Source organism: Acanthaster planci, linkage group LG14, assembly GCF_054643075.1.
Source record: "Acanthaster planci isolate LZ-2023a linkage group LG14, COTS_SCS, whole genome shotgun sequence".
NCBI classification, from domain to species: Eukaryota; Metazoa; Echinodermata; class Asteroidea; order Valvatida; family Acanthasteridae; genus Acanthaster; species Acanthaster planci.
Window position 1 is genome coordinate 1,409,283 of NC_141790.1, and position 243,793 is coordinate 1,653,075.

The following is a 243,793-nucleotide window of genomic DNA, read 5'->3' on the forward strand; positions in this document are numbered from 1 at the left end:
AGCCACAAGCTAGAGGCTCCTTGGATTTCCCACAGACGTCATCATCAAGCCATGGCCTAGAAATCTGAACTCAACCTTATGCGGGAGTGCAACAGTCCCAAAAGTACACATGTCTTCAGCAAACCAGCGCTATGTACTGATGAGTGTCTACGGCGCAGGTTGTTCGCATGATAGAACGGCGGTCGTTGTTGTACAGGTAAGCACCGCTGTCATAAGCTGGTAAGTACATGAATACAGTTATCTCCGTTTCCCTCGTTTTAAATTTTCCACAGGAATTCACTTCTGCAACTTGAGAGATTTCGCATTTCACCCTCTTGTGATCAAATGTAACTTGCAGAGTTTGCCACTTGTTCTACCTGTGGCATTCCGATGGCCATGAACATGTGCCCCGCAACCGTGTCCCCCATTCTATCCCAACAGGCACTGCAGTAGAAAGTGTGATATTCTTACCTCATCACTGCCAAAAGGTTGTTATCTAAGAGGGTAATTCAGCCAGTTTCTGAACTGAAGGACAGATGGTGTATAAATTACAGGTGTGAGTTTTACACCATGTACATCCAACCTCTAGCATTGCAGAGTTTTGTGCGATTTCTGTAGGAAGCCTTGTGTAACACTGTCATACGTACATGTATTTCCTGACACTCAACTCACCAATATCCTCTTTCTTTCACTTTCTGGTAGATAGCGGACTTCTGGGTACTTCTTCATGGTCCTGAAGATGGAAAGTACACCAGAGAATTTCATTAATCTCTTAAATGTACCCCGATTGTCTAAATTAACATGCTGCACGTACAATCACTGACATTATGTCTACAGGTCTAGTGTGCTACAGTCAGCACAGTTTAACAAAAATCCAAACCAAGTATTTGCCTTGACAAGACTAGGTGTACCAGGCACACCTGGTAAACGGCAAAAATAGCAACTGGTACAGGTACAATGTACATGATGATCAGTGGACCACTCAGAGTTTGGCTCTCCATCATGAATATGTATGAGGTATGATAATATACATGTATGTACCTTATATGACACTGGCTGTTATGCTTAGCAAATATTTGAAGTGCTCCACAGTTCCATGAAATTCAGCCCAGCACAGCTACATACATACATTTGTACAAGTACTTGTCACTATAGGTAGTAACTCCTTGTAGAGTACACGGAATGTACACATGCGTGGTTACAGCATATGACCACTGCATTTTGAAACTGAAAGTTTAGCACCTGAAGGCTGAATTTTCAATTACACAGCTGCTTTTGTTTTCATAATACCAATGGCCAGAATAGACGTTATAACGTGAGGCACTGCACTGGATGCCATTTAATAATTCAAAGCTTTTTCCTGTTGATACACGCGCGTCAGCGTGACAGGTGCATTTCCAAACATCATCTAAATTGTTTACATTATCTAGAAAAATGGAACAGGAGTACACCTGCACCCAGAAAAAATTGTTTGTCAGGATATATTTTTGGAGTGGATACTTTGTTCTCGACTGCCACTTCTGTTTTGAAAATGCCATTGAAATTTGCAGCTAAGACAGGTGACAGAAAATTATGGGCATAGTTTGGTGTTTTCCTCCCAAACTCCTCACGTTTGGGAGGGCAACCATGGGTTGAACATATTTAACCCCCCAACCCCCATTTTCTACGCTGACACGTAGATGCAGGGTACTCCTTGTGTCCCTGTGTACAATACAATTTCAAATGAGTGTGATGGTTGACGGTATTTTCAAGCTACTTACTGTTTTTCCAATTCAGTCAATCTCTCCTGAAGCGGCTGGATCAGCTGAGAGGGAGAAACAAATGGGATATTTCCATTTAGCATGTTTAGAATCAAGAGTAACTTCCAACAGCAAATGTTTACGTGGCTACCAGTCCTCTCATTTGTAAATCAAATCAACGAACCACAAGAACTACAGTTGGATAGTTTAAACTCAACAAACGTGGCACAGCTCACAATTGGGTATGACTCAAAGCTAAATGTCCTGCACATATAAATGCAGCTTACATGTAGTTTTGAATGGTTAAAGAGCATTTCTAAGGAAAATATGTTTTGTCTGATTTTATCTGTTCATGCATGTAGCCATTGTTTGGCATGCAAAAGGGCTTATCCACAGGGCGAGGGTTCCCCTCGTTTTCTCTGTATGACGCGATATACACTCAGAATTCATATCTTCGCATGAACAGAAAAAAGTCCATTTAAGCTTATTATAGTTGAGCTCTGGAGACAAAGGACGCTGTGTTTGATTTGGATGCTTCCACATTTATTTGAACAGATAAAATCGGAGAAAACATGTTTTCCTTAGAGGTGCTTTTTAATATTCGATGTTTATTGATTATGGGTAAACACTGGAACAAAATTTAAAACAAAAGAGGAAAAGAAAACATGTTTGCACATCTCACAAATCTTGACCTCTGTATCAATCTTGAAAAATATTTACCGGTACATGTTCATGCATATTCATATGGATTCTGAAAAAGATGCACAAGAATATTGCCTACTACACGATATGCGTGGTTGAGTACAAAGGTACACTGTAATTGTACATGTAAAAATATTGCACAGGTGTGGTACAGCACCATAAATTCATCCCAAGCAAACATGCATGCCAATGTGTACCAGTACATGTACAAAATGTACAGCACATGTAACTATTCCACCTCCCCCATACAGAATAGCTCAATGGGCCCTTTTGTTTGGCCAACCCACCAAATCTGTCATTTTCAAATCCTCTGTGTCAGCAAAACAGTGTCAACACCATGAATACCCAGAGACCCTCTTATGCCACCACTATGTTTTGTTGTATCAAAGCCATTCCCTCTGCCCAGCATGCCAGTGCATGTCCATGTATTTTAGTTATGTAACGGCGGACGGGCATGTACAAAGCATGCACAGTACAGTCACGCACACACAATGTTCCTGCCTCCATGTTCCTGCATGGCTAAATACATGTATCTCACTGCCTCTTTAGAGGCCATTATGTTTGTGCATGTACCCCTGTGGTGTTCATCCACTCTCAGATGGTAAACACCAAATTAAAATTAAAAAATGCTTACTTCCCACTTCAGCGCGCCTGCCCTACCTTTTGCAGTTGAACCTGCACACCTTCCCCGAGATCTTTCACCCATCTGTGAGACAAAACAAACGGACAAGCAAAAAACAAAAGATGGTTAACCGGAAAAAAAAAGGTTTGTTAAAAATGAGTCTCCTCAGCATAAACATCACATTTAATTGCAGTTTCTTGTTCGGCCGCACAGGAGATGTTGAACAGCTACATACATGTAAGAAAAACCAATGTTCTCAATCTGACCTTCAATTTGAAACAATTTCATTCAAGATTACTAAGATTTGAGTATATTTGCCTTCCCTTTGCCAGAAAAAAGTGAAACTCTGCCTGTCTATTCTAAGCGTAAATTTAAAACTAATCCTCCTTTATGCTTTATGAGTGTGTCTCCATTCCCTCCAATATTTTGGAAAGGAATTATGAAGAGTTATTGACAGCTGTTCAAGATTTCCTTGAAAATAAAAGGTGTAAATGTTGTACTTCAGTAAAGCCTGTCCAAAATTGCTCTTGGTGTGTCTTCGAGACAGATGGTTAGGCGAGGCACTGCCTCAGTCAGTGACCTGAAAACTTCACACAACAAAAGTTGCTTCTCTCGCCACTCCTTGGGGAATCCCCCTTGCAATGTTCCATGCTTTGTTCCATTCACCCTCGACATGTTTATTGCATTTTTAAAGTTTTTAGACCCCCCCATAAAATGTTCTCTTGGTATCAGAGAAGCAGTTTTCTTTGCATCCAAAGATTACCAAAACCTATGAAGCCTTGCCTCTGTTCTTGAGATGCACATAAGTTCATGTTACTTCTCTGAGCATGTTCTACACACGGAGCATTGGCTCTCTTGAATACAAAAATTTGACAAATCGCTAAACGTGTGCTCATTTCCCCAAACTGGTACCTTGAATCTTCTTCGCCTCGGGTGCCACACAACAAACCTGTAAGATAATTGCAATGATGAAAACGAGACATTAGTCTCAAATATTATTTCAAAGCTTATAATGTTCAACGGCATGTAAGACGAAGAGTTTCTCAAATGTCACGGAATCCATGGCAAAAACTAACTCTTCTCTGGAGAACTTTGTTGCATGTTGCATACGTGAAAGTCAACTTTCAGTACAACGTACACAAACTGAGCAACTGCAAAGTTACTGAAGACCAGGTCAACCTCTGCAAAAGTAGAAGCCCTGAATTACAACATTGCGGTAAATGTACGTGTATGTTTCATAAAAACTACTGTAGTTAAATACATGTATATCAAGCTTATCTCAAGAAGCTATTTTTGTAATCTTCACAGTGAACTTCCACCTTTGCCCAGCAAATTGAAGCCAATTTACACCGAGTACGGTATTTCCCATTTGATAATCACGGCAATTCTCTGCCCCCCCCCCAAAAAAAAAAACACAAGTAAGGAAAAAATGGGCCTTTACAGTACTGCAGTTGCCCCAGTGAACATTCCGGCAACATGCCCTTTGCCACACTCTGGCTCAGAGCATGAGATACATGTATTTCTGACAGTTTATCTTTTTTTTTCAACTACGCCAATTTTTTTCCACTACGCCAAACCTGCCATACTCCAACAGCAGGTTTTGTGAGGTTTTGGCAGGTTTGGTACCGTAACTGATGAACTTCTTGTTGAGGTTTGTGAGACTGGGGATGAAAGGCCCAGGGAGATGGTGTTGTTGGATTCTCTGTGAGTTGGGACACACAGGGTTCATTGTGTGCAGTGTTTGGCTTGCTGTACCAATTGTTGGACTATGCCTATGCCTAAGTCATGCTATAATTTTGTACTGCATAGACCAATCCATACCATATCATTCAAACTCCAACAGAGTCATTTTATTGGAGTTTATTAGGTTTGGTACAGTGACCTGCATGTACGAGTACATAGACTAGTACATGTAGGCCTACATGTATCTGTTGGATTTTGTGAGGTTCAGTATGCTTTCTAGGGCAAGAGCCTAGGGGGTTAGGGTTAATGGAAAGAAAAGCAGGCCACATTTGGCTGGAGACAGCTCATGTAACCTCCACATGGCAGACAAAAACAGTCAGAGTCTGGCCACACGCCACACTTGTTGTCTAAATGTACCCTCTGTGGGCTTAAAGATTCAATTTTAATCTTGTGACTGACAATGTCACTTTTTGTCAGATTGTCCTCCAACCCAACCCGTTTTTTGACAAGTTTTACCATTTGTAATACGAAGCTAAACCCTTAGAGCTTCCCTGAAAGGCAAATTTTAGTGGGTTCTGAGAGTGCAATAATTCCACTTTATGAATGTAACACTTGCTGCCTGAAATCTCATAAAACGAAGAACTTTCATGACTTTGGCGCACATATCACGGAAAGAAAGGCCTGTGGACGTACTGTATGTAGTGAGATTCGATAGAAAAGTTTCTTGAAAAGACAGCATTCAAGTCTTACAAGAGTACTTTTCTGGTGGGGGAGGGAGGGAGTGTTTGTCGATCTGCTTATTTGTTTTTCATCGTCAACCCAACTCAGAGGGCACTATTCAATATTTTCACAAAGACAGAATACTGTACAAATGACCCTGTGACCCGTCTGAAAAATACTGGTACCAGTTTACATGCAGATAGCGCCCTACAGTTTACATACATACATCTCTTTTCTGTGGTTTGGGAAATCTCTTTTAATATGGCATGCCGGAAATGGGAATTTCAAGATGGAAACTGGTGGAATAAATTTCAGAAAACTGGACATGTAATGTAGTTCATGACACACTCACGACATTACATAAATGGATCGTGGAGGAATAAGACATTACAACTGTGGCAATAAACTTGTACGTACATGTATGTACTGTATGCAACATTTATGCATAATAAAATATCAAAATCAATAAATACATGTACAATGTACATTGTACCTGTCCAGTTTACTGTACAGCACATGTATACATGATGTAGGTGGAACAAATATTCATTTCATTATGCCATGTATGCTCGTATTGGTCCTTGTGCAAAGTACATGTAAATATCGTCAGGTATGCTCGTATTGGTCCTTGTGCAAAGTACATGTAAATATCGTCAGGTTTGGAAACAATATGCTGGGACCAGCCAAAACATATGTACCAAATTCTTGTCATAAAACAAAAGCACAACAATTCAGGGACGTGAGACTACAGAATTTGTTTTTTTATAATATCAGTACGTATGCGTGTATGCGAACTTGTTTGCTACGAGAATGTTACTCATAAAATGCTGAATGCCTGTCCAATGAATACACTGTACATGTATATAGGCCCCCTACATATACACGTACACGTGTGCAAAGCACACAACACGTAAAGCACATATCGTGTACACCTGTACACTGTCATGACGCGCTGAAGACACAAGTCTGCACTGTAGACCGGGTAGACATTTTCTGTCTGGGGTCATGCTATAAAGAGTTTTAACTTCCAGACATGCAGGGATTTTGCGTCAACAAGCATCAATGAGCATCAACAAGTTATTCAAACAATAAGCATATTTGTGCAACAAATTTATAATTTACATTAATTAGGTTCCTCCATGTAATGTATCACGCTCAATGTATCACATTTATCTGGAATAATATTTGAGTGTGGAAATTTGAGTGACAAAGTTGGGCCTGCTCGTGCGGCCCGACCGGCTGCCATCTTGTTTTTACATGGACAGTAGAGAGAAGAAAAATGGCGGCCCCCATACGTCGCGAAAAATTTTCATTTTCCTGCGAGAATCCAGAACCAAATGTCTCTTTCTCTTCCACAGTGGCAGGTGTTAGAATCTTTAAAGTATTATAAAAACCATGTTTAAATCTTTAGAGAGTATTTTAAGTTGCTGACAGTTTGTTGACACTACTTGTGTGTGTTGACATTAGTTGACGCTAATTAGCATGACCGTCTGTCTGTGGATGTGTTATGCCCTAAATGCAGCGTAAGTAGCCTACATCTATTGCAGTTGGCACGGTTGGGACAGTCCCAAGTACGGTGCTGCAGTTGGACTAGTCCACAGAGATCGTGTATGAATGTACATACATGTACATTTAATAGTGAAGTCGTGTCTCAAGCCTATCCGGTTCTGAAATGACATCATACACAAAAACGCACCACTGAGTGCAAGCTCCAATTGGACGAACGCATTAACTTCCAGTTCTGTGGTTCCTTGTACATGTACCTGTAACCATGTGCAGTGGGTGTCGTCTAAACTGAAGTGATGTCGCACCTACGAACCGGATTCTTTTAACTTACACAAATTTGGCCCCATAACAGGGGAACACGTTGCTTGATTTTAAAAGCCACTCTGTCATGTGCTTACGTGCTCTGGTCTGAAGTCAACTAGTGCATGAAGCCTTTTATTTGACTGACGACGTCATCGGACTCACCGTCAAAATGTGCGTCACATCTCAGTATGCATGTTTCGTGTGGACGTATACATGTTCATCCGTGATTAGTTCAACTTAACACGCCCCATGCCCCCCTGTAGTTCTACATGTACTTCTACTGTACAATCTCTGTTGGGCAGTCCAACCATACATGTACATGTAAGTCGGCAAACTTTTATAACCTATTCATTCTACAAGTACGGGGCAAAATGTTCCATACAGTACTTGGACATCACTCAACACCCCGTGCACACATGCAATGAGACTGGTCTGAAAAATTCCAAGAAGTGTCTAAGTGCCATAAATGCTTCGACATTTTCCCTGCTAAATTTCCATCTTTAGGACATGTCATTGGTTTCTGACGGCTGCTATATGCCTTAGCTTTTCAATATGATACGGACCGTGCAATATCAATACATGTATGTGCGCACACAAATAATTCCAAAACAAGAATGATTTTTTTTTTCTCATAACCTGATAGTAACTGTCCTTTCCAAACTTTAAGTTTGAGTTTGGAAACAGCTCCATATACGGATAACACGTCATGCCCCTGTGCAAAACCTATGAGATTTGTCTGAAAAACCCAGGCCTACGTACGTGTGTTTTCAAATCAAATGTTTCAGAATTTTCCTAGCAAAATTTCACTTTTTGGGACATGTTATCACTTTCTCATGGCTGTTTTAAGGGAAAATTAGTGTTGTCCATAGCCTATATGGAACTCTTTCCTTCTGTTAAATCATCATATCACTGCAGTCGCTGCGTGCTTTATAATCAACAAAATAGATTGGCCTATACTAGGCCTACATAGTAATGCACTGTAGGCCAAAGGGCCTAGTCATGTTATGTTTCGACAAAAAACATCCGAGTCATGTCTACTTCGATCTCATTTGTCATTCAATAGGGCCTATGGTTTCACATATTGCAGTATTGACTGTGGGACGACTCATTAACGATACTGACCGAAAAGAACAGCAAAAACCACCCCGATGATCAGGGCCAACCGAAAGCGCTTCATGCACATCGCCACGGAACTCCAGCTGAAAGTCATGCGGCCGCTTCCCGGGACCAACCTCCGGCGAGTGGTTGCGGCGGCGGTGCGTTCACCCTCTCCCGCCCCCCGCGCCCGGCCGCCAGTGCCGGGATCCTGCCTGGACTCCGTGGCAACGGATTGAGTTCAGAGGCGCCTTTGTCTTTTTCGGTTTATGCTGCAGCCCAATCCACACAGGGTGGATTACAACACTAGTCCAACATGAAGGCCGGCCAAGTCAAACAAGAAAGTGTACAGAGCCTCCAAACTGTAATCCTCAAGTCAATATACCACTTCATGGTCGCCCACGAGCATAATCGTGATCGAGGAAATAAATATAATGTATATGTACACGTATAGTTTGACCTAAGTTCTTACGTCTACGCGTAGCTGTGTGTCCCCGAAATCGCCCAACATAAAATAGCCGTTGGCCGACCCCACCGATTGATTTCTCCAGTGGGAAAAAAATCAATAAACTAAAAGAAGTTTAGTTGACATAACTTACTGCTTTCTGAACTCATGTCTTTGATATCGCCGTTTGTTAAATCTCCTGTCTTGTCTGTCATACTGCAAGATGCTCGTGATTCAGTATAGCACTAGTGATACTGAAGACTGTATAGCAGCAGGACATTCAATGCACTGGGCGTAGACTACTAGTACGGGTATGACATACCATACGGACTCTGCCATGCGTAACATCTCATATTATCCTTACTCATTCAAGCGAGTCCTTGGCTTGGGGCAACAATCTCATCCATTTTAGCTCCATGATCTCATCTAGTCATGGTAAAGATCTTGTGCACCGTATCTTTTCATTAGCATTCAACTGTTTCCCCTTAAGGGGCTGAAAGATTCACCGGCACCGTCTCATCAGCCTATCGCTCTATGGTCCCAAAACAGTGGCAATCTTAATTGATTCACTTTAATTTGCATTTTGTAGGCGATGTATATCTGTTCATTTAATAAAAGCCAATATTATTTTAGGGGACGAACTACAAAAGTCTTCCCAAAGGCCTATATAGCCACTTAAGGCAGCATTTTTTTGTTGTTTAACTAGTAAGTACACGCCCACTTAATTGGCAGGAACATTATGCAAATCAGCTGGTGATGTACTGTACCTATTTCCCACTGCATTTTCATTGATTACGGTGTACTTTAAAAACAACTAAATATTCATACATTTATATGGCTTCAAGAATTTGAGCCGGCGGTTAGGTATGCCAACCCGCGTTTAGCGCAAACGTAAAATGAAGCCCGAGTTCTCTGAGGTTATTCGGGCACATCAATCATGCATAGCACGTGCGAAGAAGTATTTTGTTCTCGAATGGCCTCCCCCCCTTATACAGACGTACAGACTGAAGGGTGCACCCTGGTAATTAGGCCAGAAATATGTCTGCCGAGCTCGTTAATAAAAGTTATAGACTCAAAATATTCTATATTAGAGGGTCCTGAGAGCCATGGAACTGAGGAATTCAAGAAATATGAGACTGGACCTCTGGGCCGGACTCGGGGCTTCCAATTCTGAGCAATTTGGATGCAATCGGGTTTAAAAGTGGCACTATTTGAGCCATTTTGCTGAGGGAGGGTTTTTCAAAATGGCTACTTTTCTGGACAGGGACATTTTCTGCATTTTAGGGGTGGTCTGCTTCTGGTGAAAATTTCTCAAAAATTCATTGGTCAACCCCCCGAAAATTGAAAGGAAAATGAAAGAGGACATGTGGAACATTATTTTTCTGTGCAGCCTGAACACCTGTGAGAGTTGTGAGTATTTTTAAAATATTTGTGAAGTATGGGGATTTATCACTGCCGTCTATGGGAATTTATTTGCAGTGGTGCACCCTGAAGGGGTTTTTCACTTCGCCCATTTACCACTTCGCCCATTTGCCACTTCGCCCATTTACCACTTCGCCCACGTGCCACTTCGCTCATCCCTGTCCCAAGAGTCATCCACCCACACACTGAATTAAGATTTCGCGTGGTAAGTGCACGCCCTATAGTAGTGTCACGAGCAAGAAGCCTTGTGATTAACCGACAAGCCTCTTCATCTTTTCAACCGGTTTATTGCGTGTAACTTTGCTGATACACTAATCAAAATCAAGACTTAGACACAATAAAAGCACTTTCAAAAGCGTGGTAATTTCTGTCACAACGCTCTGAAGTTCAGTTTTGCAACAGCTACTATGTGGGCACTGAGACCTCCTGAAAGACGAAAAATTAAACTAATTGATGCTTGAAGACGACTCTAATTCTGCATAGAGCAAGGATTATATCCCTGAAATATTTCGGAAGTTTCTGATAATGTCATGTCAGTTTTTGAATGTACAAGGCCTCCTCCTCGACTTGGTTCTCAGCCTGAGGCTCGCTATGTGCCTGCGCAGCGCCGGCGCCCGGGCCGCTTTTAGCTTTGCATCGGCTCAACGTCAAAGAAAACCCTGCCTCAAAATCCACTTCTTGTTAATTGGTTAATCCTTTATCTTTTCTGGCATTCAGGATGAATTTTTGAGGGATTGAGCAGTTGTTTTTTTGTCTTCCTCTCCTTTCAATGATGTTCAAGTTGACAAAAGCAGAGCAGAAGGCGAAGTGACGTGCCGCGAATGGCAAATGGACGAAGTGACAATTAGGCGAAGTGGTTGTGGGCGAAGTGGTAAATGGGCGAAGTGACTGTAAAACATTGTGAATCTGCCGTTATTTGGAGCTAGGTACTAGGTCTATAATGCCCTTACGCAACGAAATATAAATTACCCCATAATATAAATTAACATCTCTCCAACGCAAAGTACATCTTGAAAATATTTTTTCACTCCATAAAAATACGCAAAGACACACAAACAATAGACCTAGCCGTAGCTCTAAAAGCCGATTTCAGACAAGGCCTCATTCACATTATTGAACGAGCCTAAATAGCTCTCAGATTAGCCAATCAAAGCTTTTGTTAAAAAAGGCGGTCAACGTACAGCGCCATATTCAATTCTTCACAGTGGCCGGATTTTTGGAGATTTTGAGTAAGTTTGTACCGCAATTTGTACTGTTTGGCCGTCAGAATTGTATTTTTTTTTTTTCGATTTGATGTGTAATGTGGATTCGTGCTTCAAAACAGTTTTCACAAAAAAGTTTTTCCAATACTCAATATTCTGTTTTAAGTGTGTTTGACTGCACACAATAATTGACATGCATGATGACGTACAAACGTGTCCTACATCATGTACGTCGTTCGTTCGCCCGATCGTCATGATCATGTCATCGTGTCGTACCCCCAGAACTGTGGGGGTCTGCCCCCCTCCCACGGGCGGACGTCAGTTAGACCCCAAATGTAATGGCAAGGCGATCATATTGGCTGCTGGCATTTCAAATTTTGTTATTTTCCCTAAATCTCGCAGGAAAATTACATCATTATCATGTGATCTGTTAAAAATGACGTTACTGCCGTTTGAACCAGTGACATAAGCAGAAACAAGGGACTTCGCTAGATTGAGGTTTAGTCCCAACCTGATCGTGTGTAACATTAAGGTCAGCATTCTCATGGTCAGGATGACATCACTGAGTCTTGGTTCTTCCCTCTGATTGGATTGGTCAGTTGGTGGCTGTTCCATATTTCATGCTTGGGACTCAAAGGGGCCAAATGGTGTTGTCCTCTATGCCTGGGAAAATCTGAATTATTGACCATACTCTTAACCTTTACACCAAATAGGGCCCTGGGCATTTTACTTATTTTTATCACGTTGCAGCAAAAAATGGGAAAACATACAAATCCCTGTATAAGAAAGTAACATTTTCTCACAATTTACAATTTGAAATTTCAAAAAAACAGAGTCAGCGCAATAAAAAGAATGTTGCCTTTGTTTCTAGAGGGACTTATCAGTTTTGCAAGATTGAAATGACACAAAACTGGGAGGTCCCAAAGTATACAATCCCCAAGTGAAGGGAGGGTTCCCCCTTAATACCTAGACGTCAAACCAGACTAGGCAGACATAAGTGCGATAAATGGAATAACCTTCAACCGCTAGAATGTCTAGAAAAACTGGCTGAGGCACGGCAGCAGATTTCGACCATGTTGACAGATGAGCACTGGTCACGTGCTAGTGAAGTGAAACGTTGAGTGGCCCTCACTCAGCGCAGTCTTTGAAAGTGTGCAAATTGGAAACTTAAGCAATTGAGCCATTTTACGTGAGCAATTTATATTTGTGCTTGGGCCTGTTTGAAATAGAGACAGTCACAGTCATGACAGTACAGGCATGGAGGTAGGAAAAGACGTCCATGGCACAGGTGCACTCTTTGAGGGTGTGCAGTGTTTCTGTGGGCACAGTGGGCCATACCTGCCTCGAACCGTGGGGTTTTTGTAGGGAGTCATGGTAAGCGTCCGGCCAGGGAGCAAACTATTTTTACAAAACACGCTCTGGAAACCTGTGAAAGTCCAATGGTGCTACTGAAATAAAGATTTCAGTCATGTCAGTGGGAAACTATCGTTATTATGAATTAGCTTACTTACTCATTATCACGAGCAGCTGATGAACTTATTCATTATTACTTGTATATTACGACTTACTGAAACAGCCATCTTCCTGTTGGGAGTGAAGGTCTGGTAACCTGCCGGGCACTGACACAGGTGTCAAAGTCTTTTAATAATATCCAAGCGTTTAAAGGTGCTGACATATTATCATTATCCTCGCACAGTGGGCTCACAACATGTGAACATTCCTGAAACCATCTCAGCTCCCTGGGGAGTATACTACTAGCCCGATGCTGCCATATCGGCACAAATGGCTGAACACAACCATATCTGCCCTCACATGTACCCATTCTTGTAACCTCACTGTTTACTCAGTTAGAACTTGCCCACTGGATATTTGTAATTCACTTTTTTTCCCCTTCCTTTTATTTGACAGTGCCTTGAGAGCATCTATTCAGCATTGTTTCAAAATGGATGGACCGGTAGATGAACCGAATCAACCAATGGAGACCGATGCCGAATCACAAGAGAATAAAGGTAACGACAGAAGAGAAAAGTGTGCCTGCATCCGCTTTCGCCATCAACAGAGCAATAGACGGAGTGCGCTCTCTGAGTCGAAAGACCTACAGTGGGTGTCATATCAACAAACATGCCCTCCTACCATAGGAAAGTGTGTTTTAAGTGTTGTTTACCAAAAATGAAGCCGTTTTTCGGTATAGTACTAAGCACATCAGTAGTCTGAGTACTTTACCGGCCGGCAGCACTATTTTGGTTAATGACACTTATGACACACTTTGTTATGGGAGGACGTCTTATTTGTTGATGTTTGATACCTACTACAGGTCATGTGATCTAGTGGGCGCAATCGATCTATTACTTCCTGTGTTCTTCAAACTTCTGAGCTCAGCTGTGTGGAAAATGTTATTTCATGTTCCTTCATCTTGGAAATGAATGCCAAAGACCACCTTTATCTGATGTCTTTCCAGTTTATATCATACACGGCTCACTCAAAAGAAGGTCGAAAACTGGACTTTTCTGTGGCTGATTGTGTATAAAAGGTCAAAGGTACACTACGCTTGTATAAACTGGGTGATTTAACCGATTTAAGACTGAAACAAGTCCTAAGCATGACTTCATTTATTCCCTCCCCCAAGAAAATGAGCCTTCTCCAAGCCAGACTGGCATTCCTCAAACCAAAAGTCCCGAAGCACCCATGGACACTTCCCAGACCAGCGTCGCCAAAGCGCCATCTCCGGACGAGCCCAGGCTCATGATTTCCAAGATTGTTACCGAAAACTTCAAGTCCTATGCCGGGAAGGTCTCTCTTGGACCATTTCACAAGGTAGTTCAAGGACCCTAAATTGTTTGAACACCTGTAATTCTCAGAGCAAACTCTCTTTATCAGGTCTTGAAACTTTGAATGTACTAATTAAAGATCTGCTTATGGCTATGGTTTTGAGAACTCACAAAATAGTTACCAAGTACTCTTGGCAAAAACTAATGGCAGGTGAAGTCCTGAATACATAAAGGTTGACAACCAAAGGAAAATCTTCTACCATATGGGATATTGAATGTGTTTGGTATTTTAGAACTGGAACATTTTTAACATAATTACTTACACTGTTGTGGACGTACAAGTATTTGTCATTTGTATCAAATTTTGGAAAGATTGCAAACCATTGTATGGCTACCGGTGTAATAAATAAGAATTGTTTTCAAGATTGCCAGAGTTTGCTTTGTTTTCTGACAATCTGCCCCGATCGGCAAAAGGAGGACAGGTGGTTACAGGCACCCTCTGTTTTTTGTTCCGCTCAGAGCGGATTACATTTTAATCATTGCTGTGGCATTTACATGTAACTTCACTGGACTCATTCCAAGCTTTGCTGCAGTTCGTCTTGTTTCAACTAATCCTACTGCCTTCACAGACTAGTAAAATTTCACGCTTGGGATCTTTCCATTTGAAACTTTGCCACTTTTCCCTCCAGAGTTTCTCTTGCATCATCGGACCCAACGGGAGCGGCAAGTCCAACGTGATCGACTCCATGCTGTTTGTGTTTGGCTACCGTGCAGCCAAGATCCGCTCCAAGAAGCTGTCTGTCCTAATCCACAAGTCGGAGCAGCACCAGAACCTGACCAGCTGCTCCGTGGCGGTCCACTTCCAGAAGATCATCGACACTGGGGTAACAGCCTTGGCCTGTTGCATTGATGTCTCAACTTTCTGTAAATTATTGCCGACAGCATTTAAGAATACGTACCGAGGCATCATACATGTACGCTAGAAACATCCAAGCACGCACACAGCCTCAGAAATACTTGTCTCCGTCGGATTGGGAAAGTCAGGTGTTTTTTCTGGATGTCAGGATTTTTTTAAGAATTAGAATAATAGGTTTAATCTTTCAACCCTTGCTACTTATTTGCACTCTGTACCATAATAACCAAATGCACATTTTACATAATTGTAGCTTTTTGGGAGTGAGCATGACTTGTAAAGTCCTAAAGGCTGCTGTAGTCTTATTATTGTCATTGTTACAGTGAGATTTGTTGGGGGTTGCCCCACAGGACCAGTCCATTATTGCCTGTGTCAAAGTTCAGCTAATATTTTTACGCATATTCAAAATGACACAAACAGTAAGCGGACTGATCAGGTGTGACCAGTATGTCTGCCGCCATCAAGCACCCCAAGAGTCCCCCCATTCCTTGGCTTGACGGTCTTGTAGATTTCTTCTCCAACCCCTCGACGGTTGGGTCTTGTTATACTGAGCAGGCCTCTCATTGGACCTAAAAGATAATGATGACACGCTCTGTGTACATGTGGGCTTTCCTATGGGGACTCACTGGATCGCGGCCAACCTCACCGCCATAGGAAAGCACTCATGCAAACAAAGTATGACGTCATGTTACAGGTCACTGGATTTAACTATTCAGCAAAACTTTCAGCCTAGATAGTTCCAAGGATCAGCTCGGTGATACTGTTAAAATCAAGTTGTCAAACTTCTGTAACCTGGGTCTAATTTCACGGTACTGCTTAGCACACAATTTCACGCTAACAGAGGCGCCAAGTGTTTCTCGGAGACTGTAAGCAGTAAGCACAGCCAATGGTATGCTTACCTTAGAGGAATACTTTGCTTGAACTTAGCGGCTGTGAATAGAAATCTCTGTGCGCGCCCAGCCTTTAGCACCACAACGCCAAGTACCACCATAAAATAGTGCTTAAGGTCAGCAAATTTTTCTGCTAAAGTTAGCACGACTTTTCTGCCAACTTTTAATTAAACAGCTCCGTGAAATTGGCCCCAGGTCATTAATACGTGAATCATTTTCCCATCAATATAGCCTGGTGACAATGACTACAAGGTGGTGCCTAACAGTGCCTTCGTAGTCTCCCGCACCGCCTATCAAGACAGCAGCAGCAGTTACTACGTGGACGGCAAGAAGGCGTCCTTCAAGGACGTCACGGCCCTGCTGAAGCTGAGCGGCGTTGACCTGGATCACAACCGCTTCTTGATCTTACAGGTACAAAGACTTCGAGTCTGCACTGTTGGTGTATTTCCGATCATCTGGAGACTCAAAGTATGACAACTGTTGTGTGAACCTCTTACAACTTTGGAAGACAGCTCGATGACCTGGGATTTACAACTTACGTCCCACCGTACGGGAATGGCTATTAGTGATTAATTTTTCATCTATTTCACGAGATTTGAACATACTTGTTTTTTTTGTCAGAAGTGCAGGGCCAAGTTTGTTGGCCGAAATTGAAGACAGACAAACCAGTGTTTGAAAAATAGCCCTTGGCACTGCCTCTATTCCCGAGATATTTGGGGAAGTTTGAAACTTGTGGCTGTTCCGCTTCAGCAACCTCCCAGGTTGCAAAACTGAACCAAATGAATTTGGCCCTGCTTCAAACAGTTTGGGGTGTCTGTAGCCAAACTAGAGACTTTGAGACTAAAGGAAACTTAAACCTAAACAGAGAGCTGTGAACAAAGCTGAAGTAAGGAAAAAGCCTGGTGTGGAGATTTCCTCAGGATGGTTTTTTATTTCAACAGATGTCCTTCAAGAACTTTACAGCAATTTTTTTCCACAGTCTAGAAACTCCTGACTTTACCACTGAGGTGTTTTATTTGTAACAGTTGATATAGAAGGCAAGAAATAGATATTACAAGGGGTGCCTTCATAGGATAACACCAATGTATACCACTATGCTTGTTGAAGCCTCAAAACCTCTGGTGGTTATTTCTTGGACATTTTGCATTTTCCTCGAGTCCAATCTCACTCCTGGTTACCCTTGGTCTCAGCCACGAAGCCTTCTCATGGAAGGTCTTTCTGTTTCACCACCCACCCCCCCCCACCCCATGAAGGGCGAGGTGGAGCAGATAGCCATGATGAAGCCCAAGGCCCAGACGGAGCACGAGGAGGGCATGCTGGAGTACCTGGAGGACATCATCGGGAGCAACCAGTTCAAGGAGCCCATCGAGGAGCTGGCCAAGACGGTGGAGCAGCTCAACGAGGAGCGGGGAGAGAAGGTATGCAGGGCAAGGGGGGATTGAGGACTGGGATCCCAGGGTCGTGGAAAATCCGGGGGGAGGGGGGACATTGTCCTGGAAAGTTGTGGAAATTTGTCGTGGGAGTCTTGCTGTCATGGAAATCATAAACCTGGAAGGGTTATTTGTAATGGGTTATTTCAGATGTGATAATGGAATAAACATAAATTTCCAGGTTAATTCTTAGTCTTAGTAGTGGCTATGGCAGTCAGCCATTCTTTAAGACTAAACAGCTGTTCCCTGCAAAATAGCATTAAATATGGAAATTGTCGTATTCTAGTCCGGGAAAAGTCCTGGAATTCGTTTTACAGATTCTCTAGGAACCTTGCAATCCACTCGGATACATCCATGAGTCGATCTGAATCTAAATCCGAATAATCAGCACAGCCCCGGTTCTCTTGGCATGAAACGACTGAGAATATGCCCTTTTTCCTCCGCGGGTAATGCCAGCACCCATTTATACTGCTAGGTGGACGGGGGTAAGAAAGTGGTCAATTGGCTTTAGCTTCCCAAGGCCACAACTCATGGTCACCTGACACTACGGTGTGTTCGCATGACTGCAAAATGACAAGGGAAAATGGGAGGCCGTGATCGTGCAGAAACTCTCATAGATTTCCTTTGCTCTGAATATGTAGCTCTTGCGCGGTACATGGACCAGCCCTTACATTTCTGCAATAAACAACTAGGTGTTTGATCTCTCGGTTTAGTTGGGTCGGGTGAAGGCAGTGGAATCGGAGATGGAGCAACTGGAGAAACCCATGAAGGAGGCCCAGGAATTTCTCAGGACGGAGAACGAAATCACCAAGAAGAAGCACAAACTTTTCAGCAAATATGTGTAAGTCCCCCCCCCCAAAAAAAAATTGTCTGGAGTGGAATTTATTTTCCATTGGTGCTAATTGTTATTAGGAAAAAATCAGTATATGGGAAAACTGATTAGAAGTTTGCTCCGAAATCACTGAATGTCCGTATGCCAGTAACTGACAGCAAAGGGTCTTTGAAAACGTGTGTATTTCACACTTGACTCCTGGGTAATGTATAACCACGAAGGAACATTCCACATCCTGCAAAAGTCACTAAGTTTTGGGATGATCAAGGAAAGAAGAACCCCTACCCAATGTATTTTACACTCGTCTAGATACCGCTGGAAATGCTCAAAATATCCTGCAAAGTAGGAGACACTGTTAGATTATAGTTGATAAGTCCCTCGCGTAAACATGTCTCTGAAGGAGTCAGTGTTAGAGCGACATGGAAAATTTGTTTCGTCTGTTGCCCGTCCTTAGCCTGGACTGCAGCATAAATGAGAAGAAGTCGGAGGAGAAACGCGAGAAGGTGGCGGAAGCCTACAAGGAGATGAAAGAGGAGCTGGCCAAGTTTGCCGAGGACAACAAGGCCAAGACCAAGGACAGCAAGAAGATCTTCAGGTCAGAGGGAATAAGCCGTGATCGCTACCTGACTATTTCTGCTCTGACGGTTGTCATGTGACGTTGTATCAACTTTGCCGTTCACGTTGACAAGTTTTTCTCTTGATGAGTAGATTGCCCTGTTAAACTGTTTTTAAACCCGAATCCTCTCATATAGTTTCGTTTTTTCCAAAAATGTTTAAAATTTCATAGTAAGATGTACTAATTACTGTAGAGCCCTGATTGTGATAATAATTTGTCTTAATGCAGGACGTACGAGAAACTGTCCGAGATTGCCGAGCAGAAGAAGGCGGACTTTGCCGAGTTTGAGCAGCAGGACGTGAAGTGCAGGGAAGACCTGAAACACACCAAGGAGAAGCAGAAGAAACTCATCAAGAGCCTGCAGAAAGAGAGGGTCAAGGTGAGAGGGTCTGAAAGACGTTAAGAGGCTTCGGTGCTCGGAGATAATAATGGCTGCGTCCGAATGTCACGGCTGTGGCTGTGTGTAACACAGGCACCTATAGAAGTCACCGAGTAGTGGCTGAACCCACGCTTCATTTGTATGTGCCACCCGCAGCCGCTGCTAGCTGATTCAGACACAGCAGAGTTGTAGTTGCGTTTCTACCACTCGTAGTTAACCCTAACAGTCCTCAATCCTTCACCTGTTGGAGGATTGAGGACTGTTAGGGCTACATGTATGAGAAAGAAATCACAGCCACATGGACATGTGGTCATCTTTAAGTATTAAAATGAATGACGGCACTTCTGCTCCATCTTGTTCGTTATGATGACTTGAGAATAAAGCTTCTAACCCCCCCCCCAAGAATTTCCCTCCTGATCTGGTAAACTAATTGATTACTTCCCGAGGCCAATGGCTGTACATCGTCCATTCTTCCTTTTCCTCGTCAGCTGGAGGAGCTGCGAGCTGTCCCCGCCAAGAGTGAGCAGGAGATTGCGCAGCTGGAGGCCGGCAAGGAGACCCTGGAGAAGAGGCTGAAGGCAGAGGAGGCCAAGATGGGGGAGATCATGGCCTCGCTGAAGACAGAGACCCAGGACCTGCAGGCCGAGAAAGATGTAAGTGGAAACGCTATCTGTCTTGGCCACATCCCGCTGGGGGCATTTATGATGCTGGGATGGGATAATTTTCTTTTTTTTTCTGTTTTCAAAATTCTTTAAACATTCATGTCTTCATTTACTGGACACTTACAGCCACGTGAAGGACTGTCTGGTGTCTCCTCTAATCTGATAGACATCTAATGACTCTGGAGTATTTCAGCCAAGCCTGCCGCCTTATAGAAAGAGCCCAGATTGTGCGGTGTTATGTAATTTTCTTTTGTTCACGAAACTGGCACTGTGCACTGCTGACCTCTTTTCAATAGGGGCCAGATTAGCCTGCAGCAGTGCTGTGTGGCTCATCGCTGCGGTGGTGGAGCGCTTTTGTCCCCGGTGGTAATCCGCTTGCACTGAATGCCCCAAACTGTGGTATACTGTTTCAAAACAAGGCTTGATTATCTCCACTTTTGACAGTGAAAAAATGTTGGTAATGCCCAGCAGCCTGGTCTTTTGTTACGAGTACGGCCTTTTGTTACAAGGCCCAGTTCCCTTTATCCGATTTCAGAGACCCCGGCTACGCATATAAAGAATACGTGTCCAAAACCGGAGTCCCCGGCAGCAAGTGGTTAACCATATTCAGACTTGGCTTTCAGGAGTATGTATTCATTGGTGGGGTGACTCCCTCCCCCCCCCATCTGGGCTTAGCTGAATTCCATTGGAAATATATGTCCTTACTGCATAGTTTTTTAGGCATCTTGGCAGCACAATCATGTTTGGTTTGGATAAATCGGGACCGAGCCCAATCTCCTAAAAATAATAATAATTATAATTTCTTTTTAAAGTACCCTCCATAGAAACCTATCTCAGGGCGCTGGACGTTCGAACAAAAACATCAAGAATAGAAAACCTTGAAAAAATGAAAACTTAATAACAGAATCAAAAAGACTATACACGGTTACTGATGCTTTAAAAGATACAAATAAAATTGACCAGATTAAAAACATTACAAAAGGATAAGCCTACCTGACGTTTCAACATACACATTACCTAAAACGGTAAATGGACGATTTAAAAACAGCGTAGGAAGCGACGGCCCTAACAGGCAGTGGAAGATTATTCCAAAGCCTTGGAGCACAGGTTTGAAATGCCTTGTCACCATAGTACTTGATTATTTCCCACAATACGCCGATGCAAGGTCAAGTTACCTTGGGCGTTTTGAACGAAGGCAACGTCCGAAGTCGCAAACATGTGGTAGTTCTTCTAAATATGCGTGAGCCATACCTTGTAAAATCTTACAGATCAAACAGAAAATTTTATATTCAATTCTCTGTTTGGCCAGAAGCCAGCGTAGCTCCACCACTGAGGTGATATTGTCAAACTTGTTGATTCTAGTAACTAAACGAGCTGCTAATTTTTCTGCTAGTAGAAGACCGTAAGCCGTAAGCACATTAAAAGCAGGCTTAATCCCAGACAGAAAAGTTGCTTACATTTCAGTGCCAACGAAGCAATCTCGTGTGGCAGTTGTCACTTGCAGTAGTAAGCACAACTCAGCACTAACTGTTAGGTTATGAAATTCAACCCAGCCTGGAATAATAAGTCAGTCGGTAACGAGACTTGCTTCAATCCACCAGGTGAAGGAGCAGCAGTTGATGGGCATGCAGAAGGCCGTCAACGAGGCCAAGTCCAAGAAGGCCGAGGCCGACTTTGAGCTGGACACCCAGGTCAGGAAGCGGGACAGCGCCAGGGCCAAGCTGGAGAAGGCCCGGACCGACCTGGAGAATGCCACCGCCACCCTGGTCGAACGCAAGAGGTGAGCTGAGTATGAAAAGGATGCTATAAACATGTTCCAAGTTCATGGAGCTGCTAAGCACAAACAATAATCGGTTAGCAGAAACAGGTTACCAGCCCAAATAGCATGCATTGTGTATGTCTTGCGACTGGTGCCAAACTGATTTGTGCTTACAGCTTAAATTTGCTGAGCAGTATTAGTCCGGATTCTCACAAAAATTATGTCTGATATATCACACGGTATGGGTCTGGATTTGCTTGGAAATTCTGATGTATGTCCCACTAGTTTCCTTCATACTGCAGGATTTAGGTCGTTTTTGGAAAATGTTAATGGAGATAGTTGAAAACAGCCTGGCTTTTGTCTCACCCTAAGCTCCATCAAGGAACTGGAGCGCCGGATCCCTGATCTCCAGAAGCAGCTGCCCAAGGCCCAGGGTGAGCTGACTGCCGCCAAGCAGTCGGAGGCCCAGGCCTCCCAGGAACTGCACGCCCTGGTCAGCAAGGTGGAGGAGGCCCGCAGCTCCCTGCAGTCGGCCCGGGACCGGGGGGCGGTCCTGGAGGGGCTGATGGAGCAGGCCCGACGAGGCAGAATCCCAGGCATCTACGGCAGACTGGTGAGCACATTCTGCACAAATTGCACTGAGCGGGCCTAAGCCATTACCAAGTGGCTTCAACCAGGGTTCCTCATTGGCCGTGGAAATTCCTGGGAAAAAAGGTGTCCCGGAAAGTCATGGAAAATTGGGAAATTAGTAAGGTGGCCTGGAATCCTGTTGTCAGAGGGGAAAAAAGTCTTGGAAAAGTCATGGAAAATTGGGAAATTAGTAAGGTGGCCTGGAATTCTGTTGTGAGAGGGGAAAAAAGTCTTGGAAAAGTCATGGAAAATTAGTAAGGTGACCTGGAATCGTGTTGTCAGAAGGGAAAAAAGTCTTGGAAAAGTCATGGAAATCAAGATGATACAAGGGTTAGTTTTGATGGGCCACTTTTGACACGATAACAGAATAAGTATGAATAACGGGCTGTCCTTGTACCAGTGGCTGTGGCAATCAACCGGTGGTAATACCAAACTACTTTTCTCTTCAAAGTTATGTTGAATGTTGTGGAAATTTGTCATCTTTTAGTGCTATGAAAAGTCCTGAGGGGGGGAAGGCATGGAATTTGCTTTTCAGATTTCTGTGGGACCCTTTTTAACTCTGCCACTGTTCGGACAGACACTGACAGTCACATTTAATAAGTGCCTTGGCTGACAGGACAGGCCTTGGGAAATGATAGCTTCCACACTGTATGTGCAGGACTCTATCAAGTAACGCAAACTCTCTTGGCAAGCCAATCAATCTTAGACACCTCTACAGCCCATGCAGATTGGGTTTTCTGGCCCTGCCCGACGCCGTGGGTTTTCCAAGAAATATTTATCCTGCAACATCAAAACCAACATTTCTTCATAATCCCCTCCCCCCTTGGCACCTAGGAGCATATTTTGAACCGAGAGGTTATAAAACCCTTGTTAAGGAAGAATGAAAACAGTTTTCAAGATGGATAACGAGACACTTGCTTTTGTGCCACTTTGTTTGATACTTGGCTATGGTAAAGTAAAGTTAAAGGTTTTCCGTTTTTAGCTCCTTGTAAACCAGTCTCATTTCAAATGTATTTGAAAAATACAAAAGTGAATTTTCCTTCTTCTTGAGCATTCTTCTGGAGCTCTACGTTGCCCCAAAATAAATTCTAGTGACGGATAACTTTCGCTGAAAATTTAGATTCTAAAAAATTTAGATAATTGCAATGTTTTTTACCTGTGGTCCCAGGGGGATTTGGGAGCCATCGATGACAAGTATGATGTCGCCATCTCCACCGCCTGCGGTGCGCTGGACAACATCGTGGTGGACACCATCGAAACGGCTGAGAAATGCGTCAAGTTCTTGAGGGATAACAACGTGGGCGTGGCCACTTTCATTGCAATGGATAAGGTACGAGGCAGATATTCTCCCAGATGACGTCCCATTCGAGTCATGTCAGCTGGTGGAAGAAATTTTCGCTGCCGTACCCAAAAGGTCACAATTTTTAGACAGAGTTTGGGAATTCTCTTTCATTATGTTTCGCAAAGTTTGAAGTCTCATTAGAAACAAGGTTCAAGAGTTTCGGTTGTCTTTTTTACTACTTGAATGCAAAATGCGAGAAACCTGCTCTGTGAAATGAGATCCAAGGTCACCTACTCCGAGATTGGACAACGTCACAGTCCTCCCCTGGCAGCCACCACAGGATCTGACAATCAAAACAAACCAGGGGCTCGGCCCAGTTTTGTATACTGACAGTACCACTGTTACCCTGCCAAGTGCAAGAAAGCCTGACATAGGCCGTGTCCAAGTTGCATGGCTATACCGTTCTATGGTACCGGCCACAGCCACATTATTCAGACACGACCATATTGGTGCATTTCAATGACACCCTGCCTCACAGAATTAACTTATGATTCCAGATTTATACTCGGTCTAGCATTCTGGTCTTTTACATTTGGCACGTCTTTCTTTTAACTTTCAGATGGAAGAGCGAGCTCGGAGTGCAAAAGAGAAGTTCACAGCGTGAGTGTCCTTGTCATATGAGAGTCACTTGAAAATTATTCATTTATTGTAGAGGTAGTGAGAGGCAGAGGATGTCACAAGAACATTCAGATAAAAATTTGTCAGAGCTGAGAATTTCTGATGGTACTTGAATTCTTCAGTTTAATTTAACCAAACTCCCCTGGAAATTTTGGCAGGGGATGTCCTTGAATTCTAGACCCACCACTTTGCAGCAGTCAAACCCTACATGTTTGGTACCTTAATGTCTAAGGAGCAGCAGGCCCAGTGCAAAGTTAAATGGCTGGTCTCTACATGCACTCGCCCCGCTCTCTGCACAGTCTTCGAAAATCCGGTGAAACTTCGAAGGATTTTAGAGACACTTTCTCTAAGTGTCTTGAATCGAGACTCACAGCATTCCACAAGCAGCCAATCCAACAAAAATAAAATATTTTCCCATTTTCCTCTGTGCCAACACTTTGCCCAACAGCCCGGAGAACGTTCCCCGCCTGTATGACCTGGTGCGCATGAAGGACGCCAAGTTTGCCGGGGCCTTCTACTACGCGCTGGGCAACACCCTGGTGGCCAAGGACCTGGACCAGGCCACGCGGATCGGCCTGCAGGGCAGCAAGCGCCACCGCGTGGTCACATTGAACGGACAGCTGATAGAGGCCACAGGTAACTTCCGTGGAGCTATGGGGGGAATTGTGCTACTTGAACTCTTCTCTGTATCATTGGCTGGCATGGTTACGTGTAGTTTGAAGGGTCCTAACAATCATATTCGTGCTTGATGCTGCTCTTCTTTGCATAAAGACTATTGAATCAGTAATCATTTACTTGAATATTTAATTTCAAAAACAACTTTTCGGAGGTGAAAAATCAATGAAATAAAAGTGGGACAATTGAGCTATTTCATTGTAAAATATCATTCTACAAGCGTGTATTTACAAGTGGTTTGAGTAAACTAAGAAACAGCCTAACTACTGGCTGAAAAATTACTTTTCCTTCAAGTTGATGTTTTACTTTTTGTGTTTGTTTCTGCATCTGTGTGGATTTGGTACAACCAAATACTTAAATATTGGATCAACCAGAAGGTTGACTGTTCTCATATTCAATATGGGTGATTCACAATGTCATGTGACCAAGAGGTTGTTATGGAGATGCCAACTTTGCACATGGCATTATAATGCCGTCTGTACATGGGGAACCAATATCAATTTTAATCCACCCTTTCTCCTGTCCATTGCATTTTTTGTTAGTATTTTAGAGCAAAAATATTTATTGTTTTATTTTCTTTTCTTTTTGCTTACCTTTTAACACTTTGTGACGTTTTCGTTTAGTTTTGCGCTCGCATTAAAGTTTCCTGACCACTTCGCTTGTGAGTCAGGCAAAAGAAAGATCTATGATTGGAACTAACTTGGCCCTCAATACATATTTCCAGGCACAATGAGCGGCGGAGGCAAACAGGTGGCCAAGGGACGCATGGGCTGCGCCATGGTGGTGGACGTCACGCCCGAGCAGTTTGCCGCCATGGAGCGGGAGCTGGAGGCCAAGCGGGCCGCCACGGCCGAGTGCCGGGACCGGCTGCGGGGGCTGGAGCAAGGCGCCCACGAGCTGGAGAAGGAGCTGAACGAGGCCAAGGTGACGCTGAAGAAGCACAACATGGACATCAAGGTACGATCGCACCCAGTCTGACATTAAGAGCTAGTCCTCTCGGTCCAAAAGCCTCATGCTTGTATTGGACCTAGACCTGGAATCGCCATGCCGACACGGCCTCATAATGAGACCAAGCTCTCAAGGAACTCAATGTAGACATTTCGATTTGGGTCACTCCATGTGGTTGGGGCACAATTTGTGACGGTGTCATTTGTTACATGGGCTCCATAAAAATGAACAGCTATTTCCCTGCAGGTGGATTCCAAATTGACATCGTTACACATCTTGCAGGGTTGAATACAGAGGTGTGTGCTATCTCTACAGAGTGGTAAATATTTTGGATGTAACAAGGACACCGTCGCAAATTGCGCCCCAACGTCATGGAATGACCCCTTTCGAGACCTTATCCAAAAAGTCTGAACTTGTGGCCCAGTTGAGCATTTTTTTTGTCCAACTCGCCGCCGGTTCATAGTTCACTCAAAAGCATAGTAAATTTGACCTCACAGAACATTTGCAGGGAAATTCCTGACGCTTGAGGAAGCTCACAGGGTTTAAAGGGCCAAGTCCGTATGGTACTGTTCAGAGCCACAATCTGCAGAGGGGTTGAGACTTGTCACAATAAGGACAGAACCCCGCTTCCCCCCCGCCCTGGTCAATTGGAGTGCAGACCGTTGTAACGAGATAACATTGACCACGGACCAGGAGGGGAGGACCGGATTTGCCCGCATTGTAGATCTAGGTCTCGGCTTAGAAAGCCCACCACCACTGAAGATGCATGTGAACTACTTTTGTGCATGAAAGTTAACACCCACCTGCAAGTAGTGCATGAGGGATAGAATACACATGAACATTTTGTGGTTACCACTTGAGCCTCGGTGCGCAGTAAATCAAAGCGTGCCGAGGCAACCCACTGTCCGTGCTTCACCCTAACTACCAGGGCCCTAACCTGCCTTACTCCCAACAGTAGGTTTTGTGAGGTTTTGGCAGGTTTGGCACGGTACCTGATGAACTTGTTGAACTTTGTGAGACTAGGGATGAAAGGCCCAGGGAGATGATGTTGTTGGATTCTGTTTGAGTTGGGACACACACGGGTCACTGTGTGCAGTGTCTGGCTTGCTGTACCAATTGTTGGACTATGCTTGATTTTGTCAGGTTTGGTACTGTTCAGTGCAAGTCATCCTATACTGCATAGACCCATCCATGCCATATCACTCAAACTTCAACGGGCTTACTCTGTTGGAGTTCACCAGCTCTGGTACAGTGACCTGCATTGTACCGTTACATAGACAAATACATGAACCTGTTGGATTTTGTGGGGTTCAGTATGCTTTCTAGTGCAGGAGCCTAGGGGGTTGGGGTTCATGGGGGTTTAATTAGCTTTTGCCCATGCTTACCCTTGAAGGCTAAGGCCGAGCAGGAAGTGACACTGAGAGACCAGATAAAGGAGCTTGAGGCGGAATACAAAAACTCGGTCAAAGACGTCGACATGGACGCACTGGAGAAGAACGCTGCCAAATACACCGAGGGTAAGTCAAGCCGTTGAGCCCATCAAATAAGAGCAATCTCCAAACTCAGACGGGACAAGTTGCAAAAATTGTTGCTGGTGCAGGTTACAGGATTCTCAACGGCTTCCCTACAGTCCGAGCTCTATGAAGCAGTCAGTTTCTTGACTCCTCCAACTGGTTTGCGGCTTGGGCCAGGCTGGCCACTCAAGGACACCCAAAATTCTCTTTATACTGTGCTTCTGTACCTTAACCCTCCTATGCTGAAGTCACTCTTTGGGTCACTTGGTAAACACCTCAAAGAAGCACAGCTGTGTCATGTTGTGCACTGCACCAACATGCAAGAGAGTGACCTTGGGCACTTGTGCATATTTGTGCTGTAAAACTAAACGAGGGTTAATGGATCAAAATGGAATTGCAGGATTGAGGCCTTGTTCAGCATCTTCTAACCGTGCCCTCTGGTCAACAACAGGGAAGAAAAGGAACATTTTCGCTGGTGTTTTTTTCCTCCAGAGTACAACAAAGTGGCCGATGCCGCCGCCAAGGTGGAGGCAGAGGTGAAGGCCCTCCACGACCGGATCATGGAGATAGGCAGCGCTAAGATGAAGTCCCAGCAGGCCAAGCTGGACAAGGTGACCAAGGAGATCGACGAGACCACAGCCGGCATCACCAAGGCCAAGGTGGCCATCAAGAATGCCAAAAGGTAGGCCAGCCACGGTCGATTCTTGGCCCTTGTCCATGTTAGATTGATAAAAGTTTTCATTGAGCTAGGAGAGATGCTGCTACAGATTTCAAATGCTAAACAGGGAAATGGTGGTGAACCCTGACCGCTAAGGTTTTTTAGTGGTTGCCAGCGAGCAATTTCATATTTAAACATATGACTGAATTAAGTCGCCTTTCTACAGAAGCGTTTTTAGAGTGGTCGGTACGTGTAAGTTGTGGAGATTGTTCCTTGAAACTGTACGGAGGGAAAAAAATTCACATATGGAAAGGCAGCCTAACCCCAAGGCCAGACTGAATGGGTACTTTTGATGTTCGCGAACTCCTCTTTCCCTTCCGTTAATCTTAGTCTCTGAGCACTATCTGATAATACGATGCTCATCGCAATGTCACTGGTTTCTTTCTTCAACTCAGGAACATCAAGCGGGCAGAGGAGAGCGTCGAGACGATGGAGAAGGAGGAGAAAGAGAACGCCGAGACGATGCAGAAGATTGAAGTAGAGTTCAAACGACTCGAAGACGATGCTACAAGAGTGAGACGGCACATATCGCAGCAAACCATCTCCGATGCTATTACAATGTCCCCCGTTGTCCTGCACTCTCAATTCCCAGTAAGAGATTACAGTTGTCCCTGTATTGACCTGACCTTTTGTTATTTTACATTGCCCAGGTCTTGGAGGCATTCCGCGAGGCCGAGATGCAGATGAAGGACATGGAGGGGCAGCTGGAGAAGAGCAAAGGTCAGTCCACAGCAGCTGAATCCGTTAGATCAACTGATACGCTCAGGTTGAATTGAAACTTAACTATCATATTCATAACTGATGTGCTTTATATGCATGCCAAGTTTCAACGAGATTGGTCGTAGGACAGAAGAGGCCCCTGGATGGGGGCATGAAATTCAGTTTGCCAAGTTGAGATGCCACCAAGTTCCCTTCACCACAGTCTGGCGTTGTCTTTATTTTTTTCGGTCTGCAATCCTGTCCGGCCTCGCAGTGGAGCTTGAGAAGCTGCAGCAGGAAGAGGCGGAGATCAAGAAGCGGCAGGTGGAGGTCAAGCACGAGCTGGAGAAGTATGACTCGCTGGTCAAGGAGAACCAGCAGAAGGGCAAACACTGGAAGAAAGAGGTGGGCAGGGAACCAGTGAAGCCTTAAGCCATGTTGAAAATTGACCGGCTGCGGCCGAGAGTTAACACACTCCCCTATGAGAAGTTGCTTACAATTGCCACCTGGCAGCTTCCATAGGAGCACGCTATTCCAAGCCTTAGCCAAAGGAATTAAGACATAGCCTCAGGCTTTTTATGGGGTGGGGGAGATCCATTCTTATTTGTCTGTCCTATTTTCTATTTTTTGGACCAGCTGGGCAAGCTTGAACTGCACGCTCTGGTCGGCGAGACTCCGGAAACCCTAGAGGAACTGAGCGAGGAGCAGCTGGCCGGCATTGACACGGAGGAGGTGCAGTACGAGATCACAGTCTGCGAGGAGCAACTGGCCAAGATGAGCCCCAACCTGGCCGCCATACAGCAGTACAAGAAAAAGGTTGGCAATATTAGATATATATGCTGGAGGCCTATCTGGAGCAGGTGGTAGAGTATGAACCCTCCAAGGAGATTAGTCAATAGTTGGGCATTCTTTTTCCCCCGGGCTACCCCTGAGGGAAAATATAATGCACAATGGCTCACTGTTGGTGACTAGTTTGACTGTCACACTGTGATGCAGTCAATATTTGTATATTTCCCTGTCATATGCCTTTGGTCTGCTACACATGTACTGGTATATGCAAGAAGCCTGTTTGGCCCAGGTAGTGGCGTTCAAGCCCGAGATGGGGACTAGTTTAACTATTACACCGTGAAGCAGTCAATATTGGTATATTACTCTGTCATTTCCTTATATCTGGATTCATTTACAGGAGGAGGCCTATCTGGCCCGGGTGGCAGAGTACGACGCCCTGACCGAAACCCGCAATGCCCAGCGCCGGGCCCTGGAGGACATGCGCAAGCAGCGGCTGGACATGTTCATGAGGGGCTTCGGCTCCATCAACGAGTACCTGAAGGAGATGTACCAGATGATCACACTGGGCGGGGACGCCGAGCTGGAGCTGGTGGACAGCCTGGACCCTTTCTCCGAGGGTATCGTCTTCAGGTCGGTCCCCAGAATTTCTGCCTGTAATGATGGTCCTCTAGAGATTCGTCCTTGGGGATGCCAGTTTTCAAGCCAAAGCCTGATGTCAGGTGTTTCATGAAAGCCAATTTGTTGAACCAATTTCAGGCCCTAACTCAGTGTATTTCGGCTTCTCTGGCCCTTTTGGCGGGGGGGGCTCTGAAGCAGAGACAAACATCACTGTGTCCCTCAGGCCACACTTTTTTTTTACAGATCCATTTTTGTGCAATTTTTAATTAGAAATTTCAATGTTAACTTAAAAGGAAGGAATGAAATTTACCATTCACAATTCAAAATATAGCCAGACAGGTGTAAATAATTCTAGAAATTTCTGAGGCTTGTAGCCAATTTCCACATACGCCAACCGATTCAGACCGTCATTCAGAAGTGAATGTTATTATTTATTCTGCGCTCAGACATTGCCTCCTTTTAAAACAGATCCAAACTTAAAACAAGCAGGCACGAGGGCAGTCTCTACTTTTTTAATCCCCAGCAGCTGGAAATGTTGCAGGCACCAATAAGGGATGCTAGTCAGAAGCCCTTTAAACCTGAAATACCGTAAACAAGTAGCCAGGGACCATGCCCCACAGAACACAATCCAGGCAAAGTTGCAAACCTACCAAGTGGTCCAGATCCAATTATAGTCTCATTTTAAACTATTACCCCCTTTTTTTGGGCAGCGTTCGACCCCCTAAGAAGAGCTGGAAGAACATCTGCAACCTGTCGGGCGGGGAGAAGACGCTGAGCTCCCTGTCGCTGGTCTTTGCCCTGCACCAGTTCAAGCCCAACCCGCTGTACGTCATGGACGAGATAGACGCCGCCCTGGACTTCAAGAACGTCTCCATCGTGGGGCACTACATCAAGGTGCGAACCCGGCTCACATCACATGGGCAGTGTGATGCAGAACGCAACTTTCTTTACATGTCACGTTAAAAACTGAATTTCAATCCTGAACTTTACACTTGCAGGCATTCCTGTCATGAATCAAAGGCGTCAATGCAGGGGGTCGTATTTCATGGTATTTGACCTAGGCTTGGATGGTATTTTGGTATTACCAAAATGTAGCAGTATTCTTTTAATACCGAAAGATACCGACTGGTGATCCATAATTACCAAAATATCAGTAAATACGATATGGAGTTTCAATACTATGGTATTTTTGCTATTATGCTTTGAAAAAAGAGGACAACCACCATATAGTCGTATTCCACTCCATCTTTTATGGTACAAGTCATCCAGTGTCTACATCGTCACTTAGACCTAATAACATGGAACTTGAACCACTGCCAACTCGCCAGCCCAAAGCCTTTGAAGTTTTTTATTGTTCGCCCTCGTCATTGTGTTTGTGGTTTTGATCCAAGTGAAAGTCAGAAGTAGTTGTTGGCATTAGCAGTGAATGTCGCTGCTTATCGCCGCTGCTTTTTGATGACGAACACTCAATACCCCACTTAAAAGAATATCGCGGTATTAACGAATATTGCGGTATTTTTATCACGAATATCGCAGTATTAAAATGCAATACTGTCTAAGACCAATTTGACCCAACATTTCCAGATGTTTAGAGTTGTAACCATTCCACTTTTCAGTGTTGTTGTCGAGACCATTCACAAGACCAGTCACACGTAGCAGAGTGAACAGTGACAAAGGAATGCTTTTGTTGCAGTTCATTTGAATAGCTTGTGGCTTGAATTCAGACTGGAGGTCTGGTGTTGGCCTTGTGCCGGTCTTGTATTGGTCTTGTGCCGGTCTTGTATTGGTCTTGTATTGGTCTTGTGCGGGTCTTGTATTGGTCTTGTGCCGGTCTTGTATTGGTCTTGTGCCAGTCTTGTATTGGTCTTGTGCCGGTCTTGTATTGGTCTTGTGCCGGTCTTGTGTGGTTTTGTGCCGGTCTTGTATTGGTCTTGTATTGGTCTTGTGCCGGTCTTGTGTTGGCCTTGTGCCGGTCTTGTATTGGTCTTGTGCCGGTCTCGTATTGGTCTTGTGCCGGTCTTGTGCCTGTCTTGTATTGGTCTTGTGCCGGTCTTGTATTGGTCTTGTGCCGGTCTTGTATTGGTCTTGTGCCGGTCTTGTATTGGTCTTGTGCCGGTCTTGTATTGGTCTTGTGCGGGTCTTGTATTGGTCTTGTGCCGGTCTTGTATTGGTCTTGTGCCGGTCTTGTATTGGTCTTGTGTGGTCTTGTGAATGTCTTAAGTTGTCTTGACTACAGCACTACAAGTGTTACCAAATCTTGGCATTTTGTACAAAATAACAAGATCAAGCACAAGATCAGTATGAGCATAGCTATAATTAGGAAAGATTTGTGCTATGAAAGTCCTGAAAAGTCATTATTTCATTTTTCATTGCTCCAACCCCGCTGCTGGATAGTTTGTGGCTTGCGACCACTATTCAATTTGTACACACATGCTGTCCACACAGGAGCGAACCAAGAACGCACAGTTCATCGTCATCTCGCTGCGCAACAACATGTTTGAGCTAGCTGACCGGCTGGTGGGCATCTACAAGACCCACAACTGCTCCAAGACGGTCTCCGTCAATCCCCGCAAGCTGGCCGCCCAGCTGCCACAGGTGGACCAACAGCAGCAGCAGCAGCAGCAGCCCCCTATCACCTGCCCCTGATGGCACAAAAGCCCAGCCCTGGACAGGTGAAGATGAAAACTCGGTCAGAATATAGCAGGTGGGCAGATTCACTCAGACGTGCAACATTTCCGGGGATCACTGGGAAAAATCACAAATTGACTGCTGTTAACAAATCGAAAAATACTTGACAAAACAAGTCTGGTGCAAGGTGGACTTTTTGGAGTTAATAGGGAAATAACCAATAATACCTTGTTAAATATCACTAAAAAAAATCCTTCAATTAGAAACACGTTGCATGAGTTGGCCAGAATGTTTCCGGAAAAGAGTACATTTGCAGGCAAGCTTATTTCCAAAATGTCATTTTTATGAAGACAAGCACTGATTGCTTTTTTCTAGTGATGCATTCCATCTATTGTAGCCATGGTACCATCTGTTAGCTCATTTCAACCTAATGTCTCCAAATATCCAGGCCAAACATTAAAGTTTCAACAGGTTCTTCTCAGAACCACACATACTCAAAGAAGAGATAAATACATGGTGTTACCGCAATCTTTACTATAAATCTAGTTTCTTTCACCATGAAAACCTTTAAGTCTTATAGGTACGTGTAAATTGTAATCAAATATTGAAGTATTTTTGGTGGAAGTAGAGGACAAAGAAATTGAAACTAACAATTGCCAGGTTTAGAATGTACTTCAAAGATAGGCAATCTCTATCCCCGAAACTGGAGGTCGAATCTCTACCATTCTTGAAGGGGTTCTTCTGCAGTTCACAGTTCAGTGGCAGTTGCCCACTGATAACCTTCCTTTGTGTTGTGCAATTCAGTCACCGGATGCAGAATGATTCGCCTACCTTCAGAGATATTTTTAGCCGGACAAACATTACATTGTGTTTCAATAGGGCTGCAGTCCATTGTAACAATCCACCTGCTGTAAATAAATGTACATGTGTACTGCACATGTGCTGAGGATGCACAGTATTATACCTGTTGCCCTTTCACTACGGGGATGCATTGTATTCAAATGCACCCGCAGTCCCTTTTATAGTTTCTGAACCGTTTTCTTGTACCGTCTGCGGGTTTCTCTCTCACTTGACAGCTTTGATTGTACTCCATTACACCTGAACAAATTTGTAAATAGAACCCTGTACAGAAAGTCGCTGGGTGTCTGTAGATGGCAAGAATGCTTCATGGAGTATGGTGGTTTTTTTAAACCTAACAGTCCCAAATCCTCCAATTTCAATACGATTTTACATACACCCGAGGGGTTAGGGTTAATAGATCTAATTATCTTCCCTGATCGGTTACATTTTTCGTGAATTTTGTAAAGCAGAGTGTTGACATGGTTGATGTGTCAATTTCTCTTTCCTGTCTCTATTTCAGATTGTTTGAGTAATAAATGAGACAACGTAGGTAGTATGAAAACTCAACTCACTTTCTTTCATTTTGTTGTCTTTCTGGAATTCACCGAGGGTGACTCGGGTGAAATTTATGCCTGCTATCTGTTCAATGAAGTGAGAAATATCTCAAATGGATTTAAATAAAAGAGCAATCCAGCACAGCTGTCAAATTGATTTTTGGATTTTCTGGCAGAACTGGAACCATAAAGCCACAGGTTGCTTAATCGTTAGTATTATTTGCATACGATTATTTTTTTTGTGGCTTCACAAACGGCTGAATATTGCAAGAAACCTTTCAGTCAAATGAAACAAAAAAAAAACATTTCTAAATGAAATGAAGAGTCCGTGAAAGAAACAGAGGTCTTAAACACTGGTCAAAAATAGCCACTGTGACCGGAGACTGGACAGATCCTATGCCACCTCACTGCCATGGGAAAGGACACATGTAAACAAAGCCTGACCTCATTATTTTGACCCTACAGTCACAGAGGTCTCACGTGGCCAATCTTTGGCATGCCTGGTCATCATTAGACCTTGCCAGTGCATTTTGCCAAATTATATGTACTTTGCCAGCTGAAGAATGAGGAGAGCACATGCACACATGGTGTACATGTGTATATGATGAAGTTTGCTGCCAGGTTAAACATCTGTATGCACTTTTTTCAATGCCGAATAGCAGTTTGCTTTCACTGTCGCATGTGAGCCTTGAAGAGCTACCCCATACATTTTTGGGAAACTTCCACCGGTTTCAAGGTTTTTTTAAGTCCCTTGATCCTCTACAAACAAACTTATTAATTGCTCTTGCCAGAGTGTTGACAGCTCTGACCTCTGTCCTTCACCACCATTCTGTGAGTGTACTGTGTTCAGCCCCTGATGAAGTATCATCCTGATGTCTGTGGAATTGATAGGGCAGTGTTGGCAATTTGCTGGTAGTTGTGTCTGCCATAAATGTACTGTACCTTTGTTATGTGTACCGAACAACCAGTGATGCATGCATGATTTCCTCCGAGCCTGAGCCTTGGTCTTTGTGACAAAATGGAGGTAGATGTATGCTGCCCGGCAGCATCCATGCTGATAATGGAGTGGGGAATTTCTGCAGGTTAGGGACGTGTTGTTATTATGGACTGATAGACGTGCATGTCGAGGTTCATTTGAGGGCCACGGGCTGGTGAACATCCGGAGGGCCACGGGCTGGTGAACATCCATACAGTTACTGTTGATTCAAGGGGGTGCAACTGCATGTCCATGTCTGTCCCACGCTGCCAACCTTTCAAATCGGTTCTTTGAGCCTACCTGTTCACCTTTTGATAAAATGTTCAGGGTGCTATCCCGTTTATCTCCTATCTGGACTTCAAGTTGAAGCTGTTGAAGACTTTTTAAGCAAGTGCAGTGAAATAGAGAGAAACAAGAGGACATGAGTGGGCTCAGAAAGGGTGCTGTACAAGAATTGATCAACTAAAAGAATTTCAAAATGCTTTGAAATGTAGGATTTTGAATTTTCTGAGATTTTTTTCACATTCGCCTCATTACTATAGGGAACACTCATCTGAATTGGAACCCACCACGTAAGGGAATGAAATAAAAAATATCCGGGCTTTCAACTCTGACCTCTGACCCTTGTGTCATATCCATTTATGTCTGTGGGTGATGCTTGACCTAAGATTCTTTATCAAGGGTCGTCAGGGAATCTTTGGGCAGGCAACCAGACTAGAAGGGTGTAAGCAAAGAGGGCATATGGCGCCACCGCAAACTCATCTTCGTCCCCCTGCCTCTAGGGGTCCTGACTATGCATCAGCTGGCCCGATGGGGTGGGATGCAACGGATCTCTGCTCTCCAGTACCACGAGGCGAGGGAGGGACTGCGGCAGTAGCTGCAGGAGTTTGTGCACAACGCGCTGATCTATGTGAAGGGTGCTGGCAGGGAAATGCTTGCGGCCCCGGATGTGATACGCGCCCTAAGGCTGAAGGGGCCTAGCCTGTACGAGTATGACAGGCTGGATAGTGGATACATACATATTCATTTAAGCACATAGTTATCCATACAGCATGCATGTTCAAATGCACTGTGCAATAGAGACACCTTAACTACAGCAGGGGTATGAACATTCAGCTTTTTAGCCAATTTCACCTTTTTTTTTTGTTTAGATGTTGGCCCTGAATTTCAGCTTTTAGTGCACCTGCTGTGTACAAACTGTGGGGACTTCTTACATGTCAGCTTGTTGATACATATAGCTGTTTTCAGCTTTAATTCAAGTGGCCACTCACACCCCCGTTACAGTCGTGGTTGTGCTGAAAGGCATATAATGAAAATTCAGGCAGCCATTAAAAGCCCACATCTGGCCCGAGTACAGGGGCAAAAGATCAAAAGTGCTGGAGGAATGAAAACCTGGAGAAGAACCCTCATGGCATAGGAGAGAACCAAGTATAACTATATTCATATAATATGGCCCAGGCGGGGAATCAAATCCGAGACCACAGCAGTGAGAGGCTTGCACATCACCCACCAGCCACCCTGTGCCACCCATTTGAGCAGCCCCCTCTCTGAGTGATCAGATTCTACAGAGATAAACCCCCATTGTAAAGTTTCGGTCACATGATTTATCTCCCAGGGTTCCTGAAATCCAACTATCTGCTTAACCTCTGAAAGCGATACTGTGAAAAAAGAAACCCTGGATGGATGAGAGCTGATTGGACCATCCCTTTGGCAAAGACCCAAACCTGTTATCTGATGTCACAACATCTGGACTTATATAACGAGGCTCACTGTCACAAGCTCAGCTATGGACTGGATTGACAAAGATTTTCTGTATTTTTGATTATTTAATACCGCACAGAACCAAATCTTCAAGATTTTTCTGGGACTGGCTGATTTACTTCTGATGTACAAATCAACCTCAGACTGATTAATTGCAAAAGGTTCTTCAAATGTTTTGCACATATTTGAGTTTGACATTGTAAAATTCTGCTTAAGATATGGAGGGCTGAACAGCTTTTATGCAGGGCCAACAGCATCTTTCAAAATGCCTGGATGCATTACTTACGAGGGTCCAAGACATGAATTTTTACTTGGAGTACATGCAAGCCTGGGTAACTTTCTATTCCCCTTCTACATGTATCAAGACTCTTATGTGTGATCTTACTAAAAAGTACTTTTATTAAAATAAATTCTCCATGCTTTTCCCTGTTGCTGCAGTGTCATTTCAGGAAGACGCTGTCCATTTTATGAGGTTTATCCGTTCAAAACATGAGCTCAGAATGTGCTGCTTGAAAATGTACAGTCTGAACATTTCAAGGCAACTTGGCCCACTGGCCTACTGCTGTGTACAATGACACAAAAACTACACTTTGGAAACCGCATGTACATCAAAACAAGGAGCTGTTTCTCTTTCTGATGTGGAACTCATATTGTGGAATCTAGTCAAGCCTGCTTTTAGAATAAACGTCACAGAAATTGAAAAGCAAAATACATTATGAGATCTCAGGGAAATTTCTTTCTTGATTCCACTCGTAACATTTAGCATAGACCCCAGTGCCTTAAACCTTTTTTTTTTTCATTTATAATTTTGCTTTTTTTCAAAGGCATGCAACCCTGACAAAAATTAGAACTTCATAACCATTTTGTGTCTAAACAGTGCATTTTGGTCAATGCAACCGCATACTTTCCATCCGGTATAAGGGTAAACATCATATTTCACTTCACAACTCTAATGCAACCTCATGTACATGTAAGTGAAATTTTCATGTCCATGGTGACTGCATAGCTCCCCTGGCAGCTTTGTCAATAAATTCATTAAACACAGTCCCATCAATTGCCTTCTTAAACGTATAAACTGGCCTGGTGATGACATCAGGCAAAGGGCTCTTGCGTCCCTGTCAAGACAGGAATCAAATTGATGCACTAATTGCTTTTCCTGGAGAGGTCAAGGGCAGTGTGCATACCTACACATTATTGAAATTGCGACTAAACTACATGTACTTGCATGGTGCAACACACCAGTAGGCTACAGAGGTCAGACAGGTTTCATTTACTTGTTTACATCCCAATGGTACTGATTTGCATACAATACCCACTGTACACAATAACTATTGAAACCTTGGTCGGGAAAATAAGCTTCAGTTTACTGTGCTTCTGCGAAATAACTGAAGATTTCCCTAGCCACATTTCTTTTGTTAACACTGCAAAATTCATAGCCTAATTTACTCAAAATACCCAGTCTTTCTAAAAGGTCATGAAGTTATGTGCTGCAGATCAGACTTTTTGACAAGGTACGTAGTCTTGTTTCAAGTCATTCTGAAACTGACAGAATGTTTCACAAAAGTAGTAATTTTTGAGAATTTGGGAGAATGCATGTTACCGGTATGTGGAAATTGTGGATTTCTTTACACGTGCACTTAGTTTCCCTGGCATTTCTAAGACTGAGATTTTCAGAAAATTACCTTTTTTTCACCCTTTAGAAATTCAAGCAAAACCTGTCCTTGAGACAGGTGGCAAGGTGAGGCTATGCATGGTGTAAAGATCACAGGAAATGAGCCCTGTTCTCGTGACAACCATTCAGCAAAGAGTGACTGTGCAGTGTCTAGGGTTATTGGAATGAAACTTCATCTGTTTTTGTTTTTGTGGGTTTTTTTTGGGGGGGGGGTTTCTCCTTTCTCCCGTTCAAGAACCAAGACTTGAATCACAATTTCAGGGATTTAAAAATAACGGCTTCCCCCCTCCAAGTATTGCAAAATTCAGTTCAGAAACTATGTGAAACTCCTACCAGTAACCAAATCACACTTCATTACTGCATGGATAAATAGGCTTCACCAATAATCCTTTATTAATCCTAATTTGCAAATTTGCCCAAATCAAAACAACTGACGAGAAACAAAATCAAGGCGTTTCAAAAATGAAAGTAGATGTACATGTATAACTGTATGAAGGAAAAAAATAAAACTGTAAAAACTGCAATCAATGGAAACACTCTGCCACACATGGACTAAAAGCTAATCAAAAATATACCAAGATTTACAAGCAGCTATGTACATTGGCTTGCAAAGGGTGAACTTGAACATTTTATCAGTGTAAAACACTAAGGAAAGGAAAGCTCATTTGGGAGCTATTTAAAGTTTTGTGCACAAAATAACCATACCAAACCTGATCATTTTTCTATTCAATTACTTATAACTAACTATCAAAAATTAGAATACATCCTATACAACAGTCATTTTGCTCTGTAGACTTGGAATGATGTGTTTAACAACTATCAAATACATGTAACTGCAGGTTTCCTCTAAATTACAAACACCACTAAATTTCCTCCAATTTATACAGCTGTACATGTTTGTTTCTCCTTTTATAATTTTATGTTGGTTATTTATTTTTAATCAATTTTGTTTTCTTGTCTGTTTTTTCCTGTTATTTGGGCTTGTTTTAAATGTTTAGTTTTTAACTGTTGCTGTTTTAACATGCAACCACCAATGAACTGAATCAAATCAAATTGTACCGGAACCCTAAACTCCCTCATTAATGAACTGCTGAGCCCATTTTGAAAACTGCACCTAATTAGAGATTACAGTGCTCCTCAATGCTTTAATCAATTTAAAGGGAACAATTTTCAAGGTAATTGACAAGCAGTAAAGTGATCTAAAATTAAGACACTAATTCAAGGCAACACAGAGTATGTGATATTCCGCATAGTGATATTCTGCAAAGGATATTCTGCACAGTTATATTGCGCACTTCATATTCTGCATGCATGCAGAATTCTGAGTGATTTGCAGTTTCCCTCAACTTCTAACACAAATTATTCAAAGTGTAAACCTAATTTCCTATTTATAAAAATGTATTCAATCTTTTTTAATTCTTGGGTGTAATTTTTCACCTACGTGTGTCAGAAAGTCAGTTCAGAAGGACCTTCACAAATGAGCTTGAAGGAAGCTGGCAAACTGGTTTACGAACAACAACCACTGGATATTCCACATAGTGATATTCCACATGCTACTCTGCAATTCATATTCAAGATGGCTAATTTACATCATGTCCATTAACTTAAACATATTTTACATTCTATGCTCTTCAATGAGCAACAGTCAACAGTACATTCAAAATTTCTCACCTTCTATTGATATTTAGTACAGACTTTTTAAACATACAGGTGAGCTACGTGTATATTACAGTGTGCCCATTCATTAAAAAGATCACTAATCAGAATTTGCGTCTTGACTCAGTGGAATAGGGTATTCATGAAATATCAGATTTGATATCCGTTGCTCTTTCCATGTCTTGGCAAGCTACACGTATCTTTTGAAAATAGAATTTATTCAGCAAAGGCATCCCCCGCAAATAACTTAAGTGGGCCATTCTATAAATTAGGGGTCCCATTTTGTGTGTGTCCCTATCACTCCTGATGTATGATTTTGTAAGTTCAGAATGTATAAAATGTTCCAAATCCAAGAGTAATGCATTAATGCAAATTACACGTACCTGCCAAACAAATAGAAATAGTTTGAAATCAATTTCAGTGATATTTCCACATCAAATGACACAGGCCAGGTGTAATGGGGACCCAAAATGTCCAAACACTTTTTGACCCCGAATTTATAGCATGACACATGTCCTCTGTCTTGGAGCACACATACATGTACATGTAACTGTATAGGCATAGGAATGTAACATGTACAATTATACATGAAACGGGGTATTACACATGGATGTATGACAGATTTCTGATTTGCATGTCATCTGTTCCTTGAACAGTTAAAGGGCATCATCCAGTCAAATCTCCCTGGTACTGTTAATCATTACAATATTCAATCTGGTTCTAATCTCAACTCTTGATTATTATATTCATAAATGTGTTTAAAACTACTAAAAATTTTCAGTAACATATTTCATCCTGTACATGCACATTTAATTAGTATGTTTTATTACTAAAGATACATCTTTTTTAATTTTTTTAATCTTTTTTTGTTTTTTTATTTATTTTTTTCTTTTAATTCTTTTTTTTTGCATTTTCTTTTTTTTCTTCATTTAAATTCTGGTGCAATCTTTTTTTTGGGGGGAGGGGGTATATTAAACACAAGTTACAAAGCAGAGCAATAATTTGACAGACAGCTAATTACAATCATGCACTAGCTGATGTACAACCAAGATCTTTGCACAAAGTCTAACACAAGGACTCAAGAAGAGATGGAAAGACTGGCGACCTGTGGAATGAGGAACAGACAGGAGAAGCCGAGGCATCAAGTTTCTGAAAAGAAATTTGTGTATTTTGTTGTATTTTTAATCGTGCCGATTTTCCAACTGCTGTGTAATATCTCGCACTTTCTTTATATCACGCAGTCATCGTCGATCAATAGGTGGGAAAATTATTCTGTTTTACTTCCCACTTCAAGACCTGCCGCATTATCTTTTTGGCCTCTCGCTTTCCACTCCTCATACCACCAACCACAAAACCGGAGTACTTCTCGTCTGTGGCCTCGCCAGCGAAGTAAACTCGACCAACTCGGGTCTGCAGCCGCTGCAGGGTTTTGCTGGGGATGCCGTCGCGGACGGGGGCAGAGTAGGCCCCCATCTGGAGGGGGTCGTTGAGCCAGCCCGACAGCTGGATCTCGGTCGGGTCAGGCACCACCTGCGCCCCGTACATGCCCCTCAGGACAGCGACTACTTCCTCCCTGGTGGTGTCCAACGGTTGACTCTCCACACGCTGGGCCTCGGCACCCACCAAGAAGCCTACCAGGATGTTGTTGCCCGACGGAAGCAGGCCCTTGGCCTCCATGTTGATGAAGAACGGATAGTAGCCCTTGCGTTGGCTCACGTGCAAAATCATCTCCTGATCATCCCAGAACTTGCGGGGAAACTTGAGGAAGATCTTGGTGAAGGCCCCCATGGGGGTGTGGTTGAGGGCGGCAGTTTTCCAAGGGGGCAGCGGCGGGGTGAACGCTACCAGGCCATTCTGCAGCACGCCCAGACTGAAAGTGAGCAGCACGGCATCTGCCCGGAAGACAGAGCCGTCTGCGCACACTACGCAAACCTTTTCAATCTGCGACTGGTCGATTGAGACAACCCTACTATTCAACAGGAGAAGATTCTTTTGAACCAGATTGGCAACCACGTCAGAGAAAATGGTTTTGAAGCCTCGCTGGTCAGTAACGAATCCCGAATTACCCAAACGATCCCAATGCCCGACATCAACCGAGGCTTCCTCTGGTGGGACCGTGTACTCAAATTCAAAGATGTACCACTCAATAGTCTTTCGGAGGGCATCCGACGAACTGAACCAATCCCTCTCTGCCATAAAATCCCGCATGGTCAGATTGCTCTGTGGGGTACTGGCTGCAAACTCGCCAGCCTCGACCAGGATGTCACAGAGCTCGCTGGCCTGCTCCTCCATCTCCCACTGGGGAATGACCTCCCCGTCTTCGCTCCGGACCACCACTCCTCGCTGGCTGTAGTCCCCTTGCTGGCACTCCAGCCCCACCTTCTCTGCAATCTTGGCCATGGGGCCCTCGATAGGCTGCAGCCAGTTGGCCCCTTTCTCCACGCGGACCCCGCCAAATTCCACATCATGGACGCGCCCTCCGACATGACCCGCGCCCTCCAGCACCAAAAACCGGTCAAAACCGCGCTTCAAGAAAGTGCTGGCCGCACACAGCCCCGCCGCACCTGCCCCAAGGATCAGCACATCCACATCCGTCACCATTCCACTCTGTCCTTCCTCCACAAGTTTCCCCACGTTTTTCTGGTTCATTTTTATCCAATGGCATCAACAGAAGTTCATCTAGCTGATTCACGCAAAAAAATCATGCAACACTAAACAAGCAAGCCAATATGGAAAATCCTAGTTACTCATGGCTAAAATGGAGTGTTTATTGTTAGATATATTTCTTAATGGGAGAATCAACTCCCTGGTAGTTCTGAGTATCACTTGGCTTGCCATGGTCTTTTCTATGTTCACGAAGTAATACTTAGGCAGCCTTGATATCGAAAATTGTCTCTTGTTCATGTGCAGCCTGCACACAAGCTGCTGTTTCCACAAATCTTGTCGGCTCCGGAAGTTGCGCATTTCTTGTCCGCTCTCGCAAAGTTCAAAACTGAAAATACCAATATCAGCTCACGCTTACGACCCACGGGGGGTAGCAGAAATACATGATGAATGAGAACACGGAGAAACTGAAAAAAAAACAAGGTCTGGTGGAACAAGTTGTGCTGAGATGCACTTCTTCCTGTCGCACCTCCGTAGGGTGAGGATGCGTTATTCAATGTGTCTGGAATTCTGGCAACAAAAGGAGTAAATAGGTATTTTTTAACAAAAATGGAGGGCATTAGCTTGAGGTATGTTTCATTGGCTTGGCTGGTCTGTTTGTTTTTTTTTTGTTTTTTTTGTGTTTTTCTGCTTTTAAAAGATTCAGCATTAGTGTTGAGAACACTTGAAAATGTAAAACTCTCTCATTAAATGTTGGAGTCACTTTAAAACAACAACAGCAGAATATTGTTCATTTTGAGGATGAAAATACAAGTCACAAGCTGGGGTTGGAACCAAGGATGAAAAAGTTCTCTCTCACTCTTACAAGACACATGCACTATCCTCTAGACCATACATACATGTATCTTAGAATCATGATGGTTTTACACCTTTTATACGCCTACTCACATGTGCGTGCAAAGAGGATGTTGTCTACATGTTTAGTATGTCAGGCAATCCTAAGCTTCCCTCATTTTATAAGTTTTGTCCAACACGTTCAAACTGTGAACCCAAATGTGCTCACTGGAAAAAGTTTCGGAGAAAGATTTGTTCACTGGCTTCTGAAAATTTATTTAGCCCAAGGCATGTACAGTTGAAGAAAATAGAACATTTGAGAAAAGAGAAATGTTCAAATGTTAAAAGAGGCGAATTGGAGAGTCCTATACTCGGACAGGACATGCTGGAGGTATGCATGCAATATTCGTCCCTAAATATGTTTTAACAGGCAGAATTTACACAATTTTTTTTCTACAAGAAGTAAGAAACTACAAAAGCTCAATTGTGCCAAATAAGTATATATTTACAGCCTGACACTAATTTGTTTTAATGAATTACTAATTTGAAATAAAATTACTAATTCGTAATTAAAAATTCAAAATTATGAATTATGAATTTGAAAAACCAAAACCGAATACACAGATCAACAAAGCCCCTAGATACAGATGGTGTTGTTCATTTCTCCATATCAAACAGATACGTCAGGCACTAGGCGACCATAGCCATGGGAATCAGAGATGTATGCGATTAGGGGAGCACCTACTCAAATGGGCCAGAAATATGTCTGCCGAGCTCATTAATAAAAGTTTTATATTATATTTTATTTTATATTAGAGAGTCCTGAGAGCCATGAAATTGGGGAATTGAAGAATATGGCACTGAACCTCTGCCCGGACTCTGGGCTTCCAATTCTGAGCAATTTGGATGCAGTCGGGTCTGAAAGTGGCACTATTTAGCCATTTTGCAGAGGGATGCATTTTCAAAATGGCTACTTTTCCGCGGAGAAATTTCCTTTATTTTAGGGGTGGTCTGCTTCAGGTGAGAATTTCTTAAAAATTTATTGGTAAACTCACTAAAAATCGAAAGAAAATTGAAAGACATGTCAAACATGATTTTGCTACCCAACTTGGACATCTGTGAGTTGGATTTGAAACATAATTTTGAAATGCAAGGATTTATCATTGGGAATTTATGGTTCACCCTTAGAAGTATGAAGCATGTATGCCTCGAATCACATGGGAACCCACGCAAAACAGTGCCATCTGGAGGCTCAAGTAATTCGTTATTTCGAATTAGTAACTCCTTATTTCTGATTAGTAATTTTTGTTATTTCGGATTAGTAATTCGTTATTTAGGGTAATTCCTTAGAACGAATTAGTACGTGTCAGGCTGAAACTTTATTTCAATATTATACTTGATTATCACGATTGGGCTTTCATATCATAGAAACGTACATACCTACGCTGAATAATACAACTACCAGAAGACGAGCATTGAAAACACGCAATTGTGTACTGGGCGATGTTTCCTTCACGCGAACAAGAAAAATATGAAAGTGAAACCAGCTCACGCACCTTGGTTTTCGAACTCGTTCCTCAAAAGTACTGAAGACTAAGACAACTGCAGCAGGTTTCACTGCTCGGCAACCGCTAAGCAAATCTCCCTCAAATCTGTGTAGGGTGCAAACGGCAGCAGTCCTCTGACAGATAAGACAGATAATAAGCAGACGACTCCAGCGACTGCGTCACAAGTAACCATTTCACAACACGTAAAAATAACCACCCAGATCAGCTGACTACCAAAACAAGAAGCTGCGCGCGCAGCTCTTTGTTTACCCTCCACGCCCATGCCCGTCACATTTTGCAAGAGCCACTGCAGTAGGCTGCATCCGAATCTCTTGTATAGAGCTAGGTCTAGTTCTTCGCTCCATTGGAAACGCGTAGAGACGCATAGACAATAGACCTAGCCGTAGCTCTATCTGGAAGTCCGTTCCGGACACGGCCGTAGACTTGCACCAGTCCTCTGGTATCCTGAAAAACACTAAGCCCGACTACTGGCCACCGACTACTGGCAGGCTATCCGCCTTGAGCAGAAGCACCCCCTCATCGGTTGAAAAAGAGCCATGCTCGTCGGGGAGCGTTCATTTTCCTGGTAGCGACACCTCCGTAACGTGTGCATTCATAGTTGTTTGTGAACCAGTGAAGTGCAATTTCCACCTTGGGAGCCCCCGTTCAGTACTAGGAAAACTGCGCCTACTCTTGGTCCACTGGGCTCATGGTTTAATTGGCAGCGTACAAAAGCCCTGTAATGCCATGAAGTATATAATTATTGTTTCCAAAAAGTGAAGTATACTTCGGGGGGGGGGGTAGTTTTTATGAAGTTCAATTTTTTTTCAAGTTCGTTTCACGATATACATTTTTTCCAAAGGTCGTTTGTGCGATTCTCAGCTGAGTTCGTTCGATGAGATCTATTCATTGTTTCTTAGTTATATCCCCCCAAAATACGTTTTCCGTCTTGTATTTTGATCATAATTATTATATTCGCGCCATATCGTCAAACCTCTCTGCAACTCAGTAGAATGCATACATGCATCTCATGAGGATACTACATTCATATGTTTTAACTGTTCTTCTGTGATCGGCCAATTTGTTCTCTAAGGCTTGATATTGATAAATATATATGTGTGTATTATTTAGATTACGTCACGTTTTCTTTGCAGTGTGTGAACAAATGCCTCCAGTTGTGCTTGAGTGAAATGGGGGCTTAATGTTTAAAGAGATTGACACAAGACGAATTCGATTTCTGAATGCCGCAACTCTGCGCCGCCTTGATTGGACGAATTCGAACTGCAATGGCGAATATTCTCAACGTTATCTTTAAATGCGTAGATCAAATTTTGGAATTTTTAGTTAAGGAGAACTTGATTTTGGCAACGGCCAGCGAAGTGTTGTTCCAAACAAGGGAGCCTCCGTTGCCCAGCATCTGTCTATTCAGCTCTGTCGTTGCTAAAAAAAATAAATAAATAACGCCCTGTCTTGGTCCCGCTTAGGGCAGATTTTCATTACCATCACAATACATCGCGGTCATGATAGCACGATTGTGACGTCACAGGACGGGAATCGGAGGAAAAAGGTCTAATGCCCGTATTTAAGGGCACCCAATAGTTGGATTTCACATTAGCGTCGTCTGCGCATATCCGCATCGAAACCGAGGCTCTCTGTGTTGAACTTCCTCGCGCGCCCGCGGAGTTGACACAGTACATGCAGTATCCGGTTCGTAAGTGTGATACCACTTCAGTTTAAACCACGCCCACTGCACAAGATGCACGGCCATCGCAGGTACGTTCGTTCGCGGTAAATTGCCATTATTTTTTCCTTTGATTTCACGTGTCGAGTCATTCTGAAAGATTCTTCAACAAAAACTTGCAGCCTGAAAAGTCTGAATTTAACATACCTTTATGTATTTTGTGTCTTGACTTCTTACTTTCAATCGTCTAATCGTATTAGGAATTGAAGCTGACACATCCAGCCTCGTTTTCAAACGCGGAAGTGCGCAGATCGACGCTAAAAGCGTCGTATTGGGATCCCTCTATAGGCCCTACAAGAACTTTATAGAAACGGGTACATGCGTGGTTCCTCAAATACGCGCAAACGCTCTGGCCTGCCTATAAAACTCTAATAAATATAAAAGGCCTCCCCGATGATTTGTGCCAGGTTTAAATGAAAAATAGCATTTGTAGGTATTGGGTACATCGTTATTTGGTGTAAAGAGGTTCTCTTCACGGAGCAGATCCACAACACAGGACGACACAACATGTTATTAAGCAGAACTGTTGGGTTGCTGATTCGGCTGTCATTTTATGCTAGTAGAGAAAGCAAGAGAGCCTCCCGCTGATGGCGTGTCATTCACATCGTAGAAGAGTTCGGGCGGGTAGACAGTCAGGGAGTCCTGCCTCTAATACTGGACCTCTTCCTAACTCTGTAATGTGATGTTGATTAATAAAGGTTATGAATAAACGCATAATTATGAGCGCAAATAGTGTAAGTAGCTGGAAGTGCCAGTAAGTCAAAAATATTAACAGTCAGGGAGAACATTTAATGTTGACAACCATAGTTTGTGTATTTGAATGTGTATTTTTGTGCTTTATTGTGCACAATAATGTAGCGTTCAGTCTTTACATGACAACATTCTGTGCAGTATTAAAGGTTAATACTGGTTTTGTTATCTACTTTATATGAAGAGCGAAAGGTGATATCTCTGAAATGGCCGATCGTTAGACCGTGGGTTCGAATCCCAGGGGTGGCTTTTTATTTTCCATTCCGTGCTCCCGGTCAGTAGCTATAAGAGACTCCAATTCGCCCCCCGTCAAATACCAGGAGTACCTTAGCCGAGCGGGTGAGCTCTTCTGCCGGGACTGTCCGCGAAGTCCAGGTGAGCGCCTTAGCATAGGTTGGAGACGCATGGCCGACTCGGCGGCAAGGGCTTAGGGGCTTGTCTCGTTCCTCCCTTGCATGGTCGCTCGAACCCTTTTGGGGGTTAAATGGATGGGCAGGGAGGAAGTGCGGTGGGCCGGGAACCCCAAGACCCCAGAAGATTCCTATATGGAAGCCGGTAACTGCGATTCCTTGCGAATTTCAGGAGTCCGTGCACCTGAACGCTTGGTCAACACCGCATAACTTTTGGATTTTTCCCACATCAGATTTTTTTTTCATTTCCCTGCAGCGCAGAACCCACAAGGCAATTTTCTCGGTATGAGTATAGTGACCTGAAGGATTGATACTAATTTATTTTTTTCTACATTCTTGATTTCCTAACTTTCCGACTTTGAAACAGATCCCAACCGTGTTCGAGTCCATTTCTTCTGAGAGATCTCAGTATGAAAGCTGTGAGGTGTATAGCAAACGTTTATTATTCAACAGTAACAGATCCAGGGATGGCACAGGAAGGCGGCACTCGCTTCCCTGTTTTACTGATGGAAATAAATTTTATTTTTTTTATAATGACAAATTTAAAGTTTGTTTGCTTTCAACTGCAGAATAATTTCATATATTTTTAAGAGAAATTCTCACAAAAGAGACGTCCCGTGTCTTCGTGGGCATGGGTCACCCAACGGTGCAACAAAGGTGTTACAACTGATACTCTTTCTCGTGAATGGTTGGTTGTTCACTTGCCAGACAGGTCTGGCCGACAAAGAAGGAAAAGTGATGAAATAAACTCAAAAGAAACGAACTTTCCCCAGTTGCTGGGATTTCAACAACAGAAAATGACATCCAGAATGCAACGGATGTCAACATCAGTAAAGCTTTTCCTTTTACCCCATTCTCGCCGCAAGAGAGGCACAAACTCCCTTCTGTTTTCCCCGGCCCCCACGATAACCCACGTTACATTTAATCTTGATCTGACTAAGCTTAATGTTGTCATTTTAGTTAATCTGTGCCATATCATTTCTCAAAAGTTGCTTAAAATCAAACACAAATACAAACCATTCTATATTCCCCTTTTTGCTGTGCATGAAAACGGCATGATGGATAAAGTCTTTGGAGTACCCGTAAAACTTGAAGTCGCAAAACTCATTTCAACCAAGACTAGTAATTCGGATTTCTCCTCATCATCAGTGTACAGGGGCTTGGTTGTGCCCCCTATAGGAATGAAAGCGCAAGAATTGGCAGTTATCCATTGAGCTATGTATAACTCTATGCAGTTATCATTCAAAGCTGTGGATGAACCTGTAAGTGTATTTTCAAATTGTATCTTTTTACATGGTTTGAACGTGGTTTGAAACTCGCTACTTTTGTCCTGAAGAAAATGCAAAAAAAAAAAAAAAAAAAAAATAAGAGTACTGCAGATACAAAGCTCCCTCGGAAGATAGGTTTTTTCTGAGAAGACGATAAGATGGCCTTCGGTGTGGTTGAGGGGTGTACCACCGTGAAAAAAATATAGAGGCGTGTGGTTGTAATTATCCCAGCCAAAACATTGACCGGACCTCCCTCCCCCATCTCCGATCGGATCGATGTTGTGCCTCATGGGTCATGGTCTGTGCAACCTGGGGAGGGCGTGGCTAGGATTGTTTGAGATCATACGCGCCTGCTTTTGTGTATGCGGGGAAGACCCTGGATATCATCGATAGGACTAAACAATACAGGGACTTTAGAATGTCAAATTTGTTAATTTATCTATGCTGTGCCGAGACAAAGTTGCGTTTCTTCTTCGCCGAACAGGCCGCGTCGCACGTCCGCAAATAAATACAGCGTGCTCGCACGATCTCTAAGGATTCCATATCCATGTGTCTGCAGGCGCCTTTCCATATGTTTCGTTTTGGGTGCGTTGCGTACACGATGCGTTAATGCGTTTGACTTACACAGACGCAAAAATCGACCCATTAACATAACATCAAACGTGTGCGTTGCGTTCAGCCGTCAAAATCTCCCTGTATTTTTTCGGGCAGACCAGTCTGGACCGTGATGGAGCCATCTATTAATATTAAGGAGGTCCGCTGAAGGCAAAGGAAGACGGGCAGTGAAAGAGTCCAAATGTAACTGTTTCAATTACGCAGAGTTTTATTTATATACACGTCAAGTTTTGAGGGTTCAAATATCTAGGTTTGATTACAATCAATTACAGTTTACCAAAATCTGTTGTTATTCCTTTATTTTCTTTACATGAAATTCCATATTCCCCGAATTCCCCGAATGACAGACCAGTGTGCAACCGTTGCCTTGGCCTTTGAGACAGCACTCTGTGGTACCCACACTGGAAAGGAATATGTAACTCGCGCGATCACTGCACTTTCTTCGCGGGTATTTGTTATACATTTCTAAGGGGCTGGGCGGCGTGCCAAATAAACTATGGTGACTCCTAAAACACGCTTCCCTACAAGAATATCAAATTATTCTGCAGTTGAAAGCAAACATTTTTTTAATTATAATAAATGAAAATGTATTTCCATCAATGAAATAGGTAGTCGAGTGCCGCCCAACTATGCCGGTCCTGGATCTGTTACTGTTGAATCATCAATAATAAACATTCACTGTATACGCACCTCATGGCTTTTTATACTGAAATCACCGAGAAGAAATGGGCCCGAACACGGTTGGGATCGGTTTCATTGTCCAGAATTTAGGAAATCAAGATTGTATATAAAAATAAATCAGTATCAATCCTTTAGGGCACTATATTCATACCTAGAAAATTGCCTTGTGGGTTCTGAGCCCATCAGGGGAAAAAATGTGGAGAGGGAAAAATCCAAAAGTTATGCGGTGTTGACCAAGCATTCAGGCGCACGGACTCCTGAAATTCGCAAGGAATCGCAGTTACCGGCTTCCATATAGGACTCTTCTGGGTCTCGGGTTCCCGGCCCACCGCACTTCCTCCCTGCCCATCCATTTAACCCCAAAAGGGTTTGAGCGACCATGCAAGGGAGGAACGAGACAAGCCCCTAAGCCCTGGCCGCCGAGTCGGCCATACGTCTCGAACCTGTACTAAGGCGCTCACCTGGACTTCGCGGACAGTGCCAGCCGAAGAGCTTACCCGCTAGGCTAAGGTACTGCTGGTATTTGACGGGGTGAATTAGAGTCCCTTATAGCTACTGACCGGGAGCACGCGTTGGAAAATAAAAAAGCCACCACTGGGATTCGAACCCACCCTCTGATGATTTGATAACCGCAAGCTTAACCACTTGGCCATTTAAGAGATATTGCTTTCGCTGTTCATAGGAGAAAACAAAATCAGTAACCTTACTGTACAGAATGTTGCTGTGTAAAGACTGAGTGATACCGACGCTGCAATTGTGCATCATAAAGCAAAAATACACATTCAAACACACGAACAATAATTGTCAACATTAATGTTCTCCCTGACTGCCTGTTCGAACTCTTGTGAATAAAACGTCATTCGCTTGGGGGCGGGGGGCACAAGAGATATAACCAGCACTGATGTCAACATGAGATAAAAAAACAGTTTCCGGTGAAGACGACAAGTAATAAGGTTTGTGGACCATACTACTTGTTACCCTGCTGGTTAGAAACAGCAGCCAGTACCATGCGCATGGTGGCACTGATATCTTCCAAGGTATGCAGCATACTTTCTGACAGCTGCACCTGTTGACGCTGAACCTGCAGCTGTTCCATTTCTATGGCTAAGATAGAGGCCAAAACAGACTGCTTCGTGCATGAAGAACCACCTGGCTTGGAACATGTCTTTGAACGGGATGGAACATCTCCAACATGTGCATTCCCACAACCAGTTCGGCACAGATTATCGGCCCCGTTCTCACTGCCGTCATGAGCACCATGCTCCGGTTCACAAGGGAATCTCGTACTTCTGTCACAGCCAACTTGGCAGAAGCTGTTGAGTGCTGTAAAAATGTTGAATGAGCAAAAAGAATGAGCTACGATGATAAAGTTATCAGATTCTTTCTTCTAGAGTCTCGGGCCAAGATGAAGGGCCTACAGACCAATCCAATTGGACGCCATAACTGCAGGTAGCACTGCAGTCACATGCACATTCTTCAGCTTGACGCGTGCGTGCATTTGCCTTACAAATCCCGGCACCCTATTGGTCGAGGAGGCACGTAACGCGCGCGCACCACCTGTCCACTAGCGTTGTGCCAGTGCAGTAATGTCTCTAATTCTGGGTGCCACATTACACTACAGACAATTATTTGAACAAAAGGGAGAATTATATTGCTTTATGGGTATAACAGTTTAGTCTGTCGGGATGATGATCATATAGGCCAAAATGACAATCCTTTTGCAAGAAACCAATAACGAGGATTCTACACCGAATATAGAGGAAAATGGGTGCTTCATCGTTTGTTAGGAGTCTGATTAATTCACAGGCAAATGTATAGAAATATATGCACATGAACTAGTTGCACTGTACATAACAGTCCTACCCATGATGAACAACCACGGCACTGCAGAGACAGCATGTTTGAGGGTTGTAAAGGAAAACGAACTCACCTGTGCCTTCAAACACAAAGCCATCGCTACTTTTCAGCGTGTGCAAACCAGCTTTGTTGACTGCCCGTACGTTGGTGTAGTAACGCAGTCCACTCTGCAGGTCCAGGCCAGTAAACTGGGCGAAAGACCCATTGGCTGAGAAGGTGTGGTCGGCAAACTGACTAATATCTTCCCCTGAAGAAAGAAAAACAAGACAGTCACTTTTTTGACAAGTACCTTACAGGCAAAACATTTTCAAATGAGGTCCTGTTACGCTTCACCCAACAATTCAAGAAAGTTTTCCAGAGTCTACCAAGGTACTTTTGAGTGAAATTTCCCAAAGTCAGAAGGGTCAGTTTGTATTGTCACCCTCTAACTTACTGAGATACACCTAGTAATACTTACTGTACACACATCCTACGTAGAAACCGAGGCATACCTGTGAGTTTTTTCACTTTGCCCGTTATTAGGCGCTGGGTACCGCAAGGTGTTCTCATGCATTTCCAAAGGACACATTTAGAGAAATTATGCCTGCTAAATTCACATCCTGTGTACTCACTTCCAGGACAGGTACTGAAGGACTTCCAGTATATATTCATCTCCGAGTCTATTGGGAGGTTCTGAGTGACACCCAGGAGAGAAGGTGCGCACTTGTCTCCCATACAGGTACATGAGTGTAACCTAGAAGTGGGTATACTCACCACCTGGAGAGGTACTAACACCTGGTAAAATGTGTCCTCACCACCAGGAAGGTACTGAGTGACACTTGGTAGTGAGTGCACTTTCCTCCTGGATGGGTTCTGAGCGACATACACCGGGTAGTGAGTGTACTCACCTCTGGATACGTACTGAGCAACACCTGGTAAACAATGCACTCACCTCCTGGAAAGGTACTGAGCGACACCTGGTAGTGGGACATTGCATCGTCGAGAAACACACCCTCCCAGGAAATACAAATTATGTCAGGATTTGTCAAGTGATCCGCGTCTTCGGTTGCATTGCAGGTTGCAAGATCTTTAATCTGAAAATGAAAGGTATTGCAGAAAATCAGACGATACCAAAGACCTGAGGAAAATAAATTTCGGAGCTAAATATCAGTTCCTTACAAACTATAACTCCAAAACTGGTGAGGGCAAAGAATCACTATACCTGGAGAAAATTTACAGGCCTCTATGAAATCTCTCTTACCTTTGCGCCTCTGGCTGTTGAAATGCTGGGTGGTGTGACAACAGGGATGACGCCATCTGACCTGAACAAAGCGTAGGTGTTAGCATCATACCAGGCCCGGACAAACACGTGATACTTGACTCCCTTCTGCAGCTTGTGGTCTGATAGATACAATGCAAACGAGAGCGTTTCAAATATAAAGAGAGTACACAATAGATGGACACAGCAATACCATTTGTGTTGTAGATTCACTTCCACTTCCACGATCAACTCTCAATCGGATCATAGTGTATGCACTCTGGGATAGTTTCCATCGGACTCAGTCAAAAGACGACAACAAACTCAAAGATATAGTTAGAAGAGCAGGATTACACAGACGGCATGCCAAAAAAAGAAGATGGGGGAGACAAAGGGCTATGTAGTTTAAAAAGAAGAAAAAATGAGGAAGACGAAGACAAAAATGTGACTGGGACTCCACGATATTTTAGAACATGAATGAAAATAAACACTACTCAGCCCTCTCTTTTGCTCTTGATTGAGGATGCCCATAAAGTTTCCATTTACTCTAGTGAATTGTACATTCAGTTTGCAATATTCTTATTCAAGCGCTTTAATTTTGTGGATTTACTCATTGCAACATTTTGAAAGGGAAGGCTCTAAAACAGAATAGGGGAATTTTTAGGAATTGTTTTTAAGAGTTACTACTAAAGTTAAGCTAAAATTGCCGTATATTCTTAATAGGAAATTGCCAGATCTTGAGGTCATTTTCTCCATATATGCCGGAGTCTGTTACCTTCGTCTAGTGTGATAATGACTTGGTTATCCTGTCCCACGTCAAACCATACTCTGTCCCTGCCTGCATCAAAGACTCCAGATGGATCCGATGAGGAGTCATCACCGATGCTCCACTCAAACCTGATGGTGAAAGGTAGGCAGCAATAGCAGAGGTTCAGTGGACCAGTACTGTTGGGCACTGTTGCCCCCTTCGTCTTTTGAAATCATGATGCTATCACAATGAAATAAAGAGGACTCTCCCCTAAATTCCAAAGCGTGCAAAAGTTATTCTGGTCAAGTGCAAATTCATTCCCATTGGTGGAAACGAGAGGCAAGACGAATTCAAGTGAAAAGTAGATTCAGTAATCGCGTTTGCACTGGAAGGGGTTTTCAAACTATTTCAATGTATCTTTTAGAGTAATTTTCACTCTAAAATATCTAATCGTGAGTTTCAGTCTTTGGATATGAGTTAATTTTCAAACAAACTCGAATTGTCAATTCTGATTAATCGATCCATTGCATCAAACAGTGTGATGCATAACTGCATTGTATGGTTCATATTTAAACCCTGCGTAATGCACTATTCTAACTCCGTGCATTGCGCTGTACGTTTTAAAAGTCAGACACGCAGATGCAAAGTTTACTAGAAATTCAAAGGTGGCGCGTCTTCACTGCGCATCAAAGTTGCTGGAAGAGAAATTTGTTATCACGCTCGTAGAATATGGAATAAGGTAATTCCAGAAATTAGAGGTCCAAAAGTGTGACTTTTTTGTGTCCCTGTTACATCTTACCTTTGTGATCTGACATGGAAATATCACCGGAAATGATTTCAAACTGTTACTAAGTTTGGCATGTGATTTACATTAATTCATCACTCTAGGAAATCACAAAAATATGTTCTGAACTTACAAAATCACATGTCAGATGTGACAGGGACAAACACAAAGATGCACCCCAAATTTCTGGAACTACCTAATAATGTCATGTGTGTGTACCGTATACTACCCGACTTCCTGGTAAACGGGACACAAATGCCACTGCATTGTTCTATGTTCCACTTGTGCTCATGTAATGACAATGTACAAACCAAATATGATTTACTTTCAGTACCCCCTTGCAAAAAAGATGTGTGCCGCCCTCAAAAATATTGCACCCCAGTCATGGCTCTGTAAGAGGAGGATCTAATCACTGGTAATTACTTCACAAGCACCGAATGTCCAGCCCCTCTTGCATGTACAGCAGTTAAATGTCAGTATCAATGCCCATGAAATGTGCAATTGGTATATATATATTATACATATATGCACTACGCACTTTCTTCGAAAAATGTTTTCAAGGGGCAGCAACAGGAGTGCCAATGTCATAATCAACACCAACATCATGAAAACTCACCATGTGATACCTAATCCTTTCTGTTCAGTGACTCGCCAGACTGCAGCTGCCATGAACTGAGTAGCGGTTTCATCAACGTCTGTCGCGGTGCTGACATCGTCATGCATCAGATCCAGTACGTCCAGAACTTCTATCTCGGTGTTGGGATTACCTTGAAGGCAAAGCAGGAAATGATCAAAGAGGTGTGTGAAAGAGCAATGTACGACAGTGAATTTTCGTTATTTATCTTACGATGTTGACTCCTTCACTTTTTCATGTCACAAAAAAGGAAGAAAATAATATCGGATGAAAGGAGGCAAGATGGCTCCTCTATATCACCCCCGTGGAAATCTCCAGGGTAATTAACTGCAACTTTCCTCTTGGGTCTGGTGATAGAAGGCCACAGCAAGTGCACATCCAAATTCTATTTTCTGCCTTCGAAAAATTTGGAAAAATCTGCCCTGCCCTGTTCGTACCATTGGTTTTTCACCTCCTTTTTGACTGTGCCCCCTTTTATCATAAACAGTCAGCACTCAACATTTTTCAAACTACTGATCCCTCATTCCTCTTGAGCTCTAACAATAGCATTGCTAAATTGAAGATCAATTTGGCTTTCCTTGTCAAAAAGACACATATCCTCTCTACGAAACCCTGCTCACTTTCAGTTATGTCATTGCAACTCTGGCCTGCTGCACATCTTTCGCCAATAGTTGCGCATGCGCAGCGGCCCTCGCGGGTCGTTGCCGAGGAGCTTCGCAGCAGGACAAGGGAGCCCTCGTTGGCTGAAGTGGGAGAGGTCTCGAATGTTGAGTGATGGCGGATGCTTTGTAACCCAACCTTGTGAAGAAAAGCACAACAGAAAACTTGAGGAAAAATAGATCACCAACTTTGTAGTCCATTAATGAAACATCAATGCCAGAAGAAGGTGGATTTATGACTAGTTTTTCAGTAAGTACGCAGCCAGCTTACGGTGACAATATGCGCTGCCTAACCATATTGCGATCCGAAAAATGTTTTCACAGAGGCACATTCTCTGGTATTTGTTACACAAAACTTTACTGTTATATTGAAAGAAAACGGATGTAATCCAAACTGGAAGCTGGAAAAACCTTTCAGGTGAAATCTGACGCACTTTGGAGGGTTTTTCAAGTAAACAACTCTTTATTCGATAGTATGCTCTTCTTTTATCAAATCTGAAGAGATCTTACGCAAAGACATTTTGCTGTGCATTTATACACAAGGTCAGTCTAAATGAAGTTTATAGAAAAGAGAATTATCGCAATTGACCACAGAGGAAAGAAATTAGTAAAATTTGGAAGAAATACTGAAACCACGATCAACCTTTTGACAAATTTCATTTAAATAAGTCATTTGTCACAACTGCAGATTGATTTAAATTAGGAACACACACATCATGGGGATTGTAGAAAGAAGGTAGGTATGTTTACCCTGTTAACAGCCCATATGGAGATGTACAGATAGGGAGGAGACAGGTCTGTAATGCTGCCCTCTAGAGGTATGATGGCTGTCTGCGCAATGCCCTCGTCCAATGACATGCCATCGTTGCTGTGGTCTACACGGACTGGTCCATTCTTGGGACATATAAAAAAAGACTCATAACTTAATGTTGATTTCCCAGTAGCCAGTTTGACAAAAAAAGATAAAAAACCACTAGTACTGAATTGCCTGAAATGAACACAAGACGACAGATGAACCAGGCATGGCATGTATACTATGTAGCTCATAGGAAGTGAGCTGTCTTTCAAAACTGATGCAATGAAAAGAGTGGGTTGAGAACCCAATTTTTCTTTTTTTGGGGGGGAGGCAAAATTTAGGAATTGTTTTCATGTAACCTTTGATGGCCTTTCTATGGGGGGAAGCTACTTTTAAGGGACTTTTTAAACGCTTAGGGAAAAGAGGAGAAAATGAAACAGAACAAAAAGATCAATTTATCATGTTTCATTTTACTTTCACATTAAAATGTTTGACTTGGGCTTTGATGGGCCATGGCCCCCGTTGCCCCCCCTACCATTATCAATGACACCACAGAGTGAACTGCAGATGAGAGAACACGACCCAAAACAGCCAAACAAACATAAAACAACCACATGAAGCATTACAAAATCATACACCATATATGTATCGACTAAGAATATAACAATTTAAAAACACAGAAACTCATTCTGAAATTGTTTTTTTTAATGGATTTAGCAATTTATGGGCAATTCCTCCCAAATTTCAGTTTCATTATTGATGGTCATGTTAATTATACCCTTAATTTGATTTTTGAAAGAAACGCAAAGATACCTGAGTGAGTTCCGAGCCGCCGTAGGTGCGTCCGACGGAGACCAAGTAGTGGCTGATACCAGAGTGCACATCGGCAAATCCAAGCCAGGCCAGGGCTAAGGAACCAGTGGAGGTGCTGGTGTCTTCCAGCCACGTCATCCAGCCAGAGTGCTGACGAGCAGGAGGTGAGGAACTACCTTGGTCTACCTCTTGTGGATCAATCCAGACGATGCGATGACGATTCAAGTTGGCGGCACTCTCTGTATCCACGGCAAACGCCCCAACGGAAGGTGGGCTACTATCGACCTGAGAATGGTGAAAGTTGTCATGAGAAGGCACGCTCGAGAGATGACTTTTGACAACTATCCACTCTGAGCAGAACAAGAAAGGGCAAGTTTCTACGCAGATATGACGTCCAATTTGATGGGAACCAACAGCGTAAGTGCACAAATTTATGCAAGCTTGGTGCATGATGCGACAAAACGCGCGGCCAATTTGTGTTAGAATGTGCGGGTGTGGAATGTATAGTTGGACCTCTGCACAAAAGAAGTCCACATAATGTAGGGTGTAATGGCGTTGTGTGGACTCGCACATGTCCACACAATATTTTCCCCTCTCTGAAAAACAGTATCAGAGGCATTTTTGGGTCAAGGTCAATGTGGCAAAATGAAGAGGAACAGACCAGAAAATCATCATCAAAAACCCACCCGGGAGGATAAGTTCTCCTAGTTGGAGAAAAAGGAGCATTCTCCTCAAGTTTCCTTAACCGCAGGAGAACAAAGAAATATCCACACTTTGTATGTAAAACAGGTATGGGTGTATATGGTTTGTGCATAAGACCGGTTGAAAAGCTTCCCACTGGCCTGCTATACTTCTTTGCTGATGAGGGTGTATTCCAACTCTGAGCAAATAGGTGGACCATCTTCCAAATGATGGATGGGTAAAATGCCTAACTGGCACGCTTACACTAGGAGTTGTCAATAGTTCTCACGGCAAAGTACTCCATTGGTTGTGACAAGAAAGTAGTTACATGAGATTTGAATTGGCAGAGACTGAAAGCAATGAGAGATGCAGTTAACACCAAAATGTGAGTGGCCACGGGATTTCACAGGATAGGTTCAATTAGCTGTAGGGGAAGGAAGAGAATGGAAATTAAGGACGATGTTGAAGACACAGATGGGGATCGTCTACGCTAGCAGCTGCAAGCATCATTATGCACTGAAACCTACATTACATCAGACGATGTACAATTACGGGAGTGGACAACTACAAGTCAAACAGATCAAGATATGTCTTATGAAGTTTATTCAATGTCAAAATGGTGGACAGCCCAAGTTCTAACTACTGTGTGCTCAACATCCGTGGCTGCAATGAGCCCCAAGCACGACCAAGAGAGGGTGCAATTTTCCTATCAATGGAGACTAGCTCTTTTGATAGGAACTGCATTTTGCTGATTCACAAATGACTATGAAATACGTGTTGCAGTCGCGTAGCTACCAACAAAAATGAACACTCCCGAACCTCAACGTGGCTCGTTTTTAACCAGTGACGGTGCTTCTGCTCAAGGCAGATTAAGGCAATACTCATCTGTAGAAAGTGGCTGAGCAGTGGCTCGCATAGGCACACATGCTGTTCCCAGCTGTGGCCATAACATTTTGACACATGGCTTTCTTACCAAAAGGGGTTCCGTCTTGGCCTCCGTACAGAGGCCAGCAGCATTGCAAGCAACCACGGTTATGATGTAACGACTTCCATCGTGCAATGTCAAATTGGTGAAAGTGTGGTCCACTTCACTCCCTGCAATCTGCAGACAATAAAACTGGTGACTTGATGAAGTTTATTCTGATTTATTAAGCATTAGTTCCTGTTCAAATACAACGAATCCGAATTGTAATATTTCTAAGCATTCAGCATATTTGATTTATGGGTAAATTCACTCAATTAATTCAGCTTAGGTCAACTTCTGTTCCAAAGGAGCCTATCCAAACTCCATACTGTTAGCTGTAAAACCTTTCTTTAAAAATGTTTACCTTGATTGGAGTTATACTGACGTCTCCATTGCGGTGTGTGCTGAGTGATATGTACTGGTCTCTAATACCGCTCTCAGGGTCAATGAACTTCCAGGAAAAGTGGATGAGATCGCGTAAAACCTATAACCAGGTTACACAATTCAATCACAATAAAAAATCTGTACAAGATTTTAATGAACAAATACAAGAATCTCAGCGGAACCATTTTTTCATGGATGTGTACACGATGATGACATGTTAGAAAGTCGAACTCCAAATTGATTACGCCTAGTTGTACGCTTGCAAGTCCCTTTGAAATCTTACCTGGGTGTTTTGGACTTCCATCCCCTGCGATTTATCAACAGCAGGCGCATCCACCACGTCAGGGGGGCTAGAGTCCAGACGGAACCCATTAGATGTAGCCTCACTCCACATGCCGAGCCGGTTATAGGCGCGTACGGTGATGTAGATGTCAGCGCATGTGGGCAGCTGGTCTGACACTGGCAGGAATATCAGAGCATCCTCCGACAGCTCAATGCGTGAAGAGGGGAGAATGTCCTCAGCTCCTGGTGTAGTGCCAGCGCGCCATTCGTAGTGGGAGAGGCCGGAGTGAGGGTCACGGAAGCCCCACCAATGGGCACGCAACTGGAACCTGAGTAGACAGCCGAAGAAAATGAAAATAGTGTAGTATTGAAAAAACTCGTAGGTTTGAAGCCACCACGCCTGAATTGATGTGCAGACCTTTGTATTGAAGGTCAAGCAAAACAAAATTAAAAATCAATCAACTAACCGTGTGCAATGCTGTTACATCTCTGCAGTTCCAATGTCTTTTACTTACACACGTTTTAACAGTTGCTATCAATTCTCCAACTCACCTTGATGACTGGTAGCTGATGTCACCATCCCCTGGTCCACCATCATACACCTTCCCAGGCACTGGAGGCGAGACATCTACCATGACTCCATCGGAGGTCACTGACGTACAAAGGTCAGCTGCATTACAGGCCGTCGCTGTTACATAGTAGGTCAATCCAGGCACCAGGTTTAGATTTTCAGCAACCACATCTGAGTGCGAAAACACAATAGGTTATCCAGACTTCCCTTACATAAAGGACGGGATTTACACGTGGGATGCTTTGCAACGCGTGACCATAAGCATATATTTGCTTTGGTCATTAGCTGGTCAATTTTCTGACTTCGGTCATACCTTTGTGACGTCATTGTTCTGACTCGTCGTTAACGATGATATGAGTGGTTGATCATACGTTCTTAACGGCAGAGATTAAGCAGACTTTTTTTGTCGTCTACGAATAAGTTAATCATGAATCCCCCAATCTGATATTGCAAAATGGGTAATGTCTTCTGGAAAAAAAACGAGAAAGCAATAGCACAAAGAATCTTGCTGAATATTGAGTGAAAATGACATCTAACAACGGTGTTGTCTGCTACCCTGTACTTTATCTCTCTCTGCTTAGTTTGGTGGGCGACCTTAGGCATGTTCCTGGCTATTTTTGCGTTGACGTCACAAACAACTTTATACGTTATAACATGCCCAAGTGCCCCTTCACGGGTGAAAAAAAGAGAGGTTTGTGAGGACCACGGGTCGAAGACCATGCACTCAAACAGAAACTGGTTCTACTGTGTGCGAAGCACTTACTAAGGAGCCTGTGTGGTAAGTCCCACCAAAGGGGCATCGTTGCTACATTTATAATCACAACAAACCATTTCTTTTTCTACACATGGATTGGATATACGTCTACGTATGTGTAACACAAATGCTCAAGTTTAGAGGGACCACAGGGCTGATCACGAGCAGAGTGGCGCAGCAACAGATTTATATGATGATAAAAAGCTCTTCAATTGTCTTTTCAAGTGGAGAACATAAAAGGAACACACATAGCGACAGAAACCTTACGCAATTTAGTACAACTCAACTCCGGTCAGCTGTGGTCATATATATGACAAACGGCATCCGTGGAAGTTCAAATATCTCATGAAAGACAACATACAAGAAGCACATGTAGCAACATTAATGGGTCTTCAGAGGAAAACAAAGCCTAGAGATGTGCTTGGACTAGTCTCAGCTTATGTGTACATTTATGAAACTAGAAAAGACAAAAAAAACTTTGATGTGTACAACTGAAATCTGTTTCAGATTATTTCAGTGCCGATGTCTGAATATTACCTGTGTTCAAGCCCACATACTGTTCAAGCACGACATCGCTACACCCTGGACACGTCCCAGCTCTCCAGAAATAGCCGATGATGGAACTGTGCGGGTCATGGAAACCTTCCCAGAATGCTCTCAACTCGGTGCAGTCTCGCTGGAAGTCTCGGTCTCTATGATTGGCCGGCGCTCGCCCCAGATCTCCGTCAAAGACGTGGCCGGCCACTGGAGGGCTGGCATCGACCGTGAAAGCTCCGTAACTCCTCAGTGTGATCAAGCCCACAGTATTGATGGCCTGAAAAAGGTGCATAATAGAAACATTTTTCAAGTGTGGAAAACAATCCCGGTCATTGTCACCGTGGCCAGAGTTGGCCTACTATTTCACAAAAGCAAACTTGACAACGTATTCTGCCTACAACTAACCTTCACAGAGATAAAATACGAGTGACCATCTTGAAAAGGTAAACGCCGTGAAGGATCACTGACACCCGTCTCATTATCCACTCTCGTGAAAGGCATGATGTCTGCACGGCCTCGGTGTGACCCCACGGCCCACTCGTAGTATGCAACACCACTCTCCCTGTCTGAGAACACATTCTTCCAACTGAAAAAAAGACCAAACATTCAGTTGAATGAAATAACATACAAATAAATGTTAAAATAACCACCACAGTGTATAGAATCAAGCCTTGGCTTTAGCGCCATGGATTCGTGTTCAAATTCTAACGCCATGTTTGTGTGATTTTATTTCACAGACAGCCGCTGAACCTTTTCTTCTCCGATTTCTGGGGTTAAATCTTGTTGGTGATGACATAATTAAGCGAAAATAGAAAAGCACTGGCCCCATTAAGAGGAGCAGAGTGGGTTGGGCATTTCTACAATGTGTCTGAAAGCTTGTTTCATTGTGGATTTCACTGTCTGACAGTGTACCTCGCCGAGATGGAAGTTGTCGACCGGATGAAGCTGCCACCAATGTCCAACGTGTGATCCTCATTGACAACAGGAGGAGACGTGTCAATGACTATTGAATCTGACATCGCTTGGGAAGACAGGCCGACAAAGTCAGTTGCTGATTGGAGGAAAATGAACAATGCCACAAACACTTGAAATGGAACGAAGCAACCCATAATATGCTTGAGGTGTTACTTGAAATCTCTCACTTTTTAAATAACATCTTGTCAGGCGGTCTTTATCAGCTCAACTGAGATATGACTACAACAAGATTTAAATTTGATGAGACATAAACTACTTCAACATATAATATTAAAGCAATTACTGGACAAAGTCTCCCACATCAGACTTGAGAAGACAAGCAGTGATTAAAAATGATGACAGAGTCACAATTTTATTAACAGAGGTCCCCTCACTTAACAAACCCTTTTGCACCCTATATCTTTACCTCTCACTGTGGCATAGTACTTGTGTCCATTCTGTAACCTCAGCTTGTGTGCGATAACCTTGTTGGTGATTCCAACTCGAGTGAATCCTTTTACGTCGCTGCCACCTGGCATTGAGCCTGCCGTGACAGAATGTCAATAATACAGATGTACCGAAGTAAATTATCACACACTTCAGGGAAAATGAGTAAATGTGACCTGTTACAACAAAATGAACCTTTACGTCACACTTAGCTGTTTTCTATTCTAACGAGTCGAAGTAAAAGATTCAAGGGGAGGCCAATTTTTGAGTTTTGTAATAGGCCCATTCGGAAATAGCAACCCATTTTTCAGTTTAATTCCAAAGTTTCAGCAGGATCAGATACTTAAACCATGATTTTCCTACCAATTCTGATGATAGCATTATTTGTACCCAGTCAGAAAAGTTGAAACGGTGTTAGAAACAAAGACACAAAGCCGCCGGAATGACGTCTCATTGCTGCCCTACTTTTTACCCCAAGTGTTATAATACGATGGTAAAGGTCTTTTTTTTCTGCTGCAAGAATTCCAAAATACCAATATCTTAATATTTGAGAAATTTCGACTTATTTTGCCGTGACAGGTCACAAATGGTGGTTTCACCGAGTCTCATCATTGCAAAATTCATCAGCAGCACGTAGGATGAGAAATCACGCTTTGATTGGTTCTCTTGCAGACATCAATTCTGTTGCTCAGCATAATAATGACTGACAAGCACATGAAATGTCTTCTTACCAATGGCATATTCATAGTATTTGATTCCCGAGTGATGACGGGCGAAACCGTGTTCCTCAATGTCAGTGAATGACTCCCAGTGCAGCACCAACTCTGAGCTAGAACTCTGTCCACATAAAAACAAGACAAAGTCAGGTTCGTAACTGTCAGTAGTCTTCATCCAAACAAGTCATTTCATCCAAAATACAAACCACAATGGGCCAGATAAGTATTTCAACATGTTGTGACTGAGCATATGGCCACAGGTCGACCTTGTGCGAGTTAATGACCTCCGCGCATTTTTTGGGCATGCGCTATTGGAATGTTGTTATGATAAGCTGGTTCATTAAAAAATTGCTAGCAAGTGCTCGTTTGGATCTCAGTTCACGCCAGTTACGTGTAGCTTCCCTAATGCAACAAAGGGTTGTGTGTATAGCCTACCCATAGGTAGTACTTACTGTCTAACAAGTGATATGTAAAAGCTTTGGAAATAAAATAAAAAAATTTCGGATTTTTGTTTTTCCCCTGCCTGACATGTATTATAACACTGTACACTCAGTGTTTGGCCCCGAAGGCTTGTGAAAAAAACCACAAGCGTACTTGGGTGAGACTCGAAAAAAACTTTTAACATCTCCCCGGCGCAAATCCATCCTTGGAAATAAAACTAAGCTTTTAATGACAGTTAATGATAAAGCAAAAAAGAAGACATTACTTGACTGGTTTGATGCTGGTTCCAACCGATCCATACAGAGCCAGGGGTCGGTGGGGTCGTATCTACGACAACACCATCACTGCAGCTTGACACAGCAGGTAATGGTTCATTCCAGAGCTCATGCTGCACTGTAACTTCATCAGCGTGGATGCAAATACGATAACGCTTCCCATGCTCCAGGGATAAGTCAAGAATATTGACGAACTCTTGATCTAAAAAAAAAAATCAAATATTACCACCCATGCCAATCCCAGTGCACGTTGTAATGACTTCCATACGTCATTCAAATTTGAACCTCTGTGGGAGGACAAGTAGACTGGGCATGATACTGACTTCTAGTCAAGACTACAGTCCTAGCAACCATGTCCAGTTTCAGCCAACACGCTACGTTCAGTCCTTAGCTAAGAGACCTGTTGCGATGCCTCACATAAATTTTGTCCAGCCTTCTAAACTGAGAGAGAGTTCAGTGCTTTTAAAAGTGCATCTTTGAAGTTGTAACTGAGACAAAAAACTGATCATTCAACATCATTATCCTACCTGTCTCCCCACAGGCCATAACCCTTGAGTGATTGCATGGATACTCCAAACCCAAGTCCAAATCTCCGAAGTCTGTTGATCCGGTGTCCTCAATGGCTGCCCAGAAGTAGGCCCTGTGGCGCAGCGTGGGCCAGACAGCTGATAAGGAGGATGTAGACGAGATGTAGTTCTTGTCTGGTTCCGGCCACACTGCATTCGGCTCAAGGTAAACTTCATCTGTTGCAAAGGCAAGATGATAAAAGGTGTACGTTTCATTTACAGCCGATCGCCACAAATTCTGACTCATTAGAACAGCATATGTTTGATATTTATATGTGATGCGATCTGCAAAATTCCTTCACATGGTGAGCTTTGTCATTTGGGTGCATATAAACTTCCAATTAATATGGACGCACTCTTGTTTTCAGGTCTTTTCCATTTATGATTCTAGGTTGTCAAAAACATGAATGTAGGTTGTCTAGAACCACGAATTAAACAGCTTTGAAAACAGGTCAGTGTCCAGATGAATATGAAGTTGATACGCACCCAAATGACAAAGCTCACCATTTGAAGGCTTTTCGCAAGACCACATCACGTTTACGCAATCGTATATTTGTTTTTCTACACTCCAGGAGAGATCCTTGCTATCACAATAGGCAATGTGCACAGTGGCCAAGTTCACACTGCACCCCTAGCATAAAGAAGCTTAAAGGGAAACTTACGATCTGCATCAATGACAACATGGGGCACGACGAGCGTCGCATTGTCACAGTCAACAATCTCTGTGCTAGCGATGGAGGATAGGCCGGCTTTGTTGTAGCCTCTGACTGATAGCCGAAGACAGACATCCAGGTCTAACTGTCCACCGTAGAATGCCGTGAAGCGGGCCTTTGGAGCAAGATGGGTGACACAAGGGTTTGAAATGAGTATGTTATACTCAAAGAACAGAATCCATATTTGAGTTCTTGTTTAAAAGAATGTGGTCCCTTGTAATGATCGAAAATATAAAAGAACAGTCTCTGAAATCTAATTCTTCAATGTAGGGACAACTTTAAGGAGAGTTCATAAATCTTGACCTATATTTGCGTGTAAATGTTTTATACTTCACTATCTTTTGACTGTCTCAGTCTGCATTCATTAACAAACAGGACATCATTTCCAGGGCATAAAAAAGTAGACATGAAGCAGGACCAAAAAGGTAGACAGTGAAATGATAACCACCACCTTGAAGGTCATTTACAATAAATTATCAGAATGTGACCGTTAGAGAAAGCTTGTTGGCAAGGGGTTCACTTGTGAATTCTAACGATGCTCATACGGCAGGTCACTCAGTGCGCAGGAGACATTTATCTAAGACCCCACTGCAGAGGACCACGGGTGCAGCCGAAATTCGCTCAGTGTCAATGGCCATTTGACACTCTCAATCCATTGCTATGTTATTAGGTGTTAAGTTTGCAAGCAATGAAATATCATACCTGCTTACAGTACAGGGATTCCAAGCTCAGATTTTCAGTTTTAAAGAAAAAAATAATAGTATCAAGCTAAAAGTGCCTAATAGTTCTCTGACAGTCCCCTTTCTAAAGAAATGGAGTGGTCTTGTCTCGGGAATCATTAAAAAAACATGAAAACCACTTAGCAAATGATTGTATAATGCTCAAATAAGACAGCGCAATATATTACGACATGCGAACAGTGTTTCTTTTTTACCTTGCCCAAAACACATGCGCTTGTATTAAAGTCATATTCTGCCGTTTGAATTTCTTAACTTGCTTAATGGAAAAACAAGTAAATAATGGCTCGTACCATTTCTTGGACGATCACCAAATCCTGGATTCTTGTCCAGTGAGTTAGAAGGGCTCCGTCAGTGCCGTCCTCGGCAATGCTCCACTCATAGAAATCCATCAGTTCCTGAGGGTTGTGATGAAGGACGTAATCATGTGCAAAAGGCTGGAAGGCCACGTTGATCTCTGTTCTGCCTTGTGTCGACTCAATGTTGCTTACTGTGACCTGACCGACCTCAGGAGGTTGGGACAGTACCCAGAATCCATCAGTCATGATAGGCTGGAAGCAAATGCTAACATGGCAAAACTGAACCTGCAAAATGAAATGCAAAATAAACCACAACGGTTAACCGACCAGTTCTCTCCATCAATACTCAGCTGCAAAAGTGAGGCTAACTTCCGTAAGCAAAATTTGAATGGAAATAGAAATAAGCCATTACCTTTGATCTGTAGTGAGCTCCGCTGACCAACCCTACACCTGCCCCAACATGTTGGAATGCCATGCCCAGATCTTCATTATCAAGCAAAGTGGTCCACACAACTGTTTGGTTCTCATAACCTGTATGTGATAGAAAAAGGTTCTCTACAGGGTTCGGTATGAGGGTATGTGATTAAAAGGGCCAACTACCTTTGTGAAAGACGACCAGTAAGCCTGAGAGCAACATTTCAGGTCCCTAATTACTTGTAAGTTTTGTGGAGCTTGTTGGCAACACGACTGTTACTTTATTTTCATTACTTGAAAAATATAAAGAAGTTGACTAATTCTTACTGAGATTTGTTTAAGGAGAAGAGAATCTAATTAACTCTTATTAACTCTAACAGTCCTCAATCCTTCACCTGTTGGAGGACTGAGGACTATTACGGTTAAAAAAGAAAAATGGCATTTTTTTTTACCCAGTTGGAATGCATCTTTCTATTCTTTTGTAATGTACGAAAACTGTTTGAAAGCCTTTTGGACACAAATCAATTAAAGTTCACTCTTTTAAGCATTAAAAATGGTTCAAGCTTTCCCAGAGGAGTGAGGGCCCTGTTGTAGTTATGTAAATCCGGCAAGATTCTGTTCTGCTCTCATTATTCAAGTTAAAAAGTTTTGAACCCCGAATTTCACTCTGAAAGCATTTCTGAGAAAGTTTGCTTGCTGGTGTATTGCTATATACTTTATTGCACAGCATAGTTGACATACAAAAGGAAATTTATGATTGCAAAATTTAAAAAACAATCCAGCATTTTTCTTGGTGCAAAAATCAACGTAATACTGATGTTTAGTGCCTTGGATGACATGAAAGGTTCCCTGACGAATATGCAAATTTTTATTAGCATAGAATCCATAAAAGCTCCAAAACAGAGATTAAAGGTAGGAAACAAAATGGAAAGTGACGTTAACTGAAATACAATGGTGCTATTTCCAGAGTTTTACTTAAATAATTTTATTCCAAGGCGCCTATAAAATAATTGAAGTAAAATCTAAAGTGTTTATCAGATTACCCAAGTTAGCCTCAATCTCTTGTTCCACCGCCCAGCGGATGTTGGTCACAAAGGGCTGCAGCATCTTAGGAATGGTCCAACGAGCTGAGATGTCTGAGGTAGAGGACTGGTAGGCGATGTCATCCTGACAGAGTTGATCAAACACGCCTGGAGGAACAGAAGCTGGAAGAAAGAGAGACAAGGTAACAAACTCTCAGTGATTGAGAAAGGAGAGGGAAGGTTCAATGAACTGACATGTCCTGAATTCTGAATCAATCTGTAAAGATGGCGAAAAACCATAGGCCTTACTTCCATCTTCATCACAGCCAAGTCCATCTTTGATCGTAGCTCCCTCCAATATCTGACCCTCTTGAATGACTTTGACACCATCTGAGGTAACGGAGACACTGCCAGCTTCAGAAATGGCGCGGACGGTCACGTAATAGGTCTGTTTTAGAAAAGCGTGATAGTAAAATGGTTGTACATATGTGCCAAGAACCAAATCACGTCAGGAAAGTAAAACAGGCTGCACTTTCCCACATGCAAAACCGAAAACTGAAGTATTAATTTCTTTCTTAAGGGGCACAAGTGCTATGTCCTTTGGCAAGGAATTTGGGGAGTCTTGGCTTTTTCAATTAAGTATGTAGGGTCGAAACCAGCCTCATATGGGACAGGGGGGGTGCTTCCAACAAGGATCCTAGCAGAATACGTATCAAATGACTCCAAAAACAAATATAAAGGCAAAGTGCCAATATTGCCTTTTTTTGGTAAGCATGCCCCAACTTTGCCAGCCAATGTATAGCTTCTGCATGCTCAAAACAAAAAGGGGGAAAAAGAAAATAAAGATAATCAACTCCAAGTGAACAAATAAAATGGGACGAAATCACCCACCCTCTCAGGTGAAACAACAGCCTATGTATGTGTCCAAGTTTTATAAAAAGTACATAAAACTAGGGGCACTGCACTTTCTGTGCATTTCCTGTATTTACCATGAGCGGAGTAAGGTTCAGGCCATCCAGATGATAGGAGGTTACATTGCCAACATCGATGTAACCACCACTGATATCTGAGTCGCCACCTTCTGATCCGACGGCAATCTCGTAGCTGATATCAAGATGGGGATGCTCAAAGCCATACCACCGAGCTGAGATGCTAGTGGTGTCCGTCTGCATGTCTACGTCTTGGGCAACCTGTGTGAGTGAAACGAGTCAGCACAAGTTGAGTTTAGTTGGATGGTCTCACTTCTCCGTGTTTTTAATAGCAAGATACTTTTGATAGGGGAGTCAGGTTGGCGTAGTGGTTCTTTCCTTGCCTTCCCCCTCTGTGCCCTGGGTTCAAATCCCCGCCTGGTCCACATGTGGGTTGGATTATCAGTCCCTACCTAATTCTGTGGGTTTTACCCGGAATACTCCTGTGGGATTTCCCTCCCATCTCTAAAACTGTAACCTATTCTTATATTCTCCTCTCCAGAGGTTTCTTTAAGCTTGCAAGCTACAGTGCCTGGGGTGCTTTTGAGGAATGCTTGGTCTCATTACCAGAAATTATTAATAATGATAGCACTGGAAGATATCTGGTTACTTTGAGTATTGCAGTTGAATGATACGTTGCAATTTTAGGCTTCATGGGAGTGAAAAATGGGAACAGAATTTTGATGTTGAAATTATTTGCTGCTAAATCTGCCACTGTCCAAATATGTTTACAGTCTGCAAATTTGCGTGAAAACTTAACATGTTGTCTGAGATTCACATTTACTCTGGTGAGCGTGCCTTAAAATGTTAAGAATATTTTTTGATAATTTAGCAGTTTACAGAAAACACAGTTACTAATTTTTAATAGTTAAGGAAATGTTATTAACAGTGAACAGCTTTGCTTCCAGCATATAGTACCTCAAAGTCCACAGCCGCTTCTTCTCCTGGCGGAGCAACGTCCAATACAACGCCTAGGGATGGCAACTGCACGATGTGTCTATAAACAGATGAGATCCCCACTGTTGTCAATCCAGCACCATTCTGTGCTCTGACAGACACGTAATATTCATGGTCACCATGGAGATGCCAGTCTAAGTCATCCAATGCGAATGCAGCACAGGATGTGTGGGATGAACACGGACCAATTCTGTAGTATTTTTCCGTCTTGTAAGCAAGGGTCTCTGTGCCACCTGGGCTGCTACCTGCAATGACACAAGAAAGTATGTCATTCCCCCCAAAATGGGAACTTACAAGTCTATGTCAACCGTGCAATCGTAAGCAATCTCTATCTATCTCCACTATCTGCAGTGAGCGGAAGAGCACCCTCGCTGGCGAAAGAAAGACAGTCTGGTACGAACATTTCAACCGGGCACACGTTTGGTGGATAAGCGAAGACCATGCATTCCTGGATAAATTTGCTCCACGTTCCCAGCACGCCACGAATCAAACACGCATAAACTTGCGCAATTATGAAGCAAGTTGGAACCAAAAGACTGTCAATTTCATTTGAAAATGCCCCCTCTGTTGTTCCATTTTGGAGCGCATGCCGATTTTTTTCTTGCATACGAAAGTCAGTTGGCCCATCAGGAAGTATTTAAGCTATATAAAATGCCCCCAAGTATCTTATTAGTTGGTCTTACACACTCACCGATAGCAACTTGATATCTCAGACTCGTATCCTCCTCATCAGTATAGGCATTATCTGCCCACTCAGCAATCAGGTAGTCCCCCTCTGAACGGACTGAGACACGCCCAACAAACAGGGGTGGAGTGGTGTCCACTACGATTGGACCAATCACCTGTATAAACCAAGACAAAATCAATGTGGATTAATATTGTCAGCATCATCAATACGGAGAGTAGTCCAAATCATGGGCTGTTGAGTCTAAATGCTCATTTCTTGATTAACGTTAAGCGTTTAGCACACACCTTGGTCGTTGATAGCTGGGCCTTGTTCACTGCCGTCAGAATCAGACGTACAACAGACCCGTGGCTGATATCGGGATGGTACATCAGAAAGTGGTCGTGACCTGACGTTGAGATGCTGGCTACGAAGTCAGGCCTGTGATCTAAGGTGTACCCAATCTGGTAGTCGTAGATGGAGCTCTCGGGATCCTCTCCCATCCAGGAAACATTCACCTGTCATTGACGACACAAAATGCCAATGCCAATGCATGCCCTGGGGATTTCTTTGAACCATATGTACAAACTAGGCCTACAAACCACTGGGAAGTATACAGTACATAAGCAAAATATATCACATTTCCATGTTAACCCAATCAAACAATTTACCACAGTGATCCCATACTGATGCTGCGTCTGAATTATTTGACTAGGTCTGGCAGTAACACATACACAAGTCCATTGGAAATACGTTTAGCCACTAGCTGGCAACTGGTATAATAATGGTAGCCACAGCCGAGACATCAGGATGTGGCTCACCCCTCAGTAATTGACTCAGCTGAATATGAATTGAGCAGACTATGTAGTACGCTTCTGATACTGGAGTTTCAAAATACATAGCTAGACCTGAATTTTTCATGATCTGAGCAGTTAATGCATACGTGTCTGTCAGCGGGAAGGAAAAACTTCTCCTGAACGGCTGGGATCCACAAGCAATCGAGGTCTCCATGGAGTATTGCTGACGAGTCGTTGGTACCGACCATCTCAGGATAAGCAGAGAGATCATCTACCAGAGCAGCCTTGGAACTTGGTACAGAACAAGATATAGTGACATGTGAGCAATTATTTGACGTTCCCTTGGCAGTTCAGACAAACAGAAAAAGAAATCATGTTCTCAGAGGCAATCACTGTGGTGTATCTTGTTCAAGGACACAAGCTCAACAATTTCCAAACATCATTCTCAAGTCCTAGTATCGGCAAAATGAGTCTGATAAGAACGCCCATCATCTTTGGACTCAGGAGCACCCTACCTGCATCCACTGGATGCATTAATCAGCTCCGTCTTCCTGCGGTGCTCATCAATAAACCACGTCCGACCCTCAGCATCCTTGGCCAGACCGGGCCACATCCGAGCGTAGCCAATGGTGATCTCAGACAACTCAGGAGGGCTCATATCGATCACAACGCCGTCTGAGCAGATTGCCTCTGACGGCTCTAGGGCTCGGTTGTACGCGATGACGGTGACATAGTATCGACCAGGAGAGGGCGCTGTCCAACTCGCCTTAGTGGCAGTAGTTCTTGTCATCTAAACAAATGGTGATATGAAATAATGTGAGTCATTTATAGTCCCCTCACCCCCAAGATAACTGACACAAAAAGAATTGTGCTCACTGCTAAACTTAGCGCTACATACGATTAACTTACAGCAACAATTACATAAAATATTTACTGAAATTTGAAGGCTTCAAACTGGCCATTCATCAAAATTTGAAATAGAAAAGTTCATTCAACATGTCTTTACCCAGGAAAATCCAGGTCCATGTACAACTTACCTCGGCTCTGACTCTTCCAATTGCTGTCTCGTTCATCCAGCAAGATGTGTCAAAGAGATACTGGTAAAACTTGACGCCACTTTCCTTGTCAAAGAACCCTCCCCAGTGAGCAGAGAGGTCATTGCCTTCCTGAAAGTCAACCTCATTGGATCCGAGTATCCCATCATACACCACACCGGCTTGGGGAGCAGATGTGTCCACTGTCACCTGTGAGATGGTAAAGGCTGCATATGAAGTAGAACTACACCACCAACCTGTAAGTTACTTGCATGAACCTCTTTGTGCAATTCCTTATCAAAGATGATGGGCTCGCAACTTAACCCAAAATCAATCTGGGTTCCCGAACTTCAAATCCAACCCACGACCTGACAAACACAAGGGTGAAACTGACATGTACCGATGCCCAACCCCCGATGTTTATAGTAATCTGCAGGAACTTAGCAATATCATTTGAGAGAGACATATTTCAGGTTTTCACTGTGATGGCTTAACCAAACTCACCCAATCAGAAAAATTTCAAATCCAGAACCAACACTGACGCAACTTGATTGAAAATGTAGCAAAACTCGGACCTGACTCGAAGTCAGTTTTTGGTCTGATCTCTGGTTTGCATAACATGTTATGTACGTACCCGGATTGTCGCGCTTGTTACCAGTCCCACATGGTTGGTAACCGTCAGGGTGATGGAGTAATCAGTGTCGTGGGCGCCAATGTCGGAAGTTGGATTAAAAACGTAGTCTGCAGCATAACAGTCCCCTGCTGGGATGCACAAACAGCTGGCGGGATCACAATCCAAATCCTGAAAAAGCCAAAATATGTGTGATGTTGCAATGCAATGGAACTTGATCTGATTGAAGTTTAGCACAAGCAATGGTCCAAGGAAAGGTCGAAGAAGGAAAGTGTGCAGGAGTTGTCCTCTGCATTGTCCAACTCAGCTTTCCTGCTTTCTGCCCAAATCAATGTGTATCAGAAGTGTTTTCCCTGCAGAGAAGCAAAGTTTGCAATAACGTTTGCAATTGATGACAGAAAAAAAGAAGGAATAGCCAGTAACGCTATTCTTTGAAGCACTAGATTTCAAATTGAGTAAAAACTAACATTCAAATTATGTCTCGCCGCACGTACCGCATCGATTCTCCTGGCTGGAACTGTCTGGCTTTCATACTCTGTCTCTGTAACGGGGTCCCAGAGACGCCAGTGGATACTTCTGACTCCGCTGTGAATGTCGTATGTCCTAAACGCAACACTGGTGGGGGAAGAAAGGAAACTCTTTGACGTTCCATCTGATCCATTAAGACAATAAACAAGTTTACAATCTCTCAGTTGCATTGCCGATACGACTTCTATTTTCAAAGGGTAGTCGCTTCAGTTTTCCACCTTCTGTACCTTTAAAGTGATAAGAACTGATTTAAATATTTGCCAGCTGCATCGTTTGGTATGCACAGGTTGGAAAACAAAGCAGAATATGATTGACAGTGCCCCATTTTTCCATTCCAAGGGCAACATATAATGACACGTCAGGTAGGATTTAAATGAGCTGTGAAGCTTGCCTGCAGGATTTGAACTTGAAAAATCCGGACAGCCATTTTTCAAGTATGCTTGAGGACACAAATGCTCTTTACACATGAAAGAGAAACGAAATCCACAGGCCATGGACTTAGCAACCTTTTGACTTGCTCCACAGAATAGTTATACTGACAAAGGGACTAATTTTTGCAAGACATCCCAGTAAACATTTTGACCAAGGTATAGCAAAGACTTTCTTCAGCACAACTGAAGTCATCGTGCCAAGATGCACAACGAAGAGATTTTCTACCTCATCTCATGCAGATCTTCCGAGTTATGAATGGCCAGGTTCACCTCTCCGTCCCGTACCAGCCAGAAGTCTTCAATAATTGGTGGGGACGAGTCGGCATGGACCAACACGCTATCCCTCACAGAGTGACCGGTCAGATCCCTAGCCTCCACCCAGAACCGAACAGAATCGCCGTCCACTAATCTCAGGTCATAGGTCGCCTGCGTGCTCGTGCCTTCATTTCTCCAGTTGTCCGAGTTGTCATCGCTTACTGCGACAGTGGTCCTGCCGCCGCTGTGGTCGATGTCGTAATAGACGCGAAACTCTGTCACACCAAGTGCATGAGGGATAGCTGCACGGCCACGCTGCCCAAAGTTCTGGTCATAATCTATAGAAATAAAAGTAATTTTCATTCAATTAGTTTTTCCCCGGTGTTACAGCTAACAATTATTTAAAAATTTAAATACACTAAACTAATTGAAGTATTTACCACTGTCAATGAGACCGGCAGTATAGGATCCAATTGGTTTCAGCAGTCCTTGGTTTACATGATGCACGTTAATGAATCGGTTTGTCCAGACTAAATCTACCGAGGTTGGCCTGCCAGAGTTCAGACTGGTCAGCCACAGGTAGTCAGTATTTGAAGATGCTGAGGTCACACGCAGAGGGGAATCGGTCTGAATGGTGACATCACTTTGATCATTGTCATAGAACACGAAACGCCTGCTGAGTCTGAAGTTGCCGGCGTTGTCAACGACAGAGAGGATGACGGAGTACACACCTAGAAAACAGGTGGAAAAGAAAGAAGCAAGACCCTTATTCAACCACAGAAATTAGGATCTTCGGTAAGTTCCCCACACATTGTGTGGGGAACTTACCATAGATCCTTGATGGAAAAACTTGAGTCTATTCACTAAACAGAAAATATTGTAAATTAATCATGCGGGGAAACTCGCTAGATGGGTTACAGACTTGAAAAAGATGATCGACAGAAAATGACCAGAATGGGATTTGGACTTGTTCTGACCTTGGAAAATTGAGCACAACCAAACTCTTTTTAATAAAACCCCTCTAAACCAATTTTAATAAAGTAAGGGCTGGCATAAAGTAACTCCTGCACAGAATACATACTATTGCCTTTGCAACCTACCCTGGACTTTACATACACGTACTACGGCCTCTGTAACCTACCGCAGAATACATACTATGGTCTCTGCAACCTACCACAGAATACATACAATGGCCTCTGCAACCAACCACAGAATACATACTATGGCCTCTGCAACCCACCACAGAATACATACTATGGCCTTTGCAACCTACCAACATGGGGTAAAGTGATTCTCTGGCCTGATGAGCTGGTCACTCCAGAATATACTGGTGGACTGTCAAAGATTTCTGTCATCTCGCTGCCATGGCTACCGGATAGCTGTCGCACTACCAGGTCATACTCCTTAATACCAGCCAAATCGTCGGCCCAGCCTTGCCATGTGATGGTTATTGCTCCCTGTGAGATGAATTGCAAAATTGGAGAGCCCACACACGGCCGATCATTGCGCATAAAAAGGAAACCACTCGTATTGTTAGGCAAAGTGAAAACAAGATGAAAAACACAGTTTCTCGTCTTCCTTGTTAAAACCGGAGAGGTGGTGGCCTTTTTTCACAGGTGGCAGATTATTCCAAATGGAGGATGGATTTTCATGACATTTGACCAGCTACATGTGTAGGAGTTTGCACCATTCAAGAGGTGTTAAACTTGCATTAACTGCAATAGATCTTTATAAGAACAGAATAAAACGTTAAAAATATATTGCAGCTTTTCCAAAAAAAAAACCCCAAAAATAAGACAAAATGCTACGGGGAAACTGGATGTAGAAAGGATAAAAAACTTTCTTTTCGGCCTTAATTTTCTCTAATATTCAAGGAGAGCAAGAACTGTTAACAAATGTCTAAGGCGCTATCCTCTCTGACATAATAAGCACCTGGCATTGACAAAGAGGAGAGAGGATGCTAGGAATAAGTCAACTTCATTGTGCATGGTGCACCTGTTAGAACCATTTCAACAGAAAATGGTCACGAGTGCTCAGAGATTCCTGCGCCTAATAAAGCCCTTGAACACAGGTGTACACACTGTGTTTCAGTTGCTATATGTATAAATATGCCATTATTCGGTCGCCATCATTGCAAACATCTTTGTTCTACTGCCTCTATGACCTGTATTTGACATCAACTACAGTCCGAAACAGGCCCAGGCCATCTGCTGAAAAATAACAAGGCAGTATTCAAGACTTAACTCGCATTACCATGAGCACACTCCTGAACATGTGACAGGAGCATATATGACCTGTGGGAGAGCAAAATTATGTATGCTCTCGACCAGAAGATACATATTTATATGATGTGGTGGCATGTATTTCAAGATGGCAGAAAGGTAATTCTTGACAGTTTGTGCTACGACTTGATGGGAAAGTAATGAGTACACAACATTGTCCTCTTCTTGCAAACATAAACACACATACAACCACAGTTCAATAGCAGATATGCCACAGGGTCTGCTCTAAAAAAAACCCAGAACTTTATTAATCGTACCAAATAGCAGTGAAATGCACCATGGAGCATAGAGAATGGAGCAAATAACAACCAGTGTTCTCTTTTCTCAAAACATTGTCTGATTCCACTAATTTTCCCCTTTTGATTTGGAGGCTCAAGTTTTAAGTTGCCTGCTCTTTCTGAACTTTTCAGTGTTTCATTATTTTGATGAAATCTGTAGCATGACATATGAGATTTTTGTGCTTCCAAACCATTCGAAATTACGGGGCAGACATTGATCGACGGCTCATCCAGCAAAACACAAGTGCACGATGATGCGCTTGCTTCTTGTGTACAATATTCCTATTCATACAATCACTGCAATTGGAAACCCCTGACTGACTTAATAGTCTTGAATTCAAGGCTGTTAGATAAAATGGCTCAGTACGCTAACCACCCACATATGGTGCACAGTGCAGTATTTGGCACAGCTGAAACTCTGGTCGCTCCAGAAGTCATGCCAGCGCAGGCAGTGCGTCATGCTGCATCTCATGCAAGGTTGGCAGCCTTGTTTTCAAGGCTATAGACTAAAAGCAGCACATGTGCATGCAGTGCGCGACCGGCACTGAAATCGAGATGCGCAGAAATGAAAATAAACGCATTCCCATTTGTCTTTTTCTTTTCAGGCCATATTTTTTGACCCAGAAGGGAAAAAGGGAAGCAAAGAACTTCAAAGGTCTGTTTAAAGAACCTGGAAATCCCGATAAAAACCGGAAAAGCGCCATCTCTGAATAGTCAGTTAAACAATCTCACCTGTGTGGTTACATCATTTCCTGCACTCAGCATGGTTGTTCTGCATCCTCCGGCGGCACTGACGCAGTGGTAGGGCTCCACAAAGTCAAAGGTGAAAGTTGAGTAGGCGGAGCTTGTTCGGCCGCTGTAGTAGCGTGTGTTGATGCGATTGGACAAGTCCCTGTTGAAAAGCTTCAGGTACCCGCCGTTTGTTGCAGACACATCAATCCTCAGTCTGCAATTCAACAGGTAGAATGTAAAAGATTGTGAAATACACTCATTCCTCTTAAGAGATACATCAATGAGTATAGAAGTCTCATTGCTCAGAGTACAATTGTTGGAAAGACAATTTGCTGCCTTGCGCTCATAGCTATCAAACTTGATGAGGCCTGACCAGATGCAGTACCAGTGTAAATATTCTGACAGGGCACCACAGGGGATGCTCCAAATTTTTTGAAGGGGGCACTGAAAGCCACATGGCTTGTACGTGGGTTGTCCAAAGTTCAAATGGAGAAACTGTGGAGAAGAGGAGAGGGCAACAGACTCCTGCTTTCTGCTAGGAGACACATGCTCGCCACACACAGCTTAGCCACTGTGATCAGAAGTGCACTATGACTGCATTTCACCCTCTCCAGTCAAAGTACCTCTGAGCTTATTGCTGAGGTTTTTCTTGGTGTGTCACATACAAATCTTTCTTTGTAATGTTTCGCTACAGTACCTCCCCGGGCACGGATAACGGGGGAGGGGCTTGGGGGTAAAAAACAACCCTTCCCCCGCTCTGAAACAAAAAAAAAGGAACAGGAAGTTAAAAAATGACTATTTAAAAAAGCAAGTTCACCAATACCACTGTAAACAATGCAAGTCATGTGCAATGTTTCATCATCGTTTCCGTTTGTCCACAAAAATGAGACATTAACCCCCCCGGAAAACCTTGGATCACCCCTCGTCCTTGCATTGAAGACGTGCACAATAACTTTCCTTTTTTATTTAGTTTTGGCCATTTCAATGAAGACAGCAACCCACAAACAGATTCCTTTAGAGGGTATATAAAACAAGAACGTCAAGGTCTGTTGTCAGGGCGGGTCATTTTCACATCTCTTTTGATACAGAATACTGAGAAGAATTTTAGTGACTTTGTTTTTTCAAGCCCTGTATGGTAGTGTACAGACAACTTCAAGAACTCAGTAAATGAAGAAGTGTAATTCGACAAGCTGAATTAGAGACCATAACTACGGTGGCACAACACCCATGCACAGGTGGTACGCGCGCGTTACATGCCTCTTTGACCAATCCGCCCTGAGCTGAAGTGCACTCTCACCGGCGAAAGAAACTTAAATACATCAAGTGGGCTTGGACTTACACGTCTCCTGTTGATGGGTTCCAAGAGTTATGGTTTAAAGTGAAGGTCACCTCACAGGTCACCAGGGCTGTATTGGGTCTGTTTCGGTTAAAGGACCTTCCAGTTGTCGATGTTGTACAATACCGGGAGCCTACTGAATAAATGCTGCTTGAACCCCCTAGCATAGTAATGGAGGGAGATAATTGTATTCAGTCAGTATAAGGTACATATCAGCACTGAACTGTGATTTGATTTACGCACGCTTCCTTAGACATGACTGGAATCATTTTTCTCCGGGAGTAACTCACGATTCACAGCAGCTGTGACTCTTGCACCCACAATGCCAAGTCCAACGCTTTCAATGTAGGGATGTCCACCGGCGCTGGGGCTCGGCAGTCCAGTAGGTTGGTAGGAGCTTACCCAGTTGACCCTGAGGTTTCTGAAGTTCTGTACATTAGAGTAGACGGTGGCTGTGCTCCCCTGGACTGTGGGCGATTCTAGAGTAGTCGTGCCCACGATCAGGGTGGCACGGTGCTCTGAGAGGGTTGGTGAATGCCTCACTATCACGAAGTAACAGAAAGTGAATTAAAGCAATCTATTTTTGGTTCAACAAGAAACAAGTTTAATAAAACTTCTGACGGGGTGTACATGTCTTCATGTGGATTACTTTTCTGCACTAAACTCTTGGAATATTTTCTTCCGAATCATGCGTTGGCTGATTAAAAAGATATTTCAAATTGTGTACCCTAATTAATACTTCACATCTCTGAATTCTTTTTGCCAGACACAACTGAAAAGCTGCAATTCTTCAAACACTGCACGGGTCATGGACAGAGGTCTCCGTATTTTATGAGAGAGAAGTGTAGGAGTTTGAAGTAAGGCTTGTAGTTCCATCTTGGAGAGTGTCTGTCTCTCAAGTGAAGGTTCACTCTTCTTCCAAAAATATTGGACTCACTTGTTCTGCAGTCTCTTCCCGAGAATCCGCTTTTGCATGAGCATCGGTAGTCTGTGCAGGATCCCGGGTAGCAGGCATTGCTGTCACTCCTCCAGGAACACTGCTCTGAACAAAAAAAAATGAAGAAAAGAATACCTGTGGACTGACGGCAGTAAAATTCATCCCCTCCATTCAGGACAAAAAGATGGCACGTTTTAGCACGTCCCTTTAATTAAATGGGAACACACTACGTGCACACTAAAGTTTATGCAAACTTTGACGAGTAACTACCAGTGCTCAACTGAATTTTGTTGGAATGTATGATATGAATAAGCTGGGAGGGGGTGCAGTGAGGAGAGTGGCCACTCCCCCCACTTTTTCAACTGGGGGTTTAGCCTGCCCCGCCTCCCACATTTTGCAGGTCCTATAATTGGGTAGGGAGAGGGAGCCCTAAATGGCTGATGCCTGATGGTCTAACAACTGGTCCTACCACTTCGAAAATCATTCTGCTGCAGTGTCTCAAGCTATACACTTACTAATGCATCGCCTCATATCATCAGTCTTCCTGTAGGCTGATCCCAGAGCAGAGCCGAATTCACCGTCACATCGGTCGCATTTCTGGTTCGAGGAACTGCTGCAGAAAACCTCAACACAGTGTGCAATGGGTGAGCATTCTGTAAAATAACGAATACACCACACAAAATCCACAAATAGATCCAAAGCCAAATTCTTGGAGGGTGTTTGGGGGGGGGGACAATATTTGTTTGTAACTTTTTATTGCCTTTCTAAGGCAGAAGGATACTTTAGGTATTTTTACAAGCTTTTCACCAGAATTGAAATAAAATAAATGACTTTATCCCCCCTCAAAAAAAAAAAAATAGGCGGTTTTTTAGGGCAGGGCAATGGCCCCCATAGATCCATTCTTGTAATCTACATCAATCACTTCCAAAGTGAGTCAGCCTATCTCATAAGCAAATGTCAATTTGAATAATTGAGTATTTGAACATAAACCTGCTATTCAATTGAATTTTCATATATTCGGTTAATTTCCAACAAAAGCAGAAACCAAACAAGATTTTACACAGAGAAAAAGGGAAACCTTGAATGAAAAGTCCTCTTTCGTCTCGGCTGTAGGGCCTATGCGTTGAACTTGTATGAACTTATGAAGTTACTCTTAACAGCGTGAAATATATGATATTTCAACTTTATAATTTTCCCTGTTTATATCCATGATTTTCATCCTATAAAATACATATTCAAATGTTGGATAAATCATTCAGAATTATTGACTGAAAATCTGAATAGTCGCGGTTATACTTACTAAACTTTGGTAAACGAGGAGTGGTTTAATAGCCAGAGAGGATAGGGCCGAGTCAACTTGAATACATGACTAATTGGATATTAAACCTTAAATTCAATCAAACATTTGAATATTTGGATATTCAGCACAATTCTAAGAATGGATAAATCAGTCGTATCAAAAGCAGTGTTCTAAGAGCCCTCAATCAAAAAGGTTCTAGCGACAAAAAGCTATGGCAGTGACAGGAATTAATCCAAATCTTCATACTTACGATTGCATCTTGGAGAGTAGTAGCCTCGATTACAGTGGGCACAGTAGTCAGGTCTTGTGCAAGACCCGCCATTGGGGCAAGTGGTGACACCAAAACAAATGGCTACAACAAAACCACATTTAAAATCAGAAAGAAGCACACATGTGCATACCCGAGACTTCGGTAAAAATTGTGGGAAGAGCCTTTTTGGGGAAGGGTGAAAATTTGCTTTAGGGACCAAACAATCTGGCCTTTAAAACTGGGTGATGATATATACTTTGGAGCTTTTTACACATCTCTGGAAGGAATCAATAATAGTGAAACAAATCACCTTCCTTGCATTAGTTGTCAACTGTTTTTTTTTAGTAATTTGTTTCTGGGGGACGGGTATACACATGTACACATGCATCCAATATTGATCAGGATGTAAATACAGAGGTTCACGTCAAGGCAAACTTGGAAGGCAAGGTGTTAAGAAAGAGTTCCATATACGGGCAAAACCATTTTCCCTTAAAATGTATTATTAGCCATCAGAAAGTGATAACACGCCCTAAAAAGTGAAATGTAGCAAAGAACCGTCCGTAGGATTTACTTAGAAAACAACTAGGTTTTTTACACAAGTCTCACAGGTTTGAGCACAGAAGTGTTGTCCATAACTCTTTCCAGGTTTTCTATTACTAGGATATTTCCTGTTACCTTTGCAAGGTAAAAAAGGTAGCATTTTCCCAGTGCATAACTGCTAGTTTCGTCAATTTTCACATCTTAAACAGTGCCGACTATGTAGGCTGAAATGGACAGCAGGTCACCAAACTTCTGCTTAAAATTGCACTTGCGGATGGTTTGCAGTAGTTCATAGCTGGGCCAGGAGATGGCCACATTAGGGATAATTTCGACAGCTCATAGAATAAGCCTAGATGAATTGATGATGTCAAATTTTGTTCTAAACATATGCAATATGCTACTTATAGGATCATTGTCAAGGATGCCCCGAGGAAAGCTTTTGTGTAAACAAATCGTGACGTCTTCAGTAAACATAAGTCTACTCCAAAATCACCCAGACATGAACAGGTAGCCCATGAACACAACTCACGTTAAACAGGAACACATGCACACGTGATTAACTTTCCTCAATTCAAACAATCTTTCACAACAGTGAATTAGAAACAATATCTCCGATGGCGGAATGATCGATGTCTTCATGCGGTAAGTTCGATCAATTATGCAACATCCTGCAAATTCTAATTGAAAAAAAAAGTTCCAAAGTAGACGTGAGCGAATGACCAAACGCTGTGTATATACGCATTGATAATCCGGCTGACAACTACATGAATGGCCATGCATCTGCAGTACTCGGTGACTGATCTGCACAGCATGATGATGCCATCTTCCCTACCACTAAGATAATGAAATCCTGGTTTCAGAATGGACTAGATTTAGAAATAGGAGGTGCCCAACAATTTTCTTGCACAATAAAAGCACAGACCCAACACATTTTATAGGGTATCCGAGATCCTTTTCAAGGGATGCACAATTGTTTTTTGAGAGGCCAAATGGTTCGGGATTTTTCTTGGTGTTACTGTTTATGGCCTCTGCAGTCTCTCTGAGATAAGAGGGCTATACACAACTTTTGTCACTTTTCACACATTTTTAGCAGTTTGACACCTGTTAAACTAGAGAATCATTTCTTTAATTCTGTTTTATGTTCTGCGCTTCTGGGAGGGGTTTGGCCCTTCCTTCCACCCTAGAATCCATCGGCATCATGGGATATCATGACATGAGTATACTCCTAAAATTTCACAAAAATAGGTGTTGATGAGATTTTACATGAGCTTCCAGTTGTGCTGTATAGTGCATTCTTAGGTTTATTACGATTCGTAAAAATTAAAGAAAGGATCATAAAGAAAGGACTACAGTAGTCCATTTCCTTCCTTATCTGGCCAACCATCAGGTCCTGACCATAATTATGGAAGAATGAATGAGTCAACTTACGGGTATTGCAATTTGATGAGACACTTCCAGTCCAGCCGCTGCAACACCTGTAGCAGGTTCCGTCCCTGCACACGATTAAACAGGAAAAACATTCAATTCAATTCACATTTATTTCCATACTCTTACGGGAGCAAGATAAAGTACAGGAAAGTCATGAAATCCGTAATATCATTGTATAACACTGTACATGACTGATTAATAAAAACATTAGTCACAGAAATCAGAGTAATGAAAAAAACAACTTACAAAAGAGAAAACAATACCAGAAGCATCACGGAATTAATGAGTATGGAGGCTGTTCAGGGAAGCCAGGGCTTATGGGGAACAGCCTTTGGACAGACATGACAGACTGAACAAAAACAAGACAGACATGGCAGACAGGACAAAACAAGATAGACATGGAAGACAGGACAGGAACAAGACAGACATGGCAGACAGGACAGAAACAAGACAGATGACGAACAGACAAGGCAAAAGACAAGACCAAACAATAATTAGCTATTAAATAATTAATAGCTAATTTGAAATCCAAAGAAGGCAATGATAATCCACGAAGTAACATAATAAAATAAATACAAATAAGACAATTAAAGAGCAACCTGTGCCGTGTAATGGGATAGGAGGGCTCTTTTATACGAAGTTTTGAAATAACCCACAGAAGATTGACCTTTAATTTGATTGTCGATGGTGTTCCAAAGTCGGGCTCCATGAAAGCGAAGTGTGTGCATTGAATAAGAGGTACGAGTGAAAGGAATATAAAGATTACACCGGGATCTAGTAGAATAGCTGTGAACAGTTTCAATAGATCTAAAGTAAGAGGCAAAAGTGGAAGGGAGGAGGTTACAATAGAATTTGTACATGAAGATATATTGAGCACAATTGTGCTCAAGATTTTATAGGCTTAAATTCAAGTTCGGTATCCATAACGTGTCGAAAAGAGTTGCTATCATGACGACAGCAGGAATGCCTAAAATATCAGGTGTACCCTAACTAGGGGTCACAGTATCGGAACCCTGATCAGAAATAACTTTTTAGAACACAGCAGTCACTGTGACCATTTCCTACCTCGGAGTCCATGCTCTATCTTAGTGACTTTCTAATCATTCATTGAAGGCCTAGTGACGAGCACTCATGTTTATATACCAATTTACATGAAAGTGATCAAAGCATACATTAGCCCCACTGGTGTGGCACGGACTCTCGCTACCGTTCCATCCTTGGGAGGAATGGAGCGGTAAGGAGAGTTCGTGGCGCACTCAGCGGGGCTAAGCATACAGTACATATATGTAAATGAAGCTCGAACGGTCAATTTACCGGAACAAATTGCCCTGAGGCCAAGGGATTATTATGAAGAGCTTGAGCACAAATCGCTCCAGATGATGAACGTTTTGTGGTGAAATGTAGGCCTACATGTACATTGCAAACCTGACGATCCACAGTTTTCAAATTTACACCATTAAGTTGTGGCCAAAGATTCCACGCAACGGCATGGAAGGAGACACCGTGACGGCTGCATGAATCATGACACGCGCGCGTAGAGAACAAACCCGAACAAATTATCGACTTGAACAAAGTCTATGCATAGTACAGCGTGAGATGAACGAGTGGAGGAGCAAGAGGACTTACCTGTATCTTGTACAGCGTTTCAAGTTCAGAAATCCACACTTTGTTGTATAGCGCTGGGGGCACGAGTAACTACAAACGGCAGCCCTTTGGGAAGATAGAAACTTTAATGCATCACTCGCAGCCAGCAATTATTGTAAGTTTGCAACATACCTATAAAGAAATATAAACTTCGCGAACTTTCTGAACGTGTAACTGTAAAACTTCAATCATTTAACGGCAAGAAGTTTGCCTATTAAAATTAACAGGGCATGTAGCGGCTTTCTAATTAAGCAGAACAAACAGGAGTGAAAATGGACAAACATATCTCTTTAAAATTTATATAAGGCATTGTCAACAACAAATAACTTTCAGATGCTCGATTTCCCCCAACGAATGCGTAGTTTTTTGTTGCACGGCAGTTATCGGGGGTCCCAGAAAACTTGATGCGTTTGAGGTTCTGTCGTTTTTTAATTTTCCAGTGGCGCAAAGAAAAACAACACTTTTTAGGCCTAATCGACGAACAAATTGAGTGCTTACTCTGAACGCTGTAACGTCATAACCACGACGCCGAGTACCAGACAGCCGAGCTTAAACATAGCGGGGCTGTGTTCAGTTTACAGACTAGTAATCGTAAAGTTAAAGCAACATTAACGTTTCCGCCAAAGATATTTTCTCTTGAAATGCAGAAAGTGCGATGCGTCCGTCGGCTTGCAGTAAGTGTTTGTGCTACTCGACCAGGCACAATGAACCCGCTCAGTGTGTGCTTGCAGTTCCACAAGCAAATGAAGATATCGTCTGTCTGGCATCAGCTAAGTCCCCCTCTTTCTGTTTTCCCAGGCGCAACCAACTTGGCATTTATAGTCAATGGTACCTGCTGCACATCATGTTAAGCATCCGGCAAGTGACCTTGTGTGTGTTGTGCTTGTACGGCATTTGAGTTCAGTCTGGGGCATTCAAGTTCTTCATTCTCTTCTTCGCCAATTTCTGGCTCTATGCCAAGCGCTAAAGGCTTGTTATTGAACAATATTATGTTTGACCTACATACTTCAGTTGAAGGATTTTCCCCAGACCACTTGGTTCTTCGAAGCCGTGGCTTCCACGCCCTCGACAAGTAAGGTGAATCCGAGTTACTGGGAATTGCTTGGCCTACACAGCAAAACCAAACCACAACCGCGGGGTTGTTCACCCAGGAAATCATACGAATAATCGCTGTTTTATCTATCTACCCAAGCATCATGGTGAAATATTACCCTTCCTGTTTGGTGGATCATGTCATTATGCCCACTTCACATTTTCATTTCTATTATGTCTGAACTTGTCAGTGGCGTAACAACGGGGGGGGGGCACGCCCCCCGTGACCCCATTTGAAATTTTGAAATGGACAAAAATATATATTATTTATTTTCAGTGCCCCCTGAAAAAAAAAAGTGCACCCCTAAGTGCCCCCTCAGCTGTAGCACCCTAGTCACGCCACTGGAACTTGTTGAAGCCGCATAGAAAAGAATGCTACGGAGCTCTGAAAGTGCCATCCTACTTGTTGAGATCCTGACATATTTAATCTCAGGATGATGACATATTACGAGCGATATGACGACACCATGAGATGTTTTATCGCAGGACGAAGACATCCTGTCATGGAAATGACAACATCCCGCGATAATTTATCATGGGATGACGATATCCTAAAGGTTGGACGACGGCATCCTGAGTTAATATATCTTCGGATGATGACATCGTGAAAGTGATATGATGACATTTGTCAATGGGTGCCTTGACAATCCACCGTGAAAACACGTGGCCTGAGATGGTAGTGTTTTCAAAGCATTGTCCTGTTGCCTTACATGATATTACTTAGATGATGTCTCACCTTCTGTTACAAGTTGTTAAGTAAGTAGACATCACACTTGGTGGATATTTCGGGATAATGACATCCTGAGTTAATGATTATCGTCATTATCTGAGGATGTCATCATCCAACTTTTTTGATATTGTCATCTCATGATAAATTATCTCAGGATGTCAACATCTTGCCTTTATTATGTCGTCATCCCAAGAAAAACATTTTAGAATCTCAACAAGTTGGATGGCACTTTCAGAAGTAAATTGACAATACGGGCGATTCACGAAAGTGTGCGTTTAAGAGCAGTGGCGAAGCTAGAATTTCACGAGGGGGCACAAAGGGGGCCGGGTATCCTATGGGGGCACCAGCTTTCAGTGGTTTGTGTGTTTTTTTGGGGGGGGTGGACAAGGTTTAGTTAGTTTTGTTTATTACCCATTCATCCGTTTGTTTTTCACTGGGGCCACCTGGGGGCACCGGGAATTTGTGGGAAGTCCCCCCCCCGTGGCTATGCCACGGTCCAAGAGTTTGCAACGCGTTAGCTAGTAATCACAATGCACGAAATCTGTATCTGTCGATTCAATGTGCGTTTGGAAAGGGTCGACAAATGATTTCGGGCATTGTGATTGGCCAGTGCGTTGCTTAGAGGCGCACAATTGTGAATCATTATTATTAGCTGTACTGATTAACTTGCCTTTATTGTTCTGCCCTAAGAAGAGACATCGACACTTTTAACAGTCCTGTTAAACTCTCCCAAAGAATAAACATTATATCGGGGGGGGGGTTGTTATATCCAACACTTTTTGAAGGGGGGGGGGCTATTGTGGTGAGCAGAAATTTAAAGTGGATTTTGAAGAGCTCTTCATGACTTCCAACAACTAAAGTAAATTCACTAAAATAGGAAAACAGTTTTAAAAAGCAACAGATATGCCACTCTGAATAGGCCTACATCTTACAGGTGTACATCAATATCACGAACTTCACGCACAGTAAAAGTCATATAGTGCACTTGGGCCCCGCTTTTTAAATTTACGTGGCCGGGCAAGTCACCCCCACCCCGCTTTCCCCCATTGCACCCCACCCCCAGTTTTCTAGCGGCACAAACTTAACGCCAATGCGTTCACCCGTTCGTCGACAACGGAGCTTCCACTGCACACACATGAACCCGGATTAGCCCAAATGTCAAGGTTAAGAGTTAGCCACCTGCTCACCACATCCACCATAAACTTGAAATCCTGCTTGAAGTCACGGGAGTAACTACCAAACAAGATGATTACTTTCCCAAGTCGTCAACAAAAAATTAAATAACAGCCATTGTGCACGCAAAAAGCATTTATTTGTCTTTACTGTCATACAAATCTAGGTACACGAACATACTGCTATCGAATGCAACCATATGTTTAGGTTTCACATCGATTTTTATTCTTAGTTGTTTTGAAAACATATATCAGACGTCACAGTTTTAACATTTTTGGACATGCACGCATCACTTGCACGTATCAGCGGAATGCTTACTAAAGTTTCTAAGTTATGGCTCTAAGTTGGAGGATGCGTTAAAAAAAATAAGTGGGTATTTGTAACGAACAGAATATGCTTGAGTTCAGCTGTGGCTAGGGTCAGTAACTTACACCATTGGCAAAGAATGCTGGCTTTCTCTGAAGGAAAGTTCGTCACTATAATAGTGCAGTCTATGATCAAGGCAGGGCGAGAAATGTTGATTGTTGCACATGCGTACACAACCTGTAGCCAGGGAGAAAAAGTTGACAGTAACCGCCCCGGCACCTCTTCATGTAAGAATCTTTGAAAATATTGGGCGATGTCAATTAAGTGACTATTTGTGACGGATACTCAGAGGCCTTCAAATAGCCTTGTTCTAAGCAGTGATTGGTCGCATCTATAAAGTAAAGGGACCATGCAAGACGGGAATTTTGTTTTTGCTAAAATCCCCTTAAACATGCACTGCTTTTAATGAACTGTTTCTTTTTAGTTTTGTTTTGCTATTTTTATCTGTACTTTGGGGACTTTTTGATTTTGTTATGAATGTAGGCCTACATGGACGTGGGCAAAACGTATGTTATCCGAGGCATTCGACCTATGGCATTGACTTGTGCATAAAAAAATCGGATTTTTTTTTAGAATTTGCTTTTGAAGATTTCCTTTTCATTTCGCAATTTATTGTTGAGTAAGCAAATGGAACTAGGACAGGCAGCAATTTTTTTTCAAAAAGGGTTCAAAATGTGAACATGTGAACAATATGCAACATGAATACATTTCCTGAATCTCACACAAGCAGCACTTCCACTGACTGGAAAAGTGTGATAAATTCTGAATTGTATTTTAAAAGTGAGATCTACAGGTCATTGTTTTCATAAGTCGAAGAATGTTTTAAATAAAAACATGCACAAACTTGACTCTGATGTTCATTGCATTGACCTGTTCAAACTACAGGTCCATATTACCTCACTTAACTGCAGCTGGACAAGAAATTTCTGTTTATGGTAAAATGCTTGTAGCTGCACGCTAGCAGATTCAGTACCATGGGCGAAAATCCCAGGGGATGCGGGTAGGCCTATATCCCCTCCACTTTTTTGGCGGGGGTGGGCAATTGAGTCGTCTCTCCATGTTCAGAAAAAAATTAAAGCTGACTGTAATTTTATTGTTTTTTTTTTATTTCCCAAGGACTAAAATGCTTGCAATATCACTAAAAAGTGAAAATAATTTTAAGAGCCATTCTGATGTAAGATTCTGCATGAATTTGATACACATTACAGATGCACATCACTACCAAGAACATCCCCATCATAATAGTGTATATGGTGCAGCCCCCCCCTTTATAACAATAAGAAGAAAACGAAGCCACAAAAGTATTTAAGTCCCGCAAAATTGATAGCACCGAACGAAATGACCAATCTTTCTTGGATCTCAGGAAAATGTTGGACACAAATTCACCTTTCTTTTGGGATGTTTCAACAATAGCCCCCTTTTGAAAAAATTCTGCAACCTTATTAGTTATTATGGTAGATTCGTGCCCCGAAAAGAATATTGCTCTTGGCAAATGCGTTTGCGATGGGAGTGTGGCAAAGTTGATGTAGTGATGTTGGACAGTTAAGTGTCCAGAACCCTCTAGTCCGACGTAATTTCGCGCAAAGTGTTTCCGAGTCTACCTGCCACAGGCATTTCAGTCTCCTACTGACTTTAGAGCGATAAAATCTCATAGGTGCTCACTCACCCTGAGGTTGCTTGGGTTTACTTGGTCACTCTGACCGTCGCCCATCCGCCGGTTTCTTTCTCTGCCGCATCCATGGGTGCCAGGAGTTTAAGATAACCCCGTCGCGTATGACCTGATTGGCGGGGTGATATTTCCTCCCGTCTGTAGTGCTGTTTTGAGTGACTTTGCTTCAGATTGAAAGAACATGCCCGCTTGCCAAATTTTTGGTCCAGTTTATTGGTCTCTTGAATATCTTTGCGTTGTTGAAAGAGGTTATCACCGAACAGGACACGGTTATGGGCGTCTGTGCCGAACAAAGACTGGCAAACAGTCAGGTTAGGTTTAATGAATTCCCCGGCGACGGAGGTTTAGCTCGCACTCTGTCATGCTTGTCCTGGATATCAGGGGCACACCGATTATTTACACATTACGTAATTCACAGTTAATTATGCACCAACACCTTCCGCGTGTCCAAATCCATTCCTCCTGCTGTCGAACTGCAGCAACGTTTTCAGAAGTTCGCACTGTGCGCCTCCTTCCCGAATAACCCTTATTCAAATTAAGGCTTGTCCCATGTTCTCGGTATTTGCGCGCATTTTTTTCAGGTCGACTTCGCCGGTTGATCCCCATCAGGGAAAGCTTCCCTAAATGCAGCTTGGGTGGCTTGAAAGCTCTTGTTCATTCACTGGTCTATCCAAAGTGATTTCGGATACCCCATTTTCAAGACATGAATGGTGTTCAGTCATGCATGACAGGAGGGATGCCATCAAGGTATGATTAGAAAGAACACTGCTTCTACGTTTCAGAGATCCTTATACATTATAATCATATCTCATAGTTTGGGCTTATTATCTACTTTCCTCAGGGTTTGGTTTTTCTGGGACACCCTGTATAGCAATGCTTGTTATTACGTGTATAATAAGATCTCTCAAGCACATGACGACAGGATACCAGTGACAGGTGCAATCTCAAGTCAGTCCAAGGTGCTGTGTAGTGGTAGGTAGAATGACCGACCAACATACACATACAAACCCGGATTTGCCTCATGTCAAGGTTGACAGTTTCCGCTTAGGGGGAAACATAACCAATAAGCACAACCACAAACTAAAAATTCTACCGAGTTCACTTATCCAATAACACGGGAAACATATTTCCGGGTTGTTGATAAAGGAGACAGAAACTCAAACAGTTGAAAAACAGCAAAGCCATCGTTATGCTTGCAAAAAGTGTTTATTTGTCAATCTGAGTATAGCTTCAATGCACTTTTGACTCTCACATAAATTCTGGATACATGAACATAAACAATGCACTTACAACTTTGTGAAAGTTCGATCAAACATATTTTAAGGTTTCAAACTGAATTTTAATTTTGAGTTGTTTGAAAAAGAAATCAAATTCTGTGTACTTCCCACACAACTGTGTATTCTGTCATGGGAGGGGGGGACAAGAACATTCCTTCGGAGCTCTGAGCACAGAATTCCTCCCATTTCCACATACCTTTCAGGCTTAAAGAAATGTCTCGCACATTTTACGCATGCTTGTACGTCAAAGAATAAATCTTGTCAGAGCTGGTCAGTGATTGGAACCATTATAACTGCAAAATAGTTCATTTGGGGATCATAACAAAACTTAGGCGTAAAGGATCAACACATTTTTTTAAATGGGAGCTCGTATTTCTAATTCTGAGTAACAAAAAACATGCTAAAATAAGAGATGACTACGATTACAACTGTTCTCTAAGTTTTACATTTTAGAGCTAATTACTTGAAATTTCAGAATTATCTGTATATTGATATTTCAAAGACAGAGTAATACAATCTGAGTAAATAAGATTTTTGTTTTGGCAAACTAGCTGAAAGTATATCTCTAGTGCTCTTTCCAAGGCTGAATTCACTACCTAGCAACTGGTGTAATTTCTTGTATATGCAGAGATGGCAGGTGAAAACCTTCATATGACAAACTGTGCCACAACTTTCATCACCAGTACAGAGAATCGTCTTCATTGTTGCAATTTCACAGATGTGTAGTCACTTAGTTAACCATTTTCAATCAGTAGATATCGTCAAAAGTTTGTGGAGCAAGTCTGACATTTTGGAGATTCATAATTTTCTTTGTGTGCATAAGTTACAGGCTCCTGATATCTACATTTGTTTTTAATACCTCTGATTTATGTGCCACAAGTTAACAAAATGTACCATGGACACAGCTAATAAACCCAAAACACCAAACAAACAAATTTATTTGGTAAAAACTTTGTAAAGTAGCCCACTTAATTTGGCTTTTTAATCAGAATGCTGTATACTTCATTATACAGTGTCAAGCAAAGAGTGAGTTAAGTTCACGGTGCCACTAGTTGGAAGTCTTTCGTGCAGTATAGTATCAAAAATTAAATTAAGACCCATGCTTTTGAGGAAGCTTATCTGAGGAAATGTTGCCTTCCTGTACAGGCAAAATCAAATATTGTTTAACATGAGTTTGATGTTTTTAACCCCTGAAGTCATGGCCCGCAGTGAGAGAGATGCTAGCAGACAGCCGCGGTGGGTCATTAAATCGTTGTTTCGCCGACATCCAGGAAGACTTGCTCGTTGTCAGTAGGGCTTACCTTTGATCCTAAAGGCTAGATGATACAGACAAAGACAATACCGCGTACCGGTACGTATGAAATTTGTAAAACTTCTCTAAAAGAATCGTGCTTGAACTCTACGGACTGGGCTATCCAGCCTGAGCCGTCTCTTCCGCTGCCTAAGTGAACAACTTAACTGTAATTTGATTGTGACTCATTTCACGGACTACATATATTACGACTCGTTCAACACTTTTTGTGTATCCAACTTTTGGAATGGGAATTTTTTATTCCTGAGGATATATAAGGCACAGTACTGGGATCAGGCTGGGGCAGTAGCGCTGCCCCAACCTGATCACTGTGTTCAACCAGGATACTCATCCGCTAATTGCAAAAACACGCCAAAAACATCACGACAGTTCTGTGTGATCATTATTCGGCAGTTTGGCAATTGGCTGTCGAATAATGATCACACATTACTACAGTGTTGTTTCTGAAGTTAGCGTTATTGGTGTCGAATTCTGCAATAATCCTCTCGCGGCAAAGTACGCAGGAAAAAATGATATGCCCACTATACATTTGTGGATACACCTCACGCGTGAGTTTCAAGTTCCACGCACTCAGAAAAGTGGTCTGTGTTGCACGGGCTTATTCCAACATGCAAATTACCTATGTCTCAATAGTTGAAAGGAGCATCAACCCCCCCCCATACGGAGTACAACATGTGAAACAGCCGGTGGAATTGTGAACAAATCTGCCAAATGCGTTAAATTCAACTCCTTCTTTATCTCTGGACACATCGATACATGCACATTTAATAACATAAACATACTAGTAATTTTTTTACAAAACCTAACAGGCCCACGTGGTCGTGATCACGGTCTGTGCTTGCACACCACCGAACAAAACGTGGCAGGGTACACTGTCTACAGCCACTATGAATGCAGAGGCTCCAAATTCTGGAGCCAAACCAACGGGTGGATAATTTCTTGAAATTCCTTCCACTTACATTACTAGTTTTCATTTTTCTTCACTCCAAGGGTGTCTTCAGGATTGTGAACTATAGTGCCATGAGTGCTTTACAGGAACCCTACGGTTTTTTGGAAGTCTTACAACAAAAAATATCCTGGACTGAAATGATACATGTGTTGTCTGTGCTCTTTTTAGTCCAATCACTCCAAACATGGCACTTACCTCCATCTCACAGCAAGATGCCTTATCCGTGCCAGACTGTTGAAGCCTCTTTTGTGACATTTTCATACCTTCTGGCTTACCAGCGTTGGTGTCCTGCCTGCGCATGGTTGGCTCTGTCCACATCTCAGCATAGGTAGGTCTTACGGAAGGACTGACATGGCTCAAAGCATGACCTGCAGGTTTCACTGCAGGCCCTCTTGGGCTAACCCCAGGATGAGGTGGAGTCACTCCAGGACAGGTACGACTGCCTGCAGATCCGGTGGGGCTAACTGTGGGACACACAGGGCTCACAGAAGGACAGGGCAGGGCACAGGTACCAAGAGCAGAACCCTCATCAATAGAAGGAGCTTCTCCTGGAGCATCAGCGACAGCATTGGAAAGGCTCAGGTTAGACCAAGACCTCTTCTTCTTGAAGCCCAAGGAGTCACTCGAGCCTTTAGAACGAGTTGGGAGCACAGGCAATCTTGCGGGTGGAGGGCTGTCTGGATGGCTGGAACCAGTCTGGCTGTCCTCTTCCTCGGCAGCATCTGAGTAATCTCCACTGCTGTCTTCATAAGCGGGATTCTTATAGGCGTGAGAAGTATTGTAGGTAACATTGGACACCAGATGATTATCGTCAGATTCACCGGCTAGCTGGCTTTGTGACCTGCTGTTATAGCAACACGTGGAGCAAAAAGGTATAAGCAATTTCACCTAAACTGTTCTTTTTCCTTGCCACTCGGATGAATGCACACCAATGCCTTATTCAAATGTGAAAAATCAGTAAAGTATAATTACTCAGTCATACCTCTTGTGGCGATTGTTCACCTGAGCATTTATAATAAAAAAGAGGAACTATCCGGAATATATAGTTACTGTGCTAAGGATTTGACCATGGAAAATTCATTGCGGTTGATTCACAACAGTGCGCATCCAAGAGTGCAACGTATTGGCCAATCACAGTTCGGAAAATCTGTCGACCCAATGTGCACTATTGTGAATCAACCGTATTGAAAAATGGAAAATAGGTTGTATGAGTTGACTGGTTTGATTTTGTTCTCACAGCTCAAACATCATGTACCCCAAAGTAAGCGATGCCCTTGCCTCATCTTACGTCACAGAGAATTGACAAAGGACTGTAGATTCGTGGACAGAATGGGACAGACGGAGACGAAGCCAAGCCCATTCTTTGCACGAATCCACAGTTCCAAGTTATATTCTCTGACTTAAACTATTTCCCATTGTTGCACGAAACGCTGAGAGTAAGTTGACACAGTCAGTGCTGGATACATACTCTCTTCCCTTCATCTTGCGCTTGGAGTTATTATTATTACACCTGTGTAAATGCAGCCAAACCTATATCGAGCTAAAACCAACACAGGGCTCTGTGAAATTGAGGAATGCTATAAAAAATTTACTTCATGAGAGTATTTGTGCAGTAAACACTCAGTGCTGGATATTTACATGTATTTGCTTCTCTTCCTCTTGCACCTTCGATTCATTATTATGTGTGCCACAGCAGCGAGACCTTCTGGACTAAAGCCATGACATGACTCTATGAAATTGAGGAATGTTATATCAACTTCATGAAAGTATGGTTAGTAGTTTTCTCACCACTTTACAAACCACTCAAAATGGGGTTCACTGATCCCTGGATGTTCTTATGTATGAATCATTCCAAAAAGCCCACTTAATACATATTGCTACTTCTTTTGGAGAATGAGCAACATTTGATTGAAATTATAATACAAATTTTGGAGTTCAATGATACAAATAAAGATTTTTTATAAAGCGCACATATCCAACTAAAGTTTCTTATAGCACTACAAAAATTAACAACACAAGAAAATTTGCAGGCTAACTCTTTAAACAAGTTTATACAAGAATGTTTCATACGAAATGAGATAAATGTGCTGGACCGCAAACGTAGGGAACGGTTACCCAAGCTTGCGTCAATTCAGTTAAAGCAGGATGATATAGGGTTTAGTTTGCATTATTCATGCATCAATCAATGAATTAAGATCTAACGAATGATATTTTGTGTGATGCAATGATTACTTTCTTGTACAAGTAGGAGAAACCCAGGTTTACAAAGTTGCGACAGGCTACTCCGCCAGTGGAATTCTACCCTAATTAACATAAATCTTCGCGGGGGTTATGACGCAGATCGAGGCACATGTTTGCCTAGTTGCCTGGTCCGACGTAGCAGAAGCCATATGTTTGTGTGCCAAAGCTGTGCGAAGGTACTCCACGTTTTGGGGACTAAACTACAGTTTCTGAGCCATGCCGACGAGCTAGGTGTGTTGTTGCTTCATGCAGCAAAACAACCAAGGATGGGGTGTCTCTACACTTGTTGCCAACCGATCCCAACTTACGGAGAATTTTGACAACTAAAATCAAGACCACCAGGGCGAAAAGGGACGGCCACAGTCGGCCCTGTGCAGTGACCACTTCGAGCCGACGTGCTTCGAAAGCGGTTTGCATGGCTCCATGGGCATGAACACTTAGAAAATGCTCAAGAAAGATTCTGTTCCGACGCAATTCCCGCCGAACAGAAGCCTAGACTCGGCTGACGACGATGGAGACGACACGTCGGAGATATCACTTTCGGCCATTTTGCAAAACAGATGCGGTCGGCGTGTGTACGCATATGTACATGGACGTGTATACGACGTGTGCGCGCAGAGATATACGCAGTGCTGGGGCCCTGTCGGTTCGTCTGGTGCCAAGACGCCATTTTTTGGGGGGGGAATTAAACAAACAAGCAATGGACACAAATTGTTTTCACTTTTATTTCACACTTTAAATACATAAATCGGTGTATTTATACATTGAAATGGGATATTAGAAATTTAGTCGGCATGCTGCCTTTAAACTAAAATACAACAAACACATCATTCCTTATTGAAACGAGAAGATAAAATTCAAATCTTTCTTGAAAATCTTGCTTTATAAAGGATTAATCCCGAAAAAAAGATAACTATACGTCATTTTCTATGGAGAAAGGCAAAGATACACATTAAGGCCGGAGTGTGGGCGTTCCTGGTATCCGTTAAATTCACCTACTGTGCCTGTTAAAAGGCCCAGTACAATCAGTGTCACGGCGTCAAACAATATAGTTATACTCTACCCCAACCTTCCGGCTGCAACTGCTTTGACCTAACCGGGGGGCAGGGTAATCTCCCCGTTGCTACAAATCTTCGACAACAGTAGATTCGTAAAATATACTGAATGTAAAGAAAATTAACTGCAGCTAATTCGAAAGATCTCAGATTAACTCAATTTGTAGAAGTACAAGAGTAAAGCCTGGTTTCCATGGTCGTATAGAGAGAAGAGGTATTACCGAGTATTTGCTTAACCCTAACACTCCTCAGTCCTCCAACAGGTGAAGGATTGAGGAGGGTTAGGGTTAATGCTTCCCATCCTGAAAATTTCAAGTCTGCACTCAATATTCCACTGGTACCCTCTCCAGGTTTGTGCTCATAAAGATTCCCAAATACGTTTAGCTGTTGTTTCATTTTGGTCAGAAACTTAAGCAAGGTAGAACGCTTTACTCTGTGTTCTTTCAACCCCTTTATTTGTTACACTTTTTGCCAACAACTAAAAGCAAAACAAAACTGAAAGCCTCAGGTTCTGAGAACAATTCAAGCCACACTCAACTGTTGTTTGCTTTAAAGTTACGAACAAGGGTTGGAACTTACTTTTTGACACGTCCCGTCTTGCAGAAGCAGAAAAGCACAGCAGCAATCGTGAGCAGTCCAGCAAGGCAGCTGATAACGCCAATTATAACTTTAAGTCTGAAAAGGGACACACATTATGAACCCTTTTTTAAATTCACGACTCGAAACATAGCTGCAACGAGTCTGCAATGCAGAAACAACTTTGTTTCTAGACTAAATTTGGAGGATGTAGAAGTTGTGAATAAGACGGTAACGATTGTTTTCTCAATTCAAGTAAAGGTTGCGTAAATGTGTGTTTTGTACGAAGTATGATCTCAATATCTATCATATCTATGGCTTCTAACTCACTTGCAGGGACATAAAGGAACTAACTAAATACATGTATATGGTAGACCACCACTTATTTCCACATGCCGTATGATTTGTCAGTTCAGCGACCAATTCTTCAGAATGGATATTGCAAAAAACTTCTCGTGTAGCAGCAAAACGTATATATGATGGAATTCATGAAAATTTTAGCAAAAAATAATGATCTAAATGTCCCAATTAACTTATATAAAGAGAATTGCAGGTTTTTAAGGATTTTACGACGATCATCAAAATATTTTTATCCTGCAACTTTGTGGAATTTTGATAATGTTTTGGTCAATTCGTCGATTTCTCTTCCCCCTTTCCAACTCCTACTTTATTTTAAACCCCCCTTTCCCTCCACCCTGCCAGCTGGAAATCGGACCAATGAATGAACGGCATAAATGAATGAATTGACATAAGTGATTTTCGTGGGATTCTTTCCGATGGCACTGACCTCCAGTCCAGGTCATCACACAGTGGATCGGACAACGGGCAGGCACACTGAAATCCGTCGAGGCGATCGAAACAGACATATGGATATTCGCAGGGTGTGGACTGACATTCGTCGTAATCAATCTCACAGATGTCACCGACCCAGCCAGACTGACAGAGGCAGGAGTAGGAATCGAACCCACTGCTACGTGCTGGGGAGGTACAATCAGGGTCAGCCACAGGTCCTATGTACAAAAAATTATAAAAGAGAAAATGAAGTAAGGAGTGGTCTGCGACGTCCGCATCCCAGAGTGCCGTACACGTGTTCGTAGGTATTGGGGCCTACGTGATTGATCTCTGTCAACGCAATTGCCAAATTTTGAAGTTCGAATTTATCCTTGATAACCCAATCATTGGCACAAAATTTCTTGGTTCTTCAATATTTTGATAACAAGTTGCACTCGATGGTTTCAACCTACTCAAAAATTGCTGTTCCTCCTCGATGTTTCATAGATTAACTGTTGTTAGAGACTTGGATAATTTTTAACTTTCCCACCTTCCTAAAAATGCACATTTGGTGAGATTGGGAAAATCCCTACCCTTTCTAAAAAGAGAACAAAATAAGCTCAGCAAATACAGCAACGGGAAAAAGGGAAATAAAAAAAATTGTTAGAAGAAATTAAGCATTTCACCTCTACAGATTCCACCGTTGATGCAAGGGTTGACCAGTACAGCAATCTGTACCTCCAGAAGCTGAGACACGGCCCCTGACTGGTCCTCAACCAAGACCAGGAAGCTATCCCTGCCGTGGTAGTTAGGGTAGGGAGCGTAGGTGAATCTGGACGTAATCCAGGTCATGTTTCTCTGCAAGCATAAAGTTGGGAAGTAATTGCTCCTAAAAGACAATCATTTGGTTTGGAGACTTTCGTTGGTTGGGAGAAAACACGACTTGATTTGTCATTGGGTGATTTAGTTACAAGTTAAGGGCCAAAATGCAGATGTATATACAAAACAGTTTGAAACTCACAAGCTTTAATAATGTACATGGATAATACCTGCTTATAGGGTCAGGACTTGGAAGGATTACCTTGATACAGCCGATGCAATCAGATGTTGATACAAGATACACTGTCTATTCAAGAAACTTATTCATCAATGATACTTTACCTCATCATGCGGCAACTGTAGTCCACACGGGATGACTGGTTGTTTGGTGTCTCCCAATGAGGGCTCACTACAGTTCTGCCTGGAGGGCACTGACCTCGACTGCTGTGTCAGTGTCAGGTTGCCGTAGGTCACAGGCTGGGTTAGGATGGTCAGGTTGTCGTTGGTGTCAACATCGTACGCTCCTAACTCAGCAACCAGATCCACGTAGGCAACGTTTGATCCTGTGTTCTGCTCAACGATTAACTGTCCAAAAATGAAACAACTTGAACACTCAGGACTAAATAGTAGAAAAATTGTTCTCTGATGGCAGAGGCAATTTCAAAAGATTTTCCAAGATTGCAGAAGGAAAGAGGTGAAGCTTTTTTAACTGAATATTTTGTTACCGATAATTAACCAGTTGAAAATTGAAAGTTGAAATATGTTGAAAATTTGACCAAAGTCTGCAAAAAGGAGAAAGCCAGGGAAAAAGAATCATGTTGGACGAAATTCAAAATCCTTTTCTTTCCTTCAACCCAATTTATGTGTCTGCATGAGCTGCCAGGGCAATAGGACTGCGCCTGTTGTCAGCATGCATGGGACAATGCGATCTGAGAAGACTTGAGCCTAAATAAAGCTCCACAAAGACTCGATTGCTGCCTCAAGACACACAGTGCACTATGGTTTATCTGCAGTGATATCACAGAATCATGGCTTATACTAAGGCTTAAACTGTTACATAAATTACTAAATGTTCGATGGTATAGCAAAGGAAATCCTATAGACCTTTTCTTTGACCGAAAAAGGGAGATGTTTTCATAGGACTATTTAAAAATGCCCTTTTCAGGCACAGAGATGTCTGGTGATTACAAGGGGCACAATTACAAAAATATCTTTGATGTATATATTTTTCTGTTATAAAGAATCCGTAATGTCCTGTTATTTACCAAGGCAATGCGTCCGTTGCCAATAATTTGCCTGTTCCGCGCGCTGTACAATACAGGGTTATCGTTGACCGGATGGATTTCAATGGTGATGTTGACACTGGTAGACAGAGGTTTGATTTCACTGAAGGTCTGTATCTCTCTCACTGTGGAAAAGATAAAAATTGGAAGAAACCTCCACAAATAGAAATGCCTAAATTATACTACTGAATGACGTACGGTCTCTCGCAATCATTTCTAAATAAATTTCTGGTTTGTTTTAACCTAACAGTGGTTAATATCCACTCATTTTCTGGGGAGAATGAAACAGAAAACAATTCTCATCCCAAGATTGGGTTAACACAGGCCATATTTGGGTGGTTGCAGTTTTCACCCTTCCTTGAGTTAAATTTTAACTCAGGCAATTTTTCAGTGTGGATTCAATCCCAGTCGGAGATCAAGTGACGTCCACACTAATAGATGGGTTCAAATACCATCCAAACAGCCTGTCTTGTTTCCGCAACTCTACAAAGTTAAAAAAAAACTTTCATTTGGCATTTAGGTTCTACAGTCTCGTCCTTTTAGAACATTTTGTCCTGGATGCATTACTGATATCTGATAATTTGTTCTTGACGGAACAACTTATTGAGAAATAAAACAGCCCATCAAATTGTGTGACCAGCGTGGAAAATGTACAACCTTTGGGTAGGCTTTGGCACACTTTTTCGATAGAAAATGGAGTCACTAACCAATGATTTGTACGGTGACAGTACCGAAGCAATCAGCGCAAGGCGTAAAACTGAATTCTCCATCCTCAGTGATTGTTGCGGTGCCTTGCAAGTCCTCATTGCTACCAAGCTCAAAGAATAACATGTCACCTTCAGCATCACTGGCCTGAAGTGTGTACTCCAAAGTACCTGGATAAGATGGCAAACGAAGGATTGTAACATGGGAAAATTTGTGTTGGCAATTTTCAATTAATTAAGGCTAGACTAGCTTCGAAACAAAGCAGTCACTAAGCAGGCATGCACATAGGTGAACAAATCAAATGAGTATTACGTAAGGCCTCTGCAATTCCGAAAGAAATCAAAACGGAGGAGCAAAACAGAAAAAAAACGAATAGATGGAATCTTTATGCAAATGCACAACACTCCCAGAGAATTTTGCTATGACAGATTCTTGTTTAGTGGAACTTGACAAACACGAGTGCAGGCTACTTAAGACGCAGTCTGGCCTGCACAGTAAGTTAACTTATTTACCTTCGTCCTCTTCCATGAACATGATCTCAGTAGGGTTTGTGATTATAGGAGGGTCGTTAGGGACGGCATCAAGAACCAAAGCCAAGGCAAAATGGGTCTCATGGCTGAAGTAAGTGGGACTAGTCAGCATAGGTTCCTCTTGCACGGCCCGCCGCTTGCGACCAGCTGCTGAGGGCGTAGAGGCTGGAGCCCGGGTAGAGCAAACCTAAGAAGCAACATCAAAGAAACTTTCCTTGTGATGGGCACAAACACACTAAAACAAATGTCAACAAAATTAGGTTGCGGGTTGCATCATTTAGTTTTCGAAAGAACCACGAGAGTGTTCAAAACTTTGAACTGTATGTGCTCTTTCCTTGCTATGAAACAGGACGACAGATCCTGAGTTGGGAGTCAATCCTTCGAGCATCAAAAGACTGCAAGACCAAATTGGCCCTACTTGACTTTTTGCCTTTTTGCCATCACTTTCTGCCAAGCATTTCTCTTGAGAATAATAAAATATACACTAAAATTACAAACGTCAATAGCATGATGACTAACCTCCACGATAACCTGGTTCCCGTCTTCAAGGTAAGTAATGCGATCCACATCACTACAGGTCTTCGCTGCATCACGCCATTTAAAGCGATCTTCAGAGATATGAAAGAGACACATACACTTCAGGGCCACGCATGGGTTGGGAATGGGAAATGTATACGGACCCCCTTATTTTGGGAGGCAAGAGGACAGCAGGCAAGTTCCCCTGATTTACTGCCTTTGGAAATTGAACAATGTACATACTTTGATTTCCTTTTTGTGAACTGTGTGGAGTTCTGGCTGGTTTCAGGTCTGCTCCCGAAAATAAACGGCAAAAGTCCACAAAAAATCAAAACGGACTTAGAGCATCCTCCAAAACTTGAACGGCAATTGGATATGGGGGAGGAGCCGCTGAAGTGTTAACTTGGTTCACCACGGATACCCTCGTCAGTTGAGCAATGGCACTGATCTCTTAATTAAGAGATCAAGGTACGAGATCAGTGCCATGATATGGTTTCAGCCCAGAAAAGAGTTCATACTATGGGACACATTGTGATGAACAATATCAGCACTCACACTGTGGGGCTTTTCAAAGTTGGGCAAGGGCTTAGGCGACTTTAGCAGACTGAAGCCTGCTTCCAAGTGTGAAAGTTACTCCCGCTGACTATACAAACACTCATGCGGAGCAAAGTTTTTTTATAAGTATCACTCATATTGTTCTTCTTTTATGTAAGAATTGGAATAGACAAACGTTGTATCCACCCAATATATATTGGTATATAGTTCAATCATCTTCACCTGTGTCCCAGTAGATAAGTCTTGGCTTTGCCTCTGTCCAGTTTCCCGGTGTGCCAAGAGTGATAGTAATCGTCATTGGTCCTCGGAGCTCAGTCTGCCCAAGACTGGCAACGTAGAATGTTGGTTCATACACAAAACGTATCCTAAGGGAAATTAATTTCGAATCTCTGAAATCTTATGTGTGACTAAAATGATCATAGTTTCTGACTGATTAATGTCTTCTTCTGTTGTCTGTCTCCATAGAATCACTAAGTAAACTCAGCAAGTCTACTGACTGAAAAAAAGGTAAAGGTCCCTTTTTGCAAAAAATCATTTCCATTCCTTTGAAAGGTAGAAAACGTTTACAAAGGCAAACGCTGTGTATATCAATATAATGTAGTGCCTTGAGCAACAATATATGCTGATGTGTGCTCTCAGCAAATGTGCATTATTTATCATTATTTATACACACATCCATGCACACTGTTAAGTTAGAGTGCAATCAGTCCTACCTTTGCTTGAGCAGTCTTGACGTGTACTCCATGGTGGACAGGGGATTGGTGATGTAAGGTTTATAATCAGGGGAAGCATCTGATGTAAACTCCTGGATGGTTCGGTTCGCATCCAGCAGGCCAAGGATGAGTGAACCACCCTGGTGCAAACCTGAAAGACAAAGTGAGACGCTGGGTTTGAGATATCAATCAGTAGCTGACCAGGAGGGGTCAAGGGATTGCCGCTTGACCACCAGAAAAAGGGGATAATGAAAAGATAAAATGCTAACCTTCTCCTCTCTGGGCATTTAAAACCTCGTGATGCAAACCCAAAGTTCACCCCGTTAATTTGGCGCACTGAAGAATGATATTCAGGACCCCATAAAAGATAAGACCAAGACAGGACTATAGGAGGAATTAAAAAATAGATATATCAATCTGTAGCAAAAAAGACAATCTAAAAACGGACTTTTGTAAATCACCCCTCTGTTTCCATATTCCCCAGTTTGTATTTTCTTTTCAAGTTTATGATTGGTTAATGTGTGAACGCTCAATACTATTATCATCCAGTGCATGGCAATGCAGGGTGGGGCGGATATTTTCCCTTGGAGACTATATGGGGAAAATAACATCATTATAAAAAGAACACCACAGGGTTAGGGAATGTCAATATTTTACCAAATTAAAAACTGGACAGCCATTTTTGAAACCAACGAATTTTGCCCCTTCTAATCTAAACCTTGATACAACACAGTTCCCATCCAAGTTTCTCCTCTTAATATAATAGAATAGAGTATAGAATAGAAAATAGAATACAAAATAGAATAGAATATAGAATAGAATAGAATATAGAATAAAGAATCAAATAGAATAGAATAAAACAGGATTAGAATATAAAATAGAATACAGAATAGAATACAAAATGGAATATAGAATAAAATATGGAATACAATGCAATGCAATGCAATATAATATAATATAATATAATGCCTACCTTCTGACGTAGCCAAGGTAACTTCAAAGTGATTACCCGTCGACCGCTTCCTTCTCCTCTGACTTGTCGATGACGTCAGGACAAGGTCGGAACCATCAGTTGACGTCACCATCGTATCGCTGTCTCCTATTTGATAGACAGGAAACGCTTGCTGATTTCACAAAACTGTTAGAGAAACTCTTGAAAACTCAACACGACAGGAAAAAAATAGTTGCTTTTCATCGTGATTTTCATACTTACCCAATACTGTGGTAGTTCCCGCGGAAAGGGTCACACACAGCATAGCTTGGTTACACATCCTCATCCAGGAATGTAGACACCTGAAAATCAAACATTATAGGAGCCTATCCATTAGCTTTTACCAGTGTTTAGAGTCACGTACAAGCTTAATGTCCTGAGTCACCTATTCGTAGTCGTATCACGTCACCGTCCTTTTACCCTAGACGTGAACAGTTTCTTTGAGCTTCTTACAGGAAATATTTAGCCTAAATTCAAAAACCTGTGTTGCATGATGATTCTTTGTGCATCTAGACAGCAGTCACATGGGATTCAAGCACGCTAAAGCACTCACAAATAGTGTGTACAATAATCTGTAAGTGAAATGTAGAATAACCAGAGTTCATAAAAAGGCTGTGATAACAGCAGGTTTTATTAGATGAGATTTGCCGAGTCCAACTTTGATTCTTTGCGCCTAATGTAACTGTTTCATGTATCTGTGCGGATTGGGTTCGGCGTTAACCACTCACTTTCCAGGCTCCATGTTGAACTTTCCAGTGTGTTTAATCATCTCTGCCTGAGTGGCATCCGTGGGTGCCCTGAAGTCGGTGATGTTAAACCGCTCCTCCTTGTCACCGGCTCTGACAACGATCGTTCCATTCTCGATGACCACAGAGCCTGAGGCATTCGTGCCAACTACCATGCAGGGAACAACGTCATCCAGGACCTCCGCTGAACTGCTCACACAGTACTCTGAATGCAGACATTGAAGAAGACAGTGAGACATGGCGACACTAACTTCTTGTAGAACAGGGAAGATGGACACGTGAGAAGAAGCAGGAATTGTGAGGCCAATGTAGTGGATATATATGAACCAAAAGTGAAACACACGTAGTTAGAAATTAAACTAGCTGACAAAATATGGCTACCGATGATGAACATATCTATGAGTTAACTAATCTCGATTTCTCTGCACACAAAGTTAAATTACTAAGACAGGTCCCTCACCATAACGAACGATGGATTCATCCTTTGGTTTGGACCAGGATGTCCCCGTCTTTGTTGGGTCGTCACTTTTCTCTACATCAGGTGGGTAAACCTCCTCCTCAAACTGCTGGCTGAACATTGAGGTGGTGTTGACATCATCCGCAGTGGGTTCTTCCAGTAGGACAGTAACACCTGAGCAGTGCAAAAACGACACTTGTGAAACCCCAATGCTGTAGTCCTTTTCATCAGTCGAGTTAAAGTCCTTTACAAGTCCTTTCATTTACAAGTCACTCAGTTAATTCTAGCTGGGTGAAGGACAACAGAGGAATGCTTCGTCATAGCTTCTGACTAAATGTTTATACTGGACTTGCAGAGACTTTTGAAGGGTTTGACTATCACGCTACCGCTACTGCCTATCTGATAATACTGCACTGGGTGAAAGCTCCTAGCTTTGAGGTTTAAAGTCTCCAAGTATAAATTGCTGCACTCCACAAATCCCATTGTATTAATGTCATGCTGTCTCCCCACTTGTCAGACTGTTTTAACTGCATTTGAAAACTTACACTATCATTTCTAAGTCTACTCTGGTGACAGCTTGCACAGTCACACCTTCTTTGGTAAAGTGAAGCATTCATCCCAGATCAGTATCATGTGTCTGTTAGGTTGAGTTTAATCACCCTATGTCTTTGCCCTGCCTACCATCACATTTTACAATCGTTTCCAAGCCAGCTCCATTGACAGCCTTAAGGGTTACAAAGTACGTGGTGTTGTGGTGCAGTGATCCCATTAGATCTCTATTGGTAGCTGTCTGGTTCAACCCAACGTTGACAAAGTCTTGCAGGTCTGTGGCCCCTCTGGAGGTTCCTACGGCCCAGTATTGCTCCTGAAAGAGTTTATATGAAAATCCAACAGCATTGTAGCAAATTATACAATTGCAAGTAATATACTGAATATCTATTTGCCATCCGTTAAGCTTTCCCTCTGTTTCAGTGGATTGGATTACGATCCTGGTCAGTGAGAGAAACACACACTATACATGTAGATTGCTGAATGAAATGATGCCCATTGCAATGCGTTTATCATAAGTGGATATCACTCAACAAATATAAAGTAAACTTTGAGTAAACTTGATACCATTGTAATTGACAGTGTATCAGCACCAAGTGCTGTTTAGTAACATGTTGGCTGCGAAGACATTGGTGTGGGTATTTCGACCCAACTTCTCAAATAATGATGATTCCAGGCAACTTGATAGTACTGATTGCCACAGGTCACACGTCGCTCAAAGCCAAGAACTATTGTCCACTTTTTTGGCTGGTTTGGAACTACCAAAATGAGTAAATGGAATTTGAAAATGATTTTTTCCTGGGTCACTAAATTACTATTTGGCCCGAACTACTGAAATAATGAAACGATATGGCTTAATAAATGGTTTTAAAAATCTGCGAATGTCATACTTCTTTGTACATGTAGTACATAATCTATAAAAACACATTCAATCAACATGTTGATTAATTGGGCAGAGAGATGGGCAAACCTTGATCATGCTCTCTGTATCAATGAAGCTCCAGAGAACACTAATGGTAGATTCCGAGGACTGGAAGGACGTCGGTTCATACTGGTTGACGTTGACGTCTACATAGAAGAACACCTCTAATTCTGGTGGGGTGTCATCAATGTAGAAACCATTGGAGGATGTTAAAACTGATTTTCCATTTCCAAGGAAAGATTTCACTGTGCAGGGGACCAACAAAACATTAAATTGAAACATTAACAAGAATGGGAAAAAGTTAGAGACGATACAAAGAAATACTTTCACGGGAAGGATATTGGCAGTATCTAAGAACACATGGCTTAGAGTTGAAGAGTTTCAACGGAAACGCTTGAAGAGGAGATACAGCTTGGTCACCATAAGGCTGTGACGAATTCGACAGAATGCGGCCATGAAAGCAACAACACGTCTATTGTACAGGTTGACCCGCAGCTACATTGTAGCTGTCAGTGACTTCCGTATTGTGGAGAACACACTATTGCCAATCTACCACTATGTTGAGGTCAAAACTATCACAAAATCTTTCACAATACCAGTCACAATTGCACAATACCATTCTCAAGACCGGTTGCAAGTAAAAGGGTGCACGGTGACAAAGGAATGCTTTTGTCAGAGTTAATTTTAATAGTGATAATATCTTGTAACTTGAATTCAGGCGTCGGGTCTTCTGTTTACTGTTAACTTTTAGGCTGGGCCTGTCTGAAAATATAGGAAACTGTGATATTTTAACACAACTTTATTCTGTTTGATATTAGAAGTAATCTCTATCCAATCTCTCTATGTGATATAATATCCATTTCACCTGTCACAAAAAACGGGAGTGGTCCCTCGTTATCTTGTGAAGCTTGCGTCGTTGCATTTCCATCGCTTTTTAGAGTTCCATTCAAAGGATCCAGTCTAGCCAGAGACAGGTTGGTGAGAGTGAATGTGATGGGAACGGCATCAAGGGAACACGAGGGATCACACTGGTAACGATCACAGGGGTTGATGCAAGGAACACAGGGCCTTGCGATCTGAACAGAGAAAATTAACCAAAACAGAAAGAGCAAAGTAGGCCTATATCTAATTGAGCGGCCCGGTCCCAATCATTTACGTTCCATGTTAGAGGTTCTAAGTTCTAAAGACTCTAAGTGGCTTACAAGTTATAATTAATTCTCTAGTAGGTGACCTATGGAGAGTTTCAGTACAGTGGTAATCTCATCTCGGTGTTTAGGATGTACAGTTCATGAGAGACTCTATTAATTTGAAGTTATTTCGAACACAGGCCATCTGGTAAAATAAAAGCCTGCACATAAGTAGATAGTACTGATAGTACACCCAAAATAGGCTAACTTGATTCACGGTTCACGGCCTGCATTACCTCCCTGAACGGCACGATATCTGTGGCTCCTGCTACCGAGCCGACACCAGCAAAGTAGCGGGAGACGGGACTAGTGCCAGCCCTGAATGGTGCCCCGTAGCGACACAGCTTGCTCTGCTCAGGAGGCATCCTTAATCAGAAGGAAATTAGAGTATCAAATGAATGGTATGGTATGCATGAACTGATAAGGCACAATGTATCTCTGGGTATAATGACAGCGATGGAAGAAACCGAACAAGAATGTTTCACAGACCTCAAGTTCCTGACTATGGCTGTGACAGCCGGAGGATTGAAGGGGTCTTGCAGATCCGCAATGTAGCTGTCTCGATTGAAGACATGAAGGATGAGTTTCGTTGATGAGGACATGATTGGTAGGCCAGTCAGTGAAGAGAGTAGATTACCATCAACGTAGACTTCAAACGACCATTCGTCCTGCAACAGAATGTTTCAAAGATAAATTTGTTGACAAATATATAGCAATGGGAATGGTGATCTACCCAGTATTTTATTTGCCTTGACTTGAGGAATAGGCTATTATAGCACAGTCGATTTGGAATGCATGATATAGTAAAAAAAACCAAATAAATGTATGATATAGTACAAAAAATAAATAACTTCTCAAGCACTCTACGTGAATCAAAAGAAAGAATCTCTTTGTGAGGTGATATATGTCTCTGTGTAATTGGGAAACATAATTTGTCACAATTCCTCAAAATAAGGTTTTTTTTATCAATGTCAAATTCAAAGTCAGTAATGAAAACACACCTCTTGTGCATCAAACGGCATGACTTTGAAGTGAACCGAGTAATGGCGCTCCTCCACTGATGGATCAAAGTCCAGATCTACAGGCTCTGAGATCATCGGCCAGCCATCTCCAAAGTAACGACACCATAGTACAGCTTGAGATGCACTGCCATCTACGAAAGAAGTCACATTCGCATCGACTTGAAAAACCCACATGCTCTAATTTGTTGAAATTTAAACCCTTTGAAGAAGACAATAAACTCACAGGAATTTGGAAAGACCATCTGACTAATATATATCAGTGATGTTGTAAGATGAATAATGCGTCGATTATAGTATCTTACTTGGGTAGAGTTGGAAGCCACAAGCTCTTTGTGCAATCCATCGCCCACTCTCATCGTCAGATACACTGTCCCCGTCTGCGTCTGGTTTCCGGACTGTCCAGGCTCTAGGGCCCCTGGTTGTCACCGGAGCACCATTTCCGTTGCTTAAGTCGGCCTCTTCCGTTGTCTTTGTGGCTACAAAGCTACTGGTTGTTACAGGTGGCAGAGGGGTGGCGTTGACATGCGTGGAGTTGTCATCAAATGAATCGGGTACCCCCAAGAAGCGCTTACAGTCACACTGAGGACACATAGACTGAACCAAAAATAATATAAAGCTTACGGTACAACGGGCATATGCAGCTGACCTACAGATCGCTGTGTGAACTTGGTAGCCAAAATGTGAATAACATGTTCCAAACGACTTGTGGTAATCTCTTGCAGATGAGAAGCACTCTCCAAACTTCATGTATGGGCTAAGAGAAACCCTTGGCCAATCGTGTCAGCAATCTCTACAAATATCAACTGCCGTATTCACAAGTAAATGCCCTTTCAAAGCTGGATGAAAGGAAACGAAGTTCATACCTTCGTCCATAAAACATGCCTAAATTCCGTTGAATATCAGCCAAAAGATCAAAAGTGTACACCTCAGAACTATATACCGTTTCTTTTTGATGGTACATCACGAAACACCTTATGACAACGAAGTCTTTAAATTTTGAGCAGTCAGTTAAACTGCATTTTGAAAATAACAACATATGGGAGCTGCAAATGTATTTTTCCCCACTTCCTCATAGTACGTTGTACAAAGTAGCATTAACATTTTATGTTCCGAGATTTAAAAAAATTATTTTTTTAGGCTAGATAGACAGTGTAATACAACATATAAATACTCTGATAAGGAAACTTTAACAATCAATTCCAAATTTTCTTAACAGCTCCAACACTTACCTGATTAAAGGGTTGTTGAAAGCAACACTGGCAGATTCCTTCTCGCCATTTCTCCCGTCCACTAAATTCAAACTCCCCGATTGTTCTATCTGGGCCATCCCAGAAGAGAATGCTGGTCACGCTGTGCAGGTCAGGTAGTGCTGCCTTCAGATCAAACTGTATTTGAATAATAAAAGAAGCCATATCCCGGTTTGTTTGTACTTCACTGGCAGAGAGTACTTAATTCTTAACACAGATGTCCATCATTGCACCTGCTGAAGCAGCCATTGCTCCAAAACCTCATGCAGTTTTTATGCTATTCCCATTAGTACTTAAAGTCACCTCCTGTTTGCCATTGTAACGAAAGAAAAGTAAATAACGGCAATCTCAGTTTCAGGTCTGGCCCGTAAGCGTTACTATTACAGGATGTATACACTGTATAGGCTTACTTGTCCACATTCAGTTTTAGGGAGTGTAGCACCAAAAGAAGGAAAATGTCTGGAATAAAGCCATGACGGTGAAAAATGAAAGATGTATTGTATCAAAGTCTGAAAGTCCATACTAGAGACACTTTTACTGTATTCGGGGCAAGCTTTTGCTTAGTTACTTAGGACACAACTTGCACTAATACCCTGTTTTCAATGGATAAGAAGGGCACACAAGAACCAGTCTATTCCAGAGACATTGGTAGCTATTCAAAGCTTGCCCATATCATCAGGTATAGTCTGAGGAATTGAAATTATGTTCATGTAAAATCAGATAACTCAGTGTACAAGACTTTGTTCCAATTGAACTCTAAAAGGCGATACCAGCAGTTATACTGACCTCATATTCAGAACTCCTGACAATCTGCGCATTGATGATGTAGGCGCCAGACAGCATACGCCGCCCCCTTGTGTCCCGCTCCATCTTCAGTGTCGTACTCTCGTCCGATGTAAACACCTGGACATTCAAAAGCAACATGGAAATGAGGGATAAGATAACTAAGCACGAAAATACCCGTAAAGGTTTTACACGCATATGAATGAATAGTGAGTTTTTAAGGTCCAGATTAAATTCATTCAGCGCACCTGCTGTGTCTGGTACTCCAAGTCCCATTCGTCTCGTTTCACATTCCACAGTCCCTTGAAGTCCATCGCTGACCACTGTGGATCAGTGAAGGGAACATCTCTCAGTGGACATGGTGGACCCTCTGGGTTGGACAAGTGGAGGATGGTGCCTGATGTACAGAAAAGCAAACCAATAAGTGAATTGTAATTATAATTTTCCATTCTGCAATTAGTGTAAGGAGAATTTTAGGATATCGAAAACTCTGAAACGGGCTTATACGTCTGCGTAAATGTAACCACTTCCTCTAAAATAAACTGTACAACGAAACTGTGTACGTGCTTGCCAGGCTTTAAAAAGATTGGTATTAGGACAGTCAATGAAGTGCAAAAATAAAACGAAGGATAGAAGACTGTATAGCTGTGTAATGAGCGTGTTTAAGAAGAAGAAGCCTCCTTACAAACATAGGCGTGTAACAACTCATGACCACTTGGGTCTAATGCACAAAACGTTTAGGGTGCGAAGTCAATGCTGTAACACATCGGCGTCCTCTCTACTAGATATTATTACCATATAGGGACAGATAGGGGAGTTTTTAGGGTAAAGTCAGGCCATTTGGAGTAGGCAGTGAGCAGTAAAGAATCTCATTATGAACAATATGAACTTACCAGAAACTTGGCTTCTGTCTCCGCTGTCAGTTATGTCCTTCTGGAAGTCTGTTCCATCAACTACCAGTCCGGCTTTGGGCTGCGACGAGTCGACAAAGATGGGTCCCAGTTGAGATTGGAAGTTGTCTCCTGCATGGTTAACCGCTGACAACTGAACAAAGTAAGGTTGGTTTCTCTGTTGAGCAAAAAAAATGTAGTGCATCGTAAATGCATGGAGCTAGTAGCTTTTGCAGGTACATCAAAATGGACAGATAAGCGCTTGAATGAGCAAACTGAACAGCAAGTATCGTGGCAAAAGTGGTAACACAAGAAATAATAAAGAAGGAATAAGTGGCATAACTCTATGCGAAGGGTGGGGTTGGAAATCTGTGGAATGCCTGCCCCTTGAAATATTGAAATGTACAACTATGTACAAGTCACCTTTCTTCTACTTTCAGTGCCCATCTTGACAATACCGGGTACATCCCCAGGTGCCCCCTCAGAAATTTCATGTTTCGAAGGGTGGAAATACCAACAACAGAGGCTCATTATCTCATCCCAATCCCCCTATTTCACAGGTTCCTTCCAAATTTCAATAAGAGGTTATTTTGAAACAATTTAATGCTGAAGAGTAATTGAGATTGTTGCAAGTTGATTGTGTGGCTAGGACATGCAGTGTACGTTGCATACTGAAGAGAAGCAGGCGTTAACTGCCCACTTGGGTGGGGCCGACAGGATCAGTCTTATAATAAGTAAATGACTTGATTTATTTAAGAACCAACTACAATCCGTGTTTTCACATGTGTAACACAAAACAAAAGCGATGAGACTTTACGCACCTGTAGGTTCAGGTCCACAAATGTAAAATCACTGATGTTAGTGCCAAGTACCAGCCAGTCATGGTCAGGTACTGGTGACAGGTTGTTGTCATCCCTGATGTCACAAGATGCAGCTTGCACAAGGCGGAGGTTGAAGAACTTGATTCCACTCTCATCATCCCTGTAATCCTCCCAAACCACCGACACTGACTCAGTGCTGTGGGTGTACGCCACAGGCTGCAGATCATGAAATTAGTTGGAAGTCAACAGATTTACGGAGTCACACTTGTAGCCAAACGGCTGAGTTACGAAGGAGGGGGCTACGTGGTCGAGCAAAAAGGCATCCAGGGCCTAAAGGAAACTCAGGCAGCCGCCAAGCAACCCATGCTGACTAGATTACTTCCGTCGTCCAGAGTTTTGATTTTAACGGAAGGACGGGGAAACAGAAACTGGAAAGAACTCTCATACCTCAGGAGTGAATGAACACCTAATGGTCAATGATTGGAATCGAACCCGGGCTACCGTGGAAAGACAATATTGTCCTCACACACTGCCACTCGTAACTATCCCATGCTGATCTGATACCGGTAACCATGGAACCAGAGCAGCGGATGGGGGTTGGGTGAGCAGCTGACAAATTTTGTTTTGTGTGCATCCCGATCTTCCCCGTTCGAAAATGTTGAATCCCCCTCTCAATCAATTCTGATATGTAAAAACTGACTGGAAAAGTATCGATAGGTTTTACTGCTTAAATTTCCAGAAAACTGCTCTGACCAGCACTCTAACACCGAGCTTTATCAACTCTCTTTGTGGTAGATAGTGTTGTTTGGTTTGTGTTTTTGTAAACCAGAAAAAAACCAAAACTCTCATCAAGAGGCTCCGTGTCCCTTTCTGACAGGCACGATGGGAAATTTCGGGTAATAAATCTAAAACTGGACGTGGATGTACTGCCATTTTGTCTTTACTTACGCATCTGTGTATCGTATTACAGCCTAAGCTAGAGAGATAAACATCAAGTATCGGATCAACAGATAGAGGCACGAACAGTAACGGGAAAGGTGCATACACTGTCTTCCTGGCAACACTAACCATGTCATAGAAAGGTCCGACTCGCAGTCGACCCTCGACTGGAGGCGTGACATCAACAGAGAAATAACTGGTAGAGGAGTTACACTGTCCCCCTTCGTTCATTCCTGGAGGGAAAAGAAGATACCAATTTATGGTTGTGTTCAGTGAAATGCAGCCTAGGTAAAAAACCCAAGAGGAACAAGGTTCACTCACCCACAGCAGTTGCAAAGTAGGAGCCTCCCTGCGTCAGATTCAAGCCTCGGACCTCCACGTAGGTGTCTTTGCCGACAAAGTGCATCTGCCTCACGTCGAACGTTGTCAGGGCCTCCTTGGTACCCAACAGCATATCCAGGCAGTCCATGTCTTCAGGTGGGATGGAGGATGGGGAGGGTTCACCCAGGCCGACGTAGTACAAGAGGATGGGGAACGTGGACTCAAACTGAGCCCACTTAAGCTCAACCTCTGAGACAGAGTTCACGTATTTGGGTACTTCTACCTCAGTTCCTGAAGACAGTTGGAAAAATATTCGAGAAAAAAATTATTACCTTCATAGGTATAATTACCTAAAATAATTAATAAGCACTGTAGATCTGCTAGATTAAGACAAATCCAAGCGAATAAATTAGCCGGTATTGTTTATTTAGAGACCGAGAAGTTGAGATATTGAAACAATACCTTTTTTTACAGAACCACACGCAAGAAATGATCAACTGCATAACCCGGAAATATATTTTCCAAATTTGATAATATCAAAACACGAACCTTGGAAAAATATCTTTACCAATGTTACACGTTCTAAAGGAAACTATGGAGATACCCACCGTGTACTTTGCTGTCTATACCAACATTGATCCCTGTTGATGTCACCTCAGCAGTGGCAAAGCTGGCGCTATGTGCTCTCACCGTCACATAATAAGTTGAGGCTTGTGCTGTTAGGTCTAGGTTAGTGAAAGTGACTGATGTGTTCAAGCCGACGAAGGTGAAGGGCACCACATTGTCTCTGGTCTTAGGGTAGCGGCGGTCAGTGCCGACTGCAGCCTCATAGTAGTCAACGGATTGCTCTGTGAGGTGGTCTTTGGTAACTTCAGCATTTCCTGGATAACATTGGATAACATCAGGTGATCATATTCATGTGAACTTAAACACATTCTATAAACATAGGAAGATACTGCTACTGTGCGGATTCACATCTCATTAACTGAGTCTTCATTAACCCAAACCCCGAGGGTGTATGTAAAAGCATATTAAAATCAGAGGATTTGGGACTGTTAGGGTTTTAAATGTATTTTCGTACTAAAAGCCACGTTATATTAAACTTCATTTTGTTATCCTACTCCGTTTGTTCCAAAGAAATATTGACATTACATGTGAGAAACCATGCAAGTCTTGTACTTCAACTGCATGTCTTCATAATTCTGAATCAAACATCTACATCTTGTCAGATGAAATGTCAGTTAATGGAAGTTCATCACATTTCAAGTCAAAAACAGAAGGTCTCTATATCCTAGAAGGTATCTGTCGATATATTTAAGTTCACACATACCTGTGTGATGAACAATTTCCTTTTCTGGTATTCCCTGTCCAAACCCCCTCCAGCTCGCTGATATGGTATCTGTCTCTTTCTGGTAGGTGAGATCAAAGCCCACCAGAAGACCATCATACACTTGGCCGGGTATTAAGGGGTCTCGCTTCACAGTGACACCATCGGATCGGACTGTGATCTCCAGGCCGAGGGCGTTAGTAGCCCGTACAATGGTGTAGTACGTCTCACCATCTGTCATTTCAACATCTGTGTTTGTGTCGGAAGTTCGCTCTATTTCACGGTAGAAAGTGCAGGTGTTAAAATTGGTAATGAAATTACGAGAAAGCACGTTTTGTGTTCACACGTTTTGACAACAAAAGTTTTGCCGACAAGGAGAGGTTACCAACACATGATTGGAGCTGCACTTAAAAACAAAATATCAAAAAATAGGATTTGGCTAAAGTGTGGATGGTCTTAGACAAACAATTTTGCAAAGTCTGTATCATTTACCTAAAACATCTGCGAATGGCTGAATCTGCTGGCCGTCAATTCTGTATATGGCCCACTCATACTTCTTAAATGGACAGGGGTCTCCACTGAAGTCCCACGCTGCACTTATTTCACGCAGTGATGTCTGGAAGTCCACGTCATCAAGTTTGCTGTCAGAAACGCCATCTTTGACCTGGAAGGGTCGGAGTGGTTGAAGGCCGGCACTGAACCGGCTGATGTAAATGCCATTGGACACTGCAGTGCTGGTTAGACCGGCTTCATTGTAGCCCCTCACTGTGGCGTAGACCTTACGGATATCACTTAGGTCGATGTTGGTGATGAGTTCTGATGTCTGATCCTTATATACCTCGTAGAAGGATTTGACCTGAGATCCCCCTGGTGTGGTTCCCAGGGCAACCTCGTACTTGGCGATCTGTGTTTCTTCGTCAGTGAACGGGTGCCACAGGATTCTCAGCTGAGTGAGTGATTCCAGACACTCGCCATCCAGGCGTGAGCATTCCTCCTCGTTAGTACAGTCCCATTCTGGTATACTCACCGGATTACTGATATTGGAGGTGTGTACTCCAGGCAGCTCTACCACCAGGCCATATAACGGGGGAGTATCGTCAATCTCAATAGGTGCAGAGAATGCCATAGTGCTTTGATTGACAGCATTGAAGGCCTCCACGGTGACATAGTAGACTTTGTTGTGAATGAGATTCAGATCTGCCAAGTACAAAGTTATCTATTGATAAATGAGTCAATTAACCTTGTTAAAAACATAAATTGCTTCACCATTGATAGACAACTTTCTGTGCGATGGGTGATTATGAATTTTTGCAAATGAAATGAAGTACTGCAATTCACAAAGATTGAAGGTAGGGATTAAAGCTTGCAATCCGAAGGACATAGAAACCCCTTACCTGAGGTAAATTTGAGTTACGGTTCAGGACAATCTAGTGAGGCCCTTGTCATAACCATCGCATTGAGGGGTTTGTTCCCAAGGCTGGAGCCTCAAACAACGGACAAGGTTATAAAGCAGGTTACTATTCCCGTACCGTAGATACTATTGTAAAAAGTATTATAAGGAGAAAACCGAAGGGACATAAAATACTTTTTTAATTGTAACACTAGAAAATCCTCCTCATGCTCCTATCATTACTACTAACCAAACTAAGAGAAATAAAAAACCCTCCCAAACCTCTGACACTGTAGTGCATGAAGTAGCCAGGTAGATTCTTAGATTCATATGCATCTTCTAGACCCCGGGCTGTCCCAACGAGAAACCTAAAGTGATCAATTGCGGACTCGGCGTCAAGGAAATCAGTCCAGCTACACAAGATAGCACCATTAGCGTGGATGACGGCAGGACACTGGACCTAGTGACAGCAAGCAGGAAAAAATACAATACTCAGCCAATCATCAAATCAAGGCCCAATTTCAAAGAGATATGTTCAAATCAAGGCCCTATTTCCAAGAGATGATATGCACAAAGTGTCACTTACAGCAAAAGGTATGTGCTAAGAGAAAAAGAGTGATCATCCAAAATATCACACGATATATTTACTAAGACTGGTTCTCATCTGGTTTTTGCATAATCACAATAAAAATTAGTTAAGAAAATCGTAGTTCTTAGTCCCACGAGAACAGGGGTCTGAGTTTGGATTGAACGATTCATGGACCACATTAGAATACAGTTGTAATTATATATGTCATTTTTAGGGGAAAATCCCTGATATGTAACCCCTACATTCCAATGCACATCCAAATTAACGTCACTGGAACACTTTAAGCTCAACAGCGCTAGATATATGACAATGAGCCCTAGAACAAGCTGATTCCTTCAAAGTGTCTTGGAAGATTGAGCAGATGAAAATACCATGTTTTCCGTTTTTGCTCCGTACGGCACACATTTCTGATTTCATGAAAAACAGATTTGACTATCTTTCGTATGCAAATATTGCAAATAAAGATAAACAATTAATTCCTTTTTAGGCTTGAGGTTGGGATTCAGTGACGGAGATAAACAGGGGTCATCTCCCAGAATTCCTACTTTGCGACGTGACATCTGACAAACTCACCTGACCAACACTAGGTGGGGTGTTGTCTACAGTCATGATGGTAGCATGTACAGTCTTCCTCAGTCCAACACTGTTGACTGCCTGCACACTTAAGATGTTAGGGAACCCTGCATCACGCAAAAATTATTGTTCCAATTAGAGCAGAAGGTCAAGGTGATGAAAAAGTGCTCTCTAAACACTGAGACATAAATGATCGAAACATGAATTTATCAGCACATTGTTAAAATAGAACATGTTAAAGCTGTTCTTATTAGCATTTTCACGAGCCCCTCAACACTGAAGTTGGAAACTAAATATCCAGCACATAAAAGTGAAATAGTAACAAGACAGTGAAACAAAAGCACGTAGCCATCCAGACGGGACAGACGGAAAACAACGGAGGGGGAGCCAGTCAGTTAGCCAAGCAATCATCCACCAGGACGAAAAGAAATAAAGGAGCAAGCAAGCCATCCAATTTATATCAAGAGGAAAACGACGAGCAAACCAGGCAGTGTTTGCCATAAGCCAGTGAAGGAACCCGAAGGACAACTACATGAAATAGGGAAGCTGTAGGCCAGTCACGAGCCCCCTCATAAGGAGGCAGGACGTCTGGGAAACAGGGAACAAACCAGCCATAATACCTCCCTCTCTAGACACTTCAGCTACCCACAAGAAGACAGGCCTGGACAGAAACCTGCCATCCTTCTATTACTATGAGAGCTCAACAGGATCAAAGCTACTTCAAGCTTTACCTATTTCAGCAGGACTGATCAGTGTGGGTGGAATGTAAGATCTATTCGTTGACGTCACGGGGAAGACATCAGCACTCCCTGGGTACTGCCCCATAGAGAAGTATGTTGCAATGATATCACTCTCTCCTTCCTGAACATCCCACATGCCATCAAAGGAGTCTGTGTTTGACTGGAACAGATTAACTCCACCACCTAAGCTCTGTAAATGGGACACCAAGAAAGGCATAATTGGGCAACAGAGAGTCTTTACCGTTTTGTCAAAAGTGAGAAAATTTTTTTAGTTTGGTTGCAGTATCCTTTCTCATATAGAACACCATTTGAGGTACACCACCTCGTTATTGAAGATACAGATGTGATGTAAAAACCAAACAGTTGTCTTAAAGAATGCTTACAAAGGATAATAAACAGGGTTTCCCAGTGAAATACAGAGTGCAAAATTGTTATCTCTAAGAGTCCCTAAAGAGGATTCACTCTGTTTTCATATGAAAAATATGATTTTATATATACCCTCGAGGGTTAGGGTTAATCTTGAACCTAAGCCACTTTCAACAGCGTGGTACAGTTGCTTAAGCATTTAATTATAATGGGAAAGTTTTTTTCCGATTGGCTCAGTTTTAATAAAAAATTCTCTCAAGGACTAAGAACAGAAATATACCAAGGGCTGGACTGTTCCAACAAAAGCTTTTAACTCTCAAGACGAGAACTTATTCTATTTGCTCCATTTGTTCCAGGAAAAAGGCGGCGGGGTACTCCACTTACGAGATCAACACGTGTGTCATACTCTCCAAGATCCGTGATCACAATCTCTGGTGGAGTAATGTCCACTGTGAAACCACTTGACGTGGACTCTAAGACTTTGTCTCCGTTCGTGATGGCTCGCAGCGTGCTGTAGTAAGTCACACCGTGCTGGAGGGGCAGAGGTGACTGGGCCTTGCCACTGCCTGCTAATCCTGGAAAAGAAATCAAAAGTCTTGCACTAAAGAGATCTTAGCATGCAGAAAACGATGTGGCTTCTCACAAATCTGGCTCTACAAACAGGAATTAGGACAAAAGCATATTTCATTTCAAAGTCTGAGTACAGAAATATACAAAAAATATGATACAAAACGCCTACTGAACAAAAGTAATATTTACAAATTTTCAAGCATAAAAAAATTAAAGAAAGGGGGCTCAATATTAAAAACCTGCAGAAACAGGTCGCAATATCATTTCACTGAGCCCCTGTGTGCCTCTTTCAAACCAAGAACTAAGGATATATGGGGGCAGACTTGGTTATTACTCATATCTATTTGCACCTGAAATGGCAACATCGACTTGTTAATTCCTCATGAAGGTGGTTTCACGGAAGTTCCGATGTGTTATGTAACTTGGAATGACAGATGTTTGCACCTTGAAATAAACTGAAAAGACTCGCCTAAAAACTGTAAATGCTTTAAAAATCATACCTTGCACGTCTACATCAATGCCCGGCACTATGCCATCAGAGGTCAAAGGTTGGATGTCCTCACCTCCAGGGGTCGTACCCACGGCCCATTCGTAACGTGATATGCCATGCAACTGACTCTGTGTTCCACGGAAGTGAGATCGAAATGTCCTTTCTTTACTTTCATATATAGATATAATCCTATTAATTGTTGAGTGATTTATATTGAAGACGAAACCATTTTCAAGATTTCAATTGTGTTCTGTTCTAATCAGAGTTATCGCTGTCCCAAACCGTTCATCAAACCCTTAAATGAAATTCCCTAAAACAACGTCCATATGTCTAGCTTTCCCAAAGTCTTTCCAAGTGAACAATATTTACATATTTTACCAACACTTCCTGTTGCAAACAGTGATTCTACCGTACACTTTCAAGTTGTTATCTGTTCACAGCTTCAGTTGCACCATGGTCCTGCACACGTGCAGTAACATAAAATGATAATTTTTGGTACCGTGAAATTGAGGGGAAATTTATAATGGAGAAGTCTAGCCTAGGAATCACACACGCACACAGAATATGAACACTAGCAAAAGAGCACCTAACAAAGGCATGCAGAAAATCTCTGTCAAACTTCCAAAGCCTTTGAAGACAATTGAAAACGTAGTGAAAAAACACTCTAGTGACTATAGCAGTCTCACCTCAAAGTCATCGAACATGATGGTGACTGTAGTTCTTTCGTGCTGCGCGTCGGTGTCCTGTTGGAAGCTCGAACCATCATTTACATAGCCTATACAAAACGAAGCAAAGCAGCTTGTATTCATCTCCACAAATTACTGCCAAAGCTTTGAACTTTCCGAAATCTTTAAACAGATGTTTCAAAAAATTGTTTAAACGGGAAGCATACAAATCCGTGCGTAAATGTACAGCACAAATACATTAGACTATTAACATTTGGGGAAACTAGTTCACAAGGAGGATGACCCACCTGTCTGATCCTCATCCACCACCCTGATTGGTGAGGCGCAGATGACGTCACTGAAAGCCCCCGCTCCATTCTCACTCTTGACGCACACGTAGTAGACCGGCCGGCATCCCTCAATAAATGCCTCTTCGCTGCAGGTGGAAGGGTCTGTGAGCTGGAGATTCAGGTTAGACAAGACACCGCTGCTCTTGGAGCCCATGGAGGTGAATGGTTGGACGTCTTCGGAATCTAGACAGAATTGAGAATTGTTTATAAAGTAGAAACAAATATAAGATCCAAATTCAGAAATTGCCAAAATGTCTATTTTTCGAACCGTACCTTTATTTTTATTAGTTGATTGAAATGACCAGTAATTTCCAAATGAATAAGGAAAACTAAGAGCGTGAGGTAACTTTTTATCAATATTTGAAAGAGAAGAAAACAGTTCATCAGACAATTCAAACTATAGCCCTCCAAAATACCATCAGCTCATGAAAAAAATCTTTTGGATCATGCCATGGATCACATTTTTCCCACGCTGAAACGTTTCAGCAAAACTTTCCTTGAGAAAGCTTTTATGATGTACTCACATGGTGTTGTTCCAACTGCCACCCAGTAGCTCTTGATGCCACTCTGTCCATCTGCAGCTAGCCAGGATGCTTGGATGGAGGAACGACTGTTCTGGTACAAGTAACCTCTAAAGATTTCTTCAACCTCCCCATCCAGGTTACCGCTTCGGACAAATCTCATCTGCGATTGAAATCCACATAGAATCGACACAGTTAATTTCGGTATAACTTATATCCAGCAAAGTCACTTATAAGTTTGAATGGTCACCATGGTGATAGACAGTAATGGTACATAATACAGATTTTCACTCCCAGTCTCGGAGAGTTATGTATAACAAATGACCAGTAACTTCTTTGCAAAAAGGCTCAGGTGTTAAGTCTACTGAAATGGGTTAGCCCTCTTGGGGATCGAAACGACAGCTGTGAAAGCAAGCCGCTATAGACTGGTGAAATGCTGTTACAAAAGTACCTGTTCGTGAAGAGTTAGGTATCTACTGTAGTATGTGCTTCTTTTCAGTGTATCATCAGCCTTTACAAGCATTACAGTCGAGACAATAACAGAAGCGGGCGCTAGATAATCCACACAACACGCAACAAGTATCAGCCTGAAGATTAACGGTGATGTAGGAAAGCTTTTGTTGCAGCTCACTTGAAAACACTTTGACTTAAATTCAAATGATTTTGCTGGGAGTACCACAATTAGTTATGATCATTTTTCAGTGTGTAACCACATGGAAGAGAAACATATTTTTCTCCTTGCATGCGAATATTAACAAAAATTTGGATGCATTAAAACAGGAAGAGCAACAGAAGTTTTAACACACGGAATAGCTGACCACAGAGGAAATATCAGTGGCTTACCTACTCTTTTGTCAGCCCTAGAATCACTCTGTTTTGGATGTATCCAAGACTGGTACTTACCACAGGGGGACTGGGATCAACCTTGACGCCACTTGTTTCATGAGAGGCAACTAGTTTTGCTTGGTTTTTGGCTTTGACTCGTGTCACATAAAGAGCTCCAGGACGCAGAGTCAGACCCTGTTGAACATGAGACCTGGTTGTGATATCAGAGATCAACTCAAAGCTGTTCGGGTTTCCATCTAAGCAAATAATCAGAAACCAAACACACAAATACTTAGAGTTACAGACAGTGATCTTAATGTAAAAGCAAGTGACAGTTCGGAAATAGAAAAGGATTAGAGTAGAACACCTCAAGGAAGCACAAACTCACCACTTGGGAAGATTTTGTGCTTGTTCCCCTGTCTCATCTCATAGATGGCCAACTCAAAGGACTCTATGCCAGATTCATCATCAAAGTAGTCCCAATGAACAGCTAGACTGTCAGAATGCCACTGCAAATAGAAAGCGGAGACATGATGCAATAGTATTAAAGCTTGTAATCTTTTCTCATCATGTCTCACAAGAAACTTCACAGCCCTTTGTCCCAGCTGTTCGAGATCAAGGCATCAGAAAAATGACAATGGAAATTGCCTGAAAGTCAACCTCTTTTGTCAATATTCAGTAATGTTTTATTGTCGTGCAATCCGTACTCACCTGGAAATCTGGGTCTTCTCCAACTACCAACCCGTCTCCCAGATTCCGCAGCACAGGTGGGGTAAGGTCTATCAAGAAGCCATCGGTAGGGGTATCAATGTGATTGAAAGCCTGGTTGATAGTGCGTAGTTTGACATACACCTGATCCTTGTGATGGAGATGGAATTGGTGCCACTCAATGGAGGATGTAGCACTGCCTACTGACTCTGCCTCATGGATGACCTCAAAGTCACTTGTGCTATTGAAGCTAAACATTGCCGAAGAGTTGATAAAAGTTAGCATAAAGATTTTATACAAATCCATATACGTTCCCAGCAAATACCAACCATCTTCTACGGAATTTTTACAAAAACTCTATAGAATTACTATAACGTTTCTAGATTTCGGTCTAAAAATCCTATGGAAAATCTTTAGAATACATTTAGAAACTTTTATATGCATTCACACTGTTCGTACATATTTGAGACTGAATTTAGAAAAAGGTTGATCAGATCAGGAGGTTTCTAAAGAAAGCCCTCTTCTCTGTAGAGCTCTTTATAATATATTCTTGGGATTTCTTTAGAAAATGTATGCAAAAAGAACACTCTTTGAAATTTGGTCTTGGTCTGAAATTGAACAACTGTCGTATTCAAATTAAAGAGTGTTGTTGTAAGTTGGGTCCAACATAAGTCCCTGCAAACCCACCAGTCCATTAACCACCATCAATTCAGTCTACAAATTATTCAAAGGAAGTGAAACGAAAATGCTCTGTCGTATTGTTTATCTTGTTACTTGTAACTGATTTTAACTCGTTTGCGACTTCATTAGTAATGGTTCAATCCCAACGATAATTTGATATTAGTTGAAAAATATTGTACATAAACATTCATTTCGAGTGAAAATCTACAAAAGCCATCTTCACCTGCTATCCTGCTTGCGATATACTGTCACTTGGTAGTCTTTAATACCAGAGTCTGGATCAGAGAATCCATTCCACTGAGCTTCCACAGTGGCCGGTCTTGAGGAGAAGTCCAGATCTGTAGATCCAGGAAGCAGGCCATCATACACATTTCCTTGAATTGGCGGAGTGAGGTCCACAGTCACTGACAAGGAGAAAATTAAGATGTTTATACTTTCAATACTCAGACGAAGGAGATGCAATTCGATAACAATTATTTCCTGAGAGTTGACGCCACAGATTTTTTTTAACATCAGAGGAATGAAATTGACAGTCGCTAAGATGTAAAATATTAGCTTAAATATGTCAGTGTTTTTGGTGATGAAACATAGGCATTACATTGAAATGCGACGACAGAGACTGAATGACCGTATTGTTGACAACGATGAAAGAAAAATTTGTGGTCATTAATGATCATGATGAGGTTGGTGATGAAAGGGCTTGATAGCAATTGCCACGAACAGGATGACTATGGTAAGAATTTGGATGATGAAGGTAATATCTTCCAGATAATCACTCGCGAAAACTTGACTCAAAAATAAACAGGACTGACAGTGACTTCAGTAATTAATAAATATAACTACCTCCATTGGATGAAGCGGTCACATTGAGTTTATCATATCCACCATGGAAGGCTATGAGTGTGGAGTAATACGTCTCCCCGTGCTGCAGGGTCACATAGCCAGAGCAAGAACCATGCTCCTGACGAGACACTTTGACAAAGTTTACCACATTAACGAGACCTGGTTGAGTACCAACCCCCCACAGGTAGGAGAAGATCCCAGACTCGGGGTCATACCAGTTGTACCAATTAGCACAAATCTATTGAGTTCAAAAGAGAAAGCGATGAAATTGCAACCTCCTGCTGTGCAATTAGACAATACTGTTTATTGGTAACGATTAGTCACCAACAACCAATAAAGGGATAGTTAGGTAAATTGTAGCAATGGCATTTCTTTGTCACATCTGTGACCTAGGATCACATCCTGCACAAGCCGATATAATTTTTTTTTACATCCTTTCAACGTACGTCCGCTTCATTTTGTCTCCACATTCTATGCCTAAAATTCTTCAAGCCTCCTTTGGTTGATAAGGACTCCAGACGAATCCTTGGTTTTACTACGAGAATAAATTTAGATAAAGTTGAGAGGGTTGAGGATACAGGGTTAGGGAATCCTCAGATTTTACCCCAATGATTACCGTTCCTGTTTGTTTATCAGTTTTACTGTAAGTCAGTCTCATTACCTTGTTTTTGTCCTTGGTAAATACAAGGTCTTGTCCAGCGTACGGTCCATCGAACAAGTCTCCAGCAATAGGTGGAGAATCATCAACTAGAATTGGCCTGTCAGCATGGTCTATGGTTCGCAGGTCAACTGCAAATATTAATATTGACGGTTATCAGCATAAAATAGGATGCTCAGTGCAACTGTTTATCTTTTTGTTACTTTGTTGGTTTAGTTTTCTTTTTGACAATTTGATATTTTTTTCTCAAGGTGCAATCAAAATGATTTCTGCTTTACAATGACCTATAATCGGGAGAAAATAATGAAATATGACTGCACTGCAGACTTGTTGTTACTATGTGGCATAATATCTATGGACAATATTATAGTGATCTGTAGAAAATAATTGTTTGTACTGAATTTCATTTGCAAATGAATATATAAAATATAGTACTTGAAACCAATAACTTTACCAAAAGTGGTGTTTTGCAATAAAGTTTTAATTTTAACACTGAACTTTGCATTTGCATAAGTTTGGACACAGTGTATTACTGCTTTGACCATGTAGGCTGATCAAAGTACATGATCAAACATACCTCCAAAAAGATAAAAGGTAGAAAACGCTTCAACTCAAGCAATATTTATTAAGAGTGCTCACTGATGATAACTTTGCTTGCTGATTAATTCACAGGGCACAAGGCTTAATACGCAAGGCTTCATGAAACCAGTTGTATTGCATCAGGCAAAACCCACTGAACAACTCCAATTTGGTGCATTATTGGAAGTCGGCTCCTTAATAATGTGTTACCGTTGTTAACTGCTCTGACTTTAACCCAACAAGGTATGCCAGGCGGTATCTTGAAGTCCATGATAAGCCATTCGACCACAGCGTGATCCTCCCAATCGCGCAGCGATTTGTCCCTGGGAGTCCTGCCTGCTGCTAGGTGATACTCAAACAAATGGGACTCAGGATCGCTGCTCGAAATTAAACAAAGGAAACTAGAAACGTGTTGTGATGGAATTTTAAGTCTGGAAAGCAATAATTTATAAGAAAAAGTCGGCATATGTACGGTACTACAATACATTCTACAGCAATTGCTGAAACAAAGCAATGACGTATTTCTGACTTTGCGACTAGCATGTCAGCCTGAAAGTGAACAAAATAAAGCTCTCAAAGCAGAATCAACGGGCTCATGCGTGGTTTTAATTTCCACGGGCGAGATTGACGTTTCCGATTAAAGTGTGATGATTTGGGTTTCCCTGTACGACGAAATTTCATTGAATCTCTGACAAAACTACTCACGTTGCGTTTACTCGCAAGCCAATTCTACCAATAGACGAGTTGTAAGTGATGTCGTGAATGCTGTAAATTACGGGTGGAGTGTTGTCAATAACAAGAGGGTTGCTGTGACACACAGTGAGTGCCATAGGACCACCAAACTTCACCTTGTTGAGAGCCCGCACAGTGATGAAATAGGCCCCATCTGACGCATAAGTGAAAAGTAATTCGGGTTTTCAATCAGAATTCCTATCCTTAAGAGATTTGTTTAGTCTTGTTTTAATCGCTGCCCTCCCTAAGCCTCTCTGGGCCATTTTCGTATTTCAACTGCAGATGTAACAGGGGTACAAAGAAAATAAATGGAAATTTTGTTTGGCTATTAAGTTAATGAAAAGAGCATTGAAACTTGAAACAAAACCACGGTTTCAAAATCTTAGTAGATCGACAATTTCTTTTGATTGGCTAAAGGCTGCAAAATAAATAGAGCAAAATGTTGTCCACGCAAAAACACTCTTTGAATGCCAACCTGTCGGGTCAAACATGTTTCACATTTAGCGACAATATTATGAAAGTATCATGTAACTTACTAATAAAGTTAACATCTTAGATAAAACTTCCATTGTGGACAAAGAAATAGACCTACCTGGAAGATTGACGTTGACAACGAGTCCCTGATGGGTCCATTCCGACTCATCGAACAGGTGAGCGTGAGGGTCAATATGCATACTGACGTCATCGCTGCAGACATCATAGCCAATGGACCAGGTGTAGCCATGGATACCGGTCTCATTGTCATGGATACCCTCCCAGTTGGCTGAAATAAAACGGAAATTTTACGCAAGAGAATGCCAAGTAATCGGTTCACGATGTACAATGGATACCTTCCTTCCTGGCAAGACCCCGCCTCCCTTACCTGCCATGAAGGTATTGCTCCGTGTGTACAGCATGTCCACTAGTTCCTCGTAGCCGTTGAAAACTGTCATAGACCCAGGACCATCAATGATATAGCTGAGGGTAAAGATGTGAGACGGGAGAATGCATGGGAACAGCTAGAAAATGCAAACAAATTGATTGAATACCTGAACGTAGATATTTGTTGAAGAGCGCTCAAGACGGCGTCGACTAAACATTAAATATGAATAGGCCTACATACTGTTTAACATTCCCACGCTTCTGTGAGATTGATTGATTGTAATTTGTTAAATGGGCTAGCCTAACACAAGCCTTTGCTTTTTAGGGTTTTTGCCCCTCTTCTTGTCTTCTTTATGATTATTTATTACATTTTTTTGGTTAGTACTTTATGCCTTTTTAATACTGTATTACGTAGGCCTATCGCTATCATTAGAAGAGGAAATAAATGTCTGAAATGTCAATGTCAATCAATTCCGCGACTTTTTGCAACCTCAGATGACAGCTCATCAGCGAGCAGAACGCAACAAAGACAAAATTTGTCTTCCTCACTTATTCTAAAGTGCAGACTGGATGTATTCCAGACTGATACAGGATCACTACTCTTAGGCTACTGAAGGTTTCTATTTGCGTTCTATGTTTAAACTTTGCTCCTTCTAAGAAGGGTACGAAGCCACCTGACTTATCTGAACAGAGATATCAGTGACACTATGAAAATCTTCATCTCTTAAAAATCCTAAATGTGCCTTTTCCCTGGATTTCCCATAAAACATATCACGGCGTTTTCAGCACGTTCAGAAAGACAATTTGCCCGCGAAATGGCCCTTGAAAACGTTATTTGTTTTGATGACTTTGAAAATCGGGTCACTTTACCATCTGTTACTAGCAGAGGTAGCCTAATGTTAGAAACTGAGATATTAAAAGATTTCAAACACATAATCCTCCTTATTAAGCTTATGGCGTACTGTAAGGGGGTCATTAAACTCCCTGAAAATCCCACAAAGATTAGTCAAATCAACCTAGGTAAACATCCTTAACACAATCCTTCGGGAATAATTTAGTCACAAAGTGATACCTTACTGTAACAAGCATTTAGGATAAAATGTTGGTTTTGTTTTATTCATCTGTTAGTCTTGTCCAAGAGCTTAAAAGAAAAACATCTCCATCGCCCCCGTTTACTAATGACACTGACAAAGTAATAGATACTTGTCGCTGTGATTCCTACCGATGGTTGTCCAGCGGTGTGTCTTTAATGCATCGTCTCTCCCACTCCTCTGGAGTGAACTTCACACATGGCTCAAGCACCACTTCGTCCCTAATCTCGTTCATGATCAACCCCGGCGCAGGAGGCGTGAAGTCTGCGATGATGCCGACAGACGAGATGATGTTCTCATAGCCAACGTAGTTGAGGAGCTCTATATTGAAGTAGTAGAGGTGGTTGTGGACGAGTTGGAGCGATTCGTGACTGGACTCGACGGCGTGGCCGACGCCAAGGCGCTCAAAGTGAGAGAAAAGTCCTGACTGATGAAAGACAAGAACCGAAAGACAGGAAATTGACAACGAATAATCCATAATCTAAATAAAATAGTTTTCATTCGACCTTGTTCACAGGCACCATCTGTGCATGTTTACTATTTGAAAATTGGCTTCTTATTATTGTTGCATGGAATGAAAGCAAGAAACACTGATAAAAATATTTATTGATATGAGGAAAAAGTGACTCAAAAAGCAAAATTGAAAAGCGACATCGTGACTCAGGAAAAGATTCATCCTTCAGGTAAAGGCTGTCTAAAATATTACAGAGCTAATTTTTGAGCTGAAGACTTTACAACAGTTACTGGCTTTGCCCTCCATCAAGACGTCAATAATTTAATACCACTGCGACATTGGATTTGAATCAACCACTAGATCACACCCAATTTTTCGGCCAAGTGGAAGAGACGTTAACTGGAAATCAGGAGGCTACGAGTTTGAGTTCCACCCTGGGCAACCTGAACCTCTTTTTCGCAGAAGTTCCTTTACAGTACAGGGCAATAGGCCTAATAAGCGAAGGGCTGACCCAAGAGGTTAAAAAAATTACTAATCGAAACTTCGATCTATACCTCGTGAATTTCGATCCCATGACCCTCAATCTCCTCCAACAGTTCACAGGTGAAGTCCTCATAGTTGTAGTTGATACTCAGGCATTTGGTCTCCGGGAGAGCCAAACAGTCCCGTGCACAGAAGTTGGGATTGCGGTGGATGATGGTTGATGTCGGCTTAGAGATGAGGCGGCCTTTCTTAGCCGCAGTGAAGTAGTGGAAGTCATTTACTGTAACAGAATGGACGTTATGTATAATAAAGGCTTAATCTGTAGGTGAAGAAATTGGATAACACGTTTACAAATTAATTCAAAGTCAACATCTTGACTTTGGATTATAATCTATAAGCCATCCTGGTTTATGTACATTAAATCTCTTTCAAACTCTTTAATTTACCATTCTTAGTCGCTCTTAGTCTTAATCGATTCTAATTCAAGATATTTTAAATCTTGTAAATCATAAAATATAAATAATATTTCCATAAGCATACATATCTGATTCATTTGATATTTTGGAGACATCTGGTAACGTTTATGCCAAATTCAGGCTTTAAGTGTGAATGGTGTGAGTACTAGCCGTACGAACATTTGTCAAATTAAATGTGGATCCATGTCCCTTTTTTCGTCTTCTAATTTTTGTTGGTCAGCTGTGATACCCTTTTGGAAGAAAGTTTTTCTGTATTTAAAAATATTCTTGGGAGCAAAACCAAAAGCTGGGATAGGATATCAATTTTTTGTTGTAAAATATAAGAATCAGCCTATTTGCTAATTTTGGGCGCAATGAACATGTTACTAGGCTAGAATGATCTCTTGCACATCCTGCTTACCTGAATAACCTAGCTGCTGCCTCTCTGTAATATTGATGGTGTGCCACGGTACGATTTGATCACCCCAGATTTCAGGCCCAAACCCAACGCCTTCCTTTTGCACCAAAATGACCGAGTCGTCGTACACCACGGCCGAGGCGCGCAGTACGTGCGGGTGGCTGGTAGAGGTGAAGTCTGGCGTGATGCGGCCCGTCGGAAGGGTGATGTCAAAGGTCGGGAGGCTGCAGGTTGCCGTTGAGGAGCCTCCTCCGTTGTTGATGGCATAAACAGTGAAGTGGAGGGGATGTCCTCCAAGTAGAGTCTATTACAAAGTATTGCTTATTAGTTACACATTTTGTAAGGAAAGTCCTAAAATATGGTTTGTGCAGGCACTAGGTGCAAAGTAAAAACAAGTAGCATTTCAATGGAAAATCTCGAGGACGCTTTTTTTGGGTTAAATCTCTGCTCTTCTAAAAACCTACAAAAATGTAATCTGTGTGAGAGATCCAGAACGCTGTAAAGGCGGATTGGGGTAAGGTACAGTCTTTTAGGGTCACTGATTACGTGAAGTTGATAAATACAAGCATACAGCACAAATGCAGGAACGGGTCTGCTTCAGACCCTATGTTAATTTCGTATTTAAGATGAACTTGTGCGCATTAAGTTTTCAAAAACATCTTTACAGTAACACAATTTACAGCAAAAAAATCGTCTTAATCTGCCACAGAAACGTTGATTGATCCCAAGTTAATGGCTGTTTGCTTTTTCTTGGGGTGAAAACACAAAACGGTGCCCCAGAAAGTCTGAGCCGTGTTATCAAATTTACCATTCTACAAAATCGCGCAAATCATGAATGCTTCTAGCTCAGGTAACTCCATACTTGCGTAATGATCGCTGACGGTCCTCCAAACTCGGTATTGGAGACCACGTCACTGGCTCCAGGGGCTGTCCCAACCTGGTAGAAGAACGTTACCAAGCTCTTGTCGTCGAATGCTACTATCTCAAGCTGAAAGGCCGGCTCCGTGTAGTCCAGTCCAGGAACCTGTTCAACACCGCAGGCATTCTTGCCGACTACAATATTCCTGGTCAACCCACCCTTATAGGGGAACATAAATGAAGAAGAGCAGGAGTTTTGAGAGAATCAGACATTTCCATTTCTCAGAAATGTATTGCTGTGCAGCGTACTCTGTGAAGGCGAAACAATGAAAGGTCACTCTAAAAAAAACAAATCCTTTATAAATCCACTCCAAAAGAGTGAAAACCACGCTAAATGAGTGGAAATCAGTATAAATGACGAGTTTTTTCCCGAGGTTTTCTTGAATGGCTCCTGGGGACAGTGAAACATGCATTTTTGAGTGGTTTTCACTCTCTTGCAGGGAGAGAGTTCACCGATGTGCCCCGTAGGAACTATTAATTAATATCATTCTGGGGTTAAAAGACCACCGGTAATACGTGTGCCGGCCGAAATTAGAACATAATTAAACCTAAACACCCTGATTTACCAAATGCAAAATAAAACAACACAAAGTGCTCTCTTATGTGTAATTTAAGACAAGGTTGAACAGTTTACCACTGGTGTGGAGTATTCTTCAATCTCTGGGGGCGATTTATCTGGTTGCCTGGTGTGAATATCAAATATGTTTCCGTGTATTGCTGGAGCCTGATAACGCCACAGATCCGCTGAAAACAAGGTTTTTCGCCCAAAGAGGGGGATTTTCAGTGTCACCTTAGCTCGCAGACGGATTATTAGGGGAATCATTTCAATGTCCAGTTTTACCCTGAATAGGGGAAAGAGAAAGGGGTATTTAAGTAATTTTCTACGGTCCTCACGATCGAATAAACAAACTATAATTCCAAGCGATTCCAATCTCTAACTATATTCACATCACATCTGGTTTTCTAAGCAGAAAGGACATTTTTTTGGATTGCCATGCTTGGCAATTAAGAATTGGGATACTTTTCAGTAGAATCAATTAAGTACAATGTGCGTGCATTTACTGCAGTGCTTTGTAGGGTGCTTGAGTGAAAGAAAGTTTTCCATAAGACTTCAGCGATACCCCGTAACAATTCACAAAACAAATTCAGGTTTTTGGAATTGATTCAAAAGATATAATAGAGGAATTTCAAAATAACACTTGTCTCTCACTAAGGGACTATTTTATGCATGGACTATTTGGCTGAAACTTCAACGCAGGAAAAATATGATTAAAATAGGAGCGCTTTGGAAAATGTGTTTTACACACTGACTTCTTGTACGCGAGAACAAATGATATACCCCACGAGCAAACAAAGGAAAGTGTTTGTTTTGTGATGTGGATTTTTCTAAGAACAGGTCAGCTTGATGTTTTCAAATAGTGGGCTCTAGAAGACAAACAGAGAACAGCGGCTGGCACGTTGGGTTAACTTTACATTGTGGAGGTGTGAAATATTTCCCAATTTCTGAAAGAGTTTCACCTATGTAGTGATATTCTTCGGTGTGGATTGTGTGCAGCAACATTGAGAGAAAAATTGCTCAGGTTAAAAGAGGGCTCAGAGTCCAAGAGGGTGGTTCTTCGGAATTAACAATACAAAAACAAAGGGAAGTCTACACAAAGAAAGGTATGCGTGAGCAATTGTTCTTCAGATCCACCAAACTCTCAGATCCAAGAAACTCTTGCTTGTTAAGCCTACTGCATATCCAATGCCAGACGCCCCCACTTACCCAACATCCAGCGGGAACTTGGAAAACAGAATTTCAGCTACTGTTGGGAACTTAGTGTGGAGCACATCGGCGATCAGTTCCAACTCCCCATGAAGGACAAACCCGATGGAGACACTACCTCTTACATATGCGCCAACCATTGGTATTATTCCAGCCTAGGGAGATAACAAACCATTCAAATTATCCATTACTTAATAACTTTAAGTTGTTTCTAAGCAGTGAAAAAAGAAATCCAGTGAGGAGATGTCACATGGGTCTTGGACAACTAAGACCGAAGTTTTGCAGTCGGCTAAAACCTCGTGCGCTGTTTGTGCATTATTGTTCCACACAAATTCAAAGCTGAATTCCGAAAAGAACAAGTTAGAGTTGGTTGTTAAATATAGCAGGAAACAAACTGGCCAGATTAAAACAGCATCAGATGCCAATTACAGTTGTGTGTGATGATTAACTTTCAAAATGAATTCAAATTAGCAGGTAAAATGTTCACTTTTATATTTACTTTTGTTAACTTTCATTTGACAACTCACGCAGAGTTGTATTGCATTTTTTTGTATTTGAAGTACTTGTATTTTGAACTGTTTCAACAGGTCGTTTAAACAGTGAGGTAATCTCTAAATTAGCAATTAGCTGCACAAAGATGGGTACTCCCAAGGGAGCAAAGATGTTTTTTTAGGAAAGATAAGGGATCCGACAAGCAGCGAGGTGAGTGCCCATTGAAAAATTATGTTAAATGCACAAAACAAGTCATGTTCGTGATATATTATTACAAAAACATTTATCGAGATACAACTGCAGGAAAAATTCATCCAGTACCGTTGCTTTCATGGATACAAGGGCGACTGACACCGGAATCTCCATATCAAAGAAACCTCCGGCATCAATACCTGAAACAAAAGAAGGAAAAATATGCAGTAGAGGTCAACTCATACCAAGTTAAAGGTCGATTTTGAAATTGCACACGTTAACATTGTTTGTTACCCACACGCGTTGCTCAAAGATATACAACGCACGTACTAACTTATAATGGGAGCAGTGGTGCTCAGCATGTTTGTGTACTGTTGCTCCCAATGGGCTTTATAAAACATAATTGGACAACTGAACATAGAGCCACTAGAATAGCTTTATCTAAAACTGAGCAAATGACTGTTTCTGGCTGACTACTCCAGGCAATAATGAATTCACACTGGGCAGCTGATCCTGACCAAGCCTACAAAGGTTGTGTTCTTCAGATGTCTGCACTGGTTAAAAGGAGATCGTGGGCTCGATTCTCACTAGAGTAGTCTGGATTAAAAAGATATTTCCAAAGGTTCCAAAAGTTTTTGAGAGAAATGTCGTAATGGGCCGACGCATGTAGGCGTATTTTAATTTAGTCGTTGAATCCCCCACTTTGTGTCTCAATTAAACTGACTGCAGTGCTTGCTTCACCGTTTTTAAAGGGTTTTGTTTCTTTTTCAGTTTTATTAAGCTTAAGCAGATGTTATATTTCTTGAGCAAAACGACAATATCAATTGGAGCATACACATCCTACGTTAAAGCAGTTTCAATGGAACAAAATGCAATCATTTAGATTTTTAAGCCACTGAGAAAGTAAACTTTAGGTTCACAGTCTGAACGGTGATTAATCAAACAGTGCAGTAGTTCCGGGGGGGCAGAAACATCATTCTATGGAAATGTTGATTAAAAAGACGTTTGAGAAATAAATCATACTGAAAATTAAAATTATGGGTTTTTTTGGCAGATAGAATTCATGGCAGAACACGGAAGCATTACAGGTACCTCCATGGACAGGAAGATAATCGAAAAAACTTGAAAGGAAAATCATGGGTTGAACAAAAGAGGCCAATTTCATTGAGATCGCCAGCAAAATACATACATAATTACATACCCTCACCTCTCTGGTTAAGAACGCACTGAGGGAACAGTAACCCAATGAATATTACTTTTTGGTAGAGGAAACAGCCTCTCCTATAGAGGCCACTGGCGCCTTTAAGGGTGTAATTTTATTTTCGTCCAAATGCTAAAACCATATGTTATACCCTACCCCAGTTCATTTAGTCACTTTAAAGCCAGGGCCTCCCCTGGCCAAACAATTTTTAAAAATCTAGCCAGCCTCCATCCAGCGAATTCCCATAGGACTGCGTGTTAACTGGCCTCATGTGTTATACTGGGGATAATTTACGAAGACGGTGGCTGGGCCCGCAGTGGAATGTTTTATTATCACTGTTGACAGCTGTCAGGAACTTGTCAGAGGCCTGTTTCGGCTACCTTTGAAGTGTTATTTTGGTTGGGGAGTGTTGTGGCTTGGTGGGCACGTGGCAAGGCCCCCCCCAATCTAAACAGTCTGGGAAATGAGGCCCCCCTCGCTATTTGCGGGTTGTACGAACTGTAGACACTGGGGGACAACCACTGAAGTATTTAAATGCCTTTAGGAAGGACCCTGGGCTCTGAAATCCGAGAAATGATACGGCCTCTCCAAACGAGCAGCTCCAGCAACCATGTAAAAAATCGGACATAAAAGCGTAGCTGGAAGAATTGAAAACAGGATTGAATGGAAAAGAGAGTCACTGGAAACAGGCAACTTGTTCAAAAGAGGGACTCAGCCCAAGTGAGGAACTTGCTTGATTGAAACAATACCTCTCAAAAAAGGGAAAAAATCATTGTATTTTATTTTAAAAAATCAATAAATTAAAAAAACATTAAGTGAAAGTGAAATGAAGTAACATAAATTCTTTTCATCGTTTCCCCCTTTCTTTCCTATTATGTTGCAATGAAATACAAATGCTCAATGATATCACTTCCAAACTTAGCTGATCATCTATTAAAAAGATCACAGATTTTTTTCCAAACTGACTGCGGTATGGCCACGGGGTGCATGCGTGGGTGCTCTTTCCAGAATTTGAAATAACTGTCAATAGAGGGCGCCGTCATTCACGGGGATCAATAATTATGAGCTTATGCCAATGCATCCAATGTCTTTCTGTAGCCAAACTGAAAACCCATGAGGACTCTAAATAAGTTCCAGAGCCTTGTTAAATTGTTTGAATTGTTTGAATTGATGAGTGAGTGAAAAACCACTGTGCACTAATACCTTCAGTTGTACAGAAAAGCAAGACGCATTGTCTGAAGAAGGCACACTTTTCCATGAAATTGACCAAAGAAAGTGTCATATAGGTTTAATATATCTTTAAGAGGAATATAAACTTAGTTGCACAAAATGTGTATCTAAAAAACCCCAAAATGAACTTTTCATGAGAAAAAACTCAAAATATGGAGGACCTGATTTTTTGATCCTAGCAGAATCTTTCTCAATGGCAAAATGAGGAAAAAATTCTGCTAGGATCAAAACATCAGGCCCTCCATGTTTTGAGATTTGTATTTTAGGTCAGTGTAGTCAGCAAGCCGTTTGCAGCAGTTCTGTATTACATGTCTTTGGAAAAAAAAAGTTGAAACTTACTGAATTCCAGGTAGATAAATCCACCGACTGGTATTCCCCAGCGAAGAGGGGGAAACAACTTGGCATGCCTCCTGGGGAAGGGAATTGTCCCGCTTAAGACGACATCAAACTGTGCAAAGTCGTCCCCTGCCTTGCCGTTAATGACGACGTCAATAAACTCTTCAATCTGCAATATATAAGTAGAATTTCTAAATTCTCTTTGCAGAAATTAATAGAAAAATCTGAAGAAACTTTAGCTTACAATGGGTCCCATTATGCAAGTAATCAGCCTCAAAACCCAGTTCTTCTTCGTTAGTCTTTTATCAAGGCTTTGCAATTAAATCGTAACGGGCATTGAAGCTTTTCGTAAACGGATGTTTAATTCGTGTCCAGGTCAAAGATGGTACAGAAATTCACGAGCTTCCACCAAAAACACGAGGCAACACTTTTGTACCCATGAATGCTTCTTTGCTAGGGTAGGTATTTCCTCTTCGAAGCCAAATCTGACTCACAAAGGTCCTGAAGAGAGCACGTAGATCTTTCATCAGCTCAACCACAGTGAAAGGGTCGATGTTCTGAAGATCCAGCATTGCTTCCAACTCCCCAATGGTCATATTGGTGATGCGCTGACCGAGAGCATCAAGACCCTTCTCTGTTGAAGGTCAGATGTCCAAAATTGATGTCCAAACAGTGATTCAATAAATAAGTTGATATACCTCATTGGTTAAATGCATTGGCGAGTGCATTTTTTACATTTAAAATATTTAAACTCGTCCATGTTCTTTCTTGAGGCACCGTTTCAGCAACGTAACCCAAATACGATAGTGCTCTTTGTAAGGGGTTTTGTCATCCGATTTGACATGAAAATTTTGCTGTAGGAACATAATTTTGAGATAACTTTGCTGTCAGGGCCTGAAGCCAAGAAGTCACCAATGGAGGAAAACTTGAGACAGCGCATTTTTATACATTGTGCCGACCTCTGGCAAATGTGGAGCTGCAATAAAAGCGATATTGAGGTTGCGCTCAGGAATGACATCACAGATACTGTTACTTGTAAGTACGCACGTTTTAACTGACATGAAAATTCTCCGAATACCCTTCAAATGGTTAAATAAAATTAATGTGCATTTTGTAGTATTTTTAAGAATTAACTTGCAAACGTTCTCTTAGTACTTGTCCCCGATTTCAAAATGCTTATTAAGTTTCAATATCTTTGCTCAGCAACAGGTCAAGTGTATGACTCAGTCAAAATTCAAAATGGCCTAATATAAACCTTTCAACGTCATCTTTCATCACTGTCATGAATTAGAGGCAAACTCAAAACGAGTTGAAATTCTGCTGGACATTTTATTGACAGTGCCGAAGATTTCTTTCCATTCCTTTCGGGTGAATGTGACGCAGCGTAACCACAGGAAGTCATGAACAAATTAAGCAGCTAGCCCCAATCCCATGTTTTCTGAATGTTGTTCTAAAAGCATACGAACAAAAAGGGTAACCTCCATCTCTACAATAATTCTTTGGCATCCTTTTACTGGCTTCAACTTTTTGTATATTTTCTACCTACGTGTTAAGCCTCCACCGATGATGATATTTCCCTGCCACGTGTCTGAGTCAGCGCCAGGTGCCAGACTGATACCAAACAAACTCTCTCCCCCTGGGAAAATACAATAGAAACCACTTCAAATGTCATCGATTACTAGAGGAAGAGGGTAATCGCTTGAGTAGCTTTCCTCACCTTTATACCCAGTGACCTGCTTTGAATCAGGGTAATACGCCAGTACGTGGATTGGGTTATCAGTCCCCCACCATATTTCTCTGGGTTTCCTCAACATATTGTTCCAGAGTTTTACTCCTACCTATAAAATTGTAAGAAAATGTATTCTCCATACTTCCAGCTCTTCTACAAAGAGTCTCAAATGGAAATAAGCCAAACATTTTATGAGCTATCATTATGCCAAATAAGTAAGAAAGTAACTATCTACCAATAATCGCACTAGTTACGTTTTGATTGTAAAAACACGCCCCAAGAGCCCCAGATTACTGATCAACACTCGTTCATAATCCACTCATCATTTTGGGCACTACCTGAAGTCAACGAGACGGAGAGGTCTCTTCTCCTTCTTCTTGTAACTCGAGTTTCATCTTCCTCGCCGAAGATGAGAAGAGCCATAGAGCGACGGCTTTCCGTGCCCGAATCAGCAACCCCTGCCATAACAAAAGTACATTTGTATTCGCATTTTTGTAAACTCAGCTCTGCCTTGCAAGGTAAAAGCCAAGCAATAAAGGAACTGATACTTCTACTGGGGAGCTAGGCTGGCCTTGTGAGGCACCCTGGTACAGTGGTTCTTTCTTCAACTTTGGGTTCTGATCCAACCCAGGCTAAGGTGCTTAATACCGTTTCCGTGCTTAATCGCATGTATGACATGGAGTATAAGTATAAGCGTCTGTGCGTGAGAGCTGGCACGTGTATGATGCCGGTAAAAAATTCGAATCTTGCACAGTGCAAGGAAAACATAAATCACTATTGTGGGGTGCCTCGTAAGTGTTTTGCTGATTAAACATGTTCTGGATTCCTTAAAATTTCCAGGGTACTAGGACTTTGTTTAAAATTGAGTAAGTGGATTCGAAATTCATTTGAAACGAACACTATACATGCTGTCCAACTAACTTGGCTTGACAGCCTTTTCCGGCTGAAGCTTTGTCATGATGTTGTCCTCCGCTGAATACGAATTGGCGTCTCCCTGAAGAATGGCCCTAAAATAGTCCCTGGCCTTGTCTACAGCGTTAGCTGTGAGGTCTTCCATGCTGTCCGTTCCCTCAGCAGAGTCGCTGGCGCTGTGCAGGAACAGAACAAAGAAATCAGTAATAAGATTGACATTCATACGGACCGGAAAATATATTAAAGTGAAGATCGGGCAGCAAGTTTTTGAAACAGACTTGATGATATGAAATGCCTTTGAAGAGTGTAATCATTAATCTGTAAAAACTATGTAGCCACCCATCAATCTATGCAACCTCCCAAACTCTACGTTTGGTTTTTTCGATAGATAAAGGGGAGTTTCACAAACAATGCTTCACTGAAATATTCATACCTTTCTCATTAAAGACGACTTCTGAAATTTTTGTTCTGCAGATTTTCAAACAGAGAGTGCGTTTAAAAGATTCGACCTGGGCGCATGTTTGCATCAAAGATTTCAATTAGTTGAAGAAATTGCCTAAGGACAGTATTTTTCAAAACATACGTTCTGAAGAACTTAATGCAGTGGTTCAAATAGGCCGATGATTTTTACAAGTAGAATTGCTCAGTCCATACTCACAGTTCCTCGATGCTTCTTCTCCTCCTTCTTGTGCTGCTGCCTCCATCTTGATCACTACACCCTGAGAACATGGCATCTTGGAGAATGACGGTAGGATCATTACATGTATCCCGCCAACAGAGACTGATGTCCAAATCCACATCATAGACAGAACTGTGTGGGCGCTCTATGTTGTACCTTTAATGGACGAAGATATAATGTATATAGGAAAATATGATTGACTGAACAACATGGTAAGATCTCGGCAAGCTTTGGTGTCTTGATCGTCTCTTGCTCACCAAACCTATCCACGTGGAGCAGATAATCAAGTCACGAGCCATGTGACGAGTTAAGGCATTGGTTTGTATAATCTAATCCGCCTATGAATTTATTATGATTTCCTTCAGACTGGACATAATTGCCATGGACATATGACTGTATCAACTACAAACTAATGTGAAATTAAGACTGGGTGTTCCATCCGGCAAAATAACTTTCCACCAACCTACTCGACACGCCTGTCCTTAGTTTAGTGAGACTGACCTTACCTGATTTTTACAACTCCAAGCTTTTTCTCAAAGGAATGAGCTGGTGAGATAATAAGATATAAATCAAGAGTAGAACATTCGCACTTGATGAAAAAAGCGTTAGGCAACATTAAAACTTGTATATAAAACAGGTATTTGAAATTTCAGGCTATCACCGTTCCACAGATATAGGATTGGGAATTCTTGCATGCCAACCAGTCATTAAACATAATGACATCAAGTTTTATTCACATGTGCGATTTCCTATGTGGGCTTAATGGATCGTTTTTCGCCTCACTGCTAAAGGAAAACGCAAATGTAAGAAAAGCACGACGTCATTGTGTTAGAGTCCTACAAGGAAATGTCATTCTTAGGGAACATGCATTGATGAGAAGATAGTGCTAACAATAATGAGAAAAAACTGTGAATTTAATTCAATTAATGTTCAGTGCTTGCATTTCAGTAATGGAAAATTCAGTTGAGCCCCATGGCCAAGACTTACACCAAGATTACCTTCAGTCGAGATCTGGAACACTCTCAGTGTTTGTATGTTTTGAATTCTGAGACACGATTTCTCGTCAAGATATGAATCCATAGAGACACTCGCGAACGCTACAATTTTTTGCAACTGTTCAACAAGACACAAAAGAAATCGTCCAAAAGAGACATCTCACTTACTCTGAAGTAGTTGAATGCCTAGCACCTCTTCATGACTCCACTTCTCAAATCCAAAAGAGAAAGTCTGAGCACAGGGGTCTAGCTTCGCCCAGAGGGAAAATGACCTCTGGACAATGCCCAGGTCAAAGTTCAAGCAGCAGCCGATCCCAAGACATGACTGATCCAGGGAGCAGTACGACGCAACGGATGATGGTAGAGAAAGGGAACTGCAACTTCCTGTAATAATGTAATCTGTTTTTAATTTTTTTCCTTTCATGTTGAAGCACTGGGTGAAAGTGAATCTCGAGTTCGTGACGAATACAGACTTCCAGGGCTATGGCTGCTGTCCAATTTGCGCCAGGATTTTCCAATGGGCGAAGACCTACACCTAGCTCTAGAAAACAGATTTGGGTGCAGCCTCAACCTTGAGGTATTTATGAATTGCTAACCACAATAGGACAATTCAAACCGATTGATAAGAAGCCAGGTCCAACACCAATCCGTAACAAGTCCAATTTAAAAAAAAAGCGTCAGTACATCTAAAAATCAAGTAAAAACTTTCAAGTGATGGCTCACACAGAAATATTTTTCAATTGAAAACTTGACAACCCCTCATTGGTGTATGACCTACATCCGAGGACGTGATGTTGACTTGACTTCAGGATAGCTCAGAAAAGAAAAAAGTTTATTGGGAGGCATGTGAGCAGCCGTAGTGCAGGTACCTTCAAAAACCTCTAATCTTAATGCTTCACCTACTGGATTTAAAATTGGTAAAATTGAACCATTAACTCAATGAATTAAAGCGGCACAAGTGAATATAGTTTTGATATAATATCCGTAACATGCCTGTGTTTCCTGGTGTGATCTGCTCCGGTGGACCAGTGCATTCCTGTGGTAAGAGCACATCAGCACTGACACCAAGACGGTTCACCACTAGACCACTTGCCAAATCTCGAACATCACCTGGAAACATAGGGAAAAATTCAGTAATTGTAATAAGAGTCAGGAAAACCATTAGGCCTTTCATTAACTTTTTTATAATAGAGTTGGATAAAGTTGGATCTCAGTGAACAAATACTTTATGGAGAGGGGCTTAGATAAACAGATTTTAATGTTAACCAGTTTAATTCAACTTGCTGTTTCTGTGTCAGTTCCGTTTTTCAAGATCAAGTTTGCAAAACGTACCCAAATCCTGAGCCCACTCCAACGTCCCGTTTTGATTGCAGAATGGTATGGGTGCCATGAAGTCCTGGAGAACGACTATGTCTGGAGCACAGACTCCTGCAATGCAGAGATGGATGGAGAGGGAGAGGAGAAAGTTGCGATTGTCAGCGGTCTTATCGACGATGAAAGTGAGCAAGACAGCATCACTCAGCCTTTCTCCTGTCACCTGGCCCCACGCGTAACTGGAGAAAGTAAAAAGAAAAAAAGTATTCAGTGCTAAAATATCAACGATTTATCATTTTCAATATTTGGAAGTTATCGAAATTCAGACTACTGGGATCCCTCAAAGGTATCAAAGCTAACACTGATCCCTGCGATAAAGTGGAAAACAAACCGTACCCCCAGTTGTCTAATAAAGGAAAATATGGCACTTCACGAATCATAGACTCCCAAAGGCAAAACATCTCGATGGTGGTGAGAGATAGGGATGGTTTCAAAAGTTCAATAGACACCAACACAAAGATGGCACGATAATTTGTCCATTCAGATAAAAACTACTCAAATGTACTTATCACCATATAGCATAAAACTGTTTCAAATGCGCTGTCTGACACAGAGCCTCTTGTAGGTAGTAACAAGCCCCTCATTCTGATACGGAGTAAATCTCTTGATTATAATTTTTGGTCGCGTTATACCTGAGAAGGGTGACATTGTAACTCCAGTTTTCAAACCCCACACTCAGCTTGAAATCACACGGGTCAACAGTCAGCCATGCCCTCAAGGTTCGACTAGTGACACCAAGGTCTGCTACAAGACAGCACTCCACCCCTATGCAGGCATCTGAATAGTGACATACACCTCCCGACTGAAGGGTAGGCAGAGAGGGAAGATGCGGACATTCTAAAGGGGAAAAAAGAACAAATGAATTATTTATTGAGGCAAACCTATACCAGTACAAATCTGAAATGGCAGGTTTTTCCCATGGGCAACTTATGGCAGAGTAGCCCAAAGAAAGTAAAAGAATGGTCACATGATCATACAGCTGGTATTTTGTAGGAAATATTCGTTGGTTTAAAGAGGGGAAACAGTACATATAGGGATCCACGGTCCTAGCCCTTACCTTCAGACTGTCTTGGTTGGAATACAGGAGGGCACGGTAAGGCTGAGATTAGAAGAGATGGTAAGCCAAGGGCCTGAGCCACAGTCTGAAATCCAGCATCCAAGCTTCCCAGCTGAGAGATTGAAGTTATTCCTTAGAGTAAAGAAAGCAATTATCAACAAGAGTAATACGGGTAAAAATAAAAACAAAAGAAATTTTGCCATCGCTTCTATTGTCTTGCCGTGGGTCCTCAGTTGTATGCCCGTGCAACTTAAGGCACGAAGCAAATTCAATAATTCTGAAATATTGACAACGTAAATGGAATATTGGGCTGTCCTCTGAGAATGCACTTTGCCTGCAGCTTGTGAGGGATTGTATTTCCATCGATGTTTTGGATATTTAATGCACAGGATCATGTTTCAATAGAGGCAAGATGAAACAAAAAACAAAAATAAACCGCAACCAGGAGAACCAACCAAACGAAACAAAGCAGAAGACATCCACGGGTACTTGAATGTGCGTACCAATTGTTCATTCCCTTTGTGTAGCGATTTATTTCATGATAAAGCATTAATAGGCTTTTGAAATGATAATCATACGTGGTAAAGTATTCCAGGAGAGGGTCCCATTAGGGTAGCACATGGGAAGAGGGGATACTGCGTCATCCAAGATCCGGATTTCTCCAGTGCAATTTCCATCGATGCACGCTTCCAAAGACAGGCTGACTGATATTTCTCCGTTTGCTAGCCCCAGAGAGTATCTGCATAGTCACATCAATAGATTAAAAAACAAAACCAAAAACGAAAAATAAAACGCAGATCTGATTAACAAAGTTCAGACAGTGTGTGATGATTAAAATTACACGAGGTCTTACGAAGTGTGTTATTCAGTAGCCAAAGACTGTTGTGAATATCTTGTAATCAGAATACTTATCAGTTTTTTTAAAGGTTTCCTCACGTATTTAGAAAATTCTACTCCAAACATAGACCCACCACTGATAGTTGGTTATAATTGATTTGATCTACTATACAATTTCCAATAAGACGAAAGTATGGCTACAATATTGAAGATGGAACAAGTCGTCCACGAAGTTTTCGGAAAGGGGATGGGAGTATATTGGGGAGGGGGCTCAGGGAGGGGTCAGATATTGTTCGACACCAGGGGATAATGTTTCAGGTGGAACCGTTTTTTGTGATCGCCTTTGCCGTCGGAAACAAGTATGGTTCAGGGGGAAACGACAATTTTGACGTTTGACGACAACATGACAAACAGAATGTTGTCACTCACACCTACGTAGACCTTTCTGGGTAAAAGTCTTTTACCATTAGTTTCTACGAAATCAGAGAAGTGACAAAATCATTTACCGAAGTTTGACAAAGTTTCCAATGACAATCTGATGACTGATGTCAAAATCGAGCTGTGAGAGGGATTTGCTGTGCTGCCAATTGCCGAACTCTAGAGTCAGCTTGCCCAGGCAAGGGTTGATCACCATAGAGGTACTGAATGCATGATTCAGTGGTCCAAGGCTCACATCCAGGCAGCACCGTACACCAAAGCAACTGTTGATGATACTGCAGTGGGCCAAGGTAGCTAAGGTGCCGGGAAGCTGCATGCTGGGACAATCTGGAATATTTTGAAGTTATGCTGTGATTTGTAATTAAGATGTCTACTGTTCATATCTTGGCAACATTTTATGCTCAAGCAGGTTTTGAAGATTGCCACAATGCCTCCTGGAGCTTAAGTATTTAGAAGCTCAACGCTGGGACAATGGTGAACTCCAGCTTGTATTGTTGAATTATCTGAGATTCATATCCAGAATTTTGCAATATGATAACCAGATCCAACCATCAACCACTTTTAATAAATAAGGTAAAATTCAACTATTTTAGAAATAAAGTAGTGTTATCGTATTCACTATTCAGTTATTGAGTTCCATAACGAGTTGACACTTAAGGTAGTAATGTAGAATGAACTCACTGCCATAGGACTGGGGTCCTCTGGGGTTAACACATGGTTGACTGCTGAAAAACTCTGGGTTGATTCCGAGTCGTGATAACAGCGCCAGCGACGCTCCCTGGATGACTTGTCCTGACAGTGTTTCTATAAAACCATCAGCTGGATCGAAGACAGGAAAATATCAATTATGTGTGACTTATGAGAGGAAAACTGGGTTTTTAGCAATTAAATATGCGTCATAAAGTCATAAAGGTTCGCTGTACATTGGGAAAGGAAGAAAGTTTTGATCTTGCATAATCAGCAAGTGGATCAACCATCCTTGTTGGACTGATAAAGGGTTTCTTGTGCAAAGATATCTAACCCACCAGAAATGCTGTAGTTGCTGAAGCCTGGGTTGCACACGGGGATGGGTATGTTATGCTGCAGGTCAATGTCACTGCACAGCCCATCAATGCAGTATTCAAGAGTCATATTCATCTCAAATTCTTTGGAGTCATTCCGCTTGTCAATAGAGTACCTGGATGAGAGGCAATAGTCACATAACTATTGATTTCTGGTATTCACTCATTGTCGGTACATATTTTCACCACCAAGCAAACAATTATATCATTTCCATTGTCTTCTTTTCTTCAAGATATTTCACAGGCCGTATGGGCTTTAGTTTTGGAACTATATATTGCCATACTTGCAGAAGTATGATTATTTTTATAATGCCAACAGTGAGTGTGAATATACCAAAGTCAGGAAGAAACATTCCAAAGAGGCAAAATAATAAAGTATTTTCACGTCAAAGTAGGTTTTACAATTCACCTAGAACAAAACAAATTGTAAAAATAATACCTCTCTTTACACTGTGCAACGTCATATTGCGCATAAAATCTGATGCAAATACCAAATCAAAGGAGGGTTTTAGACCATTATTTGTAAAGCATGGTGTGCTTTGGCCCCTCACCTCAAGTTAATTCCTGAAGTAATTGAAACGGTTCTCTCGTCTCCTGAAACAAAGAACAAAATATTTCTTTGAGTAATGTGTTCTGTCAAATTGAAATTAAGGCTTTTGTACCAATGATGCTGGAAGAGGAAAAATTCTAATTCATAAATAAAGATTTGTAGACGCACCCATGTTTTGTCTGTCTTATTTTTATATCAAAAAGTGCCTAATTTCCCAAATCTACAACTTAAACGCCAATTATTCAAGTTCTACACGTATGTATTTCCTGCTTCAATGAAAAGAGCAAATCCAGAACAATTAGTTTTATGAGTGTTGTCTAGTGCTAATTTTGAGACTTTTGACAAGAGGATCAAGGGTTAAAATCCAGCAGTTAGCCACATTTAACATCCTTGTTTGGCTTAACTCATTCTACCCGTCTCTTTCCACCTGCAAAATTATAGGCACTTGCATTATCTTGCATTCCACCTTTGATAGACTGGCATGGCATTTGGGCAGACAGAAATATCTCCGGCCAAGAACAACCGGAGAAGAAACATTGGACAAATCAGTGTTCAAAAGTTACAAGTTCCTGGATCCATCTGCTGAATCTGCTCTCAGACAGGACAGACTCAGGGGAGGGGACAAAAAAGATTAAGAAATGGGAATAATGCTAACAAATTACTGAGGAGTGCACCAATATCACTGTAAACATTGTATGTCAGGTTATCTGCCATTATCGCTTGTGCTTGTCTACAAAAATGAGACATTAGAAAATCTTGGGCCTGACAACCCCCTCTCAGGCCTACCCCACTGATAGCTGAAGACAGAGCCATGGAAGGACCACTTCTCCAGGCCCAACGTGAAGGTGAAGTCGCAGGGGTCAAACTTGAACCACGTCGTTGCTGAAACATCTGCTATCTTTAGGTCCAGGTCCAGGCAGCATCGCAGCTCCGTGCAGGTTTCACCAATCAGGGAGCAGTTGCCAAGAAAACTAGCAGAACTGGCACAGACATCTTCACAGAAACACCAAGCAATATTGACAAAAACAAACCATTGTTTGGCATTTATAAAAGTGAAGGGCGAGAGTAACATTAAGTTGATGTGAGTGACCAGAGGGTAACACACCTGCCAATTTGTGCCCAAATGTCCTCTTTATGGTTCAGCCACTGCATTCCCTGATATTATGATAAAATTTGGCCGAATTCGATTGGACCGATAGTTGCTTTTGCAAGCAAGTCCTTAGTATAACACAAACGGTACGGTCTTATACGGTCGCTACTGTTATAATAATAACTGCAGTAAAAAAACAAAACAGTATAAGCCTGAAACTATTTTCACAAACCTCGTCTGTGACGGGAGCACGCCATTCCTGTGAGGAAGCCGGTCATGTTTAGATGGCGTAAGGCAGCGTCTATGGCAAACTGGCCAATATTACCTCCAAGGTAAGCCAGGAAGCCTGATACAGTGCCATCACCTGAGTGATTAAAAAGTGAGAACCAAAATTTTGAGAAAGAAAAATCGAAATGAATTCAGAGCAAGACGTGTTAGTCTCTCTTTTCCACCGTCACGGAATACAGGTGTATGTGGACTCTTTTGTTTAATTGGGAAAGATTTTAACAAGGGTCTGTTGAAGAACTCTTTTTGAGCGTAGAAATTCAGAAGAACTGTGCCCTTTTTACACTTGTTTTTCTCACTGTGAATGTGTCGAAGTTGAAGAACTTGTTTACTAACTCTGTATATTACTACAACAATTTCCACAATTCCAATATTTACAAGCCGTACCAGGCAGAGTAAATGAATCTTCAGTGTTGCACAGTGGTATTGGAAGACGACTGGCTGAAAACACGGTGAGAGTGTCACAGGCTCCATCTACACAGAAGACTAAGGAGAGGTCTACTTCAAACTGCTTGTCTTCAATGATCTTGGCCACGCGCCATCTACATGATAAATATATACATTGCCATGTCAACAAAACAGCATGAAATTTTTAAACCTTGGACGTTGCGCTCAACTTACACGTTGGAAAGATGCGAGGTAGCCGCGTCTGTTTTTAATCTGACGTTAGATCGGCTGGATGCAGTGATTTATTTTAGACTGTTGCCACATTTAAAACATGAAGATAGCCTCATTTGTTGTACATACCTTATTTTCAGAACGTCATTCACAACCTCCTTAATGGTATCTCCCAAAGGATAATGAAACAAGGTGACGCTTCGTTCCCACTTCTCAAAACCAACTGACAGGCTGTAGTTGCAGGGATCCAGTATGACCCAGGTATTGATGCTGCGAGTAGTTATCTTGAAGTCCATCTCCAGACAGCATCGGATGCCCAGGCAGGAATCGGTGAGGGTGCACGATAGGAAGTCGGGAAGCTGGGTTACATCGACTCCTGGACAGCCTAAATTAGAGGGAAAATCAAGGACAAGAAAGGAAGAAATCAATGACAGTACAAAGATTAGAAATAACAAGAGGGAAAGTCAGGGAGCTTTGTAATAAATATCAAGGGCCGGACAACCTAAGAAACTGAGAACATCAAAACAAGAATGGCAGTTAGTGATAGTTGGTGACAGAGTAACAGAGGAAGTCTAGAAGATTGGTATCACCAGCGACTGGTAAACCTAACAAATGAAGGAAATCAATGACAGAGCAAGAGCGACAGCTAGCAAGCTAGCTAATGGCTAGGCAGCCTAATCAGCTACAAGTTTTGGCAAAAGGCAATGGCAAGTTTAAATGTTAGAAATTAGGAAGCTGAGAATCAACCTAACAAATGACTCGATGTAAGTTATTTATATTTTACCCAAGCAATTCCAGTCTCTTCGAGTTCTGCCCAGTGGGGATACAGCCCCCCTTCTACTAAACATGCATGAGTTAACCAATGTGATAATCATAACTTACCACTTTTTAAAGAGCCTGGTGTTCCTCTATCACACTGTTCACTCTGTAGATATTGCTGTAGTGGATAAATATGAGATCTGATAACAGTGAGGTAACAGTTGATACAATATCGTAATGTGCTCACCTCTCCAAATAGCCACAAAAATTAATATATGCTGGCTTTTATATGCGCGCATGCTTACCTTTCTCTTGGAAGTGTGGTATGCACAAACAACATACTAAAATATCAGATGGTGGGGTTTTTTACAAAAATTGGTCTACTAATTGTGCCTGTGTGTTTAAGAAACCTTGCGTGGGACAAGCAAAGTAGGAAGTACCCCAAAAGCTTCTTTTGGGGTACCTTAGTGATACCAAACAATGACTTCCTGAAAAAGATATCGGGATTTACGCAAAAAGGGAAAATTTCCAAAATTTACTAATCGTCACAAATTGACGTTTAAATGATATTTATTTGGTACAAATTTCAACACAAGAATTTAATTTATATTACGATTTCTTGCCCTTACCCAAAGTTCATGTTTAAAAACATTGTATACTCAGTGCTTGTTAGAGAGCTTGCGAAAAAACTGTTATATAAACTAATATCTCCCCAATGCAAAGTGCATCTTGAAAATAGTTTGCGGTATCCACCGCAACACCTGCATCGGACTGGTTAGCCGATCCTGGCAAGCTTGGTGGTCAAGTAGTTTAAGACATCTGGACTAATGAGCAGGAGGTCGTGGGTTCGAGTTCCTCCCGAGTAAGCTTGTGAATAATTCAGCAAGCTCTCGGATAAGCAATGAGTATACAGTGTTTATAAATATATACGTTGGGTACGGGCAAAAAAAGTAAGATAAATTAACTCCTTGACACTAAGTACATCTTGAAAGCAGGAAATGAACTATGGGGATAACGGGAGCACCTTGAAACGTGCACTTTGAGCCCTAATCTTGTGTTTTTTGTAGGACAAAGAAAATATCCCGAAAGACAAAACGAAAACGTGTGTGCATAAACCAGGAATTAGGCAATCCTGTAAAGTGTAGCGTAATCAAGGGAAGGTGTACGACAGAAAACAGTCCCGAACATTAGTTATTTTTTACCATACCAGACACTGGCCTAAACTCAGTTATTATACGGGTAAATAGTGCTTATGGGTTAGGCCGGTGCAACAGCACAGCCAGTTGAACGTTATCATTAAATTCCCCTTAAAAATGGTGTTGAATTGTATACGGGCAAGCAACGTTTAAGAAAACATGCCACGTGATGTTCTGATTCCATCTTAATAACGAGTTTCTCCAATCCACGTGACAGGGACAACCCTAGAAACCAATATGCACTCACACTCAGGCCAAATTTCTCCATTACAAGGCCAATGGCAGAGTCTCCAATGCGACCACCCAGTTCTTGTATAAATCCCTCCACTGTTCCATCACCGGGCAAGGTGAATGAGCTGACGTTGGTGTTGCACAGAGGTATGGGAACCCAGACGTGATCCAGTACCGGAGTTGTGGTGCAGGTGTCATCAATGCACAGCACGATGTTAAGGGTCACAGAGAAGACTTCTTTTGCTGTCAGCTTGTCAATAGAATACCTTCACATTGACAGAAATTATACATGTATTGTCAAAATATATCAGTACCTGAATCACTATAGTGCCTCAAAGGTACATTCATGTCCGTTTCAAAAATTCTCCTCACCATATTGGAAAAAAATTTCAGCTGTGATTTGAAAACCAGTCACCAATCAAAGTAAAATAATCGGTATAAAACTTTTGCAGTTCTAAATCAACGACAGATTTGCTGTGCATCAGTTCAGTCGATCTCATTGGTGGGTGTACAAGGCAAAGTTACGGAACACATTGAGACAAATATTCAGTTGATCGAAATTAAATCATGAACCTGTGATTTTTCAAGGACAAAGGGGGTTTCCCATTCAAAAGGTGATAACTTGAATTGAGAACTCGAAAAGTTGAGAAACGGGTCGTTCAAAAACCACTTAAACGTACCAGTTCATTCAACTCCCAAATCCTAACAAGAACACTTACTTCAGCAATACAGCATTGCCAATGTTCAGAGTTTCCACGTTTCCCCAAGTGTAGCTGAAGAGCGTGGCATTAAGCTCCCAACTCTCAAAAGCCACATAAAGCTGGTAGTTGCACGGGTCCACTTGGATCCTTGTTGTCAGCATGAGTTCTGTTACGATGAAGTCTAGATGGATGCAGCATTGGATGCCTAGGCAACGGTCGTCGATGGAGCACTGGACGATGTTCTCAAGGAATGGCAAGGAAATCGTCGGGCAGTCTGTTAAAAAAGATTCGTTGTGGATACAGCGTCTCTTAGAGATGGTAAATTTTGAGTGAATCAATGGAAATCGGCTGACGTCCCTCTAGTAACGAAGCTATATTCTTGCATGTTCTTTTACATTTTGGGATCCACAGTGATTCAATCCTGAATTTGTATGTGAATCGAGATGTATGTAGCCTGAAAAGGCCTCAATAGTATGTGTGTTTCCGTGATGCCATCTCGAAATGTTAATTTGGGCAGAAGGCTGCCGGTTAAATTTGAAAACTGGCCTCTTCAATAATGCTTCACAATGCTTTAAATTACTATAAGTATAAACTTGTCCCAAATTATATTGTTTGTAGGCTGAACGTCAAAGCAACGTAAGCTCAAATATATTCCATGCCCGTGCCATATTACAAACATGTTTAGTTGACACCAAAAAAACCTTATCAATATATTTGGGACTCTCCAATCTATCATAGAGAGTGTCGAAGTCTCAAACATAGAATATTGACAATGTTCTGAAGACGGTAGGACTCCAGGAATAGTATTCACTTAAAGTGGTTTTCTATTAACGGCCCATAACAACAGCGCACAGCAGGGATACGGTGGCCGCATAATACCACTCCATAACAGACACTATAAACAAAAGCAACGGTTAAACTTATTTTCAGCATATGCAATGACGTGAATATCCGAAGCCAAATTTTTACTTTAATAAACCTCAGTTATAAATTATACAACCTTTTTAGTCCTATTTTTCGAAGATAAAGATTTGCTTCTCCAAAACTACTTCCAAATCTATTATAAAATCACCGACTCACGGGTGTTTGTCTCTGAAGCCAACTGGCATGTTCTTCCAATTATAATATCCTGCAAAAACAAAAATACACAACAGGCTATTTTCAGTGAGTAATTTGCAAAAGAATGAAGCCATTAGTTAATTTAAGTCAATATCGTAGAAAAAGTGAAAATCGATCCAAAGCAGAAACAGCGTCTGTTTGAAAGCCTTAAAGTATCTAATACCAAAAAAATTCTGGAATCCTTAATTTCAAAAGTGAAAAGGGTGGGAACATAAATTCATACCTGTAAGTTGAGTCGTTGGAGAACGAGCTGGATGGCTGCCTGTCCAACATTGTCTCCCAGCTCCTGCAGGAAACCTCTCACCGTGCCGTCACCAGGCAAGGCCAGGGAGGAGTTGGCATTGCAGATGGGTATTGGGAATCTCTCATTGGTCATGATGGGGAAATGTGTGGTGAAACCATCAATACGGAAGGAAAAGGTAAGATCCACTTCGTATTCCTTCGTGGCATCCAACTTGTCGATGGAAAACCTGGACATTATGAATGAAAACTTCCGTCAGTTTGTCCGCCAATGTATCTGTCAATTTGCATTTTTCTACATATTTTACCTCTTTTGCCTTCTATGTTTACAGTGATAGAAATGTATTTAGGCAGAGGGTGTCAGTCCGAGGCGTCGACGTCAACTCTAACCTGATTTAGTATTACAAAATCAGCTTCTTTTAAGTTGGATTTTCAGATCTCCTGCAGTTAAGAAAGCATTTACAGATATTTGAGATAAAGTCCTTACACTTACTTCTTTACATTTACTTGATTTAGAATGTCAAAAGCTAATTCTGGAGTCTTCTTTAAAGTGGGATTTAAAAAAAAATCTACACTCACATAACACTCAGAGCATTTCCGATCACGAAATGTTCCATCACTCCCCACTCGTAGGAAAACAGTGACGCGTTGAAGAACCACTTCTCCAGTCCGACAGACACCTTGTAGTCACATGGGTCGATAATAAACCAGGTCTTGGTGCTGATCTGAGTTAGTTTGAGATCCAGCGTTAGACAGCAGTGAAGACTTGTACAACGGTTGCCGATACTACATGACAAGCTGGGAATGTTGTTGGGAATCTGAACTAGACAACCTGAATCAGGAATCCCAGAAGCATTGGTGAGACTAATCAAGCAGAATTACTTACTGAAATAGATACGTCTTCAGTGTAAGTTTAATTATTATTATCTCCTATGTTTGTGTCATTGCAGGGTATGTGGCGCCAAATGAAAGAGTAAGCGCTGCCTTAATAGTATGTATATGAAAAATTGTGTAAATATTAACAATAAAACAACGGGCAATTTTAAAAAAAGAATTTCAGTGATTAAGTGATTAAGACTTACTTGCAGATATATGTTAAATCTGGTGAAAGACTGCAAATAACTGAGCATACACTGGCTATACGTAGCGTTATAAAAATACACACAATACATTACATAACACGTCCTGACAGGACTCTCTTGCAAAGATGAGCGGTAACAGAAAGCGGAATGCGTTTGAGGCATATTGCAGACCCAATCAGAATGCAAATGATTATACCGATGACATATTAAAATATATGTTGCTCCCCACGAGGAATTGAAGCAATTGAAGAGTACTTCATTCTTTACCTTTTTATTTGATTGGCCAAAATTTTCAGTCTCCAAATGGTTTCTTTTGAAAATTCGCTCATATCACTAATTACACCAGTTCATTATCTTAGAGCGCTGATTGTCTACTCTCAGCGTCAGCAGTCCCAGAGAGCACCGCGGAGTTGCATATTTTATATTGTGAGGATTTACATAGGCCTACGGTAGTCCATTTTGTCAGTGTAATACTGTATACTCCTCTGTGTAAATGGGCCCTTATGGAAAAACACTACTGAAGTAAAGTTGGAGGTCGGTCATGGAGTAGGTGTCATTCAATACAGGTGATCAGGAATATATAGGAATTGGTTAAGTTCCCGGTTGACACTTTGGGGTTCCCTCTTCCTGATAAATTTTTCCAACATAAAAATAGAAGATGCATGTTGAGATCTTGACTGTGCAAATATTCTTCTCAGGTAAAATTCTTTCTTCTGAAAGAAAATTTGTCAATACTTACTTTCATTGCCAGCTTCCTGCGCTGGGGGCAAATTACAAGCGTCTCTGGACAGGAAACTCTGTGAACCAAGCAGTGGAAATCAACGCAAATTAACTCTTAGAATTTGTTTAGTGTTAATTCTAGACTCTTCAAACCACAATGTACAAAAGATAAACTTCCCAAGCACAGTAACTTTCTGTAATTTACTCTTATAATGGAGCAATGGATCGAGTAGACTAACCTTCAGTCCCAGATAATCTAGTACCAAATCCACTGCTGCGTCTGTGACCTGGCCCCCTATGCTCTCCAGGTAGCCAGAGACAGTGCCATTCCCAGGCAAGGTGAGAGTGGCATTGGGGTTGCAGATCGGAATGAATACGTGGGCTGCCTGGAGCAGGTGAATGGGTCTGCAACTGCCGTCTATACACAGGATTACAGACAGGTCTATCAAGAACTCCTTCTGTGCCGTCAACTTGTCAACGTTATACCTGAGTAGATTGAAGAAAGTACGTGAGGCATTGCAATAAACTCGAACCATTTTCATGATGCTCCTTCTCGATAGGTTTAGTAACAAAGATACGGCTTTGTCAGAATCAATAATGGCTCGGAAATACTTGCGTTGAAGGGCTTGTGGTTCCTGCCTTCATAACCACATGACTTCAACTGTCAAGTGAGTATTTTAAGCTGCAACGAAAACTGTCAGAAAGCGCGCACCCAATTCAATATTTAACTTACGCTATGTGCACGGAATCACTGACATCAAGCGCCTTATCCACTCCCCAGTCGTATTCAAAGATTGTGACATTCTTTGACCACGACCCCAGCCCAACAGACAGTTTCAATTCGCAGGGGTCTAGAAGAGCCCAAGTGGTAGTGGACAACTGAGTGAAGATCAGGTCTAGGGAGGCACAGCATGTCAGGCCAAGGCATCGGTCATCCACTGTGCAGGTCAGGAAGCTGGTCGGAGATGGCAACCTCAGAAGTGGACATTCTAAGGGTAAAACAAATGTCAATGTCTCTGGCCAATATTGCGGTGGGTTCTTGCAACACTGATGGGAGTTAGCAAAACAAAAGTATATCTTTAACACTTTAATATGACAACTGTGTACGTTTTTATTTGTTTAGAGGGGAAGCCTGCTTAAGCCCGAAAGGCAAAATACCAATAAAAAAGAAGGGCAGGGCATATTCACCGTTTTGCAAGATCGCCATCGTAATAGATAAAAACAGGGAATAAACTCACTGTTTTCACTTGGTGCAAGTACCTCCATGTCACACTGCTGGTTGTCAATATATTGCTGGAAAAAATAAATGCAAAAACATCCTGGCTACATTTATCTTCATCATACAAGACTCATATCAAAGTTTTCCGATGATCAGAAGCGCAGGAGCGACATGTTTGTTGAGAAGGCACGGTCTATGAAGGCCTGTTTAAAGGGATGGATAGTTCAGCAACAATCACACGTCTGCTCGAGGGCCACAAATGTTCTAGGAAAGGCTGATGAGAAAAAGCCTTACGGCAAGCAACCAAGGCCCATGTACGGGTGCTATTCGTTTACCCAAGCGCTGATGTGTTATGAAAGCATAAACACGAGACCGGAAGTACACACGTATTGTGATACACATAGAGAGAGATAGTTGATTGGTTAGAGCATAGAGCTACAAACCCTAGTTGATTGGTGAGAAACGTCTGTTTTGTTCATGTGTAAAGTACATGATAGCCCAAACGTGTCCGCAAAACTGAGGGCACAACGAAAAAAGGAAAGTGATATCGCCTAACAAAATATCTCACTTTCATGAACTATTTACAGATGTTCCCACAAACCACTTTTCCATGGATACAGGGTATTCCATGGATACCTTTTAAAGCATTTCACTCACATCTCCAAACTCATTTCCGCATCTTATCTCTTAGGCACCCTACTCCCCTAGCAGTCTCATCAAAACCTTCTACTTCATGGTTCCGAAGACAATACTGTTTTATACGTTTTCCTCATTCCGCTTCTTTCTGATATTCCTTGCATGTAACGATATTCCCTTCCACCTGTGATCTATTTAAGCGAAATGTAAATAGCTACCTATCTCTATGGTCTTCGTCTATCGTCTCACTCTATGATATGGAGTTGGCACCAGTTGCCCATTGGCCTTGAACGTCAAGACATTTATATAACAGGTTCTGCCCTTAAGACATTTATACTAAACTTATACCTGGATTCCAAGTTTTCGAAGGCCAGCCTGGACAGCCAACTCCCCGACGTTTCCAGCAAGATCCCGGGCAAATCCCGCAAAGCTACCATCTCCTGGCAGCTCAAAGGAGGCGTTGAGATTACAGAACGGGATGGGGACCAACGCATTGCTGAGCACCGGTGTGGTTGAACAATCATCATCCAAACAGAAAGAGATATCCAGATTGATCTGAAAGGACTCCTCCGCATCTAACTTGTCAATGTTCACACTGATGGACAAAAAAGGTAACAGGGGAGTGAAACACATTTCTTTTCAGAAAGCAGCAACCAAAAAGTCCTAGTAAGAAATATGAAATGAAAATAGTTTATTGATAGGTGCACGAACTAAATTAAGTTCAGAGATTAAATGAAAAAAAAGGTTCAGTAATCTCAATTATTATAAGTGTGTCATTTCACCTGAAAAGTCTGCAGAAATAATGCTTATTGCCTGCAAGAACGCATACGTCAAAATACCCCCAAATGACACAATTCTGGTCATTAGTTAAATATGCAGTATTGTAATTTTCAATGTAATTTCCATTGCATGTTAGCAGACTGAGTTATGCAACGCAAAACTGCTGGTTCACAGCTGTAAAAACCTGACATCCCAACACTTATAAAAATATGTATAGAGGTCTAATTTAGTGACAACAGTATTATCATTACTCTCTTGCAGACTTGGAACCAAACCTACCAGGAATCTACTTTTACCATGGTACCACTAGATACTGACCAATGAAATGGACTGGCATAAAGTTCCAGTAATCTAGCCCCTGTAATCTGTTCTACGGTATTCCCACCAGCACAGTTCCTTACCGTATCGCGACAGCGTTCCCTACGTTGACCTCTTCCTGCCGACCCAAAGGATAAGACAACATTTCCAAATCCTGCTGCCAGCTGCCAAGACCCACAGAGAGTTGATAGGTACAAGGATCAAAGATGAAGGAGACCTGAGTGCTGATGGGAGCGATACCTTGGATTGGAAGCTCCAGACAGCAATCAAGCCCCAGACACTTCTCATGAAGGGTGCAGATGAGGTTTCTGGGGAGGTGAGGGAGTCTGACATCTCGTGGACAAACTGCACAAGGAAACAGTTTTCTATCAATACACACGCCAGTCGGAGTCAAGTACTCTTCCATGGCAAGGTGCAGCTTTAATTTACATAATCAGCAATCGAAGCCACGAAGAATGCAGGTTTTAGAAAACCAAAAACGCTTAAATAGGTGCAAACGGCCATATTATGTGTGGATTTTCTAAGAAATGTTCAGTATTTTTATTTTACCATTAAGACGAAAGAAAGGAAGATGTATTTTGCGGGAAAAAAAGCGTACTAAATTGAATATTTGTTGAACTTACGTCTCTGCCAACCATTCTGCGTGACTTGTGGACGTATGCATGACTCCCTACTGATGTATTCCTGACATTGATAATAAAGTAGACAGAGATTTAGTACATTCCTCCTCACTTTGTATCAAAACAGGTTTAACAATGTTTGAAGTCAATACGTCCCTGCGGCTTTTATATTCCGGTTAAAATTTAAATTGAGACACATGAAGAATTGGCACGAAGAATGCAACTTTTTTCACATTATCTCAGAATTAGGTGGGATGTGAGTCAATGCAGGCATGATTATGTAGAATTGCAACTAATCACTCTTAAAATAATGGTGACCTTCTAAAAACTTCAAGGAATAAAAACACTGTGAATCACACTTTCTTAAGTTGCCAAGTTTCAAACTGAGATACTTCTTTACTACACAGTGTACATTGAACTTCCTAGGCGTTTCATGAAGGTTTGGATCCCGGCCAGCAAAACATAATGAAGAACGAAATTTCAGTCCCATACTCTGGAAACAATAATACCACATGGTTGCTTCAAAAAAGGCTACTTAAATACATATACTTTTAAAAAGACTCACAGAAAGCCCCAGATGTCTCAGAATGGCATCTACGGCCGAATCCGCTGCATTTTGGCCAACCTTCTCCAAGAAGCCTTTAACAGTCCCATCCCCTGTGGAATAAGGAAAACCGTACGTTTCTGGTTGGATATTTTTCATTCGTAGGAGAGGTTGTACGTGGATAAACTGATCAAAGCAGCGAGAGCATTAACAAAAGGAGGCCTACAGTACTTCAAGCAGTCAGTGTGTAAATGCAGACCTTCTTATCACTCTCTAAAAGGTGCATGTCGATTTGCACGTCTCCTCCTTTCTTGTGTTAAAAGTAAAGGTGCAAATACATTCATTTTTGATAGCTGTAGGCCTACCACTCTGTGTGAGATTTTTGTAGGGAGGTAAATTATTTTAGTAGAATTTGTTTCTTTAATATATAGGCACGCTTTTATTCGGTAACTAGAAAATAACAGATAAAGCATCAAAAGACTAAAGCCAACGGACCTGGAAGAGTGTACGTAGCATTCTCATTGCAAAGTGGAATCGGCACTAGGGTTTTCCTGAGTATGTCAATAGAGGGCGTGTTACACTCTGTATCTGGCAGGCAGAGGGACAGGGCTAGATCTAGCACAAACACCTTGTCCTCAGTCAGCTTGTCAATGGTGTAGATGAGGGTCAAGGCTTTCCCAATCTTGAGCTGCTCCTGGGTACCTGGTGAAAATATGTAGCCACCTTATGAATCGGTAAACTACAAGTACGATAAATACAGTATAGTCAAACCAAAATCAAAAAGTACTGGTCGTTCGTCTTTTTTCTGTTATTTTAGGTTGGTTCTTAAGTTGATGTAACTTTGTAACATAAACCCAACAAATTGGGATGAGTCAAAGTTTGTTAACTGATTCTGTTTGTTAACATTAGGGGAAGTAAATGAAATGTGTTAACATTCAGGGGAAATCGACACCCACAACATGATTTTGGTAGATGATACACCTACCCCAGTGGTAGTCAAATATGGTGAACATCAAGGACCACTTTCCAAGCCCAACAGACAACGTGAACTTGCATGGGTCTAGAATCAGCCACGCATTGACCGACAGTATGGTGACTTGCAGATCAAGTTCAACACAGCATCGGATGCCAAGGCATTCTCGTGACAGCTCACAGGTCAATCCGGTCGACACTGATGGTAGACTGACGTTAGTGCAAACTGTGTATAGAAAGAGCCGAGCAAAACGGCTATTGACTTGTGGTTCTATCGTAGCTTTGCACCCCAGCAGACTAGGTTAAATTGCCGGTCAGGTTTACAATAGGGTTTCGTGGTTTTTTACCCAGAAAATTCTTTTTTGGTTTAAAACTGTAGCTGCCTCTCGTCACTTTTACTGAAAAGGGTTCTTCAGACAAGCATGCCACAGTACCTGGGATGCCTTATAGGGGAATTGTTGATTTCATAAATACCGAAATGTTCAACAATAAGGCCATTCAATTCTGAACTCTCTTTCATAACAGGATCAGCGATGCAAATGCTAATCATGCAGACATACAAGAGTAATTAAACCCCATATATATACACATATTTACTTCACTTTACCAACTTTCTGACAGGTCGGATGAGGACTGGCTTTTGAGACAGCCTTTAAGCTACAAAACCTTTACAAAACTCAGTAGCTTCAAATGACAGAAAAATAATCTGGACACAAATTTACACACAAAAATAGCCACATGTACCTTCTTCACCTGCAACCAGGGCTGTAGTGTTGCAAGGTTCATCATAAATCTTATCCTTCAGGCCAATGTACTCTAGCAAGATGTTTACCGCCTGCTGACCAGCATTCCGACCAACTGCAGCCACAAACTCACTCAAGTTATTGCCTCCTGTTGATTAAGAAAGATTAACGGTATATCATTGATTGATTAAATTTCTTCTGAACTTGTCACGGGATGAGACAGGAATAAAATAATATATAAGGCGAGGCAGCAATCAAACTCTTCCCTAGGTTATTGGGTGTGTAAATGGGTTCTGACGAGAACAATGAAATTACAAGCTGACAATGAGACACTGCCTATTAATTAATCATATCAATGTTGCCAAACAGGGACCTCTAATACCTTTTCACAGAACATTGTTACATTTATAGATACCATGATGGTAATCCATTTAAACCCTGCGTGGAGGGAGTGGCCTCTTTTGGAGAGGCCACCTGAGCTAATTAATGTGTAAACATTTTTTCGTCAAAATGCAACAACTATTTATCATACCCTACCCCTGTTCATGCTTAAAAACCTGATTTAGTCCCTTTGAAGCCAGGGCCTCCCTAGCCAGAAAAATAAAAAAATCAAGCCAGCCTCCCGCCAGCCCCCAGCCAACTCCTATAAGACTGTGTGCTAAGTGGCCCCTTGAGTACAATCTAAAGGATTATTTACAAAACAGTGCCTGGGCCAGGCAGTGGATTGTTTCTTATCATTGACAGCTGTCTGGAACTTGTCAGAGGCCTCTTTTAACTGTCTTTGAAGTGTTATTTTGGTTGGGGGCTGTTGTGGTTGCGGTGTGGCTTGGCTGGCGCGTGGCGAGGCCCCCCTCTCATATCGAGATAGCCTGGGTAGACTGGGTACCGATAGCCACGGTACTGTGATGTACTTTTGGTGGTTTTTAAGAACTGTAGAGGCTAGGGGGCAACCACTGAAGCATTTATATACCTTTAGGACAGACTCGGGGCTCTGCAACCCTGAGAAATGATAAGGTCTCTTCTGGTGAGTCCGCTCCCGCCACCATGCAGAACAAATTATACCGCGTCCTGGGGTTTATCAAAATTCCAGTGATCAACCGAGACTGAATTAGTATTAACAGCTGAAACGCATCACTATGATTGCATTCTGCTTACCTGGAAGGGAGAATGAGAAGTTGGAGTTGCAGACAGGAATGGGCACCCTGTAGTCCTGAATGATGTCTAAATCAAAGATGCAATCCTCGCCACTCGGACAGACAGATGCCCCAAAGTCAATCCTAAACACCTTTTCAGCATCCACTTTGTCAATGGAATATTTCAAGGCAATCACACCAATGTTTTGCTGCTGTGGTTGTCCTGAGTACACATACAAAGCATGGAAACAAATTACGTACTGGACGACCAGAACGGTACAGCTTGAAGTTATCAGGCAATGCTAAAACGTTTTGCATATTTAAGAGGCCAAAATGTACGCAGCTGACCACCAGCTGTTTCATGGCTACTGCTTAATTTTTGAAAATGATTTGCCGGGGGCAAATTTCGATGATAACGCACAAAAATATTTGTTGAAGGCAGGGTCTTTAAAGCTGTAATATCAGAGCAGGGCCCCTTTACATCTAGTAACAACCATGCCCATGACTTTAAACTAGTTGTGACCAAGAAATACTTAGACATAATATTATTTACCGAATGTTTAGAAAATTTCAAAATGGGGGAAATTGGCTCATTGTCATGCCAGTATAAATAACAAGCAGTGCCATAGGCGAATACTTCACGATTACTCACTGTGGCTTTACAGATAATCCGAAATTTTCACAAGAACCCTCAAGTCTGAATGTGAGCCTAGACATTCAAACTGAAACGGTAAGAAACAGGCCGGTAAGTTGCTTGTTTATTGTTCAACCACTGCGTTGACTGTACTTGTATGACTACAGAAAAATACTTGTGAAGTACATTCGGGTAACTCCACTACAATACTGAGAAGGATCGCAATATGACACTGACTCACCCCAATCATAACTCAGTAGTAATTTCTTATATTTGAGGTGCTGAAAGGCGACAACAAAGGTGAAGTCGCAGGCGTTGACCTCCACGAAGGCGTTGAACGATCGGCGGAATTTTATCTTCTGGAGGTTGAGCTCCAGGCAGCAGTCAAGACGGAGACAGCTTTCGCTCAGGGAGCAGTAGGCCACCTTAGCCAGTTCCGGGGAGAACATTGGCAAGGTGAGGTACCGACATGCTGTGCAGGCGAAAGACCAGTTTTAAGAAATTAATAATGACAATGGGTGACGGTAAAGTGAGAACAATTTCTCTGAGAACAACTGTTAGTATGTCCAGGGATATAAATAAGTTTGTTTAAAAACACAGATTGATGGACAACTACACCTTTTTTGCTTTTATATAAGAGTGCAGAAGGCTACCACACATTTTCTTACTTCTGTCATCTTCAGAGAGCCTGGCCTCCAGTTCCATCCTGGTACCTGTGGTTGCAAGTTGTCTGCTTTCCAGTGTATCAGTAAGCTGGGACTCAGTCAAACTCGAAGGTGTTTGACATGGATTTTTGTCACTCAAAAACTCCTAGAATATGAAGAAAGGCGACCCATACTTCTTATAAAATAAGCATTGTTGAATTGTCTCTTCTACTGATCTAATTTGAAAAAAATCCTAATTTTAGAGGATTGGAAATCGAAAATCCCATTTTCAAACTGTTTAGCCCTAAGCTCACCATCTTTTTCTTTGGTCAACAGGCACAGTAATTCTGAGCTGTATCTCTTCAAATCATTTGCAGACAAACAAAATGGATAACTGATATTAAGCCCAACAAATTTTTGACAGCTCATTAGTATATTGGTTTTGGATTTGCGGATCTGCTCGTAAGAAAATAGTGCTGGAAAATATGAACAGAATACTATATTGATATATTATATATTGAGTGCTTACTCGTTTTATTGGAAAAATATTTCTTCGCTTGGCAAATTGCCGTATAATCTTGAAACTATGATATTGTGATATAAACTCACCTTTGGTATGCCAAGCTCGTCCAGGACGTAGCGCAGGGCGGCTTCAGCGCCTGCCTGCAGTGCCTCTGCTCCAGTCTGTTTGAGTATCTTCTTCAGGGCAGCACGGGAGAAGTACTCCTCAAGATCAACTAAGACACAACAAACATGAATTTAATACAGACATTTACTTCAGATTACGGATAGGTTGATTCTCTGTGTTGGAGAATCGGTCATTCCTTCAACCTTTGCCACTTGTGATGTCAATCAAGGGGTGGATTTTGTAGTACTGCTAGAGGTATAGCACCGCACTATGACTTTTTCATTTGTTCACACATTAAACAGTGAGCGCAAAATATGTGTCACTCGTCCATGGCACATTAGAAGATACTGGACCCTGGAAATGCAGGGACTTAAGAGTAATATTTCTGATTGGGTTCAATTTATGTTGTGATTATGTCTCATTTATGGCAGAATAGTAGACACCTCTGTCGGAGTCCGAGTGGACCCCTGTTGGTTGCCCAAGGGACTTAGCCCATGGCATCTGATTATCAAATTTTCAAATACGTTTCGGGACTTGCTTCCAGTCTGTCACACACTTGTTTCTCAAATTATAAGTATCGTGCACTTATTTCACACAAGATTTGTTGGTATATTTAATGGTCTGTCGTGCTTACTATTTGGCCAAGTGATGGTTCCGTTTGGGTGACAGATGGGTAAGGGGATGGCTGAATCTGTCAATACGTGGATGAATGAGAAACAGTCTGCATCACCAGTCCTCGGGCAGAAACCAACTGACATGCTGACCAGTAGTTGTGTCCTACTTTTTTCAATCTTGAACCTGAAGAGTTGACATAACGTGAAGAGTGAGATTAAGAAAGCAGTCATTGCGAGGGGAGAAAGGAGGGTGTCAGCCACTGTGAAAAAATTGTTAAAAAAAAGAAGAGATTTGAGAGGAAAAAGGGAGAAAAGAAAACGAAAATGATTAATTTTCTTAAACGTAACTTAGAAAAGCAACTTAGAATAGACCCTCTCTCGTTTATGGCTTATCAGTTTGCTGCTGATGTTCTTGCCCCTTCCAAAATCTACCAAGCTCGAATAAAGTCATGCAATGGTGAAGTGCCCTCTCCATTGGTTAGAATAGTGCACTATTGTCTTTTGAAGCATGTCAACCATGAAGTTTGTACGAATTCGAATGGTTACGTAAGCGCAAGCAGTGTGTACTTCGCACTGGAATGGCTTTGATTGATACGGTCGCAAGGAATGGAGCGACAACCAGGCAAATTGTTTCAACATTGGACAGAATGACTATTTTCCACTTCCCATTTATACATTTTTGGAAAGTTAACATTCATTTCAATAGTGTAAACTAATTAATACAGTCCTGGACCAGTGTATTTGCTCATTGCTATTTTTGCAGCATGCGCCTAAAAGGTCGAAAAATCCCTAAAAGCACAAACCCTCTTCAGACATAACGGTTTCAACAACGCAGACAGATAAAGAAACACTCCCGTTGGAAACCTTTTTAAAAATCCCTCATGCACAAAATCCTGGATCCACCCCTCTTTTCAATCGCATCCTTCTCAACTTGGCCCCACGAGAGCATTGTATTTCACACTATGTGCCGTTCACAAACATCTAGAAGAGAGACGTGAAATAATTCTTTTGTAAAAACGTTTGACAAAATCATATTAGAACAAAAACAAAATTACCTCAAGTGCAATTCCATATCATCGACAAATGGGATGTCGAACGGCACAGGCACATCTAATTCTTCACCTAGAGAGAAAAACAACTTTGAATTTTATTGAAAATCCCCTTCAAGATATATTTTACATTCCCAGATTGATGCATTTCTTTCTGGTCACATAATCTATGAAAAGTATACCGACTTATGTAAGCCTTTTGAGAGGAATTCACCCTCCAGCGGTTGGAGCGCTTTGTATCGAATAATCTAAGAAGTAATAAGGATGGCTAATTTTACTTGTTTTAGAAATTAACCCTAAAAGAATCGGGGGTGGAATCCCTTTCAGTAGTTCCTCCAATATGGTAATAATGCCAAGCTTTTAGGATACGTGATGTGTCTTTCAAAACATGCATAGGTTAAAACAAAACAAGCGTGGGCCAGCTGAGTTATTGAGGGTATAATCTGCTTCCCTAGAGGTCCAAAAAAGGCCTGGTCCTTGAAGGGTAACAGAACTTGTTTTTGAAGTACCCAACCTGCATATTATTCAGAGTAAATGAGTAAGAATTACAAAATAGCGGGTCATTTGTGAATCCTTATCAAAGAAAACAAAATCTGCTACAAGGCCGCATCCGATTCTTGTCAACGTCTATAGCGAGTTCTCTAGTTCTTCACCGCTTGCAAAATAGTGAGCAAATGCTAACATATTGACAAAACTCTTAACACCGATTCTGGAAATTGTTTTAATATTAATAATACAGAAAATGGGACTAACCAAATTCAGCTTCCAGGATTTGGATGGTATAGTTCCACGAGTTGACTCCGAGGACAAACTGGAATTCGCATGGGTCAAAACGCATAAATGCCTTAAAGGCCAGAGACACCATGAAGAGTTTGACATTCATACAGCACTCGACGCCTAGGCAGCTTGGATCAATCTTACAGTACACATTCTTGGGCAAGGAGACTTGAAGCAGGGGACAACCTGAAAATCAAATCGAAAAAGTCCCAGGCACTCCATACCTCACTTAAATGGAAGACGAAAATGTAAAAACCAGTGAGACACTAGCCTGGCATGTAAAGTATTATGGAGATTTCATGCAGCATTGCGTACCTAGCAGCTTGTTCCAATCTCACAGTACACCTGCTTAAGTAAGGGAAACTTTGAGCAGGGGCACAAAAACAGTCAAATCAGCTGTAAGACAATGTGAAAGCGTGATTCCCAGAACTCCACAGTCGACAACAATACACCATACATCTAACATACACACAGAATAACCAACTTGTACTGAGCGCTTACGATCCTCGGGCTGTTTGTACCGCTGGAGTAAAGTTTTTCTGTCTCCTTGTGAACTCAGTCCGCGTTGCTGGAGCTCAATTCTCAGCATATCATTGGACAAAGACTCGGGCAGAACACACGGCTTGTCACTCACAAGTTTCTGCGGACAAACAAAAAAGTAAATGTCCCGTGCACCTTTCTGAAGCACTTACCGACTGAAGGGAAACGTTTCCAAACAGTCTGCTGACTGAACTCGAAACTTTAACTTTAACAGATTTAAATTGGTAACAAGGTTGGCCGCTGAACTTACAACAATCGTCTCGAGGACGGTCAGCAAGTCATCTGCAGTCTTCTCCAGTCCAAGCCGACGGGCAAATGCCAGGATGGCTCCAATCTTCAAGTTTCTTAATGTGAAGTTCTTGAAGGGAGATCCTGAGCCAATTGTTGGTTTGGGGAGACTAAGTGATTCCTCAGTCTGTTCTTTTTTACCTAAAGCCATTAAAACATCAAAAGAACAACGCATATCACAAACTTGCATTCCATACTTCACATTGGATATTTTTGCCTGAAAACAACGAAGAATAAATTCCAATCGATAAAGGGTAACATGTTGGATCTTGGTAATATTTCAATATTGTTCTCTAAAGTAATAAACTGGCAGTAAAACTATACCTTCCGACAATGCTTGATTAAGAGAGGATGTCCGCTCGGGAGGTCTCCTGCTGGGATCAGGTCTGTCGGTGTTAGTGTCAGGGGGAGGTTTGCGCTCTGGGCTGGTGTCCATTGTTTCCCCATCCTTTCCATCACCTCCAAGTAGGCTACCTTCCTTAAGTGTCTTACCCTGTTGACAGAATACAAAAACGATCGTCCTGTAATTAAAAAGAAAACTGTGCTGTGGCCAATATTTTCGTTGGGACTACATGCATAATGTTTGATTGCAAGCCCAAAATTCCTTCGTGGTTTGCAGAACTGTTAAAAATTCTCGACCTACCAACCACACAAGCTTGTAATCGTCACAAACTTGAGTCCACTTGGGCAACGTCAACGGTCTCTTGGCCAAGTAGCTGCTGGGGTCCACATACCCTTCCTTGGCGGCCAGATCAGCGGCTGACGGATCGTCGTCAAGAGCACCGTCCAGAATGGACACAAGGCGATTTGGCTCAGACTTCTTCATGGACATGTGAATGTAGTTAAACGGTCCGCAGGTTCTGGACCGGCCGACTGTACCGATGACTGTTCCAGCAATCACCTTTCAAAGGGCATAAGACCATAACAAAATGGTGGAGAAAGTGTTATAAAAAAATAATGCCAAACCTTCATCTGAAAATTTTCCACCCTGTATGCATCATCATAATAAAATAGTAGTAATCCTTTTCAGAATTGTACACAGCAGACACAGGGGAATCATTAATGGCTTAATCCCTTCACTACCTCAGATCCCGTTTAATTTAATAAACACTGAATTCTGTGGATGTTAATTCAACGTACATGCTTTTAATTTGTTGAATTCTTGTGTTCTTTTTAGATTAAAAAAGGAAAGTTAGCAGTTACATGAGATGTAACATTATGAAATACAATTTCAATGATAAGGTTTTTGTACGAGGTGTTTTCTGAATATATTTTTAAAAAGACAATGTGTACTAAAGCCTTGTACAGTCACCAAAACACATGTGAAACTGAACACGGTGTAAATTTAAAAGGAATTCCAATTACAAAGTTTAGTAACCTACGTACATTTACTCCTTCATGTTCAGACACGGTGCGATTGGGTTCAACATTGTCAATGAAGATCTTGATGTTCCGGAAGGCACCACCACCAGCGAGGAGAGTCACCTGGTTGGATTTACTCTTGAAAAGGAGGCCAGAAAATGGTGCTACCAACTGCAAGCATCAAATATTTGAGCCGTTACAGGGCCGAATAAGGTTTTCTATTCTGAATAGTGCACCTTAGTAGTTAGTTGTTACACAGTTGGGTCTTAGACAGGATCTTAGTTTTAAAGATTCAGCAAACGTATGCCCATTTTTAATGCTGGACAACTTTTAGACCAACGTTGGGCACCAGGTGAATCGCTTAAATGTTGGCCAAACAGATTACCCAACCGCGTTGATTCTCTCCTGAATCATGGGAAACATGTTTACCCAACGGTTGAAGACAATGCTATTTTTACAGCCTCGTTTTTACCCAGTGTTAGGCCCTTTTAAGCAGGTAAGGGCCGGCGATTCAAGTAGTACACAACATTGGACAAAAAACTGCCCACAGTTTTTACATTGAATGAACGGGGACTTCTATGTGTGCTGTAACAACAACTTGCACCGATTCATGTTTCAAATAATATTCAATGATTCAGGTTTGTCAGTAATTGCTAAAACCCTTCCAAAGTATATATGAAAAGCTAGCCTGGGCTCCTGGCGGTATTTCCAGATCGACGCCCTGGTCCTCATATTGTCCATCTGAGTCCGTTGGGTAGAATCCTCCCGACGAACACGCCCCCGATCCAGGCTCTCTGTATTTTCTGGGAAATCTTTCATGAGCCTTGGGCCCAAACAGTTTCATGACAAGAGCTTGAGACTTTTGGTATCTAGAAGGAAACAATTCAAACACCGTGGTAATCTTTTCTACGAAGATCACAGTTCCGTCTGCTTAAAAACCAAGGAGAATTTAGTTGTACTTGGGGTCTCCTGGTTGTTACAGTGTTTGCAATGCATGTTGTCTCTCTGTGTGTGGGATTAGCCGTTTCACATTTTACTGCTGTATGTATTCTGAACAATGTAATGTACTCACCCATCCTTCAGAGTCTGATAGGCTTCTTTGATAGCATCAACAGTGTTGAAGGCGAGATCATAGAGCTCAAAGAAGGGGGCCAAGAGATCCTTAATAGGCTGTATTGGAGCCATCAATTCTTGTAGGATTGACTCAATCTCATCTCGGACCCTTCCCCTGAGAGTGTGCTGTTTATGGGAAGGAACATTGAATGGTGCAATGAAATGACTCAGCAAGAGAGGACCATGACGTGAATTGGCATTAGGGAGAGGAGGAATGCTTTTAAAAGTTATGTGTAGTGGCCAATTTTCCACATCGGAGTTCAAACCTAACCGAGGGAACTTATTTGCTCGTAAAAGCAGTGTTGTGAAAAAGAATAGGGAGTTTTTCACGTTGGTTACCGAAAAACCGCAGAATTCATAGCCATAAAAAGCACCCAAAATGTTGGGCATTTGGTTAGGCGTTCATTTACATGCATTAATAAAAATGCGGGTTGGAAGATGCCACTGTTTTAATTTTTTCAGAAAAAATCTAGTGCGTTTTATTTTGGAGAAAGAAGTGGGAATCTTGAATCTGATTTGATTAAAAACCATATCACTGGTCCCACATCTCGAAATAAACTTTTTCCTATTGTTTGCTCACCGAGTCCACAGCACCCCCAGTCAACTTCTTGATGGGATCCGACGAGCTCTCGATCTCGTCCACCCAGTCGTTAAGATCCCGTCTGATGTTGCTGAGGTGTTCCCGTAATTCCTTGAGCATGTCACCGATGACATTGGGCAGGTCAAACCAATAAGGCCTCTGACCTAGAAAGGAGGTAGATGACAGAGGAAAAAATTGTGAAATAATTTTGGCTACAGTTTCAATCAAGGTCCACCTTCCAAAGGTACTGCCGAAAGCAAGAAATCACAATTATAACTACCACATGAATATAACTTGTGTCTCACCTTGCTTGAAGAAATTGGCCTCTTCGATTTCCTTTTTGACATTGATGATTTCAATAACTGCAGTTCTAATGCTGGTTGATAAAAAAGGAACATGCCAAAGTGGCGAAATAATTTTGGCTTTTCCCTGGTGTGTGGTTAAATACAAAGTGGCATTGTTGGAAAGGTTTGTTCAGCCATAAGGAAGTACAGATGGACACTGTAGGTCCTATACTGTATAGTAAGCCTTACAGCAAGAGTGCAGTATCGAGCATTTATTCCTCCCCTATCATTAATGGCCTACCAATAATGTCCACTCTTTCCCTTGGTCCCAGATAGAGGTATTACACAATGCAACACTACACCACATACAACTTTCAACTGAAGAATATTTGACATTCCACGGATATTGTATTTCCAGTTAATTTTTTATTTATCAAACGCTTAAATTTATAATCACGGAAATCTCAACTAAAATAATTCAACACTCAAGAAAGGTACTTGATGACTCCTTTGAAGATGTCTCCGATGGCCTTCAGGGGTGATTTGAGCAAATCCCTGATGGAGTCTGCGATCGCAGTGATGGACTTCCAGATCTGCTCTGCGGCCCAGGGCAAGGTGACAGTGATTGCCTCATTGACAGCCTGTGGAAACACAAAACAATGGGAGTGGTTTGCAAATGAGCTTTTCGTCCATGGGGAGTATTTGTTTCGACCTTGGGGCCAATATCTTGCATATTTATGCAAAATGTAACATGTGGCTCTTATTCATTATTTAGTTGCAATTATCATTCAAACTCAAGACGCATTTGAAACATGTGCAACTACAAGTTGTTGTCCTTGACAAGATATAATGCTCAAACGTATATCAGGTGTGTAATGAAGATTTGTATAATGTTTGGAATATGTGACCAGCATTAACATTTTGCACGAAATGTAAGATGAAAATAATAGCTTAGTAGTTTCTGTGGGTTTGTAATAAATCTTGTGTTTCTTTGTAGACTTCACCAAAATCGCCTGCTGAATTGGTGAAAAAGTATTATCTGACCTGGTAGAATTCCATGACGTCTGTCTTGATGTCGCTAAACAGCTGAGTGGCCTTGTTGACAACACTGATGACGCCTCTGAAGGAAGGTGGGAGTTGGTCTGGGTCAAAATGAGCGAGTCGGGACACAGCTCTGGTAGCCACTGATCTCAAATTCTGTGTACAGGAATTTTAACGATGGAAATTGGTACATGTCCCATGTAGTCAACAACGGGAAAGCATTATAATTACACATTACGTGAGATCACACCGTTGAACTACAGATGCGATCTCAGAAGTCATAGCCGTAAATAGATAGGGCATCCCCTCAACGCTTCTGAAATTGTACCACATAGTTGGTCAATCAATGAAGAAGCTGCGATAAATTATTCCGAAAATCAGTACTTCGACAAGTATCAACGTTCTTTTTACCCCAAGCTGAATTTTGGTGAAGAGTGTATTAATCAGGCACTGGGCATTTATTCCCGAAACTATCAGCTATATCACTCATGGCTGCTCCAATGGAAACCAATTCCTCTTTTAAGAGAAAAATGATTAAACTAAACGACATCACCGATTCCTATTAACTTTCTAATGACTTACCGCGACGTTTTGGGGAATATTCTCAAGTGCCTGAACAAAGTCGTCGAACAGCTGACCAATACTGAGGTCGCCGTTGAAGAGCCCAACTACAATGTCAACCGCCCTCCTGATGTTTCCAACCACTTGTCCAATGATGAGGTCGTATGCTTTTACAAAGTCGCTGATGCGCTCCACACCAAATTCCTGATCGAGGAAGAAGAAGATCCAGATTTTAAGGGTATGGTCATCCATCACATAATCCTCAGAGTCAGGTTTTTAACAGTGATGTTGACAACAGTGATTTTGACACACAGAGATGGGTAAATCATTTATGAAGCATTGTTTTAGATTTCACATTTGATACAAATAAAGAGAAAGAAATTATGGGGCACAAGTGACAAATAGGGTTGACCTGCAGTATGTTGAGATTGTATTTAACATAGCCATTGAAGCAGAAACGGGCTCGGACAACATCCGCCGACAGACCAAGAAGTCCAATCATGACTGTAGCATAAGCCTCATCAAAAACGTCCACAACGAGGTGGCCAGTCAGAGGGGCTGTCAGAAAAAAGAACGTTGCGTTCAATTACACTTAAGGCTTAAGTTTTTCTGGCTAAGTTCTTATTTCAGTTCTCACCGGTTTCCATAATACACAGAGAAAAAAAAACTAAACGCAACCAAAAGTAGAAAATGTCAGGCTTAGAATTTTCTGGAAAGTCTGAGATACGTACAAATCTTCATGTCGAGTTCATTTCTGATGGTCAAGCCAAACTCTGCCCCAACAGTACTTCGGCCGCCGATGGACTTCTTCCAGTTAACTGAGGGACTGGCCAATTTGAACTCAATGCCCTCCCAAAAACCTCGTCTCAAACGACGCCTGGAAGGAACACTTATTCCGGTGGTTGATAAATTGGAGATATTGGCAAAAGCATACCTTAATTTAAAGAGAAACAGAATCAGTGCATGTTTATAGTAGTTCAAAATACATTTCTAGGTAATTATGACCGAGGCGGGTGTGCGGTACCTGCGGTATTACAAAGGTTTAGTTTGGGCATGTAGTAATAATTGCAGTGGTAAAAAGCAGTGGTGCTCAGGGTGAAAAAGTTCCTCCTGCAGTGAGCCTCGGCCATATTTCAAAATGGCAAAGATACTTGAGAATGAAGGGACAATATGAAATTGTTTGAATTTCAGTTTGGGCCACCAAGACAGGGCTTTTACTATGCACACGTGTTACGATGATCTTAAACGTTTGAGGTATGATGGTCTTAGATTTCAAGCATGCACTGCTTAACAAAGAACTCGCTATCTGGTCTTTGAAAATCAGCATCCTAATTCTTACTCTTCAGGGGTGACAAACTTGAAGGCATTATGGTAGCCACCGTTTGGGTGGTCCTTGTAGAGCAGGGATGCCGCATATCTGACGTGTTCATCTTCGTCTTCATTCAAGGCAGATTTAAGGAGTATACCAGCAGCCTGAGTGGGACCAGGAAAAGGAAAAGCAATTTCTAGTGGCTCAAGATGGAGAACATCATTACTTAGCAGCAACAGAGACAATGAACTGGTTTAGTATTCAAATAGCGCATGCTCAGAACGAAGCTATTGGGAAAGCTACGCCTACTTGATAGTCTGTCCTATCAGCATAGCCATACTTTTTGAAATACCGAACTGGCTCATCGCAACTCCAATTATCCTGCAATGCCCTGTTTATTGTGTGGAGTATATACAGGCATACATTGATGGTTTTGCAGAGGCACCGGGAGTACAGCGAAATTGAAGTCATAGGGCGCCCAGACTTTTCTGTTCGTCCGACATGGTCCGAAGTCCTTTTTAAGCAGAAGAAATATATTGGTCAATACCTTCACCCTGCAGGTCTGTGCAGGCGTAGGTCTTTGAAAATGGTTCAAACTTCCAGTGCACATTCTTCGTCTTTTCTTTTATTTTTCTATTTACTTCCTCAATCTAAAATGTCAATTTCTGAATGATTACTTAGTGACCCTCTGCCTCAGTTTGTAACCTTAAAGTTCGTTTTGTCCATGCCAAAAAAATTATTTCTGGCATGCTTTCATTGTCAATCATGACACCTCGCTTAGGGTGTTAGGTATGGACAGATTTGGTTCTTGGCTAAAGAATGCAATTTTTAAACAAGAAAAGCACTGACTTACTGTGTCATGATGGTAGTCTCTCATGGAGTGCAGACCAGCCCTTTTCAGCATTGGATGAGTGGTGCTGGAGTTGGTATAGCTCTCTATGTGAGGAAAGGAGCGATGGAGCCCGGCATTGCCCAGGGCTTCGATCAAGACGACCGTGTCGTGATACAACTTGTCTTGTTGATCCTTACTAAGAGATGCTAAGGTCTTCTCGTAGGCCAAGGGGTCTGGCAATTCGGAAAAAATTGCACAGGGTACAAATTGGTTTTGGACTGTTGTGTGGCGCTGTCAAACCTTGCAACGTATTCATTTGCAAAACTTGCGGAAATAAAAGACTTATAAAGGATTAAATATGAAGAATTTATTTTATGATTGCTATGTGGTTTATATATCCAACTGTTTAAAAGCAGACAGTTAAGAGTAGAGCTGAAAAGAAAAATTAGGGTGAGATTGTATTGAATGAAATGATGTGCTGTCTCCCGCCTAAAATATCTAAAACATCCTAAAATCCTTACTTACCATGCACACCAAGTTTATCCTCAATCTTTACAACGATGGACTCTGCTTGGGCTTTGTGTCCAGCCTGCCATCGGTCACCAGCTAAAGCACCGAGAGCAAGCACAGCAACCCTCTGTATCTTAGGGTCTCTTAGACATTCTGTGGAGAGATTAAGATTTACATGTTACTTTAACTATAGTGAGATGTAAATAGTGGTTGAAAGATTCCAAAAATTAACCGAAATCTTAACTGGAATTTGGAAATAGATATGGGATTGAGAATCTTAATGGGAATGAAATTATTCCTTTTTTCTTTCAGCAGCAAACAGTTTTGGGTATTCTTATTGCCACGTATTGCCGCACACTTTTACGGAATAGCAAAATGAAACCAACGACTGTTGTTTTTTTCAGTCTGCCAAATCTTCCGTACTGCAATTTTTTCTTGCGATTGCGTTCTAAATACACAGTTTAAAAATGAGACTTTGTCTCTGTGAGATATATATGTGGGTATACCTTACATTATGAGTCATATTGCGAAAAACATGTCCTCCCTCGTTGAACGACTTCTTGAAGGCTGACATTAATACAAGGTTTAAACTGGGAGCGATTTTTAAACTCCAAGCTTTAACTGAAGCACAAACACTGACGAAACTCAGGTGTGATATAGAGACGTCTGGGGTATTAATTGTAATGCAAATCACGAAACTAAAATAATTATATGATAAAAACATAGAGCTATACATAAAACTACAAAGTGATGCCTGCTGGGCGCATCCCTGTGTGTGCACAACTTATTGAAAACAAGAAATATTGTGATTTTTTACGGCTATATGCATATCTGCGTCTGTATTCAAAAATGTTACATCCACAAAGGTGATACGAAAACAACCTGAACGCACAAGCAATAAATAAACGTTTCATTTTGTTTTTCGTATTGATATCCATTGTAAAAACTGGATAGGACATCGCGTCCAAACCGCGTTCCGCGTATGTGCGTTCTAAGGAGGGTAAATAACGAGCGTCGCGAATATCGTTGAGTTCGTTTTTGCATTCAATTGAGGACCCTGGACAATAGAGAACAATAAGGTCCCCGATTGACAGAGGGTCCCCGCTTGACAACTGTGTACAAAAAATGTGGATGGTCTTCTAAAAAGTTGAAGTACAAACAAAAGAGGAACAATAGGGGGGCGCCAGTTGCAGGCAAATACACTCTTGTGTGCTTGTACTTTCAACAGGAGTTTTTTAAAAACTGGTTGAGGTTACTGTACTTCAATAGTGAGTTTTTGAAAGCAAATGATTTCTGCAAGTGGACCGGATAAATTTGGAAAGAATAATGGTTGAGGTTTACGCAGCAGTGAATCACCGGAGATCGACGTCAATTTTCAAAGGAGTAGAGGAAACCGTGAGTAACACTTTTCTAGATTCAGAAAGTTTCTAGACTTTTACTTTATAATGCTTAACTGTAAGCTTATATAGACCTAGTAAGAAATGTATGAGTCTATCCAGCCTCGGCAGGCTTTGTATATGAGACTTCACTATCTCCAAGTTGGAACCGTCTGACATATTACCTATTGGCTAAAGTGGTTTGAAAAACTAAGTGACTGATTTGTCGTTAATTTCCCCGAGATTTCACCAGAAAATCTCCATGAAAGCTATGATTTGTGTTTGTCAGATCTACACCTCTTAATTTGTGCTTACAGCAAAGATTCTCACATTGCCTTATGCCATATGTCGGTTTCAATAAATTTATTCAATATAAGAATGAATTTTATTGCGTACAATTTTTCCTGCGAGTGCGTAAAATTAAATTAATACTTTCATTTCGGGTAATTGATGAATTTCTTTTCAGTGATGGCTCATCGAAACCAGAATGAAAAACACGTGGACATTTTGGACATCATATTTCCTGACAAAACCTATTGTATGTCCTGGTAAAATTCTCAAAGTTTACACACTGAATAAATCACGATTGAACAGACCCAAAGTAAATAAAAAAAATGCTAGAGCAAGGCCGTAGATAACAGGTAGTAAAAAAATCAATTACAAACAAAAACAAACACACACAAACTCCAGAAATGATATTCTTGCATTTTCTGTTTATTTTTGGCTTGTTTTCGGGAGGGAGGCCGGTGGATTAGCCATCATCAAGGGAGAAAAAAGGTTATGTTAATAATCAGTTTTGACCCAAAATGCACAGCATACAGCATAACATTATCCTCCTGAAGTGCCGCCATTGTTCGACGGCGGATTTTGTGCACAAACAATGTGCGATGTACTATCCAGTCTTTATCATAGATCAATGGTTCTCTGAAAACGCAAACGCGTGCACGTACGTGCTGCACATGAATTTTGCTATGATGTGTTTTTAAATCGGATTTTATAGGTACTTGTTCTGCAGGACAGCCGCTGCTCAAGGGCCGTCAAGTCACATAACAATGACTGAAGTAAGGGAGCAACTTTTTAAATTCAATTTAACTTATTCACTGGAAGACAGCCGTCGAAAGACATGCATACAAATTCGGACGACCTTGCTCGAACATTCGTTTAAAAATAATCAGGTATGGATGTAATAAATGTATGTCATTGCTCTGTACGTGTGAGTCTTATTCAAAAAGACGCGGTGATGTTCACGCATGTTGCACTTGCGCGTTGCATTTAGAATACATAATTCGAAATTCATTCTATCTGGAATGTTCTAGAAGCACGCATTTGGATTCAAAATGTCTGCACCTAGGATGGTGTCAACTTTTCCACGTGCCAAGAATGAGAAGCTGGCGCGCTCAAATCCCTATACACAGCACTGTGGGTAAAACTGACTGACTGCTTTTTTTTATAAAAGGCCTCAAAACCGCAAAAGAAAAGACAATGAATTGGAACAATGAATGAAAACTCATTTGAATTTGTGACACTCACCAGGGAATAATTGTGGTTTGAAGAAGATATCTTGAACAGTACCTAGGAAATACTGAAAAATAATGTGTTGCTGTTAAAATGACTGTAATGAAAGTGTCTCGTATATCGACTAACGCAATTAAGGCGCCTCTCCATTCGCACGTTTTTCAGTGCGCTGCGTACATGCGTTTCGCTTCACGGACACAGAAATCGTCTCCAAAACACTCGTGTGCGTAGCGTTAAAAATATGGGCGATTTACAATATTGTGCCTCAAAGAGTTTGTAACGCACTGGCCAATCATAAATATGCACGAAATATGTCGATCCAATGCGTGTTTAGGAAGGGTCAACAGATTTCGCGCATTGTGACTGGACAACGGGTAGTAAACTCTTAGGCCGAGTTCGGGCGGCTTGTTTCCGTATGTTCATGTACAGCTCGATTTGTTGTTAGTGGGTCGGCCGCTCAAACACCGAGAACAAACAACCGGTTATCGCTGGTAGTTAGTGACAAGCAACATGCAACATGGCGGCGTCCATGTAGGCTACGTTATTCGACAGTTAACGATTGGATGGGCTGAATTCTTTTCTATATAAACAGGAACATTCATTTCTGTGTTACCGAAAATAATTAATGTTAATTTTGCAAAACTTCCGTTTGTCTATGGCTTTGGAAGCCATCTCTCTACTTTTTGCAGCTGTTTAAAAATCAAAATCTCACGAGTTTTCCGTGTGTTCCTGTAAAACCTTGAGGAGGAGGTCGTGTGTGATCCTGTTCCGAGAACAGTGTTCTTGAGTCTGTTCCCGCCGTTCGAGTGCGAGAACCAGAAACCCGTGTCAAGACCAGGCTGCCCGAACTCGATCTTAGAGGCGCAAGCGTTGACGCACATTTAGAGGGCGCCTTTAGTCTCTTGCACTAAACTGCCACTAACTTTTAACAACTTGAGAGATGTCATAAACTACCTCGGAAATTGTGTGTTTGAAGCCAGCTGAGGCAATGAGTAGTCTCTCTACAAGCTCCTTGTCAGGTCTTGGAGACAGAAGGATGAGATCAGTGAGGAGTGACTGAGAGGTATCAGTATACATCGCGGCAACTGCATCCAACATGTACAGTCTGTCCTGCTTGTCACCGACACGCCTGTGGTGAGGAACGTGCAATGTATTATATCTGACATGTCCGCAAAATTATTTAAATGTACTGAACGTAAGAACACATATTATTTGTCTTAAATAAAATACTGGAGCCTTCACAAGGTTTGAAAACTGAAATAAAAAGAACTAAATCGTATAAGCCCCAATATCCAGTAACCTGACGCTTCTTCTCAAAAGAAGAATTACGAATTTTCTCAAGGCCCCCGTGAAAATATTAGGAATACCATTTTGAACCAAACCAGGCCTACTTCATTTGTGAGTCGCTTGCATAATATGGCCTCGTCGTCGGCACAAGAAAGAGATACTGCATTGGCCGGCCATTTGAACTGGGTAAAGGGCACCTCAGTTAAGGTTGTACTTTAAAGCAAAACTTAGTGACGTGTCAGCGCCCGCCTAGTAGGCCTACCACGTACCAGATACTACTTACAGGAGTTGAAACGATTTACTACTCTAGTGAGTCTTTACCTGGACAGTGGTGGCTTGTACATAGGGGTCACAACCTCAGCCAATTTCTCTCCGTCAGGCACAGAGTGCAGGGCTTGTACGAGCTTCTGGAAACAGTGGCTTTGTTCATTAGAGCCTGGTTGCAGCAAAACGAAAAAAAAAATACTCTGGTCACCCTTTGCCACCTTTACCCTATAAGCGTGCAGGCTGTCCAGGTGTTTTGATCAGTTCTAATTCACAAACATCTGCACTTGTACATGTGAGAATGAGATAAGACTTGGGTCTGAACAAACCTTGAAAGTTGTTTTTTTTCTGGGGGGGGAGGCTAGGCATAGCATGGTTAGCTATAAACAGTTAGTCAGGCGCAAGATCATGGGGCATAGGGGTATTATGTATCCCCCAGTTTTGTGGTGAGAAAAAATACGGTGGGTTTCGAGGAAATTTTCTGACTTCCCAGCAAGCCAAATTTATTCATTTGCATTGAAAAAAGGGAGAAAATAAAAAGGTTTATAAATACCCAATTTTGATGTACAGTTTAGGAGTGTGAGTAATACACACTAAATAATGATAAAAGTCTGTATCACAAATAAAGCCCCCAATTATATCCCAATTATCAGTTTATTTCGACCTGGTAGCATTATCAGTTTTCTTCTAAAATCATATTACCCCTTTTGAAATTTTTATGGCTGGGTAATTTTTTTAGTCACATTATTATTGTAATTGTGAACCACCAGACGATTTTAATATTTTGAATCCTGTGGCAAAATCGTTTGAGCTCTTTCTGCGATTACTTTCATCAAAAAGCTGTCCTTCCCATTCAAAATGGTCTGGTGAAGGTTTGGAAAGTATTTTAGTGAGAAAACCCACAATAGTGGATGCTCGTAAGTTGGATACCCCGGATAAATGCCATGTGGGTGCTGACTTTCTATTGTTGGAAATATAGGCGGTTCAGACGTCCTCGTTTATGGCTAAACCGGCCACCTCACCTGCCAATGGTGCTTTCCTCATACAGGTAAGGTTGCCAGCGATCTGTTCTTTCAAAGACGTCATGTTGAAGCCCAGATGATCGTCTTCAAGCTGTGGACAGAGTGAGAAAGCCAGACACATTCAGGGTGTACTCTACGCGTTGACCTACAGTCAAATCGTGACCCAGTCGAATCCTTGACTGCAACTAAACTAAATATTATTTAAACTAGTCTAGAACAGTTTGTTCTTCAAGTGACTACATTTATGGCGAAGCTTGGAGGGTTTGGGAGGTTAAAACAGTCTCGAACTCTCGCCATGAAATCACGAGAAGACATGAAGCGAATGATCTCTAGCACCGTCAAGGAGTATGACTCAAGTTGTTGAAATCTTACCTATATCACTGACCTACAAGGAAAGGCCTATGCCGTATGACATAAGTTCCATCAGATATCTTGTCTATGCACCATCCTTTCGCCTTGGAAATGTCTTTTGCAAGTCATCGGTGTTTGCATACGTGAAAAAATTCCGAAGAGCGTTTCATTTTCACACATAAAAGTCTTCAAATTCCTTAATTTCACTTACCTGTTGCATATGTTTTGAGTCTACCACTTACCTTTTGCATACGTATTGAGTCTGTCACAAGGTCCTTATCACCCGGTGGTCCAACGGGTGACGGGTAGTACACCTCTTGTACAAACTTCAGCTGGCCTTCTGAAAAAGTCTGCATCTCTGGAAGCACTGAGCGACATTCCAAAACAGCAATGAAATCCGATTTTAAATTAGTTTGCCCGGAAAATCAGGCAACAGAAATAAATTTCATTACATTTCTTTTATCTACAAAAAATAAAGACCTGACTGCAAAATGAAATTTTGCTTGCCTGATTTTGTACCTGAGTTATGTCAAGTTAGCATTCAAAGCCTTTCAAGAAAAGTTTAGGGTCATGTTGCGGAACGTGTCAGGCATTAGGCACTTGTCTTGAAACTTTGTGATAAAAATGTGGCCGTGTGTTTTTTTCTGTGGCCAACTTAGCATATAAAATGCAATGTTCAGTAGGAAAATAGACAACACTGGAAAAGATTAACATTTTGTGGCTAATCTAAGTATACAGTCAGAAAATTAACTGCAAAATATAAATGTGAACATATTTTGAAAATCTCTTCTCCAACATGAGTTGATTAGAGTATCATGCTGTTATTAAACTTGTGATCCTTAACAGATTTTCATGCCTGCGTGACCAGGAGCTGTTTTCCTACAGCTCTCAAAAATCTAATCAACCTATGTGGGAGAAAAGATTTTCAAAATAGTCACATTTCGATTTTGCAGTTAATTTTCTGATCGTATAATTGTTTTGATACACCCTGCATTACCCTGTATAAAAGCATCTTCTCATTAAAACCACTTTATAGACTTAAAAATTCAACAGGTTTTCAGCTGTAAGTCATTAAATACCAAATTTAAATGAGACTTACAGCGAGAGTTCAATAAACACTATGGGAAAATTACCAATATCGTCCTCTGTTTTTTCATACTTGTGCTGAAATCTGTGAAACAAAACAAAATAGCTTTGCAACAGGTTAAAACCAAAAAGCCAAGGCCGGAACTCACAGTTTCTGAACATTATCGCGGCAGGTGCAGATGATGTCACCGATCGATCCTCTGATCTGCCCTTCATTGTCTAAGTGGTATTTAGGTCCCAACACTGTCGCTCAAGCTACACATTTACCGAATCTGAATTGCCCTCTCCTTTGTACATGATGAAAAAGATAGACAGCAAATGTGTGCAAACCCAAGAAAGAGAAACACCTGGCCAGTATTCAAATCTACAGATCATTCTAGTTCAGATTGGAAATAACAGGCAGATGCTGCGGAAAAGCTCTGGATAACCTGCCTTTTATAGCCGTGTGGCTGCGGACACAAATGGCCAACTCTTCTTTGAGAGCGACATTCTCTTGAAATGACTGAATGCGAACAGGAGGAAGCATTATGGGAGCCAGAATACCAAAATCAATAATGCCACTTGACTGGACAGCAACATCCAATTTCCTAAGTTATTCTTTATGTTCAACACAATAAGCGACGCTCAATGCAATTGATGTTCTCTAATGATCTGAGCAGATTTGGGGTAAACCCTTTGTTATCTGAACCAAAATGCAGCTGGCAGAGGCACGTGGCCGCACACAACGCGAAATGTCAATCATTCAAACAGGCAGGTATTCTCGATCAATTTTTTTTAATTGACAGGAAATACAGGAAACATACTATGGGGCGCCATCAGGGCCATAATTACAAAACAAATACTCCAAACCAAAAACCAAAGCTTAAAATTTAAATACAAACAAAAAAAAACTGCATAAACAAAGGACATCAAGAAATTAAAATTTAAAAAAGAGTGACAAAAAGAAGCAGAATATCGAATCCTGCTTTAAGAACAGCATTTGCGAAATAAATTATGAAAACCTCAAACGATCAAACCTGAAACGAAAAAAGGAAAAGATCAAAGGACAAAAATATACTATAAAAGGACAGAAATGGATAATAGTAGCACAAAACCAAACAATTATAGAAAAAAACCTAAGGGTCTAAAGACAAAAATAAACGATGAAAGGACAGAGCTAAACAATCAAAGGACAAAAAGAAACAACTAAGTAAAGACAAACGTTGAGGGCGGCAATTGCTGACGCTATGACAGCGCACGTAAATCCGATCTCGACCAAAGATAGTACAAGTTGCACTACGCCAAATACGCGCCCATAGAAAACAGTGCAAATTTGGAGCAAAATAGCGCCGCCTGTTGACCCTCGTGAAGAGGTTGGCCTCCGTTTTTTTCACTGGAAATTCAAGATTATGGCCGGAAAATCACTTTTTGTTTCAATTTCATGGCGGTTAGCCACCAAAAAAAATATTCGCCTTTGAACGATGATACCCCCAAATAGCAGTAAAACTAAGCGCTCATTTCTGAATGTAGCCACCCGCCTCTTTCCAAAATAGGACCGCAAAGTGAGGCTTTTGTGAATGAAGTACCCCCAACTGGAAACTACCAGTCCTAAACTCCGGATTTATAGAAATATTTCCATGATGCCTCCTGGTTATGACCTCTCATATTGTAAAATCCCCGTGGGATTACAAAATATTAATGAGCTCCCGCGCAGAAATACAACCATTTTGGTGGAATGCACCCTATAGCGCCCTATACAATCTTTGATTTCGACTCCATTGTGTCAAAGGAGTAATAGCTCGTTGTGTATCGATGTGTGTAGAATCTAATCTTACATTAGAATGGCAGTTTACGGCTTTAAAAAGAGTTTCCCCGTTTTAGTAACATTGCAAACATAGTCGTTTGGAAATCCTAAAAAATTCTCCACAATCCGCTTTAGTTTTTGCTTATTACAGTGGGGGATGACTCGATTGCCAATCCCCCACCTCTAACAGTGGGGGAGGGGGATATATATCCCATCCGGGATTTACGCCCATGTGTAGCTGGTAGTTTAGCATAACAGAACTTGGCCCAAGCCTACTGGTATTTCAACTAACGTTAGGCCTGGTGGTTAGGGCCTACTGCTGCTGACGTCTGTTGGTGGTAACGCATCCATCACTAGCACTCTGTCAAGGGCGTTGAGCAAACGGTTCGCAGTCTCCTCGGTTATCATGGCATAATCGTCTTTCTATTGATAACTACACTCTTCATAAGTAACGAGCTATGACTTGTTTGACAAACTGGAGTCGAGATCGGATTTACGCGCGCTGTCATAGCGTCAGCGATTGCCGCCCTCAACGATTGCTTGTACTTAGTTCGTCTAGTTATTTGATCGTTTAGTTTTATCCTTTGATCGTTTAGCTCTGTCCTTTGATCGTTTAGTTTTTAGATCCTTTGGTATTGTTCTTTGATCATTTGATTTTGTTCTTTTATTATTCATTTTAAAGTATACTTTTGTCCTTTGATAATTTGCTCTTTTCTGATCGTTTGAGGTTTTCATAATTTATTTCGCAAAATGATGTTCTCAATGCAAGATTTAGAGCTCCTCTTCATTTTCTGATATTCGTTTGGTATTTGCCTTTTTCATTTTCTCGATTTCCTTTTTTTATGCAGTTTTTCTTTTGCTTGTTTTTAAATTTTAGCAGTGTTTTGGTTTGGAACATTCGTTTTGAAAAATATTAATTTTGGCCCTGATGTCACCCCACAGTGCCGTAAAAACAGACAATCAGGGAAGAGTGCCCACATTCACCAGTATCATCCAATTGGAAAAAGGGCCGGATCTGGACGGTGGACGGAAAAGGAGGACACGTAGATCGACATGCGTCATATGAGTATTATACCCAGAAAGTGTACAGTACGTATTTTATGCGTCCTGAGCATAATACGCATATGAGGCAAGTCGTTCTACATGTCCTCCCTTTTCCGTCCACCAATCTGGACCGGGGGGGGCGAGACGAGTAAGCAGCATCCATTGTTCACTTTTGCATTATACATCGCACCAGCCCCAAATGAAGCACCTGCTCAGAAACGATATCCTGAACAAAATGGATCTGTGTATACAAAACAACCTACATTCTTAAGACTGTATATCTTCACTCTGATTGATTAAAAATAATATACCTACACATTTCTTTTAAGAAGTGGTTAATTCGTCAGAAAAAATAAGTTCGTTACTTCGTGCATTTGACACACAAGTCCAGGTTCGTTAACCCCCAATGTTCGAAAACTCGAAAGCTTATTGTCCGAATTTATCCTAGAGTTCAAGAGTCCAAAACGAAAACGGTTCCATCGTACCCAGGTTAAGCACGCAGGCTTCAGAAGTCTGAACTCGGCTCCAACCCCACTTATTTCATTCTCAGACAACTGAACAATTACGACTATTCTTATTACGTTAATCGTCAGGCAACTGTACGACAAGCATGGATTTCAAACAAGAACAGGGGAGGTAAAAGGTAACCCACCCAGGTGCCGATTCCCGTGGGGCATCGAAGCGATCCAGTATTTTTACCAAAGAGGGGAGCTTCATAGCAGGATGATAGTGGATCTCCTACATGCAAGAGACAAACGTGCACGAGGGCATTAAAGTCCAAGAAACTAAATTAAATACAGTCCAAACTACAGATTCCGACCCCTCAAGCGCAGCGCCTACTAAATAGGAGCCAGGGGAAGAATCACTAAGATAAGGTTCTCTGACCCAGACATGGCTCTGCTCTCGTATTACACATGAACAATTTTATTTGATTATACATCTAACCACTTTTGCTAGATTTCTTTTAAATACATGACCATCACGCTCGATGTCAACAATTGCACCTGGCTAAAGAGAGGAAGAAAAACTCTTATACGGCAAAACAGCGAACGCAATATTTCAACAAAACGCCGTACAGCTTTACAAAAATGTAACAGCGGATGTTTGTTTTCCCTTCAGTTTTATCTTTTTGTATATTTTCTGCTCTAGCCGAGGCTTAACACAATGCCGAAAAGGAAAAAGAACTCTGCTGTTTAGTTAAAGCGACAATTTTCGTATTTGTTCCAACAAAGACTGCAAAATGTAGGACCTAAGTTCTGGCTTTTGATCCGATACCTTTTGATGCGTGGATTTTCCGTAAGGTATTGGGTGAGTATGTCTAGTCTTGGTGAAGACAATGATTCCATCATTGCCTGGTGCCATCTGAGCGGTGTAGGACGCCTCGTGGTTACCTTCGTGACCGGTCTCATTACAGTCGTAACTCCAGCCATTGGCCTTCAGCTTTAAATTAGATACCGGATATGGATATTAGTTATAAAGAATCTGGAAAGTTCTTGTGAAGAAATTTAAATGAAGAGGGAAGTACAACGAAAGCTGTTCTATATGATGGCGCAGTTTTAATGGCAAACATACATTGAAGCAAGTTGCTGTGCCGAGTGACGTTACCATGTATTGGATAATCATGCTTTCTGTGCCCTTGGTCTTGAGAATTTCGTCACTGCTTTTTTTTCTTTTGAGTGATTATGCATTACTGGAAAGCACGATATAAACAGGCTCAGTGCCAGGCTAGAAATCGACATTGGACACAAGACAGGGTCCAGAAATCGCGGTTCACTCATGGACTCTGAGGATTTGTGCACACTCTGAAAATTGTTCCTCTCTAAGCTGTCCAACCTGTAGGCACACATTCTTTGCTTATAGCTTCTCTGGTGCCCCGAGATCACACAAATCCAATTACCATTCGTGAGTGGAGTCCTTGAAGCGATCGAACACACGCACACACAGCTGTCGGTACTACTACAACGAACTTTGCTATTTCACTAGAAGACAATCGCAGTAATTGGTTTTAAAAGGCTCAGCACAAAACGTAATAGTAATATGTGACCCACTCGGTGAAAATGAGTCTTAAATCGCCAGAGCTACTTTGGAATAAAACGTCCTTAAGAATAACTGGGCACAGAATGTATCAACAGGAGCTCACAGCATTTTTCTCCATGAAGCATCCACTTTCATCAGGATGCCAAACTGAGTCATACATCAAAACAAAAAAACTCAGGTTGCTCTTTCCAATACAAATGAAAACTCACAAAGTGGCTTTGGCAACTTATGACTTATTTCTACACAGCGGGTGACATAAACGAAGCACTGTTTCGAGGTGCATTTTTTTAATTATTTGGAAGTACCTTGTCTGCTGAAGGATTTTGCAGGTTACCAGCTAACAGGCTAATCAGACCTTTCTTGACCATTATCACATGGCTGTCTTCATCACGAGGATAGTACACCTGACGAATCGCTCCGTTCTCGCTCATGTCAAAGGAGAACCTACCAAAAAACTGGTTCAATTAACTTCTTTGGTAACTCTTTTTTCGTTCAGTTAAAACTAAAAAGTAATAGAAACACAAGGGTCAGGTTAACTCGGAGTGTACTTTTTTCGATCGCCGAGACCCCTTTCAAGGTTTTCTTCTTTTTCAAGCTCTTCCCATCTGACTGGACTTTAAAACTTGACCATTCATCACATTAACTCTCAAAAAGAACCCCCTTACATAGTTTTAAAAATCCAAAATAGGAAAAACGTGGCCTTTCCCAGTGCACCTTCACTCGATTTGTTCTTTGCGTTGATGGTCCCTGTCTTTTTGAGAAGCAGTGGACGTGTTGTATATCCAATTTGTAATTAAAAGGGCGATTTGTATTCAAACTAGCAACTTTTTTAATTAGCATCGGACCTTTGTACAGGCTTCTCATTTTGCTTGAACCCGTTTGAAAATAGTCACGTAATTGAAACCACAGCTTAAAATTTCTCCTTAAATCGCTCAAGCGTTAGAATTTTGTGACCCAAATTGTAAATCCCCCCAAAGACACAATGTTTGCCCTGCAAGCTTCTCCATCAAAGGCTGAAGGTGTAGTCTAGGTTTTTCCCGGCCAATTTCGGAATTTAGCGTACATTTTGAAAACGACTTCAAACCTTGTTTCATTTTCGCAATAACAAGAATTCGACTTCGTTTTAAAGCTTTCGAATAAATGAATGTTTATTACTTTTCATTATAGATGTAATAAATACGTGACTGGGATGTCGGATTGACGTATTCCTTGCGAATTACAACAAATTCTTATTCGCTTAAATTCTGTCTTTTACCGTGACCCTTCGGATGTGAGTATTTATTTTATAATTCAAAATCGCAAAATATACGTTTATTTTGATTAGAAAATACAGGGTTGCACAAATCATGACACCACTTTTATAATGAAACTAATGTTACTCGTGAGTGTTTATATTATGTTTGTTATCAAACTGTACAAACGATAAGGATTAGAATGCAGCACAAGAAGGAAAGTGTTTATAGGATTCCTACAATAGTCGGTATGTTTTCAAAAACAACATGGATGGTTTCAATTAAATCATGCCTATTCGTACATTTAACCAATCAGCTGATTGCCTCTAAGAATGTAATTTCTATTAGAATGGAGTTCTAATTATTCACCAGGCATACCTTAAACAACACTTGTGAGGAAATGTCTCGCACACATTTTCCGAAACAGATTGAGTTCAAATTAAGATAAATGCAATGTTGTAGAGATGCATTCGATTTGGTGCAAATATGAATGTCAATTTACTAAATCAGTGCAATATCAATATCGAGAAGATAAACGTTGACTTAATACAACTGTAATAAAATTTGTATTTGAAACGGTTATTGTTGTATTTAGACGGGGATGTTTGTATAGGGCATTTAAAAGTTTGATCTATTTCACTCGAAAACAAATGCTGCTATTACTAATTCATTCACACACTTTCCGAAATTGGCCGGTAAAGTCTGTATTTAGTAAACGACACGCCTTTCTCTTTCTCACTAACCCCACTCTGGGCGACTCAACTACACGACGTGACGGAACGACAGCTCCCTTGCATCGTGCTGTCGCGTCGCGCTGTTGCCTTCTTTCCATTACGTTTGCACACAAACGACACATTACATCGTGAATCGCGTCGTGCCGTCACTCGTCGTGTCGTGCAATCTTACGTCTTTTCCATGATGCATTTTTCCTGTCCAGACGTTTTTTCCCTCGTCTGTTGCGATGCGCCGTCGTGCGTTGCGTCGTATGTCGTGTCGTGCGTCGCGTCGCCTATCACGGCACCTAGAGCACGGCGCGTCGTGTGCTGACGTCTTTTGCTGGATAATGTTTATAGAGGGCGCCTGTTCCTTTTTCTTTTGTTTCCGTATCCCGCGCTTGCACCATTTCCTGAGCCGCAGGCGCTGATTTTTTTCTCGGTTTTCTTTCTTCCATTCTTATTTTTGATTTAGTTTCGGTCATATTTTATTTGTTGAAAAGGGGGAAAAGGTGAATAGAAAATCTGCGAAAGTTGGGACTGCTCTATTAACGTAACTAGCAAGCACGTAGTAACAATTAATTGTATTGTATCACAGAGGTGATTTACAAAAAAAAAAAATAAAAAAAATAAAAAATTAGAAGAATGAGAATTTGAGAAAGAAAAGGCAAAGGTCTTTTCTAAAATCATTTTGCGAAATTCAAATTATACAGATACTTGATCAAGATTCATATCCTTTTTCATATTTCCAAATCCCCCAAACAAATCTCTTGCCCTTAACAGGAGTGCTGAATTCATTTACCTGTAGTGTTAAACTTACATGGGGGGGGCAAGGTACCCAGGTGTGTTTTGATCACTGATCATGCCACTATGGCTGGCTTGTAAAGCAGTAAACCTGCGTGAGCCGGCGGGGAGTGATTTGCACCAGCATAGTAATGAAATCAGTTGCTCAAAATGTTTTCATTAACCCCCCCCCATAATCGTTAACTTCCATCAACTTTCATCCTGAGCTAAAACCTGAATTCATGAATGATTTCTTATTCATGCTTCTCTGATACTTTGGAAGCTTTGCCATTTCATTTCTAAATAGAACAAAACTGAACAACTGTTACACTCATATCATATCTAGTCAAAATTAATAATGCCACAAGTGAGCATGTATTTTATCATTACAGTAATGTACTGTAAAATCACGGTCAGCCTCTGAAATTAAAGGTGTGGATATGATGTTGGAAAAACTGACATGCTCAATTTTCAGGTTGAAGCTGACGTTCGTTCATCCTTTGATGTATGATGCTGGGTGGCATGGTAAATTTGACGAAATAAGGAATATTTCCCATGACTTGATTTCACGGCCATAATGACACTGCAGTGAGGCTGTCTTAACCTGGAAAGGAGGGGAGTCAATTCGGCATAGTGTTTCTTTCCTCACCTTCCACCTCTAAGGGCCCGGGTTCGAATCCGACGAAACAAGCGACGAAACCTACAATTCAATAGAGCCGTCGCGCCATATGAATTCGTAACCACAGCATGAGGAACAACTCTGGGAACAACCACAGTCACTGTGTAATCCGGTCACGAATGTGACGTCACTTCATTTTCAACCACGCCCGCTGCACATACAAGTTTCAGAGCACTGACTTTATTTATATTCTTGTCCATATTCTGGTCACGGTACTACGCGCAGCCCTTCCATATTTCACTGCACATACATTGCACATTGAGTTACATGCATTGATCGCCGTTTACATGGAGCCAAGGAACTGGAAGTTAACGTGCAACTTCATCGATCGTCCAATGGGGCCATGCGAATTATGGCGCCCCCGCTTTTGTCACGAAGTCACTCACGAACCGGGTACATTCTGAAAACAAATGAATAACCCAGCTCTTAGAGTAAATTTAATTCACAACTTCTCAACCGTTCGTGGTATTAATTTTGTTCTTTTAGCGCATAAAAGACTAGTTCATATGCTTTATCGTGATTCAAAACTTATGTTGTTAGAATCCAAATTGCGTCGGTGAAATTTGACTTGAACGTAGACACTAAAGCGAAGATTATTGTGCAAGTCTCATTTTTTTCCTCGATTTTGGCTGCTCTTGGGCTTCGGACAATCCGTAAGTCCACAGCCAACTCCGCTAATCTTTTCGTTTTCAACCTAAAACAAGGAGAAAACTCTAAGGATCGAAACTTCTGAAAAAACATCCTATGCCAGGTGGAGGGAATTTAATCGCCATCGTCAAAAAGACCATAAAGGAAAAGGTTCACCAGCGATACTGTTGCATTCTCCATTAAAAGTACGCTGGACGCCTTTCCCTTTTAGCAAAGTGTGTTTTTTTCTCTGCAGTATTTCTCATACAATTTTACACTCTCGGTGTCGTTAGATAAGTATTGTTATATATGGTTAGAAGGCTTAGGTATTGGTAATTCTTGTCGTGTAATATTATTTTGACGAAATACAATAAGAAGGAGCTGTAATGATTGTTAACCCGGGCTCTAAAATGTATGTGTGCGCTCGTGTGTAATGTAGTCTCAGTGAGTTTGAATCATAAACCCCTTTTATAAAGTGGACTTGTTCCACTAAGGACGCGCACACCCACACAGGAATGCGTGAACTCAAAGTCAAAGCCAAGCTACCAAAATGTTGTAAAGATTCATCGTTCAACTTCAGTCACTCTTTCAACTGGTATTCCTTTAATTTCTAGTAAGCTATTGAAACAGTTCATGAAACCAAAAACTCGCCAAGAAACTTACCACTCGCTAAATTCCCTTTCCTCGTTCAGAAGAACTGCGAAAAAAATATTAATGCAGCACGGTAAAATGGGACAAGATTTATATGAATCTTTAGAGAACTAATTCGCTTTGGATGCAAGTTTGCCCAGTATCCTTTTTAACAGATTTGCTACTAAAATCCACTTGTTGATAACACATTCGGCCAGTTGTTCTGTCTGTTTGTCGCTGATTGGTCAGCCAAACAGTTTTTTTCAGCAGGGCAAAAGCAGTGTTTTACCTCACCGTCTGAGTGTTTGAAAGGCATCACAAGGCATCACGAAATTTACTGGAAAGCCAATAAGCGTCTTGGGTCTGTGACCATCCACAGTAACATAAACAAAGGATGCAGGGTGTCATTCTTTCATTAAAAGCCCCGGAGACTTTTCAGAGTATATTTTCAATATAGCAGCCAATTTCTCCCAGGCGTCTGCACAACTCGCTGTGGTCAATTTTGATTGCTAGGACATTCTAACGTTCGTTTCGTTGGACGCGGGCTGTTGATCAAGGGTGTGTGTGTTAACTTCGGGGGAATTTCTTTGGTGTGAGTGATTTTGACTCAAAAAAAATAGTGCTGCCACGACCTCGTGTAAACAGTCAATAGACACAACCCTCTGGCGAGCACTGACACCGGTTCAAACACCAGTGAATAATGTGTCTATCATTTTTTTTAGATTAAGCCATTATTGTATGATCAGTCGAAGTCTATAGTATGCGATTGCGTGATGGAGTTGAATATTCCCATTCGTTTCCGCATATCACCCTTTTTACCCTTTGAAGTGGGTTCGATCGATAGGAATTTTTAAACAATGAACTTGCAAATATACTAGAGCCAGAGACACCTTTCATATATCTAAAAGCAAGCCTAACAAAAAATACAACGAATAATTAATTACCTCTTTCTTCTTTGCTGAATACAGCCGCAGAGTAAACTCGCAGATATATTTCCTGGTTCCTACTACTCTCGTTAGAACTTTTGACCAATATGAGTCCAATCTATGATCAAATGAAAAAAGTAAACATGGGAAGTCTTAATTTTATCTCATAAAGTGGCCCTTCGTTGAATGCCACAGTTAATATCCACTTATAATGGTAGGTCCTACATTATGCTGAAGAAATCTATGAAAAATTTGCACTGCACAATTCAATATGTTATAATACTACTAATAACAGTGTCTTCTCTATTGCACAAAATCTATTCAATAATCTTATATCTATTACAAGTCAGTACATTAAAATGAAAACCGTAAATTAAAATTAAAAACTACAGTGTCATACCAAACTAAAATATAACAAGATCCAGATTATGAAACAATCAAAAATAAACCAGATGCACAATTACGTATAAAATGCCTGCTTAAATAAAAATGTTTTTGCTTCCCGTTTAAAACCATATAATGTTTCCTGCCATCTGATGTGGCTGGGAAACTGGTTCCAAAGCCGAGGACAATCTGTAATTTCAGATGACTCGATGATCTAAGAGAATAGTAGGATTCATATAATCTGTACCTAGGTAACATTTTATGGACGCAAATACAATTTGTTTAAAAACAAATAAAATAATCTTAAACCCAATACGATATAACTGGCAGCCAATGTAATTTTTTTGAGAATTGGGTTAATGTGGCAACTTTTTGATGCAAAGCCCACTAGTCTGGCTACAGCATTCTCTACTCTTTGAAGTTTCATAAGTTTGGTCTGAGCTACGTCGTACAAGAGACTGTTACAATAATAAATACGACTTGTAACGAGTGAATGAACCAACAATTGAGTGTCCCAACGATCAAGATATTTCTGAATACTGCAAATGTTATGCAACGATAAAAACTAGCATTACAAGTTTATTTATAGGTAAATTGATCTTGAATTTTTCATCTAAACAAACACCTACGTTCTTAACACAAAAGACAGGAATGATGCAATTATTACCAACAATTATATGGTCAATATTGATCTGGGATAATTGTTGCTTCGTACCAGTGACCAAAAGGTCGGTCTCAGCGTCAATGATCATCAATTTTTCTTGTAACATTCAGTTAATCTTGTAACATTCAGTTATTACAAAAAAGCTCAATATTTCATGCTTGCCTATTAAAATTGAAATGCATTGATGAAAATTTCATCTGTGGTTTCGCTGAAATTTTGAGAAACATTTTTTTCTTTCTGATGGGACACCTCTGAAAGTGAACATAAAGTGATTTTGAGGTATACGGTTTATCCTGCTTCCCTTTTCTCAGGAAAAGAAAGTCTTTTAAGTCACCCATTTCTATTTCCTTGTAGTGCCTAATTACGACAGTTTCTGTTTGACATTTCTTTGATAGAAAATCACTTTCAGCTTCTCTTGCAATGAGGCTTATAAACGAGGACCACAAATACAGTTCTTGTCGGTTTTTCTTGCTGCCACTGAGGACAGACAATGATCGATTCATCCAGGCGGAAATATTTCGTGTCATACCTATTTTACTATAAAAGCCTACAATGTTCCGAACACACGTTTTGCACCGAATTCACAAATAAAATTCAGAGAAAAACAGCGCGTGCGCATGCATATATATGCTGAATTATGGTAAAAGGAGAACATGACAATTGATTTTGCTCGCTTACACGAGACATCTTGCATTTTCATGATATTTCACACCATGTTTGGAGGAGGGGCGTATTATGGGAGGCAAACAATTACAAAGGTTCTTTATAAAACATGTTTAATATGGCGGTTTTTTTTGAAGAATTAGGGTATATTTGAGGGGTTTTACATGCTTTGGAAATGTAGAAAAATAAAATTCCCCAAATTGCCTTACTCCCAGTATATATGGATCTGCCACTACTCTCTCATCTTTATCAATAGCGAATTGCTAAATAGAAGTCATTTCAGTATCTGACCGACTTCGGTCGGTGCGTGATTTTACCTTAGATTCAGCTTGCAGACTTCGGACGTTTTTCAGTTCCGTGGAAGAATGGAAGCTGTAGATGTACTCTGTATCCGGCTTAAATTGGATGAAACTGGCCAGGCCGGGACTGGCCAAGCCGGTGCTAATGAGGAGGACCAGGGTGAGCTTAAGCACGGTGATGTGGTACCGAAAATTGGCCCCCCCTGCTGGTAAGGCCATCTCGGAAGAATCCCCTGTTCCAGTCTGAAATCTGACCTCGAACACGTTGAAATTCTGAAATAAGTATTGATAAGTAAACCAGGTTCAAAAGACTATTGCACGGCAAACAAAACCCCGAGGTAGGTCGATTTCAGAATCGCTGCACAGTAGCACGAATAACATCCTTTAACTTCCTCGATCCCGACCCCCGAAACGAAAGAGAAATTCATTACTTAAGCTATATCTCGTGACTCTCTATGAAAACAAAAGAAAACATAATAGGTTTTTCATTCCATGAACGACAATTAAACTAGATCGATACCCACTCTTGCAAACCTACAGAAAGCAAAGAAATAAACTTGTCATGTACATCTTCACCACCAGGAAGCTTAAACCGTAGTTATTAAGCAAACAAATTGGTTTTGATAAACATACCGAGCCAGTTCAAATACAGTTAACACATGGTTGCTTTAATGTATTTGAAACCAGGGATCAAAGTTTTGAACGACGGGAGCATTCTAGAGAGTTGTAGACTTGGATCACTTAACTTGGACTCGTGCTGCCATTTCTGTGACCAGTAACTTGACTTGTACCTATCAGTATTTTACTCGTTACTTAACTTGGACTTGCATAAAAAGTCTTGTGACTTGACTTGAACGTGTACATTGCAACTTGTTACTAACGCAAGTCAGAGAACTGTACTCAATCGAACCCATTAAAGTTGAAATTTGGCTGATCAACCTATGCCTTGCGTTCTTAAAATAATCAGCTTAAGACTTTGTTCGGATCGCGACTTCTGCCTTGGTCTTGACTGCTCAATGCCACATCTAAATCACTTAGCAGTGGCGTGAAATCACACTTGGTACTTGGACAAAAGGACTTTTTTCTGTTTGGACCATATTGACTTGTGACTTGACTTGACTCGACCTGTGATTAAATGACTTGTGACTTGACTTGACCTGTGATCAAGTGACTTGTGACTTGTAACTGGACCTAATGACTTGTGACTTGGCTTAGACCATTGCAAAAACTGACTTGTGACGTGACTTGGGTTGCAAATATTGACCTACTACGACCTCTGGCATTTGAACGTATCCATTTAAATGACGACGTATTTGAGATTTCGAAACCACCATTACATCGGCAGGTTTGATTACTAAACTAATTCCGCTGCAATTTGTCCCAAATTTAAGTCCGTATTTCAAATAGCCTGAATGAACTCTGAACCCGCTATCACACTTGCAACTTGGCTTTCTCATATTATCGAAGGTGGAAGAGCCCGTGAAATGGGGTGGAAACCCCTATCGCTGCATCATACATCATCATTTTTCGCCCCAAATTAGGAATCATCTTACCCACAGGCTGTGTGATCTCTGTGTGCTAGCTGAAGGCTCAATGCAGCAAGAAAGGGACAAAAAATTTAGTGGGGTGATGTAAGAAATACAGCCTCGATGGGTTTTTGTGTGGTAAGCGCCAGAGTTAACTTCGACAACAGTTGCTGACGCTGAATTATTCACCAATCTACCACTTGTATGCTAATAAAGGAACGGTTAGAACGCTTCAAAATGAGCACACCCTCCCCAAAGTCCCCGCTTTCCCGGTCGAAGTTGTTATCTCAGGTTGGAGCACAGAAAGCGCAATGAGAGACAACGTCGAGAACGCGAGGGGGGCTGGGGCACATCAAGATTTGGCTGGGGTTATAGGAAGTAATTTTAGTCGCTACCAGCCCCAAAACTTTGCAAAGTGGTGACGTCTGAAGCTTTTTTTCTCTCCTGAAAAGGACAGCCCACGGTCTCACATGCAGCACACAAAAGCACTGAAGCTTCAGTTGGCAGCGTAGAACACCAACTGAAGAGTATTCGGTTTTCCCTACTTCATTCCCTCCCCCTTAAAAACACAGTATCAACCTACAATCACAATGATCTTACCTTTTACACAGCTGGCTCCTTTGCTGCTTCCCTTAATAAGATTAACAAAAGCAGATTCAAGTACTTCGTTATCGTCAACTACCGCAAAGACAAAAGAGTTGCAGGTATCAAGCATAGAAACTGAAAGACAGGAAATGGTGCAACGTTAGTGAATGCGACGAGATGCACCTTCCATGTAAAGTCAAACGAGAAATGCAAATGAGACCTTGCCACAATAGGAAGCCTTCCGAGCAGTCCAATGTGCTTCCTAGTTGCCCCGTCAAAGGATTAGATTTCTCTTCAGGGTCTAGTGCACAGCAGAGTTTTCAACGAACAAGGAAAAGAACGAAAATTCCCCGGACGATTCGACCCTGAATGATGATGTCAATCCTGCAATGATTAACCAATGTGTGAAAACACCTACGCATTTTATGGTTTGTTTGCTACACTGATGACCAGAAATACCGAAGCCTAGACAAGAGGAACGAAATCAAACTGGTTAGTGTTTTTTGCAAGAATGCCCGGGCACGTCTTTGCTTGAAATCAAAGCTAAGGAGTACATTAGCTCTGCAACTGGACTTCCTTTCAGTAAGTACTGGGTCAGTTTTAAGGAAGATTTCTTTCTCGTAAAGTACACTGAAGTTCAAATCGCTGCTAAATTAAGTAGGCCTACTACTGAAAGCTTAATTTACTCTCCAGACACGGGAGACACAAGTTTACAAGACACAAGGAAAGGTTGACGTAATATTAGTCAGAAACAAGTGCAGAATCCGGATTTCTATAATTTTTGCAAAAGCATAGTGTGTGAGAACTCTTTGTGGACTGAATAGTTACGAATTATTTTGCCACTGTATACGGACTGCAGTTAGTTGTTAATCGCTTTATGTAAAAATGTTATCGGTTAATTCATTATGTTAACGCTCCTGAAAGCTTCGATTGGAACAACATTGTTATCTACAGTCAAATGGTTGAGATAAAAATTTGCTTCTCATAGAAAGTAAACGCAACTCCCACCTTTTCATTCGATGCATTAGCTTTAGAAAATAAAGCTCTTCAAAAAAAACAGTTATGCTAATTAAAATGTACCTTGGTCATTCCATGAGGCTTGGGCACAATTGGTGACAGTGTCTATTGTTATTTGGGTTCCGTAAAAATGAGCAGTATTTTTCTGCATTTTGACTGTAAATTATACATCTTATACTGAGGTGTGTGTTATTTTTACAGAGCGAATGACCTACTCTACAGGTCATGACAGGTGGTAAAAGCTACCCATGAAACAAGGACATCGTCACAAATTGTTCCCCAGCCTCATGAAAGGATCCACTTCATATAAACTTTGCATAGGTGATCCTCAGCTGTTGTTTATCTTTTGACCAAAATCTTGCAGGTTCAGTCTCACAAGCATCTTAATGCTTACATTGACATCAATTTCAACGTTTCGGTTCATGTTAGTAAGCAGTGTAATTAACTAAAATCTACCCTTCCTTTTGCTTTCCATTTACAAAAATTCAGTTTAACGGGCTGCCAATTTATTGGGCTGCTGTTGGTGATGCACTTATGCCAGAGACTCTCCTGAAAAGTGATAGACCATTTACTTGGGCTAATACAGATCTCCCTCCCCCAGAAACCCCGAAGTAATGTTCATGTATTCCCAAACAAATTGTCAGGATATTGTTGTTTTGGGGTATTAAATTAAAGCTAATATTAATAAAACTCATTTTTGTTCGGTCTAATGGAAGTTCACACAGTTCACCTTACAACTCTGTGCTGGTGCTGATTCCAAATTTTCCATCGTCACCACCTCTAGAAGTTGTTTGTAGCTTTAAACTTGATGAAACTCATGGTTATTTCATCCCCCTTTAAAATGATCTTCATCCGTCCTTTTGAACCTTATCTGGGCAAGTTTACTTTAAAAACGCCCATCTGGTGATCGTCTTCAATCCTGTTAAAACGTTCATATCTGTTTTATCATAGGCTTGTAACAGTGTTCATCCAGGTATTTTCATGAACTGCTTAAAGCGTGCTGTAGTAATTTGTTGTGATGGTGAAAAGCGACATACATGCTGAGGTCCCATAATTTCTGTGTCCTTTGTCGTCTAGGGGAAATCCAACAAGCGAATGATTGTTGGCCATAAAGGTGGTCCAGAACAGAAAAAAAGGTGTGTGTCAACCCCTAAAATATCCTAGTCTATAAATTGTGCACGAAAAGCCCTTCTGTGAAGCGAGGGAATTTCCATTTACACAGTACCCCTAGGTCAGTTAACACCAATTGTCAGTGCCAGTGCTGTTCAAGGGCAGCTGGAGGTTGGGCAAAGGTCCTCCCACATTGTGTTTGTTACTAGATCATTTGCAGCTTGAGTGAGGCAATCCAGAAGGAAAGGGGAATTCCCCTTTTATTCCTGGATCGATTACACGTCGGATCAGTTTGTAGCTTGAAGGGTAAGGGACCAAAGCAACAATACATGCTCATGAATCCTAATTTCACACACAAACCGTATTTCTGAAAATCTTAAGAGAGTTTAGAATACAAACGAACAACTAATGTGGTTGTGTGCTGATAAGTTGCCGAAAGAGATAAGTAGGAAAAAAGCACAATCTGGAACAGAATTTATCCGCGGAAATTCATCTATGCTTGCAATGAAACATTCTTAGTTTCCCAAGTTAGCCTTTATAAAGTGGATGTTCACTAAAAGTGGCACTGTGAAATGTAAATACAGCAAGACAATCGACTACTACCAATAGGTGCCAAAGCGCAGGGGTGGAACGTTGGTAGAGGGGCGCTACCCCACCCCATGATGAATACAAAAGGAAAACGTGAGTGAAAAGCGAGAAAAATGTAACAAGAATTTGCTTGCCAAGAAATACAAAAATGACTTCTCCAAGCTAAAGTTAAAAAATCAGTGCTTTTCAGCCTCTCCTCAGAAAGCCCCCGTCCCAGAAAAAGCGCCCCCCCCGAAAGAATTCCGGCGACGGCCAAGCCTCTCCCGGGAAACTTTCCCGCTAATTTGACCATAGCAATTCCCTATTCCGACTTCAAACAAAGAAGTAACATGGTCATTTGAAATCTAACTTGAAAATGTAATATCTCTTGAAAATTATCGCGGAAAAATATATCTGAAAGAAACAAACTTGCGGAAAAATATACCTCGTTAAAACAATTTTATTCTAAAAATAGGCACAGTGCTTCTCAAACTAGATGCCCTTATTACAAACTACAGAAGGCATACAACTGTATGTCCTACAAAGGAACTTTGGAAAACATATTTCTCGTAAACACGAAGTTAACAAAATATATTTCCCTACAAAAAAAAAAAACGTGAGAAAAAACTTTACCCTTTGGAATTATAAAAACAAAACACTTGACTGCTCGGCGAATGAAAATAAATGCACTGCGATGATTTCAGAAAAAAACTCAAGGAGGCAAAGGTGTTCTAGGTCTTTGAGGGATAATGGTTTGCTGCTTATGAGTGTTCCCCTCTCCTTTGGAAATGCAACTACTCCCTGGAAAGAATCCCGGTGAATATCACGGCTGCAGTTTGTTTAAAGACGTAGACAGGGAATGGAACATACTCATCCTACCTTTGGCCGGGAGGGTTGGCCCTTTGATTCGAACCCCTGACACCTCTTGCTTTGAATGTAAAGGGGAGGCAGCACACAAACATCTGGCGGATAAGACCTCAATATAAAACTAATATTAAGTTCCTTTTTAAAAAAAAAACAGGTCCAGCAGAGGTCTGAATGCTGTCCTGACAGCACAGGAATTCAATCTAATCAGTTTAAATTTCCTTTTATCACTAGTGCCATCATAACTACGCAGGAAAAGTCTGATGAGCAATCAAGAGAAAAGGGGTCGTCCAAAATGCGGGCTTCTCAGACCCCCCTTCCCCTGTACACATGGCCTAGCTACTCAGGGGCTCCATCCCCTCCCCCTGTATGCATACCCATACGGGAAGAGGACTGTTGGAGTGCAGAATAATGTGTTTGAAAATGGAGTTATTAAACTCATTTCAAAGCCTAAAAGCTGATTTTGGTAGTTACATGTATTTGTATCAGAAAGTGTTTTGATATGATGGAGATTCATTAGAGGCAAAGTCTGAATTTGCATACGTACGGTACGCACTGGCTTGACCCCTTACGCGTGGTGTACGCTACGGCACCAACCCCCTCCCTACTTCGTGTATACGTATTTTATGGACAGCCCGAAGGTAAAACACACTTCATGTGTTTAAACTATTTTACTTTCAGTTTACTTCTTAAAAGGAGTTTATACTGATTGGAGAGAACTTGAATTTACTTACCATTTAGGTCGGAAAATGAACAGAAATGTCGTCCAGAAAGCTCGTGGGGCTTGTTAATACTTTTCCATGCCAAAGTCAGGTTCAACCATAGGAACGCTGCTAGTACGAACTACGCAGGAGCCCGCGTACGCCTGCAGCCGAATATCTTTCACCAAATCACTGCCCGTGACCGGTCGTAAGAAACGCAATGTAATAATGTTCAGGCTAAAGAGTGTAGTATGTAAACTGTTGGCCCTGGCTTTTCCCTAATAGCAACAAGTATGGTATGAGTTTGGAACAGGACAAATTCCGGTTACAAGGTGTATTATGGTAGGATAATAATGCACTCACAAGTATTTTGCCTATAGAGAGTGATAATTATTGCTTTACCTATCTTTCAGGAGTTTTCAGTGAGGCACCTGCTGCAGATGCCATGTTCTCCTTCTGCGTCTGTTTAGTAGTCCTTTTGATCGCGCACTTGCCATGTTCGCAGTAAGTGTCCTTTCCTTAAGTACTTGGCACTTTTTATTGTAAATTTGACCTCGAAAAGTACCCTTATTGCAAGAACTGAGACATACCTTTCTGTTTGGATCTAGTAAAACTATAGAAAGTGGATAACACAGTAAAAATAGGCAGGCAGCTCAAAAGATCGTCGAGAATCCTAATTAAGTGTACAATAGTATGAGTTCAGTTATGTTTACATGTGTCGAAATTTGTTGTTCCCTGTAAACTCCATTCATCCAAGCACTCTGAACGAATCCCTTCAAACAAATAAACAAAATATTTGAAATGTTTGAAGTTTCTTAGCAACAGAAAAATGAAAGTAGACCGGTATTTTTGGAGATACATGAACGTTATTTTTCTTTTATGAAGGGGAACAGTCTGCAGTTACACATGCCCACAGCGCTACACGACTTCTTGCGGATTTTTGGGCTGGAGTCGTTGTACCAGATACAGGTGAGTAAAGCATCCACATTCATAAACGACTAAAAGAGTTTGCCCATTCCTCTCATCTCCTTACTTGGATTTGTTTAAAGACTAATAAAGTAATAACATGTTTCCAAACTTTCCCAAGTTCATGTGAAATGTTGCATCCTGCTCTGTGGACTCTAACCCTCAAACACCACAATACTCATCGTCACGTGCTTATGCGCAATTTAACCAACGGATCAGACAAAATACGTAACCCAATTTATGTAATAAATTGGCTACAATTGTGTTACAGCCTGGAATGAAGAACAAAATCGTAGGTCAATATTCATTTTGGACTTATTTTGACTTTTACAAAAGGGTGTGATCGGTCTGTGATCACAAGCCTGTGGACCTCTCCTTTCTCGGTCTGCTGTCATCCCCAGACTCCCATCCTGCGCGTATTATAAATAAAAACCGCCCCACAAGACACCTATTGCCATATATTAATCCTTGGGAATCTTATTCAAGAGACTGAAAATGAAAATCTTTGGGCGCGTCTATAACACAAAAAGATATGTAAGATTGTCTTACAAAAGTGCCTTGATAGATAGCGTCTATCTCTGATGACATCAAGATCAGTCTAGTATATCTGTTTCCTTTTTCCTGAATGTGTAAAACAGTATCTCCTTGCAATTTAAAGTGAGACCTCAAACTCAGGGGCTGCATGTAAGCATATATGTCTAGGTTTTGTGGCTTATAGAAGTAGGTTCAGTTGCCAGATCTTAATTTTCAGGTTTTCGAAGGATACACGTATATCCGGGTCTATACCTGTGACCCATAGACCCCATAACAACAACAATTTTGCTTTGAGACTTCACCCGGCAATTCTGAATTGACAGTACAAACTGAATAAATCCCTCTCGATGGCTTTACTACTACCCTGGCCTTGTTCTGAAACCCATCATTCCAACCTTTTTAAACTTCTGAGTTTCTGTATATACCCTCTGTTCACTTAATTTTGTCAGAAATATCCACCCATGCCCTTGGTCCTCTTATTCAAACTCACGCTTTGTATTCCGGTAGAACTGACACATGTCCTCCCCTCATAAACTCGATAAATTGGGATACAAGCTATACTCTGACTTATGATGCGGTAACTGCGTTTAGGATAGTTTGCCTTTCAGAACTGGCATGATTTATTTTACTTGCTATAATGACCTTTCAGCTTCATGTGTCGACATGCTATTCAGGACGGCAAGTTGAGGAATGATATTTTACGGCCCAAAACTTCTACAAATGCTGTTTACTTTCAGGGAAAGATTTTTTTCTCCAAAATAAGAACGCAAACACAGCAGCTGTTGGTAAAACATTAAATTTTGTCAACTTATTTAAACAAAATATGAGTGGTGATAAAAAAAAATTCAGCGCAGATCTTTAGATGCGTTTCACTCACAAGTACAGTTACAAGATACTGATTTTACGCATTTTGAAATTCGAAATGAAATTGTCTCACTTCACATGTAGAATATATCTCACGTTCTCACGTTTCACACTTCATTTGAAATGATTCGAATGAAACTGAAATTATAGTTACACACAGCTTAAACCGTACCACTATGTGTGTGTTTTTTTCCAGCGTAATATCGTGGAATGTAGCTTTTTGATAGGTACCTAAAGCCAGCCTATTTGAGACGATCCCTGGTTTATTTCGTTTGTAAATATTGACATGCATGGAGTCCATTTCAAAGGCCCAGACAGGGAAATTCCACTTTGTTTACCCAATTGCTGAAGTTATTCAAACTGATGAACTGTGTTGTACCTTGCGTCCAATTGTGTAGCGCAGGTTAGGGAAGCATCATCATGATAGATTTTTTGCTAAAGTGTTAAGGGAGTCAAGGGAGCTATCCAGACCAATTAAAATAAAGTGATATTGAGCGGTTCCATTTAAACCTGGCAAGGCAGAGGCAACCTAAATGTCTCCAGCAGGACAGAATTTTTATTTGGTAAATACACTCACCGTGATCAACATGAAAGTTGAACTTATTAAGTTAAAGGTCCTAAAAAATAAAACAAATAAAAAAATGCAAAGTTGACTGTCTATCCACTCTGTCTTCTAGATCTACTGTGTGTTCATGCACCTGCTCCCAGCGCTATTACAACGTCCTGTAGATTTTTGGGTTAGGGTTGGTGAACAAGATACAGGTTTGTACATACGAATAGTGAAAATTCTCTCCCTCCAATTGAAACTAAGGACTGAATGAATTTAAGAAAGTTCATTGCTCAAATAGTTCTCGGTTTCACTAAAAGAGTTTGCCCATTCCTCTCATCTCCTTACTTGGATTTGTTTAAAGACTAATAAAGTAATAACATGTTTCCAAACTTTCCCAAGGTCATATGAAATGTTGCATCCTGCTCTGTGGACTCTAACCCTCAAACACCACAATACTCATCTTCACGTGCTTATGCGCAATTTAACCAACGGATCAGACAAAATACGTAACCCAATTTATGTAATAAATTGGCTACAATTGTGTTACAGCCTGGAATGAAGAACAAAATCGTAGGTCAATATTCATTTTGGACTTATTTTGACTTTTACAAAAGGGTGTGATCGGTCTGTGGTCACAAGCCTGTCGCTAGTAGTGGACCTCTCCTTTCTCGGTCTGCTGTCATCCCCAGACTCCTATCCTGCGCGTACTATAAATAAAAACCGCCCCACAAAACACCTATTGCCATATATTAATCCTTGGGAATCTTATTCAAGAGACTGAAAATGAAAATCTTTGGGCGCGTCTATAACACAAAAAGATATGTAAGATTGTCTTACAAAAGTGCCTTGATAGATAGCGTCTATCTCTGATGGCATCAAGATCAGTCTGGTATATCTGTTTCCTTTTTCCTGAATGTGTAAAACAGTATCTCCTTGCAATTTAAAGTGAGACCTCAAACCCAGGGGCTGCATGTAAGCATATATGTCTAGGTTTTGTGGCTTATAGAAGTAGGTTCAGTTGCCAGATCTTAATTTTCAGGTTTTCGAAGGATACACGTATATCCGGGTCTATACCTGTAACCCATAGACCCCATAACAACAACAATTTTGCTTTGAGACTTCACCCGGCAATTCTGAAGTGACGTACAAACTGAATAAATCCCTCTCGATGGCTTTACTACTACCCTGGCCTTGTTCTGAAACCCATCATTCCAACCTTTTTAAACTTCTGAGTTTCTGTATATACCCTCTGTTCACTTAATTTTGTCAGAAATATCCACCCATACCCTTGGTCCTTTTATTCAAACTCATGCTTTGTATTCCGGTAGAACTGACACATGTCCTCCCCTCATAAACTCGATAAATTGGGATACAAGCTATACTCTGACTTATGATGCGGTAACTGCGTTTAGGATAGTTTGCCTTTCAGAACTGGCATGATTTATTTTACTTGCTATAATGACCTTTCAGCTTCATGTGTCGACATGCTATTCAGGACGGCAAGTTGAGGAATGATATTTTACGGCCCAAAACTTCTACAAATGCTGTTTACTTTCAGGGAAAGATTTTTTTCTCCAAAATAAGAACGCAAACACAGCAGCTGTTGGCAAAACATTAAATTTTGTCAACTTATTTAAACAAAATATGAGTGGTGATAAAAAAAAATTCAGCGCAGATCTTTAGATGCGTTTCACTCACAAGTACAGTTACAAGATACTGATTTTACGCATTTTGAAATTCGAAATGAAATTGTCTCACTTCACCTGTAGAATATATCTCACGTTCTCACGTTCCACACTTCATTTGAAATGATTCGAATGAAACTGAAATTATAGTTACACACAGCTTAAACCGTACCACTATGTGTGTGTTTTTCCAGCGTAATATCGTGGAATGTAGCTTTTTGATAGGTACCTAAAGCCAGCCTATTTGAGACGATCCCTGGTTTATTTCGTTTGTAAATATTGACATGCATGGAGTCCATTTCAAAGGCCCAGACAGGGAAATTCCACTTTGTTTACCCAATTGCTGAAGTTATTCAAACTGATGAACTGTGTTGTACTTGCGTCCAATTGTGTAGCGCAGGTTAGGGAAGCATCATCATGATAGATTTTTTGCTAAAGTGTTAAGGGAGTCAAGGGAGCTATCCGGACCAATTAAAATAAAGTGATATTGAGCGGTTCCATTTAAACCTGGCAAGGCAGAGGCAACCTAAATGTCTCCAGCAGGACAGAATTTTTATTTGGTAAATACACTCACCGTGATCAACATGAAAGTTGAACTTATTAAGTTAAAGGTCCTAAAAAATAAAACAAATAAAAAAATGCAAAGTTGACTGTCTATCCACTCTGTCTTCTAGATCTACTGTGTGTTTATGCACCTGCTCCCAGCGCTATTACAACGTCCTGTAGATTTTTGGGTTAGGGTTGGTGAACAAGATACAGGTTTGTACATACGAATAGTGAAAATTCTCTCCCTCCAATTGAAACTAAGGACTGAATGAATTTAAGAAAGTTCATTGCTCAAATAGTTCTCGGTTTCACTCGAGTGTCCCACTGCAATGGGTCTTTTTAAAACTATTTTAATTTAAAGTGAATTTTACTCCAAATCGTTTAGTACTTGGTTTCAGTCTTCAGAAAGAAGACAGTAGGAGGCACAATGTTAGTTTTAAAATCTTCCTTGCTAGCTCACAACATATTTTGGTCCTCGACTTTCTGTTCATGCTTCTTTTCGTATGCACTGACATTTGCCCACCTTCTCCACTGATTTTCTAGGTTTTGTTTCAACATGTCCAACTGCGGTCATCTCTCGGAAGTATATATATAGTTTTACCCCTGTAGCCAATTCTGTTCATCGTATGATAACTTTCTTACTTTATCGTGCGTTTCCAGTTAAAATTTGCAATAATTCTTACTGTACAATCTTTCAACTTCGATGGTTTAAATGGGTCTATCATTTCTCATTTTGTTAACATAATCGTTCAGCAAGCAAACCATTTTATCAACGAAAGTTTAAGACAGTTTGGTTAGAGCAGTGACACTAGCTGCAAAGGGAAGCTAGAGTTTGTTGCTTTGTTAAAAAAAGTATAAAAGAAGTTTAAAACCTTCAACCATTTAACGTCCATGGACAGTAAGCCGTGATTCAGTCAAGACTTTTGTTGCCTTGGTCTGTATTTATAATCCGCAAAAGTATGCATGATCTGTCTTTGAATTGGTGAAGAACACAAAAGAAATTCGACTTCTTTGCTGGTCTCCCTCCATTTCCCCCCGGCACATCTTCTCATTGACTTTCACAAAGTGTGACTGAGAAAATTGCTGATTTAGGAGTAGGAAGCATGCAGTACGTAAAGTCGTTCCATGCACAATTATAATTATCTTGGTCCTTGATCTGTTTTACTGTTTCATTTCCTACTGCACATAATTATTCGCAGTGTATCCATACACTTCATACATTAATTTATGTAAAGGTTTTAACAAAGTGGACATGAAATAAGCTTAGAGTGATGGTTTAAAGCAATTAACCCCTTGAAAGTATTTTTTCGCCTTTTTTTTTTCGTATTTTTTTCACGGCATCATAGGCTATTCATTTCAAATCGTTTGTGTGGAAACCTTTAGTACCGGTTTATAGTGCGCGTTGGGGATTTTGTGATCAACGAGGCTAAAACTCAGTCAAATTTCCCTTAATTTCCCTCAGATGTTCACATCTTTGTATTCCCACCCGTCAGTTTAGCAAAAATAAACTTTACGGGTCGCAACATATTCAGTTCATACTAGGGATTGTTTCCCAAATCTGTGCATGGCAACATGATGACTTGATGCTCTTGCATATCGTGAAAAATCTACCAGCTATCATATGTCTTCCAGTGAAGTATAGCCATACAGCTGAATAAGAAAGTTCAAATCGACTATGGCATCAAAACGACTGTAGGAAAGGTTCGGACTGAAGAACTCTGTGCTCATATCGGCCTTTGAACTTTCAGAATTGATTTACTTATTCTAACTTCCCACTAATGATCCCTTGGACGAAGGAGTCTCCAGCTTATTTTACAAATCATTGGCCGGAAAAAGGACCCTTTCACTTTCGGACTGGCAACCCCAGCTATAAAAAACCTATGTAATTCCACTATCCAAGCTTACCGTATCCATGAAGCATCCAACACAGATCACGTATTACATAATGAAAACGAAAGAACACTCACTTGGAACTCAGAATAACGATAGCGTCAGTGCGAAAAGTCAGAAACAGTTAGGTACAAAAGCTCTGAGCTTCCCCTGATTAAAGGGCCCCAAGCAAAGTGAAACAGAAGCCGGTGTATAATACAGTATATTTAAGTATTTATCTTCCTCTCCCTTGAGACACTGCATGATTTAAAGTATTACTTATTATACACAAATTAGGCAAACTTAAGACCTAAATCCAAACAGATTATCTCAGATATTTCCATCAAATAAAGACATTTCATCAGCCAGGCTTGAGGTCTCAATTCCAACTGAAAGTTTCGCCGCACGGGGGGCTTATATACAAGTATTGGGCAATGCTTTCCAGCTTGGAAAATGGTCACGCTGTAACCGACCCTACAATTATTTGCCATTCATTTAGAAAGGAGAAAATACAGAAATAAAAAGTTTTAGAATTACCTTTTATTTCCAGAATATAATACATTTCGGTGCGATCTATGGCACACTTCTCCCCTCTGATGCTATGGTAGTGGTATCTGGGATATTCCGCTACAATAAGTTCATGCTATTCACCAAGATAGGCTGATAGAAAGTTGTATAAAATGTGGGCAATATTGGGTCCATTCCTTTGAAAATGAGGGGCAGAAAAGACTGGGGATTGGAAGAAAGAGGATGACAGTCACCGATTTGATTGAAAACATAAAACACCTTGGAATATACTTCCTTCCAGAGGCTCGTAAGTTTGCTGTTTTAAAAAGCTTGCATGTCCAGAAAGCCCTTTCCGTCTATTCTACCAATGCTTTTGACTCATACAACGGTTGTTTAGACCCAGTGCAACCTGTGTTGTTCTTTCAACAGGGATAGCACTTGCTATCGGTGTTGCACAGGATGGACTGGAAGTACTTCAAATGATTGTCCATACCGTAAGTCCGCCTCAAATTTTGAGGCTTCCTTTCTTAGTTAACGCAAGGTCGCAACGAAGAATCTTTAACAACTAGGCCTAAATAGCAAATACGTGATGATTATTGTATGAAACAATTTGCGTAAATTTTCATATGAAATGGCTGCTCAGACCAGTTTCTTTGTCGTACCTACAGCCGTTTGTTTTGGCAGTACCATTTGCCCCAATGGAGGGACATGTACAAGTCCGGATTACTGTAGTAACTGCAACCGAGGCTTCTACTCTCCAAGATGTAATCGTAAGTGATTGAGAAAGCACTGTTGCAAGAAAAGAGTTACTACTCAATCCTCTAAGTTTTGATTGTTACGACGGACATAACAGTTTAAAAAATAAGACAAATAAAAAGAACCAGGAAAAGTGGCATCTATGAAGTGGGCCCGGGAATCATTCGTTGTACATTCCCTACATATCTACCTATATCCGTTGGAGCTTGCAACTTTAAATGCTAAGATACAAAATTGCAATGAATTTGGTACTTGCGTTATGGTTTTTCTTTTTCAAAAGTAGTGCTTGTTGACGGAGAAGCACTTTGAGACATTCGGCAGCAACAAAGCCACAATGCTAGTGCCGGGAAAAAAACAATAATGATGAATTTAAATGTGAAAACTGCCCTTTTGTTCAACAAAAATGGTTTAATATCATCCTACAGCTTCAAACATCATTCAATCAGTGCCATCCCCAAGGCTCGTTTATTTATCCCAGATGTTTTGAGGCGGAATAGACCAACATCCATTGAACCATATTTACAGAATCCAGCAAAGTGACCAAAATCCGTCAAGTTGATAGCCCCCCCCTCCAATTTGTACCTTGCAGTGTAGTTATTTTAATTATTCCTAAGAAGTAGCGCAAATGCATTGAAAACCTTCCCTGGTCAAAACAGCTTCTGTTGTTTTAAGGTAAGATTTTTGAGTCAGTATTCTTTGTGTTTCTTTGACATGAAATTACAAAAAGTTGTTTCAGTGACGGGTGTGTAAAAACTATTGTTGAGCAAACTATACACACAAATTATAACAATATAAAATCTCCTTCGCAAGAAGGAAAACAAGTGTCTCAGAAGCGTGGCAGACTTGGATGTGCGGTCAGGAGTGCTAGGCTTCCCTTGAAATATTTAAAAAAATGAAAAGGAAAAAAGGGATAAAGCCCCTGATGACACCCAGAAAGACAGACAATCTTCTGTTTCCCGTTTCAGACAGATTCAATACAATCTACAGAGGCTGAAACTGTTCGTGCAGTATTTTCATTCAGTAGTTTGTATAGGGCTCCCGTTTACCAGTGCTTAGTTTCATGATTGCACCACTTTGACAAATGTAATAACATGATTTGGTTTTCCACTCTAGGGTGTACAGCTATTGATAACTGTCTTGAAGTGTTCTGTAGTACTTCGAATAACCAGAAATGTGACCGATGTGATGGTGATTACGGCTCTGCTCACGGATCAGCCTACAAGAAGTCTGATGACATGCGACATTGCATAAGTATGTTTATTGACATCTAAGAAAATGTGTGTTCCCAACAACATATATGCATCTTGAAATGATGTTGGTGCGATTGTTTGTGAAATATTTTAGCCCTTTTAGACACCTTTGCAAAGTTGTGGTATTTTTGCAATTTTATGAGGAAAGTACATTTCGAAATATTTTGAAATTTTCCTTGCCCTTTCTTGACGTGCAGCTTCCGGCAGGAAAGCTGTGTTCAGATTTTTTTTTAAATGAAAGAACGATTGGAACTAATCTTTCACATGAGAAGTAGAGCAGGGCTGGATAAGATTATGGGAAAAGGAAAAAGACTGCAGAAGAAGAGCCCTACAAAGGGAAGTGGGGTGTTCTTGCTTTTGCGCTTTAATTTGTTTTTTGTTTCACCAGAACAATGTTCATGGAGGAGTGACAGCAATGCCTGCTACCCAGGAACCTGCACAAATGCCCAGTGCACCTGCAGCAGTGGATTCTCAGGAACTGACTGTCGAACAAGTGAGGGATGAAAATCAATAAAAGCAAAACAATATTCCATAAAGCAACATCTTACCTTCCCTACCATGTACAACATATAAAGTTTTCTTTTCCAATGGACAGTTAGTACATTAATGAAACGAGAACAGAGCGCATAGAAAATACATTTACTATGGCAGCATATCCAGTACCTCCTCACGCGACTCGTCTTGTTTATGCCTTCGTTACGTAGACCTTGAGTAGCCCTTCCCCAGGTTTCTGATATGTGTGACTTTTTCTTAATCTCAGACTACTAATCGTGCTTAGCTTGTGGAGTTGTATAGCGCCTTGGAATATATTTTTTAGAAATAGCGCCTTAGAAATGAAATAAGTGTTAAATATTCAATGGTCTAATTTTACTCTTTATGGTGATTTTTAACAGTGGGTGGCAGTCAAGCGCCAGCCCTGCCAGAGCACCGTGCTACCCTTATCCTGGGAACAACAACTCTGGAATCGCCCACGTTCCAGGGCAGTGCGGCCACCGTCTACACCAACGTGCACAATTTCACAAGCGTTAAGATCAGGTGGACAAGCTCCTACCAACCCACAGGACTACCAGACCCCAGCAGTGGTGGACATCCATATGTCCATAGCCGTGGACTTGGCGTTGTGGGTGCAAGAGTCATAGCCTTTGTGAAACGTAAGAATAAAAAAAACAGGCAAATTCATGATAATAAGCTGGAGAGATCGCAACTAAACGCTCCCAGGTTAGTTAGATCCAAATAACTTCCCCTCAGAATTATTTTTAATAAAACTTCATTCGAAAGTGCAATTAACTGTTACTGTTGGGCAGAAAAGTGTTACAAAGTGCTTCATCATTCATCAGTCTAACTGTATAAAATGATGTGTAAAGAAATTGATAAACTCATAGTTCGTCCACATTGTGAAAATTTCTTCAGGGAAATTTATGAAAAACCCTTCAGGTTATTTATTATCAATTCCTGAAAGAACGTGTTGCTTATATTGTGCAATGTGTTCTTATGCAAAGGGGGTTGGAGTGATATATATTCAGTTGGCTCCTGGGACTGCACATCGACGAATGGAAGGTCCTTCAATCGGGACAATCCCGCTACAGATCTAGTATCCTGCGAGCACACTTTTGCTTTGAACTACAACGCGTGGACACCATCCACAGGAGATGTGTAAGTGGGGTAACCTGTGTAGAAATGAGGCCACAGATAATATACCAATCATTTATATTAGCCTTTTAAAAGTATTGGGGACACAAATAGGAGGGAGCTATTTGAAGTCGGTAAAATTTTAAATACAAAAGATTTTACCAAACCAAATATCGCCCGCTGATTATGTCCGCCATACCTCTAAAAGGCTAATTCCGAACCTAGAGGGTAATTGAATGCAGAAACGTAGCCGGACTATCCATGTAGACCTTTGTCTTTTAATGCTGATCATTTTGTATAGGTTTACACTGCTTTCAAGTTGTTTGTAATTTTCATTGCTGAGTCCTTTTGCCAAATATCTGCAATTCTGTTGGGTAATGCTATCAAGTTGTACCAATTCTCATAAAAATTTATGGTATTATAAAATGCTATTATTTCCAATGTTGGTCTGACAGTCCTCTGATTTTAATTGTAAATGTATTGCAGATTAAGGCAGGATATTTATACAACCAGCGGCGGGTACTTGAAACTTTACAACAGAGATCATTCAAATAGCATCATCACACGGTACTATGGCGGCAGCACAACGTCTGCCCATTCAACTTTCACCTTTGATTTTGTTGACCCTTACCACTGCGTGGGTGCGGGCGGTGGATGTAGAACCACCATGCTGGATGCAGGGAATGACGTTACCTCGCAGGTCAGGGAAAATTTATCTTAACTTGATGCAGACTTGATAGGTTACAGGAATCGCAATAGTTGAGTGTAACTAGTCAGAATATACAGGGAGTAACCAGGTTTGATTATCAAAGAACAATGAAGGGAGTAGCACTTGAACCTGTGACCCCAGAATACAACTTAACTCAGTCCAGCCTTGTTTTAAATTTTATTTGATGGTTCTTTGTTCAAAGAAGGTAGTAATAAACTTTAATTAAACCAGCATACAACACGGACAAAGACCACACACAACTGAAGTCAGTGTTATCAACATCTGCAAAATTACGCGCGTTGCAAACTTGGAAGGGGGAAACAGGATTCTACTCATAGAGGCTCTCAAAAATGATCACATATCTGTAAACAAAAGTTAAACGACGCCATTTGCTGGAGCGGGATATGGGCCCGCAATCTTTTGAACACAGGAAAAAGACATTTTTTTTTGCACTGTTGACCCTGCAGGTGAGTTAGTTTTTCCATCTTTTGTATTAATTTAGAAAGCACATTCCACATATTTGCTACTTGTAACCGGTGAGGATGATCTAATAACGTAGCTTGATTACCTTCAGTGAGTTTATTCTCCTTCATTTCAGGCAGTGATTACTGTCACTTGGCAAGGTTGGTCAGACAGTCCTGCTGGCATTCACGAATATGCTTTAGAAGTGCGAGAGCTGTCCGGTATGCATGGTACTGAAATGACAGAAAAGTTTGACAGTAATCCTGTTTACAGTGAAGTAACAAGCTCTGGTCAGAATATAACCTTGCCCCATGTAGGTAAGTACGTTATCAAGTCCGTTATTGTAACCGGCCCCAAGGCTGAAGTAGGTAAGTTAATGTCAATGTTGTTCGTGACAATGGAAGTTCAACAACTTTCATTGTCGGACTTGAGCTTTCTCTAGACAAAATCTAGACTGTTGATCATCTTGAGTTGTAAAAAAGCAGGGAATGGGAACTGTCAAGTATCATATATACTTGGGTTACTCCAGCCTTGTTTTGAAAGGAGGAGTCACACTTTTTAATCCAGTCAATTGGATGTCAATCGTTGGTCAGTTGACGCGTCACATATATTGAAATGATTTTAAATTGTTACAGGCTAACCTAGTTTAACTGGATTTACCTTAAATATCTTCAATTGAAAATGGATTGAAATATGTGGTCACCTGTGACAACTTGTAATGACTCTTTAACAACTCATAATGCACATTCTTCAAAGTCCTTTGCAAGTAGAAAAAAAGACCTCATTCTAGGTTTTATTCAAAGTCTCACTCAAACTTTTGAAGCCATATAGCTCAACAATTCAAATTATCATTTTTGGAAGTTTTGCATGAAAGTATCATCTCTTACCACCAATACTGTGCAGGCGTCTATTCCTTCATCCTCTCTACTACCGACAACGCCGGCAATGTCAAACTCAGCAGACGCTTCGTGTTCTTTGACGATAATCCACACGACGTTACTGTTCAGAGTGATTCCCCTCTTCGCGTAGTCTCAGCAACTGCAGAGACCGATTACGTGTGGTTGACCAATCTCGACTCCAGCGGTGGGACGACCCCGGTGCAGCTTTCTTGGACAGGCCATTTCACCAATGTGCACCATCAGAACCAAGGATTATTAAAACCTATAGGGCCTTACGTCGCTGGTACCATCGATTCTGGTAAGAATTTGAACATAATTCCGTGGCTTTTGGAAAGAGGTCATCTTGCATGTCTTAAAGTGCAGGCTACTAAAGTCTATGATGCATTGTTTTAGTGCCAATGTACCTGGCTGTTTTAACCAAGCTGTTCCAATGAGTGGAAAAGAGTGTTTAGCTGGACAGCTGATTCCGACCTTGAGGAAGAATAGAACCATTTGCTAAATGATGCAGACCTTTTAGTGGGCTTTTGTCCAAGAAGATGTTACTTCTTTGCTTCTGCTTTGAACAAATACACCCGGCTTCGTCATGTCTGTTGAAGGCAGCGGTGTCCAAAGTATGTTTGAGTTGTACGTAGTATGGATCTTCCTGTTTGCAGTCATTCAAACTCTTGGCCTATTCATTAAATATTGCTGAGTCTGAAGTTCATTTCTCATGTAGATTTCGACCAGAACTTTGGCAAGCGTGGCCGTGCATTTATCCCAAATGCCCTTGGTGTGACCGAGTTCCGCGTCCTTCCCGACATTGACCACAGCGGTGGCCGAACCACTGTCAACGTGAGTGATGACAACTCGGACAACTGGAGCAATGAGGCCACAAGAACACAAGCCAATTATGACCTGCGCATAGTGGATGGTGATTCTGTTCGGTTCTCAGTGGAGGCCCGAGACTTAGCCGGTCACTTTGTGAGGGACGAAGTGTTGGTCCATGCTGATTCGTCCCCGCCAATTATTGAAAATTTTGGGCTGGTCCGAGACGGAGAAGTAAACTTGGTAGTCCACAATTCAGCTGATCTGCATGAAATGAGGTAGAATGGTCCAACCTATTTTTGAGGTCTTTAATCGCTGCAGTGACGTTACTAATTGTCTGTTCTGTATGAAAGACTAACATTTGGGCATGCTGTTAATTAGATTGGTGTCTGCATTTAATTTGAGCTTTGAACAGTCTAAATTTTGACTTGGTAAACTTTTTTGTTCCCAATTGGTGTTCTTTAAAGGCCTTTAGACGTTTACTCCTGTTAAGGAAGTGATCCAAAATAAAATTCTTTTAACAGTCTGTGAGAGGTAAATTAAAGAAGATGAGAAAAAAGTGGTAATAGCTGCCTACAACTTAGAATTTAGTTTAGGTACGCTAAGTTAAGCCTGATATTTTAATCAAATCTTATATACCCATTTATATTTGCCTTTTAGTGTCCCAATCGGTGTTCTTAGCATGAAAAGAACTTTGAAAATGCATGAAAAATAGCTGTCAACACCTTGAAATTTAGGTTACGTTTTCTAATGGAAAGCTTGGCCTTATAGTGTTAATCAAAATGCCAATTTATGTTTGCTTCTTTGGTACTTCGTTTCTTTTTCTTTAGTCAGTAAGTATAACTCCCGGTATTTTCGGTTACGTTTATTGTCCTGTGCCCATGTGAGCTTTATTTAAGCTGATGCATCCCCTCGAAAAAATAAAGCATAATCCCTATTCCTCAGGGTAACATTTCTTTCAAGTGAGGCCATGTGTTCCCAATTCATGTAGAATACCCCCTCAGCGGATAAGTAGAAATTGCACATGCTTATACACCGCTCCCGCTCTCAACAAGTATGGTGTGCTCTGCTTGACATTGTCTGCTTGGAGTTAGTTATTTTTCTCTGGATTGCACTTTTCGTTTCAATATTTACGCACCATGTTGATTTGATATTAAACTTTGGGTTAAGTGTCTGGTCTCACCTTTTGGTTTGGATTTAAGGATTTTACCATCAGACAGCCAGGTTTTTGCGGGCCATCTCACCACCAGGTTGGGTCTCTCCCCCCCCCCCCCACTGTCATTTTTGCTCTTCTTTGCCCAATTTTTTGATACTTGCCACGTATGCGAAAGCACTCATTACGAGTCTATATGTTAAGTTATAACTCAATCCATCTCTGTTGTTACGGTCAGTTGAAGTTTAAGGCTACAGATTTTCATTGAGCAGTCACTGGGAAATGCATACATTTTGGCTGACTGAACCTGTCTTGGAAAATGGGCGGGGCACTAAAGAAAACGGTATATGCGATTCCCACTATGTTTGTGTAAAAAGACTACAGAAACGAAACTCCGGAAGACTCAACATGTCAAATAAACAAGTGCCGCGACGATACTGAAAAGAAAGTCGTGGTGTCCTGGGGTATTTGCGGACTCAGTCTCTGGATATTTTAATTAATGTTACAGGATTGATTGATACCTGCTTTTTATTACCTAGAGTTGGTCTTTTCCCTTACCAGTTTTATGAATCATGCTGTAAATCTTGATGTATATGTTAACAAATTCCCTTTACTCTTTGTGCCTGAAATTTAAGAGTTGCGTCCGAGCCTCGATTAATTAATTCAGTTCCATAGGTTGGTTCCTTCAAAGCGCCCAAGTTAAGTTTAGTGTTAACTTTGTTACAGTTTCCGAGTAATATGCGCTTTTTCTGGTTACATTTGTGGCACTTACGTATTTCAAAATCTCTTATTATAACTGATATATGTCACCTTTCTCTTCCAAAGTGTTGCTTTCAGGACTTACGACATTCACAGTGGCATAAGAACCATCGAGTGGCGTCTTTTTGACAACTACACTGGCACAGGAATGGAACAGGGAAACCAGACGGTCCCTGCGAGGAAGGTCAATACGGTAAGCTCATATATATAAATACACATCAGGAAAAATCGTGCAACTATGAAACCATGCTAATTTGTGATGTTAGCTCAATGTTTTTGTCTTCCACAGGTTACTGAAGACTGTAATCCAGTCAGCTGTTTGTGTATTCCGATTGGTGACTGCTATGCCGTGGACTATGGTTTTAAGCCATCATTCCACATCAGTGATCATGAATTTGATTACTTCATCACATTGACAGTTACCAACCATGCAAGACTGGTGACTACTCAGACAATCAAGGTATGTAAGCTATATGTACCAACGGATCTTCTGAAACAAGTTCAAAAATATTATCCTATTGAACTGCCTATTTGTACTGACTTACAGATATCAGTGGACACATCCGCTCCCCAGGCCGGTGTGGTGCATGATGGGATACGTGGGTCGAGTGAGGTGGACTTTCAGGAGGGCAATGACCTCTCGGCTCACTGGGATGGGTTCTTTGACAAGGAGAGTGGAATCAAGTTTTACCAGTATCTGTTTGATAAATCCTGCTGGACTGGTAATACAACAATTGGCAGTGTTAGGGACGCAGTAAGTTTCAGTGGATTTTTCATGTCAGTTATCTAATATCCTGAAAACGATGCGAGTCAAGCCTTTACAGATTTTTTCTTTTATCCGTGTGCGATCCATTTATTTCTTTAGATGACAAACACCACCTTTACATATGCCAGTTGGACAGCACCTTCTCCGGGCCGGTACTATGTCACCGTCATCGCGTACAATCGAGCACTGGAGCCGTCCGAGGCAATCTGTTCTGATGGTGTCGTGATAGACACGAGTCCCCCTTCATTGTCACAGATTTCTATCCGCTATGCTCAGATGTGGCCTGGTCTTGCCAAGAATGCCGAGGGTCGGGTATGGTTTGTCGATGAGCACCGCAGAAAAACGAAGCTGATCAATGCATCCAGTGGGTGCAGGTACGGTCATTCCTGCAACTGGAGATATATAGGCATGCTGATGCGCTTTAGATCACGTTCTCTACTCACAAGCATAATTAGGGATAACATTAGCAAACACAGAGGTGGGAGTGACACGTACTTGAGTAACTCCGGTCCTAATACTGCTTACAACATCGAGATACACCTCATTTGGGTGAATCTATCCGATGTCACGTACATAAATGATGGACTTACCCATAGGGGGGCCTTTCATTACTGTTGGTAATACGCATAAGGTGTTTACACGTGTGCTCCGCACTAGACCAATGCAGTCTAGCAACTGGCTCTGCAAATGAATTTGTTGCTTGGTACACGTAAAAAGCCACAAGGACGACAGCTTCTTGCGGAGAAAATCACCCTGCTTGTTTTTGTATAGAACTTCTATATCTGTATGTCCCCTACTGGAGTTATCTTTCTCCGCCATGGTGTGCTTGTTTTTGGAGTTGATTGTTTCACGTAGTATCACATTTTTGCAGCAGGACTACTTAAGAAGCCATTCTATATTTTCAGTTCTTACTTCTTTTATTGAACCCAGATCCAAGGCTTCTCTGGTGACTGATTTGTCTGTTTATCCTGAGATGGCTGGCACCAACAATTCGTTAACAATACTGCTAGGAGATCCGGACTGTATCTGGATCTCAGCCGTTCAGCAGAAATTCTTCCTACCAACTCACAAACATGTACGTGTTTATATACTTTGAATTAAGATACGCTAATTTGGCACACAGTCATGTATGGCATGAGTGCTGTACTGATTTCCTTGTACTCTAGATCTGCATGAATTGATGGGTTTTTCACAGAAATTTGAATATTGCCAAGGGTTTTGTTGCGGATCATGCGTATTACCTATTGCATTCTGGTTATTTTCAAAACTGGCTGTTTCAGTACCCAGCTGTCTACTAAGAATATAAAACCCACGAGCCAAGTGCACTTGTCATTCAGATATGCTTCACATTCCTCGTGTATGTAAAAGAAAACACTTCAACAATTATGCTATGCTATGTGAATGGCATGCAGCCTTAGCGTTTTCACACCTGAAAGGTAAGACCATAGCACTGATTAACCATTACCCGAAGTCATTCCGTTGGTGCGTAAGTGTGCGATTTGAAAACTGACTCCCCGACTGCAAGAGTTTTATTATAAATAGCGTTATGTAATTGTTTTGTGTTGTCAATCGCAGGTAATGATATCCTGGACAGGTGAAGATACAGGGAGCTCTATGTATGACTATGAGATTGGTCTCAGCAGTGACCCCTCGAACCCAACCCCTGACCTTGTGACCTTCACATCCACATCAGGTCACGATCACTTTATGATGTACCATCCTGAAATCAGCCAGGGCGCCGTGTTCCACTTGGTCCTAAAGGCAGTGAACAAGGCCCAACTCTCAACATCCAAGGTCAGTCATTCAGTGATCAATTGGAAGACAGCTAAAGGTGATGGATGTTAAGCCAGAGAGAAACAAAGAAACGATTGAGTGCGTGTTTTTGGTTTGATATTAAACCAAAAGGCTTGAAGTCTCAAGTTTGGTACGATTAGTAATGGTGCTAAAACTAATGATTTTTTTTTTGCATTCTCCGCATTGTAGGTAATCGGTCCAATCATAGTGGATACCACCCAGCCCGTGTTTGTTGGGCGTATCTCAGTCCGCACTGAGGGTGAGTTCTTGGTTGCCGAATGGGGACACGAAGGATTCACTGATGATGAGGATACCGATCTGAGGTACCAAGTCGCCATTGGTGAGTCAACCAAACTTAGATAATCGGGAGAGTTTTTTTGTCTAACATCAGCAGATATCAGTCTGCCTACGTTAGTTGGGCGTGTGTTAGTCCTCAGAGAATAGGTTAGAAGTGCTTCAAGATTTTTCTCTGCTTTAATATAGAATATCCTAAGAGGACCTAGTCAAGGTAAATTCAAAATATTAAAAGTGTTATTCTCCTAATGTAGTATTATTTGCTTCATTGCAGGTAGCAACCCAGGTGGCACAGAGACGCTAGCTTACAAGACGGAAAAATACTACAGAAATGGTCCGTGTTCATCCCAAACCTTTTGTGCTGCATTCTCATTGGATGACCTAGACTGGCATCTCCATGGTGACCATGAATATTACGTGTCAGTCAGAGCACAGAATGGTGCTGGATTGACAACAGTGGGGACCTCATCTGTTTATAGACACATCGTGCAGTTGCCATCCCTGGGTGTTGTATTGGATGTTGCACCGCTAGGAGAGGAAGTGGTTGTGTACTTTGGGGTAACGTGACAAGTCTCAGTTATTCTGTTTTGGGCATAATCTCGTTTACAAGGGTCTGCTTTTGCCACTTTTATCGATATAATGTTTGAAAACACTAATGTTTTCAACATTAATATGGAAGTGAAAATTGTTTTCCCTGAAGGAAAAAATCAACATTAAAATATAACAATGGGGGACTGGTTTACGTTTTGAGATGCTGTCATGAACTATAGTTTACTTGTTGCAACATCGAACGAAAGATTTCAGATTTAGTGGTAGGTACCAGGACTGATAGGGAATCTGAAATACATTGCGTTCCTAGTCCTTTTGAAAGCCAGCACGTTACCTTTTCTGGTAACTTAATATCATACTAGGTGGCCGAAGACATTGATGTACAGACGGACAACACAAGCCTTTCTGCTCGTTGGTATGGCTTTGAGCATCCCCATCTTGACATCAACTATGAGATTGCTGTTGGATCACAAAATTGCTCCTCTGACATCAGCGGTGGATTCATCAATGTTGGCAACATAACCTTCCATCGTTTGGCTGGACTGGAGCTATCTTCCCTCACGGTAACACCAAATTGACTGGTTTCCCTGCAGATATTGTGTCATGCTTGACGCTTGCATAATTCAACTGGGGATTCGGTACTTTGTGTATCAGTTGCAAGTCTAAACGTCATGGTTGTCTGCCATTATTGCTATTGATTTATGCTTACGAAGTTGGTTTTAAAACGTGGAGATGTTTCATAACCCTTTGTCATTCACAGACTTATTACGTGACCGTACGCGCTAACTCTGAAGCTGGGAGCGTCAATGTTACCTCAGATGGCGTCAAAATTATTCAGGAGGGTCAGATATTTGAGGGAGCGTTGATCAAAGACGGACTGAGATGTGATGAAAATGAAAGTAGGTCCATTAGATTTTATGGGTAACATGCCTTTTTACTGCAGCAAGTATTAAGCTTGATTGACCGTCACGCTTGAAGTTCCCTCGTGTCTTCCTGAACTAGGTCGGCTAATTTGATCATGCCCGCTGATGTCTGTACTACCTCCTCAGTCATTTAAGTTTAATCAACCTCTCCAGAGAATTTACTCTTCAAAAGTATCTCATCACTCTTCCGCTAAACGTTGGATCAAAACAGTCTTCCACCAAAGACATCGCTGCTCTTTGAACGTTCCCTCCAATCTATTCTCTTCCTCTCTCCTGCAGCATCTGTTCCTCCAAGGTTGAGCCATCACTCATCCGCTGCTGCCCGACCCTGTCAAGATGACACCACCTTCCAGTCCTCCACCTCAGAAATCTCAGCTCATTGGACCATTCCAGAGATCTTGGAGCCCTTTGTTACTAATGTCATTTGGACAGTCGAGCAGGAGATTGAGATACACATTAGTAAACCCAATTTTATTTCTTGAGCTGTATCAGCTAGTACTCATCTCAACCCTAAATTATGTTAAAACTCAAGGTACACTACGGAAGATAGTAAATGCAGTATTTGATTTGAGATAATTTAAAAGACTTGTATAGCCTAGATTTGGTTTCTTAGAACAATATTGAAAAGTGTTATGAAGCAGTTCAAAGTAAATGTAAACGAGGTCAACTCTCTTTTGCCCCGGTTCTGTGAAATCACGCAATTGATTTTGGGAATTTTGACATTAAATGTGAATTCCACATTTTCCACAGACAAACAGAATACAACTAAGAAATGGATCGTTCTGCTTGATCAACGGGATCTGGGCATGGCCTTCCAACATGTTCAGGCGGGTATGGGATTACATGCTGGAGCACACTATAGATCAAAGGTATCGACGAACGATTTCAATCAAGTATAGAGCTAAGGTTAAATTCTTTGCGAAATATGAAAATCTAAAAGGGCTTAAGGACAGTTTCCTAAACTAGCCTTGCTCCAATATATCTTGCTTTGCAGGTTCAGTTTTGCCATGTTAGCGTTTGTTTCCGACCCATTGTAACTGATGGATTCTGGGTATTGTCCGAACCTCCCGAGGTCGGTCAGGTCACAGTCAGCAACATTGAGACTAAGCAAGGCAGGATAGAGATCTACGGGGCTTTTCAACCTTTTTCGCATGATTACGTTCGTCATGATGACCCTGAGGAACTGATGGACTTCTATGAATGGAGCATCGCTGAAGACGGTAGTAATGGAGCCATGCTGAGTCAGTGGAAAAGAATTGACAATTTTGTGGCTACTGGAGATGTGGTATGTTTTTAATGTTCTTGCAAGCTAGTTTAATTACCCCCAAAAGATATGGAATCGGAATTTGGCTTGAGGAACCTCGATCAAGAAACGGAGTTCAAATGTTTTTAATATTGCATATTTTCCCCAGAGATGCTAGACATAGGTCTACAAACGTATTGCTGTAATAGTCTACATTGCAGAATTACAAGCTGAACTCCAACAGACACCTCCTTCCATAAAAATTATTTATTGAAAGTTTAATTAAATCAAAGACTCGTAAAGTAGGAAGATCAGAAGCCTTTCTCGTTATTTTCATGAAGTCCTGTCCCCCAACTGAACCCATGAAATACAAGTTAATAATTCTTTTCATCACTTGTTCAAAAGTTCCGCTTCACAGCATTCTACAATGGACAGTTAGACCTAGATGTCTGTCTTCGGCTATCGATCAGGGGCTACAACAAGGCCGGCCTGTCCTCCATCGCCAGCGCCGAAATTGTTGACTGTGACGATGTGACGCTCATTGTTCTACATACTGTCATTGATGCAGATCGTAAGTTGTATTTCTACGTGTTGTATTCTGAACGTGTATTCTTTTTTATACTAGGCACACTTGTGTATTTTAAGTGTGATGCTGTTTTTTATCAGTTTTCTAAAAGAAGCTCAGTGGGTTTTAAAATAACTGGTGAGTATCCATATAAAACTGAAGACCAAAACTTACTTTCATGGCAAAAATTTCATCATGGATAATGCTCCAAATTTTGCAACAGATGAAGTCAGCATGGACCAGAATGCTCTGTGGCCGGAGCCAGATAAGAACTACATCTCCTCTACATCCTCCTTATCAGCCGTCTGGCCCATGCTGCGCCACAGAGCCTACGTCTGGGCTGCCATTGAGGACACCGGATCAACAGACTTCGGCGACTTGGACAAGGGCCTGCGGTACCCATGTGATCACCCTAGGATGAAGGCCTGTGGAGAGACAGGTACAACAGGGAGTCTGAGAATAAAACTGATCAAATTCCTAAAGTGTGTCTATGGCACAGCGTTGAAAAATGTAAAACCTTGAAAATATTAATTATATATAACCTCACAAAAAAACCTCACTAGCAAACGGGCAAACCGTTATATATAATTAACATCTCCCCAACGCAAAAATAATACATCTTGAAAATAGTTCGCGGTACCCGCTGCTTCATTTGACTCGGACCGGCCAGCCGACCCCGGCAAGCTCGGTGGTCGAGTGGTTAAGACATCTGCACTAGTAAGCAGGAGTTCGTGGGTTCGAGTCCCACCCGAGTAAGCTTGCAAGGTTTTTTTTGCAAGCTCTCGGACAAGCACTGAGCATACAGTGGGTACGGGCAAACCGTTATATATAATTAACATCTCCCCAACGCAAAAATTATACATCTTGAAAATATCATTAGTTACAGGTATTAGAGGTGAAACACAAGGTACCTGTATTTGCAAAAGTCCAATAAATAAATGATCATTAAACCACGTCAATCGTTAATCGGCTAGGATGAAGTTTATTGTTGGAGATTTTAAGGGGCATTTGAACAAAAGGTCAAATCTAACAGTGGGGAATAAGTAAATTGAGCATTCACTTCACACACTTGAAAATTAAAAAGTGTACATATGGCTCAGGTAGAAGTTGTTTCAGAAAATGACTGAAAGACAAACAAAGTTTGTGACAAAGGTTGCTATCTGTAGAGCAAGGAGTTTGCCTACCCTTTGAATACAAACTTTGCCAAGTCAAGTTTCGACTTCAATTATGTGAAATAAATTTGTCGAGAATTTATGTCTGTTTGTATGATCTTGTAGACAAGGAGTTTGTCAATGTGCCCAGCTTATCGTTGTTGCATGGGAGGCGTTATCGTATTTGCATCCATGCTGATGAAGTTACATTGGAGCACGAGCTCTGGAATGAACTGTTGCCTGCTGTGTCCAGCTGTAGTGATGGTGTTGTCGTAGATACGACCCCACCAACACCTGGCTCCGTGTGGATTGGTTGGAATCAGCATCAAATCTATCAAGTAATTATTTTTATTATTTTTGTTAATTCCTGACTGTTTTCACATAAACACACAAAAAGTTGATTTATGCTGTGTGTATATTTTTGTGAACCAATGTTGTTCTTTGCATTTCGTTTCATATTGAACGTTGCAATTGGCATGAATAAAGATTTACCAGAAAAATTCTTTTGACTTAATATTGATGTGCCATCTTTTGGAGTTTGTTCAGAAGGTTTTTCTTATATCCTGAGTCCACCCTTGTTTTATAAAATTTGCTCTGACAGAGTTCCAACTCTGAGTTGGTGCTGCAGTGGGAGTCGTTCACCGACATCGAAGAACACGGCTTGGCACGTCATCACTCGGGAATTAAATACTACGAATACGCCATTGGTAGGGACAACTTCTGTCTGCCATGAATAAAACCAAATTGCTCAAATCAAACTCTTTGGTTTTTCTTTTCAGCTCTTGCCACACCTGACAAATGTTGACCAGTCATATCAGCTCACGGGTTGTAGGAATTTTTATGAGCACCCGGATACCAGCATATCTGAATGGAATCCTTCTTGGCATTTTCTTAAACAGCCTTTCTGAAAAGAAAATGATGTAGTTACCCCTATAAAACAGGGATTTGTGTCCAAAGAGTACCCATTCACGGACAGATGACTTGTGTTACCCAAACTTCTGTATTAAATTGAACAGAGCACATAGTTTACTACAGGCAGGGCTGAATTTACAGGCCAGTGGCACAGTGGCAAAAGCTTAGGTACAGTGGCAATTAGCTGTATGCGCACAAATTGGTGACCATGTTCCCTCTTATATTTATACAGCTCCAATGGAAATATCGGCACCCGAATCCATTTAAACTTTGTAAAATCACATATTTTATGATTGGTTCTTTACTTTAGGTTCGATGCGGGGTGGCAGTGATGTAAAAGAGTTCGCTCGTGTTGGAATTGCAAACAATGTCATCGTACATAGCATAAGACTGCAAAATGGACATACATACTATGCGACAGTGAGGGGTGATTATGATATATTAATCAGTTTCTCCGGATGATGTTTTATATTTTGAGGTTCTTTCATCGTTTTTGAAGACGTAAACATTGATTTGTCATGCCAAGCCATATACATTTTGTGTCTTTCCTTGGTCTAAGTGTTACACCTTGTTTCTCAATCGTTTTGCAAAATGCTCGACGGACAGGTTTAAAATATTTACGGTTTCAAATCTGACAAAATAGGTTTTGTGTCATGAATTGTTGATCAACAAGAACTAATCAGATGTTAAAGACATTTCAACATATTTTATGGCTTTTTAAAAGTTCTGTTAAACTTACCGAACTGTTTTCATGATTTTCTCCATAATTTTTACTACCAGCGACTGACTTTGTTGGTCTGTCATCCCAAGTGACATCCGACTCCTTAACCATTGATACGTCATCTCCTGTCATTAATGACGGTCACACTTTGGACATTGGTGGCAGTTTCATCCGGTCTACAACTTCTATCTTTGTCAGGTAATGTCGGAAAGAGGCTCAGTGACTGACTTTGCTGGTCTGACATCCCCAGCGACCGCTGATATTATTAGGCATATACTGTTGTCTTCGAAACTGGCAGATATTAGGCTCAATTATTCACTTCTCCAAAGTAACAGTGAATACTGCTCAACAAATTCAGGCATAACTAGGTACGGGCTACACTCTACATCTAAAAAAGTTATCCAGGGTGGCAAATACAGTGCAGCAATTAAATTGCAACAAAATGGCAAAATATTATATATATTTCTCATTCTTCACCGGCTTTTTCCCTTTCAGTTGGAAGAATGTGTTCTCCGACAAAGAGAGTGGCATAGCATATTACGAATGGGCCATTGGGTCTCATCCAGGTCATGCAGACATCATGCGTTTTACTAGAGAGAGTACAGAGACTGGGTTCAGTGACCCTGCACGAAAACTGCCTCTCCAAGAAGGCCACTCGTATTTCATTTCTGTAAAGGTAAGCATGTAATTTTTCTGTCTGAAACATCATTATGACGGAAGAGCATACGCGTTAACAAACAAGATATTCAAGATCTGTTTAATTCCTACTTCTTTTCAGGCCATCAATACTGTAGGTCTGATCACGCTGGAGACGTATGGTGCCTTTACGGTCGACACAAGTCCTCCAGTGTCTGGCCACGTCTATGACGGGGATTCGGCCTATGTACCGGCCAATCACAGAGACCAAGACTTCCAGGAGGATCGCTCTGTAATCAGGGCATTCTGGAAAGGGTTTCACGACCAACACAGTGCCATCGTTGGATATTCCTGGAGAGCTGGGATTTGTCCAGAGTGTGACGATGTTGTGCCTGAACAGCATGTGGGCCTTGATAATGGTAATGCTGTAATCATCAACGTTTATAGGATGTTTTACTTCCGGAAATCATATTGGTCGTCTCTTTTACATATTCTTCATCATAACGAAGTATAACCATGAAAGCAGTAACACTTGAAATATTACATTTTCCCATATTGTTAAGGATCAATGTCTAGTAGATTTTGACTAACTGCATGTAAAATTCTTCCGAAGCCTTCTAAAGGTGTTATCCAATTCACTCTCAGATGTGGTTGCTGAAAATCTTAACCTTGTGCCTGGTCTAACCTACTATGTAACGGTGACGGCCTGTAATGCTGCTGACCTTTGTACTTCAGTCACTTCCGATGGAGTCATTGTAGATGACTCGCCTCCAGTGGCAGGGCGGGTGTATGATGGTGGACCAGGGGGTGGTGACATCAGCTGCCAGTCATCAAGGTGAGGGAAATCACATTAATTAATAAAGGTACTAATGGTCAAATACATTCTATATCGATGTACTGTGCAAATTTATTACAGCCAGTCTCAGGTTTGTTGTACTTAGATTTTACTTGTACCGTGCTGTATTATATTTCTGACGCAGACAAGGTTGTGTGATGTTTTAAAACGTTTTATTGTTATTTAACGATTTTATGCGATTGGGAATGGATTTTAAGACCAGAGTAATTCTTTTGTGAGTTACATCCTAATGCCTTTTTAGCAGTATATCCCAACCTTGCTGTACAAAGTTTCTTGAATTTTAATTGAAGGTATTTTTGTAAAACTGCACTGGTATATGATGAAATAATTTGTATTCAATTTGTTTGACAACATATTCATCTGTGAAGGCTTCATCTGCGAGCTCACTGGTGGGGCTTCCATGACCCTCACTCCGGCCTCTCCCACTACGAATGGCGCGCTGGCACTACACCAGGAGCTGAGGACATTCTCCCCTCTTCACGCATTGAACTGTCAGAGTATGCTGTGATATTCCTGCCAGTGTCAGGCCAGCTGTCAATAGACACTGATATCTTCATCACTGTGCGCGCCTATAACAGACTTGGTATGTGGAGTGAGGCTACATCTAATGGGTTCCGCGTGGACTCTAGCCCCCCTGACGTGGTGGACGCACCTGCTATTGATGAGACGCAGGGTGTGGCTGTCAGGAATACCCGGGTAAAAATAAAATCAATTCACAAATCCTATTTTGCATTGTCTTGAGTAAACCATCGCAAAACATTTGTTGACAATAGCAGACTCCTATCAAGCAATATTTCCAAACTACAATGTGTGTTTGCTGCTGTTGTTTATGTTTTTGTGACTTGTAAGGATCTGTTTCACTTTTATTTCAGCTTCTGCATGACCTGATTCACTTTTCGTGGAAGTTCAGTGACCCCGAAAGTGGTATCAAAGACCAATATATATCTGTAAGAACGCATCACGGTGGAGATATCAATATACCTCCAATCAAAGTATGTATTTAGTGTGTTTAATTAAAGTTGATGTTCAAAATGAATAACTGCTGAATTAGAAAACGTTCAATTTTATAGAGTTTTAATCTTTAATAATTTGAATTGGTATTTCTTGCATTTTTGTATATAGGACTGCATTTGCATTTCAGATAATTTAAAGTATTTAGTTGGTAAAGCAAAGAGAACGTTTTGCTGTGTGATAATTTTAAGATTGCCGGGAGTGAGCTGGACCACACTTTCACTAATCTGACATTACAAGAAGGAAGTCATTACATCATAGCAGTGGTGGCTTGCAACTTTGCTGGCCTCTGCACGGAGGCTGAGACGGAACCTTTCCTGGTGAGTAATGTAGGCCTAGTATTGATCTCCTACACTATAAATACACACTAATGAATATGTCTTCTTGTAAATGATTGTCTTTACTTCAGAAAAATAATGGCGGAAACATTGTGCAGCGTAAAAAATGCTTTTTGATTGGCCAGCTATATGTTTAGATATTATGCTTTGATTTAAATTCGACAATACTAGATTTGGTTTTATTTTTTTCCAAACTCAGGTAGCTGACTTGATCGATACTGCTAGCAGCTTTTTGTCGTGGAAAACATTCATTTTTGTCTTGTCATTGTTGAAATTGTTTCTTTTCGAAATAGATGCAAATCACTGTCTGTTAGCTTGGCAAATTTTCACAAGGCCGTAGATTGGCCAGAATATCTCATTCTAAAGACTAAATCGACGGTGCCCTTTTTAATGCAGATTCGTTTAGAACCCCCTCCCCAAAACCCTTGTTACCCTCATCGTCGACCACTCGGTTATCCTTTTCTTTTGCCAACAAGGAGGTTTTTTTATTTTATTGCATAATTTCTGTTACAGGTTGATGGAAGCCCACCTTCGGTTGGGGCATTTGCTGTGGCAAGCGAGAGTGCTGCTGACCTAAAACGTCATCATATCGTCTGGATAGATCCTACGCAGCCGGCTGAAACCACCAACCCAACTGAGTCCAATACCACCGTATGTTTGTGTCAATTACCGTCGTTATGTGGTTACGACGGTTATGTCACCTATTTGCATTTTAATACTGGATTAATGGTTTTGAGTATAGTTGTAAGAATAATTTCATAAACAGACAGACAAAATGATCCACTCCTCAAGGCAAAACAAAGGATATAACTGGCCATTTCGTTTGTCACAAAAGCATTTTTTCCATTTTATGAAACAAGTTGAAACATTCATTTTGTTTTTTACGTACAACACCTGAAAATCCCCCCGACATTACTTTACCAGTGGAATGTAAAGTAAATTGTCGCCATGCAGCCATGCCATAGATTAATGCTAGTACTTCAGAGACAAACAACTAGGTGCTGCTTCTAGCAAGACAGTCGGGATTATTCAGATATTGTACGAAATCTGAGAAAACTTTCGAGGAATGTTATTGTGAGTCATCTTCATAAATATCTGTGCTATTGTCAATATTGTCAGATAACAGGTCATCAGACCAGTGGGTTCCACGCTTTGTGCAAGTACACTTTCCCCACTCACCAGTGACAAAAAGAGCTATTTGTTGGTTAATAGAATTCCTTCCACGAGGCACATTTTGTGCAAAATGTCCCTCAAAAAAAGCTGCCGCATTCCAAAGTGTTTGAGCAAGCAGCCCATACGTGGTGTTGATAAGATCCAAGACTGAGAGGACGCGTTTTATAAGCTCCCTTTTTGAACAAAACTGTATTGCATCAACATAAATCTACTGTTGAAATACACACTCTCCATTGCAGCCTGATGGCACTGGCCGTACAAGTGATGTAACCTACTCGGCAAACACGACTACCAAAATTCCGTCTACCACCTTGACTCCCCCACGCTACCACTCTGGTTGGATGACCTGGCTGGAAGACACCAGCACCTCCACTGGTTCCTTAGCCCTGGCCTGGCTGGGATTTGCGGATGTGCACTCTGGTATTAGCCACTACTTGGTATCCGTCGGACACACCTACGGTGGTTCGGAACTCACTCCGGTATGTTTATCCAACCTCTCGAATGCCAACTATCTTAAAACCAAACTGTGGAATGTTTTATAATACAGTTCAACGGTTGTTATGCCCTCCTGAAACGTCAAAACCACAAGTTTCTTATGTTTCTGCAAACAGGAATTTTTGATCGTTTAACGAAAACACTTTCACGAACTAGGGATTCATAATTTAGTTCATGTATCATAAATTCAATAGTGGTCGTGTTTGTCCGATGCTTCTCCTTGGAAAATGGAAAGGTTTATTGATCTTGCAGTGACTTCAAACTGTCACAGATAGGCCCTATACATAGTAAATGCTATCATACATAAACTTCATGACATTTTTCTTTCCCTAGAACGGGCCAGTCCGAGTCAACCACAGCAATGACGGCATCGCATTGGATGAAGGCATTGCACAGACCGCTATTGTACCAATAGAGGGCAGTATTACAGGTCTATCTCCTCCGTATATTTACATCTCCGTCTGGGCCGTTAATGGGGTAGGTAGCTGTAATTCACATTGCAAAAGCAGAGACTTCCGTGTCCCCCAGGAAATGTCAGGTTATTGGGTATTTTAGCAGTGTTGTAACCAATTCCTCTTCTGACCATCACAAGGCCCAACAAGATCAAGACCAGACCAACAAGTACAAGACCTTCAGTCTGAATTTAAATCCCAAGCTATCAAAGCTTAACTCCTTTGCCATTATGCGCTCCGTTACTTGTGACTGATCTGTACTGTGTTCTAATGACAATGTTGTGTGGAAAAGTCTGGTTTTGGGGGGCACTGTCTTCTTTTAGAAGTCTTTTAGAAGTAAGTAACAACGGAAATTATATATTCAAGATATTGTTCTCTATTGGTTTCCGTTCAACGTAAAATGAGCCAGAAAGGAATTCTTGTTGATGCTTTAACAAGAATTGGGCTTAATGAGGGTAAAGTTCACCGTTAATTAGACGGGAAATATGTCAGCGCATTAATAATACAGACAAGAAAGAAACTCATGCTGGACAACTGAACAAATGAGATGAATTTCGCTTTTTCCAACGAAGGTTGGACTGCTGAGCAACCACCATCATTCCACTTTCGAGGCCTCTGCCACTTCGCCCGGTGAGGGTGCCCTTGTCTTGCTGCGACGCTGCTCAGCTGCAACTTGCGAGGGTCACTGTACGTGCGCAGCCATCGATGAACAATGTGCTCCAGATCAGGGCCAGAGTTGCAATAACATAAGCGACAGTAAGCTCATTTTTGATTGCAAGTTGTTCATATTGAAAACACCGAATAGTTTTTAACTTATAAAGTTAATAGTTTTTTATAGTTACTTATAAAGGCTGAGAAATTGAATGGGCTACAATACAGATTACATTAAACATTTTCAAGTTAACCTCACCAAGTGTTATATATGTGGGTGACACACCTCTTTGCTTGACAAGAAAACGACTATTTGCTGAGTTGTTGGTTCACCCTTTGCTTACCCCCCCTACGGATGGTACAGTTCAGTGCCACCGCCTAATCTATACGCAGATAGTAAACAACAACATTCATATTTTGTTTAAAGAAAGGCTATATCATGCAACACAAGAAAACTTTAAGAATAGTGTCATTTGATCATTCGCTATGTTATTGAGGATTTATTACACTTTGCTATCTTGATAACAATGAAATAAAATCGTGATCTGCATTTTATTCTACTGATTGTTCATTGTCTTGTCACGTTAATTACAACGCCGCCAGGTAATCCCAATACTGAGATAGAGGTCCTGGATGTACTGAATCTGATGCATGATGATGTGAACAGCATAAGCGATATTGACCACACTGCTACCCTTTACATGGCGGCTGCAGTTTGGCGAACCACCCTGGAGAAAGGGCTGGACATTAAATGGTCAGTGGGAATATTGTGGGTTGATTAGTGGTAATGCCAAATCTGAAATGAAGCAAAGGAACTTTGGTTCTTAAAAATTGCAGCGTTGTAGCAAGAGCCAATCACGAACATACTCAATTATTTCGTTCCTCCAGAAACAAATAGAAAGACTTGCCATGGACCTCTAACTACATATCTGTGCCACTTTTTATTCAAAAGATTTTTTAACTAAACACTTCCAGGCTTGAATGGAGCATCGGCGATGACTCTTCATCAGATCCAGTTGGAGTTTTTGATCCAGTGCAGGACAGAGTCTGGTTTGATGTTGGGCAGGATAACCGTACATTCATAGCATTAGATGAAGGTAATGAAATCTGCAAAAGCATTTGTTGTAACCCTAATTTGATATTCAATTGAAACAGTTGTTTTGTTTTGCTATGACAGGGCCGACGTTTGATCCTAGCTAAATTTGTCTTCAGTACTTCTTCAGTTTTAATTAAAAGTTACTCAAACGCCTTCACGTAAGTGAATAAGCCATTGTGATAGCAAGTAACAATACTACAATTATTGCGTATCTTATTTAGAACGAATTTATTAAATATTGAGATAAAAATGCGCACAGTAGGGAAATGAGATATTGTCATGCACCAGAGGCTTTCATTCGTCAGCAATTTTCACTGCTTTATTTCTGCTTTGTTTACTTCTCTCTTGGGTAAATCTTCGCTTCCCCTCTGCATTTTGTTTTGTACTGAATCCTTGAGATCTTCGTTCTAATCGTATCATTAGACTTTCCTAGTATGATTTGACTTTCTACCCATTGTTGAATGAATTATAGCAAGATAGTAGAGATACATTTGCATCAATTAAGCTGCTCTATAAGTATGCGATACCTCAAGGTATTTCTGGGCATTTATTTATTAGACCACAAACTGCAGAAGGGAGTTAAGTATCACGTGTTCGTCCGAGCCTGGTATGACATGAATACCTACGCTGTGTTCAGGTCAGATGGCATCACCCCTGATGTTACACCACCAAAAATCTCAAAATTAAGAGGCACAAAGGTAAGTGAAACGCATTGTCAAAACACTTGAGACAATGTGAAAACTACAGCAAATATCTTATCATTTGTTCCTTAACTACGATTAAGTGGTCTGCCAATACAGAATGCAGAGTAGGTATTAACACATTTCCATAACGTACCACCCGGGTGAGTGGTTCTAACACTGCCTGCTGTAATATCGGGAGAATTCCCATCTATAATATAGCTTATTTTATTCAAATCCAACTTTGAAGGTATGGGTTAAACAAGGTGTGACTGGATGAAAGGACAAAATTGCAACCATAAAGCCAAATTTTATTTCAAGCAGTTTCGTACATTACAGATCACAGCAGTGACAAGTATATATGCATAAACAGAAACTACAGTTTCTCAGACGTTCGAGTGTGTAGTTGTGTTCGAATTTTTAAAGTAGTTTGTTTGTGATATGGGCGTTTCTTAAAGTCAGATGTCTCACCGTGGGAATTTTTCCTCACAAGCAACTAGTAAGCATTGAGGGGTAACCTTTATAGTGGAGATATGATAACAATAATATTGTTGTTTATCATTTAAGGTCAAAGATCTTGCAAGCCCTGGTGCCAGCAAAGACACTGATTACTTGACAGATCCAACCATGGTCTTCATCTCATGGGAAGGAGTGTTCGTGGATGATGCTATGTCCCACTACCTGGTATCTCTTAGCACATATCCAGGAGGTAAGTTATCTCTTTTTACTAGTACCACTCCAGCGGGGGGGGGGGGGAAGAGTCACCCCAAAGTGACTCTCGATACCTGTCATAAAAAATGAAAACACTCACGATTAGGCGCTTGTCAGTACCCATTAGGACGGTAAGTACTATCTCTTACGTATCTGCCTTTGTGGGAGAGGTGTAATGTGTTGATCACACGTAGATGAATTGTAATTATCCAAGAGGTGAATACAACCACTTTCAGGTGTGTCCAAGTACATATGTAAGAGGTGGGCTGAGTATACTTACAACATAGATTTACCCGTTCAGATGGTGAGAACATCACCAGCAGCTGGGGTCTTCCAGCACCTGCCCAAGAGGTCTGCTTGCTGCTTCTCAGAGTCCTTTCGGACCGGTCCATTATCACTGCGCTGTTTATTACTGTGTGCAACCGAACGTAATGACAGAGAAACCATAAGAGAACCGAAAAAACGAATGTTTTTCCTGCTTAGGTGAAGATATTCTCCAGTTTGCTGATCACATCTTCTCAGCTAATGGGTCTTTCGCCCAGTTCACTGGCCTGGACCTGCAAAGTGGACTACGTTACTACGGCAACGTACGGGCATTCAACAAAGCTGGTTTGCACACGCTGAAAAGCAGTGATGGCTTTGTGGTAGACACCAGGAGACCAGACCCAGGCTTAGTGTTTGATGGAATGGGTAGGCAGTTGACTATTAGTCTCTCATTGTTTTAAGCGCTGTATAGCGCATGCAGAGCTCTATGAATGTTCTTCGACATTCAGTGTTTTTTGTGATGAAGTATTCCAGTAATTTTGACGGTTTTATGAATATGTGTGTTCTCACAAACGTCTATCGTTTCAGATAATTGGGCCCAAAATATTAATTTTTACCATTGGTATATGCTTAGTGTATGGGGCATGTAATGGAAGACAAAAACGTCATTGATATACTTGTATCAATGAGGCCTTTTTACAATATAACACATTGTTTATGTTACATTGTAAAATCTCTTCCAACTGCCGAATGTCCTTGCTACAGTTGCATCCATAAATAAACTTGCACCTTTTCTTCAGATCTCCATGATGTAGAGTACCAGAACTCCAGCACGGTCATCTCAGCCTCCTGGCATGGCTTTGTGGATCTTGAATCCTACATAGACCACTATGAGTGGTGCGTTGGACAGACCTCTAACCCTGCAGATAATGGTATCCTGCGCTGCATAGATGTTGGAGTTCAGCTGTCTGCCTCACAGACTCTAGCTTTTCCTCTCACAGATGGTAAATAGTCCTATGAAGATTGTTTTAATCTATTCTACTCTTTTTTATGAAAGACTTAGCTGCAATTGCAAAGAGTGCTGCTGACATCAGCCCCAAAAAGTGTTCATGGACGGGTGTTTACTTGATGTTTTGAGCTACAGTTATTAGTACTTTTTATTGGTTCGTTTATTTCTGGTTTAAGAGCCTCTACGCATTGCGATAAATTGTATCACCCATTGCAAAGTTGACCAAATCACGTCAATATCACCATAGCGGTTTTGTGTAAAATTAATATAATAAATGTATGAGCACCGGGGACTCAAGCAGGTTGAGACAAATCAATTCAACTCAGTAAAACAAGAGGATTTGCAAATGATTGATGACCGGTTGTATTTCCAAGGGAGAATGAAACAGGAACATTGAACTCCTTGAGTTCTGTTTTCTCAGGTGTTCGGTACTACTCCAAGATCTCAGCTTTCGATGCAGCTAACCTACAGTCTGTGTCGGTTGCTTCAGACGGATTTGTGGTGGACACCACTCCCCCTGAGCCACTAGAACACGTCCTTTTGGGGGATAATTTGATCCAGAACCCGTCCTTTGAAAAGATACAGGGAATTGGTGATACAGGTAAATTATTACAGCTAATTTGAATATTTTAGCTGAAATCTATTAATATTGTTACACAAGACAAATTATAAATTGAAAGGACTCTATAATTTGAAAAATGTTGCCATTGAAGACTTAGAGCACAAGGCACTTGTATAATACATTCTAGCCACTGCTTAGGTCTCGAAAAAATTAGTTTAAACCTTTTTTTCTTTCCCTTTAGATATGGATACTCCTGATACAACAAATACAACAAACAATCCATTGACTTTTGAACCGCCTACGGCTTCGTCGATGGAGTTATCGTCTGCAGAATCTGACAATGTTAGTGCGTCTAACAATTATTCTACTTCTGCCAGCATATTAACTACTAATGAAAAGCCATACAATGCCGCAATGATGACCAGTGGTGCACAGGGTCTACCTCCGGTGCAGTGGGATAAAGGACCTGACAGCCAGTTGTCTGTGATCACCTCTGACAAAAACATTATCCAGGACGGTCATTATTTCTTGTCTCTTCACGGCTCCATCTCCCAACAATTTAACACAACTGAGGGCAGCCACTACCAGGTGGTGATTTTTGCAAGTCATGTTGTACCGTCCCACAATCCCTTGCTGAATCAGGAAGGTCAGGTTGAGGCACCTGGATTAAATCGTGTCTTCATGCTGCATGACCGGCCAGCACATGGTCACTCAGATCAGAGTCTAAGCTCAATCACATGGCATCAGCACAGGTTTTACTTCACAGCCAGTGAGGATGTTTCAACTTTGAAAATTTCATCTTTGGGTCAGTCTAATGGAATTCTGCTAGATAACATTCAGGTGAGCAAATCACAGTCATTACAGGAAATTTCTTGAGGTTGGAATATATGACGCCTAGAATAGTCTGAGATGATGTCAGATATAGTAATTCTTTTAAAGTATTCGTTCTGCAAATGTTTAAGTGCACGTCCAAGTTCAGGTTACGGATGTCATTAATTAAAACAGAGAGCAATGCCGTAACTGTATTTTCCCCTGCTCTAACGCTCACTTGCTGTTGTCAGTTGTCAGTCAGCCTGTTTTCATCAAGGTGTTTAATCAAATTCGTTTCTTTTACTTTTACCACGACAAAGCCCTCTAATACCCATGATATAATTTGATGAAGATACCTTTTCATTCTTCTCTGCCTAATATATGCCACAGGTGAGGCAGATTACTACTGGACCGAGTACTGGTGATGGGTCGGTGGAAGTTCATACCCAGTTCATTGACAGTTGGTCGTCTCTCCATGCCAAGTGGCTTTTCTTTGACGTAGAGAGCCCTATAGTGGACTACAGCTGGGCCATCGGTTGGTCATTGTCTTGTACCATGCTCTTCTGTTTTCTTTAACCAGAGTTTTGAGACTTTTCAGCTGTGTTTTTGAAGAAGAAAGAATTTAATGATTGGTTCATATTCCTACCAACGTATTAGGGTATTATCGTGTAAATATATGACCAGAAGGGGAAAAAGAAAAAAGGGAAATAAAAGACTCATTGATTTTAATATGTCTACTCATCAGGAACTATGACAGGCGGAACTCAGCTGCAAAGCTTCAGATCAGTGGGTACACAGACAGATGCTATCAATACTGATCTGAGAATGGCGCACGGCTCCTATGTCTATGTCACCGTGATGGCCAGAAATGCTGCTGAACTCGTTGCCATAGCAACTTCAGATCCAATACTGATTGACCTAACACCGCCCATAATTCATTTTGTTACTGACGGTGCAGGTGCACAGGGTATGCAAAATCTGAACTAATTTCATGTTTTAGAAATTTATGATAATTTTTAGGCCTGTAAAAATTGGTACTTACTACTTCGATAATAAATTTTGCAGATTGTGCACCACGCACTTGTGATGGATTATGAAATAGAAAGTCAGTGATGAAGTAATTTGTTTGAAGTTATTAGATGCGTCATTTACTGTTGATCGATATAGATATGACAACGTAAACTCCCATGTCAAAACACAAATTAATTTCCTTCATGTATCATGTTCTTTTTTCTTTTTTCAAGATGTATTTTTGCGTTGGGGAGAAGTTAATTAAATATATATATATAATTATATATAATTCTTTTTTCTTGTCATGTTCGTTATGCTCTTATCAGGATCATTAATCCCACCTTCAACCACAACTTATTTCAACACGTCATAAGAGGCTTGATTGTGAAGATGGATCTTGTTCTCTCTTAACAGATATTGACTTCAGTGCAGAAGATTCTGCTCTGACCTTCAGTTGGTCAGCGTCCGATGCCGAAAGTGGAATTGACCATTGTACATGGGCAGTGGGTAGGTAGACATTCCTCATATCTGTCACCCCTCAAGTTGTGTGTGTTAGTGAATTACAATCCGACGCAACATATATTTGCTATGCCAGAGTAAGTCTGATGAGGTCACACCTCTTATGAACGACCCTCCATCTGATGTTGGGCCTTATCGACGGGAAAGCATCTGAAATGAGAGTGGACAACTGACACATTGAAATCTCTTTTCAGTGTTTCTTGCTAGACATCAAAAACTCATTTAAATTTCCTGCTGTTTCTCAAGGATCAAAGCCTGGAATTGAAGACATCCTGCCAAGATCACAATCGCCCGATGACTCTTCTACCGTCACCATCAGTCTATTCCAGAGTATTGTTGAAGGCCAGCGCCTGTACGTTACTGTCACATGCTACAATCACGCCGACAAGTCGTCATGGAAATCATCCGACGGGGTCACCGTAGTGACAGTGCCCCCCATTGCATCAGAAGCCGTCGTCAAAGTGAAGACTGTATCAGAGACTCAGTACGAAACACGAGATGGGTACCAGTCACAGACAGACTCCCTCAAAGTGTCTTGGGATGGATTTAGGGATTCATTTGGAATTCAGTCCTATGAGGTACGTGCAAAAGATGCTGATGAACCCCCACCCCTACAAATGAAATCGCAAATCAGGAATACCTTCCCAATCTGGAAAAAATACATATTTGCCTGTGGTTAAGATGGGATAGTACATTTTCCTCAGAGGGTGAGTAAACTTTATCTAATGTTACCTTTGCTGAATCAGTCTGCATGGCAGTGAACCAAAGTAAAACCTCCAATATGCGCTTAAAATTCTGACTGGAAAAATCACTCAAAGACATGGATACCTTAATGTGCCTCTGTGTGCATGTATGTTGTTTGATCTTGCATTTTGCAAATCTATGAGATCATAACATATTTCCCAGGTATACATAAACTCTGAGCTTTCCAAGGATTCTTCAGTAAGCTGTTGGTGAGCGTAAACAATTGTACAAGAAGCAGGTTAGAGATGCAAACTTTGCTGGTAATAAATCAGTAGCTGATCATCTTTCCCTGATTAACTCTCTTCTTTGGCCAGTGCCAACTTAGAGGACCCAGTACCATCACGTCCTGGAGGACTTGCGGATCCACATCAGAGACCAATCTTGATTGGTCAGGCCTCAGCTTGGTTGACGACGCCACCTTTAGTTTGTCAGTCAGAGCCGTCAATTATGCTGGTCTAATTAGCCAGGCTGTTGCTGGCAACTTCACCGTGGAGTCTTCCAAGCCTGTCGGAGGAGGTAAAGGGTTCAACTGTTTGCCGACATGGATTTGGTGTTTAATAAGATGTCCTAGCTCGATAAAACCTGAGAATAATCATCGGTATCATTGTTTTTGATGTTAAATTTCGCTGAGAAGGGTTGAAATGCAACAACTTCAAACAAAAAACCTTTCACTTGCCAATGCGCCCTCAACTGTTAATGCAAAGTTGGAGTATTGCCGTGCCAAGGTAGCCTTCCAAGACAGACCAAATTGTGAACCACGCATTTCCCCCACAATGTGTAATCCCACTGTCAAACTCACCCCCAAATTTTAAACTTGTTTTCCAACCAACAGCTCCAAGCCTGATAAGATTTTCCTGGTTGGGTGACGGAAAAGTCGATCTTGCCTGGGATGGCTTGTTCTCCAACCCCTCCTCTTCCTCCTTGGTGTACGAAGTATCCCTTGGTACCATCCCAGGAGGTAGTGATATTATGCAGTGGGTGGAGACCATGGAGACTGGTATGCGTGTCTCCCCGCTGGTTCCCTATACCAACTACCACTTCTCTCTGACAGCTATCAATGCAGCTGGCCTGTTTCAGACAGTGAATAAGATCATCAGTGTATAGTGGATTTACAGCAAAATATGGCTACTACGTGTAGTGAGGTTGACAGCTTCGAGTTTGCGACTACTCGGGGCATTTCTTAAGTCTTTTATTAATAAAACGTACTCAGACAACGTTTAAACTATACACGGATATTCTGGTTGCAAAAGAGGAATTGTAAGCATTTCGTGGTGATTAAAGCACTTATTTTTATAGACTCATTGATGATGTGGATAATTAATTTGGGCCAAACATGTTGGTTATGATTCGTTGCAGGTAAGTTAATATTATTAATGCGTCACAATCGCAAAGTTCTTGAAACTGCATGCGGTTTATATACGGTATACGAGACTTTTTAAATTCTCTAGTGTTATTGAAAATGCTGTGGCTCAAGAAAGTTAGGCCTACATTGAAGTTTGCTACCCACAAAAATTCTAGGATATCTGCGCCGCGCATCGAAACTGTAATTGGCCGTGAAAACAAAACTCATACGTCCAACAGAATTGAAGGAGTCTTGGCATGCATGTCAATTTTAAATGAGATTAGTTTCCTTGGAAATCCAGCCAGATGAAGAATGTTCGACAAATTCAGATCTTTTAGGTTTAATTAACACAGCCTTAGCATATGGGTGTGAATCCCAGCGGGATAGGGGTACATGTCCTTTCTTTTTTGTTTTTATTTCTGTTTAGGGGGATGGGCTATTTGAGAAGAAAATTAAAGCGATTGGGAAGAATTGTTGACTTTCTAACAACCAAAATGTATTCTATAAACTTAAAAGGGACGATAGAAAAGCCATAAACAAGCCATTCTGGTATAAGATTTATCGTTTATGTAATCTATGCTACAGATACGCATCCAGTGTTTTGTGCATGGTGTCACCATGCCCTGTCTCTATGACCGCTCTTCAAATTTCCATGGCCGGGAAAGTCATCTTCCCATAATGGCCCCTATCCCCACTTTCTGGCACAAAGGTTTGCCGCCACTGCTCAGGCACGATATGTAGGTGCACATACAGTCAAAAATTGTCTGTTTAAAGAGGTTTTCGTAGCAAATGGCAGATGTTGTATACAAATTACTTGGACGTACAACATTCATTCGAGGGAGAACCCCCCCCCACCAGAAAAGAAAAGCGTTAATTGATTATCTCAGTACCACTGCTGAATACAAGTTTGGGGTCAGGGAGGCAAATTGAACATTTTCTCAAAATGACTCGAATCTACAACTTTGTGAGCCTTGAGTTGCCACACCCTCAAAGACGGTAGTGTCGTTTCAAAAATACTACCACTTGCCATTCTGTAAAGAGGCAACATATCTCCGGGGATGGGGTGGAACGGCTTGTATTTCCTGCCTTATAGGCCATTGAATACGCCATGGCCCAAATATTCATTTATTTCTGTAGATAAATGTTGAGGTTGTTACCTACCGCTGTTGTCTAGGTTGCGCCATTCCCTCAATATTTTTCACTGTCAACACTTACTTGGTACTTAGGTACGGAAGCGCAAGGCTGTCGATGACATAGCCTTCTTGTTTTAACGGGATATTGCTATCTCTGTTTCTAATCATAACGATATCGTTCAAACGACATTACTCTTTCTAGTTTAAAACAGAAAACAACCCGTTTGAAGGGGGTAAAATAGTCCTTTTATCCGTGTTGGGCAGCAATTCGTTTCCGTACTGAGGTTGTCATGAAGCTGACATTTCAACATGAATATTGAAGGGTCAATCAGACGTGTTCTATATTGCAGCTGTGTTTTGAGCACAATTGTGTATGGGTAACTGTACCGGAGGTCAAACCAATACTGTGTAGTGCCTCTTGCTGTAGGAAAGGGCTTATTGCTCGTAAATGCATCAACAATTTGAGCGATATGAGCGTCATGATATTGTAATAACTTATAATGAATTACCGCAGGATTACATTGTGTGACGTTGTCTCAACCTTCCTTAAACCATGTAGTCAAATAATGGCTGCAGGATGCCAAGCGATCGTACAATTCGCTTTCCCCTCTCTTTCCAATGTCGGTGTCCCCAAACCACAGGGTCTGTCCCCTTTTCACCATTTTGTTCCTGAAAGAGGCAAGTCTCCTTAAACAGCGATTTCATGTAGAAATATCCTTACCTGTAGTCCCCACTTTAATCAACACACAGAGGTTATTGAAGCAACTTGGCCACCATATTACCGTGCCGAATACAACGGTTAATACAAAAGCTTGTTTGCCTTCAATCAACTTTTTTCATGACATCATTGCCGAATACAACGGTTAATACAAAAGCTTGTTCGCCTTCAATTAGCTTTTTTCATGACATCAGTAGCAGTGCCGTAAATCTCTGCTGGATATAGACCTTTTCGCTAAATTCATAATTCCCACGCATGCAAACATTATGGCCTTGGCGGCAAGAGGTGTGAGCGGGCCAGTGAAAAGGAACAGGGAGCAACACTTTCATGACAATTTTTTTCTCAAGATTTCTGGCTTTTTTCCCAGAAAACCCCATTTCATCATTTTACTATAAGTTTCTAATCTAAGCGGGATTTTGTAGTGCCCTGTAAAAGGACTTCATTAATCGTTATATTTCCCGTGCGCACGAGACTGTCGTTTCTTAGTATGACCTCCTTCCGTCATAATTAGAATAAATTAAATCGTTGATGTCCCTGGAGCCAACCCGTACATTTGTAAACAGGTACTGATGTTTAGTGTACTGTAGTCTACCAAATCCATTCGCTGCCTTCTACGTTTGGGAAGTCTGAAGAACCAGACCCCTTTCTCTTTGGAATCTGCCCTTTGTCGCACAACCCGTGACACAACAACGGGATACAATTTCTGTCGGTATTTCTCCAAGCTATAAACCAGGTTCAACGGTAAGCTATGTGCGTACAGTACATGTATACTGAAATACGTGTCTACAAATGCACAGGTTGGCTAAAAGAACACTTAGTATATAATTTATACTAATTATGATTGGAGGGGGTCAAAATGAGAAACTTTCTTTCCTACTCAACTATGAAATATTCTTAAACAGTGTGCAAGGGTAAAAAACGAGAAAAATCCGTGGGGGTGGTTACAAGGGTGTGAGGAGGCCATTTTTGTTCGCCCAACTAGCCAGGACGTTTTCCCCACGTCTCAGTGCGGGCAGGTTTCACTGCAGGCCTAGACGGGGTAAGGGGCCGTCCATAAAGTGGGTACGCAGGAAGGGATGGAGGGGGTTTGGTGTCGTTGCGTACACTATGCGTATAGAAGGGGGAGGTTCAGGCCAGTACGTGCCGTGCGCAAAACGAAAATTTGCGTTTGATGCATCTTCATCATATCAGTACACTTTCTCCGACAAATAACTACCAGAAACAATTCAAACACGGTATTCTCCACCGTCCGCCCAACCATTTATCCTCCCGTGCAAACCCCCATTATCAGTAAACCTCAACATTACTCATGACACAAAGACCGGCAGCGTCTTCCAGAATTGTGGAATGCTTATGCTTACAAAGGGGAGGGGGTTGGAGCCACTGCCTATGCCATGCGTAAATGGGAGGGGGGTCTGAAAAGCCCTCATTTCGTGCTGCGCCTAACAGTGGCGTGGGCCCCAGGGATTCACTCCAGGACAAAGGACAAGAACGGATCCGGTGTCGCTAACTGCAGGACCGTCATAGCTCACAGCAGTCGATGAAGCAAGTTCACTTCGTTCAGGTGTAATGTTCCATGCTGTCTGTCATCAATCCCTATCAAGCGACTGCCGAACGATTTGGAATGATTCCAAACCTTGTTTCATCACTATCCTGTTCATGTGAAATAATAGGCCTATAATTGTCACATCTGAGTCATGAGAGTTACGGTACTGAAAACAAGCATTATGTAGTTCCTTTTAATGCGTTGCATATGTGATGCGTTCACGTGTTTCACTTTTAGAGACACATATAAATTGACTCCATTAGGATAACACGTGTACATGTGTAGATACGCCCCG

At 41.5% G+C, this 243,793-nt stretch overlaps 5 protein-coding genes, 1 long non-coding RNA gene and 1 pseudogene across 12 annotated transcripts in view; 3 read left to right on the plus strand and 4 right to left on the minus strand.

Annotated features, from left to right (window-relative positions):
• The window catches only part of LOC147796737 (UDP-glucuronic acid decarboxylase 1-like), a 17,419-nt pseudogene extending 8,633 nt beyond the window's left edge, over positions 1-8,786 (minus strand). The window contains exons 1-5 of the transcript XR_015427709.1: positions 8,377-8,786; positions 3,955-3,991; positions 3,081-3,126; positions 1,740-1,783; positions 652-712 (exon numbers count right to left, since the gene is read on the minus strand). The product of XR_015427709.1 is annotated as a UDP-glucuronic acid decarboxylase 1-like (transcript). The remainder of the gene's footprint in view (positions 1-651; positions 713-1,739; positions 1,784-3,080; positions 3,127-3,954; positions 3,992-8,376) is intronic.
• Positions 1-34,248, plus strand: part of LOC147796734 (structural maintenance of chromosomes protein 4-like) — a 178,299-nt gene extending 144,051 nt beyond the window's left edge. Inside the window, exons 1-25 of one of the 2 annotated variants that reach the window (XM_087145965.1) lie at positions 11,384-11,445; positions 13,327-13,427; positions 14,045-14,232; positions 14,876-15,070; positions 16,221-16,400; positions 17,243-17,407; positions 18,133-18,260; positions 18,706-18,846; positions 19,096-19,246; positions 19,735-19,899; positions 21,510-21,688; positions 22,040-22,280; positions 23,466-23,627; positions 24,199-24,239; positions 24,706-24,893; positions 25,657-25,889; positions 27,274-27,397; positions 27,887-28,076; positions 28,508-28,625; positions 28,763-28,832; positions 29,086-29,216; positions 29,448-29,627; positions 29,998-30,230; positions 30,929-31,112; positions 32,664-34,248. In XM_087145965.1, coding sequence (XP_087002091.1) covers positions 13,361-13,427; positions 14,045-14,232; positions 14,876-15,070; positions 16,221-16,400; positions 17,243-17,407; positions 18,133-18,260; positions 18,706-18,846; positions 19,096-19,246; positions 19,735-19,899; positions 21,510-21,688; positions 22,040-22,280; positions 23,466-23,627; positions 24,199-24,239; positions 24,706-24,893; positions 25,657-25,889; positions 27,274-27,397; positions 27,887-28,076; positions 28,508-28,625; positions 28,763-28,832; positions 29,086-29,216; positions 29,448-29,627; positions 29,998-30,230; positions 30,929-31,112; positions 32,664-32,864 — 3,855 coding nt within the window. In that variant the 5' untranslated portion in view covers positions 11,384-11,445; positions 13,327-13,360 and the 3' untranslated portion in view covers positions 32,865-34,248. Of the gene's footprint in view, positions 1-11,383; positions 11,446-13,326; positions 13,428-14,044; positions 14,233-14,875; positions 15,071-16,220; positions 16,401-17,242; positions 17,408-18,132; positions 18,261-18,705; positions 18,847-19,095; positions 19,247-19,734; positions 19,900-21,509; positions 21,689-22,039; positions 22,281-23,465; positions 23,628-24,198; positions 24,240-24,705; positions 24,894-25,656; positions 25,890-27,273; positions 27,398-27,886; positions 28,077-28,507; positions 28,626-28,762; positions 28,833-29,085; positions 29,217-29,447; positions 29,628-29,997; positions 30,231-30,928; positions 31,113-32,663 lie in introns of those variants that run through there. The other variant, XM_087145966.1, reaches the window with a different exon arrangement.
• A 4,771-nt stretch (positions 34,249-39,019) lies between these two features.
• Positions 39,020-45,505, minus strand: LOC110988092 (uncharacterized). Of its 2 annotated transcripts, none has more exons than XM_022251334.2 (2): positions 45,300-45,505; positions 39,020-43,479 (listed from the first exon to the last, which is right to left on the minus strand). In XM_022251334.2, exon 2 carries the CDS (start codon positions 42,952-42,954, stop codon positions 41,557-41,559), a length of 1,398 nt encoding a protein of 465 aa, XP_022107026.2. In that variant the 5' UTR covers positions 42,955-43,479; positions 45,300-45,505; the 3' UTR covers positions 39,020-41,556. The 2 variants fall into 2 exon arrangements, with proteins under 2 accessions (XP_022107026.2, XP_022107027.2); XM_022251335.2 differs by having other exon boundaries at positions 45,184-45,505.
• Positions 45,506-50,258: 4,753 nt separating this feature from the next.
• LOC110988105 (uncharacterized) lies at positions 50,259-86,868 on the minus strand. The gene is made up of 46 exons (XM_022251356.2): positions 86,531-86,868; positions 86,015-86,098; positions 84,389-84,453; positions 82,421-82,522; positions 81,386-81,523; positions 80,871-80,975; positions 80,224-80,475; positions 79,937-80,093; positions 78,598-78,811; positions 76,579-76,762; positions 75,746-76,036; positions 75,277-75,643; positions 74,586-74,706; positions 74,095-74,262; positions 73,464-73,670; positions 72,942-73,216; positions 72,573-72,717; positions 71,938-72,147; positions 71,657-71,807; positions 70,927-71,210; positions 70,030-70,230; positions 69,350-69,488; positions 69,062-69,223; positions 68,017-68,135; positions 67,599-67,889; positions 66,518-66,683; positions 65,817-66,032; positions 65,280-65,491; positions 64,589-64,694; positions 63,838-63,954; positions 63,369-63,507; positions 62,862-63,042; positions 62,457-62,733; positions 61,147-61,336; positions 60,596-60,923; positions 60,293-60,412; positions 59,938-60,066; positions 58,284-58,568; positions 57,425-57,568; positions 56,636-56,813; positions 55,998-56,148; positions 54,625-54,746; positions 53,853-53,992; positions 53,544-53,685; positions 52,686-52,859; positions 50,259-52,078 (listed from the first exon to the last, which is right to left on the minus strand). The coding sequence occupies exons 1-46, from the start codon at positions 86,587-86,589 to the stop codon at positions 51,723-51,725; spliced, it is 8,364 nt and encodes a 2,787-aa protein (XP_022107048.2). The 5' UTR covers positions 86,590-86,868; the 3' UTR covers positions 50,259-51,722.
• Positions 86,869-92,249: 5,381 nt separating this feature from the next.
• Positions 92,250-196,803, minus strand: LOC110988093 (uncharacterized). The gene is made up of 133 exons (XM_087145536.1): positions 196,638-196,803; positions 194,530-194,784; positions 192,520-192,619; positions 191,609-191,642; positions 187,217-187,355; positions 186,150-186,314; positions 185,527-185,612; positions 182,095-182,132; positions 181,204-181,328; positions 180,611-180,701; positions 179,646-179,760; positions 178,992-179,166; positions 178,053-178,104; positions 175,162-175,299; positions 174,658-174,869; positions 173,835-173,968; positions 173,227-173,429; positions 172,908-173,053; positions 172,517-172,699; positions 171,938-172,090; positions 171,392-171,534; positions 170,915-170,985; positions 170,610-170,773; positions 169,989-170,155; positions 169,605-169,785; positions 168,941-169,087; positions 168,198-168,455; positions 167,879-168,047; positions 167,517-167,695; positions 167,228-167,366; positions 166,703-166,912; positions 165,956-166,022; positions 164,921-165,084; positions 164,268-164,395; positions 163,683-163,824; positions 163,256-163,486; positions 162,403-162,603; positions 161,249-161,395; positions 160,518-160,730; positions 160,028-160,234; positions 159,554-159,645; positions 158,992-159,052; positions 158,452-158,713; positions 157,619-157,865; positions 156,654-156,708; positions 156,149-156,404; positions 155,655-155,901; positions 155,435-155,492; positions 154,193-154,445; positions 153,597-153,843; positions 153,335-153,383; positions 152,273-152,528; positions 151,570-151,819; positions 150,250-150,304; positions 149,497-149,752; positions 149,137-149,291; positions 148,697-148,828; positions 148,161-148,367; positions 147,376-147,418; positions 146,789-146,940; positions 146,445-146,582; positions 145,832-146,090; positions 145,067-145,227; positions 144,489-144,620; positions 144,064-144,268; positions 143,390-143,610; positions 143,051-143,167; positions 142,226-142,441; positions 141,569-141,608; positions 141,042-141,218; positions 140,393-140,559; positions 139,810-139,929; positions 139,289-139,378; positions 138,237-138,376; positions 137,746-137,911; positions 135,105-135,175; positions 134,292-134,446; positions 133,161-133,368; positions 132,471-132,686; positions 131,612-131,912; positions 130,807-131,015; positions 129,930-130,225; positions 128,709-128,803; positions 128,439-128,609; positions 127,820-128,000; positions 127,325-127,491; positions 126,539-126,666; positions 125,878-126,115; positions 125,258-125,438; positions 124,357-124,603; positions 124,034-124,154; positions 123,724-123,902; positions 122,824-122,983; positions 122,258-122,482; positions 121,971-122,059; positions 121,295-121,412; positions 120,609-120,799; positions 119,850-120,048; positions 119,119-119,225; positions 118,239-118,416; positions 117,059-117,763; positions 116,570-116,839; positions 115,848-116,120; positions 115,240-115,530; positions 115,048-115,151; positions 113,980-114,195; positions 113,162-113,336; positions 112,517-112,665; positions 112,272-112,388; positions 111,468-111,623; positions 110,541-110,832; positions 110,218-110,369; positions 109,706-109,884; positions 109,453-109,582; positions 108,895-109,105; positions 108,078-108,274; positions 107,240-107,423; positions 106,562-106,732; positions 106,084-106,306; positions 105,578-105,657; positions 105,338-105,463; positions 104,365-104,515; positions 103,874-104,016; positions 103,100-103,188; positions 102,563-102,767; positions 102,053-102,220; positions 101,328-101,470; positions 100,405-100,647; positions 99,930-100,101; positions 99,260-99,482; positions 98,476-98,571; positions 94,796-95,444; positions 92,250-93,655 (listed from the first exon to the last, which is right to left on the minus strand). Exons 2-133 carry the CDS (start codon positions 194,728-194,730, stop codon positions 93,584-93,586), a joined length of 22,686 nt encoding a protein of 7,561 aa, XP_087001662.1. The 5' UTR covers positions 194,731-194,784; positions 196,638-196,803; the 3' UTR covers positions 92,250-93,583.
• Positions 176,202-182,093, plus strand: LOC147796738 (uncharacterized). Of its 2 annotated transcripts, XR_015427636.1 has the most exons (4): positions 176,202-176,541; positions 176,989-177,060; positions 177,523-179,171; positions 180,637-182,093. It is a non-coding gene; the product is annotated as an uncharacterized LOC147796738 (long non-coding RNA). The 2 variants fall into 2 exon arrangements; XR_015427635.1 differs by having other exon boundaries at positions 176,989-179,171.
• A 175-nt stretch (positions 196,804-196,978) lies between the features above and the next one.
• On the plus strand, positions 196,979-242,337 carry LOC110988095 (uncharacterized). 3 transcript variants are annotated; one of them, XM_022251338.2, is made up of 56 exons: positions 196,979-197,204; positions 201,295-201,385; positions 201,767-201,850; positions 208,832-208,896; positions 209,071-209,172; positions 210,272-210,409; positions 210,797-210,901; positions 211,302-211,559; positions 211,908-212,061; positions 212,524-212,737; positions 213,345-213,525; positions 214,112-214,405; positions 214,823-215,189; positions 216,890-217,016; positions 217,113-217,283; positions 217,371-217,577; positions 217,689-217,963; positions 218,520-218,664; positions 219,165-219,383; positions 219,573-219,723; positions 219,952-220,235; positions 220,589-220,789; positions 220,987-221,125; positions 221,429-221,608; positions 221,900-222,018; positions 222,144-222,434; positions 222,798-222,963; positions 223,181-223,396; positions 224,235-224,446; positions 224,710-224,815; positions 225,331-225,447; positions 225,801-225,939; positions 226,237-226,417; positions 226,520-226,796; positions 227,023-227,212; positions 227,602-227,929; positions 228,106-228,225; positions 228,436-228,564; positions 229,096-229,233; positions 229,995-230,234; positions 230,584-230,727; positions 231,275-231,458; positions 231,957-232,107; positions 232,329-232,450; positions 233,008-233,147; positions 233,697-233,838; positions 234,324-234,530; positions 234,905-235,108; positions 235,535-235,714; positions 235,917-236,515; positions 236,876-237,020; positions 237,231-237,452; positions 237,911-238,003; positions 238,262-238,593; positions 239,074-239,275; positions 239,592-242,337. In XM_022251338.2, the coding sequence occupies exons 2-56, from the start codon at positions 201,327-201,329 to the stop codon at positions 239,861-239,863; spliced, it is 10,428 nt and encodes a 3,475-aa protein (XP_022107030.2). In that variant the 5' UTR covers positions 196,979-197,204; positions 201,295-201,326; the 3' UTR covers positions 239,864-242,337. The 3 variants fall into 3 exon arrangements, with proteins under 3 accessions (XP_022107030.2, XP_087001661.1, XP_087001660.1); XM_087145534.1 differs by having other exon boundaries at positions 196,984-197,114; XM_087145535.1 differs by lacking the exon at positions 225,331-225,447.
• The last annotated feature ends 1,456 nt before the right edge of the window (positions 242,338-243,793 follow it).

Bases quoted from the DNA above. Each gene is read 5' to 3' on its own strand.
- LOC110988095 (XM_022251338.2), top strand. From the start codon at position 201,327: ATGTTCTCCTTCTGCGTCTGTTTAGTAGTCCTTTTGATCGCGCACTTG. The intron at 225,940-226,236 runs GTAATGTCGGAA...TTTCCCTTTCAG, and splicing joins ACAACTTCTATCTTTGTCAG to TTGGAAGAATGTGTTCTCCG. The intron at 236,516-236,875 runs GTGAGCAAATCA...TATATGCCACAG, and splicing joins TTCTGCTAGATAACATTCAG to GTGAGGCAGATTACTACTGG.
- LOC110988092 (XM_022251334.2), bottom strand. From the start codon at position 42,954: ATGAACCAGAAAAACGTGGGGAAACTTGTGGAGGAAGGACAGAGTGGA.
- LOC110988093 (XM_087145536.1), bottom strand. From the start codon at position 194,730: ATGGCCTTACCAGCAGGGGGGGCCAATTTTCGGTACCACATCACCGTG. The intron at 159,053-159,553 runs GTGAGTCTTTTT...TATCAATGTCAG, and splicing joins TGAGACATCTGGGGCTTTCT to GAATACATCAGTAGGGAGTC. The intron at 111,624-112,271 runs GTCAGTATAACT...ATTCAAATACAG, and splicing joins TCAGGAGTTCTGAATATGAG to TTTGATCTGAAGGCAGCACT.
- LOC110988105 (XM_022251356.2), bottom strand. From the start codon at position 86,589: ATGTTTAAGCTCGGCTGTCTGGTACTCGGCGTCGTGGTTATGACGTTA. The intron at 80,476-80,870 runs GTGAGTCCAATA...ACTTCGTGATAG, and splicing joins GGGAAGAGACTGCAGAACAA to TGAGGCATTCACCAACCCTC. The intron at 71,211-71,656 runs GTGAGTGTGTAA...GTGTCATTGCAG, and splicing joins GAGATATCAAGTTGCTATCG to GTAGCAGCCCAGGTGGCACA.